Here is a 283,467-nt window from a genome sequence, read left to right as displayed (position 1 = left end):
TGGTCCCCTTCTTCCAAGGCTTCCCACCAGGCTCTCAAACAAGTGTGCCAGCCTCTGGCCTACACAGAGGCCTGCCGCTCTGACTTTGGGGCCTCTCTCTGCTAGCTAGCCTGGCACTCACAGTTATGCTCCACAAATTGGGTTGGTGTGGGGTTGCTTAGCTGTGTCTGGTCCCCTTCTTCCAAGGCTTCCCACCAGGCTCTCAAACAAGTGTGCCAGCCTCTGGCCTACACACAGGCCTGATGCTCTGGCTTTGGGGCCTCTCTCTGCTAGCCGGCCTGGCACTCACAGTTATGCTCCACAAATTGGGTTGGTGTGGGGTTGCTTAGCTGTGTCTGGTCCCCTTCTTCCAAGGCTTCCCACCAGGCTCTCAAACAAGTGTGCCAGCCTCTGGCCTACACACAGGCCTGATGTTCTGGCTTTGGGGCCTCTCTCTGCTAGCCGGCCTGGCTCTCACAGGTATGCTTCACAAATTGGGTTGGTGTGGGGTTGCTTAGCTGTGTCTGGTCCCCTGCTTCTAAGGCTTCCCACCAGGCTCTCAAACAAGTGTGCCAGTCTCTGGCCTACACACAGGCCTGATGCTCTGGCTTTGGGGCCTCTCTCTGCTAGCCGGCCTGGCACTCACAGTTATGCTCCACAAATTGGGTTGGTGTGGGGTTGCTTAGCTGTGTCTGGTCCCCTGCTTCTAAGGCTTCCCACCAGGCTCTCAAACAAGTGTGCCAGTCTCTGGCCTACACACAGGCCTGATGCTCTGGCTTTGGGGCCTCTCTCTGCTAGCCGGCCTGGCACGCACAGTTATGCTCCACAAATTGGGTTGGGGTGGGGTTGCTTAGCTGTGTCTGGTCCCCTTCTTCCAAGGCTTCCCACCAGGCTCTCAAACAAGTGTGCCAGCCTCTGGCCTACACACAGGCCTGATGCTCTGGCTTTGGGGCCTCTCTCTGCTAGCCGGCCTGGCACTCACAGTTATGCTCCACAAATATGGGTTGGTGTGGGGTTGCTTAGCTGTGTCTGGTCCCCTGCTTCTAAGGCTTCCCACCAGGCTCTCAAACAAGTGTGCCAGCCTCTGGCCTACACACAGGCCTGATGCTCTGGCTTTGGGGCCTCTCTCTGCTAGCCGGCCTGGCACTCACAGTTATGCTCCACAAATTGGGTTGGTGTGGGGTTGCTTAGCTGTGTCTGGTCCCCTTCTTCCAAGGCTTCCCACCAGGCTCTCAAACAAGTGTGCCAGCCTCTGGCCTACACACAGGCCTGATGTTCTGGCTTTGGGGCCTCTCTCTGCTAGCTGGCCTGGCTCTCACAGGTATGCTTCACAAATTGGGTTGGTGTGGGGTTGCTTAGCTGTGTCTGGTCCCCTTCTTCCAAGGCTTCCCACCAGGCTCTCAAACAAGTGTGCCAGCCTCTGGCCTACACACAGGCCTGATGTTCTGGCTTTGGGGCCTCTCTCTGCTAGCTGGCCTGGCTCTCACAGGTATGCTTCACAAATTGGGTTGGTGTGGGGTTGCTTAGCTGTGTCTGGTCCCCTGCTTCTAAGGCTTCCCACCAGGCTCTCAAACAAGTGTGCCAGTCTCTGGCCTACACACAGGCCTGATGCTCTGGCTTTGGGGCCTCTCTCTGCTAGCCGGCCTGGCACTCACAGTTATGCTCCACAAATTGGGTTGGTGTGGGGTTGCTTAGCTGTGTCTGGTCCCCTTCTTCCAAGGCTTCCCACCAGGCTCTCAAACAAGTGTGCCAGCCTCTGGCCTACACACAGGCCTGATGTTCTGGCTTTGGGGCCTCTCTCTGCTAGCTGGCCTGGCTCTCACAGGTATGCTTCACAAATTGGGTTGGTGTGGGGTTGCTTAGCTGTGTCTGGTCCCCTGCTTCTAAGGCTTCCCACCAGGCTCTCAAATAAGTGTGCCAGCCTCTGGCCTACACACAGGCCTGATGCTCTGGCTTTGGGGCCTCTCTCTGCTAGCCGGCCTGGCACTCACAGTTATGCTCCACAAATTGGGTTGGTGTGGGGTTGCTTAGCTGTGTCTGGTCCCCTTCTTCCAAGGCTTCCCACCAGGCTCTCAAACAAGTGTGCCAGCCTCTGGCCTACACACAGGCCTGCCGCTCTGACTTTGGGGCCTCTCTCTGCTAGCCGGCCTGGCACTCACAGTTATGCTCCACAAATTGGGTTGGTGTGGGGTTGCTTAGCTGTGTCTGGTCCCCTTCTTCCAAGGCTTCCCACCAGGCTCTCAAACAAGTGTGCCAGCCTCTGGCCTACACACAGGCCTGATGTTCTGGCTTTGGGGCCTCTCTCTGCTAGCTGGCCTGGCTCTCACAGGTATGCTTCACAAATTGGGTTGGTGTGGGGTTGCTTAGCTGTGTCTGGTCCCCTGCTTCTAAGGCTTCCCACCAGGCTCTCAAACAAGTGTGCCAGTCTCTGGCCTACACACAGGCCTGATGCTCTGGCTTTGGGGCCTCTCTCTGCTAGCCGGCCTGGCACTCACAGGTATGCTCCACAAATTGGGTTGGTGTGGGGTTGCTTAGCTGTGTCTGGTCCCCTTCTTCCAAGGCTTCCCACCAGGCTCTCAAACAAGTGTGCCAGCCTCTGGCCTACACACAGGCCTGATGTTCTGGCTTTGGGGCCTCTCTCTGCTAGCTGGCCTGGCTCTCACAGGTATGCTCCACAAATTGGGTTGGTGTGGGGTTGCTTAGCTGTGTCTGGTCCCCTGCTTCTAAGGCTTCCCACCAGGCTCTCAAACAAGTGTGCCAGTCTCTGGCCTACACACAGGCCTGATGCTCTGGCTTTGGGACCTCTCTCTGCTAGCCGGCCTGGCACTCACAGTTATGCTCCACAAATTGGGTTGGTGTGGGGTTGCTTAGCTGTGTCTGGTCCCCTGCTTCTAAGGCTTCCCACCAGGCTCTCAAACAAGTGTGCCAGTCTCTGGCCTACACACAGGCCTGATGCTCTGGCTTTGGGGCCTCTCTCTGCTAGCCGGCCTGGCACGCACAGTTATGCTCCACAAATTGGGTTGGTGTGGGGTTGCTTAGCTGTGTCTGGTCCCCTTCTTCCAAGGCTTCCCACCAGGCTCTCAAACAAGTGTGCCAGTCTCTGGCCTACACACAGGCCTGATGCTCTGGCTTTGGGGCCTCTCTCTGCTAGCCGGCCTGGCACTCACAGTTATGCTCCACAAATTGGGTTGGTGTGGGGTTGCTTAGCTGTGTCTGGTCCCCTGCTTCTAAGGCTTCCCACCAGGCTCTCAAACAAGTGTGCCAGCCTCTGGCCTACACACAGGCCTGATGCTCTGGCTTTGGGGCCTCTCTCTGCTAGCCGGCCTGGCACTCACAGTTATGCTCCACAAATTGTGTTGGTGTGGGGTTGCTTAGCTGTGTCTGGTCCCCTTCTTCCAAGGCTTCCCACCAGGCTCTCAAACAAGTGTGCCAGTCTCTGGCCTACACACAGGCCTGATGCTCTGGCTTTGGGGCCTCTCTCTGCTAGCCGGCCTGGCACTCACAGTTATGCTCCACAAATTGGGTTGGTGTGGGGTTGCTTAGCTGTGTCTGGTCCCCTTCTTCCAAGGCTTCCCACCAGGCTCTCAAACAAGTGTGCCAGCCTCTGGCCTACACACAGGCCTGATGCTCTGGCTTTGGGGCCTCTCTCTGCTAGCCGGCCTGGCACTCACAGTTATGCTCCACAAATTGGGTTGGTGTGGGGTTGCTTAGCTGTGTCTGGTCCCCTTCTTCCAAGGCTTCCCACCAGGCTCTCAAACAAGTGTGCCAGTCTCTGGCCTACACACAGGCCTGATGCTCTGGCTTTGGGGCCTCTCTCTGCTAGCCGGCCTGGCACTCACAGTTATGCTCCACAAATTGGGTTGGTGTGGGTTTGCTTAGCTGTGTCTGGTCCCCTTCTTCCAAGGCTTCCCACCAGGCTCTCAAACAAGTGTGCCAGCCTCTGGCCTACACACAGGCCTGATGTTCTGGCTTTGGGGCCTCTCTCTGCTAGCTGGCCTGGCTCTCACAGGTATGCTTCACAAATTGGGTTGGTGTGGGGTTGCTTAGCTGTGTCTGGTCCCCTGCTTCTAAGGCTTCCCACCAGGCTCTCAAACAAGTGTGCCAGTCTCTGGCCTACACACAGGCCTGATGCTCTGGCTTTGGGGCCTCTCTCTGCTAGCCGGCCTGGCACTCACAGTTATGCTCCACAAATTGGGTTGGTGTGGGGTTGCTTAGCTGTGTCTTGTCCCCTTCTTCCAAGGCTTCCCACCAGGCTCTCAAACAAGTGTGCCAGCCTCTGGCCTACACACAGGCCTGATGTTCTGGCTTTGGGGCCTCTCTCTGCTAGCTGGCCTGGCTCTCACAGGTATGCTTCACAAATTGGGTTGGTGTGGGGTTGCTTAGCTGTGTCTGGTCCCCTTCTTCCAAGGCTTCCCACCAGGCTCTCAAACAAGTGTGCCAGTCTCTGGCCTACACACAGGCCTGATGCTCTGGCTTTGGGGCCTCTCTCTGCTAGCCGGCCTGGCACTCACAGTTATGCTCCACAAATTGGGTTGGTGTGGGGTTGCTTAGCTGTGTCTGGTCCCCTTCTTCCAAGGCTTCCCACCAGGCTCTCAAACAAGTGTGCCAGCCTCTGGCCTACACATAGGCCTGCCGCTCTGACTTTGGGGCCTCTCTCTGCTAGCCGGCCTGGCACTCACAGTTATGCTCCACAAATTGGGTTGGTGTGGGGTTGCTTAGCTGTGTCTGGTCCCCTTCTTCCAAGGCTTCCCACCAGGCTCTCAAACAAGTGTGCCAGCCTCTGGCCTACACACAGGCCTGATGTTCTGGCTTTGGGGCCTCTCTCTGCTAGCTGGCCTGGCTCTCACAGGTATGCTCCACAAATTGGGTTGGTGTGGGGTTGCTTAGCTGTGTCTGGTCCCCTGCTTCTAAGGCTTCCCACCAGGCTCTCAAACAAGTGTGCCAGTCTCTGGCCTACACACAGGCCTGATGCTCTGGCTTTGGGACCTCTCTCTGCTAGCCGGCCTGGCACTCACAGTTATGCTCCACAAATTGGGTTGGTGTGGGGTTGCTTAGCTGTGTCTGGTCCCCTGCTTCTAAGGCTTCCCACCAGGCTCTCAAACAAGTGTGCCAGTCTCTGGCCTACACACAGGCCTGATGCTCTGGCTTTGGGGCCTCTCTCTGCTAGCCGGCCTGGCACGCACAGTTATGCTCCACAAATTGGGTTGGTGTGGGGTTGCTTAGCTGTGTCTGGTCCCCTTCTTCCAAGGCTTCCCACCAGGCTCTCAAACAAGTGTGCCAGTCTCTGGCCTACACACAGGCCTGATGCTCTGGCTTTGGGGCCTCTCTCTGCTAGCCGGCCTGGCACTCACAGTTATGCTCCACAAATTGGGTTGGTGTGGGGTTGCTTAGCTGTGTCTGGTCCCCTGCTTCTAAGGCTTCCCACCAAACTCTCAAACAAGTGTGCCAGCCTCTGGCCTACACACAGGCCTGATGCTCTGGCTTTGGGGCCTCTCTCTGCTAGCCGGCCTGGCACTCACAGTTATGCTCCACAAATTGTGTTGGTGTGGGGTTGCTTAGCTGTGTCTGGTCCCCTTCTTCCAAGGCTTCCAACCAGGCTCTCAAACAAGTGTGCCAGTCTCTGGCCTACACACAGGCCTGATGCTCTGGCTTTGGGGCCTCTCTCTGCTAGCCGGCCTGGCACTCACAGTTATGCTCCACAAATTGGGTTGGTGTGGGGTTGCTTAGCTGTGTCTGGTCCCCTTCTTCCAAGGCTTCCCACCAGGCTCTCAAACAAGTGTGCCAGTCTCTGGCCTACACACAGGCCTGATGCTCTGGCTTTGGGGCCTCTCTCTGCTAGCCGGCCTGGCACTCACAGTTATGCTCAACAAATTGGGTTGGTGTGGGGTTGCTTAGCTGTGTCTGGTCCCCTTCTTCCAAGGCTTCCCACCAGGCTCTCAAACAAGTGTGCCAGTCTCTGGCCTACACACAGGCCTGATGCTCTGGCTTTGGGGCCTCTCTCTGCTAGCCGGCCTGGCACTCACAGTTATGCTCCACAAATTGGGTTGGTGTGGGGCTGCTTAGCTGTGTCTGGTCCCCTTCTTCCAAGGCTTCCCACCAGGCTCTCAAACAAGTGTGCCAGCCTCTGGCCTACACACAGGCCTGATGTTCTGGCTTTGGGGCCTCTCTCTGCTAGCTGGCCTGGCTCTCACAGGTATGCTTCACAAATTGGGTTGGTGTGGGGTTGCTTAGCTGTGTCTGGTCCCCTGCTTCTAAGGCTTCCCACCAGGCTCTCAAACAAGTGTGCCAGTCTCTGGCCTACACACAGGCCTGATGCTCTGGCTTTGGGGCCTCTCTCTGCTAGCCAGCCTGGCACTCACAGTTATGCTCCACAAATTGGGTTGGTGTGGGGTTGCTTAGCTGTGTCTTGTCCCCTTCTTCCAAGGCTTCCCACCAGGCTCTCAAACAAGTGTGCCAGCCTCTGGCCTACACACAGGCCTGATGTTCTGGCTTTGGGGCCTCTCTCTGCTAGCTGGCCTGGCTCTCACAGGTATGCTTCACAAATTGGGTTGGTGTGGGGTTGCTTAGCTGTGTCTGGTCCCCTTCTTCCAAGGCTTCCCACCAGGCTCTCAAACAAGTGTGCCAGTCTCTGGCCTACACACAGGCCTGATGCTCTGGCTTTGGGGCCTCTCTCTGCTAGCCGGCCTGGCACTCACAGTTATGCTCCACAAATTGGGTTGGTGTGGGGTTGCTTAGCTGTGTCTGGTCCCCTTCTTCCAAGGCTTCCCACCAGGCTCTCAAACAAGTGTGCCAGCCTCTGGCCTACACATAGGCCTGCCGCTCTGACTTTGGGGCCTCTCTCTGCTAGCTGGCCTGGCACTCACAGTTATGCTCCACAAATTGGGTTGGTGTGGGGTTGCTTCGCTGTGTCTGGTCCCCTTCTTCCAAGGCTTCCCACCAGGCTCTCAAACAAGTGTGCCAGCCTCTGGCCTACACACAGGCCTGATGTTCTGGCTTTGGGGCCTCTCTCTGCTAGCTGGCCTGGCTCTCACAGGTATGCTTCACAAATTGGGTTGGTGTGGGGTTGCTTAGCTGTGTCTGGTCCCCTTCTTCCAAGGCTTCCCACCAGGCTCTCAAACAAGTGTGCCAGTCTCTGGCCTACACACAGGCCTGATGCTCTGGCTTTGGGGCCTCTCTCTGCTAGCCGGCCTGGCACTCACAGTTATGCTCCACAAATTGGGTTGGTGTGGGGTTGCTTAGCTGTGTCTGGTCCCCTTCTTCCAAGGCTTCCCACCAGGCTCTCAAACAAGTGTGCCAGCCTCTGGCCTACACACAGGCCTGATGTTCTGGCTTTGGGGCCTCTCTCTGCTAGCTGGCCTGGCTCTCACAGGTATGCTTCACAAATTGGGTTGGTGTGGGGTTGCTTAGCTGTGTCTGGTCCCGTGCTTCTAAGGCTTCCCACCAGGCTCTCAAACAAGTGTGCCAGTCTCTGGCCTACACACAGGCCTGATGCTCTGGCTTTGGGACCTCTCTCTGCTTGCCGGCCTGGCACTCACAGTTATGCTCCACAAATTGGGTTGGTGTGGGCTTGCTTAGCTGTGTCTGGTCCCCTTCTTCCAAGGCTTCCCACCAGGCTCTCAAACAAGTGTGCCAGCCTCTGGCCTACACACAGGCCTGATGTTCTGGCTTTGGGGCCTCTCTCTGCTAGCTGGCCTGGCTCTCACAGGTATGCTTCACAAATTGGGTTGGTGTGGGGTTGCTTAGCTGTGTCTGGTCCCCTGCTTCCAAGGCTTCCCACCAGGCTCTCAAACAAGTGTGCCAGCCTCTGGCCTACACATAGGCCTGCCGCTCTGACTTTGGGGCCTCTCTCTGCTAGCCGGCCTGGCACTCACAGTTATGCTCCACAAATTGGGTTGGTGTGGGGTTGCTTAGCTGTGTCTGGTCCACTGCTTCTAAGGCTTCTCACCAGGCTCTCAAACAAGTGTGCCAGTCTCTGGCCTACACACAGGCCTGATGCTCTGGCTTTGGGGCCTCTCTCTGCTAGCCGGCCTGGCACTCACAGTTATGCTCCACAAATTGGGTTGGAGTGGGGTTGCTTAGCTGTGTCTGGTCCCCTTCTTCCAAGGCTTCCCACCAGGCTCTCAAACAAGTGTGCCAGTCTCTGGCCTACACACAGGCCTGATGCTCTGGCTTTGGGGCCTCTCTCTGCTAGCCGGCCTGGCACTCACAGTTATGCTCCACAAATTGGGTTGGTGTGGGGTTGCTTAGCTGTGTCTGGTCCCCTTCTTCTAAGGCTTCCCACCAGGCTCTCAAACAAGTGTGCCAGCCTCTGGCCTACACATAGGCCTGCCGCTCTGACTTTGGGGCCTCTCTCTGCTAGCTGGCCTGGCACTCACAGTTATGCTCCACAAATTGGGTTGGTGTGGGGTTGCTTCGCTGTGTCTGGTCCCCTGCTTCTAAGGCTTCCCACCAGGCTCTCAAACAAGTGTGCCAGCCTCTGGCCTACACACAGGCCTGATGTTCTGGCTTTGGGGCCTCTCTCTGCTAGCCGGCCTGGCACTCACAGTTATGCTTCACAAATTGGGTTGGTGTGGGGTTGCTTAGCTGTGTCTGGTCCCCTTCTTCCAAGGCTTCCCACCAGGCTCTCAAACAAGTGTGCCAGGCTCTGGCCTACACACAGGCCTGATGCTCTGGCTTTGGGGCCTCTTTCTGCTAGCCGGCCTGGCACTCACAGTTATGCTCCACAAATTGGGTTGGTGTGGGGTTGCTTAGCTGTGTCTGGTCCCCTGCTTCTAAGGCTTCCCACCAAGCTCTCAAACAAGTGTGCCAGTCTCTGGCCTACACACAGGCCTGATGCTCTGGCTTTGGGGCCTCTCTCTGCTAGCCGGCCTGGCACTCACAGTTATGCTCCACAAATTGGGTTGGTGTGGGGTTGCTTAGCTGTGTCTGGTCCCCTTCTTCCAAGGCTTCCCACCAGGCTCTCAAACAAGTGTGCCAGCCTCTGGCCTACACACAGGCCTGATGTTCTGGCTTTGGGGCCTCTCTCTGCTAGCTGGCCTGGCTCTCACAGGTATGCTTCACAAATTGGGTTGGTGTGGGGTTGCTTAGCTGTGTCTGGTCCCCTGCTTCTAAGGCTTCCCACCAGGCTCTCAAACAAGTGTGCCAGTCTCTGGCCTACACACAGGCCTGATGCTCTGGCTTTGGGGCCTCTCTCTGCTTGCCGGCCTGGCTCTCACAGGTATGCTTCACAAATTGGGTTGGTGTGGGGTTGCTTAGCTGTGTCTGGTCCCCTGCTTCTAAGGCTTCCCACCAGGCTCTCAAACAAGTGTGCCAGTCTCTGGCCTACACACAGGCCTGATGCTCTGGCTTTGGGGCCTCTCTCTGCTAGCCGGCCTGGCACTCACAGTTATGCTCCACAAATTGGGTTGGTGTGGGGTTGCTTAGCTGTGTCTGGTCCCCTTCTTCCAAGGCTTCCCACCAGGCTCTCAAACAAGTGTGCCAGCCTCTGGCCTACACACAGGCCTGATGTTCTGGCTTTGGGGCCTCTCTCTGCTAGCTGGCCTGGCTCTCACAGGTATGCTTCACAAATTGGGTTGGTGTGGGGTTGCTTAGCTGTGTCTGGTCCCCTGCTTCTAAGGCTTCCCACCAGGCTCTCAAACAAGTGTGCCAGTCTCTGGCCTACACACAGGCCTGATGCTCTGGCTTTGGGGCCTCTCTCTGCTAGCCGGCCTGGCACTCACAGTTATGCTCCACAAATTGGGTTGGTGTGGGGTTGCTTAGCTGTGTCTGGTCCCCTTCTTCCAAGGCTTCCCACCAGGCTCTCAAACAAGTGTGCCAGCCTCTGGCCTACACACAGGCCTGATGTTCTGGCTTTGGGGCCTCTCTCTGCTAGGTGGCCTGGCTCTCACAGGTATGCTTCACAAATTGGGTTGGTGTGGGGTTGCTTAGCTGTGTCTGGTCCCCTGCTTCTAAGGCTTCCCACCAGGCTCTCAAACAAGTGTGCCAGTCTCTGGCCTACACACAGGCCTGATGCTCTGGCTTTGGGGCCTCTCTCTGCTAGCCGGCCTGGCACTCACAGTTATGCTCCACAAATTGGGTTGGTGTGGGGTTGCTTAGCTGTGTCTGGTCCCCTTCTTCCAAGGCTTCCCACCAGGCTCTCAAACAAGTGTGCCAGCCTCTGGCCTACACACAGGCCTGATGTTCTGGCTTTGGGGCCTCTCTCTGCTAGCTGGCCTGGCTCTCACAGGTATGCTTCACAAATTGGGTTGGTGTGGGGTTGCTTAGCTGTGTCTGGTCCCCTGCTTCTAAGGCTTCCCACCAGGCTCTCAAACAAGTGTGCCAGTCTCTGGCCTACACACAGGCCTGATGCTCTGGCTTTGGGGCCTCTCTCTGCTAGCCGGCCTGGCACTCACAGTTATGCTCCACAAATTGGGTTGGTGTGGGGCTGCTTAGCTGTGTCTGGTCCCCTTCTTCCAAGGCTTCCCACCAGGCTCTCAAACAAGTGTGCCAGCCTCTGGCCTACACACAGGCCTGATGTTCTGGCTTTGGGGCCTCTCTCTGCTAGCTGGCCTGGCTCTCACAGGTATGCTTCACAAATTGGGTTGGTGTGGGGTTGCTTAGCTGTGTCTGGTCCCCTGCTTCTAAGGCTTCCCACCAGGCTCTCAAACAAGTGTGCCAGTCTCTGGCCTACACACAGGCCTGATGCTCTGGCTTTGGGGCCTCTCTCTGCTAGCCGGCCTGGCACTCACAGTTATGCTCCACAAATTGGGTTGGTGTGGGGTTGCTTAGCTGTGTCTTGTCCCCTTCTTCCAAGGCTTCCCACCAGGCTCTCAAACAAGTGTGCCAGCCTCTGGCCTACACACAGGCCTGATGTTCTGGCTTTGGGGCCTCTCTCTGCTAGCTGGCCTGGCTCTCACAGGTATGCTTCACAAATTGGGTTGGTGTGGGGTTGCTTAGCTGTGTCTGGTCCCCTTCTTCCAAGGCTTCCCACCAGGCTCTCAAACAAGTGTGCCAGTCTCTGGCCTACACACAGGCCTGATGCTCTGGCTTTGGGGCCTCTCTCTGCTAGCCGGCCTGGCACTCACAGTTATGCTCCACAAATTGGGTTGGTGTGGGGTTGCTTAGCTGTGTCTGGTCCCCTTCTTCCAAGGCTTCCCACCAGGCTCTCAAACAAGTGTGCCAGCCTCTGGCCTACACATAGGCCTGCCGCTCTGACTTTGGGGCCTCTCTCTGCTAGCTGGCCTGGCACTCACAGTTATGCTCCACAAATTGGGTTGGTGTGGGGTTGCTTCGCTGTGTCTGGTCCCCTTCTTCCAAGGCTTCCCACCAGGCTCTCAAACAAGTGTGCCAGCCTCTGGCCTACACACAGGCCTGATGTTCTGGCTTTGGGGCCTCTCTCTGCTAGCTGGCCTGGCTCTCACAGGTATGCTTCACAAATTGGGTTGGTGTGGGGTTGCTTAGCTGTGTCTGGTCCCCTTCTTCCAAGGCTTCCCACCAGGCTCTCAAACAAGTGTGCCAGTCTCTGGCCTACACACAGGCCTGATGCTCTGGCTTTGGGGCCTCTCTCTGCTAGCCGGCCTGGCACTCACAGTTATGCTCCACAAATTGGGTTGGTGTGGGGTTGCTTAGCTGTGTCTGGTCCCCTTCTTCCAAGGTTTCCCACCAGGCTCTCAAACAAGTGTGCCAGCCTCTGGCCTACACACAGGCCTGATGTTCTGGCTTTGGGGCCTCTCTCTGCTAGCTGGCCTGGCTCTCACAGGTATGCTTCACAAATTGGGTTGGTGTGGGGTTGCTTAGCTGTGTCTGGTCCCGTGCTTCTAAGGCTTCCCACCAGGCTCTCAAACAAGTGTGCCAGTCTCTGGCCTACACACAGGCCTGATGCTCTGGCTTTGGGACCTCTCTCTGCTAGCCGGCCTGGCACTCACAGTTATGCTCCACAAATTGGGTTGGTGTGGGCTTGCTTAGCTGTGTCTGGTCCCCTTCTTCCAAGGCTTCCCACCAGGCTCTCAAACAAGTGTGCCAGCCTCTGGCCTACACACAGGCCTGATGTTCTGGCTTTGGGGCCTCTCTCTGCTAGCTGGCCTGGCTCTCACAGGTATGCTTCACAAATTGGGTTGGTGTGGGGTTGCTTAGCTGTGTCTGGTCCCCTGCTTCTAAGGCTTCCCACCAGGCTCTCAAACAAGTGTGCCAGTCTCTGGCCTACACACAGGCCTGATGCTCTGGCTTTGGGGCCTCTCTCTGCTAGCCGGCCTGGCACTCACAGTTATGCTCCACAAATTGGGTTGGTGTGGGGTTGCTTAGCTGTGTCTGGTCCCCTTCTTCCAAGGCTTCCCACCAGGCTCTCAAACAAGTGTGCCAGCCTCTGGCCTACACATAGGCCTGCCGCTCTGACTTTGGGGCCTCTCTCTGCTAGCCGGCCTGGCACTCACAGTTATGCTCCACAAATTGGGTTGGTGTGGGGTTGCTTAGCTGTGTCTGGTCCACTGCTTCTAAGGCTTCTCGCCAGGCTCTCAAACAAGTGTGCCAGTCTCTGGCCTACACACAGGCCTGATGCTCTGGCTTTGGGGCCTCTCTCTGCTAGCCGGCCTGGCACTCACAGTTATGCTCCACAGATTGGGTTGGAGTGGGGTTGCTTAGCTGTGTCTGGTCCCCTTCTTCCAAGGCTTCCCACCAGGCTCTCAAACAAGTGTGCCAGTCTCTGGCCTACACACAGGCCTGATGCTCTGGCTTTGGGGCCTCTCTCTGCTAGCCGGCCTGGCACTCACAGTTATGCTCCACAAATTGGGTTGGTGTGGGGTTGCTTAGCTGTGTCTGGTCCCCTTCTTCTAAGGCTTCCCACCAGGCTCTCAAACAAGTGTGCCAGCCTCTGGCCTACACATAGGCCTGCCGCTCTTACTTTGGGGCCTCTCTCTGCTAGCTGGCCTGGCACTCACAGTTATGCTCCACAAATTGGGTTGGTGTGGGGTTGCTTCGCTGTGTCTGGTCCCCTGCTTCTAAGGCTTCCCACCAGGCTCTCAAACAAGTGTGCCAGCCTCTGGCCTACACACAGGCCTGATGTTCTGGCTTTGGGGCCTCTCTCTGCTAGCCGGCCTGGCACTCACAGTTATGCTTCACAAATTGGGTTGGTGTGGGGTTGCTTAGCTGTGTCTGGTCCCCTTCTTCCAAGGCTTCCCACCAGGCTCTCAAACAAGTGTGCCAGTCTCTGGCCTACACACAGGCCTGATGCTCTGGCTTTGGGGCCTCTTTCTGCTAGCCGGCCTGGCACTCACAGTTATGCTCCACAAATTGGGTTGGTGTGGGGTTGCTTAGCTGTGTCTGGTCCCCTGCTTCTAAGGCTTCCCACCAAGCTCTCAAACAAGTGTGCCAGTCTCTGGCCTACACACAGGCCTGATGCTCTGGCTTTGGGGCCTCTCTCTGCTAGCCGGCCTGGCACTCACAGTTATGCTCCACAAATTGGGTTGGTGTGGGGTTGCTTAGCTGTGTCTGGTCCCCTTCTTCCAAGGCTTCCCACCAGGCTCTCAAACAAGTGTGCCAGCCTCTGGCCTACACACAGGCCTGATGTTCTGGCTTTGGGGCCTCTCTCTGCTAGCTGGCCTGGCTCTCACAGGTATGCTTCACAAATTGGGTTGGTGTGGGGTTGCTTAGCTGTGTCTGGTCCCCTGCTTCTAAGGCTTCCCACCAGGCTCTCAAACAAGTGTGCCAGTCTCTGGCCTACACACAGGCCTGATGCTCTGGCTTTGGGGCCTCTCTCTGCTTGCCGGCCTGGCTCTCACAGGTATGCTTCACAAATTGGGTTGGTGTGGGGTTGCTTAGCTGTGTCTGGTCCCCTGCTTCTAAGGCTTCCCACCAGGCTCTCAAACAAGTGTGCCAGTCTCTGGCCTACAAACAGGCCTGATGCTCTGGCTTTGGGGCCTCTCTCTGCTAGCCGGCCTGGCACTCACAGTTATGCTCCACAAATTGGGTTGGTGTGGGGTTGCTTAGCTGTGTCTGGTCCCCTTCTTCCAAGGCTTCCCACCAGGCTCTCAAACAAGTGTGCCAGCCTCTGGCCTACACACAGGCCTGATGTTCTGGCTTTGGGGCCTCTCTCTGCTAGCTGGCCTGGCTCTCACAGGTATGCTTCACAAATTGGGTTGGTGTGGGGTTGCTTAGCTGTGTCTGGTCCCCTGCTTCTAAGGCTTCCCACCAGGCTCTCAAACAAGTGTGCCAGTCTCTGGCCTACACACAGGCCTGATGCTCTGGCTTTGGGGCCTCTCTCTGCTAGCCGGCCTGGCACTCACAGTTATGCTCCACAAATTGGGTTGGTGTGGGGTTGCTTAGCTGTGTCTGGTCCCCTTCTTCCAAGGCTTCCCACCAGGCTCTCAAACAAGTGTGCCAGCCTCTGGCCTACACACAGGCCTGATGTTCTGGCTTTGGGGCCTCTCTCTGCTAGCTGGCCTGGCTCTCACAGGTATGCTTCACAAATTGGGTTGGTGTGGGGTTGCTTAGCTGTGTCTGGTCCCCTGCTTCTAAGGCTTCCCACCAGGCTCTCAAACAAGTGTGCCAGTCTCTGGCCTACACACAGGCCTGATGCTCTGGCTTTGGGGCCTCTCTCTGCTAGCCGGCCTGGCACTCACAGTTATGCTCCACAAATTGGGTTGGTGTGGGGTTGCTTAGCTGTGTCTGGTCCCCTTCTTCCAGGGCTTCCCACCAGGCTCTCAAACAAGTGTGCCAGCCTCTGGCCTACACATAGGCCTGCCGCTCTGACTTTGGGGCCTCTCTCTGCTAGCCGGCCTGGCACTCACAGTTATGCTCCACAAATTGGGTTGGTGTGGGGTTGCTTAGCTGTGTCTGGTCCCCTGCTTCTAAGGCTTCTCACCAGGCTCTCAAACAAGTGTGCCAGTCTCTGGCCTACACACAGGCCTGATGCTCTGGCTTTGGGGCCTCTCTCTGCTAGCCGGCCTGGCACTCACAGTTATGCTCCACAAATTGGGTTGGAGTGGGGTTGCTTAGCTGTGTCTGGTCCCCTTCTTCCAAGGCTTCCCACCAGGCTCTCAAACAAGTGTGCCAGTCTCTGGCCTACACACAGGCCTGATGCTCTGGCTTTGGGGCCTCTCTCTGCTAGCCGGCCTGGCACTCACAGTTATGCTCCACAAATTGGGTTGGTGTGGGGTTGCTTAGCTGTGTCTGGTCCCCTTCTTCCAAGGCTTCCCACCAGGCTCTCAAACAAGTGTGCCAGCCTCTGGCCTACACATAGGCCTGCCGCTCTGACTTTGGGTCCTCTCTCTGCTAGCTGGCCTGGCACTCACAGTTATGCTCCACAAATTGGGTTGGTGTGGGCTTGCTTCGCTGTGTCTGGTCCCCTTCTTCCAAGGCTTCCCACCAGGCTCTCAAACAAGTGTGCCAGCCTCTGGCTTACACACAGGCCTGATGTTCTGGCTTTGGGGCCTCTCTCTGCTAGCTGGCCTGGCTCTCACAGGTATGCTTCACAAATTGGGTTGGTGTGGGGTTGCTTAGCTGTGTCTGGTCCCCTTCTTCCAAGGCTTCCCACCGGGCTCTCAAACAAGTGTGCCAGTCTCTGGCCTACACACAGGCCTGATGCTCTGGCTTTGGGGCCTCTCTCTGCTAGACGGCCTGGCACTCACAGGTATGCTCCACAAATTGGGTTGGTGTGGGGTTGCTTAGCTGTGTCTGGTCCCCTTCTTCCAAGGCTTCCCACCAGGCTCTCAAACAAGTGTGCCAGCCTCTGGCCTACACACAGGCCTGATGTTCTGGCTTTGGGGCCTCTCTCTGCTAGCTGGCCTGGCTCTCACAGGTATGCTTCACAAATTGGGTTGGTGTGGGGTTGCTTAGCTGTGTCTGGTCCCCTGCTTCTAAAGCTTCCCACCAGGCTCTCAAACAAGTGTGCCAGTCTCTGGCCTACACATAGGCCTGCCGCTCTGGCTTTGGGGCCTCTCTCTGCTAGCTGGCCTGGCTCTCACAGGTATGCTTCACAAATTGGGTTGGTGTGGGGTTGCTTAGCTGTGTCTGGTCCCCTGCTTCTAAGGCTTCCCACCAGGCTCTCAAACAAGTGTGCCAGTCTCTGGCCTACACACAGGCCTGATGCTCTGGCTTTGGGGCCTCTCTCTGCTAGCCGGCCTGGCACTCACAGTTATGCTCCACAAATTGGGTTGCTGTGGGGTTGCTTAGCTGTGTCTGGTCCCCTTCTTCCAGGGCTTCCCACCAGGCTCTCAAACAAGTGTGCCAGCCTCTGGCCTACACATAGGCCTGCCGCTCTGACTTTGGGGCCTCTCTCTGCTAGCCGGCCTGGCACTCACAGTTATGCTCCACAAATTGGGTTGGTGTGGGGTTGCTTAGCTGTGTCTGGTCCCCTGCTTCTAAGGCTTCTCACCAGGCTCTCAAAGAAGTGTGCCAGTCTCTGGCCTACACACAGGCCTGATGCTCTGGCTTTGGGGCCTCTCTCTGCTTGCCGGCCTGGCTCACACAGGTATGCTTCACAAATTGGGTTGGTGTGGGGTTGCTTAGCTGTGTCTGGTCCCCTGCTTCTAAGGCTTCCCACCAGGCTCTCAAACAAGTGTGCCAGTCTCTGGCCTACAAACAGGCCTGATGCTCTGGCTTTGGGGCCTCTCTCTGCTAGCCGGCCTGGCACTCACAGTTATGCTCCACAAATTGGGTTGGTGTGGGGTTGCTTAGCTGTGTCTGGTCCCCTTCTTCCAAGGCTTCCCACCAGGCTCTCAAACAAGTGTGCCAGCCTCTGGCCTACACACAGGCCTGATGTTCTGGCTTTGGGGCCTCTCTCTGCTAGCTGGCCTGGCTCTCACAGGTATGCTTCACAAATTGGGTTGGTGTGGGGTTGCTTAGCTGTGTCTGGTCCCCTGCTTCTAAGGCTTCCCACCAGGCTCTCAAACAAGTGTGCCAGTCTCTGGCCTACACACAGGCCTGATGCTCTGGCTTTGGGGCCTCTCTCTGCTAGCCGGCCTGGCACTCACAGTTATGCTCCACAAATTGGGTTGGTGTGGGGTTGCTTAGCTGTGTCTGGTCCCCTTCTTCCAAGGCTTCCCACCAGGCTCTCAAACAAGTGTGCCAGCCTCTGGCCTACACACAGGCCTGATGTTCTGGCTTTGGGGCCTCTCTCTGCTAGCTGGCCTGGCTCTCACAGGTATGCTTCACAAATTGGGTTGGTGTGGGGTTGCTTAGCTGTGTCTGGTCCCCTGCTTCTAAGGCTTCCCACCAGGCTCTCAAACAAGTGTGCCAGTCTCTGGCCTACACACAGGCCTGATGCTCTGGCTTTGGGGCCTCTCTCTGCTAGCCGGCCTGGCACTCACAGTTATGCTCCACAAATTGGGTTGGTGTGGGGTTGCTTAGCTGTGTCTGGTCCCCTTCTTCCAGGGCTTCCCACCAGGCTCTCAAACAAGTGTGCCAGCCTCTGGCCTACACATAGGCCTGCCGCTCTGACTTTGGGGCCTCTCTCTGCTAGCCGGCCTGGCACTCACAGTTATGCTCCACAAATTGGGTTGGTGTGGGGTTGCTTAGCTGTGTCTGGTCCCCTGCTTCTAAGGCTTCTCACCAGGCTCTCAAACAAGTGTGCCAGTCTCTGGCCTACACACAGGCCTGATGCTCTGGCTTTGGGGCCTCTCTCTGCTAGCCGGCCTGGCACTCACAGTTATGCTCCACAAATTGGGTTGGAGTGGGGTTGCTTAGCTGTGTCTGGTCCCCTTCTTCCAAGGCTTCCCACCAGGCTCTCAAACAAGTGTGCCAGTCTCTGGCCTACACACAGGCCTGATGCTCTGGCTTTGGGGCCTCTCTCTGCTAGCCGGCCTGGCACTCACAGTTATGCTCCACAAATTGGGTTGGTGTGGGGTTGCTTAGCTGTGTCTGGTCCCCTTCTTCCAAGGCTTCCCACCAGGCTCTCAAACAAGTGTGCCAGCCTCTGGCCTACACATAGGCCTGCCGCTCTGACTTTGGGTCCTCTCTCTGCTAGCTGGCCTGGCACTCACAGTTATGCTCCACAAATTGGGTTGGTGTGGGCTTGCTTCGCTGTGTCTGGTCCCCTTCTTCCAAGGCTTCCCACCAGGCTCTCAAACAAGTGTGCCAGCCTCTGGCTTACACACAGGCCTGATGTTCTGGCTTTGGGGCCTCTCTCTGCTAGCTGGCCTGGCTCTCACAGGTATGCTTCACAAATTGGGTTGGTGTGGGGTTGCTTAGCTGTGTCTGGTCCCCTTCTTCCAAGGCTTCCCACCGGGCTCTCAAACAAGTGTGCCAGTCTCTGGCCTACACACAGGCCTGATGCTCTGGCTTTGGGGCCTCTCTCTGCTAGACGGCCTGGCACTCACAGGTATGCTCCACAAATTGGGTTGGTGTGGGGTTGCTTAGCTGTGTCTGGTCCCCTTCTTCCAAGGCTTCCCACCAGGCTCTCAAACAAGTGTGCCAGCCTCTGGCCTACACACAGGCCTGATGTTCTGGCTTTGGGGCCTCTCTCTGCTAGCTGGCCTGGCTCTCACAGGTATGCTTCACAAATTGGGTTGGTGTGGGGTTGCTTAGCTGTGTCTGGTCCCCTGCTTCTAAAGCTTCCCACCAGGCTCTCAAACAAGTGTGCCAGTCTCTGGCCTACACATAGGCCTGCCGCTCTGGCTTTGGGGCCTCTCTCTGCTAGCTGGCCTGGCTCTCACAGGTATGCTTCACAAATTGGGTTGGTGTGGGGTTGCTTAGCTGTGTCTGGTCCCCTGCTTCTAAGGCTTCCCACCAGGCTCTCAAACAAGTGTGCCAGTCTCTGGCCTACACACAGGCCTGATGCTCTGGCTTTGGGGCCTCTCTCTGCTAGCCGGCCTGGCACTCACAGTTATGCTCCACAAATTGGGTTGCTGTGGGGTTGCTTAGCTGTGTCTGGTCCCCTTCTTCCAGGGCTTCCCACCAGGCTCTCAAACAAGTGTGCCAGCCTCTGGCCTACACATAGGCCTGCCGCTCTGACTTTGGGGCCTCTCTCTGCTAGCCGGCCTGGCACTCACAGTTATGCTCCACAAATTGGGTTGGTGTGGGGTTGCTTAGCTGTGTCTGGTCCCCTGCTTCTAAGGCTTCTCACCAGGCTCTCAAAGAAGTGTGCCAGTCTCTGGCCTACACACAGGCCTGATGCTCTGGCTTTGGGGCCTCTCTCTGCTAGCCGGCCTGGCACTCACAGTTATGCTCCACAAATTGGGTTGGAGTGGGGTTGCTTAGCTGTGTCTGGTCCCCTTCTTCCAAGGCTTCCCACCAGGCTCTCAAACAAGTGTGCCAGCCTCTGGCCTACACACAGGCCTGATGTTCTGGCTTTGGGGCCTCTCTCTGCTAGCTGGCCTGGCTCTCACAGGTATGCTTCACAAATTGGGTTGGTGTGGGGTTGCTTAGCTGTGTCTGGTCCCCTGCTTCTAAGGCTTCCCACCAGGCTCTCAAACAAGTGTGCCAGTCTCTGGCCTACACACAGGCCTGATGCTCTGGCTTTGGGGCCTCTCTCTGCTAGCCGGCCTGGCACTCACAGTTATGCTCCACAAATTGGGTTGGTGTGGGGTTGCTTAGCTGTGTCTGGTCCCCTTCTTCCAAGGCTTCCCACCAGGCTCTCAAACAAGTGTGCCAGCCTCTGGCCTACACACAGGCCTGATGTTCTGGCTTTGGGGCCTCTCTCTGCTAGCTGGCCTGGCTCTCACAGGTATGCTTCACAAATTGGTTTGGTGTGGGGTTGCTTAGCTGTGTCTGGTCCCCTGCTTCTAAGGCTTCCCACCAGGCTCTCAAACAAGTGTGCCAGTCTCTGGCCTACACACAGGCCTGATGCTCTGGCTTTGGGGCCTCTCTCTGCTAGCCGGCCTGGCACTCACAGTTATGCTCCACAAATTGGGTTGGTGTGGGGTTGCTTAGCTGTGTCTGGTCCCCTTCTTCCAAGGCTTCCCACCAGGCTCTCAAACAAGTGTGCCAGCCTCTGGCCTACACACGGGCCTGATGTTCTGGCTTTGGGGCCTCTCTCTGCTAGCTGGCCTGGCTCTCACAGGTATGCTTCACAAATTGGGTTGGTGTGGGGTTGCTTAGCTGTGTCTGGTCCCCTGCTTCTAAGGCTTCCCACCAGGCTCTCAAACAAGTGTGCCAGTCTCTGGCCTACACACAGGCCTGATGCTCTGGCTTTGGGGCCTCTCTCTGCTAGCCGGCCTGGCACTCACAGTTATGCTCCACAAATTGGGTTGGTGTGGGGTTGCTTAGCTGTGTCTGGTCCCCTTCTTCCAGGGCTTCCCACCAGGCTCTCAAACAAGTGTGCCAGCCTCTGGCCTACACATAGGCCTGCCGCTCTGACTTTGGGGCCTCTCTCTGCTAGCCGGCCTGGCACTCACAGTTATGCTCCACAAATTGGGTTGGTGTGGGGTTGCTTAGCTGTGTCTGGTCCCCTGCTTCTAAGGCTTCTCACCAGGCTCTCAAACAAGTGTGCCAGTCTCTGGCCTACACACAGGCCTGATGCTCTGGCTTTGGGGCCTCTCTCTGCTAGCCGGCCTGGCACTCACAGTTATGCTCCACAAATTGGGTTGGAGTGGGGTTGCTTAGCTGTGTCTGGTCCCCTTCTTCCAAGGCTTCCCACCAGGCTCTCAAACAAGTGTGCCAGTCTCTGGCCTACACACAGGCCTGATGCTCTGGCTTTGGGGCCTCTCTCTGCTAGCCGGCCTGGCACTCACAGTTATGCTCCACAAATTGGGTTGGTGTGGGGTTGCTTAGCTGTGTCTGGTCCCCTTCTTCCAAGGCTTCCCACCAGGCTCTCAAACAAGTGTGCCAGCCTCTGGCCTACACATAGGCCTGCCGCTCTGACTTTGGGTCCTCTTTCTGCTAGCTGGCCTGGCACTCACAGTTATGCTCCACAAATTGGGTTGGTGTGGGGTTGCTTCGCTGTGTCTGGTCCCCTTCTTCCAAGGCTTCCCACCAGGCTCTCAAACAAGTGTGCCAGCCTCTGGCCTACACACAGGCCTGATGTTCTGGCTTTGGGGCCTCTCTCTGCTAGCTGGCCTGGCTCTCACAGGTATGCTTCACAAATTGGGTTGGTGTGGGGTTGCTTAGCTGTGTCTGGTCCCCTTCTTCCAAGGCTTCCCACCGGGCTCTCAAACAAGTGTGCCAGTCTCTGGCCTACACACAGGCCTGATGCTCTGGCTTTGGGGCCTCTCTCTGCTAGCCGGCCTGGCACTCACAGGTATGCTCCACAAATTGGGTTGGTGTGGGGTTGCTTAGCTGTGTCTGGTCCCCTTCTTCCAAGGCTTCCCACCAGGCTCTCAAACAAGTGTGCCAGCCTCTGGCCTACACACAGGCCTGATGTTCTGGCTTTGGGGCCTCTCTCTGCTAGCTGGCCTGGCTCTCACAGGTATGCTTCACAAATTGGGTTGGTGTGGGGTTGCTTAGCTGTGTCTGGTCCCCTGCTTCTAAAGCTTCCCACCAGGCTCTCAAACAAGTGTGCCAGTCTCTGGCCTACACATAGGCCTGCCGCTCTGGCTTTGGGGCCTCTCTCTGCTAGCTGGCCTGGCTCTCACAGGTATGCTTCACAAATTGGGTTGGTGTGGGGTTGCTTAGCTGTGTCTGGTCCCCTGCTTCTAAGGCTTCCCACCAGGCTCTCAAACAAGTGTGCCAGTCTCTGGCCTACACACAGGCCTGATGCTCTGGCTTTGGGGCCTCTCTCTGCTAGCCGGCCTGGCACTCACAGTTATGCTCCACAAATTGGGTTGGTGTGGGGTTGCTTAGCTGTGTCTGGTCCCCTTCTTCCAAGGCTTCCCACCAGGCTCTCAAACAAGTGTGCCAGCCTCTGGCCTACACACAGGCCTGATGTTCTGGCTTTGGGGCCTCTCTCTGCTAGCTGGCCTGGCTCTCACAGGTATGCTTCACAAATTGGGTTGGTGTGGGGTTGCTTAGCTGTGTCTGGTCCCCTGCTTCTAAGGCTTCCCACCAGGCTCTCAAACAAGTGTGCCAGTCTCTGGCCTACACACAGGCCTGATGCTCTGGCTTTGGGGCCTCTCTCTGCTAGCCGGCCTGGCACTCACAGTTATGCTCCACAAATTGGGTTGGTGTGGGGTTGCTTAGCTGTGTCTGGTCCCCTTCTTCCAAGGCTTCCCACCAGGCTCTCAAACAAGTGTGCCAGCCTCTGGCCTACACACAGGCCTGATGTTCTGGCTTTGGGGCCTCTCTCTGCTAGCTGGCCTGGCTCTCACAGGTATGCTTCACAAATTGGGTTGGTGTGGGGTTGCTTAGCTGTGTCTGGTCCCCTGCTTCTAAGGCTTCCCACCAGGCTCTCAAACAAGTGTGCCAGTCTCTGGCCTACACACAGGCCTGATGCTCTGGCTTTGGGGCCTCTCTCTGCTAGCCGGCCTGGCACTCACAGTTATGCTCCACAAATTGGGTTGGTGTGGGGTTGCTTAGCTGTGTCTGGTCCCCTTCTTCCAGGGCTTCCCACCAGGCTCTCAAACAAGTGTGCCAGCCTCTGGCCTACACATAGGCCTGCCGCTCTGACTTTGGGGCCTCTCTCTGCTAGCCGGCCTGGCACTCACAGTTATGCTCCACAAATTGGGTTGGTGTGGGGTTGCTTAGCTGTGTCTGGTCCCCTGCTTCTAAGGCTTCTCACCAGGCTCTCAAACAAGTGTGCCAGTCTCTGGCCTACACACAGGCCTGATGCTCTGGCTTTGGGGCCTCTCTCTGCTAGCCGGCCTGGCACTCACAGTTATGCTCCACAAATTGGGTTGGAGTGGGGTTGCTTAGCTGTGTCTGGTCCCCTTCTTCCAAGGCTTCCCACCAGGCTCTCAAACAAGTGTGCCAGTCTCTGGCCTACACACAGGCCTGATGCTCTGGCTTTGGGGCCTCTCTCTGCTAGCCGGCCTGGCACTCACAGTTATGCTCCACAAATTGGGTTGGTGTGGGGTTGCTTAGCTGTGTCTGGTCCCCTTCTTCCAAGGCTTCCCACCAGGCTCTCAAACAAGTGTGCCAGCCTCTGGCCTACATATAGGCCTGCCGCTCTGACTTTGGGTCCTCTCTCTGCTAGCTGGCCTGGCACTCACAGTTATGCTCCACAAATTGGGTTGGTGTGGGGTTGCTTCGCTGTGTCTGGTCCCCTTCTTCCAAGGCTTCCCACCAGGCTCTCAAACAAGTGTGCCAGCCTCTGGCCTACACACAGGCCTGATGTTCTGGCTTTGGGGCCTCTCTCTGCTAGCTGGCCTGGCTCTCACAGGTATGCTTCACAAATTGGGTTGGTGTGGGGTTGCTTAGCTGTGTCTGGTCCCCTTCTTCCAAGGCTTCCCACCGGGCTCTCAAACAAGTGTGCCAGTCTCTGGCCTACACACAGGCCTGATGCTCTGGCTTTGGGGCCTCTCTCTGCTAGCCGGCCTGGCACTCACAGGTATGCTCCACAAATTGGGTTGGTGTGGGGTTGCTTAGCTGTGTCTGGTCCCCTTCTTCCAAGGCTTCCCACCAGGCTCTCAAACAAGTGTGCCAGCCTCTGGCCTACACACAGGCCTGATGTTCTGGCTTTGGGGCCTCTCTCTGCTAGCTGGCCTGGCTCTCACAGGTATGCTTCACAAATTGGGTTGGTGTGGGGTTGCTTAGCTGTGTCTGGTCCCCTGCTTCTAAAGCTTCCCACCAGGCTCTCAAACAAGTGTGCCAGTCTCTGGCCTACACATAGGCCTGCCGCTCTGGCTTTGGGGCCTCTCTCTGCTAGCTGGCCTGGCTCTCACAGGTATGCTTCACAAATTGGGTTGGTGTGGGGTTGCTTAGCTGTGTCTGGTCCCCTGCTTCTAAGGCTTCCCACCAGGCTCTCAAACAAGTGTGCCAGTCTCTGGCCTACACACAGGCCTGATGCTCTGGCTTTGGGGCCTCTCTCTGCTAGCCGGCCTGGCACTCACAGTTATGCTCCACAAATTGGGTTGGTGTGGGGTTGCTTAGCTGTGTCTGGTCCCCTTCTTCCCGGGCTTCCCACCAGGCTCTCAAACAAGTGTGCCAGCCTCTGGCCTACACATAGGCCTGCCGCTCTGACTTTGGGGCCTCTCTCTGCTAGCCGGCCTGGCACTCACAGTTATGCTCCACAAATTGGGTTGGTGTGGGGTTGCTTAGCTGTGTCTGGTCCCCTGCTTCTAAGGCTTCTCACCAGGCTCTCAAACAAGTGTGCCAGTCTCTGGCCTACACACAGGCCTGATGCTCTGGCTTTGGGGCCTCTCTCTGCTAGCCGGCCTGGCACTCACAGTTATGCTCCACAAATTGGGTTGGAGTGGGGTTGCTTAGCTGTGTCTGGTCCCCTTCTTCCAAGGCTTCCCACCAGGCTCTCAAACAAGTGTGCCAGTCTCTGGCCTACACACAGGCCTGATGCTCTGGCTTTGGGGCCTCTCTCTGCTAGCCGGCCTGGCACTCACAGTTATGCTCCACAAATTGGGTTGGTGTGGGGTTGCTTAGCTGTGTCTGGTCCCCTTCTTCCAAGGCTTCCCACCAGGCTCTCAAACAAGTGTGCCAGCCTCTGGCCTACACATAGGCCTGCCGCTCTGACTTTGGGGCCTCTCTCTGCTAGCTGGCCTGGCACTCACAGTTATGCTCCACAAATTGGGTTGGTGTGGGGTTGCTTCGCTGTGTCTGGTCCCCTTCTTCCAAGGCTTCCCACCAGGCTCTCAAACAAGTGTGCCAGCCTCTGGCCTACACACAGGCCTGATGTTCTGGCTTTGGGGCCTCTCTCTGCTAGCTGTCCTGGCTCTCACAGGTATGCTTCACAAATTGGGTTGGTGTGGGGTTGCTTAGCTGTGTCTGGTCCCCTTCTTCCAAGGCTTCCCACCAGGCTCTCAAACAAGTGTGCCAGTCTCTGGCCTACACACAGGCCTGATGCTCTGGCTTTGGGGCCTCTCTCTGCTAGCCGGCCTGGCACTCACAGTTATGCTCCACAAATTGGGTTGGTGTGGGGTTGCTTAGCTGTGTCTGGTCCCCTTCTTCCAAGGCTTCCCACCAGGCTCTCAAACAAGTGTGCCAGCCTCTGGCCTACACACAGGCCTGATGTTCTGGCTTTGGGGCCTCTCTCTGCTAGCTGGCCTGGCTCTCACAGGTATGCTTCACAAATTGGGTTGGTGTGGGGTTGCTTAGCTGTATCTGGTCCCGTGCTTCTAAGGCTTCCCACCAGGCTCTCAAACAAGTGTGCCAGTCTCTGGCCTACACACAGGCCTGATGCTCTGGCTTTGGGGCCTCTCTCTGCTAGCCGGCCTGGCTCTCACAGGTATGCTTCACAAATTGGGTTGGTGTGGGGTTGCTTAGCTGTGTCTGGTCCCCTGCTTCTAAGGCTTCCCACCAGGCTCTCAAACAAGTGTGCCAGTCTCTGGCCTACACACAGGCCTGATGCTCTGGCCTTGGGACCTCTCTCTGCTAGCCGGCCTGGCACTCACAGTTATGCTCCACAAATTGGGTTGGTGTGGGGTTGCTTAGCTGTGTCTGGTCCCCTTCTTCCAAGGCTTCCCACCAGGCTCTCAAACAAGTGTGCCAGTCTCTGGCCTACACACAGGCCTGATGTTCTGGCTTTGGGGCCTCTCTCTGCTAGCTGGCCTGGCTCTCACAGGTATGCTTCACAAATTGGGTTGGTGTGGGGTTGCTTAGCTGTGTCTGGTCCCCTGCTTCTAAGGCTTCCCACCAGGCTCTCAAACAAGTGTGCCAGTCTCTGGCCTACACACAGGCCTGATGCTCTGGCTTTGGGGCCTCTCTCTGCTAGCCGGCCTGGCACTCACAGTTATGCTCCACAAATTGGGTTGGTGTGGGGTTGCTTAGCTGTGTCTGGTCCCCTTCTTCCAAGGCTTCCCACCAGGCTCTCAAACAAGTGTGCCAGCCTCTGGCGTACACATAGGCCTGCCGCTCTGACTTTGGGGCCTCTCTCTGCTAGCCGGCCTGGCACTCACAGTTATGCTCCACAAATTGGGTTGGTGTGGGGTTGCTTAGCTGTGTCTGGTCCCCTGCTTCTAAGGCTTCTCACCAGGCTATCAAACAAGTGTGCCAGTCTCTGGCCTACACACAGGCCTGATGCTCTGGCTTTGGGGCCTCTCTCTGCTAGCCGGCCTGGCACTCACAGTTATGCTCCACAAATTGGGTTGGTGTGGGGTTGCTTAGCTGTGTCTGGTCCCCTTCTTCCCGGGCTTCCCACCAGGCTCTCAAACAAGTGTGCCAGCCTCTGGCCTACACATAGGCCTGCCGCTCTGACTTTGGGGCCTCTCTCTGCTAGCCGGCCTGGCACTCACAGTTATGCTCCACAAATTGGGTTGGTGTGGGGTTGCTTAGCTGTGTCTGGTCCCCTGCTTCTAAGGCTTCTCACCAGGCTCTCAAACAAGTGTGCCAGTCTCTGGCCTACACACAGGCCTGATGCTCTGGCTTTGGGGCCTCTCTCTGCTAGCCGGCCTGGCACTCACAGTTATGCTCCACAAATTGGGTTGGAGTGGGGTTGCTTAGCTGTGTCTGGTCCCCTTCTTCCAAGGCTTCCCACCAGGCTCTCAAACAAGTGTGCCAGTCTCTGGCCTACACACAGGCCTGATGCTCTGGCTTTGGGGCCTCTCTCTGCTAGCCGGCCTGGCACTCACAGTTATGCTCCACAAATTGGGTTGGTGTGGGGTTGCTTAGCTGTGTCTGGTCCCCTTCTTCCAAGGCTTCCCACCAGGCTCTCAAACAAGTGTGCCAGCCTCTGGCCTACACATAGGCCTGCCGCTCTGACTTTGGGGCCTCTCTCTGCTAGCTGGCCTGGCACTCACAGTTATGCTCCACAAATTGGGTTGGTGTGGGGTTGCTTCGCTGTGTCTGGTCCCCTTCTTCCAAGGCTTCCCACCAGGCTCTCAAACAAGTGTGCCAGCCTCTGGCCTACACACAGGCCTGATGTTCTGGCTTTGGGGCCTCTCTCTGCTAGCTGTCCTGGCTCTCACAGGTATGCTTCACAAATTGGGTTGGTGTGGGGTTGCTTAGCTGTGTCTGGTCCCCTTCTTCCAAGGCTTCCCACCAGGCTCTCAAACAAGTGTGCCAGTCTCTGGCCTACACACAGGCCTGATGCTCTGGCTTTGGGGCCTCTCTCTGCTAGCCGGCCTGGCACTCACAGTTATGCTCCACAAATTGGGTTGGTGTGGGGTTGCTTAGCTGTGTCTGGTCCCCTTCTTCCAAGGCTTCCCACCAGGCTCTCAAACAAGTGTGCCAGCCTCTGGCCTACACACAGGCCTGATGTTCTGGCTTTGGGGCCTCTCTCTGCTAGCTGGCCTGGCTCTCACAGGTATGCTTCACAAATTGGGTTGGTGTGGGGTTGCTTAGCTGTATCTGGTCCCGTGCTTCTAAGGCTTCCCACCAGGCTCTCAAACAAGTGTGCCAGTCTCTGGCCTACACACAGGCCTGATGCTCTGGCTTTGGGGCCTCTCTCTGCTAGCCGGCCTGGCTCTCACAGGTATGCTTCACAAATTGGGTTGGTGTGGGGTTGCTTAGCTGTGTCTGGTCCCCTGCTTCTAAGGCTTCCCACCAGGCTCTCAAACAAGTGTGCCAGTCTCTGGCCTACACACAGGCCTGATGCTCTGGCCTTGGGACCTCTCTCTGCTAGCCGGCCTGGCACTCACAGTTATGCTCCACAAATTGGGTTGGTGTGGGGTTGCTTAGCTGTGTCTGGTCCCCTTCTTCCAAGGCTTCCCACCAGGCTCTCAAACAAGTGTGCCAGTCTCTGGCCTACACACAGGCCTGATGTTCTGGCTTTGGGGCCTCTCTCTGCTAGCTGGCCTGGCTCTCACAGGTATGCTTCACAAATTGGGTTGGTGTGGGGTTGCTTAGCTGTGTCTGGTCCCCTGCTTCTAAGGCTTCCCACCAGGCTCTCAAACAAGTGTGCCAGTCTCTGGCCTACACACAGGCCTGATGCTCTGGCTTTGGGGCCTCTCTCTGCTAGCCGGCCTGGCACTCACAGTTATGCTCCACAAATTGGGTTGGTGTGGGGTTGCTTAGCTGTGTCTGGTCCCCTTCTTCCAAGGCTTCCCACCAGGCTCTCAAACAAGTGTGCCAGCCTCTGGCGTACACATAGGCCTGCCGCTCTGACTTTGGGGCCTCTCTCTGCTAGCCGGCCTGGCACTCACAGTTATGCTCCACAAATTGGGTTGGTGTGGGGTTGCTTAGCTGTGTCTGGTCCCCTGCTTCTAAGGCTTCTCACCAGGCTATCAAACAAGTGTGCCAGTCTCTGGCCTACACACAGGCCTGATGCTCTGGCTTTGGGGCCTCTCTCTGCTAGCCGGCCTGGCACTCACAGTTATGCTCCACAAATTGGGTTGGTGTGGGGTTGCTTAGCTGTGTCTGGTCCCCTTCTTCCAAGGCTTCCCACCAGGCTCTCAAACAAGTGTGCCAGTCTCTGGCCTACACACAGGCCTGATGCTCTGGCTTTGGGGCCTCTCTCTGCTAGCCGGCCTGGCACTCACAGTTATGCTCCACAAATTGGGTTGGTGTGGGGTTGCTTCGCTGTGTCTGGTCCCCTTCTTCCAAGGCTTCCCACCAGGCTCTCAAACAAGTGTGCCAGCCTCTGGCCTACACACAGGCCTGATGTTCTGGCTTTGGGGCCTCTCTCTGCTAGCTGGCCTGGCTCTCACAGGTATGCTTCACAAATTGGGTTGGTGTGGGGTTGCTTAGCTGTGTCTGGTCCCCTTCTTCCAAGGCTTCCCACCAGGCTCTCAAACAAGTGTGCCAGTCTCTGGCCTACACACAGGCCTGATGCTCTGGCTTTGGGGCCTCTCTCTGCTAGCAGGCCTGGCACTCACAGTTATGCTCCACAAATTGGGTTGGTGTGGGGTTGCTTAGCTGTGTCTGGTCCCCTTCTTCCAAGGCTTCCCACCAGGCTCTCAAACAAGTGTGCCAGCCTCTGGCCTACACACAGGCCTGATGTTCTGGCTTTGGGGCCTCTCTCTGCTAGCTGGCCTGGCTCTCACAGGTATGCTTCACAAATTGGGTTGGTGTGGGGTTGCTTAGCTGTGTCTGGTCCCGTGCTTCTAAGGCTTCCCACCAGGCTCTCAAACAAGTGTGCCAGTCTCTGGCCTACACACAGGCCTGATGCTCTGGCTTTGGGGCCTCTCTCTGCTAGCCGGCCTGGCTCTCACAGGTATGCTTCACAAATTGGGTTGGTGTGGGGTTGCTTAGCTGTGTCTGGTCCCCTGCTTCTAAGGCTTCCCACCAGGCTCTCAAACAAGTGTGCCAGTCTCTGGCCTACACACAGGCCTGATGCTCTGGCTTTGGGGCCTCTCTCTGCTAGCCGGCCTGGCACTCACAGTTATGCTCCACAAATTGGGTTGGTGTGGGGTTGCTTAGCTGTGTCTGGTCCCCTTCTTCCAAGGCTTCCCACCAGGCTCTCAAACAAGTGTGCCAGCCTCTGGCCTACACACAGGCCTGATGTTCTGGCTTTGGGGCCTCTCTCTGCTAGCTGGCCTGGCTCTCACAGGTATGCTTCACAAATTGGGTTGGTGTGGGGTTGCTTAGCTGTGTCTGGTCCCCTGCTTCTAAGGCTTCCCACCAGGCTCTCAAACAAGTGTGCCAGTCTCTGGCCTACACACAGGCCTGATGCTCTGGCTTTGGGGCCTCTCTCTGCTAGCCGGCCTGGCACTCACAGTTATGCTCCACAAATTGGGTTGGTGTGGGGTTGCTTAGCTGTGTCTGGTCCCCTTCTTCCAAGGCTTCCCACCAGGCTCTCAAACAAGTGTGCCAGCCTCTGGCCTACACACAGGCCTGATGTTCTGGCTTTGGGGCCTCTCTCTGCTAGCTGGCCTGGCTCTCACAGGTATGCTTCACAAATTGGGTTGGTGTGGGGTTGCTTAGCTGTGTCTGGTCCCCTGCTTCTAAGGCTTCCCACCAGGCTCTCAAACAAGTGTGCCAGTCTCTGGCCTACACACAGGCCTGATGCTCTGGCTTTGGGGCCTCTCTCTGCTAGCCGGCCTGGCACTCACAGTTATGCTCCACAAATTGGGTTGGTGTGGGGCTGCTTAGCTGTGTCTGGTCCCCTTCTTCCAAGGCTTCCCACCAGGCTCTCAAACAAGTGTGCCAGCCTCTGGCCTACACACAGGCCTGATGTTCTGGCTTTGGGGCCTCTCTCTGCTAGCTGGCCTGGCTCTCACAGGTATGCTTCACAAATTGGGTTGGTGTGGGGTTGCTTAGCTGTGTCTGGTCCCCTGCTTCTAAGGCTTCCCACCAGGCTCTCAAACAAGTGTGCCAGTCTCTGGCCTACACACAGGCCTGATGCTCTGGCTTTGGGGCCTCTCTCTGCTAGCCGGCCTGGCACTCACAGTTATGCTCCACAAATTGGGTTGGTGTGGGGTTGCTTAGCTGTGTCTTGTCCCCTTCTTCCAAGGCTTCCCACCAGGCTCTCAAACAAGTGTGCCAGCCTCTGGCCTACACACAGGCCTGATGTTCTGGCTTTGGGGCCTCTCTCTGCTAGCTGGCCTGGCTCTCACAGGTATGCTTCACAAATTGGGTTGGTGTGGGGTTGCTTAGCTGTGTCTGGTCCCCTTCTTCCAAGGCTTCCCACCAGGCTCTCAAACAAGTGTGCCAGTCTCTGGCCTACACACAGGCCTGATGCTCTGGCTTTGGGGCCTCTCTCTGCTAGCCGGCCTGGCACTCACAGTTATGCTCCACAAATTGGGTTGGTGTGGGGTTGCTTAGCTGTGTCTGGTCCCCTTCTTCCAAGGCTTCCCACCAGGCTCTCAAACAAGTGTGCCAGCCTCTGGCCTACACATAGGCCTGCCGCTCTGACTTTGGGGCCTCTCTCTGCTAGCTGGCCTGGCACTCACAGTTATGCTCCACAAATTGGGTTGGTGTGGGGTTGCTTCGCTGTGTCTGGTCCCCTTCTTCCAAGGCTTCCCACCAGGCTCTCAAACAAGTGTGCCAGCCTCTGGCCTACACACAGGCCTGATGTTCTGGCTTTGGGGCCTCTCTCTGCTAGCTGGCCTGGCTCTCACAGGTATGCTTCACAAATTGGGTTGGTGTGGGGTTGCTTAGCTGTGTCTGGTCCCCTTCTTCCAAGGCTTCCCACCAGGCTCTCAAACAAGTGTGCCAGTCTCTGGCCTACACACAGGCCTGATGCTCTGGCTTTGGGGCCTCTCTCTGCTAGCCGGCCTGGCACTCACAGTTATGCTCCACAAATTGGGTTGGTGTGGGGTTGCTTAGCTGTGTCTGGTCCCCTTCTTCCAAGGTTTCCCACCAGGCTCTCAAACAAGTGTGCCAGCCTCTGGCCTACACACAGGCCTGATGTTCTGGCTTTGGGGCCTCTCTCTGCTAGCTGGCCTGGCTCTCACAGGTATGCTTCACAAATTGGGTTGGTGTGGGGTTGCTTAGCTGTGTCTGGTCCCGTGCTTCTAAGGCTTCCCACCAGGCTCTCAAACAAGTGTGCCAGTCTCTGGCCTACACACAGGCCTGATGCTCTGGCTTTGGGACCTCTCTCTGCTAGCCGGCCTGGCACTCACAGTTATGCTCCACAAATTGGGTTGGTGTGGGCTTGCTTAGCTGTGTCTGGTCCCCTTCTTCCAAGGCTTCCCACCAGGCTCTCAAACAAGTGTGCCAGCCTCTGGCCTACACACAGGCCTGATGTTCTGGCTTTGGGGCCTCTCTCTGCTAGCTGGCCTGGCTCTCACAGGTATGCTTCACAAATTGGGTTGGTGTGGGGTTGCTTAGCTGTGTCTGGTCCCCTGCTTCTAAGGCTTCCCACCAGGCTCTCAAACAAGTGTGCCAGTCTCTGGCCTACACACAGGCCTGATGCTCTGGCTTTGGGGCCTCTCTCTGCTAGCCGGCCTGGCACTCACAGTTATGCTCCACAAATTGGGTTGGTGTGGGGTTGCTTAGCTGTGTCTGGTCCCCTTCTTCCAAGGCTTCCCACCAGGCTCTCAAACAAGTGTGCCAGCCTCTGGCCTACACATAGGCCTGCCGCTCTGACTTTGGGGCCTCTCTCTGCTAGCCGGCCTGGCACTCACAGTTATGCTCCACAGATTGGGTTGGAGTGGGGTTGCTTAGCTGTGTCTGGTCCCCTTCTTCCAAGGCTTCCCACCAGGCTCTCAAACAAGTGTGCCAGTCTCTGGCCTACACACAGGCCTGATGCTCTGGCTTTGGGGCCTCTCTCTGCTAGCCGGCCTGGCACTCACAGTTATGCTCCACAAATTGGGTTGGTGTGGGGTTGCTTAGCTGTGTCTGGTCCCCTTCTTCCAAGGCTTCCCACCAGGCTCTCAAACAAGTGTGCCAGTCTCTGGCCTACACACAGGCCTGATGCTCTGGCTTTGGGGCCTCTCTCTGCTAGCAGGCCTGGCACTCACAGTTATGCTCCACAAATTGGGTTGGTGTGGGGTTGCTTAGCTGTGTCTGGTCCCCTTCTTCCAAGGCTTCCCACCAGGCTCTCAAACAAGTGTGCCAGCCTCTGGCCTACACACAGGCCTGATGTTCTGGCTTTGGGGCCTCTCTCTGCTAGCTGGCCTGGCTCTCACAGGTATGCTTCACAAATTGGGTTGGTGTGGGGTTGCTTAGCTGTGTCTGGTCCCGTGCTTCTAAGGCTTCCCACCAGGCTCTCAAACAAGTGTGCCAGTCTCTGGCCTACACACAGGCCTGATGCTCTGGCTTTGGGGCCTCTCTCTGCTAGCCGGCCTGGCTCTCACAGGTATGCTTCACAAATTGGGTTGGTGTGGGGTTGCTTAGCTGTGTCTGGTCCCCTGCTTCTAAGGCTTCCCACCAGGCTCTCAAACAAGTGTGCCAGTCTCTGGCCTACACACAGGCCTGATGCTCTGGCTTTGGGGCCTCTCTCTGCTAGCCGGCCTGGCACTCACAGTTATGCTCCACAAATTGGGTTGGTGTGGGGTTGCTTAGCTGTGTCTGGTCCCCTTCTTCCAAGGCTTCCCACCAGGCTCTCAAACAAGTGTGCCAGCCTCTGGCCTACACACAGGCCTGATGTTCTGGCTTTGGGGCCTCTCTCTGCTAGCTGGCCTGGCTCTCACAGGTATGCTTCACAAATTGGGTTGGTGTGGGGTTGCTTAGCTGTGTCTGGTCCCCTGCTTCTAAGGCTTCCCACCAGGCTCTCAAACAAGTGTGCCAGTCTCTGGCCTACACACAGGCCTGATGCTCTGGCTTTGGGGCCTCTCTCTGCTAGCCGGCCTGGCACTCACAGTTATGCTCCACAAATTGGGTTGGTGTGGGGTTGCTTAGCTGTGTCTGGTCCCCTTCTTCCAAGGCTTCCCACCAGGCTCTCAAACAAGTGTGCCAGCCTCTGGCCTACACACAGGCCTGATGTTCTGGCTTTGGGGCCTCTCTCTGCTAGCTGGCCTGGCTCTCACAGGTATGCTTCACAAATTGGGTTGGTGTGGGGTTGCTTAGCTGTGTCTGGTCCCCTGCTTCTAAGGCTTCCCACCAGGCTCTCAAACAAGTGTGCCAGTCTCTGGCCTACACACAGGCCTGATGCTCTGGCTTTGGGGCCTCTCTCTGCTAGCCGGCCTGGCACTCACAGTTATGCTCCACAAATTGGGTTGGTGTGGGGCTGCTTAGCTGTGTCTGGTCCCCTTCTTCCAAGGCTTCCCACCAGGCTCTCAAACAAGTGTGCCAGCCTCTGGCCTACACACAGGCCTGATGTTCTGGCTTTGGGGCCTCTCTCTGCTAGCTGGCCTGGCTCTCACAGGTATGCTTCACAAATTGGGTTGGTGTGGGGTTGCTTAGCTGTGTCTGGTCCCCTGCTTCTAAGGCTTCCCACCAGGCTCTCAAACAAGTGTGCCAGTCTCTGGCCTACACACAGGCCTGATGCTCTGGCTTTGGGGCCTCTCTCTGCTAGCCGGCCTGGCACTCACAGTTATGCTCCACAAATTGGGTTGGTGTGGGGTTGCTTAGCTGTGTCTTGTCCCCTTCTTCCAAGGCTTCCCACCAGGCTCTCAAACAAGTGTGCCAGCCTCTGGCCTACACACAGGCCTGATGTTCTGGCTTTGGGGCCTCTCTCTGCTAGCTGGCCTGGCTCTCACAGGTATGCTTCACAAATTGGGTTGGTGTGGGGTTGCTTAGCTGTGTCTGGTCCCCTTCTTCCAAGGCTTCCCACCAGGCTCTCAAACAAGTGTGCCAGTCTCTGGCCTACACACAGGCCTGATGCTCTGGCTTTGGGGCCTCTCTCTGCTAGCCGGCCTGGCACTCACAGTTATGCTCCACAAATTGGGTTGGTGTGGGGTTGCTTAGCTGTGTCTGGTCCCCTTCTTCCAAGGCTTCCCACCAGGCTCTCAAACAAGTGTGCCAGCCTCTGGCCTACACATAGGCCTGCCGCTCTGACTTTGGGGCCTCTCTCTGCTAGCTGGCCTGGCACTCACAGTTATGCTCCACAAATTGGGTTGGTGTGGGGTTGCTTCGCTGTGTCTGGTCCCCTTCTTCCAAGGCTTCCCACCAGGCTCTCAAACAAGTGTGCCAGCCTCTGGCCTACACACAGGCCTGATGTTCTGGCTTTGGGGCCTCTCTCTGCTAGCTGGCCTGGCTCTCACAGGTATGCTTCACAAATTGGGTTGGTGTGGGGTTGCTTAGCTGTGTCTGGTCCCCTTCTTCCAAGGCTTCCCACCAGGCTCTCAAACAAGTGTGCCAGTCTCTGGCCTACACACAGGCCTGATGCTCTGGCTTTGGGGCCTCTCTCTGCTAGCCGGCCTGGCACTCACAGTTATGCTCCACAAATTGGGTTGGTGTGGGGTTGCTTAGCTGTGTCTGGTCCCCTTCTTCCAAGGTTTCCCACCAGGCTCTCAAACAAGTGTGCCAGCCTCTGGCCTACACACAGGCCTGATGTTCTGGCTTTGGGGCCTCTCTCTGCTAGCTGGCCTGGCTCTCACAGGTATGCTTCACAAATTGGGTTGGTGTGGGGTTGCTTAGCTGTGTCTGGTCCCGTGCTTCTAAGGCTTCCCACCAGGCTCTCAAACAAGTGTGCCAGTCTCTGGCCTACACACAGGCCTGATGCTCTGGCTTTGGGACCTCTCTCTGCTAGCCGGCCTGGCACTCACAGTTATGCTCCACAAATTGGGTTGGTGTGGGCTTGCTTAGCTGTGTCTGGTCCCCTTCTTCCAAGGCTTCCCACCAGGCTCTCAAACAAGTGTGCCAGCCTCTGGCCTACACACAGGCCTGATGTTCTGGCTTTGGGGCCTCTCTCTGCTAGCTGGCCTGGCTCTCACAGGTATGCTTCACAAATTGGGTTGGTGTGGGGTTGCTTAGCTGTGTCTGGTCCCCTGCTTCTAAGGCTTCCCACCAGGCTCTCAAACAAGTGTGCCAGCCTCTGGCCTACACACAGGCCTGATGTTCTGGCTTTGGGGCCTCTCTCTGCTAGCTGGCCTGGCTCTCACAGGTATGCTTCACAAATTGGGTTGGTGTGGGGTTGCTTAGCTGTGTCTGGTCCCCTGCTTCTAAGGCTTCCCACCAGGCTCTCAAACAAGTGTGCCAGTCTCTGGCCTACACACAGGCCTGATGCTCTGGCTTTGGGGCCTCTCTCTGCTAGCCGGCCTGGCACTCACAGTTATGCTCCACAAATTGGGTTGGTGTGGGGCTGCTTAGCTGTGTCTGGTCCCCTTCTTCCAAGGCTTCCCACCAGGCTCTCAAACAAGTGTGCCAGCCTCTGGCCTACACACAGGCCTGATGTTCTGGCTTTGGGGCCTCTCTCTGCTAGCTGGCCTGGCTCTCACAGGTATGCTTCACAAATTGGGTTGGTGTGGGGTTGCTTAGCTGTGTCTGGTCCCCTGCTTCTAAGGCTTCCCACCAGGCTCTCAAACAAGTGTGCCAGTCTCTGGCCTACACACAGGCCTGATGCTCTGGCTTTGGGGCCTCTCTCTGCTAGCCGGCCTGGCACTCACAGTTATGCTCCACAAATTGGGTTGGTGTGGGGTTGCTTAGCTGTGTCTTGTCCCCTTCTTCCAAGGCTTCCCACCAGGCTCTCAAACAAGTGTGCCAGCCTCTGGCCTACACACAGGCCTGATGTTCTGGCTTTGGGGCCTCTCTCTGCTAGCTGGCCTGGCTCTCACAGGTATGCTTCACAAATTGGGTTGGTGTGGGGTTGCTTAGCTGTGTCTGGTCCCCTTCTTCCAAGGCTTCCCACCAGGCTCTCAAACAAGTGTGCCAGTCTCTGGCCTACACACAGGCCTGATGCTCTGGCTTTGGGGCCTCTCTCTGCTAGCCGGCCTGGCACTCACAGTTATGCTCCACAAATTGGGTTGGTGTGGGGTTGCTTAGCTGTGTCTGGTCCCCTTCTTCCAAGGCTTCCCACCAGGCTCTCAAACAAGTGTGCCAGCCTCTGGCCTACACATAGGCCTGCCGCTCTGACTTTGGGGCCTCTCTCTGCTAGCTGGCCTGGCACTCACAGTTATGCTCCACAAATTGGGTTGGTGTGGGGTTGCTTCGCTGTGTCTGGTCCCCTTCTTCCAAGGCTTCCCACCAGGCTCTCAAACAAGTGTGCCAGCCTCTGGCCTACACACAGGCCTGATGTTCTGGCTTTGGGGCCTCTCTCTGCTAGCTGGCCTGGCTCTCACAGGTATGCTTCACAAATTGGGTTGGTGTGGGGTTGCTTAGCTGTGTCTGGTCCCCTTCTTCCAAGGCTTCCCACCAGGCTCTCAAACAAGTGTGCCAGTCTCTGGCCTACACACAGGCCTGATGCTCTGGCTTTGGGGCCTCTCTCTGCTAGCCGGCCTGGCACTCACAGTTATGCTCCACAAATTGGGTTGGTGTGGGGTTGCTTAGCTGTGTCTGGTCCCCTTCTTCCAAGGTTTCCCACCAGGCTCTCAAACAAGTGTGCCAGCCTCTGGCCTACACACAGGCCTGATGTTCTGGCTTTGGGGCCTCTCTCTGCTAGCTGGCCTGGCTCTCACAGGTATGCTTCACAAATTGGGTTGGTGTGGGGTTGCTTAGCTGTGTCTGGTCCCGTGCTTCTAAGGCTTCCCACCAGGCTCTCAAACAAGTGTGCCAGTCTCTGGCCTACACACAGGCCTGATGCTCTGGCTTTGGGACCTCTCTCTGCTAGCCGGCCTGGCACTCACAGTTATGCTCCACAAATTGGGTTGGTGTGGGCTTGCTTAGCTGTGTCTGGTCCCCTTCTTCCAAGGCTTCCCACCAGGCTCTCAAACAAGTGTGCCAGCCTCTGGCCTACACACAGGCCTGATGTTCTGGCTTTGGGGCCTCTCTCTGCTAGCTGGCCTGGCTCTCACAGGTATGCTTCACAAATTGGGTTGGTGTGGGGTTGCTTAGCTGTGTCTGGTCCCCTGCTTCTAAGGCTTCCCACCAGGCTCTCAAACAAGTGTGCCAGTCTCTGGCCTACACACAGGCCTGATGCTCTGGCTTTGGGGCCTCTCTCTGCTAGCCGGCCTGGCACTCACAGTTATGCTCCACAAATTGGGTTGGTGTGGGGTTGCTTAGCTGTGTCTGGTCCCCTTCTTCCAAGGCTTCCCACCAGGCTCTCAAACAAGTGTGCCAGCCTCTGGCCTACACATAGGCCTGCCGCTCTGACTTTGGGGCCTCTCTCTGCTAGCCGGCCTGGCACTCACAGTTATGCTCCACAAATTGGGTTGGTGTGGGGTTGCTTAGCTGTGTCTGGTCCACTGCTTCTAAGGCTTCTCGCCAGGCTCTCAAACAAGTGTGCCAGTCTCTGGCCTACACACAGGCCTGATGCTCTGGCTTTGGGGCCTCTCTCTGCTAGCCGGCCTGGCACTCACAGTTATGCTCCACAGATTGGGTTGGAGTGGGGTTGCTTAGCTGTGTCTGGTCCCCTTCTTCCAAGGCTTCCCACCAGGCTCTCAAACAAGTGTGCCAGTCTCTGGCCTACACACAGGCCTGATGCTCTGGCTTTGGGGCCTCTCTCTGCTAGCCGGCCTGGCACTCACAGTTATGCTCCACAAATTGGGTTGGTGTGGGGTTGCTTAGCTGTGTCTGGTCCCCTTCTTCTAAGGCTTCCCACCAGGCTCTCAAACAAGTGTGCCAGCCTCTGGCCTACACATAGGCCTGCCGCTCTTACTTTGGGGCCTCTCTCTGCTAGCTGGCCTGGCACTCACAGTTATGCTCCACAAATTGGGTTGGTGTGGGGTTGCTTCGCTGTGTCTGGTCCCCTGCTTCTAAGGCTTCCCACCAGGCTCTCAAACAAGTGTGCCAGCCTCTGGCCTACACACAGGCCTGATGTTCTGGCTTTGGGGCCTCTCTCTGCTAGCCGGCCTGGCACTCACAGTTATGCTTCACAAATTGGGTTGGTGTGGGGTTGCTTAGCTGTGTCTGGTCCCCTTCTTCCAAGGCTTCCCACCAGGCTCTCAAACAAGTGTGCCAGTCTCTGGCCTACACACAGGCCTGATGCTCTGGCTTTGGGGCCTCTTTCTGCTAGCCGGCCTGGCACTCACAGTTATGCTCCACAAATTGGGTTGGTGTGGGGTTGCTTAGCTGTGTCTGGTCCCCTGCTTCTAAGGCTTCCCACCAGGCTCTCAAACAAGTGTGCCAGTCTCTGGCCTACACACAGGCCTGATGCTCTGGCTTTGGGGCCTCTCTCTGCTAGCCGGCCTGGCACTCACAGTTATGCTCCACAAATTGGGTTGGTGTGGGGTTGCTTAGCTGTGTCTGGTCCCCTTCTTCCAAGGCTTCCCACCAGGCTCTCAAACAAGTGTGCCAGCCTCTGGCCTACACACAGGCCTGATGTTCTGGCTTTGGGGCCTCTCTCTGCTAGCTGGCCTGGCTCTCACAGGTATGCTTCACAAATTGGGTTGGTGTGGGGTTGCTTAGCTGTGTCTGGTCCCCTGCTTCTAAGGCTTCCCACCAGGCTCTCAAACAAGTGTGCCAGTCTCTGGCCTACACACAGGCCTGATGCTCTGGCTTTGGGGCCTCTCTCTGCTTGCCGGCCTGGCTCTCACAGGTATGCTTCACAAATTGGGTTGGTGTGGGGTTGCTTAGCTGTGTCTGGTCCCCTGCTTCTAAGGCTTCCCACCAGGCTCTCAAACAAGTGTGCCAGTCTCTGGCCTACAAACAGGCCTGATGCTCTGGCTTTGGGGCCTCTCTCTGCTAGCCGGCCTGGCACTCACAGTTATGCTCCACAAATTGGGTTGGTGTGGGGTTGCTTAGCTGTGTCTGGTCCCCTTCTTCCAAGGCTTCCCACCAGGCTCTCAAACAAGTGTGCCAGCCTCTGGCCTACACACAGGCCTGATGTTCTGGCTTTGGGGCCTCTCTCTGCTAGCTGGCCTGGCTCTCACAGGTATGCTTCACAAATTGGGTTGGTGTGGGGTTGCTTAGCTGTGTCTGGTCCCCTGCTTCTAAGGCTTCCCACCAGGCTCTCAAACAAGTGTGCCAGTCTCTGGCCTACACACAGGCCTGATGCTCTGGCTTTGGGGCCTCTCTCTGCTAGCCGGCCTGGCACTCACAGTTATGCTCCACAAATTGGGTTGGTGTGGGGTTGCTTAGCTGTGTCTGGTCCCCTTCTTCCAAGGCTTCCCACCAGGCTCTCAAACAAGTGTGCCAGCCTCTGGCCTACACACAGGCCTGATGTTCTGGCTTTGGGGCCTCTCTCTGCTAGCTGGCCTGGCTCTCACAGGTATGCTTCACAAATTGGGTTGGTGTGGGGTTGCTTAGCTGTGTCTGGTCCCCTGCTTCTAAGGCTTCCCACCAGGCTCTCAAACAAGTGTGCCAGTCTCTGGCCTACACACAGGCCTGATGCTCTGGCTTTGGGGCCTCTCTCTGCTAGCCGGCCTGGCACTCACAGTTATGCTCCACAAATTGGGTTGGTGTGGGGTTGCTTAGCTGTGTCTGGTCCCCTTCTTCCAGGGCTTCCCACCAGGCTCTCAAACAAGTGTGCCAGCCTCTGGCCTACACATAGGCCTGCCGCTCTGACTTTGGGGCCTCTCTCTGCTAGCCGGCCTGGCACTCACAGTTATGCTCCACAAATTGGGTTGGTGTGGGGTTGCTTAGCTGTGTCTGGTCCCCTGCTTCTAAGGCTTCTCACCAGGCTCTCAAACAAGTGTGCCAGTCTCTGGCCTACACACAGGCCTGATGCTCTGGCTTTGGGGCCTCTCTCTGCTAGCCGGCCTGGCACTCACAGTTATGCTCCACAAATTGGGTTGGAGTGGGGTTGCTTAGCTGTGTCTGGTCCCCTTCTTCCAAGGCTTCCCACCAGGCTCTCAAACAAGTGTGCCAGTCTCTGGCCTACACACAGGCCTGATGCTCTGGCTTTGGGGCCTCTCTCTGCTAGCCGGCCTGGCACTCACAGTTATGCTCCACAAATTGGGTTGGTGTGGGGTTGCTTAGCTGTGTCTGGTCCCCTTCTTCCAAGGCTTCCCACCAGGCTCTCAAACAAGTGTGCCAGCCTCTGGCCTACACATAGGCCTGCCGCTCTGACTTTGGGTCCTCTCTCTGCTAGCTGGCCTGGCACTCACAGTTATGCTCCACAAATTGGGTTGGTGTGGGGTTGCTTCGCTGTGTCTGGTCCCCTTCTTCCAAGGCTTCCCACCAGGCTCTCAAACAAGTGTGCCAGCCTCTGGCTTACACACAGGCCTGATGTTCTGGCTTTGGGGCCTCTCTCTGCTAGCTGGCCTGGCTCTCACAGGTATGCTTCACAAATTGGGTTGGTGTGGGGTTGCTTAGCTGTGTCTGGTCCCCTTCTTCCAAGGCTTCCCACCGGGCTCTCAAACAAGTGTGCCAGTCTCTGGCCTACACACAGGCCTGATGCTCTGGCTTTGGGGCCTCTCTCTGCTAGACGGCCTGGCACTCACAGGTATGCTCCACAAATTGGGTTGGTGTGGGGTTGCTTAGCTGTGTCTGGTCCCCTTCTTCCAAGGCTTCCCACCAGGCTCTCAAACAAGTGTGCCAGCCTCTGGCCTACACACAGGCCTGATGTTCTGGCTTTGGGGCCTCTCTCTGCTAGCTGGCCTGGCTCTCACAGGTATGCTTCACAAATTGGGTTGGTGTGGGGTTGCTTAGCTGTGTCTGGTCCCCTGCTTCTAAAGCTTCCCACCAGGCTCTCAAACAAGTGTGCCAGTCTCTGGCCTACACATAGGCCTGCCGCTCTGGCTTTGGGGCCTCTCTCTGCTAGCTGGCCTGGCTCTCACAGGTATGCTTCACAAATTGGGTTGGTGTGGGGTTGCTTAGCTGTGTCTGGTCCCCTGCTTCTAAGGCTTCCCACCAGGCTCTCAAACAAGTGTGCCAGTCTCTGGCCTACACACAGGCCTGATGCTCTGGCTTTGGGGCCTCTCTCTGCTAGCCGGCCTGGCACTCACAGTTATGCTCCACAAATTGGGTTGCTGTGGGGTTGCTTAGCTGTGTCTGGTCCCCTTCTTCCAGGGCTTCCCACCAGGCTCTCAAACAAGTGTGCCAGCCTCTGGCCTACACATAGGCCTGCCGCTCTGACTTTGGGGCCTCTCTCTGCTAGCCGGCCTGGCACTCACAGTTATGCTCCACAAATTGGGTTGGTGTGGGGTTGCTTAGCTGTGTCTGGTCCCCTGCTTCTAAGGCTTCTCACCAGGCTCTCAAAGAAGTGTGCCAGTCTCTGGCCTACACACAGGCCTGATGCTCTGGCTTTGGGGCCTCTCTCTGCTAGCCGGCCTGGCACTCACAGTTATGCTCCACAAATTGGGTTGGAGTGGGGTTGCTTAGCTGTGTCTGGTCCCCTTCTTCCAAGGCTTCCCACCAGGCTCTCAAACAAGTGTGCCAGCCTCTGGCCTACACACAGGCCTGATGTTCTGGCTTTGGGGCCTCTCTCTGCTAGCTGGCCTGGCTCTCACAGGTATGCTTCACAAATTGGGTTGGTGTGGGGTTGCTTAGCTGTGTCTGGTCCCCTGCTTCTAAGGCTTCCCACCAGGCTCTCAAACAAGTGTGCCAGTCTCTGGCCTACACACAGGCCTGATGCTGTGGCTTTGGGGCCTCTCTCTGCTAGCCGGCCTGGCACTCACAGTTATGCTCCACAAATTGGGTTGGTGTGGGGTTGCTTAGCTGTGTCTGGTCCCCTTCTTCCAAGGCTTCCCACCAGGCTCTCAAACAAGTGTGCCAGCCTCTGGCCTACACACAGGCCTGATGTTCTGGCTTTGGGGCCTCTCTCTGCTAGCTGGCCTGGCTCTCACAGGTATGCTTCACAAATTGGGTTGGTGTGGGGTTGCTTAGCTGTGTCTGGTCCCCTGCTTCTAAGGCTTCCCACCAGGCTCTCAAACAAGTGTGCCAGTCTCTGGCCTACACACAGGCCTGATGCTCTGGCTTTGGGGCCTCTCTCTGCTAGCCGGCCTGGCACTCACAGTTATGCTCCACAAATTGGGTTGGTGTGGGGTTGCTTAGCTGTGTCTGGTCCCCTTCTTCCAAGGCTTCCCACCAGGCTCTCAAACAAGTGTGCCAGCCTCTGGCCTACACACAGGCCTGATGTTCTGGCTTTGGGGCCTCTCTCTGCTAGCTGGCCTGGCTCTCACAGGTATGCTTCACAAATTGGGTTGGTGTGGGGTTGCTTAGCTGTGTCTGGTCCCCTGCTTCTAAGGCTTCCCACCAGGCTCTCAAACAAGTGTGCCAGTCTCTGGCCTACACACAGGCCTGATGCTCTGGCTTTGGGGCCTCTCTCTGCTAGCCGGCCTGGCACTCACAGTTATGCTCCACAAATTGGGTTGGTGTGGGGTTGCTTAGCTGTGTCTGGTCCCCTTCTTCCAGGGCTTCCCACCAGGCTCTCAAACAAGTGTGCCAGCCTCTGGCCTACACATAGGCCTGCCGCTCTGACTTTGGGGCCTCTCTCTGCTAGCCGGCCTGGCACTCACAGTTATGCTCCACAAATTGGGTTGGTGTGGGGTTGCTTAGCTGTGTCTGGTCCCCTGCTTCTAAGGCTTCTCACCAGGCTCTCAAACAAGTGTGCCAGTCTCTGGCCTACACACAGGCCTGATGCTCTGGCTTTGGGGCCTCTCTCTGCTAGCCGGCCTGGCACTCACAGTTATGCTCCACAAATTGGGTTGGAGTGGGGTTGCTTAGCTGTGTCTGGTCCCCTTCTTCCAAGGCTTCCCACCAGGCTCTCAAACAAGTGTGCCAGTCTCTGGCCTACACACAGGCCTGATGCTCTGGCTTTGGGGCCTCTCTCTGCTAGCCGGCCTGGCACTCACAGTTATGCTCCACAAATTGGGTTGGTGTGGGGTTGCTTAGCTGTGTCTGGTCCCCTTCTTCCAAGGCTTCCCACCAGGCTCTCAAACAAGTGTGCCAGCCTCTGGCCTACACATAGGCCTGCCGCTCTGACTTTGGGTCCTCTCTCTGCTAGCTGGCCTGGCACTCACAGTTATGCTCCACAAATTGGGTTGGTGTGGGGTTGCTTCGCTGTGTCTGGTCCCCTTCTTCCAAGGCTTCCCACCAGGCTCTCAAACAAGTGTGCCAGCCTCTGGCCTACACACAGGCCTGATGTTCTGGCTTTGGGGCCTCTCTCTGCTAGCTGGCCTGGCTCTCACAGGTATGCTTCACAAATTGGGTTGGTGTGGGGTTGCTTAGCTGTGTCTGGTCCCCTTCTTCCAAGGCTTCCCACCGGGCTCTCAAACAAGTGTGCCAGTCTCTGGCCTACACACAGGCCTGATGCTCTGGCTTTGGGGCCTCTCTCTGCTAGCCGGCCTGGCACTCACAGGTATGCTCCACAAATTGGGTTGGTGTGGGGTTGCTTAGCTGTGTCTGGTCCCCTTCTTCCAAGGCTTCCCACCAGGCTCTCAAACAAGTGTGCCAGCCTCTGGCCTACACACAGGCCTGATGTTCTGGCTTTGGGGCCTCTCTCTGCTAGCTGGCCTGGCTCTCACAGGTATGCTTCACAAATTGGGTTGGTGTGGGGTTGCTTAGCTGTGTCTGGTCCCCTGCTTCTAAAGCTTCCCACCAGGCTCTCAAACAAGTGTGCCAGTCTCTGGCCTACACATAGGCCTGCCGCTCTGGCTTTGGGGCCTCTCTCTGCTAGCTGGCCTGGCTCTCACAGGTATGCTTCACAAATTGGGTTGGTGTGGGGTTGCTTAGCTGTGTCTGGTCCCCTGCTTCTAAGGCTTCCCACCAGGCTCTCAAACAAGTGTGCCAGTCTCTGGCCTACACACAGGCCTGATGCTCTGGCTTTGGGGCCTCTCTCTGCTAGCCGGCCTGGCACTCACAGTTATGCTCCACAAATTGGGTTGGTGTGGGGTTGCTTAGCTGTGTCTGGTCCCCTTCTTCCAAGGCTTCCCACCAGGCTCTCAAACAAGTGTGCCAGCCTCTGGCCTACACACAGGCCTGATGTTCTGGCTTTGGGGCCTCTCTCTGCTAGCTGGCCTGGCTCTCACAGGTATGCTTCACAAATTGGGTTGGTGTGGGGTTGCTTAGCTGTGTCTGGTCCCCTGCTTCTAAGGCTTCCCACCAGGCTCTCAAACAAGTGTGCCAGTCTCTGGCCTACACACAGGCCTGATGCTCTGGCTTTGGGGCCTCTCTCTGCTAGCCGGCCTGGCACTCACAGTTATGCTCCACAAATTGGGTTGGTGTGGGGTTGCTTAGCTGTGTCTGGTCCCCTTCTTCCAAGGCTTCCCACCAGGCTCTCAAACAAGTGTGCCAGCCTCTGGCCTACACACAGGCCTGATGTTCTGGCTTTGGGGCCTCTCTCTGCTAGCTGGCCTGGCTCTCACAGGTATGCTTCACAAATTGGGTTGGTGTGGGGTTGCTTAGCTGTGTCTGGTCCCCTGCTTCTAAGGCTTCCCACCAGGCTCTCAAACAAGTGTGCCAGTCTCTGGCCTACACACAGGCCTGATGCTCTGGCTTTGGGGCCTCTCTCTGCTAGCCGGCCTGGCACTCACAGTTATGCTCCACAAATTGGGTTGGTGTGGGGTTGCTTAGCTGTGTCTGGTCCCCTTCTTCCAGGGCTTCCCACCAGGCTCTCAAACAAGTGTGCCAGCCTCTGGCCTACACATAGGCCTGCCGCTCTGACTTTGGGGCCTCTCTCTGCTAGCCGGCCTGGCACTCACAGTTATGCTCCACAAATTGGGTTGGTGTGGGGTTGCTTAGCTGTGTCTGGTCCCCTGCTTCTAAGGCTTCTCACCAGGCTCTCAAACAAGTGTGCCAGTCTCTGGCCTACACACAGGCCTGATGCTCTGGCTTTGGGGCCTCTCTCTGCTAGCCGGCCTGGCACTCACAGTTATGCTCCACAAATTGGGTTGGAGTGGGGTTGCTTAGCTGTGTCTGGTCCCCTTCTTCCAAGGCTTCCCACCAGGCTCTCAAACAAGTGTGCCAGTCTCTGGCCTACACACAGGCCTGATGCTCTGGCTTTGGGGCCTCTCTCTGCTAGCCGGCCTGGCACTCACAGTTATGCTCCACAAATTGGGTTGGTGTGGGGTTGCTTAGCTGTGTCTGGTCCCCTTCTTCCAAGGCTTCCCACCAGGCTCTCAAACAAGTGTGCCAGCCTCTGGCCTACATATAGGCCTGCCGCTCTGACTTTGGGTCCTCTCTCTGCTAGCTGGCCTGGCACTCACAGTTATGCTCCACAAATTGGGTTGGTGTGGGGTTGCTTCGCTGTGTCTGGTCCCCTTCTTCCAAGGCTTCCCACCAGGCTCTCAAACAAGTGTGCCAGCCTCTGGCCTACACACAGGCCTGATGTTCTGGCTTTGGGGCCTCTCTCTGCTAGCTGGCCTGGCTCTCACAGGTATGCTTCACAAATTGGGTTGGTGTGGGGTTGCTTAGCTGTGTCTGGTCCCCTTCTTCCAAGGCTTCCCACCGGGCTCTCAAACAAGTGTGCCAGTCTCTGGCCTACACACAGGCCTGATGCTCTGGCTTTGGGGCCTCTCTCTGCTAGCCGGCCTGGCACTCACAGGTATGCTCCACAAATTGGGTTGGTGTGGGGTTGCTTAGCTGTGTCTGGTCCCCTTCTTCCAAGGCTTCCCACCAGGCTCTCAAACAAGTGTGCCAGCCTCTGGCCTACACACAGGCCTGATGTTCTGGCTTTGGGGCCTCTCTCTGCTAGCTGGCCTGGCTCTCACAGGTATGCTTCACAAATTGGGTTGGTGTGGGGTTGCTTAGCTGTGTCTGGTCCCCTGCTTCTAAAGCTTCCCACCAGGCTCTCAAACAAGTGTGCCAGTCTCTGGCCTACACATAGGCCTGCCGCTCTGGCTTTGGGGCCTCTCTCTGCTAGCTGGCCTGGCTCTCACAGGTATGCTTCACAAATTGGGTTGGTGTGGGGTTGCTTAGCTGTGTCTGGTCCCCTGCTTCTAAGGCTTCCCACCAGGCTCTCAAACAAGTGTGCCAGTCTCTGGCCTACACACAGGCCTGATGCTCTGGCTTTGGGGCCTCTCTCTGCTAGCCGGCCTGGCACTCACAGTTATGCTCCACAAATTGGGTTGGTGTGGGGTTGCTTAGCTGTGTCTGGTCCCCTTCTTCCAGGGCTTCCCACCAGGCTCTCAAACAAGTGTGCCAGCCTCTGGCCTACACATAGGCCTGCCGCTCTGACTTTGGGGCCTCTCTCTGCTAGCCGGCCTGGCACTCACAGTTATGCTCCACAAATTGGGTTGGTGTGGGGTTGCTTAGCTGTGTCTGGTCCCCTGCTTCTAAGGCTTCTCACCAGGCTCTCAAACAAGTGTGCCAGTCTCTGGCCTACACACAGGCCTGATGCTCTGGCTTTGGGGCCTCTCTCTGCTAGCCGGCCTGGCACTCACAGTTATGCTCCACAAATTGGGTTGGAGTGGGGTTGCTTAGCTGTGTCTGGTCCCCTTCTTCCAAGGCTTCCCACCAGGCTCTCAAACAAGTGTGCCAGTCTCTGGCCTACACACATGCCTGATGCTCTGGCTTTGGGGCCTCTCTCTGCTAGCCGGCCTGGCACTCACAGTTATGCTCCACAAATTGGGTTGGTGTGGGGTTGCTTAGCTGTGTCTGGTCCCCTTCTTCCAAGGCTTCCCACCAGGCTCTCAAACAAGTGTGCCAGCCTCTGGCCTACACATAGGCCTGCCGCTCTGACTTTGGGGCCTCTCTCTGCTAGCTGGCCTGGCACTCACAGTTATGCTCCACAAATTGGGTTGGTGTGGGGTTGCTTCGCTGTGTCTGGTCCCCTTCTTCCAAGGCTTCCCACCAGGCTCTCAAACAAGTGTGCCAGCCTCTGGCCTACACACAGGCCTGATGTTCTGGCTTTGGGGCCTCTCTCTGCTAGCTGTCCTGGCTCTCACAGGTATGCTTCACAAATTGGGTTGGTGTGGGGTTGCTTAGCTGTGTCTGGTCCCCTTCTTCCAAGGCTTCCCACCAGGCTCTCAAACAAGTGTGCCAGTCTCTGGCCTACACACAGGCCTGATGCTCTGGCTTTGGGGCCTCTCTCTGCTAGCCGGCCTGGCACTCACAGTTATGCTCCACAAATTGGGTTGGTGTGGGGTTGCTTAGCTGTGTCTGGTCCCCTTCTTCCAAGGCTTCCCACCAGGCTCTCAAACAAGTGTGCCAGCCTCTGGCCTACACACAGGCCTGATGTTCTGGCTTTGGGGCCTCTCTCTGCTAGCTGGCCTGGCTCTCACAGGTATGCTTCACAAATTGGGTTGGTGTGGGGTTGCTTAGCTGTATCTGGTCCCGTGCTTCTAAGGCTTCCCACCAGGCTCTCAAACAAGTGTGCCAGTCTCTGGCCTACACACAGGCCTGATGCTCTGGCTTTGGGGCCTCTCTCTGCTAGCCGGCCTGGCTCTCACAGGTATGCTTCACAAATTGGGTTGGTGTGGGGTTGCTTAGCTGTGTCTGGTCCCCTGCTTCTAAGGCTTCCCACCAGGCTCTCAAACAAGTGTGCCAGTCTCTGGCCTACACACAGGCCTGATGCTCTGGCCTTGGGACCTCTCTCTGCTAGCCGGCCTGGCACTCACAGTTATGCTCCACAAATTGGGTTGGTGTGGGGTTGCTTAGCTGTGTCTGGTCCCCTTCTTCCAAGGCTTCCCACCAGGCTCTCAAACAAGTGTGCCAGTCTCTGGCCTACACACAGGCCTGATGTTCTGGCTTTGGGGCCTCTCTCTGCTAGCTGGCCTGGCTCTCACAGGTATGCTTCACAAATTGGGTTGGTGTGGGGTTGCTTAGCTGTGTCTGGTCCCCTGCTTCTAAGGCTTCCCACCAGGCTCTCAAACAAGTGTGCCAGTCTCTGGCCTACACACAGGCCTGATGCTCTGGCTTTGGGGCCTCTCTCTGCTAGCCGGCCTGGCACTCACAGTTATGCTCCACAAATTGGGTTGGTGTGGGGTTGCTTAGCTGTGTCTGGTCCCCTTCTTCCAAGGCTTCCCACCAGGCTCTCAAACAAGTGTGCCAGCCTCTGGCGTACACATAGGCCTGCCGCTCTGACTTTGGGGCCTCTCTCTGCTAGCCGGCCTGGCACTCACAGTTATGCTCCACAAATTGGGTTGGTGTGGGGTTGCTTAGCTGTGTCTGGTCCCCTGCTTCTAAGGCTTCTCACCAGGCTATCAAACAAGTGTGCCAGTCTCTGGCCTACACACAGGCCTGATGCTCTGGCTTTGGGGCCTCTCTCTGCTAGCCGGCCTGGCACTCACAGTTATGCTCCACAAATTGGGTTGGTGTGGGGTTGCTTCGCTGTGTCTGGTCCCCTTCTTCCAAGGCTTCCCACCAGGCTCTCAAACAAGTGTGCCAGCCTCTGGCCTACACACAGGCCTGATGTTCTGGCTTTGGGGCCTCTCTCTGCTAGCTGGCCTGGCTCTCACAGGTATGCTTCACAAATTGGGTTGGTGTGGGGTTGCTTAGCTGTGTCTGGTCCCCTTCTTCCAAGGCTTCCCACCAGGCTCTCAAACAAGTGTGCCAGTCTCTGGCCTACACACAGGCCTGATGCTCTGGCTTTGGGGCCTCTCTCTGCTAGCAGGCCTGGCACTCACAGTTATGCTCCACAAATTGGGTTGGTGTGGGGTTGCTTAGCTGTGTCTGGTCCCCTTCTTCCAAGGCTTCCCACCAGGCTCTCAAACAAGTGTGCCAGCCTCTGGCCTACACACAGGCCTGATGTTCTGGCTTTGGGGCCTCTCTCTGCTAGCTGGCCTGGCTCTCACAGGTATGCTTCACAAATTGGGTTGGTGTGGGGTTGCTTAGCTGTGTCTGGTCCCGTGCTTCTAAGGCTTCCCACCAGGCTCTCAAACAAGTGTGCCAGTCTCTGGCCTACACACAGGCCTGATGCTCTGGCTTTGGGGCCTCTCTCTGCTAGCCGGCCTGGCTCTCACAGGTATGCTTCACAAATTGGGTTGGTGTGGGGTTGCTTAGCTGTGTCTGGTCCCCTGCTTCTAAGGCTTCCCACCAGGCTCTCAAACAAGTGTGCCAGTCTCTGGCCTACACACAGGCCTGATGCTCTGGCTTTGGGGCCTCTCTCTGCTAGCCGGCCTGGCACTCACAGTTATGCTCCACAAATTGGGTTGGTGTGGGGTTGCTTAGCTGTGTCTGGTCCCCTTCTTCCAAGGCTTCCCACCAGGCTCTCAAACAAGTGTGCCAGCCTCTGGCCTACACACAGGCCTGATGTTCTGGCTTTGGGGCCTCTCTCTGCTAGCTGGCCTGGCTCTCACAGGTATGCTTCACAAATTGGGTTGGTGTGGGGTTGCTTAGCTGTGTCTGGTCCCCTGCTTCTAAGGCTTCCCACCAGGCTCTCAAACAAGTGTGCCAGTCTCTGGCCTACACACAGGCCTGATGCTCTGGCTTTGGGGCCTCTCTCTGCTAGCCGGCCTGGCACTCACAGTTATGCTCCACAAATTGGGTTGGTGTGGGGTTGCTTAGCTGTGTCTGGTCCCCTTCTTCCAAGGCTTCCCACCAGGCTCTCAAACAAGTGTGCCAGCCTCTGGCCTACACACAGGCCTGATGTTCTGGCTTTGGGGCCTCTCTCTGCTAGCTGGCCTGGCTCTCACAGGTATGCTTCACAAATTGGGTTGGTGTGGGGTTGCTTAGCTGTGTCTGGTCCCCTGCTTCTAAGGCTTCCCACCAGGCTCTCAAACAAGTGTGCCAGTCTCTGGCCTACACACAGGCCTGATGCTCTGGTTTGGGGCCTCTCTCTGCTAGCCGGCCTGGCACTCACAGTTATGCTCCACAAATTGGGTTGGTGTGGGGTTGCTTAGCTGTGTCTGGTCCCCTTCTTCCAAGGCTTCCCACCAGGCTCTCAAACAAGTGTGCCAGCCTCTGGCCTACACACAGGCCTGATGTTCTGGCTTTGGGGTCTCTCTCTGCTAGCTGGCCTGGCTCTCACAGGTATGCTCCACAAATTGGGTTGGTGTGGGGTTGCTTAGCTGTGTCTGGTCCCCTGCTTCTAAGGCTTCCCACCAGGCTCTCAAACAAGTGTGCCAGTCTCTGGCCTACACACAGGCCTGATGCTCTGGCTTTGGGGCCTCTCTCTGCTAGCCGGCCTGGCACTCACAGTTATGCTCCACAAATTGGGTTGGTGTGGGGTTGCTTAGCTGTGTCTGGTCCCCTTCTTCCAAGGCTTACCACCAGGCTCTCAAACAAGTGTGCCAGCCTCTGGCCTACACATAGGCCTGCCGCTCTGACTTTGGGGCCTCTCTCTGCTAGCCGGCCTGGCACTCACAGTTATGCTCCACAAATTGGGTTGGTGTGGGGTTGCTTAGCTGTGTCTGGTCCCCTGCTTCTAAAGCTTCCCACCAGGCCCTCAAACAAGTGTGCCAGTCTCTGGCCTACACACAGGCCTGATGCTCTGGCTTTGGGGCCTCTCTCTGCTAGCCGGCCTGGCACTCACATTTATGCTCCAGAAATTGGGTTGGTGTGGGGTTGCTTAGCTGTGTCTGGTCCCCTTCTTCCAAGGCTTCCCACCAGGCTCTCAAACAAGTGTGCCAGCCTCTGGCCTACACACAGGCCTGATGTTCTGGCTTTGGGGCCTCTCTCTGCTAGCTGGCCTGGCTCTCACAGGTATGCTTCACAAATTGGGTTGGTGTGGGGTTGCTTAGCTGTGTCTGGTCCCCTGCTTCTAAGGCTTCCCACCAGGCTCTCAAACAAGTGTGCCAGTCTCTGGCCTACACACAGGCCTGATGCTCTGGCTTTGGGGCCTCTCTCTGCTAGCCGGCCTGGCACTCACAGGTATGCTCCACAAATTGGGTTGGTGTGGGGTTGCTTAGCTGTGTCTGGTCCCCTTCTTCCAAGGCTTCCCACCAGGCTCTCAAACAAGTGTGCCAGCCTCTGGCCTACACGTAGGCCTGCCGCTCTGACTTTGGGGCCTCTCTCTGCTAGCCGGCCTGGCACTCACAGTTATGCTCCACAAATTGGGTTGGTGTGGGGTTGCTTAGCTGTGTCTGGTCCCCTTCTTCCAAGGCTTCCCACCAGGCTCTCAAACAAGTGTGCCAGCGTCTGGCCTACACACAGGCCTGATGTTCTGGCTTTGGGGCCTCTCTCTGCTAGCTGGCCTGGCTCTCACAGTTATGCTCCACAAATTGGGTTGGTTTGGGGTTGCTTAGCTGTGTCTGGTCCCCTTCTTCCAAGGCTTCCCACCAGGCTCTCAAACAAGTGTGCCAGCCTCTGGCCTACACACAGGCCTGATGTTCTGGCTTTGGGGCCTCTCTCTGCTAGCTGGCCTGGCTCTCACAGGTATGCTTCACAAATTGGGTTGGTGTGGGGTTGCTTAGCTGTGTCTGGTCCCCTGCTTCTAAGGCTTCCCACCAGGCTCTCAAACAAGTGTGCCAGTCTCTGGCCTACACACAGGCCTGATGCTCTGGCTTTGGGGCCTCTCTCTGCTAGCCGGCCTGGCACTCACAGTTATGCTCCACAAATTGGGTTGGTGTGGGGTTGCTTAGCTGTGTCTGGTCCCCTTCTTCCAAGGCTTCCCACCAGGCTCTCAAACAAGTGTGCCAGCCTCTGGCCTACACACAGGCCTGATGTTCTGGCTTTGGGGCCTCTCTCTGCTAGCTGGCCTGGCTCTCACAGGTATGCTTCACAAATTGGGTTGGTGTGGGGTTGCTTAGCTGTGTCTGGTCCCCTGCTTCTAAGGCTTCCCACCAGGCTCTCAAACAAGTGTGCCAGTCTCTGGCCTACACACAGGCCTGATGCTCTGGCTTTGGGGCCTCTCTCTGCTAGCCGGCCTGGCACTCACAGTTATGCTCCACAAATTGGGTTGGTGTGGGGTTGCTTAGCTGTGTCTGGTCCCCTTCTTCCAAGGCTTCCCACCAGGCTCTCAAACAAGTGTGCCAGCCTCTGGCCTACACACAGGCCTGATGTTCTGGCTTTGGGGCCTCTCTCTGCTAGCTGGCCTGGCTCTCACAGGTATGCTCCACAAATTGGGTTGGTGTGGGGTTGCTTAGCTGTGTCTGGTCCCCTGCTTCTAAGGCTTCCCACCAGGCTCTCAAACAAGTGTGCCAGTCTCTGGCCTACACACAGGCCTGATGCTCTGGCTTTGGGGCCTCTCTCTGCTAGCCGGCCTGGCACTCACAGTTATGCTCCACAAATTGGGTTGGTGTGGGGTTGCTTAGCTGTGTCTGGTCCCCTTCTTCCAAGGCTTCCCACCAGGCTCTCAAACAAGTGTGCCAGCCTCTGGCCTACACACAGGCCTGATGTTCTGGCTTTGGGGCCTCTCTCTGCTAGCTGGCCTGGCTCTCACAGGTATGCTTCACAAATTGGGTTGGTGTGGGGTTGCTTAGCTGTGTCTGGCCCCGTGCTTCTAAGGCTTCCCACCAGGCTCTCAAACAAGTGTGCCAGTCTCTGGCCTACACACAGGCCTGATGCTCTGGCTTTGGGGCCTCTCTCTGCTAGCCGGCCTGGCACTCACAGTTATGCTCCACAAATTGGGTTGGTGTGGGGTTGCTTAGCTGTGTCTGGTCCCCTTCTTCCAAGGCTTCCCACCAGGCTCTCAAACAAGTGTGCCAGCCTCTGGCCTACACACAGGCCTGATGCTCTGGCTTTGGGGCCTCTCTCTGCTAGCTGGCCTGGCTCTCGCAGTTATGCTCCACAAATTGGGTTGGTGTGGGGTTGCTTAGCTGTGTCTGGTCCCCTTCTTCCAAGGCTTCCCACCAGGCTCTCAAACAAGTGTGCCAGCCTCTGGCCTACACACAGGCCTGATGTTCTGGCTTTGGGGCCTCTCTCTGCTAGCCGGCCTGGCACTCACAGTTATGCTCCACAAATTGGGTTGGTGTGGGGTTGCTTAGCTGTGTCTGGTCCCCTTCTTCCAAGGCTTCCCACCAGGCTCTCAAACAAGTGTGCCAGCCTCTGGCCTACACATAGGCCTGCCACTCTGACTTTGGGGCCTCTCTCTGCTAGCTGGCCTGGCACTCACAGTTATGCTCCACAAATTGGGTTGGTGTGGGGTTTCTTAGCTGTGTCTGGTCCCCTTCTTCCAAGGCTTCCCACCAGGCTCTCAAACAAGTGTGCCAGCCTCTGGCCTACACACAGGCCTGATGTTCTGGCTATGGGGCCTCTCTCTGCTAGCTGGCCTGGCTCTCACAGGTATGCTTCACAAATTGGGTTGGTGTGGGGTTGCTTAGCTGTGTCTGGTCCCCTGCTTCTAAGGCTTCCCACCAGGCTCTCAAACAAGTGTGCCAGTCTCTGGCCTACACACAGGCCTGATGCTCTGGCTTTGGGGCCTCTCTCTGCTAGCCGGCCTGGCACTCACAGTTATGCTCCACAAATTGGGTTGGTGTGGGGTTGCTTAGCTGTGTCTGGTCCCCTTCTTCCAAGGCTTCCCACCAGGCTCTCAAACAAGTGTGCCAGCCTCTGGCCTACACACAGGCCTGATGTTCTGGCTTTGGGGCCTCTCTCTGCTAGCTGGCCTGGCTCTCACAGGTATGCTTCACAAATTGGGTTGGTGTGGGGTTGCTTAGCTGTGTCTGGTCCCCTGCTTCTAAGGCTTCCCACCAGGCTCTCAAACAAGTGTGCCAGTCTCTGGCCTACACACAGGCCTGATGCTCTGGCTTTGGGGCCTCTCTCTGCTAGCCGGCCTGGCACTCACAGTTATGCTCCACAAATTGGGTTGGTGTGGGGTTGCTTAGCTGTGTCTGGTCCCCTTCTTCCAAGGCTTCCCACCAGGCTCTCAAACAAGTGTGCCAGCCTCTGGCCTACACATAGGCCTGCCGCTCTGACTTTGGGGCCTCTCTCTGCTAGCTGGCCTGGCACTCACAGTTATGCTCCACAAATTGGGTTGGTGTGGGGTTGCTTAGCTGTGTCTGGTCCCCTTCTTCCAAGGCTTCCCACCAGGCTCTCAAACAAGTGTGCCAGCCTCTGGCCTACACACAGGCCTGATGTTCTGGCTTTGGGGCCTCTCTCTGCTAGCTGGCCTGGCTCTCACAGGTATGCTTCACAAATTGGGTTGGTGTGGGGTTGCTTAGCTGTGTCTGGTCCCCTGCTTCTAAGGCTTCCCACCAGGCTCTCAAACAAGTGTGCCAGTCTCTGGCCTACACACAGGCCTGATGCTCTGGCTTTGGGGCCTCTCTCTGCTAGCCGGCCTGGCTCTCACAGTTATGCTCCGCAAACAGGTTGCTGACCATTCGTGGACCTCTTCTGGACTGGACTGCACTTGGAGGGCATCTGCCTGGAGACCTCTGCGTGTGGAGGATCAACTGTGCTGTTGGGCATCTGGAGAGGAGGACTGGTAGGGTTGTTAAAAAAATTGTTTTTTGAACTTATTGCTGCTGCTGTGGCAATCTGCTAGCATATGCTTTAGTTTGGTCTTTATGGCTTGGGCTAGGGGGGACATTTTACAGTTGGGCAAGAGGACATTGTTTGGGGGTTGGGGGAGTTCAGTATTGATTGCTGTGCTTGCTTTCTTTGATGTTTCCTTTGTTATGCTTGAGTGTGGGGTGAGCTTGATCTACTGTTTCACAGGAATTTAAAAGGAGTGTGCCAGCTTTGGGCCTGCACACAGGCCCGCTCTGCAGGGTGGATGTGTTGTGTTTTACCACTGGTTGGCCCTAGCCTTTGGGGGGGGGGTGCCTTGACTTGACTTGTAGATCGGGGCCTTGACTTTTGGGGGTTGCGTGTGCGGCGTGTGTTATTGACTCTGTTAACATTCCAACTTTCTTGACAGCATCATGGAGGAGAGGAGGACCAGCTGCAAGACCGCCTGAACATCGCTGGACTGCAGGACTGGTGGTGGTGTGTGAGTCCAGGTTTATATTTGGGTGGGTTCTTGCTAGCTTGGGAAGGGGAGGCTCATCTTCAGACCACTACATCCACACCCCACACCGACACACACCACAGATACATTGTTCCCGCTAAATAGTGTCTTAGGTAGGTAGGCCAGTTGGTAGGTATTCAGTGGCTAATTGCCCTCAACTTAATTGTTAGGGAAACCAAGCCTAGTTTTTTTAAAAAAAACTAAATAGGGACTCAGCAGGAAAAGAAGTAGTGAGTGAGTGTTAGGTTTGAATTCTATATATATATATATATATATATATATATATATATATATATATATATATATATATATATATATATATATATATATATAATTTGGAATAGCTGTCAATAGGCTTCCCATTAGTGCTCCCATAACTAGGGTTCCACTGCCCATCTCTGGCACCCGTGGTGGTGCCAGGCCGGCCCGGGCATACTAGTGTGTGAGTGTCTAAGGCTGTCTGTCACCTACTGGGGTTTAGGGCCAGCTCAATTCCAGAGGAATTCAGCTGTTTGGCAGGTTCAGGTTCCCCGACATAAATAGGGTAGCTTAAAAGGGCACTTGATTGTTCATCTCCAAGTCACAGAGCCACTAGAAGCACAGATTTAGAGCAGGTAAGTTAGGTCTCGAAAACAAAGTTGACCTTTGTTTTCCCAAGGTTTTCTGATTAGTTAGGGTAGATTTCGGGAGGGGAAAGCATGGCAGAGAGGAAAGCAGAGAGGGGCCCCGGGGGAATGGTTAGGGAGAAATCTAGATGGGAGGAGGGGAGGTAGAGGGGGACTGCTGCAGCAGCCCCCCCATCTGAGCAGAGGAGGCCCTCCCCTGCGCTGCTGCCGTTCACCTATCATGGAACACTCAAAAACAAGCACTACCTGGATAAAAGAGTTCAAATCTCTCCTTGTTTTCTCAAGTGATTGGAATACATTATGGATCCTCAAGAATGTTGTTTTGTGTTCTTAGTAACTTCTCTGAGCCCCCCCAATTTAAAGTCCAATATATTTATTCTGTGTTCACTCTTCAATTCAGTAATGGCATTCTACCACCTTCACCTTTGGATTTCTTTAATTTGGATGAACCCAATTGCTGGTAATTTCTATGTATAGTGAAATAGCACCTTTTCAGAGCACAGCAGCACTATTTCTTTTAATTTAATTAATTTAATTTAATACAATTTAATTTATTATATTTATATTCTGCCCTCCCTGCTTTTGCAGGCTCAGGCTCAGGGCTGCCCTATAGGAATGTCACATCTAATCATATTTAAATTACAAAGGTTTGGCACCACATAACAAGATTTTGTGCAGCTCTTATAAGTCCTGTGAGTCAGGACTGTCCTCATGCATAAGCATAGAAAAGTGGACATCTTTCAGGTTCTTTGAAGACCCAGTCTAACACACAGGACTGGCTCCAGTTCCTCCTCTCTTGTGAAACAACCAGAGCAGGCAGAATGCTGGGCCAATGACTGTGGGAGTCTGTTGCAGAGTGAGAAAGAGAGGCCTTTGACGCTCCTGTGAGAAAGAAGCAGAGATAGCTGGCAGTTAATATGTTCTGTTACATTGAAACAGTCCATGTTTAACCCCCATATGTTAATGAATATTTAAAAAATCACTTCTATGTGTCATCTTGTAAATAAAGTTTGTTTTGTTTAACACTGGCTGGCTTGTAGTTGTTGGCTGAGTTGAATTAAAGAGCACACACAAACCTCAGACCCTTAAACCATGACAGGTAGGAGTCATTATCTAAATGGTGGCCGTGTAAACAAGAGCAACTATTTTTAAGTTCCCTTTCCCTGAGAGCTCTGGGCAGTATGTGAGTGAGGGGAAGTAAACACAGGGAGTGGACTGCTTATCTGGTGGAGCCTCCAGGATAAGAGAGAGGGGGCCCTGGGAAGTTTTGGGGGAGGGCTCTCTGACTTAAAATCAGAAGGTTGGCAGTGTGTGGTGAATGTCTTTTTCTGCCAAGGAAGCCCCTGGACCAGTGAAACAAGGTTTAGGGAGGAGGGCAGGGGGTGGGAAGGCTGATCCGCCATACCCACCCCCATAGGGGCCAGGGTCTTCCACTTTCTCTGGCTTGAATGATTTTTGAGTTTTTCATATTTCACAGCAGACTCTCATAAACATTTGTGTGAGAAATGTCCCCCTTTAACTAGCCTGGGAAAAATTGTCCATCTAGCCAAATATTTCAGGGACAAACACTCAATGTGAACTCAATGTGGTGTAACCTTTTATTGAAGGTACTTAGTGTGGTTGAAATTTTTTATAAAAAATACTTTTGATTTATTTATTCATTTATTTAATAACAACATCTTAATGCTATTTCAACAGAGGATCCCTCCTGAGGCAGCTCACAACACAAAATAGTAGTTTCACTAAACTCAATGGTAAAAAAACTTCAGTCAGGGAATAAAAAACAGCTTCAAATTATTTTGACACCTTCAGGGTTGTAAGCACAGTTTTAAAAGGTGTTAAAACATCAACCACTTAATTAAAAGCCTGGGTAAACAGAAACATTTTGACTCGGGTTTAGAAGAAAGTATATACAAATATTACTGATAGTCGTTATTTTTTACTCAAAGTTTAAACACTTTTTACTGCTTACATCATTGGTCTCTGTCACTATGCATCATTGTGTGTTTTGAGTTATTTCGAGAAATTACCAAACACATTGTATCTAATTACAAAAAGAATTACATAACCTTTTCCCTTTTATACATAATTCACATTTCAATGATTACAGAATTCAACATTCGTATACTTTACAGATATATTAAAGTATTTGTATTTATCCCCTACTCTTCTTGTTCCACATAATCTCCACTGTAAGAAAAATTTCTTTGCAAGAGAAGATGTTCTGTAAATAAAAAATAAAAATAAAGAAATAAAATTTGTAGATTTTCAAGATGCTGGTAGAATTTTGGTTTACAATTCCCAATGGTGTGGGACTGCATAAACTAGTGCGCCCCCAAAATAATTTTGAGTAGCAGCTGCTCTCCCCCATTGAAGATAAGGAAGGATTGGCATAGGTTTCCCTTTGGGAAGAGTCCCAGGAGTTTGGGGGTGCATAATTTGGGTTGCAGCTGCTCCGTTGGAGCCCCATCGTCTTAGTGCCGAAGCCGGATGGATCCACATGCTTCTGTATGGATTACAGGGAGCTGAACAAGGTGACCAAATTTGATGCCTACTCCATGCCCCGTGCTGACCTCCTGGTGGACCACCTAGGGGCCGCCCAGTACCTGTCTGCCTTAGACCTCACCAAGGGGTACTGGCAAGTGCCTGTGCAGCTGGAGGACCAGGAAAAGACAGCCTTTGTGACTCCAAGGGGCCTTTATCAGTTCCACTACATGCCCTTTGGCTTCCATGGGGCAGCAGCCACCTTTCAGCACCTGGTGGACCAAGTCCCAGATTGAAGGGAGTTTGCAAGGACCTACATAGATGACATCATCATCTTTAGCCCAGAATGGGAAACCCACTTGCAGCACTTGGAAGCGGTTCTATCAGCTCTCCAACAGGCAGGCCTCAGGGCCAACCCCCAAAAGAGTCCCTTTGGTTTCTGGGAGGTACAATACCTGCACTTCATCGTAGAAGAGGGGCAAGTCAAGCCACCCCCAGACAAGGTGGCCTCAATCATGGATGTTCTCCAACCCCACTCCAAGAAGCAAGTGTGGCAGTTCTTGGGCCTGCTGGGGTAGTATGGGCGATTCATCCCAGTTTGCCACCAGTGACCTCCCCTTAACAGACTCCCTCAGAAAGGGAGCCACTAACACAGTATGTTGGACCCCAGAGCAAGAGGTGGCATTTAACGATTTGCACACCACCCTTGCTAACACCACAGCCCTGAGGAACCCTGACTTTGACTGCCCGTTTACTTTGGCCACAGATGCATCGCAGGGCTTGGAGCTGTCCTGACTTAAGAACAAAGAGGAGTGGAAGTCCCAATACTCTTCCCAAGTCACAACTTACAGCCGGCTGAACTGCGGTATGCAACAGTCAAGAGGGAAGCCCTAGCAGTCAATTAGGCTGTTGGAGCACTCCAATATTACCTGGCCAACAATCCTTTTGTGACCGACCATGCACCCCTCCAGTGCATTGCATGAAGGAACATAACCCAAGGATCCTTCACTGGTACCTGTCCCTCCTCCTGTACCAGTTCTCAATCAAGCACCATCAGGGAATGTGACACACCAATGCAGACTTCATGTCTCAGGTGTTTGAAGCCAACCCTGACCTCCACACGACAGAGCCAAGTGGGGGGGGCATCTGGGGTTTGAGGCATAGCCCCTGGACTTGCCAAGAGGAGGAGACAGGAGACAGCCGGCCAGTTGCCCCAGCAGGCTCCCAGGGCCAGAACCTACCTACACAGGAGGGAGGAAAAGAAGCACCCAAGCCTCAGAGGGTTAGAAGGGGCAGGTGGAGGCCATCTAGCCCCACCCTCCAGTGGGAATCTGTATCTCAGCTGATTATTTTGGATACACTGGAAAAATATCTTGCTGGACAATCAAAGGACACAATGTGGCTTGACAAGATGATGCTGGTCAGACAGTTGTTGGATTCATAACTGGGTTCATATTGCTCTAAAAGGAACTTCTTAAAGGCTGGCACAGGAATTCCTTTCCCTTTTGACAAGAATGAGACTTTAATCTGTTTTAAGTGGCTTTTTAAAACTCAGATTAAGGGCTCTTAACACAATAACCAATGCACATTCAATTTGTATGAAACGTTGCCCTGTACATGTCATTTTCTTGCTTTGTGTATCCTCTGTGCACAGCATTACGTACAGAGCCACTTGTGCACAGTATGGGGGGCGGGATGTGGTGAGTCCATCTCTGGTGCTGGAAAGTAGTGGCCTAGGGCAATTAGCTAGCATTAAAGGGGGGAAGCTACCAAGAGAAGAGCTTTACACTGGGTCTGTTCACTTCTTATTTGTAGTCTTGCAGGGAAGAGAAAGGGCCTGGAAGGGGAAGCACACAGACCCTGAAAGTCCCTTCCAACTCAGATTCTTTGATCAATTATTTCACCTTGATGAAAGTCTCAATACAGCTATAGAAAGCCTAAGTATTCTTCTACAGTACAATGGATGCTGTCAGGTACAACTTTTTAATACATTTAATCTATAAAAGTAAACTTGCTTAGAAACTGCAGTATTCTAAGCAGCAGTGAATTTGTGGATTGCACATACTAATTGCACTAACCAAAATCTATGTCTAATCTGGAAGATATATAGACGTGTGAGAAAAGGTCATTGTATTGAGCAACTTTTTGGAATCCCACCATTGAAAGGATAACTGCATCTTTTGCTGTGATCTAAAATGCAAATGTACTGTCGGAATGTTCAGCAAAGAGATACTATTAACAATACAAAGTATGAACCAGCTGTTGGTAAACCTAAAAACCATTTGCACAATGAGCGTGCATAATGATTTGAAGTTTTCGCTAATATTTGCCTCACGGGAGAGACCCTCTTAAACAGTGCCAAATTCTTGGTGTGATTCGCTACCAGAGATCGCTATCTTTTTCTTCTGTTTCTGGTTATGCAAGCGATTGCTCTAGAGGAAGTGGGAATTTTACACTGAATCTAACCCACTGAGCACGTACAACTTTCATTAGAAACAAAGTAGTGTGTACCCCTTCCCAAAAATTGGAACAAGAAGGTGTTGGTGGGGCTCCATCTCCTGTCCCTTTCCATAGCCAAAGCACAAGGCCAACAAAGCATCTGTAGCCTGGGAGGAGGGGGGAGTCATAAATAAAATTGATCAGCTAGGTGACAATGCGGGCAGCTGACGAGATACCTAGGTCTGTTCCAATTTCCATCAGTCTTCCACAGAGACTCTCACCATCAGTATTGCTTAATGGAACAATCTCCTCAGAACTGGATCAGTTATTAAGTGTTTTGTAAAAAAGATTTTAACTAAAAAAACCCACTAAAATATCTCCTATAAAGACTTACCCAAAAGTGAATTGCTTGTATCTCAACCATTCCAGTAGCTTACAAGAACTAAAAGCTGTCGCTACACTTCCTATGGTTGGCAAAACGTTTTCAGTTACTGGAGAACTAATTTCCTGTTTATAAAACCGAACCCCCTTAATTGTATTCTGCTGGGATTCATCAAAATTCAGATGAAAGAGCTAATTCCTCCACTAGAAACGTGCTTCACATCCTTATGAAGAGGAAAGTAGACCCAGAAAACAGCCAGAAAATCACACGCTGGAGTAAGATCTCTCTCTCCTGATGCACTCTCCCATACCATTGCAATCCCTCTCACTCATCTCATCTGGGACACAGAACGGAAACCTGTGGGACACTCCTGCTTATCCTGGACCCCTCTGTGTTCAGTATGCCAGACAGAATAGTCACGTTAGCAGCGTTGCTGCTGCCCCAGAATCCTGCCATCAGCCCAGGGTTCTCTAGAGTCAACAAAGCAGAAGGGATCACTATCTCCCATTGAGAATGCCCCTGTCTGATCCCCTGTCAGGGAATTGTCAGTGGAACCTTCCCCAAGTATTGGCTATTCTGAGAAGCAATAAATGGCCAGGAATTGGAGACAGAAGCTACTTACAACTCATATGTAATATTCTATTCTAGAATTAGAAGCTTTAATAATCTTTTCTCTGGTCAAAAAAGATGTATTTGCTCCCCTCCCCCTTTAATTCCAGTCATTCTGTCTTGTCTTTGAAAACGGATTCCATCCTCTGTTTTTAATATTGAGGACACAGGAAAAAATTGATCTAGCCAGGCTGCCAAAGGTGACTTCCCTTCCGCTAAATTAAAGAGTTTTCTGAATGTATGATTTTCAGTTAATCTGAACAACGTCCAATATTCTATAAACCATGTATGTTACAACTACTGTTACTGGACTGAAGAAAAACTATTTCACAACCTCTGAGCAATATCTTAGTACTCAAAAGGTAACAAAACTAACACATTTCAATGACAAATAAACAACAGAACTGATTATATTAACATTTTTAAAAGTGATAAAGGTTTTAGTGATAAAAAAATGACAGCATCTTGACATTAGCTTGGGGGTTAATGAAGTGCTGCTCACCAAGGAAGGCTCAGCTCAGATGCAAAAAGCGTGGAAACCTTTGTAATAAAGCTGTGTTGATCATCAAGCCTGAACACATAGGAATGGCCAGTGTCTGTAAGCAGAAGTGTTTTTAACTTTGATTGCCTACCAAAGAGTATGTCAAAGAACACATAAAGGCAGAGATGATTCATACTCAAACTTACAATGAATTTTTTTAAAAAATGCAACCAAGGTACTTGGCTGTCAATCTTTTGAGGTTTTTATATGAAAGCTGGGGGTAGGGAGGGAAGAGATATAAAGAAAACAGGTTACAGCTCTCTTTACACACAACAGCTCTGAAAGGCTGCAGCAGCCAAGTCTTACTGACTCCTGCATGTCTGGTTGCACCGGGATTGACTAATGCAAGTTCCTACAAAACAGAAGTGAGATGCACTTCCTACTCGGTGCTAAGAGATCACTGGAAAGGGAAATGCTTAAGCAAAGGATTCAAACTTGGCGGAAGGGAAGTCACCTTTGGTAGCCTGGCTAGATCAATTTTTTCCTGTGTCCTAAAATATTAAAAACAGAGAGGATAGAATCCATTTTCAAAGAAAAGACAGAATGACTGGAATTAAAGAGGAGGGGGGCAAATACCTCTTCTTTGACCAGAGAAAAGATTATTAAACCATATGAGAATAGAATATTACATATGAGTTATTCTAAGAACGAAAGTAGCTTCTATTTCCAATTCCTGGCCATTTATTGTTTCTTGGGAATTTTGCAATGCAGGCAGTGACAGACTCAGACTAGCCAATACTTGAGGAAGGTTCCACTGACAATTCCATAGCAGAGACTTAATATGATTCAAAAATGTGCTCATTCCCCCCCCCCCACTCTAAATATTTTTAATCAATTAAGTAACAAACCAATTAATACAAAAGAAAAAACGTACACACTGATAAAATACGGGATATGAATAAGATGGGATAAAAGGTTTTGGAACAGTGACATTGTCCCACTTAAAGTATTAAGATTTCAAAAGGCACTTCCTCTGAAGGCCCACCTCATAAAGGGGATCAGACAGGGGCATTCTCAATGGGAGATAGTGATCCCTTCTGCTTTGTTGACTCTAGAGAACCCTGGGCTGATGGCAGGATTCCAGGGCAGCAGCAACGCTGGTTTACTTCAGCAGCAATCTGGATTACTCCAGCATGCGATTTTCTGGCTGTTTTCTGGGTCTACTTTCCTCTTCATAAGGATGTGAAGCACGTTTCTAGTGGAGGAATTAGCTCTTTCATCTGAATTTTGATGAATCCCAGCAGAATACAATTAAGGGGGTTCAGTTTTATAAACAGGAAATTAGTTCTCCAGTAACTGAAAACCTTTTGCCAACCATAGGAAGTGTAGCGACAGCTTTTAGTTCTTGTAAGCTACTGGAATGGTTGAGATACAAGCAATTCACTTTTGGGTAAGTCTTTATAGGAGATATTTTAGTGGGTTTTTTTAGTTAAAATCTTTTTTACAAAACACTTAATAACTGATCCAGTTCTGAGGAGATTGTTCCATTAAGCAATACTGATGGTGAGAGTCTCTGTGGAAGATTGATGGAAATTGGAACAGACCTAGGTATCTCATCAGCTGCCCGCATTGTCACCTAGCTGATCAACTTTATTTATGACTCCCCCCTCCTCCCAGGCTAAAGCTGCTTAGTTGGCCTTGTGCTTCGGCTGTGGAGAGGGACAGGAGAGGGAGCCCCACCAACCCCTTCTTGTTCCAGTTTTTGGGAAGGGGAACACACTACTTTGTTTCTAATGAAAGTTGTACGTGCTCAGTGGGTTAGATTCAGTGTAAAATTCCCACTTCCTCTAGAGCAATCGCTTGCACAACCAGAAACAGAAGAAAAAGATTGTGATCTCTGGTAGCGAATCACACCAAAAATTTGGCACTGTTTAAGTTAAAGAGGGTCTCTCCCGTGAGGCAAATATTAGTGAAAACTTCAAATCATTATGCATGCTCATTGTGCAAATGGTTTTTAGGTTTACCAACAGCTGGTTCATACTTTGTATTGTTAATAGTATCCCACATCATGAGCCCACCACTTTGCCCCCCCCCCTGAATCCTGTTGGTTGAAGGATTCCAGAGAGGCCAAGAGCAGCACAGCCTGTCTTGAGGGTGGGTGGAAAACAGAGCCCCCATCCAAGAGATCTGGTGGGTGGCCTCAGGTTGAGGGCCCCCTTCAGGGACCTCCAAGTGCCACTCAGATCCTGATTGGTCTTGTCTCAGTATGTCCTCTCTCCAAAGGACATCTCTTCCCACAACACAGTGCCATAACTCCAGACTTCACTTGCAGAAGTGAATTTGTGGGAGGCAGTGGCTTTGGGAGCTGTCCATCAAAACATCAAAAGAATTTCACACCTCCCCCATGCAAATTTCAGCCCAGCCACCATCTTGGCAGGCCGTCTTAGCAATTCCACTAGTGGAGCCAGTGAATGACACAGAAAAATATGCATAATAGCTAGGCTTAAATACTTTTTGTGTTAACTTCAGAGCTAGAATATTTTTGCCAGCTTGTGTGCAGTAATATAACTGTCACCTTTACCCCCCCCCCCCCCGTTTTCTTGTATTGTTACAAAGTGTTTCTAACAAAATACGTGTGCAGGAAGTCTCGAAGTACGTGAAATCTGCACATTACTCGAGTCCTGACCCTGCAAACACTTAGCTATTAATGAAAACAAATCAAAAGTTACTTCAATGTGTGAAAGATTAGCCATCCAATCTGGATTATATATTTCCCACACAACACACTCTGAAGTTTGGATGCTAGGAAATTAATTTGGTTCTAAATAATTTTAGTCTTTAAGTTGTTTTTTTACTCGTTCCCATGTACCTTTCAAGGCTGGGTTGTGCTGAAGGGCCTCATTGAGTTCTTCATTTGTTGTTGCTTATCGTATATCTAAATATGCTACTGCCAACTCTTATTCTACTCAGCAAAATCCATTTTGTCATTCAACTGAGTATTCTTTTCGCATCCCATAATCGAAAGGATGGCTGCGTCTCTTGTTGAGATGTAAAAGAGAAATGTACCATGGGATTTATAACTGGTTTCGTATTGGTCTAAAAGGAACTTCTTAAAGGCTGGCACAGGAATTCCTTTCCCTTTTGACAAGAATGAGACTTTAGTCAGTTTTAAGTGGCTTTTTAAAACTCAGATTAAGGGCTGTTAACACAGTAACCAGTAGAATCAAATAGCATTTATACATTTTCTTGGCATTGCTATATGCAAAACTATACAAACAAGGAGTAAAGAGAGCCAGTGGAAAGCTCTCCTCTTGGTAGCTTTCCCCCCTTTAATGCTAACTAATTGCCCTAAACTAATTGCCCTAGGCCACTACTTTCCAGGATTTCGAACCTGGGCACAAGGAGTGGGTAGAGCCTAAAAATGTCAAAGCCCCTTGACTCCTGAAAAATTTTCATGAGACCTATCCCCAAAAACCCCGGGGAAGATGATTTTAGAGGGAGCAGAATGTCAGGCTCTTACATGTTTTGTGAAAACTGAACAGACGCCATATTAACTACTTTTAGTGTTCTAGTGTTTTTCCTTCACAGGTGCAAGAACTCAGCTCTCCGAGAAGCTATGCTGTTATCAACTAATGACCTTGACTGTCTGCTTCCAGCGTTCTGATGGGAACAGCCTGGCCGGCGGGAAACTCTGAACTCTAGTGGGGAGGATGGGGACCTGGGAGAATGCCTATCATGTAACTCTCTTTTCCATTGCCTCATTGGTAACAATGCTTTGCTCAGGCAGGACCCTTTGGGGCCCTGTTAATGTGGATCTATGCTGAACTGAATCTTCTAGAATAAATCCTTTGATACCAAGAAACCTCTCGTTCTTGCAAAGGTCTTTGGGGATTTACAGCCAGCTGGCTCACCATAGTCCGACAGTGTATTCTCTGTGCACAGCATTACACACAGAGCCACTTGTGCACAGTATGGGGGGTGGGATGTAGTGAGTCCATCTCTGGTGCTGGAAAGTAGTGGCCTAGGGCAATTAGTTTAGGGCAATTAGTTAGCATTAAAGGGGGGAAAGCTACCAAGAGGAGAGCTTTCCACTGGCTCTCTTTACTCCTTGTTTGTATAGTTTTGCATATAGCAATGCCAAGAAAATGTATAAATGCTATTTGATTCTACTCTCTTGGTCCAAGAAAACTTGTTTGGAGGGAGCATTGTGCTATTACATTGGCATCGGTGGGACTTTGCCTCCATTGTGACCAGATGTAGCACACTGCTCCCTCCAAACAAGTTATTTTAAGCAATAAAATTAATTGGACCTATATATCATAATACTGATCTACGTTTTGGCATTGTGAAGAGACCCAGTGGAAAGCTGTCCTCTTGGTAGCTTCCCCCCTTTAATGCTAACTAATTGCCCTAGGCCACTATTTTCCAGCACCAGAGATGGACTCACTACATCCCGCCCCCCATATTGTGCACAAATGGCTCTGTGTGTAATGCTGTGCACAGAGAATACACAAAGCAAGAAAATGACATGTACAGGGCAACGTTTCATACAAATTGAATGTGCACTGGTTACTGTGTTAACAGCCCTTAATCTGAGTTTTAAAAAGCCACTTAAAACTGACTAAAGTCTCATTCTTGTCAAAAGGGAAAGGAATTCCTGTGCCAGCCTTTAAGAAGTTCCTTTTAGACCAATACGAAACCAGTTATAAATCCCACGGTACATTTCTCTTTTACATCTCAACAAGAAACGCAGCCATCCTTTCGATTATGGGATGCGAAAAGAATACTCAGTTGAATGACAAAATGGATTTTGCTGAGTAGAATAAGAGTTGGCAGTAGCATATTTGGATATACGATAAGCAACAACAAATGAAGAACTCAATGAGGCCCTTCAGCACAACCCAGCCTTGAAAGGTACATGGGAACGAGTAAAAAAACAACTTAAAGACTAAAATTATTTAGAACCAAATTAATTTCCTAGCATCCAAACTTCAGAGTGTGTTGTGTGGGAAATATATAATCCAGATTGGATGGCTAATCTTTCACACATTGAAGTAACTTTTGATTTGTTTTCATTAATAGCTAAGTGTTTGCAGGGTCAGGACTCGAGTAATGTGCAGATTTCACGTACTTCGAGACTTCCTGCACACGTATTTTGTTAGAAACACTTTGTAACAATACAAGAAAACGGGGGGGGGGGGGGGTGAAGGTGACAGTTATATTACTGCACACAAGCTGGCAAAAATATTCTAGCTCTGAAGTTAACACAAAAAGTATTTAAGCCTAGCTATTATGCATATTTTTCTGTGTCATTCACTGGCTCCACTAGTGGAATTGCTAAGACGGCCTGCCAAGATGGTGGCTGGGCTGAAATTTGCATGGGGGAGGTGTGAAATTCTTTTGATGTTTTGATGGACAGCTCCCAAAGCCACTGCCTCCCACAAATTCACTTCTGCAAGTGAAGTCTGGAGTTATGGCACTGTGTTGTGGGAAGAGATGTCCTTTGGAGAGAGGACATACTGAGACAAGACCAATCAGGATCTGAGTGGCACTTGGAGGTCCCTGAAGGGGGCCCTCAACCTGAGGCCACCCACCAGATCTCTTGGATGGGGCCTCTGTTTTCCACCCATCCTCAAGACAGGCTGTGCTGCTCTTGGCCTCTCTGGGATCCTTCAACCAACAGGATTCAGGGGGGGGGACAAAGTGGTGGGCTCATGATGTGGGAGGCCAGCTGCCTCAGGACCACCACCCCTTCCTTTTTTCTCATACCCTTTGGAGTAGGATAGTTATGGGGGAATTGGCAGCTGCCTCCCCAAGAAATTCTCTCCGCTTTGCTTTTTTTTAAAACTTGATGTTGGTAGACCCTTTTTTGCCCTCCCCCCCAGTCAAGTTATGAAGTGCCCACTTCTAAATTGGGTGGAGGATCCACATGTGCTGCTCACTGTGCTTCATCTCGGCATGCCCATGACCTGCTTACTTCCCTAAATGGGGAGTTCTACTGGAAACCAGATCTGCTCCCTTGTCTATCTGGGTGGGGTGCCCAGTCCACTTGGAATGCAGCCCTCCATGGCCTGACTGCTAAAGAGGGGTCAAAATTGGCAGTATTTGGCACCAGAACTCTTTGATAATAAGCCCTACATTACCTCTGTAGACTGGAGCTTTGGAACTGTCATTAGTCAATTAGCAGCCTGTTACCTGGCATGACAAAATTAAGAAGAAGGCTCCAAATTCACCTTTGCATGGGAAGAGATGAATGGGGAAGTGAGATTCAGGGCTCATTTGCCACACCCCAACAGCCTTTGCTGTGTCATTGTGCCTGAGATGGAAAGTTGGCTGCAGCTGATGCTGACCTGGGATCCACAGCAGAGGGGGGGGGGCTGCTGATCCAATAACTGGTCAAATCAGATGTTTCCAATTAACGGACCATCTGTTAGGCCTGAAAATAGTCCACATCTTGAATACAACTTCGACCAAGATTCTGTCTTTTCCGCTGCATTATGAGGAAAGTTCCCATGCGCTTCAGGGTCGGATTGAGTCTGAGACTGGCATAGGCACAGTCAACCAGGAACTTCTCGAAATGTGGATATGCCTGGACCCCCAGGAGCCAGCCTCTGAGTGTATTATTGATGGCATAAGAGGCTGGGGATAGCTACATGGTTTATTTGTTCGTTAAAAGCAAACGTTTTCAACCAAGGTACTTGGCTGTCAATCTTTTGAGGTTTTTATATGAAAGCTGGGGGTAGGGAGGGAAGGAGATATAAAGGAAACAGGTTACAGCTCTCTTTACACACAACAGCTCCGAAAGGCTGCAGCAGCCAAGTCTGATCGACTCCTGCATGTCTGGTTGCACCGGGATTGACTAATGCAAGTTCCTTCAAAACAGAAGTGAGATGCACTTCCTAATCTGTGCTGGCTAAATTGGTAGAGTGTGGCAAGAGTTGGCTAAATGAGTAGAGTGTGGCAAGAACAATGCCGAGACAAGAGCCAAAGGAACATCCCTACCTCACTGAGGAGATTATGGGCAACGGTGACTCGTGTGCCTCTTTTCCATCTCAAATTGACCGTCACAACTTAAAAATCACTGCTGCTGCCCCAGTGGCTTATGGCTGCAGAAGAGCTGTTATCAGAGGTCAAGATGACGCATTTGTCAGGTTACATGGCAAGTTGCAGCACATCTTGGGACATGGCTGGTCCTGCTCCGTAGCACTAAGAGATCACCCAGACTAGAGGGAGCATCTCCTGCCTTAGGGCACAGAATGGAGAATGGAAGGGAATATTGGCAGGATGCAGCACTGGGCAATGTTGCTTGACTGAAAGTGGGACTTTCAGGTGATGATGTCATATCTGTGCCAAGCTGTGTGCTGACGTCACAACCTCTGCACAATGATATGGAAACGAAAGGCCACTGTGAAATGGAATAAATCATTGTGGTGATGTAACCCTATGACAATCAGAAAACTCTGGACTGTCTACTGATGCCATTGCGACGACATCACAGGAGAATAAAAGATAAGCTTTGATTTTGGGGGGGGGTCTTGCATTGGTCATGCAAGACATAGAAGCGCTCAAAGAATTCTACAAGCACGGGTACTAGACTGTGAAATCTGCATGGAGCAGCTGCAGACATGGATCATCCTTCTGTATGGTGTGATACCAGGATGATACCAATAGCACTCTTAATGACATCAGTATGATGTGCCTCTGGACAAAGCTTGGGGGCTGGTGATTGATGTCACAAGAGCTGGCCTGTGGATTCGGTTTCGTTTTCTCAGCCATGCCGGACGCTCCTCTCGGCTGGTCCGGGAGGAAACGACCGGGCACCCTGACCGGGCGGCTGATCCGCAAGGATTAGCCCCCAGGACTCCCAGGGAGGGAGCCAGGGTCCGGGACGCTGCGGGAAGAACTCCCCGAAATCAATGCGGGGGGGGGGGGAATTGCCCGTTTGTCCCTATGGAGGCCGGCAGATGTGCGCGGCGCCTCGAGTGCCGCCGGGCAACGAGAAACGGCAAATAAAAGAAACAGGCGGAAGCCCGTAAACAAGCGAATCCCTTTTGTTCTACAAGCGTTTGTGAAGGAGAGGTTGATCTGAAGAAGACTCGTTCTTCCCCTTCGGTGAGTTCCAGAATTTTGTTGGCGCCCCCCCCCCCCCAAATGGCAGCAAAGAAGCAAAGTCCCGCTCTCGGTAAGTCAATCTCGGCTACCTTGCAGAAGGGGGAGTCGCTCGAAGAGTTGGTGCGCAGGGCGGTGGTGGAAGCCATAAAACCCTTTGTTGACAAGCTGAACAAAACTGATCAAAGGGTGGGCTTAATTGAAAGCGAAGTGAAAACCATTAAGGCAGCAGCGGGGGGGGGGGGCAGAGACGTCTGCTCTGGAAAGTGCGTCACTTGTGAAGGCTACAAAAAAGGAGCTGAAGTTGGTTGAGAACCAGCTGATCGGGCTACAGATGGAACGAACGCAGACAATTTTGCATCTCCAAAACGTGAAAGAGGAGGAAAATGAGGATCTGTGGGAGGTGGTCTCGGAACTATTGGCGACACCCGCGAGGACGACTAAAGAAGAGGTTAAAAGCGCCATTTTGGAGGTCCGTCGGGCTTCTTCAAAATATGCAATAAAGCGACAGTTGCCTCGTGAGATCATTACTGACTTTTCATTTAAAAAGATTCGGGACACCATCCTATATAACTCATACAATGCGGATTTGGACTTTATGGGTTTGAAAGTCAAGATTTTGAAGGACGTTCCATTTCTAGTCCAGAAAAGGCGTTTTAAGTATAAAAAGTTTGCAGCTCTTCTGCGGGACCATGGAATAAAGTACAAATGGTTATTCCCGGAAGGAATATGGTTTAGATATAAAGATCAGGCCTATAAGATATTATCAGAAGATCAACTAAAGGATTTTGAGGAGAAAAACCCGGAATTCTGCTGCACCGAGAACGAAGAAAAGGAGAAGCCGGAGGGGGGGGGGGGAGGAGGAGAGCATCGCAACAGCAGTTGCACAGAGAGAATTGCGTCTGGGACCTAGAAGGGGGAGGAAAGTTTAATCAGAATTTGAAATGCCTATTCTCTGTATGATTAACCACTCCATCATTATCCTATGGAGCTATTTTTGTATTATGACAGTATGAAGGGAAAACATTGAAGTGTAGTGTTTAGTGTTTGTAGGTCATCCCCCCCTCTCTTCTTTTTCCATCCCCCTTTGTCCCTTCCCTTTCCCCTTTCCTTGTGATAGTCTTGTGTAGTGCTGTGTAGTGTTTTGTAGTTTGAAAAATAAAAAATTTATATAAAAAAAAAAAAAACAAGAGCTGGCCTGTGATGTTGTGACCTAGAAGAAGTACTTTTGTATCCATCCTTTAGCCTTCATATTGAAGGTGGTGATATAGATTTTTATTATAAAATTGTATCTTGTAAACCAAAATTAATGGAAGTGCTATGGGGTGGGGGGGAGCAGGAAGCAGGGGGAGTATTTCCTGGGGGGGGGGAGTTTTGGTGCTACACTTGTCGCAACCATCCTTGTTTGAGCAGAGGCAGGAAGCATCAGGGTTCCTTTACCAGGTCCAAGTTAAAGGAGGACATTGGCTGCTGGATCTCAGCCAGAAAGCAGAGGGGGCTAATGCTGCTAGCAATTAGCAATGCTGCTTATGTGACATTTCTGTCTGGCATACTGAACACTGAGGGGGGCAGGATAAGCAGGTGTATCCCACAGGTTGCCCTTCTGTGTCCAAAATGAGCTGAGAGGGATTGCAATGGTATGGGAGAGTGCATCAGGAGAGAGAGATCTTACTCCAGCGTGTGATTTTCTAGTTGCTTTCTTGGTCTGTCTACTTTCTTCTTAATATAGATTTGAATGGTATTTTTAGTGGTAGAATTGGCTCTTACATCCAAGACAATGTAAGAATTCGTGGTATTAAAGCTGTAATGATAGAAAGAAGGGAAAGATGAGTGTTCATGAAGATTAGGACTCGAGTAACGTGCGGATTTCACATACTTTGAGATTTCCTGCACACATATTTTGGTCAAAAGACTTTGTGACAATACAAAGTTCTGAAGTTAACACACAAAGTAATTAAGCCTAGCTATTATGCATATTTTTCTGCGTCATTCAAAGAACCACACTGGGAAAAGAATCAAGCCTCCAATCCAAATAAGGATAATTTAATTAGAGCTGAGTTGCAGATATTTTGGTTTCACCAGATCACAGTTAACAACACCTTTGTGTGTCTTTCACTGACATTAAAAAGCTAGCCAAGCTTTCTAAACATTTTCTTTTGACATTCATTAACAGTGCCTATCAGATCTTTCTTACATAGCCTTCTGAAAAGGTGAGTGTGAACCTCAACCTTATCAACAGACTGAAATATCAAGATAGCATATTCTGCAAGATCACAGCACTGGAAGGGGGGGGGGGAACCCTGTACCCATCGGTAATATAAACATTTGAGTAAACCCTGTTTATGCTATGAGACAAGCCATTCTACAGAACACGCGCACTTCCAATTCTCAGTACAAGAATAAGTTTTAAAATTTCTAAGTGGAAAAAATAGTGAGTTCTCAGATCCTTTTGTATTTCCTTTGTCACTTCGTACTCACTTCGTACTTCGTACTCACTCACTCACAATTACTTCGAATTTGGTGACAACTTATATCTACAGGTGAATGGCACAGCCATGGGCACACGCATGGCACCACAATATGCTAACATATTCATGGCGGACTTGGAGCAACGCTTCCTCAGCTCCCATCCACTGGAACCACTACTATACTTAAGATTCCTGGATGACATCTTCATCATTTGGACCCATGGGAAGGAAGCCCTTGAGAGATTTCATCAGGACTTCAATAACTTTCACCCTACTATCAACCTAAGCCTGGACCACTCTACACAACAGGTACACTTCCTGGACACCACTGTACAACTACATAATGGACGAATAAATACCACCTTATACTGGAAACCAACAGACCGATACTCGTATCTACATGCCTCCAGCTTCCACCCTAAACATACCACTCGGTCTATTGTCTACAGCCAAGCCTTACGTTACAACCGTATCTGCTCCGATGCTCTCGACCGAGACTCACACTTAAGAGATTTACAACAAGCATTTTTGAGACTACAGTACCCACCAAATGAAGTGAAGAAACAAATCAACAGGGCCAGACTAGTACCCAGAAACAGTCTGCTCCAGGACAAACCTAAAGGAACTAACAACAGAACACCACTGGTTGTCACCTATAGCTCCCAGCTCAAACCCATCCAACGTATCATCAGGGAGCTACAACCCATCCTGGAAAATGATACCTCTCTCTCAGAAGTCCTGGGTGGAAGACCTTTCCTTGCCTACAGACAGCCCCCCAATCTTAAACGACTTCTCACTTACAATCATGAATCGGCCAGCAGGGCCACCAGCACAGGTACCAGGCCCTGCAACAGACCCAGATGCCAGCTCTGCCCCTATATCTACCCAGGGAATACAATTACAGGACCCAATGGCATCAACTACACTGTCTCTGGCTCTTACAGCTGCTCATCCTCCAATCTGATATATGCCCTCATGTGCCAACAATGTCCTTCTGCTCTGTACATTGGACAAACCAGCCAACCTCTACGCAAAAGAATAAATGGACACAAATCTGACATTAGAAATGGAAACGTCCAAAAACCAGTGGGAGAACACTTCAATCTACCAGGACATTCCACCAAAGACTTAAAAGTCGCTGTGGTTCAACAGAAACCCTTCAAAAACAAAATCCAACGGGAGGCTGCTGAATTGGAATTCATATGCAAATTTGACTCTGTCAAGCTGGGACTGAATAGAGACTATGAATGGTTATCACATTATCACAGGTAACAGATTTCCTTTACAGAGGCGTGGTCTGGGGGAGCCCAGAGACGCCTGGTGTGGGCTTTGTTTGTCAATTATCTCAGCCTGAGTGCCTGTGGGCTTTCGGGGACCACAGTTCTCTTTGTCAGATGCAGCTGGCAGGGAGAGCTGTGGTTATCGAGGGCTTATACTACATAGGAATTGTATACCTTCACTGCGGCAAACTGACTCCACACCAAAAGGAGATGTTTACATTTACAAGCAAAGGAATGTTTTGATTGCCTTCACACTAATTGCATTCTGTCTTCTTGTGATATATGTCCTGTTCTTTCCCCTCCCCTCCTCTTCTGTATTTGACCAGTTCGGATCAGGCATCTGATGAAGAGAACTTGATTCTCGAAAGCTTATGCTACAATAAAATAAAATTGGTTAGTCTTAAAGGTGCTACTGGACTCTTTTTGATTTTGCTACTAGACTAACACGGCTAACTCCTCTGGATCTATTTCCTTTGTTGTGAAGGAACAGATGTCATTATGGCAGATGTAGTTTCATAGTGAAGAGACTCTGAATCCAATTTTTAATTGTTACATTAACTTAGAAGTAAAATGGGATCTTCTGGCTCATAGAAAGGGATTGAGCTGGCCTGGCTCTCCCCAGAATCTGAATCATTAGGAGCATCTGGGAGTTCCGTGAAGCTGAATGCTAGTGGTTCATCTGCAGCCTCTGACCGGATATAGCAAGAAGAGTTAGAAAACTCTTCATCTACACTGTTGAAATGCTGGGGGATATATAACATCTCCGGGTAGTTCCTGCTCTCCTAGTCAATAGTACTTCATGTCGATTTTGGTGGGAAGAGTTGAGAGTAATAATAAGCACTGGCACCTGCGCAAGAAATACCGCAAAGTGGGAGACTGACAAAATCTGGCATGAACATTGTGAGAATGAGGAAACTCTTTGTGAATATGCTGAGACAATTAAAACTCCATAAATCCCACTTCTTTAAGGGATGAATTGCTACATCCTTCAGGGAAGATCAGATTACTTGATGTTGGCAGTTGTTTTAATCCCTTTCTGAAGTCTGAAGAATTTTTGACTGTTGGTATTGTGCCATGGGAGCCATGGAGTCATGCAAGGGAGGGGCTTCTGAAAGCCCCACCCCGCCTACAAAATGCTAATTTAGAACGCAATTATCTTTTTGTTGGTTTAATAAAAGGTTGTCTTTTTAAAAAATGGAGATGAGAGATTTGCAGTGGACACGGAGAGGCTGGCAATGGGGGTTTAAAGAGAAGGGGGTGGCCGGAAGCCCCAGGAACTCTTGGGTTATGGAGTGGAAGGAGGAGGAAGAGGTCTGGTGGGAAGAACCAGTCTGGGAGGGCTCGTGGGCTGTCACCGCCAGCGCCTTCGATGCTACCTTCGATGCTCCCTCCCACCAGTCCCATTGCCCATGCAAGTCTTATTTAGAGCAAAAAAGTCTCCAAAGCAAAAAGTGTCAGAGGATTTTGCTGTGGTTTTGTACCTGCAAGCCAGCCCTATGTGATCATGACTTTTGCAATAAATGGGGAAACTGGCTACCTAATCAAGCTTGCTAGGCCTAAAAGTGGCCAGGCCAGGGTTTGAGTCTGCCTCAGTGGCTTTCAGTCAGCAAATTTTGGACCAGGAGTCCATCCACCCCGTTGAATGTTTGGTTCAGGCACAGCAGGAGTGAACAGAATAGTGTCACACAGCAGGTTCCAAACAGAATTTGGCAGCCAAAGAATCTGTCCTTAAGACAAGTTGCTAGTCCTCCTGACCACAGAACTATTCTACTTCCTGCCTTTCCCCCTTCCAAGGGACCACAGGCCAGTACAAGAAATACATTTTAACCACAAGAACAGAAAATGTTGTTGGTGGCAGAAGCTCTAACTGTAGGGGGGTGGGGGAAATCTAGGCAGGATTTTCAGTCATTGTGGGTCTGGGTGGGCATGCTGGGCTTGAGCAGAATGTACACTTGGATGGGAACGTACATTTAGGACCTTGGGGTAGAATTCCAGATCACTGCATCACAACAGGGCATTCACAGGGAGAAGGCACAGCCAGCCAGTTGCAACAAAAGTCTACTCGGCTTTATACAATTTAGCACTGACATCCATTGATGATATACCCACATTCACCAAAAAAATTCCCAGGGCACCTCATACACTTAGAAAAGCTTTTCTGTTTTGAAATGGGCAGTCTTGCTAACAAATACCACTTGGGGTTATCAGAAGTCATATATCTGGGACACAGAATAGGAAGTGGAAACATACCACTATTAAAGGACACAGAGGAGGCAATTAAAAAATTAGCCATATCCGAGACCAAAAAACAAGTGAGTGTACTCCACAGAACGGAAGGTATCTATAGATGATTCAGCCCAAATTTTGGGGAGATTGCAGTTCCCCTACATGACCTCATGAGGAAGGGCAACCCACCCACAGTGGAGTGAACAGAGAAGTGTCAAAAGGCTTTTCTGTCTTTAAAATATCGAAGCCTGTGCTGTGAGCCCCAGAGTATTTTATGCAATTCATCATAGCAACTGATGCCAGTCAGGGAGCAGTTCTGATGCAAAACCAAGATTGTCTAAGACATGATGTGGCTTATCTGAGCTGTAAGCTAAATGACAGATCGCAAAACTATTCATCTGTTCAGAAATTGTGCCTAGCCATCATATGGGTTAACTCCAAGCATTATATTTGGCACTAAACACACACAATTAGCAGACCACCATTCTTTGAAACAGCTGCAAACAATTAGAAAGAACAACATATTATTACAGAGAATGCCCTGGTGTAACCATGAATGCAATTTTAGTAGCCACTCTTAAAAATCAAAGAGAACACTGTTGCAGATTTCTCAGTGCAAGATGTAGGTCAGTGACCAGAGGAAAGTACCAAGACCAGAGCAACCCATGCTGACTAATGTCCAGTGAGAAATAACCAGACTAGAGTAACAGGTGGTAAAATTGAACAGGTTCAAGTACACAGCCCCGAGAAAGCAGAGACGACCAGCGCCCAGAAGCAAGTACCAAGACGAGATCAACCAGCGGTGGAGAGTGATCTGAGGTGGATGTCCAGCTGAGACTGAGTAGGGGTGATCAGAGACCAGGGAGTCAAGACCAAGTCCGTGAGGGTTGATGTCAGACCGGAGAACAACTGTGTGCCTGCCAAAAGGGAAGAAGAGGATCCGACTTTAGCAGAGGCAATGGCAGAGACTCCCAAGGGGTACTGCATTGCGAAAGGGATGCTACATGCTGCCCTTCTGCTCTGAAAAGGGGGGGGGGATATGTAATGTTTTGTATTTAAATACTTTAGGCTTCTTTTCTGCTTGCTCATGTGGGTTTTTTAATTTGTTGATGTTAGTTTAAATGGAGGACAGAAGGAGGGCGCAGGATGGATGAGTGGAGTATCATCAGATTGGACAGTAGCTGCACCACAGAGGGTGGAGTGAACTGCAGTACTGAGTGCTGTGAGAGAGCCCAGCACAGGCTCATCCCTTCACGCCCTCCCTCTGCCAATCTGCGTATATTCACATTGGTGGCAGGTGACTATCTAGCCTCTTCTTAAACGCTTCCAAGGAAGGAGAGCTCGCCACCTTCTGGGGAAGCCTGTTCCCCCAAGAAACCACTCTGTCAGGGAGTCCTTCCTAGTGTTTAGCCAAAAAACCTTTTGCTTTAATTTTGTCCCAGTGTTTCTGGTCCAACCCTCTGGACACTCCCCATCTTTGAATCGCTCCTTTGAGCATGTGACAGCTCGTCAACATCCTTCTTAACCTGTCATGCCCCAAACTGAGCACAGTACCCAAAGTGAGGTCTAACCAGAGCAAAGCGATAACATCACTTTGTCAGATCCGGATACCATAACGATACAGCCTAGAATCGCATTTGCCTTTTTATCTACTGCATCACACTGCTGACTTATGTCCAGTGCGTGACCTATTAGCCCCCCCCCCCCCTAGATGCTCTTCATATGCACTACTGCCAAGACAAGTCCCCCTCATCCTATAATTATGCCTTTGGTTTTTCCTGCCCAATACAGAAGTTTACGTGTATCTCTGTTGAAATGCATTTTCTTAGTTTTAGCCCAGTTTTCCAGCCTGCCAAGATCATCCTGAATCTTGGGTACCAGAATGCCTACAAGTAAGTTGTGCTAGACACAGATTTTAAGCTAGAGTCTCGCCTGAGCTGTCTTCTGTTTCAGTGGTCATTCTGACAGCCTCAGTGCTTGTGGGATCGGGCACAGCTTAACACAAACACCTTCTTGCCCTAGAAAAGAACAAGGGAGGTTAGTGAGAGGGGCTGCTTGAGGGGACAGGCTTTGGCTTTGTGATAGTGCCCCCCTACTCAAAGTACACAGGAAAACCCTTTCACACAACCCTGTAAGGAGGGCAGTACAATCAGCCCCACGTTACAGATGGAGGACATTGATTGGGTGGATTATCTCAGGCCCCCTTGTGAGTTTGTGGCTGAGCTGAGAACTAGCCTTCTCCAGCTCCTACAGTCAGCCTCTCTGTCACACCACCTGCTGATAAGAGCATCCCAACTCCCACCATTTCACTCGTTGAATGATCAGACTATTTTGAAAAATGCCATCGTGGGGGTTGTGATATACAAATACAGTGGCTCCAGAGTTCACTTGATGGCAGTTTGTTCTAGATCATTGCCAGCTTGCAGTGAATCAGACTGCTGTTCCATTGGGCCTGCTACCGCTTGCTCTGATTAGGTTTCCTAGCCTGTCTTGGGTCAGTGTTCTCTCTGTCTCTTTCTGGATTCTCTGTTCTATGCTACAGGACTGAAGTGGATGGAATTTATTTTTATTTTACATGTTTAATTTTATTAATCTATCAATAAGTAAAGCCCTGCAGACTCGGCCTTTCTAGAGAAAAGTGTGGGACTGCAAAAGTCAACCAGACTTCAGCATTCAGAGACAGAACGGTGGGATGCGAGTGTCCAATCCCATCATCACGGTCTCTGCCCCCCCAGCCAAAGCTCAGCCAGCAACAACAAAGAAAGCCCCCTAAAAGACAAATACTTTGCCAAAAGTGAAAAGAGTCCAGTACCACCTTTAAGACTAACCCTCTTTACTGTAGCATAGGCTTTCGAGAACCACAGTTCTCTTCATCGGATGCATGGAGGGTATGAATCTGACAAAGAACTGTGGTTCTCGAAAGCATATGCTACAGTCCAGTGGGTTAGTCTTAAAGATGCTACTGGACACTTTCTGATTTTGCTACTACAGGCTAACATGGCTAACTCCTCTGGATCTATTGCCAGAAGTGGAAACCCACAATTCAAGGGAAGTCTCTGCATAAGACCACATACAAAAAAGAGATTATAAAGTCCAAAGTGAATAGGTGCTACCATACATTATAAAGACGTTAAAGACAGTCTCTTCTCAATAAATATGATCTATTCACTTCAGAGAATATCCATATCTCACAATAAACATTCTTGCACAGAAATAGGTGTGTTTTTACAAAATTGGATGAATGGCCAAAAAGACCATTCAGAAAGTTGAAAGTTCTTTCTCTTCTTTACTAGGTGAGTTGAGAAAAAGCATTCCCGAAAGAGACAAACAAATTCAACAGGTAAGTTCAACAGGTAAATATCAAAGATGGACCGACATGGACCCAACAAGTGGCCAGCGGCTTTATTTTGTTTCATTAAGAAAACTTCATCGGGGTCATCCATCCAATCCACCATACATCCACAGACACACACAATCGTGTGTGAGTGTGTGTGTGTGTCCCTGTGCACCACATACCTTGGCCATGAGAGATCATATTTATTAAGAACAGACTGTCTTTATAATGCATTGTAGCACCTAGTCACATTGTATTTTATAATCTATTTATGAATATTAATTAAATCTCTTTTTTGTATGTGGTCTTATACACAGACTTCCCCTGAATTGTAGGAAGTTCTGCCAGTGGCTGCACAGGTCCACACACTGAGGTCCAGCAAGCCACCAACTCTCAACACCAGAAATCAGTTCAACAGTAGCAGCCTCTCCTCCCCATAAAAGAGAATCGACTCCATACCTGACACTATATTACTCGGAAAACAGCATGTTAATTCTCAGCTAATACTGTTAAGGGAAACAGATTTTTCAAACTTTTAAATCCTACTCCAAAGCAAGATGGAGCACATACATTAATGCCACATCTTCTCCTTGTCTCTCCAGAGAGACAAGCTGCCACCACTGCTCGTGTGACTCGGTGATGTCAGATCCAAAGCAGAGCAGTTCTGAAAGAAAATGAGGCCAGACATAGCCCACCCTGGAGCATGGCTTGGGCTGAACCCCACAGCGGACATGCCAGAGCAGCGTCTCCGGGCACAAAGTTATGATGCTGAAGGTGAGAGATGCCCTCTCTCCTCCCCACAACGATGGGGGAGTGAACAATGCCAAAGACCCCGCAGCCTGCATTGTTTACTCTGCCACTGCTGGGTGGTCCTACCTGCGAAAAAAGAAGAGAACATCGCTAGCCGAAGGATTCATAATAGAGACTTACCTTGATCACAGGTGCTCTTCTGAAGCATCCATCCTCAGCGCACCTACAAAAGAAGAAGCGATTAGACTTTGCTGGTTGTGTTCCTGTGTGGCTGTTAATGACAAGATTCTCTGTATGACTGACACATTTTGGAATGTTTATTGAAACATTCCCAAAATGTGTCACTCATACAAAGGATGATTTATAGTGTATGGGTTTATATATTTATGAATATTCATGAGTTGTCGAAGGCTTTCACGGCCGGAGAACGATGGTTGTTGTGGGTTTTCCGGGCTGTATCGCCGTGGTCTTGGCATTGTAGTTCCTGACGTTTCGCCAGCAGCTGTGGCTGGCATCTTCAGAGGTGTAGCACTGAAAGACAGAGATTTCTCAGTGTCACAGACTGTCTTTTGGTGCTACACCTCTGAAGATGCCAGTCACAAGCTGCTGGCGAAACGTCAGGAACTACAATGCCAAGACCACGGCGATACAGCCCGGAAAACCCACAACAACCAATATTCACGAGTATTTATAATAGCACATAGTCACTTTACAGCCATTGTATAAACTCTTATTTATTATTCCCTGTGATATTTACTGATATTTGTACATCCCTCTGGGTGTGGATCATCTGCTTTTTGGTTCTGTGTTGATTACCGGGAGAGCCTCTTTATTTAATATTTTGGATTTGTACTGAGGCAATGTCAGTTCATCCAGGGGACCATTTCTATTACAGTAAGAACAGCAAAACTCTTCTGTTCTGGTCCCACTGGAGTAGGTACTAAAGGGACAGCTCCCCAGGGGCTTCAGTCCTTTTTGTCCAGAGGGACAAAGAATTGCTGCCAGAGCAGCTGAGTCAAAAACAAACCCAAAAGAGAGGCACCCCGGGGACATCATGATGCTGGGGCAAGGTGGAGTCTATCCCAAGGAATCCCATCACACCTGCCATTCCCTTGATAGGCCCAAGACCGCTTAGAACAAAAAGACCCATGGCAGCAAAACCACATTAAGAAACACCAGCTTTCGTTATTCATAACCTCAAATGGAATTACTCGCAAGACATTCGCTAAAGAAAAGGCTTCAAGCCTCGAAAGCCCATAACAGGTCAGCAAGAAAGCAGCCTTCCATTTACTCCAAAACAGGAGCACGAGTGGTGCCGCCAGCATTGCTTCCCTCTTGTCTGGACTGAGCCTCAGGCTGTTCTGCTCCAGCCGCCTGGCCACTAATTTCAGACCCTGTTGGGGTCACCGTCAGTCAGTTACGAGATGACAGTATACCACACACACACACACACACACACACACACACACACATCAGCAGCATGCGGAGGACTTCCAGTCCCCTCACTCCAGGGGTCTCCACCTAGTACTAAAAACATCCAAATCCAGTTGAGGAGCTGGCTTCTCACTACGAGGGTGCAACCACCAAAGTGGGCCCTGCTTCCCACCGTGGTCTGCTTCAGCTCACAAAAAGGAAGGGGGCAGAGGAGAAACAGGCTCCTGTAAAGGTGCTTGCCTAGATAGCGCTTCGGCAAAGAATAGCACAAAAACACCACAGTCACTTGTGTTCTTCTGCTGGGGGGTTGTGTCAGGACAGCTCAAAACAATATCTAAAGGCATAAGCTGTCGTGAGCCCATGGTTGTGTCCTTGTGCCTTGCTGTGAGATAACTAATAATCTCATTGCAGGCTTCCTTTTTCTCTTTCCCAAGAGAATTGAAATGGGATAAAGTTTGAGATTTGAGGTCAAGAACAGCGAGCGTCCAATGATGGGACTGATAGAGGAACAAGAATCGATGGGGAATCCCAATGCCATCCGGAGCTCCGGGGCCAGAAGGCGCCAGAGAACCCCTGTTTTTATCAGCAAGTTTTAGGAGGAGGTCAGGATTTCTCCTACACAGCCCCACAGTCTCCCCACCCCACCCCAGGCTCAGAGCAGCACCAGAGGCAAAACAGGACTCAGCTGCCCACCCACCCCCCCGGGCCCAGAGATGCTGGCGGTGCCTGCTGCAGAAGGCAAGCCCGTGAGCCACACCAAAGCACTCCCAGAAGAGCAGACAGGCGTCTGTCCCAACCCCTCAGCCAGCCCTCAAGTACAACAGGGAGCATGAGGCTGGGCAGACCATGGTCAGCCCAGCAGAGCTTTGCTTGGCCTCCTATTCTGCCAGTCTCACCTTTCCCCAGATACACCATTCCATACTCCTTTCTGGCCTTGGAGAGTCTTGTGCTCCACTCTGAAGCAAGCAAGTCTTGGTTGTGTCCTTGTGCCTTGTTGTGAGATAACTAATAATCTCATTGCAGGCTTCCTTTTTCCCTTTCCCAAGAGAATTGAAATGGGATAAAGTTTGAGATTTGAGGTCAAGAACAGCGAGCGTCCAATGATGGGACTGATAGTATGGGAAAAATATAATCTCACACTGCCACGCCTTGTGGTTTTGGAACCAAGTCTTTACTGCATCATAGCCATGACGTGTGTAGGTTTGCATGAAATGGACACCCATGTTGAACACCAGGGGTAAATTTGGCTGGTTCTTCTCTGACCGTTCACACAACAGTTCCAGGTAACGATCTATCACTAGATCATTTAGCCAGCCACCAATCTCTAAGCAGTCCAAGTCGTATTTTCCCAGCCTTGTGACAGAAGCCTTTCTTTTTGTTTTCAGTCCAAACTTCTCACTACTTAGTCTTTCATTCACTGGTTCGAGCACCTTAGTTGTTACTCCTGTGCCAGCCATGTCACATCTCACTCTTTCCAGTTTCTTTTTGAATGCGTTGAATGTCCGTGAGGGAAGACCGTTGTCTCTCCATATACGCAGCATGTCCTGGTATTTCTCTCTCTCCGTGGAATGCCTCCAGAGCAGAGTGAACAGGAATTCCATCTCCAGGGGCAGCCACCGACTTTTCACATTGGCGGGTCTGTGCATTGTTGGGGCATGGACCACCATAGTGAGCTCCTCTTCCTCCTCTACTGTCCCTGGGTCATCGTTTTCTGGTTCCCAGTCACTCTCTCCATCCCCTGGGGGAACATTTGGCTTATATACCTCTGGTCCCGTTGGCAAGTCTAGTTTCGTAGGGATAGAATTGTGCAAGCTGTGCATTTTGAAAGGGCGAAACTGCAAGAGTAAACCTTTAGATAATATTTCCAGTGCGATGAGCTTCTGAATGAGAGTCGATAACTGGGTTGCAATGCTCCTAAGGCTCTGGAAGGCCACGTACCAATTGTTTTCCTCTACTGTGCCTGAGTCATTGATTTCTGGTTTTTTTCAAAGATTTAAACAATGTAACAGAAGTGCATGCTATATTGCCTTAAACTTTACAAGTATTACTCCAATAACAATAATTTCCAGATAAAGTTTGAATGTAAACATAAAAAAGAAAACACACTGTTTTCCCCCAATCAAATATTTCAGTTCAAGAATTTGTTGCTAGGGGGCATAAAATTAACATGGGGTATATTTGAAGGTTTACGAAATAAAGGGTTGGAAAACTGTTGGAAGTCAACAAAAAGGGGGGGAAAGGGAGGGGGTTAGAAATTGGGAAATGGGAAAATTGACTGTAATGTGTAAATATATGATCCTAACCCAATAAAAAAATTTTTCAAAAAAAAAAAAATAAAGTTTTGCCTGCAATAAGTTCTGAGTGCGTCCAAAGGCATACTCATGAGTGGAGGGAGCACTGATTAATGCTGCCTCTCTTACAGATTGCTGGAGCAGCAGTGAGATAAGTTTCAGTGTGACCCTGCACACTAAAACTGTCTCTCACTGCTCTACTAGCATTCAGCATGAAAAAGAAGCATTGCAAAAAGGCTTCTCCCGCTCATGGCATAAGAGAGAGGCAGTGAGGTACAGTGGTTAGTGTCCATCCCTCACTGTCCCTCCCACAATCCTGCCTGCAGTAAGTTTTCAGTATGTCCAAAGCCCCTTTGTGGGGGCCGCAGAGATTTGCACCCTTGCAGAACTGAGGGAAGGACACTAACCAATGAACCACACTGCCCCTGTTATACTATGAGCAGGAGAAGCCTTTTTGCGATGCTCTTTTTCATGCAGAATGCTAGTAGAGGAGTGAGAACATTTTCACTCTGTCCTTGGACACTAACCATTATACCACCCTGCCTCTTCACCAAGCCATCAGTAGAGTGACCATTTATTAATACTACTTCGCTTGCAGAATGCTAGAGCTGCAGTGAGTATCTCCAAAGCTCCTTTGTGGGGGGGGGGGGGAATTGCACCTTGGCAGAACTGAGGGAAGGACACTAACCACTGCACTACACTGCCTCTCTGTTATGCCATGAGTCTTTTTGCAATGCTCTTTTTCGCGCAGAATGCTAATAGAGCAGTGAGAGAGTGCGTCCAAAGGCATACTCATGAGTGGAGGGAGCACTGATTAATGCTGCCTCTCTTACAGATTGCTAGAGCAGCAGTGAGATAAGTTTCAGGGTGTCCCTGCACACTAAAACTGTCTCTCACTGCTCTACTAGCATTCAGCATGAAAAAGAAGCATTGCAAAAAGGCTTCTCCGGCTCATGGCATAAGAGAGAGGCAGTGTGGTACAGTGGTTAGTGTCCTTCCCTCACTGTCCCTCCCACAATCCTGCCTGCAGTAAGTTTTCAGTACGTCCAAACCCAATATGGGAGGCGAGAGAATTGCACCGTGGCAGAACTGAGGGAAGGACACTAACCACTGTACTACACTACCTCTCTGTCATGCCATGAGTCTTTTTGCAATGCTCTTTTTCGCGCAGAATGCTAATAGAGCAGTGAGAGAGTGTTCAGTGTCTCCCTGGACACTAACCTGCCTCTTCACAAAGTTTTGCCTGCAATATGTTCTCAGTGTGTCCAAAGGCATATTCATGAGAGGAGGGAGCACTGATTAATGCTGCCTCTCTTACAGATTGCTAGTGCAGCAGTGAGATAAGTTTCAGTGTGCCCCTGCACACTAAAACTGTCTCTCACTGCTCTACTAGCATTCAGCATGAAAAAGAAGCATTGCAAAAAGGCTTCTCCCGCTCATGGCATAAGAGAGAGGCAGTGTGGTACAGTGGTTAGTGCCCTTCCCTCACTGTCCCTCCCACAATCCTGCCTGCAGTAAGTTTTCAGTACGTCCAAACCCACAATGGGAGGGGAGAGAATTGCACCGTGGCAGAACTGAGGGAAGGACACTAACCACTGTACTACACTGCCTCTCTGTTATGCCATGAGTCTTTTTGCAATGCTCTTTTTTGCGCAGAATGCTAATAGAGCAGTGAGAGAGTGTTCAGTGTCTCCCTGGACACTAACCTGCCTCTTCACAAAGTTTTGCCTGCAATAAGTTCTGAGTGCGTCCAAAGGCATACTCATGAGTGGAGGGAGCACTGATTAATGCTGCCTCTCTTACAGATTGCTAGAGCAGCAGTGAGATAAGTTTCAGGGTGCCCCTGCACACTAAAACTGTCTCTCACTGCTCTACTAGCATTCAGCATGAAAAAGAAGCATTGCAAAAAGGCTTCTCCCGCTCATGGCATAAGAGAGAGGCAGTGTGGTACAGTGGTTAGTGTCCTTCCCTCACTGTCCCTCCCACAATCCTGCCTGCAGTAAGTTTTCAGTATGTCCAAACCCACTATGGGAGGGGAGAGAATTGCACCGTGGCAGAACTGAGGGAAGGACACTAACCACTGTACTACACTGCCTCTCTGTTATGGAATGAGTCTTTTTGGAATGCTCCTTTTCGTACAGAATGCTAATAGAGCAGTGAGAGAGTGTTCAGTGTCTCCCTGGACACTAACCTGCCTCTTCACAAAATTCTTGCCTGCAATATGTTCTGAGTGCGTCCAAAGGCATACTCATGAGTGGAGGGAGCACTGATTAATACTGCCTCTCTTACAGATTGCTAGAGCAGCAGTGAGATAAGTTTCAGTGTGCCCCTGCACACTAAAACTGTCTCTCACTGCTCTACTAGCATTCAGCATGAAAAAGAAGCATTGCAAAAAGGCTTCTCCCACTCATGGCATAAGAGAGAGGCAGTGTGGTACAGTGGTTAGTGTCTTTCCCTCACTGTCCCTCCCACAATCCTGCCTGCAGTAAGTTTTCAGTAGGTCCAAACCCACTATGGGAGGGGAGAGAATTGCACCGTGGCAGAACTGAGGGAAGGACACTAACCACTGTACTACACTGCCTCTCTGTTATGCCATGAGTCTTTTTGCAATGCTCTTATTCGCGCAGAATGCTAATAGAGCAGTGAGAGAGTGTTCAGTGTCTCCCTGGACACTAACCTGCCTCTTCACAAAGTTTTGCCTGCAATATGTTCTGAGTGCGTCCAAAGGCATACTCATGAGTGGAGGGAGCACTGATTAATGCCGCCTCACTTACAGATTGCTAGAGCAGCAGTGAGATAAGTTTCAGGGTGCCCCTGCACACTAAAACTGTCTCTCACTGCTCTACTAGCATTCAGCATGAAAAAGAAGCATTGCAAAAAGGCTTCTCCCGCTCATGGCATAAGAGAGAGGCAGTGTGGTACAGTGGTTAGTGTCCTTCCCTCACTGTCCCTCCCACAATCCTGCCTGCAGTAAGTTTTCAGTATGTCCAAACCCACAATGGGAGGGGAGAGAATTGCACCGTGGCGGAACTGAGGGAAGGACACTAACCACTGTACTACACTGCCTCTCTGTTATGCCATGAGTCTTTTTGCAATGCTCTTTTTCGCGCAGAATGTTAATAGAGCAGTGAGAGAGTGTTCAGTGTCTCCCTGGACACTAACCTGCCTCTTCACAAAGTTTTGCCTGCAATATGTTCTGAGCGCGTCCAAAGGCATACTCATGAGTGGAGGGAGCACTGATTAATGCTGCCTCTCTTACAGATTGCTAGAGAAGCAGTGAGATAAGTTTCAGTGTGCCCCTGCACACTAAAACTGTCTCTCACTGCTCTACTAGCATTCAGCATGAAAAAGAAGCATTGCAAAAAGGCTTCTCCCGCTCATGGCATAAGAGACAGGCAGTGTGGTACAGTGGTTAGTGCCCCTTCCCTCACTGTCCCTCCCACAATCCTGCCTGCAGTAAGTTTTCAGTATGTCCAAACCCACTATGGGAGGGGAGAGAATTGCACCGTGGCGGAACTGAGGGAAGGACACTAACCACTGTACTACACTGCCTCTCTGTTATGCCATGAGTCTTTTTGCAATGCTCTTTTTCGCGCAGAATGCTAATAGAGCAGTGAGAGAGTGTTCAGTGTCTCCCTGGACACTAACCTGCCTCTTCACAAAGTTTTGCCTACAATAAGTTCTGAGTGTGTCCAAATTCATACTCATGAGTGGAGGGAGCACTGATTAATGCTGCCTCTCTTACAGACTGCTAGAGCAGCAGTGAGATAAGTTTCAGTGTGTCCCTGCACACTAAAACTGTCTCTCACTGCTCTACTAGCATTCAGCATGAAAAAGAAGCATTGCAAAAAGGCGTCTCCCGCTCATGGCATAAGAGAGAGGTAGTGTGTTACAGTGGTTAGTGTCCTTCCCTCACTGTCCCTCCCACAATCCTGCCTGCAGTAAGTTTTCAGTATGTCCAAAGCCCCTTTGTGGGGGCCGCAGAGATTTGCACCCTTGCAGAACTGAGGGAAGGACACTAACCAATGAACCACACTGCCCCTGTTATGCCCTGAGTGCGAAAAGCCTTTTTGCGATGCTCTTTTTCATGCAGAATGCTAGTAGAGGAGTGAGAAAATTTTCACTCTGTCCTTGGACACTAACCACTGTACCACCCGGTCTCTTCACCAAGCCATCAGTAGAATGAGCATTTATTAATACTACTTCGCTTGCAGAATGCTAGAGCTGCAATGAGTATTTCCAAAGCCCCAATGGGAGGGGAGAGAATTGCACAGAACCACAAGTGACAAAAGGCACAGATTGGACACTTGTCTGCTTCCCTCAAGTTTTGATGGGAAATGTAGGCAGCTTGGTGGAATGTTGGACAAGTGACAGTTGAAAAGTCCATTGGACAGCAGTCGGAGAGTCAAGCTGCAAGACCAGGATGCCTACATTTCCCATCAAAACTTGAGGGAAGCTGACAAGTGTCCAATCTGTGCCTTTTGTCACTTGTGGTTCTGCTCTAAGTTTCCATGAAGTTATCATAATGTCTCCAGAGCACATGAATATAGAATCTCTTCCTATAAACATTTCTATCCTTTCTATCATTGAGACCTGATGAACTATTCCATCAATGGTTGTTGTGGATTTTCCGGGCTGTATAGCTGTGGTCTTGGCATTGTAGTTCCTCAGAGATCCTGAGAGATCTCTGTCTTTTGGTGCTACACCTCTGAAGATGCCAGCCACAGCTGCTGGCGACACGTCAGGAACTACAATGCCAAGACCATGGCTATACAGCCCTGAAAATCCACAACAACCATGGTTTTCCAGCCGTGAAAGCCTTCAACAATATATTCCATCAATTCCTAGAAAGTCCTATATCTGGAATTGCTCTACTAGAACACAAATGACTTCCAGAAACAGAATCCTAGCCAGTGCTATTACGCATCAGTGTTTCAGAACACACAGAAACATAACTCACTGCTCCATTCTGGAAGAAAAACAGCATTAATAAATGCTCCCACTACACATGGCTTAATGAAGAGGCAGGGTGGCATAATGGTTAGCGTCCAAGGACACAGTCAAAATTTTCTCACTGTTCTATTAGCATTCTACATGAAATAGAGCAACCCAAAAGGACTTCTCCCGCTCATGGCATAACAGAGAGGCAGTGTGGTACAGTGGTTAGTGTCCTTCCCTCAGTTCAGTGTTCCCTCAGTTCTGCAATGGTGCAAATCTCCACTCCCCACACACAGGGGCTTTGGACATACTGAAAACTTATTGCAGAAAGGATTGTAGGAGGGACAGTTTTAGTGTGCAAGAACACACTGAAACTTAACTCACTGCTGCTCTAGCAATCTGCAAGAGAAGCAGCATTAATAAATGCTCCCTCCATTTATGGCTTAACGTGGTATTAATAAACACTCACTGTACTGATGGCTTAGTGAAGAGGCAGGGTGGTATAATGGTTAGTGTCTAAGGACACTCTCAAAATTTTCTCACTGTTCTACTAGCATTCTGCATGAAAAAGAGCAACGCAAAAAGACTTCTCCTGCTCATGGCATAACAGAGAGGCACTGTAGTAAGTTTCCAGAGAGGTACTACCTCGCAGGGTTGTTGTGAGGATAAAGCAGAGTCAAGGAGAACACACTGAAACTTAACTCACTGCTGTTCTAGCATTCTGAAAGAGAGGTAGTATTAATAAACGCTCACTCTAATGATGGCTTAGTGGAAAGGCAGGGTGGTATAATGGTTAGAGTCCAAGTACATACTGAACATTTTCTCACTGCTCTACTAGCATTGTCCATGAAAAAGAGCATCGCAAAGACTGCTCCCACTCATAGCATAAGAGAGAGGCAGAGTTGTATAGTGGTTAGCGTCCTTCCCTCAGTTCTGCAAGGGTGCAAATCTCAGCCCCCCCACACTGGACATACTAAAAATTTATTGCAGGCAGGATTGTAGGGGGGACAGTTTTAGTGTGCAAGAACACACGGAACCTTAACTCACTGCTGCTCTAGCATTCTGCATGGAATAGAGCAATGCAAAAAGACTTCTCCTGCTCATGGCATAAGAGAGAAGCAGTGTGGTACAGTGGTTAGTGTCCTTCCCTCAGTTCTGCCTGGCTGCAATTACCTCCCCCCCCAAATAGGGGATTTGCACACACTAAAAATTTATTGCAGGCAGGATTGTAGGAGGGACAGTTTTAGTGTGCAAGAACACACTGAATCTTAACTCACTGCTGCTCTAGCATTCTGCATGGAATAGAGCAATGCAAAAAGACGTCTCCTGCTCATGGTATTACAGAGAGCTAGTGTGGTTCATTGGTTAGTGACCTTCCCTCAGTTCTGCAAGGTTGCAAGTCTCTGCCCCCCACACACAGGGGCTTTGGACATTTTAAAACCTTATTGCAGGCAGGGTTGTAGGAGGGACAGTTTTAGTGTGCAAGAACACACTGAATCTTACTCACTGCTGCTCTAGCATTCTGCATGAAATAGAGGAATGCAAAAAGACTTCTCCCACTCATGGCATAAGAGAGAGGCAGTGTGGTACAGTGGTTAGTGTCCTTCCCACAGTTCTGCCTGGCTGCAATTACCTCCCCCCCCCCCATAGGGGATTTGCACACACTAAAAAATTATTGCAGGAAGGATTGTAGGAGGGACAGTTTTAGTGTGCAAGAACACACTGAATCTTAACTCACTGCTGCTCTAGCATTCTGCATGGAATAGAGCAATGCAAAAAGACTTCTCCTGCTCATGGTATTACAGAGAGCTAGTGTGGTTCATTGGTTAGCGACCTTCCCTCAGTTCTGCAAGGTTGCAAGTCTCTGCCCCCCACACACAGGGGCTTTGGACATTTTAAAACCTTATTGCAGGCAGGGTTGTAGGAGGGACAGTTTTAGTGTGCAAGAACACACTGAATCTTACTCACTGCTGCTCTAGCATTCTGCATGGAATAGAGCAATGCAAAAAGACTTCCCCTGCTCGTGGCATAAGAGAGAGGCAGTGTGGTACAGTGGTTAGTGTCCTTCCCTCAGTTCTGCCTGGCTGCAATTACCTCCCCCCCCCAATAGGGGATTTCCACACACTAAAAATTTATTGCAGGAAGGATTGTAGGAGGGACAGTTTTAGTGTGCAAGAACACACTGAATCTTAACTCACTGCTGCTCTAGCATTCTGCATGGAATAGAGCAATGCAAAAAGACTTCTCCTGCTCATGGTATTACAGAGAGCTAGTGTGGTTCATTGGTTAGCGACCTTCCCTCAGTTCTGCAAGGTTGCAAGTCTCTGCCCCCCACACACAGGGGCTTTGGACATTTTAAAACCTTATTGCAGGCAGGGTTGTAGGAGGGACAGTTTTAGTGTGCAAGAACACACTGAATCTTAACTCACTGCTGCTCTAGCATTCTGCATGAAATAGAGGAATGCAAAAAGACTTCTCCTGCTCATGGCATAAGAGAGAGGCAGTGTTCTACAGTGGTTAGTGTCCTTCCCTCAGTTCTGCCTGGCTGCAATTACCTCCCCCCCCCCAATAGGGGATTTCCACACACTAAAAATTTATTGCAGGAAGGATTGTAGGAGGGACAGTTTTAGTGTGCAAGAACACACTGAATCTTAACTCACTGCTGCTCTAGCATTCTGCATGAAATAGAGGAATGCAAAAAGACTTCTTCCACTCATGGCATAAGAGAGAGGCAGTGTGGTACAGTGGTTAGTGTCCTTCCCTCAGTTCTGCCTGGCTGCAATTACCTCCCCCCCCCAATAGGGGATTTGCACACACTAAAAATTTATTGCAGGCAGGATTGTAGGAGGGACAGTTTTAGTGTGCAAGAACACACTGAATCTTAACTCACTGCTGCTCTAGCATTCTGCATGGAATAGAGCAATGCAAAAAGACTTCTCCCACTCATGGCATAAGAGAGAGGCAGTGTGGTACAGTGGTTAGTGTCCTTCCCACAGTTCTGCCTGGCTGCAATTACCTCCCCCCCCATAGGGAATTTGCACACACTAAAAATTTATTGCAGGCAGGGTTGTAGGAGGGACAGTTTTAGTGTGCAAGAACACACTGAATCTTAACTCACTGCTGCTCTAGCATTCTGCATGGAATAGAGCAATGCAAAAAGACTTCTCCCACTCATGGCATAAGAGAGAGGCAGTGTGGTACAGTGGTTAGTGTCCTTCCCACAGTTCTGCCTGGCTGCAATTACCTCCCCCCCCCATAGGGTATTTGCACACACTAAAAATTTATTGCAGGCAGGATTGTAGGAGGGACAGTTTTAGTGTGCAAGAACACACTGAATCTTAACTCACTGCTGCTCTAGCATTCTGCAAGAGTAGTATTAACAAACGCTCACTCTGCTGATGGCTTAATGAAGTGGCCAGGTTGTATAATCGTTAGTGTCCAAGGACACAGTCAAGCTTTTCTCACTGTTCTACTAGCATTCTGCATGAAATAAAGGAATGCAAAAGGACTTATCCCACTCATGGTATTGATGGCACGTACCTGACACGTTGGGCCTAGTCTGGCCTAGTGTTCCTAAAGGAGTAAACTGTTTGATCGTAGGCAGAGCCAGAGGAGATGTGATCAACCTAACTTGTTTAACTCTTTAGACACACTTGTGCCTTGATCCTCATACTGCAGCACTGAAATAGGCCAATTAGCTTGTATTACCATATATGGAATAGGCAGTCTTCAGTATAAAAGGGGCAGCAGCTCTGTTTTCTGCAAGGAAGCTGAGGTAACTTTCTTTGTGTTAACAACCTCTTCCTCCCTTTATTGCAATACAGACTTCCTGCACTTCTACTCCACCTGCCTTCTCCTTAATTGGGCCAGGAGAGGGTGGGGCCCTTTTGGTCTAACAGTATTACAGATAGGCAGTGTGGTCCAGGGGTTAGTGTCCTTCCCTCAGTTCTGCCAGGCTGCAATTACCTCCCCCCCCCAATAGGGGATTTGCACACACTAAAAATTTATTGCAGGCAGGATTGTAGGAGGGACAGTTTTAGTGTGCAAGAACACACTGAATCTTAACTCACTGCTGCTCTAGCATTCTGCATGGAATAGAGCAATGCAAAAAGACTTCTCCTGCTCATGGTATTACAGAGAGCTAGTGTGGTTCATTGGTTAGCGACCTTCCCTCAGTTCTGCAAGGTTGCAAGTCTCTGCCGCCCACACACACGGGCTTTGGACATTTTAAAACCTTATTGCAGGCAGGGTTGTAGGAGGGACAGTTTTAGTGTGCAAGAACACACTGAATCTTAACTCACTGCTGCTCTAGCATTCTGCATGAAATAGAGGAATGCAAAAAGACTTCTCCCACTCATGGCATAAGAGAGAGGCAGTGTGGTACAGGGGTTAGTGTCCTTCCCTCAGTTCTGGGCCCGGAGTGGGTGGGGCCCTTTTGGGCTAACCGTTTCTGGCGACCACGAAGGGTCTTCCGCTGAGCTGATGGGTGTGGCAGAATGGCAAGGCACGGCCAGGCAGGTAGTGCACACCAGGGATCCCTTGATGTCCAAGGCTTGGAACTCCCTTGACTAGGCCGTGGCTCCTGTGGTGCAGCACACAGGAGGCCTTAGGTCCAGAACCAGAGACTGGATCAGCGCCAGCACATGTCCTCTCGTAGGGGACAGACTCTGGAGTGCAGCGATGTGTGATTTGGGGTGATCCAAAGATTATTTGGGGGTGCAGAGGCCTCTTACATTTCCCGGTTCCTTAGTCAAAGCACAGTCTGATAAACGTTTTTTCCAGGCAGGCCACATAGTAGGCCTTAGGTCCAGAACCAGAGACTGGATCAGCGCCAGCACATGTCCTCTCGTAGGGGACAGACTCTGGAGTGCAGCGTTGTGTGATTTGCGTGATCCAAGGATTATTTGGGGGTGCAGAGGCCTCTTACATTTCCCGGTTCCTTAGTCAAAGCAGAGTCTGATAAACGTTTTTTCCAGGCAGGCCACATAGTAGGCCTTAGGTCCAGAACCAGACACTGGATCAGCGCCAGCACACGTCCTCTCGTAGGGGACAGACTCTGGAGTGCAGCGTTGTGTGATTTGGGGTGATCCAAAGATTATTTGGGGGTGCAGAGGCCTCTTACATTTCCCGGTTCCTTAGTCAAAGCAGAGTCCGATAAACGTTTTTACATGCAGGCCACATAGTAGGCCTTAGGTCCAGAACCAGAGACTGGATCAGCGCCAGCACATGTCCTCTCGTAGGGGACAGACTCTGGAGTGCAGCGTTGTGTGATTTGCGTGATCCAAGGATTATTTGGGGGTGCAGAGGCCTCTTACATTTCCCAGTTCCTTAGTCAAAGCAGAGTCTGATAAACGTTTTTTCCAGGCAGGCCACATAGTAGGCCTTAGGTCCAGAACCAGAGACTGGATCAGCGCCAGCACACGTCCTCTCGTAGGGGACAGACTCTGGAGTGCAGCGTTGTGTGATTTGGGGTGATCCAAAGATTATTTGGGGGTGCAGAGGCCTCTTACATTTCCCGGTTCCTTAGTCAAAGCACAGTCTGATAAACGTTTTTTCCAGGCAGGCCACATAGTAGGCCTTAGGTCCAGAACCAGAGACTGGATCAGCGCCAGCACATGTCCTCTCGTAGGGGACAGACTCTGGAGTGCAGCGTTGTGTGATTTGGGGTGATCCAAAGATTATTTGGGGGTGCAGAGGCCTCTTACATTTCCCGGTTCCTTAGTCAAAGCAGAGTCTGATAAACGTTTTTACATGCAGGCCACATAGTAGGCCTTAGGTCCAGAACCAGAGACTGGATCAGCGCCAGCACATGTCCTCTCGTAGGGGACAGACTCTGGAGTGCAGCGTTGTGTGATTTGCGTGATCCAAGGATTATTTGGGGGTGCAGAGGCCTCTTACATTTCCCGGTTCCTTAGTCAAAGCACAGTCTGATAAACGTTTTTTCCAGGCAGGCCACATAGTAGGCCTTAGGTCCAGAACCAAGGACTGGATCAGCGCCAGCACATGTCCTCTCGTAGGGGACAGACTCTGGAGTGCAGCGTTGTGTGATTTGGGGTGATCCAAAGATTATTTGGGGGTGCAGAGGCCTCTTACATTTCCCGGTTCCTTAGTCAAAGCAGAGTCTGATAAACGTTTTTCTACAGCAGTTTTTCTTCAGCAGTGAGATAAGTTTCAGCAGTGAGATAAGTTTCAGGGTGTCCCTGCACACTAAAACTGTCTCTCACTGTTCTACTAGCATTCAGCATGAAAAAGAAGCATTGCAAAAAGGCTTCTCCCGCTCATGGCATAAGAGAGAGGCAGGGTGGTACAGTGGTTAGTGCCCTTCCCTCACTGTCCCTCCCACAATCCTGCCTGCAGTAAGTTTTCAGTAGGTCCAAACCCACTATGGGAGGGGAGAGAATTGCACCGTGGCAGAACTGAGGGAAGGACACTAACCACTGTACTACACTGCCTCTCTGTTATACCACGAGTCTTTTTGCAATGCTCTTTTTCGCGCAGAATGCTAATCGAGCAGTGAGAGAGTGTTCAGTGTCTCCATGGACACTAACCTGCCTCTTCACAAAGTTTTGCCTGCAATAAGTTCTGAGTGCGTCCAAAGGCATACTCATGAGTGGAGGGAGCACTGATTAATGCTGCCTCTCTTACAGATTGCTGGAGCAGCAGTGAGATAAGTTTCAGGGTGTCCCTGCACACTAAAACTGTCTCTCACTGCTCTACTAGCATTCAGCATGAAAAAGAAGCATTGCAAAAAGGCTTCTCCCGATCATGGCATAAGAGACAGGCAGTGTGGTACAGTGGTTAGTGTCCTTCCCTCACTGTCCCTCCCACAATCCTGCCTGCAGTAAGTTTTCAGTATGTCCAAACCCACAATGGGAGGGGAGAGAATTGCACCATGGCGGAACTGAGGGAAGGACACTAACCACTGTACTACACTGCCTCTCTGTTATGCCATGAGTCTTTTTGCAATGCTCTTTTTCGCGCAGAATGCTAATAGAGCAGTGAGAGAGTGTTCAGTGTCTCCCTGGACACTAACCTGCCTCTTCACAAAGTTTTGCCTGCAATATGTTCTGAGTGCGTCCAAAGGCATACTCATGAGTGGAGGGAGCACTGATTAATGCTGCCTCACTTACAGATTGCTAGAGCAGCAGTGAGATAAGTTTCAGGGTGCCCCTGCACACTAAAACTGTCTCTCACTGCTCTACTAGCATTCAGCATGAAAAAGAAGCATTGCAAAAAGGCTTCTCCCGCTCATGGCATAAGAGAGAGGCAGTGTGGTACAGTGGTTAGTGTCCTTCCCTCACTGTCCCTCCCACAATCCTGCCTGCAGTAAGTTTTCAGTATGTCCAAACCCACAATGGGAGGCGAGAGAATTGCACCGTGGCGGAACTGAGGGAAGGACACTAACCACTGTACTACACAGCCTCTCTGTTATGCCATGAGTCTTTTTGCAATGCTCTTTTTCGCGCAGAATGTTAATAGAGCAGTGAGAGAGTGTTCAGTGTCTCCCTGGACACTAACCTGCCTCTTCACAAAGTTTTGCCTGCAATATGTTCTGAGCGCGTCCAAAGGCATACGCATGAGTGGAGGGAGCACTGATTAATGCTGCCTCTCTTACAGATTGCTAGAGCAGCAGTGAGATAAGTTTCAGTGTGCCCCTGCACACTAAAACTGTCTCTCACTGCTCTACTAGCATTCAGCATGAAAAAGAAGCATTGCAAAAAGGCTTCTCCCGCTCATGGCATAAGAGACAGGCAGTGTGGTACAGTGGTTAGTGCCCCTTCCCTCACTGTCCCTCCCACAATCCTGCCTGCAGTAAGTTTTCAGTATGTCCAAACCCACTATGGGAGGGGAGAGAATTGCACCGTGGCGGAACTGAGGGAAGGACACTAACCACTGTACTACACTGCCTCTCTGTTATGCCATGAGTCTTTTTGCAATGCTCTTTTTCGCGCAGAATGCTAATAGAGCAGTGAGAGAGTGTTCAGTGTCTCCCTGGACACTAACCTGCCTCTTCACAAAGTTTTGCCTGCAATATGTTCTGAGTGCGTCCAAAGGCATACTCATGAATGGAGGGAGCACTGATTAATGCTGCCTCACTTACGGATTGCTAGAGCAGCAGTGACATAAGTTTCAGGGTGCCCCTGCACACTAAAACGGTCTCTCACTGCTATACTAGCATTCAGCATGAAAAAGAAGCATTGCAAAAAGGCTTCTCCCGCTCATGGCATAAGAGAGAGGCAGTGTGGTACAGTGGTTAGTGTCCTTCCCTCACTGTCCCTCCCACAATCCTGCCTGCAGTAAGTTTTCAGTATGTCCAAACCCACTATGGGAGGGGATAGAATTGCACCGTGGCAGAACTGAGGGAAGGACACTAACCACTGTACTACACTGCCTCTCTGTTATGCCATGAGTCTTTTTGCAATGCTCTTTTTCGCGCAGAATGCTAATAGAGCAGTGAGAGAGTGTTCAGTGTCTCCCTGGACACTAACCTGCCTCTTCGCAAAGTTTTGCCTGCAATAATTTCTGAGTGCGTCCAAAGGCATACCCATGAGTGGAGGGAGCACTGATTAATGCTGCCTCTCTTACAGATTGCTAGAGCAGCAGTGAGATAAGTTTCAGTGTGCCCCTGCACACTAAAACTGTCTCTCACTGCTCTACTTGCATTCAGCATGAAAAAGAAGCATTGCAAAAAGGCTGCTCCGGCTCATGGCATAAGAGAGAGGCAGTGTGGTACAGTGGTTAGTGCCCTTCCCTCACTGTCCCTCCCACAATCCTGCCTGCAGTAAGTTTTCAGTATGTCCAAACCCACTATGGGAGGGGAGAGAATTGCACCGTGGCGGAACTGAGGGAAGGACACTAACCACTGTACTACACTGCCTCTCTGTTATGCCATGAGTCTTTTTGCAATGCTCTTTTTCGCGCAGAATGCTAATAGAGCAGTGAGAGAGTGTTCAGTGTCTCCCTGGACACTAACCTGCCTCTTCACAAAGTTTTGCCTGCAATAATTTCTGAGTGCGTCCAAAGCCATACCCATGAGTGGAGGGAGCACTGATTGATGCTGCCTCTCTTACAGATTGCTAGAGCAGCAGTGAGATAAGTTTCAGTGTGCCCCTGCACACTAAAACTGTCTCTCACTGCTCTACTTGCATTCAGCATGAAAAAGAAGCATTGCAAAAAGGCTTCTCCCGCTCATGGCATAAGAGAGAGGCAGTGTTGTACAGTGGTTAGTGCCCTTCCCTCACTGTCCCTCCCACAATCCTGCCTGCAGTAAGTTTTCAGTATGTCCAAACCCAATATGGGAGGCGAGAGAATTGCACCGTGGCAGAACTGAGGGAAGGACACTAACCACTGTACTACACTGCCTCTCTGTTATGCCATGAGTCTTTTTGCAATGCTCTTTTTCGCGCAGAATGCTAATAGAGCAGTGAGAGAGTGTTCAGTGTCTCCCTGGACACTAACCTGCCTCTTCACAAAGTTTTGCCTGCAATATGTTCTGAGTGCGTCCAAAGGCATACCCATGAGTGGAGGGAGCACTGATTAATGCTGCCTCTCTTACAGATTGCTAGAGCAGCAGTGAGATAAGTTTCAGTGTGCCCCTGCACACTAAAACTGTCTCTCACTGCTCTACTAGCATTCAGCATGAAAAAGAAGCATTGCAAAAAGGCTTCTCCGGCTCATGCCATAAGAGAGAGGCAGTGTGGTACAGTGGTTAGTGCCCTTCCCTCACTATCCCTCCCACAATCCTGCCTGCAGTAAGTTTTCAGTATGTCCAAACCCACTATGGGAGGGGAGAGAATTGCACCGTGGCAGAACTGAGGGAAGGACACTAACCACTGTACTACACTGCCTCTCTGTTATGCCATGAGTCTTTTTGCAATGCTCTTTTTCGCGCAGAATGCTAATAGAGCAGTGAGAGAGTGTTCAGTGTCTCCCTGGACACTAACCTGCCTCTTCACAAAGTTTTGCCTGCAATAATTTCTGAGTGCGTCCAAAGGCATACCCATGAGTGGAGGGAGCACTGATTAATGCTGCCTCTCTTACAGATTGCTAGAGCAGCAGTGAGATAAGTTTCAGTGTGCCCCTGCACACTAAAACTGTCTCTCAATACTCTACTAGCATTCAGCATGAAAAAGAAGCATTGCAAAAAGGCTTCTCCCGCTCATGGCATAAGAGACAGGCAGTGTGGTACAGTGGTTAGTGTCCTTCCCTCACTGTCCCTCCCACAATCCTGCCTGCAGTAAGTTTTCAGTATGTCCAAACCCACTATGGGAGGGGAGAGAATTGCACCGTGGCAGAACTGAGGGAAGGACACTAACCACTGTACTACACTGCCTCTCAGTTATGCCATGAGTCTTTTTGCAATGCTCTTTTTCGCGCAGAATGCTAATAGAGCAGTGAGAGAGTGTTCAGTGTCTCCCTGGACACTAACCTGCCTCTTCACAAAGTTTTGCCTGCAATAATTTCTGAGTGCGTCCAAAGGCATACCCATGAGTGGAGGGAGCACTGATTAATGCTGCCTCTCTTACAGATTGCTAGAGCAAAAGTGAGATAAGTTTCAGGGTGCCCCTGCACACTAAAACTGTCTCTCACTGCTCTACTTGCATTCAGCATGAAAAAGAAGCATTGCAAAAAGGCTTCTCCCGCTCATGGCATAAGAGAGAGGCAGTGTGGTACAGTGGTTAGTGCACTTCCCTCACTGTCCCTCCCACAATCCTGCCTGCAGTAAGTTTTCAGTATGTCCAAACCCACTATGGGAGGGGAGAGAATTGCACCATGGTAGAACTGAGGGATGGACACTAACCACTGTACTACACTGCCTCTCTGTTATGCCATGAGTCTTTTTGCAATGCTCTTTTTCGCGCAGAATGCTAATAGAGCAGTGAGAGAGTGTACAGTGTCTCCCTGGACACTAACCTGCCTCTTCACAAAGTTTTGCCTGCAATATGGTCTCAGTGCGTCCAAAGGCATACTCATGAGTGGAGGGAGCACTGATTAATGCTGCCTCTCTTACAGATTGCTAGAGAAGCAGTGAGATAAGTTTCAGTGTGCCCCTGCACACTAAAACTGTCTCTCACTGCTCTACTAGCATTCAGCATGAAAAAGAAGCATTGCAAAAAGGCTTCTCCGGCTCATGGCATAAGAGAGAGGCAGTGTGGTACAGTGGTTAGTGCCCTTCCCTCACTGTCCCTCCCACAATCCTGCCTGCAGTAAGTTTTCAGTATGTCCAAACCCACTATGGGAGGGGAGAGAATTGCACCGTGGCAGAACTGAGGGAAGGACACTAACCACTGTACTACACTGCCTCTCTGTTATGCCATGACTCTTTTTGCAATGCTCTTTTTCGCGCAGAATGCTAATAGAGCAGTGAGAGAGTGTTCAGTGTCTCCCTGGACACTAACCTGCCTCTTCACAAAGTTTTGCCTGCAATAATTTCTGAGTGCGTCCAAAGGCATACCCATGAGTGGAGGGAGCACTGATTAATGCTGCCTCTCTTACAGATTGCTAGAGCAGCAGTGAGATAAGTTTCAGTGTGCCCCTGCACACTAAAACTGTCTCTCACTGCTCTACTAGCATTCAGCATGAAAAAGAAGCATTGCAAAAAGGCTTCTCCCGCTCATGGCATAAGAGACAGGCAGTGTGGTACAGTGGTTAGTGCCCTTCCCTCACTGTCCCTCCCACAATCCTGCCTGCAGTAAGTTTTCAGTATGTCCAAACCCACTATGGGAGGGGAGAGAATTGCACCGTGGCAGAACTGAGGGAAGGACACTAACCACTGTACTACACTGCCTCTCTGTTATGCCATGAGTCTTTTTGCAATGCTCTTTTTCGCGCAGAATGCTAATAGAGCAGTGAGAGAGTGTTCAGTGTCTCCCTGGACACTAACCTGCCTCTTCACAAAGTTTTGCCTGCAATAAGTTCTGAGTGCGTCCAAAGGCATACCCATGAGTGGAGGGAGCACTGATTAATGCTGCCTCTCTTACAGATTGCTAGAGCAGCAGTGAGATAAGTTTCAGTGTGCCCCTGCACACTAAAACTGTCTCTCACTGCTCTACTTGCATTCAGCATGAAAAAGAAGCATTGCAAAAAGGCTGCTCCGGCTCATGGCATAAGAGAGAGGCAGTGTGGTACAGTGGTTAGTGCCCTTCCCTCACTGTCCCTCCCACAATCCTGCCTGCAGTAAGTTTTCAGTATGTCCAAACCCACTATGGGAGGGGAGAGAATTGCACCGTGGCAGAACTGAGGGATGGACACTAACCACTGTACTACACTGCCTCTCTGTTATGCCATGAGTCTTTTTGCAATGTTCTTTTTCGCGCAGAATGCTAATAGAGCAGTGAGAGAGTGTTCAGTGTCTCCCTGGACACTAACCTGTCCCTTCACAAAGTTTTGCCTGCAATAAGTTCTGAGTGCGTCCAAAGGCATACTCATGAGTGGAGGGAGCACTTATTAATGCCGCCTCTCTTACAGCTTGCTAGAGCAGCAGTGAGATAAGTTTCAGGGTGTCCCTGCACACGAAAACTGTCTCTCACTGCTCTACTAGCATTCAGCATGAAAAAGAAGCATTGCAAAAAGTCTTGTCCGGCTCATGGCATAAGAGGGAGGCAGTGTGGTACAGTGGTTAGTGCCCTTCCCTCACTGTCCCTCCCACAAACCTGCCTGCAGTAAGTTTTCAGTATGTCCAAACCCACTATGGGAGGCGAGAGAATTGCACCGTGCCAGAACTGAGGGAAGGACACTAACCACTGTACTACACTGCCTCTCTGTTATGCCATGAGTCTTTTTGCAATGCTCTTTTTGGCCAGAATGCTAATAGAGCAGTGAGAGAGTGTTCAGTGTCTCCCTGGACACTAACCTGCCTCTTCCAAAGTTTTGCCTGCAATATGTTCTCAGTGCGTCCAAAGGCATACTCATGAGTGGAGGGAGCACTGATTAATGCTGCCTCTCTTACAGATTGCTAGAGAAGCAGTGAGATAAGTTTCAGTGTGCCCCTGCACACTAAAACTGTCTCTCACTGCTCTACTAGCATTCAGCATGAAAAAGAAGCATTGCAAAAAGGCTTCTCCAGCTCATGGCATAAGAGAGAGGCAGTGTTGTACAGTGGTTAGTGCCCTTCCCTCACTGTCCCTCCCACAATCCTGCCTGCAGTAAGTTTTCAGTATGTCCAAACCCACTATGGGAGGGGAGAGAATTGCACCGTGGCAGAACTGAGGGAAGGACACTAACCACTATACTACACTGCCTCTCTGTTATGCCATGAGTCTTTTTGCAATGCTCTTTTTCACGCAGAATGCTAATAGAGCAGTGAGAGAGTGTTCAGTGTCTCCCTGGACACTAACCTGCCTCTTCACAAAGTTTTGCCTGCAATAATTTCTGAGTGCGTCCAAAGGCATACCCATGAGTGGAGGGAGCACTGATTAATGATGCCTCTCTTACAGATTGCTAGAGCAGCAGTGAGATAAGCTTCAGTGTGCCCCTGCACACTAAAACTGTCTCTCACTGCTCTACTAGCATTCAGCATGAAAAAGAAGCATTGCAAAAAGGCTTCTCCCGCTCATGGCATAAGAGAGAGGCAGTGTGGTACAGTGGTTAGTGCCCTTCCCTCACTGTCCCTCCCACAATCCTGCCTGCAGTAAGTTTTCAGTATGTCCAAACCCACTATGGGAGGGGAGAGAATTGCACCGTGGCAGAACTGAGGGAAGGACACTAACCACTGTACTACACTGCCTCTCTGTTATGCCATGAGTCTTTTTGCAATGCTCTTTTTCGCGCAGAATGCTAATAGAGCAGTGAGAGAGTGTTCAGTGTCTCCCTGAACACTAACCTGTCCCTTCACAAAGTTTTGCCTGCAATAAGTTCTGAGTGCGTCCAAAGGCATACTCATGAGTGGAGGGAGCACTTATTAATGCCGCCTCTCTTACAGCTTGCTAGAGCAGCAGTGAGATAAGTTTCAGGGTGTCCCTGCACACGAAAACTGTCTCTCACTGCTCTACTAGCATTCAGCATGAAAAAGAAGCATTGCAAAAAGTCTTGTCCGGCTCATGGCATAAGAGGGAGGCAGTGTGGTACAGTGGTTAGTGCCCTTCCCTCACTGTCCCTCCCACAAACCTGCCTGCAGTAAGTTTTCAGTATGTCCAAACCCACTATGGGAGGCGAGAGAATTGCACCGTGCCAGAACTGAGGGAAGGACACTAACCACTGTACTACACTGCCTCTCTGTTATGCCATGAGTCTTTTTGCAATGCTCTTTTTGGCCAGAATGCTAATAGAGCAGTGAGAGAGTGTTCAGTGTCTCCCTGGACACTAACCTGCCTCTTCCAAAGTTTTGCCTGCAATATGTTCTCAGTGCGTCCAAAGCCATACTCATGAGTGGAGGGAGCACTGATTAATGCTGCCTCTCTTACAGATTGCTAGAGAAGCAGTGAGATAAGTTTCAGTGTGCCCCTGCACACTAAAAATGTCTCTCACTGCTCTACTAGCATTCAGCATGAAAAAGAAGCATTGCAAAAAGGCTTCTCCAGCTCATGGCATAAGAGAGAGGCAGTGTGGTACAGTGGTTAGTGCCCTTCCCTCACTGTCCCTCCCACAATCCTGCCTGCAGTAAGTTTTCAGTATGTCCAAACCCACTATGGGAGGGGAGAGAATTGCACCGTGGCAGAACTGAGGGAAGGACACTAACCACTATACTACACTGCCTCTCTGTTATGCCATGAGTCTTTTTGCAATGCTCTATTTCGCGCAGAATGCTAATAGAGCAGTGAGAGAGTGTTCAGTGTCTCCCTGGACACTAACCTGCCTCTTCACAAAGTTTTGCCTGCAATAATTTCTGAGTGCGTCCAAAGGCATACCCATGAGTGGAGGGAGCACTGATTAATGCTGCCTCTCTTACAGATTGCTAGAGCAGCAGTGAGATAAGCTTCAGTGTGCCCCTGCACACTAAAACTGTCTCTCACTGCTCTACTAGCATTCAGCATGAAAAAGAAGCATTGCAAAAAGGCTTCTCCCGCTCATGGCATAAGAGACAGGCAGTGTGGTACAGTGGTTAGTGCCCTTCCCTCACTGTCCCTCCCACAATCCTGCCTGCAGTAAGTTTTCAGTATGTCCAAACCCACTATGGGAGGGGAGAGAATTGCACCGTGGCAGAACTGAGGGATGGACACTAACCACTGTACTACACTGCCTCTCTGTTATGCCATGAGTCTTTTTGCAATGCTCTTTTTCGCGCAGAATTCTAATAGAGCAGTGAGAGAGTGTTCAGTGTCTCCCTGAACACTAATCTGTCTCTTCACAAAGTTTTGCCTGCAATAAGTTCTGAGTGCGTCCAAAGGCATACTCATGAGTGGAGGGAGCACTTATTAATGCTGCCTCTCTTACAGCTTGCTAGAGCAGCAGTGAGATAAGTTTCAGGGTGTCCCTGCACACGAAAACTGTCTCTCACTGCTCTACTAGCATTCAGCATGAAAAAGAAGCATTGCAAAAAGGCTTGTCCGACTCATGGCATAAGAGGGAGGCAGTGTGGTACAGTGGTTAGTGCCCTTCCCTCACTGTCCCTCCCACAAACCTGCCTGCAGTAAGTTTTCAGTATGTCCAAACCCACTATGGGAGGGGAGAGAATTGCACCGTCAGAACTGAGGGAAGGACACTAACCACTGTACTACACTGCCTCTCTGTTATGCCATGAGTCTTTTTGCAATGCTCTTTTTCGCGCAGAATGCTAATAGAGCAGTGAGAGAGTGTTCAGTGTCTCCCTGGACACTAACCTGCCTCTTCCAAAGTTTTGCCTGCAATAAGTTCTGAGTGCGTCCAAAGGCATACTCATGAGTGGAGGGAGCACTGATTAATGCTGCCTCTCTTACAGATTGCTAGAGCAGCAGTGAGATAAGTTTCAGGGTGTCCGTGCACACTAAAATTGTCTCTCACTGCTCTACTGGCATTCAGCATGAAAAAAAAGCATTGCAAAAAGGCTTCTCCCGCTCATGGCATAAGAGACAGGCAGTGTGGTACAGTGGTTAGTGCCCTTCCCTCACTGTCCCTCCCACAATCCTGCCTGCAGTAAGTTTTCAGTATGTCCAAACCCAATATGGGAGGCGAGAGAATTGCACCGTGGCAAAACTGAGGGAAGGACACTAACCACTGTACTACACTGCCTCTCTGTTATGCAATGAGTCTTTTTGCAATGCTCTTTTTCGCGCAGAATGCTAATAGAGCAGTGAGAGAGTGTTCAGTGTCTCCCTGGACACTAACCTGCCTCTTCACAAAGTTTTGCCTGCAATATGTTCTCAGTGCGTCCAAAGGCATACTCATGAGTGGAGGGAGCACTGATTAATGCTGCCTCTCTTACAGATTGCTAGAGCAGCAGTGAGATAAGTTTCAGTGTGCCCCTGCACACGAAAACTCTCTCTCACTGCTCTACTAGCATTCAGCATGAAAAAGAAGCATTGCAAAAAGGCTTCTCCCGCTCATGGCATAAGAGACAGGCAGTGTGGTACAGTGGTTAGTGCCCTTCCCTCACTGTCCCTACCACAATCCTGCCTGCAGTAAGTTTTCAGTATGTCCAAACCCACTATGGGAGGGGAGAGAATTGCACCGTGGCAGAACTGAGGGAAGGACACTAACCACTGTACTACACTGCCTCTCTGTTATGCCATGAGTCTTTTTGCAATGCTCTTTTTCGCGCAGAATGCTAATAGAGCACTGAGAGAGTGTTCAGTGTCTCCCTGGACACTAACCTGCCTCTTCCAAAGTTTTTCCTGCAATAAGTTCTGAGTGCGTCCAAAGGCATACTCATGAGTGGAGGGAGCACTGATTAATGCTGCCTCTCTTACAGATTGCTAGAGCAGCAGTGAGATAAGTTTCAGGGTGTCCCTGCACACTAAAACTGTCTCTCACTGCTCTACTTGCATTCAGCATGAAAAAGAAGCATTGCAAAAAGGCTGCTCCGGCTCATGGCATAAGAGAGAGGCAGTGTGGTACAGTGGTTAGTGCCCTTCCCTCACTGTCCCTCCCACAATCCTGCCTGCAGTAAGTTTTCAGTATGTCCAAACCCACTATGGGAGGGGAGAGAATTGCACCGTGGCAGAACTGAGGGATGGACACTAACCACTGTACTACACTGCCTCTCTGTTATGCCATGAGTCTTTTTGCAATGCTCTTTTTCGCGCAGAATGCTAATAGAGCAGTGAGAGAGTGTTCAGTGTCTCCCTGGACACTAACCTGTCCCTTGACAAAGTTTTGCCTGCAATAAGTTCTGAGTGCGTCCAAAGGCATACTCATGAGTGGAGGGAGCACTGATTAATGCTGCCTCTCTTACAGCTTTCTAGCGCAGCAGTGAGATAAGTTTCAGGGTGTCCCTGCACACGAAAACTGTCTCTCACTGCTCTACTAGCATTCAGCATGAAAAAGAAGCATTGCAAAAAGGCTTCTCCCGCTCATGGCATAAGAGACAGGCAGCGTGGTACAGTGGTTAGTGCCCTTCCCTCACTGTCCCTCCCACAATCCTGCCTGCAGTAAGTTTTCAGTATGTCCAAACCCACTATGGGAGGGGAGAGAATTGCACCGTGGCAGAACTGAGGGAAGGACACTAACCACTGTACTACACTGCCTCTCTGTTATGCCATGAGTCTTTTTGCAATGCTCTTTTTCGCGCAGAATGCTAATAGAGCAGTAAGAGAGTGTTCAGTGTCTCCCTGGACACTAACCTGCCTATTCACAAAGTTTTGCCTGCAATAAGTTCTGCGTGCGTCCAAAGGCATACTCATGAGTGGAGGGAGCACTGATTAATGCTGCCTCTCTTACAGATTGCTAGAGCAGCAGTGAGATAAGTTTCAGGGTGTCCCTGCACACTAAAACTGTCTCTCACTGCTCTACTAGCATTCAGCATGAAAAAGAAGCATTGCAAAAAGGTTTCTCCCGCTCATGGCATAAGAGAGAGGCAGTGTGGTACAGTGGTTAGTGTCCATCCCTCACTGTCCCTCCCACAATCCTGCCTGCAGTAAGTTTTCAGTATGTCCAAACCCACTATGGGAGGGGAGAGAATTGCACCATGGCAGAACTGAGGGAAGGACACTAACCACTGTACTACACTGCCTCTCTGTTATGCCATGAGATTTTTTGCAATGCTCTTTTTCGCGCGGAATGCTAATAGAGCAGTGAGAGAGTTTTCAGTGTCTCCGTGGACACTAACCTGCCTCTTCACAAAGTTTTGCCTGCAATATGTTCTCAGTGTGTCCAAAGGCATACTCATGAGTGGAGGGAGCACTGACTAATGCTGTCTCTCTTACAGATTGCTAGAGCAGCAGTGAGATAAGTTTCAGGGTGCCCCTGCACACGAAAACTGTCTCTCACTGCTCTACTAGCATTCAGCATGAAAAAGAAGCATTGCAAAAAGGCTTCTCCAGCTCATGGCATAAGAGAGAGGCAGTGTGGTACAGTGGTTAGTGTCCATCCCTCACTGTCCCTCCCACAATCCTGCCTGCAGTAAGTTTTCAGTATTTCCAAACCCACTATGGGATGGGAGAGAATTGCACCTTGGCAGAACTGAGGGAAGAACACTAACCACTGTACTACACTGCCTCTCTGTTATGCCACGAGTCTTTTTGCAATGCTCTTTTTCGCGCAGAATGCTAATAGAGCAGTGAGAGAGTGTTCAGTGTCTCCCTGGACACTAACCTGCCTCTTCACAAAGTTTTGCCTGCAATAAGTTCTGATTACGTCCAAAGGCATACTCATGAGTGGAGGGAGCACTGATTAATGCTGCCTCTCTTACAGATTGCTAGAGCAGCAGTGAGATAAGCTTCAGGGTGTCCCTGCAAACTAAAACTGTCTCTCACAGCTCTACTAGCATTCAGCATGAAAAAGAAGCATTGCAAAAAGGCTTCTCCGGCTCATGGCATAAGAGAGAGGCAGTGTGGTACAGTGGTTAGTGTCCTTCCCTCACTGCCCCTCCCACAATCCTGCCTGCAGTAAGTTTTCAGTATGTCCAAACCCACTATGGGAGGGGAGAGAATTGCACCGTGGCAGAACTGAGGGAAGGACACTAACCACTGTACTACACTGCCTCTCTGTTATGCCACGAGTCTTTTTGCAATGCTCTTTTTCGTACATAATGCTAATAGAGCAGTGAGAGAGTGTTCAGTGTCTCCCTGGACACTAACCTGCCTCTTCACAAAGTTTTGCCTGCAATAAGTTCTGAGTGCGTCCAAAGGCATACTCATGAGTGGAGGGAGCACTGATTAATGCTGCCTCTCTTACAGATTGCTAGAGCAGCAGTGAGATAAGCTTCAGTGTGCCCCTGCACACTAAAACTGTCTCTCACAGCTCTACTAGCATTCAGCATGAAAAAGAAGCATTGCAAAAAGGCTTCTCCGGCTCATGGCATAAGAGAGAGGCAGTGTGGTACAGTGGTTAGTGTCCTTCCCTCACTGCCCCTCCCACAATCCTGCCTGCAGTAAGTTTTCAGTATGTCCAAACCCACTATGGGAGGGGAGAGAATTGCACCGTGGCAGAACTGAGGGAAGGACACTAACTACTGTACTACACTGCCTCTCTGTTATGCCATGAGTCTTTTTGGAAAGCTCTTTTTCGTACATAATGCTAATAGAGCAGTGAGAGAGTGTTCAGTGTCTCCCTGGACACTAATCTGCCTCTTCACAAAGTTTTGCCTGCAATAAGTTCTGAGTGCGTCCAAAGGCATACTCATGAGTGGAGGGAGCACTGATTAATCCTGCCTCTCTTACAGATTGCTAGAGCAGCAGTGAGATAAGCTTCAGTGTGCCCCTGCACACTAAAACTGTCTCTCACAGCTCTACTAGCATTCAGCATGAAAAAGAAGCATTGCAAAAAGGCTTCTCCGGCTCATGGCATAAGAGAGAGGCAGTGTGGTACAGTGGTTAGTGTCCTTCCCTCACTGCCCCTCCCACAATCCTGCCTGCAGTAAGTTTTCAGTATGTCCAAACCCGCTATGGGAGGGGAGAGAATTGCACCGTGGCAGAACTGAGGGAAGGACACTAACCACTGTACTACACTGCCTCTCTGTTATGCCATGTGTCTTTTTGCAATGCTCTTTTTCGCGCAGAATGCTAATAGAGCAGTGAGAGAGTGTTCAGTGTCTCCCTGGACACTAACCTGCCTCTTCACAAAGTTTTGCCTGCAATATGTTCTCAGTGTGTCCAAAGGCATACTCATGAGTGGAGGGAGCACTGACTAATGCTGCCTCTCTTACAGATTGCTTGAGCAGCAGTGAGATAAGTTTCAGGGTGCCCCTGCACACGAAAACTGTCTCTCACTGCTCTACTAGCATTCAGCATGAAAAAGAAGCATTGCAAAAAGGCTTCTCCAGCTCATGGCATAAGAGAGAGTCAGTGTGGTACAGTGGTTAGTGTCCATCCCTCACTGTCCCTCCCACAATCCTGCCTGCAGTAAGTTTTCAGTATGTCCAAACCCACTATGGGAGGGGAGAGAATTGCACCGTGGCAGAACTGAGGGAAGGACACTAACCACTGTACTACACTGCCTCTCTGTTATGCCACGAGTCTTTTTGCAATGCTCTTTTTCGTACATAATGCTAATAGAGCAGTGAGAGAGTGTTCAGTGTCTCCCTGGACACTAACCTGCCTCTTCACAAAGTTTTGCCTGCAATAAGTTCTGAGTGCGTCCAAAGGCATACTCATGAGTGGAGGGAGCACTGATTAATGCTGCCTCTCTTACAGATTGCTAGAGCAGCAGTGAGATAAGCTTCAGTGTGCCCCTGCACACTAAAACTGTCTCTCACAGCTCTACTAGCATTCAGCATGAAAAAGAAGCATTGCAAAAAGGCTTCTCCGGCTCATGGCATAAGAGAGAGGCAGTGTGGTACAGTGGTTAGTGTCCTTCCCTCACTGCCCCTCCCACAATCCTGCCTGCAGTAAGTTTTCAGTATGTCCAAACCCACTATGGGAGGGGAGAGAATTGCACCGTGGCAGAACTGAGGGAAGGACACTAACCACTGTACTACACTGCCTCTCTGTTATGCCATGAGTCTTTTTGGAAAGCTCTTTTTCGTACATAATGCTAATAGAGCAGTGAGAGAGTGTTCAGTGTCTCCCTGGACACTAATCTGCCTCTTCACAAAGTTTTGCCTGCAATAAGTTCTGAGTGCGTCCAAAGGCATACTCATGAGTGGAGGGAGCACTGATTAATCCTGCCTCTCTTACAGATTGCTAGAGCAGCAGTGAGATAAGCTTCAGTGTGCCCCTGCACACTAAAACTGTCTCTCACAGCTCTACTAGCATTCAGCATGAAAAAGAAGCATTGCAAAAAGGCTTCTCCGGCTCATGGCATAAGAGAGAGGCAGTGTGGTACAGTGGTTAGTGTCCTTCCCTCACTGCCCCTCCCACAATCCTGCCTGCAGTAAGTTTTCAGTATGTCCAAACCCGCTATGGGAGGGGAGAGAATTGCACCGTGGCAGAACTGAGGGAAGGACACTAACCACTGTACTACACTGCCTCTCTGTTATGCCATGTGTCTTTTTGCAATGCTCTTTTTCGCGCAGAATGCTAATAGAGCAGTGAGAGAGTGTTCAGTGTCTCCCTGGACACTAACCTGCCTCTTCACAAAGTTTTGCCTGCAATATGTTCTCAGTGTGTCCAAAGGCATACTCATGAGTGGAGGGAGCACTGACTAATGCTGCCTCTCTTACAGATTGCTTGAGCAGCAGTGAGATAAGTTTCAGGGTGCCCCTGCACACGAAAACTGTCTCTCACTGCTCTACTAGCATTCAGCATGAAAAAGAAGCATTGCAAAAAGGCTTCTCCAGCTCATGGCATAAGAGAGAGTCAGTGTGGTACAGTGGTTAGTGTCCATCCCTCACTGTCCCTCCCACAATCCTGCCTGCAGTAAGTTTTCAGTATGTCCAAACCCACTATGGGAGGGGAGAGAATTGCACCGTGGCAGAACTGAGGGAAGGACACTAACCACTGTACTACACTGCCTCTCTGTTATGCCATGAGTCTTTTTGCAATGCTCTTTTTCGCGCAGAATGCTAATAGAGCAGTGAGAGAGTGTTCAGTGTCTCCCTGGACACTAACCTGCCTCTTCACAAAGTTTTGCCTGCAATAAGTTCTGAGGGCGTCCAAAGGCATACTCATGAGTGGAGGGAGCACTGATTAATGCTGCCTCTCTTACAGACTGCTAGAGCAGCAGTGAGATAAGTTTCAGGGTGTCCCTGCACACTAAAACTGTCTCTCACTGCTCTACTCGCATTCAGCATGAAAAAGAAGCAAACTGTAAAGCTTACATAAAATCCAAACTGAAACATAGCAATAAACTCATTAAAAATAAACAGCTGCAGGCAATCAATCAAAAGCTGGAGACTCAAAAAAATCACTATACAGGACACGGCCTAATACCACTGGGAATGTTGTTTGGACCATCTTCCTCCTCTATTTTTTCTTTGGACAGCCTCACAACCATCAGTTGAAATCACAATGTCTCTGCTTAAGACTGTTGTCCAAGCAGAGGGTCTTTTGGACAGTCTGAGCAGCAGACACACCTTGCTCAGCACACCTTGCTTTGAACCTTATTTCAAAGAATAGAAGTGAAACAGGGTGCTCTAAAAAGTGGCACTTACTGAAGTGGAATCAATGCACTTGAGCTTCTTGATCAAAATCGTTACTGGGAAGATTTTTATAGCGTTTTCATATAACTCTTAAAGCAGACTACAAAATCCATTAAAATGCAAATTAGCAAAACATGCCTTCCTCCACAATATCTACATGAAATCAGGTTCAAATCATGTAAGCAGAGGCTAAATGGCCCTCTGACAGCAATGCTGATTCTATGAACCAAAGCAGAGCATGAGGGGGAGGGCAGGAACGGTTGCATCAGTGCATAGTTCTCGTGGCCCTTTCTTACATGCCCAGGGAGATGTCAATCACCATTTGGGAGTCAAGAAGCAATTTTCTCCAAGCCAGTTTGGCCAGGAATCCAGGATGTTTTTTGCCATCTTCTGGGCATGGAGCAGGGTTCACTTGGGGTGTAGGAGGGTTAGTTGTGAACTTCCTGCATTACGCAAGGGGTTGGACTAGATGACCCTGGAGATCCCTTCCAACTTCCTCCAAGCAGCAAGAAATATTTGTATTCGTATGTGGTAGGGTGCTTTCATTGTCAAAACCAGAATTGTCTAGAATAAAAATAACATTGTGGGTAAAACTTTCATTTTAATCATGGCTCCTTTTCCCAAATGTGACAAGTTGATTTTCTCCCATCTCACTAGATCGCTTATAATTTCATTCCAGCTCGTAATATAATTATTTTGATACAACATATAATTCATATTTGGCAAAACAATACCCAAATATTTTACTTTTTTCTCAATTCCAACTCAGCCATTCTCTCAAGTTCTATTCAAATATTTGTATTGAAGAATGGAGAGCGCATCACTATCATATCTGTATCTTCATTTCATATACACTTTTATATAAATTATTCCACTGATCAAGGAGAAAGTGCTTAAGTAAAAAGACAGCAAAGTATTTACCGACTCCATGGCTGAAAGTAGCAGTTAGCAGGCCGTGGATAAAATCCAAAAGGACGTCCCCTCCTCCAACCAAGTTCTGTATCCTGAAAGGCAAAAGTTAGCTGGTATAAATATTAAGACTTGTAGGCCAACCCTCGGGGGCGGGGGGGGGGGGCGGGAAGCATGTTAAAATTACTCTGCCTGATAAATCCATAAAAATCTCTTCTGAATTCTATTCTTGCGGTGCTTTGCTATTTCAACAGCCCATTATTAGGACGGGTAGAAAAATACTTCCAAGAGGGAGTGTAATTAATGTGTTATATGTACAACCTTCACACACACACACACACACACACACACACACACACACACACACACACGTATGTATGTATGTATGTATGTATGTATGTATGTATGTATGTATGTATGTCTGTCAAGGTTGTGCTCCCACCTCCAAGATGCGATTTCTTCTCAGAAAAGGGTTCAGATTCACCAACAGAGAAGAGTGCAAATAATAGTTGACAAAATCCTGTCAAAAACCCAGGATAAAATGAAATTTGCCTTCCTTGTTTGGGGCAGAGAGCATTTAAAAACAAAAAACATTGCTATTTAATTGGTATGAACCCTTGCAACAATGCTGATTGCAATAACCCGGTAGGCTGCAATAAATTTTACAAGACCAGAAAACTGGACATAGTGCACACAAGAATCAAGAGAAAGGGATACAATTTCTCCCCCAAACAAAAAAAATTACCACTGCAAATAAACTTTCAATTTATTTGCTGCCCAAGTTTAAAAACACAAGCGGTAACAGATGCTACCAACACAAGTCAGTGCTTACAAATGTGCGTTATGTGCCATCAAGTCACCTCTGGCCGATGGCAACCCTATGAAGGAAAGACCTCCAAAACGTCCTATTGTTAATTGAGTTGCTCAGATCTTGCAAACTAGTGGAAGAGGCTTCCTTTATTGAGCCAAGCCATTTCCTTTTAGATCTTCCTCTTCTCCCACTGCCTTCCACTTTTCCTAGCATTATTGCGTTTTCCAGTGAGTCTTTCTTCTTAATTGTACCTACTTTACAACTATCCCATACTAGCCATTCACTACAAACAGTAAGAGGAGAAATAAAATACCCCCTCCTTTTAAAATATTACCCTTATAGATTTAAAAAAAACCTAACCACTACCAAAAAGAATATCTGCTGTCTGCTTTTACTGTTCTAGAAGAAGCAGAGAAGCCAGATGTTAAGTAAAAAAAGGCAACACTAACCTACTATAAAAGGAAAAGATTTGTGCATTTGAAAGCTACATGTACAATCTTTACTAGAGAAAGAATGCAGGAAAAATTACATTTGAGCAATGCAATAATTAGGGCTACGGAATGGTCTGAAGGTACCTGATGCACTTCTGTTGGAGGATTAGTTTGGCAAGAACCCTTGGAAGGGAGAACACGTGTGACCCCTACGTAATCCTTCGAGGAAAGCATGGGCCTTTAAATTTAACAAAAACAATACAAGTGAGAGTCCCCGTCTTCAGAGGCAAGCATTCACGTGCTCACTAAGCTACAAAGCTCTGAGAAATTAGTTTCAATTGAGCATCTTGATAGTGAATCCACCATCAATGCTGTACCTGTTCAAAAGCAACTGCCATAAAGCCACAGCTATGCTATTCTATGACACGGCTTTGTTTTCTTACAGGAACTCAGCAGGTGGCCTTGAGTCAGCTGCTCCACTGGGGGCCCACCTCCCCAGCTGTATTGTGGGGATAATAATATACCGACTTTGTTCACTGCTCTAAGCAGGCACCAATCTGTCCAGAAGGACACTACATGAGCTCACTGCTGTTGTTGTTGTAGTTACCTCTACTTTGTGCATAATTTTTAAAATCTCTATCATGTCCGCCTTGACTTGTATCTTTTAAAAATCATTCATAATCATGGGAAATAGTTGTCTGTGCTTCTCTTAGATGAACTGAAGTTCATCTGGGTGGGCCAGTAAACATCTGAGTAAAAATGTCACATTCCCTCATTAGCACACTGCAAAAGGCAGAAAACCCCTGAAAGCCAACGAGAGGACACAATATTGCCCACAAGCGAGGGGTGCTGAGCAGTAACCAGCATTGATCTGGTAGCCCTTTAGGAATTTGGAAGGGAACTTGATACAAATGAAAGCTTGAGCAGCAATCCTTGGTGCCCAGCAGCTTGTTAGGGTCAGGTTTAATAATCACGAAAAGGGTTCATAAACAGACAGCAGTTTCAGCAGTAAAAACTGGTGTAACCTCGTGGTTAAGGGGACCTGGAAGTAGCGAGCTAGAGAAAGCATGAAAGAGCAAATGGAGCAGTCAACCGCCTCCATTCATTCCCAGGAGCCTGAAGAGAATCTGCTCTCATCTCCACTGACCCTTGTCACTGACTCAGTCCCTTGCCTTTCTCCCCCACCCTCCCTTTGCAGACTTACAGTGAAATCTTAAACAGAGTGAATCCAGTCTAAGCCTGCCTCTGCAGCCCTGGGCTTCGCAGGACGTCTCCCATCCAATGACTAACCAGGGCCGACCCTGCTTGGCTTCTGAGACCTGATCAGATCAGATCAGGCTCACCTGGGCTAGCCAGGTCAGGGCACAACCCTTAAAAACAGCCCTGGACATGCAAACCGAATCAACAAGGGGCTGCAGAAGGAACCAGATCAACGAGGCCAAATGTCGCACCGGCTGGAACCCATTGCAAGCCCCTGCTCCCTGCAACGTTCAGGGAAAATGGCTAGAGCTTCCCCTCTAGAGCAGCTGCTTATTCTGGCACCAACCAGCGGGGGGGGGGGGGAGGGGGGCAACCAAGGAAAGTTGTCACAACCCCCCCCCCCCGCAAGCTGACAGGCTGCCCCCACGGCGGAGGGCCAGGCGGCTCCTTCGCTACGAGGCCCGAGCGAGTCTTCCCGCCTTCCCCTCTTGGCCAGTGCTGGCGACGGGCCTTGCCCCCCAGGACTCCCCTCGTCTCTCGCGGGGCCAGCCAAGGGGGCCGAAGGGGCTGGGGGGCTGCCCGCCCGCCCGCCCGCCGTTTCCGCCGCTCTTTCGGCAGCGGCGGCTTCCCCCCACGCTCCCAGAAGGCGCCGGCCTGGGCAGGGGGCGCCCCTCGGCTGACGGAGCTGGCTTACCTGAGCTCGCGTGCCGGCTGGACGGGGCGCTCAGCGACGCCGGCGAGCCCGGGGATGTCCTCCGCGGGGGCCCGAGCGAGAGAGAGCGATCCCCCCCCGCGCGGGGCCAAGATTCCTCCGCTGGCGGCGGCAGAGGGCCGGGCCGCCGCCGGCCCCACGTCTCCCAGCCGGCGCTGCGCCCTCAGCAAGGCTGCCACGCAGAGGCCTGTGAGCGGGAAAGAGGCTGCAGCGCAGGCGTGAAGGCGACGGCGGCTGGGAACTCCCCCCCGCCCCCCCCCCCCGCGGCGACTGTGGCGGGACCCTGGCTGGCTGGCTGCGGGCCCCTTTCCTCGTTGCCCAAACCGGGCAATTCATTCCCCGCCCAATGCCCTCGAAGCGCAAGAAGGAGGGGCGCCCAAAAGGCCTGGAAGAAGCAGGCTAGCACTGCAGCACCTCGAAGCACCAGCCCCTCGGGGGGGCGGGGGGCGAGAAAGGGCTTCCTTTCAAAGATCCGGGCCCACAGCCCACCCCCGGAGGGTTGCCAGCTCCAGGGCGGGAAATTCCTGGAGATTTGGGAGGCGGAGCCTGGAGGGGGAAGGGGCCTCAGCAGGACAGAGTGCCATAGAGGCCTCCCTCTAGAGCAGCCAGTTTCGCCAGGGGACCTGCACTCTGTCACCTGCAGGTCCGTGGAAATGCCAGGAGATCTCCAGGCACCACCTGGAGGCTGGCAACCCTATGCGACAACTGAATAAAAGAGCACAGTAGCATTGGCTGCCGATTTCAAATGAACCTCCTGGCACCTCCTCACCCTCTCTGCTGAGAAGCACGATTGTAAGGCATAATTCCAGAGGGGCAGCAGTGCCGGCTGTTTTAGCACACCGCTGTGAAATAACACACAGGTCTTTTTCTTCCAGACCACAGAGATTTCAGGTTCTGCTGAACCTGCAGCGTCTACAATGTATTTTGTTTTCTCGGTGCAGAATTGGCACTTCCTGGAGACAGGATTTCAAAACTTTTTAGAAATGTGAATGGGCAGTTAGTCCCAGTTCTAAGAAGATCATTTCCTCAGCATGTGTAGTTCTATCTCAGGGCTGTGGAGTATGCAGCAAATCGGCCTTTTGCTGGGAGACTCTGGTGGGAAAGGGCAGTCATTTAAATGTCTTAGATAGATTAAAACACTTCTTCCAGTTGCCCAATAGAACAGCTCCAGAGGCTGCTCTTTCCCTGTCTTTTTCTGCTGCTGCTGCTTCCAAACACGTCCACCTGCTGATTGATTCTTCTGACAGCAGCCCACTGGGGTCCCCCATTCCACACCACCCTCTCTAAGCCTCCCTCCTCAGGTTGCAATAAAAACAACAATGTGCTTAGACACTACACTTCTGGACAGATGACGAGTGGCCCGCTCAGAGCTGTGGACAAAACCAGTGTCACATTGTCCCCACAATACAGCAGGGGAGCTGAGGCTGAGAGGAGAGGCTCACCCAAGGCCACCTGCTGAGCTCATGGCAGGAGTGGGAGTTGAACCAGCAGTGCTGATTTGAAACCCAGCCACTTGACCCCTACGGTGCAGCAGCTCTGTGGGCCACACACGTTCCGGGCTACAAAGGGAGTTACGATTCACCACCTGTCTAGTCCTTAGGTGTCAGGCAGAGCGCCCTGGCCCAAATCCACACGGGGTCACCTCTTCCCAGGGACTTCACCAGACAGACAGACAGACTTAGAAGCCACCTCCACATCGGCACCTTGCAGGCAGCCCTCGACAAGGCACAGCAAGTGCCAGTGAGCCCAGCTGGACCTCTGCCTGGGCCCCTGGCTGGGGTGGCCAACCTCCAGGAGAATCCCAGCTGGTCTCCAGGCCATGCTCCTCTGCTCTGCCAGGCTTGGTTGATGCAGGCAGGAGGGATGTGTCAGGAGTGCTGCTTGCGGCGCGTCAGTAAAAAGGAAGGGAAAAGAGGGGTGATCTTTTCTTCATGGCGGAGGGTTCACTTCAAAGGCTTGCAAAGCCTTTCATGGGTAGGACCGCCTCTCCTCCTCTTCTTTGCCATGGCACGTTTGCTCATCTGAGTAGGACCTCCACGGGTGCCACCCTGCAAAAGGTCTAGATTGACCGTTGTCCATCAATCTGCACTCTCTGTTGTGGCCCCCCACCCTGTCCAATGGCCGGCCTGGGGAGGTCAAGAAGGCTCTTACTCTCCTGGCTTTTTGCAAACCCCATTGTACAGGAGGGCATTTTTATAGAGGAATCAGGGCAATATCATTGCAGATTGACCCAGGAAAATGCACTGTGTTTCTGCTGGAGTAATACAGCAACATGTCATGTTTAATACTTATGCTTCGTTCAGACAACATCTCAGTTTCAGACGTTTTGTAATTCTGGGTCCTATAACATTGCTTATTAGATGATCATGCTGCTCTGATTGCACTGACTTACTTTGCGTGATCCACCCGGAGCATCTATCGGACTCTCAATGCTGTAAAAACATACAGACATACTACCAAAGGGAGACTGGATAGAGCACTAGATTGCAAGGGTTTGATTTTTCTAATATTGTTACAGTCAGGGTTCATTTTGAGGGGGAACGTGCAGGAATGCAGTTCTGGTAGTTCTCCAAAGAGGTCACATGTCAGGTGGCCCCGCCCACCTGATTTTGGCCATTTTGGGCTCGTTTTGGCCTGGATTGGGCCCCAAATGGCCAGAAATGGGCCTAAAACAGCCAGGATTGGTCCTAAAATGGCCAAGATCTGGCCTCTGACGGGTGGTGGATCACTCTCCCGCTCAGCAGTGGCCCAATTCTGACCATTTGGGGGCCCTTTTCAGCCCATTTTTGCCATTTGGGGCCCAATTTCAGCCCTGAATGGCCAGGATTGGGTCCAAAACAGCCAGGATAGGTGAGGTCAAGGGGTGTGACACATGCAAATCAGTTATGCTAATAGCACACTTCTGGCACTGGCAAGGGGCGTGGCATATGCTAATGAGTTCTGCTAATGAGTTCCTGCCGCTCTTTTTCTATGAAATGACCCCTGGTTACAGTGATAATGTTTTCTTTTAAAAACGGTGTGTGGCTATGATCCAGTGAAGAGATAGTGAGCCCCTCCCCCTCTCTTTGCATTTGATTTCAGAGACACTTTCTCTCAAATTAAGCGGCGGCGGCAAGAGAGTGCGAGGAGGCAAGTTGAGGAAGTGTTTTGAAGTGCTAGAGATGGTGACAGAGATGAGGGTGGAAGGAGAACTGCAAAGATCTGGAAGAGGGTGTGCAGAAGACATGGGGCCATATGGAAGTGGAAAAAAACGGAAGGTGGTAGTCGTCGGGGACTCTTTGCTCAGGGGTATGGAACGCCGTGTCTCTGGGCCAGATCCCCTATTCCGAGAGATGTGTTGCTTGCCAGGGGCCAGAATTCAGGATATAACCGACCGGCTGCCGAAACTCATCAAGCCCGCTGATAAGTACCCGTTTGTGCTGATTCATGTGGGAACAAACGACACAGCTTCGAATACTGTTTCTAGAATCAAAGAGGATTATGAAGCCCTTGGAAGGCAGTTGAAGACATTGGGGGCTCAGGTGGTATTCTCTTCTATCCTTCCAGTCACAGGAAGAGGAGCACGCAGGGAGCGGACCATACTTGAGGTTAATCGCTGGCTAAGATGGTGGTGCCGACAGGACCGCTTTGGTTTCTGGGACCATGGGATAGGTTTTCTTAGAGAAGGCCTTCTAGCACATGATGGGCTTCACCTCTCAAGGGCAGGGAAGAAAACTTTGGAACAAACCTGGAGAACTTCATCAAGAGAGCTTTAAACTGATGCTGCAAGGGGAAGGGGACGATCAACATGGCGACTTCAATGATGAAGGGAACACAGTGGGGACCCACCTGGGCAGGAAAGGTCAAACAAAGGTACAAGGCTACAAGTGTCTATATACCAATGCCCAAAGTATGGGCGATAAGAAAGAAGAGCTTGAGCTTCTATTGCAAACAGAGGGTTACGATATAGTAGGAATTACTGAGACTTGGTGGGATGATTCCCATGACTGGAATGTGCTAGTGGATGGGTATGAATTGTTCAAGAAAAACCGGAAGTGCAGAAGAGGAGGTGGAGTGGCGTTGTATGTGAGGAGAGGGCTTGATTGTCAAGAAGTTATGGAGAATGGGGCGGACAGCCCGGTGGAAAGTATATGGGTAGAAATAAGGGGAGGAAGGTCAAAGGGTATTATTGTTGGAGTCTGCTACAGGCCACCTGACCAGCAAGAAGAAATAGATGCTGCCCTCCTTGAACAGATTGGCAGAGTATCCAGACATCAGAACCTTGTAATTATGGGTGACTTCAACTTCCCCGATGTGTGCTGGGAGACAGGCTCAGCAAAGCGCCATGAATCACGCAATTTCCTGAACTGCCTGGCCGATAACTTCCTTTTTCAAAAGGTGGAGGAAGCTACAAGGGGCTCGGCCATACTGGACCTGATATTAACCAACAGGGAAGAATTGGTAGATGAGATGAAGGTGGTGGGGACCTTCAGGGGGAAGTGACCATGTCCTCCTTGAATTCCAGTCGCTGTGGGGAGCCAAGGAAGTTCATAGCCAGACTCGTAGGTTAGATTTTCGTAGGGCCAACTTCGATGAACTCAGGGGCTTGATGGGAGTTGTTCTGTGGGGGCGTGTGCTGGAAGGAAAAGGAGCGAGTGAAGGGCGGGCCCTTCTCAAACACGAGCTTCTGCAAGCTCAAGCCCTCACTATCCCAGCAAGACGGAAACATGGTCAGGCCTCCAAGAAACCGATGTGGATGCACAGAGAGCTCCACAATAAGCTAAGGGAGAAAAAGGAAATGTTCAGGAAATGCAGACAGGGACAGACATCTAAAGAGGAGTATATGAGAGTTACTAGGTACTGCAGATCAGCCATCAGAGAGGCCAAAGCTCAGTACGAGCTGGGTCTGGCCAGGAGGGCTCGCTACAATAAGAAAAACTTCTACGGATATGTGAGAAGCAAACGCAAGGTAAAGGAGGCAATTGGACCGCTGTTGGGAGTAGATGGAGAAGCTCTGATGCAGGACAGAGAAAAAGCAGACAGGCTTCATGACTTTTTTGCCTCTGTTTTCTCCCCGAAGAACTCAGGCACATCTAGAGATAGTAGAAAATGTGGCAGGACACCTGAGTGGCTAATTGAGATTGACAGAGAGGTTGTGGAGAGGCATCTGGCTGCACTGGATGAATACAAATCCCCTGGGCCAGATGAGGTGCACCCAAGAGTGCTGAAAGAACCTTCTAGAGAACTTGCAGAACCCCTGTCCATCATCTTCAAGGCCTCCTGGAGGACTGGGGATGTGCCACAAGATTAGAGAAGAGCGAATGTTATCCCAATCTTTAAGAAAGGGAAGAAGGATGACCCGGGAAACTACAGGCCGGTCAGTCTGACTTCTGTTGCTGGGAAGATATTAGAACAGATTTTAAAGGGATCAATCTGTAAGCATCTGAAGGACCGCTCAGAGATCCGGGGAAGTCAGCATGGTTTTGTTCCTAACAGATCTTGCCAGACCAACCTGGTTTCCTTCTTTGATCGAGTGACCAGCTTACTGGATCGGGGGAACGCTGTTGACATGATTTATCTGGATTTCAGTAAAGCTTTTGATAAGGTCCCCCATGGCATTCTGATGGACAAACTGGAAGACTGTGGAGTAGACTATAGGACAGGTCGGTGGATAGGGAACTGGTTGGAGGACCGCACTCAAAGAGTGGTGGTCAACAGCGTTTTATCAGATTGGAGGGAGGTGTCCAGTGGGGTGCCGCAGGGCTCGGTTTTGGGCCCGGTACTTTTCAATATTTTTATCAATGATCTGGATGAAGGAGTGGAAGGGCTGCTCATTAAATTTGCTGATGATACCAAATTGGGAGGGGTAGCAAACACCGAAGAATATAGAATTAAAATTCAACAAGACCTGAATACTCTGGAGAAGTGGGCAGCTGTGAATAGGAGGCAATTCAACAAAGATGAGTGCACAGTATTACATCTGGGCCACAAAAATGAGAAGCACAAATACTGGATGGGGGATACACTTCTGGGCAGTAGTATATGTGAAAGGGATCTTGGGGTAAGAATGGACTGTAAGCTAAATATGAGCAGTCAGTGTGATGCAGTGGCAAAAAAGGCTAATTCAATCCTGGGTTGTATCAAAGGCGCCATAGCATCAAAATCGCAGGAGGTCATAGCCCCTCTCTATACTGCCTTGGTCAGGCCACACCTGGAGTATTGTGTGCAGTTCTGGAGGCCTCACTTCAAAAAGGATGTGGACCAAATCGAGAGGGTGCAGAAGAGAGCAATGAGGATGATCAGGGGGCTGGAGACTGAGCCCTACGAGGAAAGGCTGAGGGCCTTGGGAATGTTTAGTTTGGAGGAGAGGAGGTTGAGGGGGGACATGATTGCTCTCTTTAAATATTTGAAAGGCTGTCATTTGGAGGAGGGCAAGGAGCTGTTCCAGTTGGCAGCAGAGGGTAGGACGCGAAGCAATGGGCTAAAACTACATGCACAAAGGTACCGGCTGGATATTAGGAAGAACTTTTTCCCAGTCAGAGTAGTTCAAAAGTGGAATCAGCTGCCTAGGGAGGTGGTGAGCTCCCCTTCACTGGCAGTTTTCAAGAAGAGGCTGGATGAATACTTGTCAGAGATGCTTTAAGCTGATCCTGCACTGGGCAGGGGGTTGGACTAGATGGTCTGTATGGCCCCTTCCAACTCTCTGATTCTATGATTCTGGTTGAAGCCCTATTTCTGCCTTGAAAGTTGTGAAACCTGACCTAACTGGAGGACAGTTGTGATAAAAACACACTAGATGGCTTCGGTCTATCATATCTCTGGGACCACTTCTCTCCATATGTTCCACTAGGGCGTCTGAACAGGGCATGTTGTAGGTTCCACCTTGCACATAGGCAAGATCAACACCTGTGCCTTCTCTGTGGTGGCTCCTTCTTCATGCACTGGTCTTCCTGAGGAGGTTAGGAAAGCTCCAAGCTCTGTATTGGATTTCTGCTGTTTTTTAAAAATCTTTGCAAATTTCCATCTATATACCCACCACATGTTTTGTTGCAATGTCTTTGTTATTGACTGCACTGACTCATACCGTGTAATCTACCTCGAGACCCAGTGAGAAAGGCAGCCTCTAAATAACCTATACAACAAATAAATAAAATATCAGAAAGTTAAAATAGTTTTCTGTATTAGAACTTAGAACAAAACAAACGGACTATTTATTGAGTAAAATTTCAAACAGCAGCAAGCTGTAGCATAGAAGAAGTTGTTTGGAGGCCTCTTCACACAGTCAACTTCAATCATAGATGGCTGGTGAATGGCACTTGGTTTGGTAGAGCGCACATCCTTCAAGCCTTTTTTGAAAATGGAGAAAAGACTATTTAGGGACAACATGTAATTAGCTTGTGAAAAGAGCCATTTTTGTGCGATGTGTATTTAAGTGCTGGAACTCATTGCCACAAGAGGTGGTAATGAGCATTAGTTTAGCTGGGTGCTCCTTTTTAAAAACCCAAGGTATGATTGCTAAAAGGCCAGTCGATAACAAATGAAAGGAAAGAGGCGGTAAATAAGAGGGGAGGGCTAATGCTTTTATGGTCTGCATATGGGCTTCTGGGAGGCATCTGTCTAGTTGCCGCCTCCCCCCCCCACACACACACACTTTCCTTACATCTGGAGATCTAGATCATTATGAGAACACCGAGGCAGGCTATCTCAACTGTTTTTCACCAGATACTAGTTTGGGGCAGTTTAGATCGGCAGAGCGGGCAGGGCCTCCCAGGTATTCTCTCTCTAATGCCCATTCTCCAACTGCATGCCCTTTGCCCCGTCAGTTTTGTGGACTAACTAGCAGGAAGTGCTATGGAGATGTCCCAAGGAGGGATATGATTTAGCTGTCCTGTACAAAAGTGGGTACCTGGGTTCCCGAAGATGCTTCTTGGTCTCGTTCTGCATGTTTTGCCTGGGTGAAAAAGCCTTCCGGGAAGCTTGGCAGGGATTGACCTTCCCCACTCTGGACTTCTGTCTCTTTTATCGTCGTTTTGTGGAGGTCGCTCTCTGTTTCCTTCAGCATGACACTGTGGACTTGGAACTCCTGCTGAAATCCTCTCCACGCCTTTCTCTCCATAATCACTGATTTACATCGTGTGTCTTGGTGCACCAACGTCTCTTGTATTGATTTTTCTGAGTACACCAGCGACTTCAAGTAAAAAAGCAACACTAGTTCAAATGGTGATAATCTTGGCAGTGGCTCCTCCTCGGTGGTCTAGAAAGTTAAGAAATAAGGGAAGAATGAATGAGTCACTTTGGCTATGAAAGAGAAGCGGCCTGAACTGAGCATACTTGGGTTTCAATCTTCCCAGGGACATGATGGCCCAATTCCAAGTTAGGAAAAAGATAAAGACCACCCTTTGTATTTCGGAAAGTGAAGTTCTTCTTTCCTCCTTGTAGATGTAATAAGGAAAACAGAGCATCCAGTATCTCCGTCTGTGAATTCAAAGGGGAATCTGTTCTGGAGTTCCAGTCCTAAGTGGGTTATACCTCTATAAGCCCAGTTTATTCTCTGTAATCCTCAGTTCTACCAGGCTGCAAATTTCCCCCCGCAAACACACACACTGGGGCTTTGGACGTACTAAAAACTTATTGCAGACACGATTGTAGGGAGGACAGTTTTAGTGTGCAAGGACACACGGAAACTTAACTCACTGCTGTTCTAGCTTTCTGCAAGAAAAGCAGCATTAATAAACACTCCCTCTACTCGTGGCTTAATGAAGAGGCAGGGTGGTAGAGTGGTTAGTGTGCAAGGACACACTGAAACATACCTCACTACTGCTCTAGCATTTTCCAAGAGAAGCCACATTATTAAACGCTCCCTCCAGTCATAGCTTAATGAAGGGGCAGGATGGTACAGTGGTTAGTGTCCAAGGACACTGAAAATTTTCTCACACCTCTTGTACCATTCTTTATGAAAAAGATCATTGCAAAAACCTTTTCCCACTGATGGCATAACACAGAGGCAGTGTGATACAATGTCTCTTCAATGTTTCCCTCCAGAGCTTCCAATGTTGTCTCTGTCTTCTTTTGATCTTTCTCAATTCTCTTTAATGTAATTTCAATAACTTGGACCTTTGAGTCCTGCCCCATCTCATCCACTTTCTTTGACAAGTCGCTCAAGGCAGTCTCCGGGCGCCCAATTTTTTCTTCATTTACCTTGTCTTTAGACACCTGATCCCGAAGGGTGAAAAACAGGAATTGCTCAAATTGGGAGCATGAGGCTAAAAGCTCCTGGAGCTCCTCTTCCTTGGATCTCTGCAAAGGAAAGCAAGAAGGGGTTAGGAGCCGCCCAAGGAAAATGAACTGGGCTAGGGAGGCGGGATGCAGGGGCAGGATGCCTCCCATACCAGGAAACCCGTAGGACCCCACGCTGCATGTCTAGGATGGGGGGAGCTTAGAGCCAAGCTACAAGTGATGCCTGATAGGTTGGACAGCTCGTCAGATTTTTACTCAACAAAAGTTTACTCAACAAAGAGAACTGTGGCTCTCAAAAGCTTATACTACAATCAAGTTGGTTCGTCTTAAAGGTGCTACTGGACTCTTTGCTATTTTGCTACTACGTGCTAACACGGCTAACTCCTCTGGACCTGCCTCACCGTATAGTTGTGAGTACTGTATGGTGAGAAAAATGCACTTGTTGTAGAGGTGCAATAAAACTTATTTAAAGTGAGGGGCAGCCTCTATAAGATATTTTGAAGTGTAAGGCATGAAAATGGTCTTTAGGAATATATCTGTAAAGACCTCGTGCACACAGCAGAGTGTCAAGGATAAGATTCAGGTCTGGTTACATCTTAAAGGCCAACAAGGTTTCCCGTGTATAAGCTTCCCAGCTTTGACTCTGGAAATCTTGTTGATCTTCAAGGTGCTAATGGGCACAAACCTTGCTATTCTAATGCAGACCAAAAGGGCTGCCCACCAGAAACTTGGTTGTGAGGCAAATTACTTCAGGCCTCAACAGGACACGTAAAGTCTCCTTCCTGCAGATGGGCTTGTGACACGGCAACTCACCAATTTGAGAGAGAAGTAAAGCACTGCGGCTCGAATTGAATGGAAACTTTTACTCAGATCAGCACTGGAACTTCCATTTTGTGTCTAACAATGGTTTAAAAAATGTTATAGGAAAGACACACTCAGTGGTTCCTGTAGCCTTAACAATTTTGATCCATGTAAAAATGAGGATAAAAATATCTTGCATAAACAATAAATAATGGAATAAGGTGGCTCCCTCAACGGAGACAATTAAACCAAAAAACTCTTTTTCCCAAATGGACTGCATTAACGGTACATTGCTGGAGTTCTTTTCCTGTGCACAGCCACACAGCTACAAAAAATCCTTCCACATATATTTGCTGGAGGTACCACAAGGCTTCTTGAGATCCACAGGAGGCATTTTTACTGGGTGCCATTCAAGGGTCTGTGGCCAGTCAGCATCTCCCTAGTACCATAAGCCCTCAAGGGGAACCTCATTGGCTGCTAAGTGTTGTTTAATTTTTTGTCGTAGCTGAAGAGGTGAAACAGGCTCCTGTAAAGGTGCTTGCCTAGATAGCGCTTCGGCAAAGAATAGCACAAAAACACCACAGTCACTTGTGTTCTTCTGCTGGGGGGTTGTGTCAGGACAGCTCAAAACAATATCTAAAGGCATAAGCTGTCGTGAGCCCATGGTTGTGTCCTTGTGCCTTGCTGTGAGATAACTAATAATCTCATTGCAGGCTTCCTTTTTCCCTTTCCCAAGAGAATTGAAATGGGATAAAGTTTGAGATTTGAGGTCAAGAACAGCGAGCGTCCAATGATGGGACTGATAGTATGGGAAAAATATAATCTCACACTGCCACGCCTTGTGGTTTTGGAACCAAGTCTTTACTGCATCATAGCCATGACGTGTGTAGGTTTGCATGAAATGGACACCCATGTTGAACACCAGGGGTAAATTTGGCTGGTTCTTCTCTGACCGTTCACACAACAGTTCCAGGTAACGATCTATCACTAGATCATTTAGCCAGCCACCAATCTCTAAGCAGTCCAAGTCGTATTTTCCCAGCCTTGTGACAGAAGCCTTTCTTTTTGTTTTCAGTCCAAACTTCTCACTACTTAGTCTTTCATTCACTGGTTCGAGCACCTTAGTTGTTACTCCTGTGCCAGCCATGTCACATCTCACTCTTTCCAGTTTCTTTTTGAATGCGTTGAATGTCCGTGAGGGAAGACCGTTGTCTCTCCATATACGCAGCATGTCCTGGTATTTCTCTCTCTCCGTGGAATGCCTCCAGAGCAGAGTGAACAGGAATTCCATCTCCAGGGGCAGCCACCGACTTTTCACATTGGCGGGTCTGTGCATTGTTGGGGCATGGACCACCATAGTGAGCTCCTCTTCCTCCTCTACTGTCCCTGGGTCATCGTTTTCTGGTTCCCAGTCACTCTCTCCATCCCCTGGGGGAACATTTGGCTTATATACCTCTGGTCCCGTTGGCAAGTCTAGTTTCGTAGGGATAGAATTGTGCAAGCTGTGCATTTTGAAAGGGCGAAACTGCAAGAGTAAACCTTTAGATAATATTTCCAGTGCGATGAGCTTCTGAATGAGAGTCGATAACTGGGTTGCAATGCTCCTAAGGCTCTGGAAGGCCACGTACCAATTGTTTTTCATGAGTGCCACACCAGAGACATAAATGAACACCCAAGAGCGCCTTCTGGCATCAAGTGGCTGGCCCTCCAGTTTCCTGAGTACCGGTATGACCCAGGGTAGAACTTCAAAGTGACGGGAGATCTTTGTGATTTTTGACTCAAAGACCATCTCCCTGTCTTTAAGATCCTGATAGATTTTGGCAGTTATCAGACATGCATGAGCTGTTTCACACAACTGGTCTTCAGAGGAATCATACACTTGGACAATTCTTTTACTTATCCAAGTAGCCTTTCTTTTATTCTCAAGGAATTCTACCGAAGGGAAAAAATGCAGTTTTAACTCTCTGAAGCCTGCAAGGAGAACCTGTTCCAAGTCATATTGTTTATCATGGATAAGTTGTAGAGCTCTCCCAAACACATATGGGTATCTAAATGAAGATCGTTTGGTCAGCTTTGTCAATAATTCTTTGATTGCGATGGCACCGACAAGGGGAAAGAATGAGGGTGCTGAGGCCTTTTGAAGTTCAAGAAGAAGAGCACTCCCATCCCACCGTTTCAGCCTGGGGTTTTCATTTACCAAATCTTGCAATAATAGGAAGATTGCCTTCCTGCCAATCTCAGGTAAGGATGCCTCCAGGCAGTTTGAAAAGCCAAAAAAAGCCAAAATGCGCCCCTTCTGCTTCTCGGAAGAAGTCCAGTATTGAAGGGAAGGAGGTTTATTGTACTCCTCATTGGTCACAGCAGCAAGATTGGGGCTGAAGCATAAAAATCCTCTCTGGTGAGTGAGACAGTCTGAGGGCAAGCCAACTCCAGGTCCCAAAACAATGCTGTCATCTCTGTTGGCTGAACCATGCAGCTTTCCAAAAATGAGCACTTCATACCCACATTCAAGTTGGAAGGCTTTCCAAGTTGCTTGATGGCTCCCATGCTCTCTGTACTGGATTGTCACTTGCTGGAGCTTGGTGTGAAGGTGCAAGACAGTAAGTCTAATGGATTCTGTGAACGTATGAGAAGTGGTGGAAATCCTTTCCTTAATTGGTAATAACATAGGCTTGACGGCCAAAAGCTCTTGAAGTGCATCCAGGTTGAGCAACTCATCTGGATGGCTGTTTGCAAAAAATCTCAGAATACTGCCTGGGCTCAGAGCAAGAACCACTTCTGTCCTTGCTCCAATGTATGGGGCCATTTTTATTGCATTTTCTTCCATCCTGTGCTGATACTCCTTGGCATTTTTGGAGAGGCGTCTCAGTGATTGTGGGTGTAGCAAACCACATGTCCCAATTAATCCACTACATGGGTGAGACTGCATGGACACCCCGATATGTGGGTGGTCTGCGTAAAATTGGATGAACCTCATCTTGTTACTTGGGTCTGCAATGAGTTTTTTGAGATGGATGGTCTCACCCACAGGTTGACTGTCAAGATTGCTTTGATATGTTACAGCTTCTCTGATGGAGAGAGATGACCGTAGAATGCCCCTGTTGCTGATAATCTTCTCTATCCCTTGGCGGCACCAAAGCAGATTGGTGTCAGCCTTTTCCCCAGAAACAGTGGCTGCAACATGGACAGTCATTTTTTTAACAAACATTCCATCGAAGTATCGCCCTAGAGGCTCTGGGTTTGGCTCCCTCTGCCCAAACTGAAAAGTAAACAACATTTTCTCCAAAGAATCTTCCAGTGGTGTCTGATCCAAGGCAAAGTCCAGAAGATGTAGAATGAATTCACGATCTCGAGGCAGCAAACGCCAGTGTGTCATGTCTCTAATAAAATTCTTTTGTAAAGTCGGTCTGCGTAGTTCATGACTGGGCTGTGAAGATAGGAGCTTTTCAAATCTACTTTTAAAAGCATCCAAGAATCCAATTTGCCTCTCTCTGAAATCATTGACTGAGAACTTCTGTGGTTGTAACTTTGGAAGAGTGGTCAGAATCACTTGCCAGCCATTGGAATTGATCATAGGAAGTCCAACTGATACCTTTAGGAATTTCTTCATACCCAGAGTGGGTGGACTAAAAGGAAGATGCTTTCGCAAAATGTGTTCTATAGGAGTTAAGCTTGAAATGTGATCGGTACCCATGCGTAGGTATTGGAAGTCCAGTTTTACAGCTTGGAATGATTCCAACTCTAAGACAATTCCATCTATATCACACAGGATCTCAGTGAACTCTTTTTGCTCAGCAGATGAGATTGCATTACCTCGCAGTGAAATAATGTCTTTGGAATAAATAAATTCTTCAACTGTACTTTTCGAAAAGGCTGTCATGAATTCTGTTGCATTCTCAAGACTGGTGTCAAAAAATGAATCCTCCTCTTCTTTCTGTATGATAGAAAAGGAACATGTGTGAGTGTGATAGCTGCTACCCAGTATTTTAACATATATTATATAATGCTTTTGTATGATGTTGTGACTGTATATAAGACAGAATGCTTTTCAGAGGAGCAGCTGACACTGAAACCCTCAGCAGATTGACTTGCTTTTTGAAAGTTATTTTCCAACAGGACAAAGTGTTTAGCAAAATAACAAATTGACAAAAGTACTTCTTGAACATTATGAAAGAACCAGTTTTTAGAGAATTGTTCCCGTTTCATCTCAGTTTTATGTTTATTTTGATTTTTTCTTTACCATTCCTTATTGCATCTGGTTCCCCGAGTGTCATGACTGTTGTTCATTATTGCATTTTGCTCAGTGAATGTTTTAGTGGTTGAACATATTGCATTTTCACTCATATTGTTGTACTCAACCTTGGAGCTCAGTAAGAAAGGTGTATATTGAATAAATAAATAAAATTTGGATGACATGATTGAGAATATACAAATAGTGTAATTACTAATTAAACTAAATATGTGACCGAGCTTGGTCAAACTTGACTGACCTTAAATCCTGGTTTCTGGACTGGAACTGAAGAAAATGGCTCGACAACGTCCTTTCCGCTTGTACATAACTCAGCAACCAAACTGACTTGTTTTAGAGTAGATCCTGAGATTGATTCCTCTGGAGCTTGCAAACATAGAGATGGCAATTCCATTGTGTCCTCTTTTGAAGATGAAGGTACTGGGACTCCTTTATTGATAGTTTGCTCTGATGCAGATAAAACTGGTGAAGTCACTGTTGTTACAGTTCCTTTTGCACGTTGCTCTTGAGGAGTGACTAATGGCTGTAGAGGATATTGCACAAGTCTATATGGCATACAGTCAATATTCTGTTGGTTTGCTTTTGTTGCGGGCACTTCTTCCTCAGTCTTGGCAAAAATGAGCGGCTCATATTGGGGATGCTCTGCAGATTGCTCGTGGATCTTCTCTTCAGAATTCTGCAGAAAAACACATGAAAGCGGAATAAGTGAGTTGCACTTTTAACCATTCCGGCTATCGAGAGAAAAAAGTAAGCCAGAATCAAAGAGAACCTGGTTTACATTCCTGCTTAGTGATGAAAGATGCTGGGGGTCTTTAGACAGTGGACTCCAATCTTTCTCTCTGCCCCCCATTATTCCTGTTTGGGCTGTCCAGGGTCTCAGGCTGAGGTCTTTCACATCACCTACTAGCAAATAATTTAATTGGAGATGCCTGAACCCAAGTCCTTCTGCATGTAAAGAAGATGATTTACCATTATGGCCCTCTCTCCTTCCTCCTCATAACATCCCTATGAGACAGGCGGCATATTTAGGGCCTCTGAATCTGAAAGTTTCCTTAGATCCCCATATTTGCTAGGTCCAGCTGTCTTCCATGGACCTGTCTAATCCCCCTTTAAGCTCATCTATGGTTGTGTCCAGAACAGCATCCAATGATATGTCCATCCTTGTATCAAATGGTCGATTGGATTCTATGGTTTAAATAGTAGTTGAATAAAAAAGTCCATCCTGGAGCTATTTGCCACCAGTTCATTGGGTGCCCACTGATGTTTAGTATTATGGGAGAGGAAGAAAAGGTTCTCACTCAGGGGCTGGCTCAATTTATTAGGTGGCCTAGAATGCAAAACAGCTGCAGACATATAATCCAGTGCTGGATGAAAGGAAATAGTTGGGGACTATTTTATATGTGTGGAGTGAGATAGATGACATAGTATCTATAGTATTAGGAATCTGATGAATTTGATAAGGAATTCTGATTCCACATGTTTGCATGGGATTCTACCTGAGAAGGAGTGCTATAACCTTTAAATCAGCAACTGCTTTCTGAACACTGTAATTTTTACTGTCAGATCTTGATTAATACCACTTTTCTGTGAAAAGACTATTGATATGTATCCACATTTTACATAATTATACTAATAATGCTGCTATGAATAAAATGTTCCCACAAGCTGTTATGCCACATAGGTAGTGTCAGGCCCCGTCTCTCCTTCCATTGAAAAAAAATGGCAATTATAACAATGGTTAGAAGAACTGTAATTAGTGCGGCTTTTATTTTGGAGCAATTCAATACCAGACAGTAAGATAGCAAAAGTGTTTCAGGTTAAGCCAGCAAATCACACCCTGTAATTTTCATTATCCTCATTAAGATTTGTCTGCAGAACAGTTGAATGTTTGGGTATTCCACCAGCAATGTAGAAAATCACCCACCCAACCACAGTCTTTCCAACATTTAGGACTAACTGTTGAGTGGATTCTATGAAGCCTGCTTGGAGGTAAACACTATCTGTGTAAAACCTGAAACAAATTAAAGCTTATACTAAGTATTTTGAATTTATGACTTGGAGCATTCATAATTTGGGGCCATTCAGTTTTCAGGATTCTGTGTTGGTGGTCCATTTGTCAGAGCACTTGTCAATTAATCCTCTTTTCTGTTTTCTGCTTCACCAAGATTTTATAAATATGGGATATAAGACTTTTTCTGTTTCCATTGGGATTCCTAATAAGAGACTTGAACTCTGTAAGAGGCTTCCTACATATGTGAAACAATTGAGCAGACCCTATCAAGTGCTGTATTAGAAAAAGTGAAGGCAGGATATTCATCCCTCTGCTTTCTCTTCAAGGGCCTCCTTATCAAGGGGACTTCCTTTTTTCATTAAGTCGGTAAAGCAGGTGATGCCTGCTTGCCTCAAGTTAGTGGATGCAGCCCTTTCTTGCCCTGGAGGAAACCAGGGTTGATTCAAAAAGGAGGAAAGCTGAGACACACCCAGCACAGGAGACTTTTCCCATTTCTCCCAACCCTTTAAAAAAGCTTGCAGGATAAATCCCACAAGTGAGGTCTTTGATCTATAGTGGGGTGGAGACCAAAATATGTCAGCTGAAGTTGTTGGGAAAGCACAGTGATCTTCTATGGTCTGCCAGCCAGCACAAGCGCTAGATAATGTCCTAACTATTCCATGCCAATATACAGGCTTCATAATAGAACCCCAGGTCAGGCAAATCTAGCCCTCCATGAGATGCAGTTCCTCACCCCTGGGAAAATTTTATCCTAGGGTTTTTAAAGGCCCAGATAAATTGATTTCATTTCCTCTGCCATCTTGTTATCCCAGTTTGGGGGATGTGGTAGTTAAAAAGGCAACTGTGATCTGGGGCTGTATCAATAGAAGTAAAGTGTCCAGGTCACACAAAAATAATGGTATAACTCTGGTTGGTCCTCACCTCGAGTATTGTGTACAGTTTGGGGCACTACAATTTAAGAAGGGTGTAGACAAGTGGAACGTGTCCAGAGGAGGGCCAGGAAGATGGTGAAGGGTCTGGAGACAAACTCCTATGAGGAAAGGTTGAAGGAGCTCGGTATGTTTAGCCTGGAGAGGAGATGACTGAGGGGTGATATGATAACCCTTTTTCAAGTAGTTGAAGGGCTGCCATATAGAGGATAGTGTAGACAGAGTTGTTTTCTGATGCCCTGGAAGGTCAGACCAAGGGGTTGAAATTAAATCAAAAGAATTTTTAACTAAACATTAGGAAGAGGTTCCTGACAGTGGTCCCTCAGTGGAACAGGCTTCCTCGGGAGGTGGTGGGCTCTCCTTCTTTGGAGGTTTTGAAGCAGAGGATAGATGGCCACCTGAGAGCCATGCTGATTCTGTGAACCAGGGCGGATCGTGAGGGGGAGGGCAGGAAGGGTTACATTGGTTCTTGTGGCCCCTTCTTACATGCCCAGGGCAAGGCCAATCACTACTTTGGGGTCAGGAAGCAATTTTCTCCAGGCCAATTTGGCCAGGGATCCTGGAGGTGTTTCGCCATCTTCTGGGCATGGGGAAGGGGTCACTTGCGGGGTTGGGGGGGAGTAGTTGTGAATTTCCTGCATTGTACAGGGGCTTGGACTAGATGAGTATGGAGACCTCTTCCGAATCTATGATTCTATGGCTGACCCTGCTTAGCTTGTGAGATCTGGCGAGTTTGTGCTTGCGTGGGGTATTCAAGTCAGGGTGAAAGGAACTTTATTCCATAACAAAATAGGGTACAACCGCTGCAGAGAGACTCCTATTTTTTTTTTAGCACTGTGATTCCACCCACAAAAGGGTAGGCATATTGATAGAAACTACAGGTTGCTGAGCAGGGACCATTGGGGGAGGCTGACTAAAAGCAACAGATGCTGAACATTGGTATGGCACCATCATAACTAGAGTTACTTAGGTGAGGAGCCGTGGTTATGGGAAGAGTTATGGCTCAGCACTAAAAGATCCCACATTGAATCCAGACACCTCCAGCTACGGGTCAGAGGGATGTGAAAGACCTTCTCCCGAGACTGGAGAGCTAACTTTGGGTTTCTAAGTGAGGAGCCAACATTGGATTGTCAGAGAGGGAGCCACATTCATCTGTTGCCGCAGAAAAAGGATACACGGACTCCCTCCCTCCTGTGAGGCATGAGTTTCTGTTCTCCAGAGTTTTTCTACATCGAATCAGAAATGAGGGACTGTAGTCATTTTAATGGTTTGAAGACGGAAAAGAGGACAGCTCAATATGCAATTATTCTTCTCTGTTTGTATTCTTAAAACCAACATTCGTAATGGTGTCAGAGGGTGAGCTGCCATTCCAATCTGTCCATGTGGCAGTTCTGGATCATCTTTTAATTTTCCTATTATTTCAAGCATTTTATAATGACCACAGTCTAGTCCGAACGAATAAAGATGAGACATTTGTCTGGGCTACACAATTCAGATACACTTTTGGGTTTCTCTTTCTACTTTTGAATTGCCTCATCTCACACAGCACTATATGAAGAATAGCCTTTTCCTTTCTTGCTTGCCCTGACCTGGATAGCTCAGGTGAGCCTAATCTCATCACCTCTCAGAAGCTAAGCAGGGTCTTCGATGGGAGACTGCCAACAACAACCAGGGTTGCAGAGGCGGGCGATGATAAACCACCCCAGTCTCTTGCCATGAAAACTCCACCAGCAGGCGCCATCAGTCAGCTGTGACTTGAGGGCACTCCTCACTACTCCTACTAAGAATAACAACATTCAATTTATATACTGCCTTTCAGGATGAGTTAATGCCCACTCAAAGCGGTATACAAAGTACATTATTATTATCCCCACAACAACAAACACCCTGTGAGGTGGGTGGGGTTGAGAGAGCTGCTAGAAGCTGTGACTCACCCAAGGTCACCCAGTTGGCTACAAGTGGAGAAGTGGGGAATCCAACCTAGCTCTCACTACCGCCTTACTTGCTTGCCATTGTTTCCACAATTGATTGTGAAGGATCTGAGAGACTCTTGGGTGACAACAGCCTGGGGGCCCCACACTGCCAAGAAGAGGAAAGTCAAGGAGGAGAGGAAAGAGTCAATCTTCCTTCTGAGCCTCCTCTCAGATCTACAGTACAGACCCGAAGGCATCAACGAAGAATAAGCTCTGGTCCATTTGAGCTCAAGAATTGTTTTGAAGTGCTAGAGATGGTGACAGAGATGAGAGTGGAAGGAGAACTGCAAAGATCTGGAAGAGGGTGTGCAGAAGACATGGGGCCATATGGAAGTGGAAAAAAACGGAAGGTGGTAGTCGTCGGGGACTCTTTGTTCAGGGGTATGGAACGCCGTGTCTCTGGGCCAGATCCCCTATTCCGAGAGATGTGTTGCTTGCCAGGGGCCAGAATTCAGGATATAACCGACCGGCTGCCGAAACTCATCAAGCCCGCTGATAAGTACCCGTTTGTGCTGATTCATGTGGGAACAAACGACACAGCTTCGAATACTGTTTCTAGAATCAAAGAGGATTATGAAGCCCTTGGAAGGCAGTTGAAGACATTGGGGGCTCAGGTGGTATTCTCTTCTATCCTTCCAGTCACAGGAAGAGGAGCACGCAGGGAGCGGACCATACTTGAGGTTAATCGCTGGCTAAGATGGTGGTGCCGACAGGAGCACTTTGGTTTCTGGGACCATGGGATAGGTTTTCTTAGAGAAGGCCTTCTAGCACATGATGGGCTTCAACTCTCAAGGGCAGGGAAGAAAACTTTGGAACAAACCTGGAGAACTTCATCAAGAGAGCTTTAAACTGATGCTGCAAGGGGAAGGGGACGATCAACATGGCGACTTCAATGATGAAGGGAACACAGTGGGGACCCACCTGGGCAGGAAAGGTCAAACAAAGGTACAAGGCTACAAGTGTCTATATACCAATGCCCAAAGTATGGGCAATAAGAAAGAAGAGCTTGAGCTTCTATTGCAAACAGAGGGCTACGATATAGTAGGAATTACTGAGACTTGGTGGGATGATTCCCATGACTGGAATGTGCTAGTGGATGGGTATGAGTTGTTCAAGAAAAACCGGAAGTGCAGAAGAGGAGGTGGAGTGGCGTTGTATGTGAGGAGAGGGCTTGATTGTCAAGAAGTTATGGAGAATGGGGCGGACAGCCCGGTGGAAAATATATGGGTAGAAATAAGGGGAGGAAGGTCAAAGGGTATTATTGTTGGAGTCTGCTACAGGCCACCTGACCAGCAAGAAGAAATAGATGCTGCCCTCCTTGAACAGATTGGCAGAGTATCCAGACATCAGGACCTTGTAATTATGGGTGACTTCAACTTCCCCGATGTGTGCTGGGAGACAGGCTCAGCAAAGCGTCATGAATCACGCAATTTCCTGACCTGCCTGGCTGATAACTTCCTTTTTCAAAAGGTGGAGGAAGCTACAAGGGGCTCGGCCATACTGGACCTGATATTAACCAACAGGGAAGACTTGGTAGAGGAGATGAAGGTGGTGGGGACCTTCAGGGGGAAGTGACCATGTCCTCCTTGAATTCCAGTCGCTGTGGGGAGCCAAGGAAGTTCATAGCCAGACTCGTAGGTTAGATTTTCGTAGGGCCAACTTCGATGAACTCAGGGGCTTGATGGGAGTCGTTCTGTGGGGGCGTGTGCTGGAAGGAAAAGGAGCGAGTGAAGGGCGGGCCCTTCTCAAACACGAGCTTCTGCAAGCTCAAGCCCTCACTATCCCAGCAAGACGGAAACATGGTCAGGCCTCCAAGAAACCGATGTGGATGCACAGAGAGCTCCACAATAAGCTAAGGGAGAAAAAGGAAATGTTCAGGAAATGCAGACAGGGACAGACATCTAAAGAGGAGTATATGAGGGTTACTAGGTACTGCAGATCAGCCATCAGAGAGGCCAAAGCTCAGTACGAGCTGGGTCTGGCCAGGAGGGCTCGCTACAATAAGAAAAACTTCTACGGATATGTGAGAAGCAAACGCAAGGTAAAGGAGGCAATTGGACCGCTGTTGGGAGTAGATGGAGAAGCTCTGATGCAGGACAGAGAAAAAGCAGACAGGCTTCATGACTTTTTTGCCTCTGTTTTCTCCCCGAAGAACTCAGGCACATCTAGAGATAGTAGAAAATGTGGCAGGACACCTGAGTGGCTAATTGAGATTGACAGAGAGGTTGTGGAGAGGCATCTGGCTGCACTGGATGAATACAAATCCCCTGGGCCAGATGAGGTGCACCGAAGAGTGCTGAAAGAACTTTCCAGAGAACTTCCAGAACCCCTGTCCATCATCTTCAAGGCCTCCTGGAGGACTGGGGATGTGCCACAAGATTAGAGAAGAGCAAATGTTATCCCAATCTTTAAGAAAGGGAAGAAGGATGACCCGGGAAACTACAGGCCGGTCAGTCTGACTTCTGTTGCTGGGAAGATATTAAAACAGATTTTAAAGGGATCAATCTGTAAGCATCTGAAGGACCGCTCAGAGATCCGGGGAAGTCAGCATGGTTTTGTTCCTAACAGATCTTGCCAGACCAACCTGGTTTCCTTCTTTGATCGAGTGACCAGCTTACTGGATCGGGGGAACGCTGTTGACATGATTTATCTGGATTTCAGTAAAGCTTTTGATAAGGTCCCCCATGACATTCTGATGGACAAACTGGAAGACTGTGGAGTAGACTATAGGACAGGTCGGTGGATAGGGAACTGGTTGGAGGACCGCACTCAAAGAGTGGTGGTCAACAGCGTTTTATCAGATTGGAGGGAGGTGTCCAGTGGGGTGCCGCAGGGCTCGGTTTTGGGCCCGGTACTTTTCAATATTTTTATCAATGATCTGGATGAAGGAGTGGAAGGGCTGCTCATTAAATTTGCTGATGATACCAAATTGGGAGGGGTAGCAAACACCGAAGAATATAGAATTAAAATTCAACAAGACCTGAATACTCTGGAGAAGTGGGCAGCTGTGAATAGGAGGCAATTCAACAAAGATGAGTGCACAGTATTACATCTGGGCCACAAAAATGAGAAGCACAAATACTGGATGGGGGATACACTTCTGGGCAGTAGTATATGTGAAAGGGATCTTGGGGTAAGAATGGACTGTAAGCTAAATATGAGCAGTCAGTGTGATGCAGTGGCAAAAAAGGCTAATTCAATCCTGGGTTGTATCAAAGGCGCCATAGCATCAAAATCGCAGGAGGTCATAGCCCCTCTCTATACTGCCTTGGTCAGGCCACACCTGGAGTATTGTGTGCAGTTCTGGAGGCCTCACTTCAAAAAGGATGTGGACCAAATCGAGAGGGCGCAGAAGAGAACAATGAGGATGATCAGGGGGCTGGAGACTGAGCCCTACGAGGAAAGGCTGAGGGCCTTGGGAATGTTTAGTTTGGAGGAGAGGAGGTTGAGGGGGGACATGATTGCTCTCTTTAAATATTTGAAAGGCTGTCATTTGGAGGAGGGCAAGGAGCTGTTCCAGTTGGCAGCAGAGGGTAGGACGCGAAGCAATGGGCTAAAACTACATGCACAAAGGTACCGGCTGGATATTAGGAAGAACTTTTTCCCAGTCAGAGTAGTTCAAAAGTGGAATCAGCTGCCTAGGGAGGTGGTGAGCTCCCCTTCACTGGCAGTTTTCAAGAAGAGGCTGGATGAATACTTGTCAGAGATGCTTTAAGCTGATCCTGCACTGGGCAGGGGGTTGGACTAGATGGTCTGTATGGCCCCTTCCAACTCTATGATTCTATGATTCTATGATTCTGGTTGAAGCCCTATTTCTGCCATGAAAGTTGTGAAACCTGACCTAACTGGAGGACAGTTGTGATAAAAACACACTAGATGGCTTCGGTCTATCATATCTCTGGGACCACTTCTCTCCATATGTTCCACTAGGGCGTCTGAACAGGGCATGTTGTAGGTTCCACCTTGCACATAGGCAAGATCAACACCTGTGCCTTCTCTGTGGTGGCTCTTTCTTCATGCACTGGTCTTCCTGAGGAGGTTAGGAAAGCTCCAAGCTCTGTATTGGATTTCTGCTGTTTTTTAAAAATCTTTGCAAATTTCCATCTATATACCCACCACATGTTTTGTTGCAATGTCTTTGTTATTGACTGCACTGACTCATACCGTGTAATCTACCTCAAGACCCAGTGAGAAAGGCAGCCTCTAAATAACCTATACAACAAATAAATAAAATATCAGAAAGTTAAAATAGTTTTCTGTATTAGAACTTAGAACAAAACAAACGGACTATTTATTGAGTAAAATTTCAAACAGCAGCAAGCTGTAGCATAGAAGAAGTTGTTTGGAGGCCTCTTCACACAGTCAACTTCAATCATAGATGGCTGGTGAATGGCACTTGGTTTGGTAGAGCGCACATCCTTCAAGCCTTTTTTGAAAATGGAGAAAAGACTATTTAGGGACAACATGTAATTAGCTTGTGAAAAGAGCCATTTTTGTGCGATGTGTATTTAAGTGCTGGAACTCATTGCCACAAGAGGTGGTAATGAGCATTAGTTTAGCTGGGTGCTCCTTTTTAAAAACCCAAGGTATGATTGCTAAAAGGCCAGTCGATAACAAATGAAAGGAAAGAGGCGGTAAATAAGAGGGGAGGGCTAATGCTTTTATGGTCTGCATATGGGCTTCTGGGAGGCATCTGTCTAGTTGCCGCCTCCCCCCCACACACACACACACTTTCCTTACATCTGGAGATCTAGATCATTATGAGAACACCGAGGCAGGCTATCTCAACTGTTTTTCACCAGATACTAGTTTGGGGCAGTTTAGATCGGCAGAGCGGGCAGGGCCTCCCAGGTATTCTCTAATGCCCATTCTCCAACTGCATGCCCTTTGCCCCGTCAGTTTTGTGGACTAACTAGCAGGAAGTGCTATGGAGATGTCCCGAGGAGGGATATGATTTAGCTGTCCTGTACAAAAGTGGGTACCTGGGTTCCCGAAGATGCTTCTTGGTCTCGTTCTGCATGTTTTGCCTGGGTGAAAAAGCCTTCCGGGAAGCTTGGCAGGGATTGACCTTCCCCACTCTGGACTTCTGTCTCTTTTATCGTCGTTTTGTGGAGGTCACTCTCTGTTTCCTTCAGCATGACACTGTGGACTTGGAACTCCTGCTGAAATCCTCTCCACGCCTTTCTCTCCATAATCACTGATTTACATCGTGTGTCTTGGTGCACCAACGTCTCTTGTATTGATTTTTCTGAGTACACCAGCGACTTCAAGTAAAAAAGCAACACTAGTTCAAATGGTGATAATCTTGGCAGTGGCTCCTCCTCGGTGGTCTAGAAAGTTAAGAAATAAGGGAAGAATGAATGAGTCACCTTGGCTATGAAAGAGAAGCGGCCTGAACTGAGCATACTTGGGTTTCAATCTTCCCAGGGACATGATGGCCCAATTCCAAGTTAGGAAAAAGATAAAGACCACCCTTTGTATTTCGGAAAGTGAAGTTCTTCTTTCCTCCTTGTAGATGTAATAAGGAAAACAGAGCATCCAGTATCTCCGTCTGTGAATTCAAAGGGGAATCTGTTCTGGAGTTCCAGTCCTAAGTGGGTTATACCTCTATAAGCCCAGTTTATTCTCTGTAATCCTCAGTTCTACCAGGCTGCAAATTTCCCCCCGCAAACACACACACTGGGGCTTTGGACGTACTAAAAACTTATTGCAGACACGATTGTAGGGAGGACAGTTTTAGTGTGCAAGGACACACGGAAACTTAACTCACTGCTGTTCTAGCTTTCTGCAAGAAAAGCAGCATTAATAAACACTCCCTCTACTCGTGGCTTAATGAAGAGGCAGGGTGGTAGAGTGGTTAGTGTGCAAGGACACACTGAAACATACCTCACTACTGCTCTAGCATTTTCCAAGAGAAGCCACATTATTAAACGCTCCCTCCAGTCATAGCTTAATGAAGGGGCAGGATGGTACAGTGGTTAGTGTCCAAGGACACTGAAAATTTTCTCACACCTCTTGTACCATTCTTTATGAAAAAGATCATTGCAAAAACCTTTTCCCACTGATGGCATAACACAGAGGCAGTGTGATACAATGTCTCTTCAATGTTTCCCTCCAGAGCTTCCAATGTTGTCTCTGTCTTCTTTTGATCTTTCTCAATTCTCTTTAATGTAATTTCAATAACTTGGACCTTTGAGTCCTGTCCCATCTCATCCACTTTCTTTGACAAGTCGCTCAAGGCAGTCTCCTGGCGCCCAATTTTTTCTTCATTTACCTTGTCTTTAGACACCTGATCCCGAAGGGTGAAAAACAGGAATTGCTCAAATTGGGAGCATGAGGCTAAAAGCTCCTGGAGCTCCTCTTCCTTGGATCTCTGCAAAGGAAAGCAAGAAGGGGTTAGGAGCATTGGCCGCCCAAGGAAAATGACCTGGGCTAGGGAGGCGGGATGCAGGGGCAGGATGCCTCCCATACCAGGAAACCCGTAGGACCCCACGCTGCATGTCTAGGATGGGGGGAGCTTAGAGCCAAGCTACAAGTGATGCCTGACACAGGTTGGACACTCGTCAGCTTCCCTCAAGTTTTGATGGGAAATCTAGGTGTCCTGGTTTTACAGCTTGGCTCTCCATTACAGCTACAAGACCAGAATGCCTACGTTTCCCATCAAAACTTGAGGGAAGCTGACAAGTGTCCAACCTGTGTCAGGTGTCACTTGTAGCTTGGCTCTTAGTTTCTGATGCCAAGCTTTAGGCTCTAAAGAGCAGAATTGTGGGGAGTTCTCTGGCAGGTGAAGAAGATGGAAACTTTCATTGTTGCTTTTGACCCTTAGCATTGGCTCTGTTGACACAGGCGGGGTTCTGATTTCTCAGAGTGACATTTGCATCAGAGTGACACATATCTTTGACCAAGAAGCTTACAAAACCAGGCACGGAAACATTGGGCGCCTCATCAACTGGTTCCTTGGAACTCCCAGCTGTCACTGACAGAAGTTTTGCCCTGTTTGTTGTGCGGGTGCACTTTATAGCACCACCATGAAAAGGGCTGCAGGTTGCCTATACACACAAAAGTGCACCAATGTGGCTGTGATGATTTTTTGTATTCTTTTTTTGCACTACACCTATTGGCATTGTAATATAAGTGGCTAGAGTATCAGAACCTGGGAGATCCAGGTTCAAATTCTCACTCCTCCACTGAAGCTTGCTGAGTGACCTTTGGCTAGTCATACTCTTGCCTAACCTACCTCGCCGAGTGGGAGGAGGGCAGGATGGTCATCCTTGAGCTCTTCCAGGAAACAATACCCACCGGGGCTTTAGTAGCTAGTTACACTTTTGTAACACATGGTGTCGCCATATCAGAATGGTTCCTTGGATGCTCAGTTTTCATTTAAAAGAAAACCCTTTCCCTGTTTGTTGTGACAGTACACTTTCCCCCTTATATCACCTTAATGAAAAGGTCTACGGAATCCCTAGAGAGAAGCAAAATGCCACCCGTGTGGCTGTTAACTTTTTACTATTAATTATTATCAAATACACATATTAGTATGCTGGTTAGCTTAGCAGGGGGGAGACCCAAGGTCACATCTTCACTTTGCAATGGAAGCTCACTGGGTGACATTGGGCCTGTCACACTCTCTCAGCCTAACCTCTCCCGCAGGGTCCTTGGGAGGATATGATGCAGGAGATGAGAATGTCCTCCTCTCAGCTCTTCCAGGCCGCAATCTCTCCCCTCAGGTGCTTTCATCACAATGAAAAGGGCTTCAGGCTTACCAGAGGGACAGAAAATGGCACCAAGGTGGGTACCGCCTTTTTATTTTGTGAATGTGTGAAATGCACATATTTCATAATGTAGGTGTGGTCTGCACATGCCAAGCCAGGACCAGTCATTGAGGAAAGTTACCACTACTTTAAAAGAGACAGTTGCCCTGGAGTATAGTGAGGGTGCAGAGTGGGGTGGGGGTGGTTCTGGAATCCCTCCCTTTGGTCTTGATAGATGTGATTGGTTTCTGGCAAGGTAGCACAGAGTGCACCAGTCAGAATATGTTGGGGTTTGGGGTGGGAGAGAAATAATATATTTTCTAAAAGACCACGTTTTCTGAAAGGTACTACATGATTTCTGTGCTGTGTTGATGCCCTCGTTTGGGAAAAAAACCTTCTTGCAAGCAGAAAGCTAGTGTCTAATTTCATCCCAACTCAGTAGGAAATGAATGAAAGTATGTCTCCCTGATTGTACTTGAAAAAAGGGGCATCAAAACAGATGAGAATCTACATATGACCGTGAAAGGGGAATATTGGTAGGCAAGCGACCTCTCTTCCCCCCTCCACTCCATCACTCTGAAGGATTTGGTAGCAGCGCTGTAGTGTAGCAACCAGAGAACAGGTCTCCCTGCTGGTTTGCCTCCCTGCAGACCTGGAAAAGATCAGGCAAACATATAAGCAGGAATCTCCCTTTCAAACTGTAAAACTGGCTGCAAGATGTGTTGCTGAAAGGAAATCCAGGGTGGCTGGTCTGCCTGCTGGCGAGGGGGAAATGCCTTTGAATCTGTGCTCAAGGAACTTTTCTTTGTCACTTTTTTTTAAAAAAAATCTTTACTTTCTTTTCCCCTTGACCATTGATCCAGAGAGGTTTCAAGGCAGAGTGGGCATTTCAGAGTGGGCCCCAATCCTCAGAAAATTCACCTCAGAATTCTGAGAAAGATTGCAGAACAGCCATATGGGTGGGAAAGTTTGAAGGTCCCTCCCCAATGCACATTTTCCCCACCGTGGATGGCCCCTCCCTCCACCCACAACTCAAACGTCTGCATAGTGCAAGTACTGGACACTCCCTTCCCCTCCCAGACAGCTCTTCCTCCTCTGGTCACAACTGGGCTGGGGCGAGGCAAGCCAAGTGAACTTTCCTACCTCCATGCCTAATGAATGTCTACGCACACCAGCAACGATCTTTTGGAAGCCTTCACAGCGACGATCTTTTGGAAGCCTTTCCCCACCCTCCCTCTTTGCAACGTGATCTGCTCTCCCCACAAGCACGTGCCTCGGTTTACAGAAGAGAGGGGTGCTCTGATTGGTTGAATTTCCGAGGAGCCACAGCCCTCTGGTTTCGTTTCCTAGCAGAGGGGAAAGCCCCGAGGGACTTCTTTTTGAAAATATTAGTGAAGGAGATTAGGCAGAGGGCACGTGGCTGCTCCTGGTCACCAAGCGATTTCCCCACCCTCTGCTTGCTGGCTGCAAAGCCTGACCCGAGGGAAGCCGCCAGCCGCCCTGTGTCTTTGGAAAGAGAGCGAAAGTCCCAGAGTCTGGATCCTGGTGGCTGCATTGATCAGAGAGGCATTGATTTGTTCTCGCTGACCATATGGCTGACAAGGGTATGGAGGTGAGAAAGCATTCTGCTGCTGTCTGTTCACATTGCTCCCCCCCCCAGCTCCCAGTTCAAGAGAGGAGGAATAAATGTCTGGAAGGGGAGGGGAGAAGACAGGTTAGGGTGGGGGGCTTTTTGGTCCTCACAAGCCAGCCTGGTACGAGCGAGGTGCCAGCGTTTCAGGCTGGACTGAGGGAAGGGCCCTTGAAATGCCCCCCCTCCGCGGGCTTCAGCCCTCCCACTTTCCCAGGGGCTCTGACAGCCCTTGAAGAGCTGGCTGGTCAAGGGAGAGTGATCCCCACACCCCAAGATGCCCGCGTGGGGTTGAGGTACAATGGGTACTCTTTAAAGAGCTTTGGAGGGAAATGGATGGGAACAGAGAGGGAGTGGGAGCGTCTGGGATCCTAGGTGGGCAGGCTGTTCTGCGAGGAAGAGCTGGGTCTCAGCGGCATGCTGCTACCAAAGCACAGAAAGCTACTTCGGGGGTGTCTTTATGGAGAAAAGTGGGATATCAAGGGGCAACAATTAACTTGAACATTCATCGCTCCTCCACTAGTAGGTTTGTTTGCGTGTGTGTCAGAGAGAGAGAGAGAGAGAGAGAGAGAGAGAGAGAGAGAGAGCTGTTATGTGCTGCTGTCAAAGGTACACTGCCGCGGCATATGTTGGTTCCATTCACACATCCCTGCTCAGGAAGGGGAAGGAGCCTCTGATGGTGCTTTCCTCTTTCATGAGAAAGTCCATGGACCTGCCCTGCTTGGTCAATATGTCTGATCCCCTCCCTGCCAGCAGTCATTACTCTCCCCAGAGACAGAGGAAGCAGCCTGGTCCTCGGGTTCAGGAGGCACCTGCCCACTCCCACTCCCTCGCCCTTTTCTATGCAGAGCCATACATTCTGGCTCGAGTGATGAAAGCTGTCCCTCTCCTCGAGCCCTTCCTGAAAAGTTCTGCCCAGCCAAGCAGTTGCAGAGGCTGAAGGACGTCCAGGGACACAAGAGTGAGATAAAAATCCCAAATCCTACCTCAGCCTCTGTGGGTAGGAAGCTCTATGATCTTTCCTAGGAGTCGCAATGCTTTGTGTGTGTGTGTTTGTGTTTTAAATGGGAATATCCCTTGAAGACGTTTTCTGAAGTATGGGGCATTTTGTACCAGGAATTCTGTGAATTCTGAAGGCAAAGTAACCCCCTCTTCTTCACAGGTACCTTAGATTCGCAATTCCCAATAGTCAAATGAGTTTTCCTCTCTTCATTTTTCTTGACAGGCCTCCGAGGAAGAGAGATTGGACGAGATGTTAGCTGGGTGCTCCCAGTTTGAGCAGTTTGTTTTTTTTACACTGCAGCGAATGTTGCACGGAGCAAAAGAAAAGGAAGAAAAGCTTTTGAGGCATGAAGAATCACTGAGAAATTCTGAAAAGGAAGCTGAGGATTGGAGGAGTGAAATAAAAGTATTCAAAGAGCAGGTCCATGATGTAAAATCTAGGATAGATGAAATTCAGAGAAGGATAAAGGACGAACTACAGAATGAACAGCAAGCTGTCAAGGAGGCTAACGAAACAATTGCGCACCTGCAAAAAGCAAATGAGGAGCTTCAACGAGAGGTCAAAGAGGCAAAAGGACATGCAGAATTTTGGGAAAGGAAATGTTCTGAACAGCGACCATCTATCATTTCAGAAAAAGGCCACCCACAAGAAGGCGAAGAAGGTGAGGGAGAGGCAATGCCATCAGCAACCGAGGCTGCAGATGTCGAAGAAGACCTTCTCAAGAGGCCAAGCTTCACATGCCCTTCCTCAGTAACAGCTACCCCTGGAGCTCCACCAGTCGAAAAGTCTTTTCTGGAAGAGAGCAGGATTCTGCCACAGAAGAGGAGCTCTTCCCAGAAGTCTTTAGGAGAAAGTTGACATCCACGCCTCTCATGACAACAGAAGAGCCCAGTTCCCAATCGGAGCCAAGCACCAGCAGAGAAGGCACTGAACCATCTCCCACCATACCATCCAAGCGGCAAAGGAGGGTGAGGCCAGAGTATAAAACAAAACTCCCCAATCTTCGAGAAACATCTCAGGAATCAATCAAGTACTATGAAGAAAACATTCAACCCTTTGAGCCGAAGGAACATCACATTAAGTATCTCTCTGTGAATCAAGCTGCCTTTTCAAGGTTTTGGGTTTCAAGGGTGTTGAAGGGAACATATCCCTCTATAAAGTGTGTCCCAGATTTTCTTCAAGATGGGTATAACCTGGGAATTTTTCACATCAAAACATTTCACCCAAAGGAGGCAACTGATGCGGAAAAATTTTGGATTCAAAAACTAAAAAATGATTATAAAATACTTGTGAAAACTAATTTTGAGCCCAGAGAATAAAGAGGCCTCTTTGGGGCTTTTCCCAGTGTCTGTTAAGATGCTCAGTTACAAACCTTTGGGATGTTGTTTAAGTTTTGTTCTGCTTCTCGGTTAAATCTGTGGTCAAGTATGTTTTGCTTGATGCTTCCTGTTTTACTGTTTACAGTTAGTTTCACTGTTATTAAGTTGTTAAAAAAATAAAACCAAGTTGGCATGTTTGAAAGAGAGCAACCTGGAATTATTCACAATGACATATCTGGACCTTTCATCATTCAATGCGGCTATGAAATTTCTTTTATCACACTGGAGTTAGGTAATATTCATTGCAACATTCACATAACAATTAATATGAAGCCTGGCAGCTGAATGGTGTTTTACAACATGAAGAGAAACCAAATATAGGCAGGAATCATTTTCCCATCTGAGCATACCTGTTGTCCAAGAAGTGGTTCCTTGCTAACAAAACACCTGGCAATAACATCCTATCAAATTTTAAAGTCTAAACACTAGATTATTCCAGGCCAAACATAGCCTATTGACTTGATGCAAGGTATGAAAACCAGCATTACCAGACATAGATCCAGAGGAGTTAGCCGTGTTAGTCTGTAGTAGCAAAATCAAAAAGAGTCCAGTAGCACCTTTAAGACTAACCCATTTTAATTATTATAGCATAAGCTTTCGAGAATCAAGTTCTCTTCATCAGATGCCTGATCAAAACTGGGCAGATACAGAAGAGGAGGGGGAAAGAGAGGGAAGGGGGCATAAATCACAAGAAGACAGAATGCAATTAGCATAGAGGCAATCAAAACATTCCTTTGCTTGGAAATGTAAACATCTCCTTTTTGGTGTGCAGTCAGTTTGTAGCAGTGAAGGTATCCAATTCCTATGTAGTATAAGCCTTCGGTAACCACAGGTTATACTACATAGGAATTGGATACCTTCACTGCTACAAACTGACTGCACACCAAAAAGGAGATGTTTACATTTCCAAGCAAAGGAATGTTTTGATTGCCTCTATGCTAATTGCATTCTGTCTTCTTGTGATTTATGCCCCCTTCCCTCTCTTTCCCCCTCCTCTTCTGTATCTGCCCAGTTTTGATCAGGCATCTGATGAAGAGAACTTGATTCTCGAAAGCTTATGCTATAATAATTAAAATGGGTTAGTCTTAAAGGTGCTACTGGACTCTTTTTGATTTCATTACCAGACATTAACAGAAGTTTTATTATTGACAGGAGTTTTCTTTTGTTTCTTTTGAAGGCAAACCTACCCGGAAAGACTTCTCAATGGACTGACAGTCAAAAACGGAAGGAGTATCTGGCTGTCGCAATGTGCAGTGCTAGAGAACGGGAGCTTTTTGCAGTCTCTTGTTCTGAAGAGAAAGGCAGAGGAGTGCTAGCCAGGAAACTTTTTAAGAAGGGGGATTTTTTACTGGAGTACTGTGGGGAGGTGATAGACCTCAAGGAAGCAAAGTTGAGAGAACGAGTGTACAGTGGCAGTGAAAGTAAGCATTGTTATATGTATTATTTTAAATTTAATGATCAAACACACTGTATCGATGCCACAAAGGAAGATGGCAAACTCGGAAGGCTAGTCAACCACAGCAAAAAACAGGAAAATGCCGTAACTAAATTAGTCGTGTTAGATGACAAACCTCATCTCGTTCTTGTTGCCAAAAGAGACATACAGCCAGGGGAAGAAATATTGTATGATTATGGGGAAAGGTCAAGAAGCGCCATAGAAGCAAACCCCTGGCTGAATAAATAAAAGGTCATTAACACTTGATAAATATTTCTGGAACATGTTCATTTTACTTTATTTAAGGCCCAGTATACTTCTGTATCAAAACATACTTCAGTTCAATTTATTCTAGAGCTCTCTTCCTCAGACTTCTCTAAAGAGGATGCAATTTCCATTTACTGAAAGAGGATTTGGCTTCCTTGGCCTTGGTGTATGTCGACGCACATACTGATGAACGTGAACTAATTGTTAGGACTGCTCTCCCGGGTGGATTACCCACCTTGGCTTTTCAGTCACTTACACGCCACTTTTCTCTACAGTGGGGGCCAAAATTATAGTGTATTCTCCACGCTTCCATTGCACAACATTTTCTCTCCCCTGAGAGCCAGTGTGGCCTAGTGGTTAGAGTGCTTGAGTAGGGTCTGGGACGCTCAGATTCAGTTCCCCACCCCGACATGGAAGCTCGCTGGGTATCTTTGGGCCACTCACGTGCTCTGAGCCTAACTGGCTTCGCAGAGTGGTGAGGATGGAGGAGAAGAAAACAATGTGAGCCACTTTGTGTCTCCGACATGGGGTATGAATAACATAAATTAGAACCTCATAGCAACCCTGTCATGTAGGTTCAGCTTAGCGTGTGGCTGGCCCTACATCGTTCAGTAAGCTTTTATGGCAGAATGGGGAAGCAAACTTCAGTGTCCCAAATCCTAGTCTGGTACCGCTAAACAAACATGGACGCCAGCATCCTGAGCTTGCAGCTGGCAGAGAGCAGAGATTCCCCAGGGAAGGAGGAAGGGGTGAGGAGGAAGGGACCGAGCCCAGGAGTGGGGGAAGCTCTAGTTGCATGTGGGGAACCTGACTGCCAGGGGGAAAGGGAAGATGCCACGTTGCCTCTCGGTCTGTGCCTCAGCTGCCTAAGCCATACCCATCTGCAAGCAGATGTCCTCAAGAAAGGCCCACTAGGGGAACGTCCCCAAAGAAAGCCTGGTGGCTTCCAAGGCCGTTGCAGTGTTACGGATGAGCAGCCATGGCTGGGGGGGGGGGTGGGGGGGGGTGGGGGGTGAGAAATGAGCAGAGAGAATTTGACATTTTATGGTGACCGAATAACTGACCGTTCTGTTCCATGACCTGATGGAAAAACAGTACCATAGCTGGCTCTTTCCCTTCAAGAACCCCGATACTCGATTGGTCCATGTTCCTTTGGCACACATGGGGGAAACCCTGAAAAGGAGCTTTCTCAAGGTGGGTGAGTGGGGGGGGGATGGATATTCCTGCATTGGTGATCCTGAGTCGTCAAACCAGGAGATGGGCCTTGTGAACACCTTCCTGTCATTGCCAGCACGTGGGTGGGTGGGTGGGTGGGGAAGCAGGTGGGCAAAACGTGCACATTTGAAAGAGGCTGAGTGAGACTGGGGGAGCGCTGCTTGTGGAATGGATGTGCTGTTTTTGATGGGGGCTGTGTTTAGGATGTCTGGACCGACACGCAAGGGGCTTTGTTGCTCCCTTATTTTCTCTGGCTTGGAGGCAGGGAGCAGGGGGGGCCTCCACATTGCTCTGAGGAAGGAGGCTGGTGGAGGTGGGCTATGACTCAGGAGTTGAAACAGGAGGCCTATTTGGATTAGCCAATGCAAACCTTGCTGTGCCGTAACTGATGCTGAGGTGTGACCCCCAAATTCCTTTGAGAGCTTAGGGGTGGGAGAGCAGCCTCTTTCCCTTATGGAAATATGAATTAGAATAACACTTCTCCCTTGGAAGTGCTTGTGGCTGGTTCGGCTGAGTTTGATCTCAGTCTGGCCCTTCTGAAGTAGCCATTAAGTCTTGGCTTCTCAGGGCAACGGACCAGGGCGCCAAAGGGACGTCTACGTTATATTCTGCAGGGGAGATAAGCCGGTGCCTGGAGGTGGCTCTGCCTTCCATGCTGCATTTTCAGGGGGTTAGATACACTCATCTCAGAAAGAAAAAGCAGTACACTTAGCAAACAGTTTGTTCCTTGTGCCGAATAGTTAAACCAGTGGAGTGTGAGTCATTCAAATGCCACATGTAAGTAATCATTGCATTGTACTTTAATTTTTTTTTGTAGCTGTAGAAAATGTTAGGAAATAAGAACATATATAAGAACATAAGAGAAGCCATGTTGGATCAGGCCAATGGCCCAGCCAGTCCAACACTGTCATAGAATCATAGAATCATAGAGTTGGAAGGGGCCATACAGACCATCTAGTCCAACCCCCTGCCCAATGCAGGATCAGCCTAAAGCATCTCTGACAAGTATTCATCCAGCCTCTTCTTGAATACTGCCAGTGAGGGGGAGCTCACCACCTGGCAGGGGAGGTGGGGTGTTGCAGTTCCAGTTGGCAGCAGAGGGTAGGACGCGAAGCAATGGGCTTAAACTACATGCAGAAAGGTACCGGCTGGATATTAGGAAAATCTTTTTCCCGGTCAGAGTAGTTCAAAAGTGGAATCAGCTGCCTAGGGAGGTGGTGAGCTCCCCCTCACTGGCAGTATTCAAGAAGAGGCTGGATGAATACTTGTCAGAGATGCTTTAGGCTGATCCTGCATTGGGCAGGGGGTTGGACTAGATGGTCTGTATGGCCCCTTCCAACTCTATGATTCTATGATTCTATGACAGTGTTGGACTGGCTGGGCCATTGGCCTGATCCAACATGGCTTCTCTTATGTTCTTATATATGTTCTTATTTCCTAACATTTTCTACAGCTACAAAAAAAATTTAAAGTACAATGCAATGATTACTTACATGTGGCATTTGAATGACTCACACACCACTGGTTTAACTATTCGGCACAAGGAACAAACTGTTTGCTAAGTGTACTGCTTTTTCTTTCTGAGATGAGTGTATCTAACCCCCTGAAAATGCAGCATGGAAGGCAGAGCCACCTCCAGGCACCGGCTTATCTCCCCTGCAGAATATAACGTAGACGTCCCTTTGGCGCCCTGGTCCGTTGCCCTGAGAAGCCAAGACTTAATGGCTACTTCAGAAGGGCCAGACTGAGATCAAACTCAGCCGAACCAGCCACAAGCACTTCCAAGGGAGAAGTGTTATTCTAATTCATATTTCCATAAGGGAAAGAGGCTGCTCTCCCACCCCTAAGCTCTCAAAGGAATTTGGGGGTCACACCTCAGCATCAGTTACGGCACAGCAAGGTTTGCATTGGCTAATCCAAATAGGCCTCCTGTTTCAACTCCTGAGTCATAGCCCACCTCCACCAGCCTCCTTCCTCAGAGCAATGTGGAGGCCCCCCCTGCTCCCTGCCTCCAAGCCAGAGAAAATAAGGGAGCAACAAAGCCCCTTGCGTGTCGGTCCAGACATCCTAAACACAGCCCCCATCAAAAACAGCACATCCATTCCACAAGCAGCGCTCCCCCAGTCTCACGCAGCCTCTTTCAAATGTGCACGTTTTGCCCACCTGCTTCCCCACCCACCCACCCACCCACGTGCTGGCAATGACAGGAAGGTGTTCACAAGGCCCATCTCCTGGTTTGACGACTCAGGATCACCAATGCAGGAATATCCATCCCCCCCCCACTCACCCACCTTGAGAAAGCTCCTTTTCAGGGTTTCCCCCATGTGTGCCAAAGGAACATGGACCAATCGAGTATCGGGGTTCTTGAAGGGAAAGAGCCAGCTATGGTACTGTTTTTCCATCAGGTCATGGAACAGAACGGTCAGTTATTCGGTCACCATAAAATGTCAAATTCTCTCTGCTCATTTCTCACCCCCCACCCCCCCCCACCCCCCCCCCCAGCCATGGCTGCTCATCCGTAACACTGCAACGGCCTTGGAAGCCACCAGGCTTTCTTTGGGGACGTTCCCCTAGTGGGCCTTTCTTGAGGACATCTGCTTGCAGATGGGTATGGCTTAGGCAGCTGAGGCACAGACCGAGAGGCAACGTGGCATCTTCCCTTTCCCCCTGGCAGTCAGGTTCCCCACATGCAACTAGAGCTTCCCCCACTCCTGGGCTCGGTCCCTTCCTCCTCACCCCTTCCTCCTTCCCTGGGGAATCTCTGCTCTCTGCCAGCTGCAAGCTCAGGATGCTGGCGTCCATGTTTGTTTAGCGGTACCAGACTAGGATTTGGGACACTGAAGTTTGCTTCCCCATTCTGCCATAAAAGCTTACTGAACGATGTAGGGCCAGCCACACGCTAAGCTGAACCTACATGACAGGGTTGCTATGAGGTTCTAATTTATGTTATTCATACCCCATGTCGGAGACACAAAGTGGCTCACATTGTTTTCTTCTCCTCCATCCTCACCACTCTGCGAAGCCAGTTAGGCTCAGAGCACGTGAGTGGCCCAAAGATACCCAGCGAGCTTCCATGTCGGGGTGGGGAACTGAATCTGAGCGTCCCAGACCCTACTCAAGCACTCTAACCACTAGGCCACACTGGCTCTCAGGGGAGAGAAAATGTTGTGCAATGGAAGCGTGGAGAATACACTATAATTTTGGCCCCCACTGTAGAGAAAAGTGGCGTGTAAGTGACTGAAAAGCCAAGGTGGGTAATCCACCCGGGAGAGCAGTCCTAACAATTAGTTCACGTTCATCAGTATGTGCGTCGACATACACCAAGGCCAAGGAAGCCAAATCCTCTTTCAGTAAATGGAAATTGCATCCTCTTTAGAGAAGTCTGAGGAAGAGAGCTCTAGAATAAATTGAACTGAAGTATGTTTTGATACAGAAGTATACTGGGCCTTAAATAAAGTAAAATGAATATGTTCCAGAAATATTTATCAAGTGTTAATGACCTTTTATTTATTCAGCCAGGGGTTTGCTTCTATGGCGCTTCTTGACCTTTCCCCATAATCATACAATATTTCTTCCCCTGGCTGTATGTCTCTTTTGGCAACAAGAACGAGATGAGGTTTGTCATCTAACACGACTAATTTAGTTACGGCATGTATTGTCGAAGGCTTTCACGGCCGGAGAACGATGGTTGTTGTGGGTTTTCCGGGCTGTATTGCCGTGGTCTTGGCATTGTAGTTCCTGACGTTTCGCCAGCAGCTGTGGCTGGCATCTTCAGAGGTGTAGCACCCAAAGACAGAGATCTCTCAGTGTCACAGTGTGGAAAAGATGTAGGTCATTTGTATCTACTCAGGAGGGGTGGGGTTGAGCTGAGTCATCCTGTAAGGGTTTCCCAGGGTGTGGAATGCTAATTCCACACCCTGGGAAACCCTTACAGAATGACTCAGCTCAACCCCACCCCTCCTGAGTAGATACAAATGACCTACATCTTTTCCACACTGTGACACTGAGAGATCTCTGTCTTTGGGTGCTACACCTCTGAAGATGCCAGCCACAGCTGCTGGCGAAACGTCAGGAACTACAATGCCAAGACCACGGCAATACAGCCCGGAAAACCCACAACAACCTTAGTTACGGCATTTTCCTGTTTTTTGCTGTGGTTGACTAGCCTTCCGAGTTTGCCATCTTCCTTTGTGGCATCGATACAGTGTGTTTGATCATTAAATTTAAAATAATACATATAACAATGCTTACTTTCACTGCCACTGTACACTCGTTCTCTCAACTTTGCTTCCTTGAGGTCTATCACCTCCCCACAGTACTCCAGTAAAAAATCCCCCTTCTTAAAAAGTTTCCTGGCTAGCACTCCTCTGCCTTTCTCTTCAGAACAAGAGACTGCAAAAAGCTCCCGTTCTCTAGCACTGCACATTGCGACAGCCAGATACTCCTTCCGTTTTTGACTGTCAGTCCATTGAGAAGTCTTTCCGGGTAGGTTTGCCTTCAAAAGAAACAAAAGAAAACTCCTGTGAATAATAAAACTTCTGTTAATGTCTGGTAATGCTGGTTTTCATACCTTGCATCAAGTCAATAGGCTATGTTTGGCCTGGAATAATCTAGTGTTTAGACTTTAAAATTTGATAGGATGTTATTGCCAGGTGTTTTGTTAGCAAGGAACCACTTCTTGGACAACAGGTATGCTCAGATGGGAAAATGATTCCTGCCTATATTTGGTTTCTCTTCATGTTGTAAAACACCATTCAGCTGCCAGGCTTCATATTAATTGTTATGTGAATGTTGCAATGAATATTACCTAACTCCAGTGTGATAAAAGAAATTTCATAGCCGCATTGAATGATGAAAGGTCCAGATATGTCATTGTGAATAATTCCAGGTTGCTCTCTTTCAAACATGCCAACTTGGTTTTATTTTTTTAACAACTTAATAACAGTGAAACTAACTGTAAACAGTAAAACAGGAAGCATCAAGCAAAACATACTTGACCACAGATTTAACCGAGAAGCAGAACAAAACTTAAACAACATCCCAAAGGTTTGTAACTGAGCATCTTAACAGACACTGGGAAAAGCCCCAAAGAGGCCTCTTTATTCTCTGGGCTCAAAATTAGTTTTCACAAGTATTTTATAATCATTTTTTAGTTTTTGAATCCAAAATTTTTCCGCATCAGTTGCCTCCTTTGGGTGAAATGTTTTGATGTGAAAAATTCCCAGGTTATACCCATCTTGAAGAAAATCTGGGACACACTTTATAGAGGGATATGTTCCCTTCAACACCCTTGAAACCCAAAACCTTGAAAAGGCAGCTTGTTTCACAGAGAGATACTTAATGTGATGTTCCTTCGGCTCAAAGGGTTGAATGTTTTCTTCATAGTACTTGATTGATTCCTGAGATGTTTCTCGAAGATTGGGGAGTTTTGTTTTATACTCTGGCCTCACCCTCCTTTGCCGCTTGGATGGTAGGGTGGGAGATGGTTCAGTGCCTTCTCTGCTGGTGCTTGGCTCCGATTGGGAACTGGGCTCTTCTGTTGTCATGAGAGGCGTGGATGTCAACTTTCTCCTAAAGACTTCTGGGAAGAGCTCCTCTTCTGTGGCAGAATCCTGCACAGACATGCTCTCTTCCAGAAAAGACTTTTCGACTGGTGGAGCTCCAGGGGTAGCTGTTACTGAGGAAGGGCATGTGAAGCTTGGCCTCTTGAGAAGGTCTTCTTCGACATCTGCAGCCTCGGTCGCTGATGGCATTGCCTCTCCCTCACCTTCTTCGCCTTCTTGTGGGTGGCCTTTTTCTGAAATGATAGATGGTCGCTGTTCAGAACATTTCCTTTCCCAAAATTCTGCATGTCCTTTTGCCTCTTTGACCTCTCGTTGAAGCTCCTCATTTGCTTTTTGCAGGTGCGCAATTGTTTCATTAGCCTCCTTGACAGCTTGCTGTTCATTCTGTAGTTCGTCCTTTATCCTCTGAATTTCATCTATCCTAGATTTTACATCATGGACCTGCTCTTTGAATACTTTTATTTCACTCCTCCAATCCTCAGCTTCCTTTTCAGAATTTCTCAGTGATTCTTCATGCCTCAAAAGCTTTTCTTCCTTTTCTTTTGCTCCGTGCAACATTCGCTGCAGTGTAAAAAAAATGAACTGCTCAAACTGGGAGCACCCAGCTAACATCTCGTCCAATCTCTCTTCCTCGGAGGCCTGTCAAGAAAAATGAAGAGAGGAAAACTCATTTGACTATTGGCAATTGCGAATCTAAGGTACCTGTGAAGAAGAGGGGGTTACTTTGCCTTCAGAATTCACAGAATTCCTGGTACAAAATGCCCCATACTTCAGAAAACATCTTCAAGGGATATTCCCATTTAAAACACAAACACACACACACAAAGCATTGCGACTCCTAGGAAAGATCATAGAGCTTCCTACCCACAGAGGCTGAGGTAGGATTTGGGATTTTTATCTCACTCTTGTGTCCCTGGACGTCCTTCAGCCTCTGCAACTGCTTGGCTGGGCAGAACTTTTCAGGAAGGGCTCGAGGAGAGGGACAGCTTTCATCACTCGAGCCAGAATGTATGGCTCTGCATAGAAAAGGGCGAGGGAGTGGGAGTGGGCAGGTGCCTCCTGAACCCGAGGACCAGGCTGCTTCCTCTGTCTCTGGGGAGAGTAATGACTGCTGGCAGGGAGGGGATCAGACATATTGACCAAGCAGGGCAGGTCCATGGACTTTCTCATGAAAGAGGAAAGCACCATCAGAGGCTCCTTCCCCTTCCTGAGCAGGGATGTGTGAATGGAACCAACATATGCCGCGGCAGTGTACCTTTGACAGCAGCACATAACAGCTCTCTCTCTCTCTCTCTCTCTCTCTCTCTCTCTCTCTGACACACACGCAAACAAACCTACTAGTGGAGGAGCGATGAATGTTCAAGTTAATTGTTGCCCCTTGATATCCCACTTTTCTCCATAAAGACACCCCCGAAGTAGCTTTCTGTGCTTTGGTAGCAGCATGCCGCTGAGACCCAGCTCTTCCTCGCAGAACAGCCTGCCCACCTAGGATCCCAGACGCTCCCACTCCCTCTCTGTTCCCATCCATTTCCCTCCAAAGCTCTTTAAAGAGTACCCATTGTACCTCAACCCCACGCGGGCATCTTGGGGTGTGGGGATCACTCTCCCTTGACCAGCCAGCTCTTCAAGGGCTGTCAGAGCCCCTGGGAAAGTGGGAGGGCTGAAGCCCGCGGAGGGGGGGGGCATTTCAAGGGCCCTTCCCTCAGTCCAGCCTGAAACGCTGGCACCTCGCTCGTACCAGGCTGGCTTGTGAGGACCAAAAAGCCCCCCACCCTAACCTGTCTTCTCCCCTCCCCTTCCAGACATTTATTCCTCCTCTCTTGAACTGGGAGCTGGGGGGGGGAGCAATGTGAACAGACAGCAGCAGAATGCTTTCTCACCTCCATACCCTTGTCAGCCATATGGTCAGCGAGAACAAATCAATGCCTCTCTGATCAATGCAGCCACCAGGATCCAGACTCTGGGACTTTCGCTCTCTTTCCAAAGACACAGGGCGGCTGGCGGCTTCCCTCGGGTCAGGCTTTGCAGCCAGCAAGCAGAGGGTGGGGAAATCGCTTGGTGACCAGGAGCAGCCACGTGCCCTCTGCCTAATCTCCTTCACTAATATTTTCAAAAAGAAGTCCCTCGGGGCTTTCCCCTCTGCTAGGAAACGAAACCAGAGGGCTGTGGCTCCTCGGAAATTCAACCAATCAGAGCACCCCTCTCTTCTGTAAACCGAGGCACGTGCTTGTGGGGAGAGCAGATCACGTTGCAAAGAGGGAGGGTGGGGAAAGGCTTCCAAAAGATCGTCGCTGTGAAGGCTTCCAAAAGATCGTTGCTGGTGTGCGTAGACATTCATTAGGCATGGAGGTAGGAAAGTTCACTTGGCTTGCCTCGCCCCAGCCCAGTTGTGACCAGAGGAGGAAGAGCTGTCTGGGAGGGGAAGGGAGTGTCCAGTACTTGCACTATGCAGACGTTTGAGTTGTGGGTGGAGGGAGGGGCCATCCACGGTGGGGAAAATGTGCATTGGGGAGGGACCTTCAAACTTTCCCACCCATATGGCTGTTCTGCAATCTTTCTCAGAATTCTGAGGTGAATTTTCTGAGGATTGGGGCCCACTCTGAAATGCCCACTCTGCCTTGAAACCTCTCTGGATCAATGGTCAAGGGGAAAAGAAAGTAAAGATTTTTTTTAAAAAAAAGTGACAAAGAAAAGTTCCTTGAGCACAGATTCAAAGGCATTTCCCCCTCGCCAGCAGGCAGACCAGCCACCCTGGATTTCCTTTCAGCAACACATCTTGCAGCCAGTTTTACAGTTTGAAAGGGAGATTCCTGCTTATATGTTTGCCTGATCTTTTCCAGGTCTGCAGGGAGGCAAACCAGCAGGGAGACCTGTTCTCTGGTTGCTACACTACAGCGCTGCTACCAAATCCTTCAGAGTGATGGAGTGGAGGGGGGAAGAGAGGTCGCTTGCCTACCAATATTCCCCTTTCACGGTCATATGTAGATTCTCATCTGTTTTGATGCCCCTTTTTTCAAGTACAATCAGGGAGACATACTTTCATTCATTTCCTACTGAGTTGGGATGAAATTAGACACTAGCTTTCTGCTTGCAAGAAGGTTTTTTTCCCAAACGAGGGCATCAACACAGCACAGAAATCATGTAGTACCTTTCAGAAAACGTGGTCTTTTAGAAAATATATTATTTCTCTCCCACCCCAAACCCCAACATATTCTGACTGGTGCACTCTGTACTACCTTGCCAGAAACCAATCACATCTATCAAGACCAAAGGGAGGGATTCCAGAACCACCCCCACCCCACTCTGCACCCTCACTATACTCCAGGGCAACTGTCTCTTTTAAAGTAGTGGTAACTTTCCTCAATGACTGGTCCTGGCTTGGCATGTGCAGACCACACCTACATTATGAAATATGTGCATTTCACACATTCACAAAATAAAAAGGCGGTACCCACCTTGGTGCCATTTTCTGTCCCTCTGGTAAGCCTGAAGCCCTTTTCATTGTGATGAAAGCACCTGGGGGGAGAGATTGCGGCCTGGAAGAGCTGAGAGGAGGACATTCTCATCTCCTGCATCATATCCTCCCAAGGACCCTGCGGGAGAGGTTAGGCTGAGAGAGTGTGACAGGCCCAATGTCACCCAGTGAGCTTCCATTGCAAAGTGAAGATGTGACCTTGGGTCTCCCCCCTGCTAAGCTAACCAGCATACTAATATGTGTATTTGATAATAATTAATAGTAAAAAGTTAACAGCCACACGGGTGGCATTTTGCTTCTCTCTAGGGATTCCGTAGACCTTTTCATTAAGGTGATATAAGGGGGAAAGTGTACTGTCACAACAAACAGGGAAAGGGTTTTCTTTTAAATGAAAACTGAGCATCCAAGGAACCATTCTGATATGGCGACACCATGTGTTACAAAAGTGTAACTAGCTACTAAAGCCCCGGTGGGTATTGTTTCCTGGAAGAGCTCAAGGATGACCATCCTGCCCTCCTCCCACTCTGCGAGGTAGGTTAGGCAAGAGTATGACTAGCCAAAGGTCACTCAGCAAGCTTCAGTGGAGGAGTGAGAATTTGAACCTGGATCTCCCAGGTTCTGATACTCTAGCCACTTATATTACAATGCCAATAGGTGTAGTGCAAAAAAAGAATACAAAAAATCATCACAGCCACATTGGTGCACTTTTGTGTGTATAGGCAACCTGCAGCCCTTTTCATGGTGGTGCTATAAAGTGCACCCGCACAACAAACAGGGCAAAACTTCTGTCAGTGACAGCTGGGAGTTCCAAGGAACCAGTTGATGAGGCGCCCAATGTTTCCGTGCCTGGTTTTGTAAGCTTCTTGGTCAAAGATATGTGTCACTCTGATGCAAATGTCACTCTGAGAAATCAGAACCCCGCCTGTGTCAACAGAGCCAATGCTAAGGGTCAAAAGCAACAATGAAAGTTTCCATCTTCTTCACCTGCCAGAGAACTCCCCACAATTCTGCTCTTTAGAGCCTAAAGCTTGGCATCAGAAACTAAGAGCCAAGCTACAAGTGACACCTGACACAGGTTGGACACTTGTCAGCTTCCCTCAAGTTTTGATGGGAAACGTAGGCATTCTGGTCTTGTAGCTGTAATGGAGAGCCAAGCTGTAAAACCAGGACACCTAGATTTCCCATCAAAACTTGAGGGAAGCTGACGAGTGTCCAACCTGTGTCAGGCATCACTTGTAGCTTGGCTCTAAGCTCCCCCCATCCTAGACATGCAGCGTGGGGTCCTACGGGTTTCCTGGTATGGGAGACATCCTGCCCCTGCATCCCGCCTCCCTAGCCCAGGTCATTTTCCTTGGGCGGCCAATGCTCCTAACCCCTTCTTGCTTTCCTTTGCAGAGATCCAAGGAAGAGGAGCTCCAGGAGCTTTTAGCCTCATGCTCCCAATTTGAGCAATTCCTGTTTTTCACCCTTCGGGATCAGGTGTCTAAAGACAAGGTAAATGAAGAAAAAATTGGGCGCCAGGAGACTGCCTTGAGCGACTTGTCAAAGAAAGTGGATGAGATGGGGCAGGACTCAAAGGTCCAAGTTATTGAAATTACATTAAAGAGAATTGAGAAAGATCAAAAGAAGACAGAGACAACATTGGAAGCTCTGGAGGGAAACATTGAAGAGAAAATGGAGAAAGTGCTCAAAGGACATGAAGAGAATATAGAAAAGAAATTCGCATTGCTGGAGGGAAGATATCAGGAAGAATTTCAAATGTACCAAAAAGAAACCAAGAAAAAGCTGGAAAGAGCCCTCCAGGATGTAAAAATGACATGTGGTGATGTGGAAGGTTTTCCCTCTCCAGAGGAAAAAGGAAGGCATAGCACTAAAAGAAAGCTTCAAGTGCCAGGAAACCAAGAACACCCCGAGGAGCTAAACGTGCTGTCTTCTGCATCGGCTTCCCCTGGAGTTGGAGCAAGCAAGAAAGCACCAAAAGCACCCTCCACTGCCCTGTCAAGAAAAGTCCCCAATCTGTTGCATGGGCGACCAGAGCTCATTGAAGAATATTATCAGAAAAATATCAAACCATATGAAAAGGCTACCTTTCCAAGCTCAGAGCTCACACAGAGGCAGTATGCTTTTGTCAGCTACTGGGTGTCTGAAATATCAGATCAGAGTTACCCTACCGTGAAGCATGTGCCAGGTTTCCTGGAAGATGGATACCTCATGGGCATATTTGAATGCAAGAAGTTTTGCCCACAGGAAGTTAACGATATGGAGTTCTGGGCAAAGGTCCTAAAAGAAGAATATAAAGCTCGCCTTTACAGTAAAATGCATCACTTTTTGAAATAATGTGTTTGTTTTTACAGTAAAAGCTACCACCCTTTTTCTTTCTTGTAAAGTAATGATTCCAGGTTACCGTTGCTTTTTCAAAATTTAAATTGCGTTAAGAAGCATGTTCCCTCCCCCCCCCCCCAGCTTCTTAGTCAAAGATGTGTGTTCCTGTGCTCTTGAAAAAAGTTCTTCTATTTGGTTGTGGGCATGTTTTCTCTGAGAAATATATTTGGGTAAGAGGGAGTGTTGGTTTACGAATGTTAAATAATCAATAAACCTTGCTTTTATTTATTTATAAAAACCGTGCAATTAAACTGAACAAGGTTTCCAACACCCGATGGCAAAATTAGAAGTCAAAAATACAAAATTAAAGACCGTGTAACAAAAACAGTTGGTAAGACACGCAATATCATTAACAGTGACCTATAAAGACTCTCACTTACCTGACTCCAACAGATCAAAGCCAAGCAGTGAAAAGTGTAAGGAGAAAGGTCTTTAGGGCACTTGTCACTCAAGGTAGGTGGCTCCAAGAAGTGCAACTCCAACAATCAATATTAAACTATTAATATAGAACCATACTGAATATTTAATAAATAAATAAATACACTTAAATGTAATTAGAGCATAGTTAAAAGCTGCTGAGGGGTATATTGGTGACAGTTCATTAAAACAGTTAAGTCAGAGCCCATTCCATTCCCGCTGCTAACTCAGTATACGGGGGGGGGGGGGGTTCTTCTGCTTTACGCCCTCAACAGAAGCCCCCAAGGGTAAGGGCCCCTAGCACTGCTTCTTGTCATCCTCACATGAGGCTCTTTCCAACTGATGTGTACATGGATTGGAATCAGCGTGGCCATGTTTTAGAATACACGCTTCTCTTTTTCAGGGTGGTTTCCATTTTCTTACCAGTTTGCCAATTAGTTGAGGGAAGTAGTTTTCTCTCCTGGTATCGTGTCAAGGATTGAGAATGGACTGGCGATTGCTGGGACCAACCCCTCCCCTCCAGGATCAAAATCAGCTGACTGAGCCTGTCTGAGCAGAGGAGGAGCTATAGCCTTAGTAGCAGTCTCCTCAAGAAGGAGGGATATACAATTAGTAAAGAATATTTCACTTGATACCTCATATTTCAAACTGGTATCTTAAAAAGACCAACCAGATTTCCAGGGTATATGCTTTCCACAGTCAGGTATCTGTCAAAGGATGCTTTGACTCTCAAACGTTTATGCCCAGAAAAGCTTAACAGTCTTCAAGATGCTGCTGGATAAAAAGAAGTAGGTTTTCCATACTCGGTTTTTGTGATATATGCAGCTCCTTTAAATTCAGGATACTTGGAAACTTGGATGTCTCAAGAAACTCCACTGCAGGAGTGTAAGTGCTAGAATCCCAGGTGGCTTCCCTTTCCCGTGTTATACCCAGCCAAGTGGAACGGAGCTATCTTTGTCTGAGGGGTGGTGGCCTTGGGGGAATGGGCCCCATTAGCTCTGTGGGCATGGGTGAGGCCTGGAGCAGGTTTCAGGGGGTGGGTCCATGACAGGCAGGTGCTGGTGGGTCAGTCACAGACACACATGAAGCTGCCTTCCACTATGGGTCAGACCATCAGTCCACCAAGGTCAGTAGTTTTTCTTCTGAGGGCCTTAATCTGCAGGGTCTCAGGGCGAGATCTTGCCCATCTCTTGCTTTAACGGGAGGTGCTAGGAATTGAATCCTTGTCCTTCTGCATGCAAAGCAGGTGCTCTACCACAAAGCTCTTCTATCGGGGTGAACAATGCCACTTTTTACCACTTCTCTCTCACTTCATCGCACCTTTCCAAGTGGTTGTGCAGGGCACCCTCCCCTTATCTCATCCAGCAGTGGGGGAAAGATCGCATTGTCATCCCTTATCCATAGCTGGGCAAGCACATTCACCCGCTTAAGCACTGCCCTCTAGTTTCAGGTGGGCAGCTGTGTTGGTCGGCAGTCAAAGAGCAAAATCCATGAGGATAGCAGCTTAAAAGCAGCTTGGATGTCCAGGGCATGAGCTATCAAGAGTCAAAACTCCCTTCGTCAGATACAAACTATACTCGTTTGCCCAGGACTCATACCTCAAGAAGTCCTTTGGAATCTCTTTTGCCAACGTTGCAATATTTCGAGGGTTGCTGTTTGCATTTTCAAAAGAAATTTTAAGCCCAATGAGGTTCCCACCTTCCTTTATAAGCAGCACAGGTCACTTGTCAGCCTCCCACTGAAAAGCTTCAAAATGTTTGACCCATTTGGGCTACCCTTCAAAGGTCATCGAGCAACTACCCTGCTCAAGTTCCAAAGTCTCCATGTGGTTGCCCGGTTGCTGTGACATCAGAGCAGTTATTTTATGGCAACCAAAACAGCTGTAACACCCCCCTGCCCAGGAGTATTGGAGCAGATCAGCCAATAGCATCGGGTGAAGCAGGAAGGCAAATAGAAAAGTCAAGAGACCCCGAGGGCAGCAGAGCTCACAGCTCGCCATTCACCTGGGCCCTTTACTGGTTTGCTGCCACTACTGCTAGAACTCAGGAAGAGTCAAACAGTTTGCACATCGTCCAATAATCAGCTGAAACAATCACATTATTTTGCTAATGCATGCCCCAACTATGAGAGAGAATGCAATTCTCAAGGGTTTCTTATATAGCCACCCCACAACACACACATTTTAAACTAAACGTTAACAAATCCATTTCCTTCTGTACCATAATCTAGTAGCAGTTCAAAAATAGGAGTAACCTTCTTCTTTGCCAGCACAAAGTGTTTCATGGGGGAGGGATTAACGTCTGTCATTATGAACTGAACAGAATAAGCAGGCAAATTAGTAGAAATAGTAACTGAAAATCAGCTCCCCACCTGCGCAAGTCAAAATAGAAACCAAGGCAGGACCCACACAAGAATGATTGCTGGACATAACCAGTGTGGTGCAGTGGGTACAGTGTTGGATTAGGCTCTGGGAGACCCAGGTTCGAATCTCCTCTCTATCATAGAAGATCACTGGGTAACCTTGGGCCAGTCACACACACACAGCCTAAGCTGCCTCAGCGACTCATTGTGAGAAGAACATGAAGGAGGGCAGAATGATGTAAGCTGCTTTGGGTCCTCACTGGGGGAAAAGGCAGGGGGCTTTCGGCCCAGATTACAGGACTATGTCGTAAGAAATAGCCCAAAGAGATGCCTTCGCTGCGATGAGGATTAAACGGCACACTATTGAGCACTGTCTGCTGTTGCCCCTACTGGCAAGTTTCCATGCTGCTAAACATGCCACAGAAATGAGTCACGCTTTGTTTCAGATGGATTTCATCTACTGCGCCTGGTTTTATGCTTGTTTAAAATCTCTCTGCTACCATTCCCTACTGTATCTGTTTCCCTGAATGTCCTAACTGTTGTTCATTATTGGACTTTGCTCAGTGAATGTCCTAGTTGTCGAATGTATTGTATTTTAACTTGCACGGTTGTAATCCACATTGGATCTCAGTGAGAAAGTGACCTTTTCACAAATGTACAGTGACCTCCCCGCCCTTTTATGAAATACCTGGAAAAAAATCTTAGCCTTGCATTCACGTAAATGGATGGAGGGTTTCTTTTCAGGGGGAACACGGTGGAACAGAGTTCCGGCACCTCTTGAAAATACTCAGCAATAGTGCTTGAAAACAGTATGATTTCAAATAATCCCATGTGTTTCTTTCTCATTTCCCTCTTGAGAGTTCCGCCACCTCTTTTCCCAGAAAAAAACCCTGCATGACACGGATGTCTGGCAAAAGGCCAGATTACTGGAAGAGGCATCAGGGAATTTTGTTCTGGCAAGTTGCCAGAATATTGGATCCCTAGCTGGCAACAAATGAGGACAAAATTGGAGCCTAGGAAGGAGGGATGAGTGGGGGGGGGCCAAACATGGGATAGGGAAAACATTGATCACCAGCACCCAGCTCAAGCTTGCCTCCCCCCACACCAAATGTATAGTCTCCTAATTGGCACCTCGATTTTTTTCATTCTTAGCTTTTAGATTTGAAGGCTTTAAAGAGAGAGGAAAGTCTCGAATGTGGCGTACTGTATTTTTTATTTTGGCATTAGAGTGAAGAATACACATTGTAAAAATGGGCAGGATTTGATAGAGCTGAGGCAGTGCAATGCTCCCGAGTTATGCAAGCCAGGAGTAAACAGTAAAATCTGTGTAAGAGAACCCTAAACCCCAACCCTGCACACACTGCAGTTTTCACACTGACTCTGTGCTTGTCCTTGGACAGACCCTAGCATCTTGGAAGTCCGGCATATTGCTGGCCATAGTCATCTGGACGTTCCTGAACAGTGAAGAAACGGTAAGGGGCCTCTTTCCTGTTCCAAGCTCATGGTCTCTTTCCTCAGTGCAGTTTTCCCTTCTGTCAGTAGTTGCATGTACTAGCAAGCACAGTGGCGCCTGGGTCCCCGAGCTTTTATTAACATGGTTAAAAATGATGTCTGTGGTGCCTTCTGGTGAGAACCAAATATTTGGCTCCTTCTGCCTCCTTTACCTTCATGGCAGCCTTGGAGGAAAGCCAGCTTGACTGCTTGGCAAGTTCACAGCCCCCACCCCAAAGGCCCCACTGGTGAGAAGAGATGTGAAGAGTGAGCCCCACTGAAGGGGCTCAGCTTTTCCCTGTGCGCCACAGTCCAGCTGACATTGGGCACCCCCATAAAGGAATGGAGGAGGACCCACACTTCATGCCTGATCATGACCTGGGTGGGGGACCCAGATCCAGCCTACGTTTTCCATAATTTGTGACTCAGGCCTTGTGCTTTCTCTCACACAGATACACACTTTTACACCCCACACGAGTACTCATGAAAAGGACTTTTCATCATCACCATTCACAGTTGTTTGGTTCCACAGAGCAAAATGCATATCCTGTATTTATTTAAAAATGGGCAGTTGACTGCCAGGACATTACATTGAAGGTCAGCTGAAGTGATTTTAATGAAGACAGAATCAGTCTCTGCATGCCACTTGCTCCCCCAGTAGAGAGCAGGGCTGCACCGAATGTACTCACATGCACCTTTTGGTCAGGAAAGGGATTTGCCTGTATGGATTTACTTGTCTCTCTCGCAAGCAGCTTTTTCACGACAACTTCCTCCAAGGAACTCAGAGCAGCATGCATGTGTAAGGATGCCAAGCAGCTCTCAAGAAACTCCACTGCAGGAGTGTAAGTGCTAGAATCCCAGGTGGCTTCCCTTTCCCGTGTTATACCCAGCCAAGTGGAACGGAGCTATCTTTGTCTGAGGGGTGGTGGCCTTGGGGGAATGGGCCCCATTAGCTCTGTGGGCATGGGTGAGGCCTGGAGCAGGTTTCAGGGGGTGGGTCCATGACAGGCAGGTGCTGGTGGGTCAGTCACAGATACACATGAAGCTGCCTTCCACTATGGGTCAGACCATCAGTCCACCAAGGTCAGTAGTTTTTCTTGAGGGCCTTAATCTGCAGGGTCTCAGGGCGAGATCTTGCCCATCTCTTGCTTTAATGGGAGGTGCTAGGAATTGAATCCTTGTCCTCCTGCATGCAAAGCAGGTGCTCTACCACAAAGCCACAACCCCCCACCCCACCCCACCCCGCAAGGAAGGAGGGGCAATTTATTCCTGCTCCAGCAGCAGGCTGGCTTCTTTGGACATGGTGTGCATGTATGATTCCCCCCTCCCCAGTTTTCTGGTAACAAGCTCAGTACATATGTTGTAAACTGACACATATGTTACATGTGAATTGATCATTTATAGATGCAAGACCATAAAGAACCCATTGAAAAGGACAGGAGAGCGCAATCAGGGTGCTGAACCCAAGACAGTCTCACCTGAGATTTCAGCTTCAGCTCAAAGCAGCTGAGACAGCAGAGTTGCTGAGTTGGAGCTGACTGGTGCCTTGGACTGCACAGTGCAAGCTCCGCGTTCCTCTGCACTGTGTTCTTTGGGCTGCCCTCCTGCTAGTCTCTTTAATTGGGCTGCCTCTTCTGGAAGTTTGGCCCTAAGTTTAGTTTCAGTATACCCAGTAGTAGTCTTCTCCTTCTGCCTCACCCTCCGTTCTGGGCTTTATTGCTAGAGAAACAAGCTCCTGCAACTGTAAAAAAAGGGGGAAAAGTCCAGCAGCATCTGACGAAGAGAACCGTGGCTCTCGAAAGCTTCTGCTACAGTAAAGTCGGTTAGCCTTAAAGGTGCTACTGGACTCTTTTCTATTTTGCTACTACAGACTAACACGGCTTACTGCTCTGGATAAAAAAAAGACATTCTTTCACCTTCATTTATCTTGGAAAATGGTTGCCATCTTGATTTGATTTTATATCCAAGTATTTACTGACCAAGTCCAGATAGACTAGTTTAATTTTGGTTACATAGTTATCCACTGTGGATTTAAAGGAGCTGTGTATATAACAATAAACTAGTATCGAAAACCACACTAGGTTTTCCATACCCACCTGTCATGGACCCACTCCTGTCATGGACCTGTCATGGACTCCCTGTCGTGCACCTACCTGTCATGGACCCACCCCCTGAAACCTGCTCCAGGCCTCACCCATGCCCACAGAGCTAATGGGGCCCATTCCCCCAAGGCCACCACCCCTCAGACAAAGATAGCTCCGTTCCACTTGGCTGGGTATAACACGGGAAAGGGAAGCCACCTGGGATTCTAGCACTTACACTCCTGCAGTGGAGTTTCTTGAGACATCCAAGTTTCCAAGTATCCTGAATTTAAAGGAGCTGCATATATCACAAAAACCGAGTATGGAAAACCTACTTCTTTTTATCCAGCAGCATCTTGAAGACTGTTAAGCTTTTCTGGGCATAAACGTTTGAGAGTCAAAGCATCCTTTGATAGATACCTGACTGTGGAAAGCATATACCCTGGAAATCTGGTTGGTCTTTTTAAGATACCAGTTTGAAATATGAGGTATCAAGTGAAATATTCTTTACTAATTGTATATCCCTCCTTCTTGAGGAGACTGCTACTAAGGCTATAGCTCCTCCTCTGCTCAGACAGGCTCAGTCAGCTGATTTTGATCCTGGAGGGGAGGGGTTGGTCCCAGCAATCGCCAGTCCATTCTCAATCCTTGACACGATACCAGGAGAGAAAACTACTTCCCTCAACTAATTGGCAAACTGGTAAGAAAATGGAAACCACCCTGAAAAAGAGAAGCGTGTATTCTAAAACATGGCCACGCTGATTCCAATCCATGTACACATCAGTTGGAAAGAGCCTCATGTGAGGATGACAAGAAGCAGTGCTAGGGGCCCTTACCCTTGGGGGCTTCTGTTGAGGGCGTAAAGCAGAAGAACCCCCCCCCCCCGTATACTGAGTTAGCAGCGGGAATGGAATGGGCTCTGACTTAACTGTTTTAATGAACTGTCACCAATATACCCCTCAGCAGCTTTTAACTATGCTCTAATTACATTTAAGTGTATTTATTTATTTATTAAATATTCAGTATGGTTCTATATTAATAGTTTAATATTGATTGTTGGAGTTGCACTTCTTGGAGCCACCTACCTTGAGTGACAAGTGCCCTAAAGACCTTTCTCCTTACACTTTTCACTGCTTGGCTTTGATCTGTTGGAGTCAGGTAAGTGAGAGTCTTTATAGGTCACTGTTAATGATATTGCGTGTCTTACCAACTGTTTTTGTTACACGGTCTTTAATTTTGTATTTTTGACTTCTAATTTTGCCATCGGGTGTTGGAAACCTTGTTCAGTTTAATTGCACGGTTTTTATAAATAAATAAAAGCAAGGTTTATTGATTATTTAACATTCGTAAACCAACACTCCCTCTTACCCAAATATATTTCTCAGAGAAAACATGCCCACAACCAAATAGAAGAACTTTTTTCAAGAGCACAGGAACACACATCTTTGACTAAGAAGCTGGGGGGGGGGGAGGGAACATGCTTCTTAACGCAATTTAAATTTTGAAAAAGCAACGGTAACCTGGAATCATTACTTTACAAGAAAGAAAAAGGGTGGTAGCTTTTACTGTAAAAACAAACACATTATTTCAAAAAGTGATGCATTTTACTGTAAAGGCGAGCTTTATATTCTTCTTTTAGGACCTTTGCCCAGAACTCCATATCGTTAACTTCCTGTGGGCAAAACTTCTTGCATTCAAATATGCCCATGAGGTATCCATCTTCCAGGAAACCTGGCACATGCTTCACGGTAGGGTAACTCTGATCTGATATTTCAGACACCCAGTAGCTGACAAAAGCATACTGCCTCTGTGTGAGCTCTGAGCTTGGAAAGGTAGCCTTTTCATATGGTTTGATATTTTTCTGATAATATTCTTCAATGAGCTCTGGTCGCCCATGCAACAGATTGGGGACTTTTCTTGACAGGGCAGTGGAGGGTGCTTTTGGTGCTTTCTTGCTTGCTCCAACTCCAGGGGAAGCCGATGCAGAAGACAGCACGTTTAGCTCCTCGGGGTGTTCTTGGTTTCCTGGCACTTGAAGCTTTCTTTTAGTGCTATGCCTTCCTTTTTCCTCTGGAGAGGGAAAACCTTCCACATCACCACATGTCATTTTTACATCCTGGAGGGCTCTTTCCAGCTTTTTCTTGGTTTCTTTTTGGTACATTTGAAATTCTTCCTGATATCTTCCCTCCAGCAATGCGAATTTCTTTTCTATATTCTCTTCATGTCCTTTGAGCACTTTCTCCATTTTCTCTTCAATGTTTCCCTCCAGAGCTTCCAATGTTGTCTCTGTCTTCTTTTGATCTTTCTCAATTCTCTTTAATGTAATTTCAATAACTTGGACCTTTGAGTCCTGCCCCATCTCATCCACTTTCTTTGACAAGTCGCTCAAGGCAGTCTCCTGGCGCCCAATTTTTTCTTCATTTACCTTGTCTTTAGACACCTGATCCCGAAGGGTGAAAAACAGGAATTGCTCAAATTGGGAGCATGAGGCTAAAAGCTCCTGGAGCTCCTCTTCCTTGGATCTCTGCAAAGGAAAGCAAGAAGGGGTTAGGAGCATTGGCCGCCCAAGGAAAATGACCTGGGCTAGGGAGGCGGGATGCAGGGGCAGGATGTCTCCCATACCAGGAAACCCGTAGGACCCCACGCTGCATGTCTAGGATGGGGGGAGCTTAGAGCCAAGCTACAAGTGATGCCTGACACAGGTTGGACACTCGTCAGCTTCCCTCAAGTTTTGATGGGAAATCTAGGTGTCCTGGTTTTACAGCTTGGCTCTCCATTACAGCTACAAGACCAGAATGCCTACGTTTCCCATCAAAACTTGAGGGAAGCTGACAAGTGTCCAACCTGTGTCAGGTGTCACTTGTAGCTTGGCTCTTAGTTTCTGATGCCAAGCTTTAGGCTCTAAAGAGCAGAATTGTGGGGAGTTCTCTGGCAGGTGAAGAAGATGGAAACTTTCATTGTTGCTTTTGACCCTTAGCATTGGCTCTGTTGACACAGGCGGGGTTCTGATTTCTCAGAGTGACATTTGCATCAGAGTGACACATATCTTTGACCAAGAAGCTTACAAAACCAGGCACGGAAACATTGGGCGCCTCATCAACTGGTTCCTTGGAACTCCCAGCTGTCACTGACAGAAGTTTTGCCCTGTTTGTTGTGCGGGTGCACTTTATAGCACCACCATGAAAAGGGCTGCAGGTTGCCTATACACACAAAAGTGCACCAATGTGGCTGTGATGATTTTTTGTATTCTTTTTTTGCACTACACCTATTGGCATTGTAATATAAGTGGCTAGAGTATCAGAACCTGGGAGATCCAGGTTCAAATTCTCACTCCTCCACTGAAGCTTGCTGAGTGACCTTTGGCTAGTCATACTCTTGCCTAACCTACCTCGCAGAGTGGGAGGAGGGCAGGATGGTCATCCTTGAGCTCTTCCAGGAAACAATACCCACCGGGGCTTTAGTAGCTAGTTACACTTTTGTAACACATGGTGTCGCCATATCAGAATGGTTCCTTGGATGCTCAGTTTTCATTTAAAAGAAAACCCTTTCCCTGTTTGTTGTGACAGTACACTTTCCCCCTTATATCACCTTAATGAAAAGGTCTACGGAATCCCTAGAGAGAAGCAAAATGCCACCCGTGTGGCTGTTAACTTTTTACTATTAATTATTATCAAATACACATATTAGTATGCTGGTTAGCTTAGCAGGGGGGAGACCCAAGGTCACATCTTCACTTTGCAATGGAAGCTCACTGGGTGACATTGGGCCTGTCACACTCTCTCAGCCTAACCTCTCCCGCAGGGTCCTTGGGAGGATATGATGCAGGAGATGAGAATGTCCTCCTCTCAGCTCTTCCAGGCCGCAATCTCTCCCCCCAGGTGCTTTCATCACAATGAAAAGGGCTTCAGGCTTACCAGAGGGACAGAAAATGGCACCAAGGTGGGTACCGCCTTTTTATTTTGTGAATGTGTGAAATGCACATATTTCATAATGTAGGTGTGGTCTGCACATGCCAAGCCAGGACCAGTCATTGAGGAAAGTTACCACTACTTTAAAAGAGACAGTTGCCCTGGAGTATAGTGAGGGTGCAGAGTGGGGTGGGGGTGGTTCTGGAATCCCTCCCTTTGGTCTTGATAGATGTGATTGGTTTCTGGCAAGGTAGTACAGAGTGCACCAGTCAGAATATGTTGGGGTTTGGGGTGGGAGAGAAATAATATATTTTCTAAAAGACCACGTTTTCTGAAAGGTACTACATGATTTCTGTGCTGTGTTGATGCCCTCGTTTGGGAAAAAAACCTTCTTGCAAGCAGAAAGCTAGTGTCTAATTTCATCCCAACTCAGTAGGAAATGAATGAAAGTATGTCTCCCTGATTGTACTTGAAAAAAGGGGCATCAAAACAGATGAGAATCTACATATGACCGTGAAAGGGGAATATTGGTAGGCAAGCGACCTCTCTTCCCCCCTCCACTCCATCACTCTGAAGGATTTGGTAGCAGCGCTGTAGTGTAGCAACCAGAGAACAGGTCTCCCTGCTGGTTTGCCTCCCTGCAGACCTGGAAAAGATCAGGCAAACATATAAGCAGGAATCTCCCTTTCAAACTGTAAAACTGGCTGCAAGATGTGTTGCTGAAAGGAAATCCAGGGTGGCTGGTCTGCCTGCTGGCGAGGGGGAAATGCCTTTGAATCTGTGCTCAAGGAACTTTTCTTTGTCACTTTTTTTTAAAAAAAATCTTTACTTTCTTTTCCCCTTGACCATTGATCCAGAGAGGTTTCAAGGCAGAGTGGGCATTTCAGAGTGGGCCCCAATCCTCAGAAAATTCACCTCAGAATTCTGAGAAAGATTGCAGAACAGCCATATGGGTGGGAAAGTTTGAAGGTCCCTCCCCAATGCACATTTTCCCCACCGTGGATGGCCCCTCCCTCCACCCACAACTCAAACGTATGCATAGTGCAAGTACTGGACACTCCCTTCCCCTCCCAGACAGCTCTTCCTCCTCTGGTCACAACTGGGCTGGGGCGAGGCAAGCCAAGTGAACTTTCCTACCTCCATGCCTAATGAATGTCTACGCACACCAGCAACGATCTTTTGGAAGCCTTCACAGCGACGATCTTTTGGAAGCCTTTCCCCACCCTCCCTCTTTGCAACGTGATCTGCTCTCCCCACAAGCACGTGCCTCGGTTTACAGAAGAGAGGGGTGCTCTGATTGGTTGAATTTCCGAGGAGCCACAGCCCTCTGGTTTCGTTTCCTAGCAGAGGGGAAAGCCCCGAGGGACTTCTTTTTGAAAATATTAGTGAAGGAGATTAGGCAGAGGGCACGTGGCTGCTCCTGGTCACCAAGCGATTTCCCCACCCTCTGCTTGCTGGCTGCAAAGCCTGACCCGAGGGAAGCCGCCAGCCGCCCTGTGTCTTTGGAAAGAGAGCGAAAGTCCCAGAGTCTGGATCCTGGTGGCTGCATTGATCAGAGAGGCATTGATTTGTTCTCGCTGACCATATGGCTGACAAGGGTATGGAGGTGAGAAAGCATTCTGCTGCTGTCTGTTCACATTGCTCCCCCCCCCAGCTCCCAGTTCAAGAGAGGAGGAATAAATGTCTGGAAGGGGAGGGGAGAAGACAGGTTAGGGTGGGGGGCTTTTTGGTCCTCACAAGCCAGCCTGGTACGAGCGAGGTGCCAGCGTTTCAGGCTGGACTGAGGGAAGGGCCCTTGAAATGCCCCCCCCTCCGCGGGCTTCAGCCCTCCCACTTTCCCAGGGGCTCTGACAGCCCTTGAAGAGCTGGCTGGTCAAGGGAGAGTGATCCCCACACCCCAAGATGCCCGCGTGGGGTTGAGGTACAATGGGTACTCTTTAAAGAGCTTTGGAGGGAAATGGATGGGAACAGAGAGGGAGTGGGAGCGTCTGGGATCCTAGGTGGGCAGGCTGTTCTGCGAGGAAGAGCTGGGTCTCAGCGGCATGCTGCTACCAAAGCACAGAAAGCTACTTCGGGGGTGTCTTTATGGAGAAAAGTGGGATATCAAGGGGCAACAATTAACTTGAACATTCATCGCTCCTCCACTAGTAGGTTTGTTTGCGTGTGTGTCAGAGAGAGAGAGAGAGAGAGAGAGAGAGAGAGAGAGAGCTGTTATGTGCTGCTGTCAAAGGTACACTGCCGCGGCATATGTTGGTTCCATTCACACATCCCTGCTCAGGAAGGGGAAGGAGCCTCTGATGGTGCTTTCCTCTTTCATGAGAAAGTCCATGGACCTGCCCTGCTTGGTCAATATGTCTGATCCCCTCCCTGCCAGCAGTCATTACTCTCCCCAGAGACAGAGGAAGCAGCCTGGTCCTCGGGTTCAGGAGGCACCTGCCCACTCCCACTCCCTCGCCCTTTTCTATGCAGAGCCATACATTCTGGCTCGAGTGATGAAAGCTGTCCCTCTCCTCGAGCCCTTCCTGAAAAGTTCTGCCCAGCCAAGCAGTTGCAGAGGCTGAAGGACGTCCAGGGACACAAGAGTGAGATAAAAATCCCAAATCCTACCTCAGCCTCTGTGGGTAGGAAGCTCTATGATCTTTCCTAGGAGTCGCAATGCTTTGTGTGTGTGTGTTTGTGTTTTAAATGGGAATATCCCTTGAAGACGTTTTCTGAAGTATGGGGCATTTTGTACCAGGAATTCTGTGAATTCTGAAGGCAAAGTAACCCCCTCTTCTTCACAGGTACCTTAGATTCGCAATTGCCAATAGTCAAATGAGTTTTCCTCTCTTCATTTTTCTTGACAGGCCTCCGAGGAAGAGAGATTGGACGAGATGTTAGCTGGGTGCTCCCAGTTTGAGCAGTTCATTTTTTTTACACTGCAGCGAATGTTGCACGGAGCAAAAGAAAAGGAAGAAAAGCTTTTGAGGCATGAAGAATCACTGAGAAATTCTGAAAAGGAAGCTGAGGATTGGAGGAGTGAAATAAAAGTATTCAAAGAGCAGGTCCATGATGTAAAATCTAGGATAGATGAAATTCAGAGGATAAAGGACGAACTACAGAATGAACAGCAAGCTGTCAAGGAGGCTAATGAAACAATTGCGCACCTGCAAAAAGCAAATGAGGAGCTTCAACGAGAGGTCAAAGAGGCAAAAGGACATGCAGAATTTTGGGAAAGGAAATGTTCTGAACAGCGACCATCTATCATTTCAGAAAAAGGCCACCCACAAGAAGGCGAAGAAGGTGAGGGAGAGGCAATGCCATCAGCGACCGAGGCTGCAGATGTCGAAGAAGACCTTCTCAAGAGGCCAAGCTTCACATGCCCTTCCTCAGTAACAGCTACCCCTGGAGCTCCACCAGTCGAAAAGTCTTTTCTGGAAGAGAGCATGTCTGTGCAGGATTCTGCCACAGAAGAGGAGCTCTTCCCAGAAGTCTTTAGGAGAAAGTTGACATCCACGCCTCTCATGACAACAGAAGAGCCCAGTTCCCAATCGGAGCCAAGCACCAGCAGAGAAGGCACTGAACCATCTCCCACCCTACCATCCAAGCGGCAAAGGAGGGTGAGGCCAGAGTATAAAACAAAACTCCCCAATCTTCGAGAAACATCTCAGGAATCAATCAAGTACTATGAAGAAAACATTCAACCCTTTGAGCCGAAGGAACATCACATTAAGTATCTCTCTGTGAAACAAGCTGCCTTTTCAAGGTTTTGGGTTTCAAGGGTGTTGAAGGGAACATATCCCTCTATAAAGTGTGTCCCAGATTTTCTTCAAGATGGGTATAACCTGGGAATTTTTCACATCAAAACATTTCACCCAAAGGAGGCAACTGATGCGGAAAAATTTTGGATTCAAAAACTAAAAAATGATTATAAAATACTTGTGAAAACTAATTTTGAGCCCAGAGAATAAAGAGGCCTCTTTGGGGCTTTTCCCAGTGTCTGTTAAGATGCTCAGTTACAAACCTTTGGGATGTTGTTTAAGTTTTGTTCTGCTTCTCGGTTAAATCTGTGGTCAAGTATGTTTTGCTTGATGCTTCCTGTTTTACTGTTTACAGTTAGTTTCACTGTTATTAAGTTGTTAAAAAAATAAAACCAAGTTGGCATGTTTGAAAGAGAGCAACCTGGAATTATTCACAATGACATATCTGGACCTTTCATCATTCAATGCGGCTATGAAATTTCTTTTATCACACTGGAGTTAGGTAATATTCATTGCAACATTCACATAACAATTAATATGAAGCCTGGCAGCTGAATGGTGTTTTACAACATGAAGAGAAACCAAATATAGGCAGGAATCATTTTCCCATCTGAGCATACCTGTTGTCCAAGAAGTGGTTCCTTGCTAACAAAACACCTGGCAATAACATCCTATCAAATTTTAAAGTCTAAACACTAGATTATTCCAGGCCAAACATAGCCTATTGACTTGATGCAAGGTATGAAAACCAGCATTACCAGACATTAACAGAAGTTTTATTATTCACAGGAGTTTTCTTTTGTTTCTTTTGAAGGCAAACCTACCCGGAAAGACTTCTCAATGGACTGACAGTCAAAAACGGAAGGAGTATCTGGCTGTCGCAATGTGCAGTGCTAGAGAACGGGAGCTTTTTGCAGTCTCTTGTTCTGAAGAGAAAGGCAGAGGAGTGCTAGCCAGGAAACTTTTTAAGAAGGGGGATTTTTTACTGGAGTACTGTGGGGAGGTGATAGACCTCAAGGAAGCAAAGTTGAGAGAACGAGTGTACAGTGGCAGTGAAAGTAAGCATTGTTATATGTATTATTTTAAATTTAATGATCAAACACACTGTATCGATGCCACAAAGGAAGATGGCAAACTCGGAAGGCTAGTCAACCACAGCAAAAAACAGGAAAATGCCGTAACTAAGGTTGTTGTGGGTTTTCCGGGCTGTATTGCCGTGGTCTTGGCATTGTAGTTCCTGACGTTTCGCCAGCAGCTGTGGCTGGCATCTTCAGAGGTGTAGCACCCAAAGACAGAGATCTCTCAGTGTCACAGTGTGGAAAAGATGTAGGTCATTTGTATCTACTCAGGAGGGGTGGGGTTGAGCTGAGTCATCCTGTAAGGGTTTCCCAGGGTGTGGAAGCATTCCACACCCTGGGAAACCCTTACAGGATGACTCAGCTCAACCCCACCCCTCCTGAGTAGATACAAATGACCTACATCTTTTCCACACTGTGACACTGAGAGATCTCTGTCTTTGGGTGCTACACCTCTGAAGATGCCAGCCACAGCTGCTGGCGAAACGTCAGGAACTACAATGCCAAGACCACGGCAATACAGCCCGGAAAACCCACAACAACCATCGTTCTCCGGCCGTGAAAGCCTTCGACAATACATGCCGTAACTAAATTAGTCGTGTTAGATGACAAACCTCATCTCGTTCTTGTTGCCAAAAGAGACATACAGCCAGGGGAAGAAATATTGTATGATTATGGGGAAAGGTCAAGAAGCGCCATAGAAGCAAACCCCTGGCTGAATAAATAAAAGGTCATTAACACTTGATAAATATTTCTGGAACATATTCATTTTACTTTATTTAAGGCCCAGTATACTTCTGTATCAAAACATACTTCAGTTCAATTTATTCTAGAGCTCTCTTCCTCAGACTTCTCTAAAGAGGATGCAATTTCCATTTACTGAAAGAGGATTTGGCTTCCTTGGCCTTGGTGTATGTCGACGCACATACTGATGAACGTGAACTAATTGTTAGGACTGCTCTCCCGGGTGGATTACCCACCTTGGCTTTTCAGTCACTTACACGCCACTTTTCTCTACAGTGGGGGCCAAAATTATAGTGTATTCTCCACGCTTCCATTGCACAACATTTTCTCTCCCCTGAGAGCCAGTGTGGCCTAGTGGTTAGAGTGCTTGAGTAGGGTCTGGGACGCTCAGATTCAGTTCCCCACCCCGACATGGAAGCTCGCTGGGTATCTTTGGGCCACTCACGTGCTCTGAGCCTAACTGGCTTCGCAGAGTGGTGAGGATGGAGGAGAAGAAAACAATGTGAGCCACTTTGTGTCTCCGACATGGGGTATGAATAACATAAATTAGAACCTCATAGCAACCCTGTCATGTAGGTTCAGCTTAGCGTGTGGCTGGCCCTACATCGTTCAGTAAGCTTTTATGGCAGAATGGGGAAGCAAACTTCAGTGTCCCAAATCCTAGTCTGGTACCGCTAAACAAACATGGACGCCAGCATCCTGAGCTTGCAGCTGGCAGAGAGCAGAGATTCCCCAGGGAAGGAGGAAGGGGTGAGGAGGAAGGGACCGAGCCCAGGAGTGGGGGAAGCTCTAGTTGCATGTGGGGAACCTGACTGCCAGGGGGAAAGGGAAGATGCCACGTTGCCTCTCGGTCTGTGCCTCAGCTGCCTAAGCCATACCCATCTGCAAGCAGATGTCCTCAAGAAAGGCCCACTAGGGGAACGTCCCCAAAGAAAGCCTGGTGGCTTCCAAGGCCGTTGCAGTGTTACGGATGAGCAGCCATGGCTGGGGGGGGGGGTGGGGGGGGGTGGGGGGTGAGAAATGAGCAGAGAGAATTTGACATTTTATGGTGACCGAATAACTGACCGTTCTGTTCCATGACCTGATGGAAAAACAGTACCATAGCTGGCTCTTTCCCTTCAAGAACCCCGATACTCGATTGGTCCATGTTCCTTTGGCACACATGGGGGAAACCCTGAAAAGGAGCTTTCTCAAGGTGGGTGAGTGGGGGGGGGATGGATATTCCTGCATTGGTGATCCTGAGTCGTCAAACCAGGAGATGGGCCTTGTGAACACCTTCCTGTCATTGCCAGCACGTGGGTGGGTGGGTGGGTGGGGAAGCAGGTGGGCAAAACGTGCACATTTGAAAGAGGCTGCGTGAGACTGGGGGAGCGCTGCTTGTGGAATGGATGTGCTGTTTTTGATGGGGGCTGTGTTTAGGATGTCTGGACCGACACGCAAGGGGCTTTGTTGCTCCCTTATTTTCTCTGGCTTGGAGGCAGGGAGCAGGGGGGGCCTCCACATTGCTCTGAGGAAGGAGGCTGGTGGAGGTGGGCTATGACTCAGGAGTTGAAACAGGAGGCCTATTTGGATTAGCCAATGCAAACCTTGCTGTGCCGTAACTGATGCTGAGGTGTGACCCCCAAATTCCTTTGAGAGCTTAGGGGTGGGAGAGCAGCCTCTTTCCCTTATGGAAATATGAATTAGAATAACACTTCTCCCTTGGAAGTGCTTGTGGCTGGTTCGGCTGAGTTTGATCTCAGTCTGGCCCTTCTGAAGTAGCCATTAAGTCTTGGCTTCTCAGGGCAACGGACCAGGGCGCCAAAGGGACGTCTACGTTATATTCTGCAGGGGAGATAAGCCGGTGCCTGGAGGTGGCTCTGCCTTCCATGCTGCATTTTCAGGGGGTTAGATACACTCATCTCAGAAAGAAAAAGCAGTACACTTAGCAAACAGTTTGTTCCTTGTGCCGAATAGTTAAACCAGTGGTGTGTGAGTCATTCAAATGCCACATGTAAGTAATCATTGCATTGTACTTTAAATTTTTTTTGTAGCTGTAGAAAATGTTAGGAAATAAGAACATATATAAGAACATAAGAGAAGCCATGTTGGATCAGGCCAATGGCCCAGCCAGTCCAACACTGTCATAGAATCATAGAATCATAGAGTTGGAAGGGGCCATACAGACCATCTAGTCCAACCCCCTGCCCAATGCAGGATCAGCCTAAAGCATCTCTGACAAGTATTCATCCAGCCTCTTCTTGAATACTGCCAGTGAGGGGGAGCTCACCACCTCCCTAGGCAGCTGATTCCACTTTTGAACTACTCTGACCGGGAAAAAGATTTTCCTAATATCCAGCCGGTACCTTTCTGCATGTAGTTTAAGCCCATTGCTTCGCGTCCTACCCTCTGCTGCCAACTGGAACTGCAACACCCCACCTCCCCTGCCAGGTGGTGAGCTCCCCCTCACTGGCAGTATTCAAGAAGAGGCTGGATGAATACTTGTCAGAGATGCTTTAGGCTGATCCTGCATTGGGCAGGGGGTTGGACTAGATGGTCTGTATGGCCCCTTCCAACTCTATGATTCTATGATTCTATGACAGTGTTGGACTGGCTGGGCCATTGGCCTGATCCAACATGGCTTCTCTTATGTTCTTATATATGTTCTTATTTCCTAACATTTTCTACAGCTACAAAAAAAAATTAAAGTACAATGCAATGATTACTTACATGTGGCATTTGAATGACTCACACTCCACTGGTTTAACTATTCGGCACAAGGAACAAACTGTTTGCTAAGTGTACTGCTTTTTCTTTCTGAGATGAGTGTATCTAACCCCCTGAAAATGCAGCATGGAAGGCAGAGCCACCTCCAGGCACCGGCTTATCTCCCCTGCAGAATATAACGTAGACGTCCCTTTGGCGCCCTGGTCCGTTGCCCTGAGAAGCCAAGACTTAATGGCTACTTCAGAAGGGCCAGACTGAGATCAAACTCAGCCGAACCAGCCACAAGCACTTCCAAGGGAGAAGTGTTATTCTAATTCATATTTCCATAAGGGAAAGAGGCTGCTCTCCCACCCCTAAGCTCTCAAAGGAATTTGGGGGTCACACCTCAGCATCAGTTACGGCACAGCAAGGTTTGCATTGGCTAATCCAAATAGGCCTCCTGTTTCAACTCCTGAGTCATAGCCCACCTCCACCAGCCTCCTTCCTCAGAGCAATGTGGAGGCCCCCCCTGCTCCCTGCCTCCAAGCCAGAGAAAATAAGGGAGCAACAAAGCCCCTTGCGTGTCGGTCCAGACATCCTAAACACAGCCCCCATCAAAAACAGCACATCCATTCCACAAGCAGCGCTCCCCCAGTCTCACGCAGCCTCTTTCAAATGTGCACGTTTTGCCCACCTGCTTCCCCACCCACCCACCCACCCACGTGCTGGCAATGACAGGAAGGTGTTCACAAGGCCCATCTCCTGGTTTGACGACTCAGGATCACCAATGCAGGAATATCCATCCCCCCCCCACTCACCCACCTTGAGAAAGCTCCTTTTCAGGGTTTCCCCCATGTGTGCCAAAGGAACATGGACCAATCGAGTATCGGGGTTCTTGAAGGGAAAGAGCCAGCTATGGTACTGTTTTTCCATCAGGTCATGGAACAGAACGGTCAGTTATTCGGTCACCATAAAATGTCAAATTCTCTCTGCTCATTTCTCACCCCCCACCCCCCCACCCCCCCCCCCCAGCCATGGCTGCTCATCCGTAACACTGCAACGGCCTTGGAAGCCACCAGGCTTTCTTTGGGGACGTTCCCCTAGTGGGCCTTTCTTGAGGACATCTGCTTGCAGATGGGTATGGCTTAGGCAGCTGAGGCACAGACCGAGAGGCAACGTGGCATCTTCCCTTTCCCCCTGGCAGTCAGGTTCCCCACATGCAACTAGAGCTTCCCCCACTCCTGGGCTCGGTCCCTTCCTCCTCACCCCTTCCTCCTTCCCTGGGGAATCTCTGCTCTCTGCCAGCTGCAAGCTCAGGATGCTGGCGTCCATGTTTGTTTAGCGGTACCAGACTAGGATTTGGGACACTGAAGTTTGCTTCCCCATTCTGCCATAAAAGCTTACTGAACGATGTAGGGCCAGCCACACGCTAAGCTGAACCTACATGACAGGGTTGCTATGAGGTTCTAATTTATGTTATTCATACCCCATGTCGGAGACACAAAGTGGCTCACATTGTTTTCTTCTCCTCCATCCTCACCACTCTGCGAAGCCAGTTAGGCTCAGAGCACGTGAGTGGCCCAAAGATACCCAGCGAGCTTCCATGTCGGGGTGGGGAACTGAATCTGAGCGTCCCAGACCCTACTCAAGCACTCTAACCACTAGGCCACACTGGCTCTCAGGGGAGAGAAAATGTTGTGCAATGGAAGCGTGGAGAATACACTATAATTTTGGCCCCCACTGTAGAGAAAAGTGGCGTGTAAGTGACTGAAAAGCCAAGGTGGGTAATCCACCCGGGAGAGCAGTCCTAACAATTAGTTCACGTTCATCAGTATGTGCGTCGACATACACCAAGGCCAAGGAAGCCAAATCCTCTTTCAGTAAATGGAAATTGCATCCTCTTTAGAGAAGTCTGAGGAAGAGAGCTCTAGAATAAATTGAACTGAAGTATGTTTTGATACAGAAGTATACTGGGCCTTAAATAAAGTAAAATGAACATGTTCCAGAAATATTTATCAAGTGTTAATGACCTTTTATTTATTCAGCCAGGGGTTTGCTTCTATGGCGCTTCTTGACCTTTCCCCATAATCATACAATATTTCTTCCCCTGGCTGTATGTCTCTTTTGGCAACAAGAACGAGATGAGGTTTGTCATCTAACACGACTAATTTAGTTACGGCATTTTCCTGTTTTTTGCTGTGGTTGACTAGCCTTCCGAGTTTGCCATCTTCCTTTGTGGCATCGATACAGTGTGTTTGATCATTAAATTTAAAATAATACATATAACAATGCTTACTTTCACTGCCACTGTACACTCGTTCTCTCAACTTTGCTTCCTTGAGGTCTATCACCTCCCCACAGTACTCCAGTAAAAAATCCCCCTTCTTAAAAAGTTTCCTGGCTAGCACTCCTCTGCCTTTCTCTTCAGAACAAGAGACTGCAAAAAGCTCCCGTTCTCTAGCACTGCACATTGCGACAGCCAGATACTCCTTCCGTTTTTGACTGTCAGTCCATTGAGAAGTCTTTCCGGGTAGGTTTGCCTTCAAAAGAAACAAAAGAAAACTCCTGTCAATAATAAAACTTCTGTTAATGTCTGGTAATGAAATCAAAAAGAGTCCAGTAGCACCTTTAAGACTAACCCATTTTAATTATTATAGCATAAGCTTTCGAGAATCAAGTTCTCTTCATCAGATGCCTGATCAAAACTGGGCAGATACAGAAGAGGAGGGGGAAAGAGAGGGAAGGGGGCATAAATCACAAGAAGACAGAATGCAATTAGCATAGAGGCAATCAAAACATTCCTTTGCTTGGAAATGTAAACATCTCCTTTTTGGTGTGCAGTCAGTTTGTAGCAGTGAAGGTATCCAATTCCTATGTAGTATAATTGGATACCTTCACTGCTACAAACTGACTGCACACCAAAAAGGAGATGTTTACATTTCCAAGCAAAGGAATGTTTTGATTGCCTCTATGCTAATTGCATTCTGTCTTCTTGTGATTTATGCCCCCTTCCCTCTCTTTCCCCCTCCTCTTCTGTATCTGCCCAGTTTTGATCAGGCATCTGATGAAGAGAACTTGATTCTCGAAAGCTTATGCTATAATAATTAAAATGGGTTAGTCTTAAAGGTGCTACTGGACTCTTTTTGATTTTGCTACTACAGACTAACACGGCTAACTCCTCTGGATCTATGTCTGGTAATGCTGGTTTTCATACCTTGCATCAAGTCAATAGGCTATGTTTGGCCTGGAATAATCTAGTGTTTAGACTTTAAAATTTGATAGGATGTTATTGCCAGGTGTTTTGTTAGCAAGGAACCACTTCTTGGACAACAGGTATGCTCAGATGGGAAAATGATTCCTGCCTATATTTGGTTTCTCTTCATGTTGTAAAACACCATTCAGCTGCCAGGCTTCATATTAATTGTTATGTGAATGTTGCAATGAATATTACCTAACTCCAGTGTGATAAAAGAAATTTCATAGCCGCATTGAATGATGAAAGGTCCAGATATGTCATTGTGAATAATTCCAGGTTGCTCTCTTTCAAACATGCCAACTTGGTTTTATTTTTTTAACAACTTAATAACAGTGAAACTAACTGTAAACAGTAAAACAGGAAGCATCAAGCAAAACATACTTGACCACAGATTTAACCGAGAAGCAGAACAAAACTTAAACAACATCCCAAAGGTTTGTAACTGAGCATCTTAACAGACACTGGGAAAAGCCCCAAAGAGGCCTCTTTATTCTCTGGGCTCAAAATTAGTTTTCACAAGTATTTTATAATCATTTTTTAGTTTTTGAATCCAAAATTTTTCCGCATCAGTTGCCTCCTTTGGGTGAAATGTTTTGATGTGAAAAATTCCCAGGTTATACCCATCTTGAAGAAAATCTGGGACACACTTTATAGAGGGATATGTTCCCTTCAACACCCTTGAAACCCAAAACCTTGAAAAGGCAGCTTGATTCACAGAGAGATACTTAATGTGATGTTCCTTCGGCTCAAAGGGTTGAATGTTTTCTTCATAGTACTTGATTGATTCCTGAGATGTTTCTCGAAGATTGGGGAGTTTTGTTTTATACTCTGGCCTCACCCTCCTTTGCCGCTTGGATGGTAGGGTGGGAGATGGTTCAGTGCCTTCTCTGCTGGTGCTTGGCTCCGATTGGGAACTGGGCTCTTCTGTTGTCATGAGAGGCGTGGATGTCAACTTTCTCCTAAAGACTTCTGGGAAGAGCTCCTCTTCTGTGGCAGAATCCTGCACAGACATGCTCTCTTCCAGAAAAGACTTTTCGACTGGTGGAGCTCCAGGGGTAGCTGTTACTGAGGAAGGGCATGTGAAGCTTGGCCTCTTGAGAAGGTCTTCTTCGACATCTGCAGCCTCGGTCGCTGATGGCATTGCCTCTCCCTCACCTTCTTCGCCTTCTTGTGGGTGGCCTTTTTCTGAAATGATAGATGGTCGCTGTTCAGAACATTTCCTTTCCCAAAATTCTGCATGTCCTTTTGCCTCTTTGACCTCTCGTTGAAGCTCCTCATTTGCTTTTTGCAGGTGCGCAATTGTTTCATTAGCCTCCTTGACAGCTTGCTGTTCATTCTGTAGTTCGTCCTTTATCCTTCTCTGAATTTCATCTATCCTAGATTTTACATCATGGACCTGCTCTTTGAATACTTTTATTTCACTCCTCCAATCCTCAGCTTCCTTTTCAGAATTTCTCAGTGATTCTTCATGCCTCAAAAGCTTTTCTTCCTTTTCTTTTGCTCCGTGCAACATTCGCTGCAGTGTAAAAAAAACAAACTGCTCAAACTGGGAGCACCCAGCTAACATCTCGTCCAATCTCTCTTCCTCGGAGGCCTGTCAAGAAAAATGAAGAGAGGAAAACTCATTTGACTATTGGGAATTGCGAATCTAAGGTACCTGTGAAGAAGAGGGGGTTACTTTGCCTTCAGAATTCACAGAATTCCTGGTACAAAATGCCCCATACTTCAGAAAACGTCTTCAAGGGATATTCCCATTTAAAACACAAACACACACACACAAAGCATTGCGACTCCTAGGAAAGATCATAGAGCTTCCTACCCACAGAGGCTGAGGTAGGATTTGGGATTTTTATCTCACTCTTGTGTCCCTGGACGTCCTTCAGCCTCTGCAACTGCTTGGCTGGGCAGAACTTTTCAGGAAGGGCTCGAGGAGAGGGACAGCTTTCATCACTCGAGCCAGAATGTATGGCTCTGCATAGAAAAGGGCGAGGGAGTGGGAGTGGGCAGGTGCCTCCTGAACCCGAGGACCAGGCTGCTTCCTCTGTCTCTGGGGAGAGTAATGACTGCTGGCAGGGAGGGGATCAGACATATTGACCAAGCAGGGCAGGTCCATGGACTTTCTCATGAAAGAGGAAAGCACCATCAGAGGCTCCTTCCCCTTCCTGAGCAGGGATGTGTGAATGGAACCAACATATGCCGCGGCAGTGTACCTTTGACAGCAGCACATAACAGCGCTCTCTCTCTCTCTCTCTCTCTCTCTCTCTCTCTCTCTGACACACACGCAAACAAACCTACTAGTGGAGGAGCGATGAATGTTCAAGTTAATTGTTGCCCCTTGATATCCCACTTTTCTCCATAAAGACACCCCCGAAGTAGCTTTCTGTGCTTTGGTAGCAGCATGCCGCTGAGACCCAGCTCTTCCTCGCAGAACAGCCTGCCCACCTAGGATCCCAGACGCTCCCACTCCCTCTCTGTTCCCATCCATTTCCCTCCAAAGCTCTTTAAAGAGTACCCATTGTACCTCAACCCCACGCGGGCATCTTGGGGTGTGGGGATCACTCTCCCTTGACCAGCCAGCTCTTCAAGGGCTGTCAGAGCCCCTGGGAAAGTGGGAGGGCTGAAGCCCGCGGAGGGGGGGGCATTTCAAGGGCCCTTCCCTCAGTCCAGCCTGAAACGCTGGCACCTCGCTCGTACCAGGCTGGCTTGTGAGGACCAAAAAGCCCCCCACCCTAACCTGTCTTCTCCCCTCCCCTTCCAGACATTTATTCCTCCTCTCTTGAACTGGGAGCTGGGGGGGGGGGGAGCAATGTGAACAGACAGCAGCAGAATGCTTTCTCACCTCCATACCCTTGTCAGCCATATGGTCAGCGAGAACAAATCAATGCCTCTCTGATCAATGCAGCCACCAGGATCCAGACTCTGGGACTTTCGCTCTCTTTCCAAAGACACAGGGCGGCTGGCGGCTTCCCTCGGGTCAGGCTTTGCAGCCAGCAAGCAGAGGGTGGGGAAATCGCTTGGTGACCAGGAGCAGCCACGTGCCCTCTGCCTAATCTCCTTCACTAATATTTTCAAAAAGAAGTCCCTCGGGGCTTTCCCCTCTGCTAGGAAACGAAACCAGAGGGCTGTGGCTCCTCGGAAATTCAACCAATCAGAGCACCCCTCTCTTCTGTAAACCGAGGCACGTGCTTGTGGGGAGAGCAGATCACGTTGCAAAGAGGGAGGGTGGGGAAAGGCTTCCAAAAGATCGTCGCTGTGAAGGCTTCCAAAAGATCGTTGCTGGTGTGCGTAGACATTCATTAGGCATGGAGGTAGGAAAGTTCACTTGGCTTGCCTCGCCCCAGCCCAGTTGTGACCAGAGGAGGAAGAGCTGTCTGGGAGGGGAAGGGAGTGTCCAGTACTTGCACTATGCAGACGTTTGAGTTGTGGGTGGAGGGAGGGGCCATCCACGGTGGGGAAAATGTGCATTGGGGAGGGACCTTCAAACTTTCCCACCCATATGGCTGTTCTGCAATCTTTCTCAGAATTCTGAGGTGAATTTTCTGAGGATTGGGGCCCACTCTGAAATGCCCACTCTGCCTTGAAACCTCTCTGGATCAATGGTCAAGGGGAAAAGAAAGTAAAGATTTTTTTTTAAAAAAAGTGACAAAGAAAAGTTCCTTGAGCACAGATTCAAAGGCATTTCCCCCTCGCCAGCAGGCAGACCAGCCACCCTGGATTTCCTTTCAGCAACACATCTTGCAGCCAGTTTTACAGTTTGAAAGGGAGATTCCTGCTTATATGTTTGCCTGATCTTTTCCAGGTCTGCAGGGAGGCAAACCAGCAGGGAGACCTGTTCTCTGGTTGCTACACTACAGCGCTGCTACCAAATCCTTCAGAGTGATGGAGTAGAGGGGGGAAGAGAGGTCGCTTGCCTACCAATATTCCCCTTTCACGGTCATATGTAGATTCTCATCTGTTTTGATGCCCCTTTTTTCAAGTACAATCAGGGAGACATACTTTCATTCATTTCCTACTGAGTTGGGATGAAATTAGACACTAGCTTTCTGCTTGCAAGAAGGTTTTTTTCCCAAACGAGGGCATCAACACAGCACAGAAATCATGTAGTACCTTTCAGAAAACGTGGTCTTTTAGAACATATATTATTTCTCTCCCACCCCAAACCCCAACATATTCTGACTGGTGCACTCTGTGCTACCTTGCCAGAAACCAATCACATCTATCAAGACCAAAGGGAGGGATTCCAGAACCACCCCCACCCCACTCTGCACCCTCACTATACTCCAGGGCAACTGTCTCTTTTAAAGTAGTGGTAACTTTCCTCAATGACTGGTCCTGGCTTGGCATGTGCAGACCACACCTACATTATGAAATATGTGCATTTCACACATTCACAAAATAAAAAGGCGGTACCCACCTTGGTGCCATTTTCTGTCCCTCTGGTAAGCCTGAAGCCCTTTTCATTGTGATGAAAGCACCTGAGGGGAGAGATTGCGGCCTGGAAGAGCTGAGAGGAGGACATTCTCATCTCCTGCATCATATCCTCCCAAGGACCCTGCGGGAGAGGTTAGGCTGAGAGAGTGTGACAGGCCCAATGTCACCCAGTGAGCTTCCATTGCAAAGTGAAGATGTGACCTTGGGTCTCCCCCCTGCTAAGCTAACCAGCATACTAATATGTGTATTTGATAATAATTAATAGTAAAAAGTTAACAGCCACACGGGTGGCATTTTGCTTCTCTCTAGGGATTCCGTAGACCTTTTCATTAAGGTGATATAAGGGGGAAAGTGTACTGTCACAACAAACAGGGAAAGGGTTTTCTTTTAAATGAAAACTGAGCATCCAAGGAACCATTCTGATATGGCGACACCATGTGTTACAAAAGTGTAACTAGCTACTAAAGCCCCGGTGGGTATTGTTTCCTGGAAGAGCTCAAGGATGACCATCCTGCCCTCCTCCCACTCTGCGAGGTAGGTTAGGCAAGAGTATGACTAGCCAAAGGTCACTCAGCAAGCTTCAGTGGAGGAGTGAGAATTTGAACCTGGATCTCCCAGGTTCTGATACTCTAGCCACTTATATTACAATGCCAATAGGTGTAGTGCAAAAAAAGAATACAAAAAATCATCACAGCCACATTGGTGCACTTTTGTGTGTATAGGCAACCTGCAGCCCTTTTCATGGTGGTGCTATAAAGTGCACCCGCACAACAAACAGGGCAAAACTTCTGTCAGTGACAGCTGGGAGTTCCAAGGAACCAGTTGATGAGGCGCCCAATGTTTCCGTGCCTGGTTTTGTAAGCTTCTTGGTCAAAGATATGTGTCACTCTGATGCAAATGTCACTCTGAGAAATCAGAACCCCGCCTGTGTCAACAGAGCCAATGCTAAGGGTCAAAAGCAACAATGAAAGTTTCCATCTTCTTCACCTGCCAGAGAACTCCCCACAATTCTGCTCTTTAGAGCCTAAAGCTTGGCATCAGAAACTAAGAGCCAAGCTACAAGTGACACCTGACACAGGTTGGACACTTGTCAGCTTCCCTCAAGTTTTGATGGGAAACGTAGGCATTCTGGTCTTGTAGCTGTAATGGAGAGCCAAGCTGTAAAACCAGGACACCTAGATTTCCCATCAAAACTTGAGGGAAGCTGACGAGTGTCCAACCTGTGTCAGGCATCACTTGTAGCTTGGCTCTAAGCTCCCCCCATCCTAGACATGCAGCGTGGGGTCCTACGGGTTTCCTGGTATGGGAGGCATCCTGCCCCTGCATCCCGCCTCCCTAGCCCAGGTCATTTTCCTTGGGCGGCCAATGCTCCTAACCCCTTCTTGCTTTCCTTTGCAGAGATCCAAGGAAGAGGAGCTCCAGGAGCTTTTAGCCTCATGCTCCCAATTTGAGCAATTCCTGTTTTTCACCCTTCGGGATCAGGTGTCTAAAGACAAGGTAAATGAAGAAAAAATTGGGTGCCAGGAGACTGCCTTGAGCGACTTGTCAAAGAAAGTGGATGAGATGGGGCAGGACTCAAAGGTCCAAGTTATTGAAATTACACTAAAGAGAATTGAGAAAGATCAAAGGAAGACAGAGACAACATTGGAAGCTCTGGAGGGAAACATTGAAGAGACATTATATCACACTGCCTCTGTGTTATACCATCAGTGGGAAAAGGTTTTTGCAATGATCTTTTTCATAAAGAATGGTACAAGAGGTGTGAGAAAATTTTCAGTGTCCTTGGACACTAACCACTGTACCATCCTGCCCCTTCATTAAGCTATGACTGGAGGGAGCGTTTAATAATGTGGCTTCTCTTGGAGAATGCTAGAACAGTAGTGAGGTATGATTCAGTGTGTCCTTGCACACTAACCACTCTACCACCCTGCCTCTTCATTAAGCCACGAGTAGAGGGAGTGTTTATTAATGCTGCTTTTCTTGCAGAAAGCTAGAACAGCAGTGAGTTAAGTTTCCGTGTGTCCTTGCACACTAAAACTGTCCTCCCTACAATCCTGTCTGCAATAAGTTTTTAGTACGTCCAAAGCCCCAGTGTGTGTGTTTGGGGGGGGGATATTTGCAGCCTGGTAGAATTGAGGATTACAGAGAATAAACTGGGCTTATAGAGGTATAACCCACTTAGGACTGGAACTCCAGAACAGATTCCCCTTTGAATTCACAAACGGAGATACTGGATGCTCTGTTTTCCTTATTACATCTACAAGGAGGAAAGAAGAACTTCACTTTCCGAAATACAAAGGGTGGTCTTTATCTTTTTCCTAACTTGGAATTGGGCCATCATGTCCCTGGGAAGATTGAAACCCAAGTATGCTCAGTTCAGGCCGCTTCTCTTTCATAGCCAAAGTGACTCATTCATTCTTCCCTTATTTCTTAACTTTCTAGACCACCGAGGAGGAGCCACTGCCAAGATTATCACCATTTGAACTAGTGTTGCTTTTTTACTTGAAGTCGCTGGTGTACTCAGAAAAATCAATACAAGAGACGTTGGTGCACCAAGACACACGATGTAAATCAGTGATTACGGAGAGAAAGGCGTGGAGAGGATTTCAGCAGGAGTTCCAAGTCCACAGTGTCATGCTGAAGGAAACAGAGAGCGACCTCCACAAAACGACGATAAAAGAGACAGAAGTCCAGAGTGGGGAAGGTCAATCCCTGCCAAGCTTCCCGGAAGGCTTTTTCACCCAGGCAAAACATGCAGAACGAGACCAAGCAGCATCTTCGGGAACCCAGGTACCCACTTTTGTACAGGACAGCTAAATCATATCCCTCCTTGGGACATCTCCATAGCACTTCCTGCTAGTTAGTCCACAAAACTGACGGGGCAAAGGGCATGCAGTTGGAGAATGGGCATTAGAAAGAGAATACCTGGGAGGCCCTGCCCGCTCTGCCGATCTAAACTGCCCCAAACTAGTATCTGGTGAAAAACAGTTGAGATAGCCTGCCTCGGTGTTCTCATAATGATCTAGATCTCCAGATGTAAGGAAAGTGTGTGTGTGTGTGGGGGGGGGGAGGCGGCAACTAGACAGATGCCTCCCAGAAGCCCATATGCAGACCATAAAAGCATTAGCCCTCCCCTCTTATTTACCGCCTCTTTCCTTTCATTTGTTATCGACTGGCCTTTTAGCAATCATACCTTGGGTTTTTAAAAAGGAGCACCCAGCTAAACTAATGCTCATTACCACCTCTTGTGGCAATGAGTTCCAGCACTTAAATACACATCGCACAAAAATGGCTCTTTTCACAAGCTAATTACATGTTGTCCCTAAATAGTCTTTTCTCCATTTTCAAAAAAGGCTTGAAGGATGTGCGCTCTACCAAACCAAGTGCCATTCACCAGCCATCTATGATTGAAGTTGACTGTGTGAAGAGGCCTCCAAACAACTTCTTCTATGCTACAGCTTGCTGCTGTTTGAAATTTTACTCAATAAATAGTCCGTTTGTTTTGTTCTAAGTTCTAATACAGAAAACTATTTTAACTTTCTGATATTTTATTTATTTGTTGTATAGGTTATTTAGAGGCTGCCTTTCTCACTGGGTCTCGAGGTAGATTACACGGTATGAGTCAGTGCAGTCAATAACAAAGACATTGCAACAAAACATGTGGTGGGTATATAGATGGAAATTTGCAAAGATTTTTAAAAAACAGCAGAAATCCAATACAGAGCTTGGAGCTTTCCTAACCTCCTCAGGAAGACCAGTGCATGAAGAAGGAGCCACCACAGAGAAGGCACAGGTGTTGATCTTGCCTATGTGCAAGGTGGAACCTACAACATGCCCTGTTCAGGCGCCCTAGTGGAACATATGGAGAGAAGTGGTCCCAGAGATATGATAGACCGAAGCCATCTAGTGTGTTTTTATCACAACTGTCCTCCAGTTAGGTCAGGTTTCACAACTTTCAAGGCAGAAATAGGGCTTCAACCAGAATCATAGAATCATAGAATCATAGAGTTGGAAGGGGCCATACAGACCATCTAGTCCAACCCCCTGCCCAGTGCAGGATCAGCTTAAAGCATCTCTGACAAGTATTCATCCAGCCTCTTCTTGAAAACTGCCAGTGAAGGGGAGCTCACCACCTCCCTAGGCAGCTGATTCCACTTTTGAACTACTCTGACTGGGAAAAAGTTCTTCCTAATATCCAGCCGGTACCTTTGTGCATGTAGTTTTAGCCCATTGCTTCGCGTCCTACCCTCTGCTGCCAACTGGAACAGCTCCTTGCCCTCCTCCAAATGACAGCCTTTCAAATATTTAAAGAGAGCAATCATGTCCCCCCTCAACCTCCTCTCCTCCAAACTAAACATTCCCAAGGCCCTCAGCCTTTCCTCGTAGGGCTCAGTCTCCAGCCCCCTGATCATCCTCATTGTTCTCTTCTGCACCCTCTCGATTTGGTCCACATCCTTTTTGAAGTGAGGCCTCCAGAACTGCACACAATACTCCAGGTGTGGCCTGACCAAGGCAGTATAGAGAGGGGCTATGACCTCCTGCGATTTTGATGCTATGGCGCCTTTGATACAACCCAGGATTGAATTAGCCTTTTTTGCCACTGCATCACACTGACTGCTCATATTTAGCTTACAGTCCATTCTTACCCCAAGATCCCTTTCACATATACTACTGCCCAGAAGTGTATCCCCCATCCAGTATTTGTGCTTCTCATTTTTGTGGCCCAGATGTAATACTGTGCACTCATCTTTGTTGAATTGCCTCCTATTCACAGCTGCCCACTTCTCCAGAGTATTCAGGTCTTGTTGAATTTTAATTCTATATTCTTCGGTGTTTGCTACCCCTCCCAATTTGGTATCATCAGCAAATTTAATGAGCAGCCCTTCCACTCCTTCATCCAGATCATTGATAAAAATATTGAAAAGTACCGGGCCCAAAACCGAGCCCTGCGGCACCCCACTGGACACCTCCCTCCAATCTGATAAAACACTGTTGACCACCACTCTTTGAGTGCGGTCCTCCAACCAGTTCCCTATCCACCGACCTGTCCTATAGTCTACTCCACAGTCTTCCAGTTTGTCCATCAGAATGTCATGGGGAACCTTATCAAAAGCTTTACTGAAATCCAGATAAATCATGTCAACAGCGTTCCCCCGATCCAGTAAGCTGGTCACTCGATCAAAGAAGGAAACCAGGTTGGTCTGGCAAGATCTGTTAGGAACAAAACCATGCTGACTTCCCCGGATCTCTGAGCGGTCCTTCAGATGCTTACAGATTGATCCCTTTAAAATCTGTTCTAATATCTTCCCAGCAACAGAAGTCAGACTGACCGGCCTGTAGTTTCCCGGGTCATCCTTCTTCCCTTTCTTAAAGATTGGGATAACATTTGCTCTTCTCTAATCTTGTGGCACATCCCCAGTCCTCCAGGAGGCCTTGAAGATGATGGACAGGGGTTCTGCAAGTTCTCTAGAAGGTTCTTTCAGCACTCTTGGGTGCACCTCATCTGGCCCAGGGGATTTGTATTCATCCAGTGCAGCCAGATGCCTCTCCACAACCTCTCTGTCAATCTCAATTAGCCACTCAGGTGTCCTGCCACGTTTTCTACTATCTCTAGATATGCCTGAGTTCTTCGGGGAGAAAACAGAGGCAAAAAAGTCATGAAGCCTGTCTGCTTTTTCTCTGTCCTGCATTAGAGCTTCTCCATCTACTCCCAACAGCGGTCCAATTGCCTCCTTTACCTTGCGTTTGCTTCTCACATATCCGTAGAAGTTTTTCTTATTGTAGCGAGCCCTCCTGGCCAGACCCAGCTCGTACTGAGCTTTGGCCTCTCTGATGGCTGATCTGCAGTACCTAGTAACTCTCATATACTCCTCTTTAGATGTCTGTCCCTGTCTGCATTTCCTGAACATTTCCTTTTTCTCCATTAGCTTATTGTGGAGCTCTCTGTGCATCCACATCGGTTTCTTGGAGGCCTGACCATGTTTCCGTCTTGCTGGGATAGTGAGGGCTTGAGCTTGCAGAAGCTCGTGTTTGAGAAGGGCCCGCCCTTCACTCGCTCCTTTTCCTTCCAGCACACGCCCCCACAGAACGACTCCCATCAAGCCCCTGAGTTCATCGAAGTTGGCCCTACGAAAATCTAACCTACGAGTCTGGCTATGAACTTCCTTGGCTCCCCACAGCGACTGGAATTCAAGGAGGACATGGTCACTTCCCCCTGAAGGTCCCCACCACCTTCATCTCCTCTACCAATTCTTCCCTGTTGGTTAATATCAGGTCCAGTATGGCCGAGCCCCTTGTAGCTTCCTCCACCTTTTGAAAAAGGAAGTTATCAGCCAGGCAGTTCAGGAAGTTGCGTGATTCATGACGCTTTGCTGAGCCTGTCTCCCAGCACACATCGGGGAAGTTGAAGTCACCCATAATTACAAGGTCCTGATGTCTGGATACTCTGCCAATCTGTTCAAGGAGGGCAGCATCTATTTCTTCTTGCTGGTCAGGTGGCCTGTAGCAGACTCCAACAATAATGCCCTTTGACCTTCCTCCCCTTATTTCTACCCATATACTTTCCACCGGGCTGTCCGCCCCATTCTCCATAACTTCTTGACAATCAAGCCCTCTCCTCACATACAACGCCACTCCACCTCCTCTTCTGCACTTCCGGTTTTTCTTGAACAACTCATACCCATCCACTAGCACATTCCAGTCATGGGAATCATCCCACCAAGTCTCAGTAATTCCTACTATATCGTAGCCCTCTGTTTGCAATAGAAGCTCAAGCTCTTCTTTCTTATTGCCCATACTTTGGGCATTGGTATATAGACACTTGTAGCCTTGTACCTTTGTTTGACCTTTCCTGCCCAGGTGGGTCCCCACTGTGTTCCCTTCATCATTGAAGTCGCCATGTTCAGGCCGCTTCTCTTTCATAGCCAAAGTGACTCATTCATTCTTCCCTTATTTCTTAACTTTCTAGACCACCGAGGAGGAGCCACTGCCAAGATTATCACCATTTGAACTAGTGTTGCTTTTTTACTTGAAGTCACTGGTGTACTCAGAAAAATCAATACAAGAGACGTTGGTGCACCAAGACACACGATGTAAATCAGTGATTACGGAGAGAAAGGCGTGGAGAGGATTTCAGCAGGAGTTCCAAGTCCACAGTGTCATGCTGAAGGAAACAGAGAGCGACCTCCACAAAACGACGATAAAAGAGACAGAAGTCCAGAGTGGGGAAGGTCAATCCCTGCCAAGCTTCCCGGAAGGCTTTTTCACCCAGGCAAAACATGCAGAACGAGACCAAGCAGCATCTTCGGGAACCCAGGTACCCACTTTTGTACAGGACAGCTAAATCATATCCCTCCTTGGGACATCTCCATAGCACTTCCTGCTAGTTAGTCCACAAAACTGACGGGGCAAAGGGCATGCAGTTGGAGAATGGGCATTAGAGAGAGAATACCTGGGAGGCCCTGCCCGCTCTGCTGATCTAAACTGCCCCAAACTAGTATCTGGTGAAAAACAGTTGAGATAGCCTGCCTCGGTGTTCTCATAATGATCTAGATCTCCAGATGTAAGGAAAGTGTGTGTGTGTGGGGGGGAGGCGGCAACTAGACAGATGCCTCCCAGAAGCCCATATGCAGACCATAAAAGCATTAGCCCTCCCCTCTTATTTACCGCCTCTTTCCTTTCATTTGTTATCGACTGGCCTTTTAGCAATCATACCTTGGGTTTTTGAAAAGGAGCACCCAGCTAAACTAATGCTCATTACCACCTCTTGTGGCAATGAGTTCCAGCACTTAAATACACATCGCACAAAAATGGCTCTTTTCACAAGCTAATTACATGTTGTCCCTAAATAGTCTTTTCTCCATTTTCAAAAAAGGCTTGAAGGATGTGCGCTCTACCAAACCAAGTGCCATTCACCAGCCATCTATGATTGAAGTTGACTGTGTGAAGAGGCCTCCAAACAACTTCTTCTATGCTACAGCTTGCTGCTGTTTGAAATTTTACTCAATAAATAGTCCATTTGTTTTGTTCTAAGTTCTAATACAGAAAACTATTTTAACTTTCTGATATTTTATTTATTTGTTGTATAGGTTATTTAGAGGCTGCCTTTCTCACTGGGTCTTGAGGTAGATTACACGGTATGAGTCAGTGCAGTCAATAACAAAGACATTGCAACAAAACATGTGGTGGGTATATAGATGGAAATTTGCAAAGATTTTTAAAAAACAGCAGAAATCCAATACAGAGCTTGGAGCTTTCCTAACCTCCTCAGGAAGACCAGTGCATGAAGAAGGAGCCACCACAGAGAAGGCACAGGTGTTGATCTTGCCTATGTGCAAGGTGGAACCTACAACATGCCCTGTTCAGACGCCCTAGTGGAACATATGGAGAGAAGTGGTCCCAGAGATATGATAGACCGAAGCCATCTAGTGTGTTTTTATCACAACTGTCCTCCAGTTAGGTCAGGTTTCACAACTTTCATGGCAGAAATAGGGCTTCAACCAGAATCATAGAATCATAGAATCATAGAGTTGGAAGGGGCCATACAGACCATCTAGTCCAACCCCCTGCCCAGTGCAGGATCAGCTTAAAGCATCTCTGACAAGTATTCATCCAGCCTCTTCTTGAAAACTGCCAGTGAAGGGGAGCTCACCACCTCCCTAGGCAGCTGATTCCACTTTTGAACTACTCTGACTGGGAAAAAGTTCTTCCTAATATCCAGCCGGTACCTTTGTGCATGTAGTTTTAGCCCATTGCTTCGCGTCCTACCCTCTGCTGCCAACTGGAACAGCTCCTTGCCCTCCTCCAAATGACAGCCTTTCAAATATTTAAAGAGAGCAATCATGTCCCCCCTCAACCTCCTCTCCTCCAAACTAAACATTCCCAAGGCCCTCAGCCTTTCCTCCTAGGGCTCAGTCTCCAGCCCCCTGATCATCCTCATTGCTCTCTTCTGCACCCTCTCGATTTGGTCCACATCCTTTTTGAAGTGAGGCCTCCAGAACTGCACACAATACTCCAGGTGTGGCCTGACCAAGGCAGTATAGAGAGGGGCTATGACCTCCTGCGATTTTGATGCTATGGCGCCTTTGATACAACCCAGGATTGAATTAGCCTTTTTTGCCACTGCATCACACTGACTGCTCATATTTAGCTTACAGTCCATTCTTACCCCAAGATCCCTTTCACATATACTACTGCCCAGAAGTGTATCCCCCATCCAGTATTTGTGCTTCTCATTTTTGTGGCCCAGATGTAATACTGTGCACTCATCTTTGTTGAATTGCCTCCTATTCACAGCTGCCCACTTCTCCAGAGTATTCAGGTCTTGTTGAATTTTAATTCTATATTCTTCGGTGTTTGCTACCCCTCCCAATTTGGTATCATCAGCAAATTTAATGAGCAGCCCTTCCACTCCTTCATCCAGATCATTGATAAAAATATTGAAAAGTACCGGGCCCAAAACCGAGCCCTGCGGCACCCCACTGGACACCTCCCTCCAATCTGATAAAACGCTGTTGACCACCACTCTTTGAGTGCGGTCCTCCAACCAGTTCCCTATCCACCGACCTGTCCTATAGTCTACTCCACAGTCTTCCAGTTTGTCCATCAGAATGCCATGGGGGACCTTATCAAAAGCTTTACTGAAATCCAGATAAATCATGTCAACAGCGTTCCCCCGATCCAGTAAGCTGGTCACTCGATCAAAGAAGGAAACCAGGTTGGTCTGGCAAGATCTGTTAGGAACAAAACCATGCTGACTTCCCCGGATCTCTGAGCGGTCCTTCAGATGCTTACAGATTGATCCCTTTAAAATCTGTTCTAATATCTTCCCAGCAACAGAAGTCAGACTGACCGGCCTGTAGTTTCCCGGGTCATCCTTCTTCCCTTTCTTAAAGATTGGGATAACATTCGCTCTTCTCTAATCTTGTGGCACATCCCCAGTCCTCCAGGAGGCCTTGAAGATGATGGACAGGGGTTCTGCAAGTTCTCTAGAAGGTTCTTTCAGCACTCTTGGGTGCACCTCATCTGGCCCAGGGGATTTGTATTCATCCAGTGCAGCCAGATGCCTCTCCACAACCTCTCTGTCAATCTCAATTAGCCACTCAGGTGTCCTGCCACATTTTCTACTATCTCTAGATGTGCCTGAGTTCTTCGGGGAGAAAACAGAGGCAAAAAAGTCATGAAGCCTGTCTGCTTTTTCTCTGTCCTGCATCAGAGCTTCTCCATCTACTCCCAACAGCGGTCCAATTGCCTCCTTTACCTTGCGTTTGCTTCTCACATATCCGTAGAAGTTTTTCTTATTGTAGCGAGCCCTCCTGGCCAGACCCAGCTCGTACTGAGCTTTGGCCTCTCTGATGGCTGATCTGCAGTACCTAGTAACTCTCATATACTCCTCTTTAGATGTCTGTCCCTGTCTGCATTTCCTGAACATTTCCTTTTTCTCCCTTAGCTTATTGTGGAGCTCTCTGTGCATCCACATCGGTTTCTTGGAGGCCTGACCATGTTTCCGTCTTGCTGGGATAGTGAGGGCTTGAGCTTGCAGAAGCTCGTGTTTGAGAAGGGCCCGCCCTTCACTCGCTCCTTTTCCTTCCAGCACACGCCCCCACAGAACAACTCCCATCAAGCCCCTGAGTTCATCGAAGTTGGCCCTACGAAAATCTAACCTACGAGTCTGGCTATGAACTTCCTTGGCTCCCCACAGCGACTGGAATTCAAGGAGGACATGGTCACTTCCCCCTGAAGGTCCCCACCACCTTCATCTCCTCTACCAATTCTTCCCTGTTGGTTAATATCAGGTCCAGTATGGCTGAGCCCCTTGTAGCTTCCTCCACCTTTTGAAAAAGGAAGTTATCGGCCAGGCAGTTCAGGAAATTGCGTGATTCATGACGCTTTGCTGAGCCTGTCTCCCAGCACACATCGGGGAAGTTGAAGTCACCCATAATTACAAGGTCCTGATGTCTGGATACTCTGCCAATCTGTTCAAGGAGGGCAGCATCTATTTCTTCTTGCTGGTCAGGTGGCCTGTAGCAGACTCCAACAATAATACCCTTTGACCTTCCTCCCCTTATTTCTACCCATATACTTTCCACCGGGCTGTCCGCCCCATTCTCCATAACTTCTTGACAATCAAGCCCTCTCCTCACATACAACGCCACTCCACCTCCTCTTCTGCACTTCCGGTTTTTCTTGAACAATTCATACCCATCCACTAGCACATTCCAGTCATGGGAATCATCCCACCAAGTCTCAGTAATTCCTACTATATCGTAACCCTCTGTTTGCAATAGAAGCTCAAGCTCTTCTTTCTTATCGCCCATACTTTGGGCATTGGTATATAGACACTTGTAGCCTTGTACCTTTGTTTGACCTTTCCTGCCCAGGTGGGTCCCCACTGTGTTCCCTTCATCATTGAAGTCGCCATGTTGATCGTCCCCTTCCCCTTGCAGCATCAGTTTAAAGCTCTCTTGATGAAGTTCTCCAGGTTTGTTCCAAAGTTTTCTTCCCTGCCCTTGAGAGGTGAAGCCCATCATGTGCTAGAAGGCCTTCTCTAAGAAAACCTATCCCATGGTCCCAGAAACCAAAGCGGTCCTGTCGGCACCACCATCTTAGCCAGCGATTAACCTCAAGTATGGTCCGCTCCCTGCGTGCTCCTCTTCCTGTGACTGGAAGGATAGAAGAGAATACCACCTGAGCCCCCAATGTCTTCAACTGCCTTCCAAGGGCTTCATAATCCTCTTTGATTCTAGAAACAGTATTCGAAGCTGTGTCGTTTGTTCCCACATGAATCAGCACAAACGGGTACTTATCAGCGGGCTTGATGAGTTTCGGCAGCCGGTCGGTTATATCCTGAATTCTGGCCCCTGGCAAGCAACACATCTCTCGGAATAGGGGATCTGGCCCAGAGACACGGCGTTCCATACCCCTGAGCAAAGAGTCCCCGACGACTACCACCTTCCGTTTTTTTCCACTTCCATATGGCCCCATGTCTTCTGCACACCCTCTTCCAGATCTTTGCAGTTCTCCTTCCACCCTCATCTCTGTCACCATCTCTAGCACTTCAAAACACTTCCTCAACTTGCCTCCTCGCACTCTCTTGCCGCCGCCGCTTAATTTGAGAGAAAGTGTCTCTGAAATCAAATGCAAAGAGAGGGGGAGGGGCTCACTATCTCTTCACTGGATCATAGCCACACACCGTTTTTAAAAGAAAACATTATCACTGTAACCAGGGGTCATTTCATAGAAAAAGAGCGGCAGGAACTCATTAGCAGAACTCATTAGCATATGCCACGCCCCTTGCCAGTGCCAGAAGTGTGCTATTAGCATAACTGATTTGCATGTGTCACACCCCTTGACCTCACCTATCCTGGCTGTTTTGGACCCAATCCTGGCCATTCAGGGCTGAAATTGGGCCCCAAATGGCAAAAATGGGCTGAAAAGGGCCCCCAAATGGTCAGAATTGGGCCACTGCTGAGCGGGAGAGTGATCCACCACCCGTCAGAGGCCAGATCTTGGCCATTTTAGGACCAATCCTGGCTGTTTTAGGCCCATTTCTGGCCATTTGGGGCCCAATCCAGGCCAAAACGAGCCCAAAATGGCCAAAATCAGGTGGGCGGGGCCACCTGACATGTGACCTCTTTGGAGAACTACCAGAACTGCATTCCTGCACGTTCCCCCTCAAAATGAACCCTGACTGTAACAATATTAGAAAAATCAAACCCTTGCAATCTAGTGCTCTATCCAGTCTCCCTTTGGTAGTATGTCTGTATGTTTTTACAGCATTGAGAGTCCGATAGATGCTCCGGGTGGATCACGCAAAGTAAGTCAGTGCAATCAGAGCAGCATGATCATCTAATAAGCAATGTTATAGGACCCAGAATTACAAAACGTCTGAAACTGAGATGTTGTCTGAACGAAGCATAAGTATTAAACATGACATGTTGCTGTATTACTCCAGCAGAAACACAGTGCATTTTCCTGGGTCAATCTGCAATGATATTGCCCTGATTCCTCTATAAAAATGCCCTCCTGTACAATGGGGTTTGCAAAAAGCCAGGAGAGTAAGAGCCTTCTTGACCTCCCCAGGCCGGCCATTGGACAGGGTGGGGGGCCACAACAGAGAGTGCAGATTGATGGACAACGGTCAATCTAGACCTTTTGCAGGGTGGCACCCGTGGAGGTCCTACTCAGATGAGCAAACGTGCCATGGCAAAGAAGAGGAGGAGAGGCGGTCCTACCCATGAAAGGCTTTGCAAGCCTTTGAAGTGAACCCTCCGCCATGAAGAAAAGATCACCCCTCTTTTCCCTTCCTTTTTACTGACGCGCCGCAAGCAGCACTCCTGACACATCCCTCCTGCCTGCATCAACCAAGCCTGGCAGAGCAGAGGAGCATGGCCTGGAGACCAGCTGGGATTCTCCTGGAGGTTGGCCACCCCAGCCAGGGGCCCAGGCAGAGGTCCAGCTGGGCTCACTGGCACTTGCTGTGCCTTGTCGAGGGCTGCCTGCAAGGTGCCGATGTGGAGGTGGCTTCTAAGTCTGTCTGTCTGTCTGGTGAAGTCCCTGGGAAGAGGTGACCCCGTGTGGATTTGGGCCAGGGCGCTCTGCCTGACACCTAAGGACTAGACAGGTGGTGAATCGTAACTCCCTTTGTAGCCCGGAACGTGTGTGGCCCACAGAGCTGCTGCACCGTAGGGGTCAAGTGGCTGGGTTTCAAATCAGCACTGCTGGTTCAACTCCCACTCCTGCCATGAGCTCAGCAGGTGGCCTTGGGTGAGCCTCTCCTCTCAGCCTCAGCTCCCCTGCTGTATTGTGGGGACAATGTGACACTGGTTTTGTCCACAGCTCTGAGCGGGCCACTCGTCATCTGTCCAGAAGTGTAGTGTCTAAGCACATTGTTGTTTTTATTGCAACCTGAGGAGGGAGGCTTAGAGAGGGTGGTGTGGAATGGGGGACCCCAGTGGGCTGCTGTCAGAAGAATCAATCAGCAGGTGGACGTGTTTGGAAGCAGCAGCAGCAGAAAAAGACAGGGAAAGAGCAGCCTCTGGAGCTGTTCTATTGGGCAACTGGAAGAAGTGTTTTAATCTATCTAAGACATTTAAATGACTGCCCTTTCCCACCAGAGTCTCCCAGCAAAAGGCCGATTTGCTGCATACTCCACAGCCCTGAGATAGAACTACACATGCTGAGGAAATGATCTTCTTAGAACTGGGACTAACTGCCCATTCACATTTCTAAAAAGTTTTGAAATCCTGTCTCCAGGAAGTGCCAATTCTGCACCGAGAAAACAAAATACATTGTAGACGCTGCAGGTTCAGCAGAACCTGAAATCTCTGTGGTCTGGAAGAAAAAGACCTGTGTGTTATTTCACAGCGGTGTGCTAAAACAGCCGGCACTGCTGCCCCTCTGGAATTATGCCTTACAATCGTGCTTCTCAGCAGAGAGGGTGAGGAGGTGCCAGGAGGTTCATTTGAAATCGGCAGCCAATGCTACTGTGCTCTTTTATTCAGTTGTCGCATAGGGTTGCCAGCCTCCAGGTGGTGCCTGGAGATCTCCTGGCATTTCCACGGACCTGCAGGTGACAGAGTGCAGGTCCCCTGGCGAAACTGGCTGCTCTAGAGGGAGGCCTCTATGGCACTCTGTCCTGCTGAGGCCCCTTCCCCCTCCAGGCTCCGCCTCCCAAATCTCCAGGAATTTCCCGCCCTGGAGCTGGCAACCCTCCGGGGGTGGGCTGTGGGCCCGGATCTTTGAAAGGAAGCCCTTTCTCGCCCCCCGCCCCCCCGAGGGGCTGGTGCTTCGAGGTGCTGCAGTGCTAGCCTGCTTCTTCCAGGCCTTTTGGGCGCCCCTCCTTCTTGCGCTTCGAGGGCATTGGGCGGGGAATGAATTGCCCGGTTTGGGCAACGAGGAAAGGGGCCCGCAGCCAGCCAGCCAGGGTCCCGCCACAGTCGCCGCGGGGGGGGGGGGGCGGGGGGGAGTTCCCAGCCGCCGTCGCCTTCACGCCTGCGCTGCAGCCTCTTTCCCGCTCACAGGCCTCTGCGTGGCAGCCTTGCTGAGGGCGCAGCGCCGGCTGGGAGACGTGGGGCCGGCGGCGGCCCGGCCCTCTGCCGCCGCCAGCGGAGGAATCTTGGCCCCGCGCGGGGGGGGATCGCTCTCTCTCGCTCGGGCCCCCGCGGAGGACATCCCCGGGCTCGCCGGCGTCGCTGAGCGCCCCGTCCAGCCGGCACGCGAGCTCAGGTAAGCCAGCTCCGTCAGCCGAGGGGCGCCCCCTGCCCAGGCCGGCGCCTTCTGGGAGCGTGGGGGGAAGCCGCCGCTGCCGAAAGAGCGGCGGAAACGGCGGGCGGGCGGGCGGGCAGCCCCCCAGCCCCTTCGGCCCCCTTGGCTGGCCCCGCGAGAGACGAGGGGAGTCCTGGGGGGCAAGGCCCGTCGCCAGCACTGGCCAAGAGGGGAAGGCGGGAAGACTCGCTCGGGCCTCGTAGCGAAGGAGCCGCCTGGCCCTCCGCCGTGGGGGCAGCCTGTCAGCTTGCGGGGGGGGGGGGTTGTGACAACTTTCCTTGGTTGCCCCCCTCCCCCCCCCCCCGCTGGTTGGTGCCAGAATAAGCAGCTGCTCTAGAGGGGAAGCTCTAGCCATTTTCCCTGAACGTTGCAGGGAGCAGGGGCTTGCAATGGGTTCCAGCCGGTGCGACATTTGGCCTCGTTGATCTGGTTCCTTCTGCAGCCCCTTGTTGATTCGGTTTGCATGTCCAGGGCTGTTTTTAAGGGTTGTGCCCTGACCTGGCTAGCCCAGGTGAGCCTGATCTGATCTGATCAGGTCTCAGAAGCCAAGCAGGGTCGGCCCTGGTTAGTCATTGGATGGGAGACGTCCTGCGAAGCCCAGGGCTGCAGAGGCAGGCTTAGACTGGATTCACTCTGTTTAAGATTTCACTGTAAGTCTGCAAAGGGAGGGTGGGGGAGAAAGGCAAGGGACTGAGTCAGTGACAAGGGTCAGTGGAGATGAGAGCAGATTCTCTTCAGGCTCCTGGGAATGAATGGAGGCGGTTGACTGCTCCATTTGCTCTTTCATGCTTTCTCTAGCTCGCTACTTCCAGGTCCCCTTAACCACGAGGTTACACCAGTTTTTACTGCTGAAACTGCTGTCTGTTTATGAACCCTTTTCGTGATTATTAAACCTGACCCTAACAAGCTGCTGGGCACCAAGGATTGCTGCTCAAGCTTTCATTTGTATCAAGTTCCCTTCCAAATTCCTAAAGGGCTACCAGATCAATGCTGGTTACTGCTCAGCACCCCTCGCTTGTGGGCAATATTGTGTCCTCTCGTTGGCTTTCAGGGGTTTTCTGCCTTTTGCAGTGTGCTAATGAGGGAATGTGACATTTTTACTCAGATGTTTACTGGCCCACCCAGATGAACTTCAGTTCATCTAAGAGAAGCACAGACAACTATTTCCCATGATTATGAATGATTTTTAAAAGATACAAGTCAAGGCGGACATGATAGAGATTTTAAAAATTATGCACAAAGTAGAGGTAACTACAACAACAACAGCAGTGAGCTCATGTAGTGTCCTTCTGGACAGATTGGTGCCTGCTTAGAGCAGTGAACAAAGTCGGTATATTATTATCCCCACAATACAGCTGGGGAGGTGGGCCCCCAGTGGAGCAGCTGACTCAAGGCCACCTGCTGAGTTCCTGTAAGAAAACAAAGCCGTGTCATAGAATAGCATAGCTGTGGCTTTATGGCAGTTGCTTTTGAACAGGTACAGCATTGATGGTGGATTCACTATCAAGATGCTCAATTGAAACTAATTTCTCAGAGCTTTGTAGCTTAGTGAGCACGTGAATGCTTGCCTCTGAAGACGGGGACTCTCACTTGTATTGTTTTTGTTAAATTTAAAGGCCCATGCTTTCCTCGAAGGATTACGTAGGGGTCACACGTGTTCTCCCTTCCAAGGGTTCTTGCCAAACTAATCCTCCAACAGAAGTGCATCAGGTACCTTCAGACCATTCCGTAGCCCTAATTATTGCATTGCTCAAATGTAATTTTTCCTGCATTCTTTCTCTAGTAAAGATTGTACATGTAGCTTTCAAATGCACAAATCTTTTCCTTTTATAGTAGGTTAGTGTTGCCTTTTTTTACTTAACATCTGGCTTCTCTGCTTCTTCTAGAACAGTAAAAGCAGACAGCAGATATTCTTTTTGGTAGTGGTTAGGTTTTTTTTAAATCTATAAGGGTAATATTTTAAAAGGAGGGGGTATTTTATTTCTCCTCTTACTGTTTGTAGTGAATGGCTAGTATGGGATAGTTGTAAAGTAGGTACAATTAAGAAGAAAGACTCACTGGAAAACGCAATAATGCTAGGAAAAGTGGAAGGCAGTGGGAGAAGAGGAAGATCTAAAAGGAAATGGCTTGGCTCAATAAAGGAAGCCTCTTCCACTAGTTTGCAAGATCTGAGCAACTCAATTAACAATAGGACGTTTTGGAGGTCTTTCCTTCATAGGGTTGCCATCGGCCAGAGGTGACTTGATGGCACATAACGCACATTTGTAAGCACTGACTTGTGTTGGTAGCATCTGTTACCGCTTGTGTTTTTAAACTTGGGCAGCAAATAAATTGAAAGTTTATTTGCAGTGGTAATTTTTTTTGTTTGGGGGAGAAATTGTATCCCTTTCTCTTGATTCTTGTGTGCACTATGTCCAGTTTTCTGGTCTTGTAAAATTTATTGCAGCCTACCGGGTTATTGCAATCAGCATTGTTGCAAGGGTTCATACCAATTAAATAGCAATGTTTTTTGTTTTTAAATGCTCTCTGCCCCAAACAAGGAAGGCAAATTTCATTTTATCCTGGGTTTTTGACAGGATTTTGTCAACTATTATTTGCACTCTTCTCTGTTGGTGAATCTGAACCCTTTTCTGAGAAGAAATCGCATCTTGGAGGTGGGAGCACAACCTTGACAGACATACATACATACATACATACATACATACATACATACATACATACATACATACGTGTGTGTGTGTGTGTGTGTGTGTGTGTGTGTGTGTGTGAAGGTTGTACATATAACACATTAATTACACTCCCTCTTGGAAGTATTTTTCTACCCGTCCTAATAATGGGCTGTTGAAATAGCAAAGCACCGCAAGAATAGAATTCAGAAGAGATTTTTATGGATTTATCAGGCAGAGTAATTTTAACATGCTTCCCGCCCCCCCCCCCCCGCCCCCGAGGGTTGGCCTACAAGTCTTAATATTTATACCAGCTAACTTTTGCCTTTCAGGATACAGAACTTGGTTGGAGGAGGGGACGTCCTTTTGGATTTTATCCACGGCCTGCTAACTGCTACTTTCAGCCATGGAGTCGGTAAATACTTTGCTGTCTTTTTACTTAAGCACTTTCTCCTTGATCAGTGGAATAATTTATATAAAAGTGTATATGAAATGAAGATACAGATATGATAGTGATGCGCTCTCCATTCTTCAATACAAATATTTGAATAGAACTTGAGAGAATGGCTGAGTTGGAATTGAGAAAAAAGTAAAATATTTGGGTATTGTTTTGACAAATATGAATTATATGTTGTATCAAAATAATTATATTACGAGCTGGAATGAAATTATAAGCGATCTAGTGAGATGGGAGAAAATCAACTTGTCACATTTGGGAAAAGGAGCCATGATTAAAATGAAAGTTTTACCCACAATGTTATTTTTATTCTAGACAATTCTGGTTTTGACAATGAAAGCACCCTACCACATACGAATACAAATATTTCTTGCTGCTTGGAGGAAGTTGGAAGGGATCTCCAGGGTCATCTAGTCCAACCCCTTGCGTAATGCAGGAAGTTCACAACTAACCCTCCTACACCCCAAGTGAACCCTGCTCCATGCCCAGAAGATGGCAAAAAACATCCTGGATTCCTGGCCAAACTGGCTTGGAGAAAATTGCTTCTTGACTCCCAAATGGTGATTGACATCTCCCTGGGCATGTAAGAAAGGGCCACGAGAACTATGCACTGATGCAACCGTTCCTGCCCTCCCCCTCATGCTCTGCTTTGGTTCATAGAATCAGCATTGCTGTCAGAGGGCCATTTAGCCTCTGCTTACATGATTTGAACCTGATTTCATGTAGATATTGTGGAGGAAGGCATGTTTTGCTAATTTGCATTTTAATGGATTTTGTAGTCTGCTTTAAGAGTTATATGAAAACGCTATAAAAATCTTCCCAGTAACGATTTTGATCAAGAAGCTCAAGTGCATTGATTCCACTTCAGTAAGTGCCACTTTTTAGAGCACCCTGTTTCACTTCTATTCTTTGAAATAAGGTTCAAAGCAAGGTGTGCTGAGCAAGGTGTGTCTGCTGCTCAGACTGTCCAAAAGACCCTCTGCTTGGACAACAGTCTTAAGCAGAGACATTGTGATTTCAACTGATGGTTGTGAGGCTGTCCAAAGAAAAAATAGAGGGGGAAGATGGTCCAAACAACATTCCCAGTGGTATTAGGCCGTGTCCTGTATAGTGATTTTTTTGAGTCTCCAGCTTTTGATTGATTGCCTGCAGCTGTTTATTTTTAATGAGTTTATTGCTATGTTTCAGTTTGGATTTTATGTAAGCTTTACAGTTTGCTTCTTTTTCATGCTGAATGCGAGTAGAGCAGTGAGAGACAGTTTTAGTGTGCAGGGACACCCTGAAACTTATCTCACTGCTGCTCTAGCAGTCTGTAAGAGAGGCAGCATTAATCAGTGCTCCCTCCACTCATGAGTATGCCTTTGGACGCCCTCAGAACTTATTGCAGGCAAAACTTTGTGAAGAGGCAGGTTAGTGTCCAGGGAGACACTGAACACTCTCTCACTGCTCTATTAGCATTCTGCGCGAAAAAGAGCATTGCAAAAAGACTCATGGCATAACAGAGAGGCAGTGTAGTACAGTGGTTAGTGTCCTTCCCTCAGTTCTGCCACGGTGCAATTCTCTCCCCTCCCATAGTGGGTTTGGACATACTGAAAACTTACTGCAGGCAGGATTGTGGGAGGGACAGTGAGGGATGGACACTAACCACTGTACCACACTGCCTGTCTCTTATGCCATGAGCGGGAGAAGCCTTTTTGCAATGCTTCTTTTTCATGCTGAATGCTAGTAGAGCAGTGAGAGACAGTTTTCGTGTGCAGGGGCACCCTGAAACTTATCTCACTGCTGCTCAAGCAATCTGTAAGAGAGGCAGCATTAGTCAGTGCTCCCTCCACTCATGAGTATGCCTTTGGACACACTGAGAACATATTGCAGGCAAAACTTTGTGAAGAGGCAGGTTAGTGTCCAGGGAGACACTGAACACTCTCTCACTGCTCTATTAGCATTCTGCGCGAAAAAGAGCATTGCAAAAAGACACATGGCATAACAGAGAGGCAGTGTAGTACAGTGGTTAGTGTCCTTCCCTCAGTTCTGCCACGGTGCAATTCTCTCCCCTCCCATAGCGGGTTTGGACATACTGAAAACTTACTGCAGGCAGGATTGTGGGAGGGGCAGTGAGGGAAGGACACTAACCACTGTACCACACTGCCTCTCTCTTATGCCATGAGCCGGAGAAGCCTTTTTGCAATGCTTCTTTTTCATGCTGAATGCTAGTAGAGCTGTGAGAGACAGTTTTAGTGTGCAGGGGCACACTGAAGCTTATCTCACTGCTGCTCTAGCAATCTGTAAGAGAGGCAGGATTAATCAGTGCTCCCTCCACTCATGAGTATGCCTTTGGACGCACTCAGAACTTATTGCAGGCAAAACTTTGTGAAGAGGCAGATTAGTGTCCAGGGAGACACTGAACACTCTCTCACTGCTCTATTAGCATTATGTACGAAAAAGAGCTTTCCAAAAAGACTCATGGCATAACAGAGAGGCAGTGTAGTACAGTGGTTAGTGTCCTTCCCTCAGTTCTGCCACGGTGCAATTCTCTCCCCTCCCATAGTGGGTTTGGACATACTGAAAACTTACTGCAGGCAGGATTGTGGGAGGGGCAGTGAGGGAAGGACACTAACCACTGTACCACACTGCCTCTCTCTTATGCCATGAGCCGGAGAAGCCTTTTTGCAATGCTTCTTTTTCATGCTGAATGCTAGTAGAGCTGTGAGAGACAGTTTTAGTGTGCAGGGGCACACTGAAGCTTATCTCACTGCTGCTCTAGCAATCTGTAAGAGAGGCAGCATTAATCAGTGCTCCCTCCACTCATGAGTATGCCTTTGGACGCACTCAGAACTTATTGCAGGCAAAACTTTGTGAAGAGGCAGGTTAGTGTCCAGGGAGACACTGAACACTCTCTCACTGCTCTATTAGCATTCTGCGCGAAAAAGAGCATTGCAAAAAGACTCGTGGCATAACAGAGAGGCAGTGTAGTACAGTGGTTAGTGTTCTTCCCTCAGTTCTGCCACGGTGCAATTCTCTCCCCTCCCATAGTGGGTTTGGACATTCTGAAAACTTACTGCAGGCAGGATTGTGGGAGGGACAGTGAGGGAAGGGCACTAACCACTGTACCACACTGCCTCTCTCTTATGCCATGAGCCGGAGAAGCCTTTTTGCAATGCTTCTTTTTCATGCTGAACGCTAGTAGAGCAGTGAGAGACAGTTTTAGTGTGCAGGGGCACACTGAAACTTATCTCACTGCTGCTCTAGCAATGTGTAAGAGAGGCAGCATTAATCAGTGCTCCCTCCACTCATGAATATGCCTTTTTACACACTGAGAACATATTGCAGGCAAAACTTTGTGAAGAGGCAGGTTAGTGTCCAGGGAGACACTGAACACTCTCTCACTGCTCTATTAGCATTCTGCGCGAAAAAGAGCATTGCAAAAAGACTCATGGCATAACAGAGAGGCAGTGTAGTACAGTGGTTAGTGTCCTTCCCTCAGTTCTGCCACGGTGCAATTCTCTCCCCTCCCATAGTGGGTTTGGACATACTGAAAACTTACTGCAGGCAGGATTGTGGGAGGGACACTGAGGGATGGACACTAACCACTGTACCACACTGCCTCTCTCTTATGCCATGAGCGGGAGAAGCCTTTTTGCAATGCTTCTTTTTCATGCTGAATGCTAGTAGAGCAGTGAGAGACAGTTTTAGTGTGCAGCTGCACCCTGAAACTTGTCTCACTGCTGCTCTAGCAATCTGTAAGAGAGGCAGCATTAATCAGTGCTCCCTCCACTCATGAGTATGCCTTTGGACGCACTCAGAACTTATTGCAGGCAAAACTTTGTGAAGAGGCAGGTTAGTGTCCAGGGAGACACTGAACACTCTCTCACTGCTCTATTAGCATTCCGCGCGAAAAAGAGCATTGCAAAAAAACTCATGGCATAACAGAGAGGCAGTGTAGTACAGTGGTTAGTGTCCTTCCCTCAGTTCTGCCACGGTGCAATTCTCTCCCCTCCCATAGTGGGTTTGGACATACTGAAAACTTACTGCAGGCAGGATTGTGGGAGGGACAGTGAGGGAAGGACACCAACCACTGTACCACACTGCCTCTCTCTTATGCCATGAGCGGGAGAAGCCTTTTTGCAATGCTTCTTTTTCATGCTGAATGCTCGTAGAGCAGTGAGAGACAGTTTTAGTGTGCAGGGACACCCTGAAACTTATCTCACTGCTGCTGTAGCAATCTCTAAGAGAGGCAGCATTAATCAGTGCTCCCTCCACACATGAGTATGCCTTTGGACGCACTCAGAACTTATTGCAGGCAAAACTTTGTGAAGAGGCAGGTTAGTGTCCAGGGAGACACTGAACACTCTCTTACTGCTCTATTAGCATTCCGCGTGAAAAAGAGCATTGCAAAAAGACTCATGGCATAACAGAGAGGCAGTGTAGTACAGTGGTTAGTGTCCTTCCCTCAGTTCTGCCACGGTGCAATTCTCTCCCCTCCCATAGTGGGTTTGGACATTCTGAAAACTTACTGCAGGCAGGATTGTGGGAGGGACAGTGAGGGAAGGGCACTAACCACTGTACCACACTGCCTCTCTCTTATGCCATGAGCCGGAGAAGCCTTTTTGCAATGCTTCTTTTTCATGCTGAACGCTAGTAGAGCAGTGAGAGACAGTTTTAGTGTGCAGCTGCACCCTGAAACTTGTCTCACTGCTGCTCTAGCAATCTGTAAGAGAGGCAGCATTAATCAGTGCTCCCTCCACTCATGAGTATGCCTTTGGACGCACTCAGAACTTATTGCAGGCAAAACTTTGTGAAGAGGCAGGTTAGTGTCCATGGAGACACTGAACACTCTCTCACTGCTCTATTAGCATTCCGCACGAAAAAGAGCATTGCAAAAAGACTCGTGGCATAACAGAGAGGCAGTGTAGTACAGTGGTTAGTGTCCTTCCCTCAGTTCTGCCACGGTGCAATTCTCTCCCCTCCCATAGTGGGTTTGGACATACTGAAAACTTACTGCAGGCAGGATTGTGGGAGGGACAGTGAGGGATGGACACTAACCACTGTACCACACTGCCTCTCTCTTATGCCATGAGCCGGAGAAGCCTTTTTGCAATGCTTCTTTTTCATGCTGAATGCTAGTAGAGCAGTGAGAGACAGTTTTAGTGTGCAGGGGCACACTGAAACTTATCTCACTGCTGCTCTAGCAATCTGTAAGAGAGGCAGCATTTATCAGTGCTCCCTCCACTCATGAATATGCCTTTTTACACACTGAGAACATATTGCAGGCAAAACTTTGTGAAGAGGCAGGTTAGTATCCAGGGAGACACTGAACACTCTCTCACTGCTCTATTAGCATTCTGCGCGAAAAAAAGCTTTGCAAAAAGACTCATGGCATAACAGAGAGGCAGTGTAGTACAGTGGTTAGTGGCCTTCCCTCAGTTCTGCCACGGTGCAATTCTCTCCCCTCCCATAGTGGGTTTGGACATACTGAAAACTTACTGCAGGCAAGATTGTGGGAGGGACAGTGAGGGAAGGGCACTAACCACTGTACCACACTGCCTCTCTCTTATGCCATGTGCCGGAGAAGCCTTTTTGCAATGCTTCTTTTTCATGCTGAACGCTAGTAGAGCAGTGAGAGACAGTTTTAGTGTGCAGGGGCACACTGAAACTTATCTCACTGCTGCTCTAGCAATGTGTAAGAGAGGCAGCATTAATCAGTGCTCCCTCCACTCATGAATATGCCTTTTTACACACTGAGAACATATTGCAGGCAAAACTTTGTGAAGAGGCAGGTTAGTGTCCAGGGAGACACTGAACACTCTCTCACTGCTCTATTAGCATTCTGCGCGAAAAAGAGCATTGCAAAAAGACTCATGGCATAACAGAGAGGCAGTGTAGTACAGTGGTTAGTGTCCTTCCCTCAGTTCTGCCACGGTGCAATTCTCTCCCCTCCCATAGTGGGTTTGGACATACTGAAAACTTACTGCAGGCAGGATTGTGGGAGGGACACTGAGGGATGGACACTAACCACTGTACCACACTGCCTCTCTCTTATGCCATGAGCGGGAGAAGCCTTTTTGCAATGCTTCTTTTTCATGCTGAATGCTAGTAGAGCAGTGAGAGACAGTTTTAGTGTGCAGCTGCACCCTGAAACTTGTCTCACTGCTGCTCTAGCAATCTGTAAGAGAGGCAGCATTAATCAGTGCTCCCTCCACTCATGAGTATGCCTTTGGACGCACTCAGAACTTATTGCAGGCAAAACTTTGTGAAGAGGCAGGTTAGTGTCCAGGGAGACACTGAACACTCTCTCACTGCTCTATTAGCATTCCGCGCGAAAAAGAGCATTGCAAAAAGACTCATGGCATAACAGAGAGGCAGTGTAGTACAGTGGTTAGTGTCCTTCCCTCAGTTCTGCCACGGTGCAATTCTCTCCCCTCCCATAGTGGGTTTGGACATACTGAAAACTTACTGCAGGCAGGATTGTGGGAGGGACAGTGAGGGAAGGACACCAACCACTGTACCACACTGCCTCTCTCTTATGCCATGAGCGGGAGAAGCCTTTTTGCAATGCTTCTTTTTCATGCTGAATGCTCGTAGAGCAGTGAGAGACAGTTTTAGTGTGCAGGGACACCCTGAAACTTATCTCACTGCTGCTGTAGCAATCTCTAAGAGAGGCAGCATTAATCAGTGCTCCCTCCACACATGAGTATGCCTTTGGACGCACTCAGAACTTATTGCAGGCAAAACTTTGTGAAGAGGCAGGTTAGTGTCCAGGGAGACACTGAACACTCTCTTACTGCTCTATTAGCATTCCGCGTGAAAAAGAGCATTGCAAAAAGACTCATGGCATAACAGAGAGGCAGTGTAGTACAGTGGTTAGTGTCCTTCCCTCAGTTCTGCCACGGTGCAATTCTCTCCCCTCCCATAGTGGGTTTGGACATTCTGAAAACTTACTGCAGGCAGGATTGTGGGAGGGACAGTGAGGGAAGGGCACTAACCACTGTACCACACTGCCTCTCTCTTATGCCATGAGCCGGAGAAGCCTTTTTGCAATGCTTCTTTTTCATGCTGAACGCTAGTAGAGCAGTGAGAGACAGTTTTAGTGTGCAGCTGCACCCTGAAACTTGTCTCACTGCTGCTCTAGCAATCTGTAAGAGAGGCAGCATTAATCAGTGCTCCCTCCACTCATGAGTATGCCTTTGGACGCACTCAGAACTTATTGCAGGCAAAACTTTGTGAAGAGGCAGGTTAGTGTCCATGGAGACACTGAACACTCTCTCACTGCTCTATTAGCATTCCGCACGAAAAAGAGCATTGCAAAAAGACTCGTGGCATAACAGAGAGGCAGTGTAGTACAGTGGTTAGTGTCCTTCCCTCAGTTCTGCCACGGTGCAATTCTCTCCCCTCCCATAGTGGGTTTGGACATACTGAAAACTTACTGCAGGCAGGATTGTGGGAGGGACAGTGAGGGATGGACACTAACCACTGTACCACACTGCCTCTCTCTTATGCCATGAGCCGGAGAAGCCTTTTTGCAATGCTTCTTTTTCATGCTGAATGCTAGTAGAGCAGTGAGAGACAGTTTTAGTGTGCAGGGGCACACTGAAACTTATCTCACTGCTGCTCTAGCAATCTGTAAGAGAGGCAGCATTTATCAGTGCTCCCTCCACTCATGAATATGCCTTTTTACACACTGAGAACATATTGCAGGCAAAACTTTGTGAAGAGGCAGGTTAGTATCCAGGGAGACACTGAACACTCTCTCACTGCTCTATTAGCATTCTGCGCGAAAAAGAGCTTTGCAAAAAGACTCATGGCATAACAGAGAGGCAGTGTAGTACAGTGGTTAGTGGCCTTCCCTCAGTTCTGCCACGGTGCAATTCTCTCCCCTCCCATAGTGGGTTTGGACATACTGAAAACTTACTGCAGGCAAGATTGTGGGAGGGACACTGAGGGAAGGACACCAACCACTGTACCACACTGCCTCTCATGCCATGAGCGGGAGAAGCCTTTTTGCAATGCTTCTTTTTCATGCTGAATGCTAGTAGAGCAGTGAGAGACAGTTTTAGTGTGCAGGGGCACACTGAAACTTATGTTACTGCTGCTCTAGCAATCTGTAAGAGAGGCAGCATTAATCAGTGCTCCCTCCACTCATGATTAAGCCTTTGGACACACTGAGAACATATTGCAGGCAAAACTTTGTGAAGAGGCAGGTTAGTGTCCAGGGAGGCACTGAACACTCTCTCATTGCTCTATTAGCATTCTGTACGAAAAAGAGCATTGCAAAAAGACTCATGGCATAAAAGAGAGGCAGTGTAGTGCAGTGCTTCGTGTCCTTCGCTCAGTTCTGCCACGGTGCAATTCTCTCCCCTCCCATAGTGGGTTTGGACATACTGAAAACTTACTGCAGGCAGGATTGTGGGAGGGACAGTGAGGGAAGGACACTAACCACTGTACAACACTTCCTCTGTCTTATGCCATGAGCGGGAGAAGCCTTTTTGCAATGCTTCTTTTTCATGCTGAATGCTAGTAGAGCAGTGAGAGACAGTTTTAGTGTGCAGGGGCACACTGAAACTTATGTCACTGCTGCTCTAGCAATCTGTAAGAGAGGCAGCATTAATCTGTGCTCCCTCCACTCATGAGTATGCCTTTGGACGCACTCAGAACTTATTGCAGGCAAAACTTTGTGAAGAGGCAGGTTAGTGTCCAGGGAGACACTGAACACTCTCTCACTGCTCTATTAGCATTCCGCGCGAAAAAGAGCATTGCAAGAAGACTCATGGCATAACAGAGAGGCAGTGTAGTAGAGTGGTTCGTGTCCTTCGCTCAGTTCTGCCACGGTGCAATTCTCTAACCTCCCATAGTGGGTTTGGACATACTGAAAACTTACTGCAGGCAGGATTGTGGGAGGGACAGTGAGGGATGAACACTAACCACTGTACCACACTGCCTCTCTCTTATGCCATGAGCGGGAGAAGCCTTTTTGCAATGCTTCTTTTTCATGCTGAATGCTAGTAGAGCAGTGAGAGACAGTTTTAGTGTGCAGGGACACCCTGAAACTTAAGTCACTGCTGCTCTAGCAATCTGTAAGAGAGGCAGCATTAATATGTGCTCCCTCCACTCATGAGTATGTCTTTGGACGCACTCAGAACTTATTGCAGGCAAAACTTTGTGAAGAGGCAGGTTAGTGTCCAGGGGGACACTGAACACTCTCTCACTGCTCTATTAGCATTCTGCGCGAAAAAGAACATTGCAAAAAGACTCATGGCATAACAGAGAGGCAGTGTAGTACAGTGGTTAGTGTCCTTCCCTCAGTTCTGCTACGGTGCAATTCTCTCCCCTCCCATAGTGGGTTTGGACATACTGAAAACTTACTGCAGGCAGGATTGTGGGAGGGACAGTGAGGGATGGACACTAACCACTGTACCACACTGCCTCTCTCTTATGCCATGAGCGGGAGAAGCCTTTTTGCAATGCTTCTTTTTCATGCTGAATGCTAGTAGAGCAGTGAGAGACTGTTTTCGAGTGCAGGGACACCCTGAAACTTATCTCACTGCTGCTCTAGCAATCTGTAAGAGAGGCAGCATTAATCAGTGCTCCCTCCACTCATGAGTATGCCTTTGGACGGACTCAGAACTTATTGCAGGCAAAACTTTGTGAAGAGGCAGGTTAGTGTCCAGGGAGACACTGAACACTCTCTCACTGCTCTATTAGCATTCCGCGCGAAAAAGAGCAGTGCAAAAAGACTCATGGCAAAACAGAGAGGCAGTGTAGTACAGTGGTTAGTGTCCTTCCCTCAGTTCTGCCACGGTGGAATTCTCTCCCCTCCCATAGTGGGTTTGGACATACTGAAAACTTACTGCAGGCAGGATTGTGGGAGGGACAGTGAGGGAAGGGCACTAACCACTGTACCACACTGCCTCTCTCTTATGCCATGCGCGGGAGAAGCCTTTTTGCAAAGCTTCTTTTTCATGCTGAATGCCAGTAGAGCAGTGAGAGACAGTTTTAGTGTGCAGGGACACCCTGAAACTTATCTCACTGCTGCTCTAGCAATCTGTAAGAGAGGCAGCATTAATCAGTGCTCCCTCCACTCATGAATAAGCCTTTGGACACACTGAGAACATATTGCAGGCAAAACTTTGTGAAGAGGCAGGTTAGTGTCCAGGGAGACACTGAACACTCTCTCACTGCTCTATTAGCATTCTGTACGAAAAAGAGCATTGCAAAAAGACTCATGGCATAACAGAGAGGCAGTGTAGTGCAGTGCTTCGTGTCCTTCGCTCAGTTCTGCCACGGTGCAATTCTGTCCCCTCCCATAGTGGGTTTGGACATACTGAAAACTTACTGCAGGCAGGATTGTGGGAGGGACAGTGAGGGAAGAGCACTAACCACTGTACCACACTGCCTCTCTCTTATGCCATGAGCCGGAGGAGCCTTTTTGCAATGCTTCTTTTTCATACTGAACGCTAATAGAGCAGTGAGAGACAGTTTTAGTGTGCAGGGGCACACTGAAACTTATCTCACTGCTGCTCTAGCAATCTGTAAGAGTGGCAGCATTAATCAGTGCTCCCTCCACTCATGAATATGCCTTTTTACACACTGAGAACATATTGCAGGCAAAACTTTGTGAAGAGGCAGGTTAGTGTCCAGGGAGACACTGAACACTCTCTCACTGCTCTATTAGCATTCTGCGCGAAAAAGAGCATTGCAAAAAGACTCATGGCATAACAGAGAGGCAGTGTAGTACAGTGGTTAGTGTCCTTCGCTCAGTTCTGCCACGGTGCAATTCTCTCCCCTCCCATAGTGGGTTTGGACATACTGAAAACTTACTGCAGGCAGGATTGTGGGAGGGACACTGAGGGATGGACACTAACCACTGTACCACACTGCCTCTCTCTCATGCCATGAGCGGGAGAAGCCTTTTTGCAATGCTTCTTTTTCATGCTGAATGCTAGTAGAGCAGTGAGAGACAGTTTTAGTGTGCAGCTGCACCCTGAAACTTATCTCACTGCTGCTCTAGCAATCTGTAAGAGAGGCAGCATTAATCAGTGCTCCCTCCACTCATGAGTATGCCTTTGGACGCACTCAGAACTTATTGCAGGCAAAACTTTGTGAAGAGGCAGGTTAGTGTCCAGGGAGACACTGAACACTCTCTCACTGCTCTATTAGCATTCCGCGCGAAAAAGAGCATTGCAAAAAGACTCATGGCATAACAGAGAGGCAGTGTAGTACAGTGGTTAGTGTCCTTCCCTCAGTTCTGCCACGGTGCAATTCTCTCCCCTCCCATAGTGAGTTTGGACATACTGAAAACTTACTGCAGGCAGGATTGTGGGAGGGACAGTGAGGGAAGGACACCAACCACTGTACCACACTGCCTCTCATGCCATGAGCGGGAGAAGCCTTTTTGCAATGCTTCTTTTTCATGCTGAATGCTAGTAGAGCAGTGAGAGACAGTTTTAGTGTGCAGGGGCACACTGAAACTTATGTCACTGCTGCTCTAGCAATCTGTAAGAGAGGCAGCATTAATCAGTGCTCCCTCCACTCATGAGTATGCCTTTGGACGCACTCAGAACTTATTGCAGGCAAAACTTTGTGAAGAGGCAGGTTAGTGTCCAGGGAGACACTGAACACTCTCTTACTGCTCTATTAGCATTCCGCGTGAAAAAGAGCATTGCAAAAAGACTCATGGCATAACAGAGAGGCAGTGTAGTACAGTGGTTAGTGTCCTTCCCTCAGTTCTGCTACGTTGCAATTCTCTCCCCTCCCATAGTGGGTTTGGACATACTGAAAACTTACTGCAGGCAGGATTGTGGGAGGGACAGTGAGGGAAGGACACTAACCACTGTACCACACTGCCTCTCTCTTATGCCATGAGCGGGAGAAGCCTTTTTGCAATGCTTCTTTTTCATGCTGAATGCTAGTAGAGCAGTGAGAGACAGTTTTAGTGTGCAGCTGCACCCTGAAACTTATCTCACTGCTGCTCTAGCAATCTGTAAGAGAGGCAGCATTAATCAGTGCTCCCTCCACTCATGAGTATGCCTTTGGACGCACTCAGAACTTATTGCAGGCAAAACTTTGTGAAGAGGCAGGTTAGTGTCCAGGGAGACACTGAACACTCTCTCACTGCTCTATTAGCATTCCGCGCGAAAAAGAGCAGTGCAAAAAGACTCATGGCAAAACAGAGAGGCAGTGTAGTACAGTGGTTAGTGTCCTTCCCTCAGTTCTGCCACGGTGCAATTCTCTCCCCTCCCATAGTGGGTTTGGACATACTGAAAACTTACTGCAGGCAGGATTGTGGGAGGGACAGTGAGGGATGGACACTAACCACTGTACCACACTGCCTCTCTCTTATGCCATGAGCGTGAGAAGCATTTTTGCAATGCTTCTTTTTCATGCTGAATGATAGTAGAGCATTGAGACATAGTTTTAGTGTGCAGGGGCACACTGAAGCTTATCTCACTGCTGCTCTAGCAATCTGTAAGAGAGGCAGCATTAATCAGTGCTCCCTCCACTCATGAGTATGCCTTTGGACGCACTCAGAACTTATTGCAGGCAAAACTTTGTGAAGAGGCAGGTTAGTGTCCAGGGAGACACTGAACATTCTCTCACTGCTCTATTAGCATTCTGCGCGAAAAAGAGCATTGCAAAAAGACTCACGGCATAACAGAGAGGCAGTGTAGTACAGTGGTTAGTGTCCTTCCCTCAGTTCTGCCACGGTGCAATTCTCTCCCCTCCCATAGTGGGTTTGGACATACTGAAAACTTACTGCAGGCAGGATTGTGGGAGGGACAGTGAGGGAAGGGCACTAACCACTATACCACACTGCCTCTCTCTTATGCCATGCGCGGGAGAAGCCTTTTTGCAATGCTTCTTTTTCATGCTGAATGCCAGTAGAGCAGTGAGAGACAGTTTTAGTGTGCAGGGACACCCTGAAACTTATCTCACTGCTGCTCTAGCAATCTGTAAGAGAGGCAGCATTAATCAGTGCTCCCTCCACTCATGATTAAGCCTTTGGACACACTGAGAACATATTGCAGGCAAAACTTTGTGAAGAGGCAGGTTAGTGTCCAGGGAGACACTGAACACTCTCTCACTGCTCTATTAGCATTCTGTACGAAAAAGAGCATTGCAAAAAGACTCATGGCATAAAAGAGAGGCAGTGTAGTGCAGTGGTTCGTGTCCTTCGCTCAGTTCTGCCACGGTGCAATTCTCTCCCCTCCCATAGTGGGTTTGGACATACTGAAAACTTACTGCAGGCAGGATTGTGGGAGGGACAGTGAGGGATGGACACTAACCACTATACCACACTGCCTCTCTCTTATGCCATGAGCGGGAGAAGCCTTTTTGCAATGCTTCTTTTTCATGCTGAATGCTAGTAGAGCAGTGAGAGACAGTTTTAGTGTGCAGGGACACCCTGAAACTTATCTCACTGCTGCTGTAGCAATCTGTAAGAGAGGCAGCATTAATCAGTGCTCCCTCCACTCATGAATATGCCTTTTTACACACTGAGAACATATTGCAGGCAAAACTTTGTGAAGAGGCAGGTTAGTGTCCAGGGAGACACTGAACACTCTCTCACTGCTCTATTAGCATTCTGCGCGAAAAAGAGCATTGCAAAAAGACTCATGGCATAACAGAGAGGCAGTGTAGTACAGTGGTTAGTGTCCTTCCCTCAGTTCTGCCACGGTGCAATTCTCTCCCCTCCCATAGTGGGTTTGGACATACTGAAAACTTACTGCAGGCAGGATTGTGGGAGGGACACTGAGGGATGGACACTAACCACTGTACCACACTGCCTCTCTCTTATGCCATGAGCGGGAGAAGCCTTTTTGCAATGCTTCTTTTTCATGCTGAATGCTAGTAGAGCAGTGAGAGACAGTTTTAGTGTGCAGCTGCACCCTGAAACTTGTCTCACTGCTGCTCTAGCAATCTGTAAGAGAGGCAGCATTAATCAGTGCTCCCTCCACTCATGAGTATGCCTTTGGACGCACTCAGAACTTATTGCAGGCAAAACTTTGTGAAGAGGCAGGTTAGTGTCCAGGGAGACACTGAACACTCTCTCACTGCTCTATTAGCATTCCGCGCGAAAAAGAGCATTGCAAAAAGACTCGTGGCATAACAGAGAGGCAGTGTAGTACAGTGGTTAGTGTCCTTCCCTCAGTTCTGCCACGGTGCAATTCTCTCCCCTCCCATAGTGGGTTTGGACATACTGAAAACTTACTGCAGGCAGGATTGTGGGAGGGACAGTGAGGGAAGGACACCAACCACTGTACCACACTGCCTCTCTCTTATGCCATGAGCGGGAGAAGCCTTTTTGCAATGCTTCTTTTTCATGCTGAATGCTCGTAGAGCAGTGAGAGACAGTTTTAGTGTGCAGGGACACCCTGAAACTTATCTCACTGCTGCTGTAGCAATCTCTAAGAGAGGCAGCATTAATCAGTGCTCCCTCCACTCATGAGTATGCCTTTGGACGCACTCAGAACTTATTGCAGGCAAAACTTTGTGAAGAGGCAGGTTAGTGTCCAGGGAGACACTGAACACTCTCTCACTGCTCTATTAGCATTCCGCGTGAAAAAGAGCATTGCAAAAAGACTCATGGCATAACAGAGAGGCAGTGTAGTACAGTGGTTAGTGTCCTTCCCTCAGTTCTGCCACGGTGCAATTCTCTCCCCTCCCATAGTGGGTTTGGACATTCTGAAAACTTACTGCAGGCAGGATTGTGGGAGGGACAGTGAGGGAAGGGCACTAACCACTGTACCACACTGCCTCTCTCTTATGCCATGAGCCGGAGAAGCCTTTTTGCAATGCTTCTTTTTCATGCTGAACGCTAGTAGAGCAGTGAGAGACAGTTTTAGTGTGCAGCTGCACTCTGAAACTTGTCTCACTGCTGCTCTAGCAATCTGTAAGAGAGGCAGCATTAATCAGTGCTCCCTCCACTCATGAGTATGCCTTTGGACGCACTCAGAACTTATTGCAGGCAAAACTTTGTGAAGAGGCAGGTTAGTGTCCATGGAGACACTGAACACTCTCTCACTGCTCTATTAGCATTCCGCACGAAAAAGAGCATTGCAAAAAGACTCGTGGCATAACAGAGAGGCAGTGTAGTACAGTGGTTAGTGTCCTTCCCTCAGTTCTGCCACGGTGCAATTCTCTCCCCTCCCATAGTGGGTTTGGACATACTGAAAACTTACTGCAGGCAGGATTGTGGGAGGGACAGTGAGGGATGGACACTAACCACTGTACCACACTGCCTCTCTCTTATGCCATGAGCCGGAGAAGCCTTTTTGCAATGCTTCTTTTTCATGCTGAATGCTAGTAGAGCAGTGAGAGACAGTTTTAGTGTGCAGGGGCACACTGAAACTTATCTCACTGCTGCTCTAGCAATCTGTAAGAGAGGCAGCATTTATCAGTGCTCCCTCCACTCATGAATATGCCTTTTTACACACTGAGAACATATTGCAGGCAAAACTTTGTGAAGAGGCAGGTTAGTATCCAGGGAGACACTGAACACTCTCTCACTGCTCTATTAGCATTCTGCGCGAAAAAGAGCTTTGCAAAAAGACTCATGGCATAACAGAGAGGCAGTGTAGTACAGTGGTTAGTGGCCTTCCCTCAGTTCTGCCACGGTGCAATTCTCTCCCCTCCCATAGTGGGTTTGGACATACTGAAAACTTACTGCAGGCAAGATTGTGGGAGGGACACTGAGGGAAGGACACCAACCACTGTACCACACTGCCTCTCATGCCATGAGCGGGAGAAGCCTTTTTGCAATGCTTCTTTTTCATGCTGAATGCTAGTAGAGCAGTGAGAGACAGTTTTAGTGTGCAGGGGCACACTGAAACTTATGTTACTGCTGCTCTAGCAATCTGTAAGAGAGGCAGCATTAATCAGTGCTCCCTCCACTCATGAGTATGCCTTTGGACGCACTCAGAACTTATTGCAGGCAAAACTTTGTGAAGAGGCAGGTTAGTGTCCAGGGAGACACTGAACATTCTCTCACTGCTCTATTGGCATTCTGCGCGAAAAAGAGCATTACAAAAAGACTCATGGCATAACAGAGAGGCAGGGTAGTACAGTGGTTAGTGTCCTTCCCTCAGTTCTGCCAAGGTGCAATTCTCTCCCCTCCCATAGTGGGTTTGGACATACTGAAAACTTAGTGCAGGCAGGATTGTGGGAGGGACAGTGAGGGAAGGACACTAACCACTGTACCACACTGCCTCTCTCTTATGCCATGAGCGGGAGAAGCCTTTTTGCAATGCTTCTTGCTGAATGCTAGTAGAGCACTGAGAGACAGTTTTCGAGTGCAGGGACACCCTGAAACTTATCTCACTGCTGCTCTAGCAATTTGTAAGAGAGGCAGCGTTAATCAGTGCTCCCTCCACTCATGAGTATGCCTTTGGACGCACTCAGAAGTTATTGCAGGCAAAACTTTGTGAAGAGGCAGGTTAGTGTCCAGGGAGACACTGAACACTCTCTCACTGCTCTATTAGCATTCCGCGCGAAAAAGAGCAGTGCAAAAAGACTCATGGCATAACAGAGAGGCAGTGTAGTACAGTGGTTCGTGTCCTTCGCTTAGTTCTGCCACGGTGCAATTCTCTCCCCTCCCATAGTGGGTTTGGACATACTGAAAACTTACTGCAGGCAGGATTGTGGGAGGGACAGTGAGGGATGAACACTAACCACTGTACCACACTGCCTCTCTCTTATGCCATGAGCGGGAGAAGCCTTTTTGCAATGCTTCTTTTTCATGCTGAATGCTAGTAGAGCAGTGAGAGACAGTTTTAGTGTGCAGGGACACCCTGAAACTTATCTCACTGCTGCTCTAGCAATCTGTAAGAGAGGCAGCATTAATCAGTGCTCCCTCCCCTCATGATTAAGCCTTTGGACACACTGAGAACATATTGCAGGCAAAACTTTGTGAAGAGGCAGGTTAGTGTCCAGGGAGGCACTGAACACTCTCTCATTGCTCTATTAGCATTCTGTACGAAAAAGAGCATTGCAAAAAGACTCATGGCATAAAAGAGAGGCAGTGTAGTGCAGTGGTTCGTGTCCTTCGCTCAGTTCTGCCACGGTGCAATTCTCTCCCCTCCCATAGTGGGTTTGGACATACTGAAAACTTACTGCAGGCAGGATTGTGGGAGGGACAGTGAGGGAAGGGCACTAACCACTGTACCACACTGCCTCTCTCTTATGCCATGAGCGGGAGAAGCCTTTTTGCAATGCTTCTTTTTCATGCTGAATGCTAGTAGAGCAGTGAGAGACAGTTTTAGTGTGCATGGACACCCTGAAACTTATCTCAATGCTGCTGTAGCAATCTGTAAGAGAGGCAGCATTAATCAGTGCTCCCTCCACTCATGAGTATGCCTTTGGACGCACTCAGAACTTATTGCAGGCAAAACTTTGTGAAGAGGCAGGTTAGTGTCCAGGGAGACACTGAACACTCTCTCACTGCTCTATTAGCATTCTGCGTGAAAAAGAGCATTGCAAAAAGACTCATGGCATAACAGAGGCAGTGTAGTACAGTGGTTAGTGTCCTTCCCTCAGTTCTGCCACGGTGCAATTCTCTCCCCTCCCATAGTGGGTTTGGACATTCTGAAAACTTACTGCAGGCAGGATTGTGGGAGGGACAGTGAGGGAAGGGCACTAACCACTGTACCACACTGCCTCTCTCTTATGCCATGAGCCGGAGAAGCCTTTTTGCAATGCTTCTTTTTCATGCTGAACGCTAGTAGAGCAGTGAGAGACAGTTTTAGTGTGCAGGGGCACACTGAAACTTATCTCACTGCTGCTCTAGCAATGTGTAAGAGAGGCAGCATTAATCAGTGCTCCCTCCACTCATGAATATGCCTTTTTACACACTGAGAACATATTGCAGGCAAAACTTTGTGAAGAGGCAGGTTAGTGTCCAGAGAGACAGTGAACACTCTCTCACTGCTCTATTAGCATTCTGCGCGAAAAAGAGCATTGCAAAAAGACTCATGGCATAACAGAGAGGCAGTGTAGTACAGTGGTTAGTGGCCTTCCCTCAGTTCTGCCACGGTGCAATTCTCTCCCCTCCCATAGTGGGTTTGGACATACTGAAAACTTACTGCAGGCAGGATTGTGGGAGGGACACTGAGGGATGGACACTAACCAATGTACCACACTGCCTCTCTCTTATGCCATGAGCGGGAGAAGCCTTTTTGCAATGCTTCTTTTTCATGCTGAATGCTAGTAGAGCAGTGAGAGACAGTTTTAGTGTGCAGGGGCACACTGAAACTTATCTCACTGCTGCTCTAGCAATGTGTAAGAGAGGCAGCATTAATCAGTGCTCCCTCCACTCATGAATATGCCTTTTTACACACTGAGAACATATTGCAGGCAAAACTTTGTGAAGAGGCAGGTTAGTGTCCAGAGAGACAGTGAACACTCTCTCACTGCTCTATTAGCATTCTGCGCGAAAAAGAGCATTGCAAAAAGACTCATGGCATAACAGAGAGGCAGTGTAGTACAGTGGTTAGTGGCCTTCCCTCAGTTCTGCCACGGTGCAATTCTCTCCCCTCCCATAGTGGGTTTGGACATACTGAAAACTTACTGCAGGCAGGATTGTGGGCGGGACACTGAGGGATGGACACTAACCAATGTACCACACTGCCTCTCTCTTATGCCATGAGCGGGAGAAGCCTTTTTGCAATGCTTCTTTTTCATGCTGAATGCTAGTAGAGCAGTGAGAGACAGTTTTAGTGTGCAGCTGCACCCTGAAACTTGTCTCACTGCTGCTCTAGCAATCTGTAAGAGAGGCAGCATTAATCAGTGCTCCCTCCACTCATGAGTATGCCTTTGGACGCACTCAGAACTTATTGCAGGCAAAACTTTGTGAAGAGGCAGGTTAGTGTCCAGGGAGACACTGAACACTCTCTCACTGCTCTATTAGCATTCCGCGCGAAAAAGAGCATTGTAAAAAGACTCATGGCATAACAGAGAGGCAGTGTAGTACAGTGGTTAGTGTCTTTCCCTCAGTTCTGCCACGGTGCAATTCTCTCCCCTCCCATCGTGGGTTTAGACATACTGAAAACTTACTGCAGGCAGGATTGTGGGAGGGACAGTGAGGGAAGGACACCAACCACTGTACCACACTGCCTCTCTCTTATGCCATCAGCGGGAGAAGCCTTTTTGCAATGCTTCTTTTTCATGCTGAATGCTAGTAGAGCAGTGAGAGACAGTTTTAGTGTGCAGGGACACCCTGAAACTTATCTCACTGCTGCTCTAGCAATCTGTAAGAGAGGCAGCATTAATCAGTGCTCCCTCCACTCATGAGTATGTCTTTGGACGCACTCTGAACTTATTGCAGGCAAAACTTTGTGAAGAGGCAGGTTAGTGTCCAGGGAGACACTGAACACTCTATCACTGCTCTATTAGCATTCCGCGCGAAAAAGAGCATTGCAAAAAGACTCATGGCATAACAGAGAGGCAGTGTAGTACAGTGGTTAGTGTCCTTCCCTCATTTCTGCCACGGTGCAATTCTCTCCCCTCCCATAGTGGGTTTGGACATACTGAAAACTTACTGCAGGCAGGATTGTGGGAGGGACAGTGAGGGAAGGGCACTAACCACTGTACCACACTGCCTCTCTCTTATGCCATGAGCCGGAGAAGCCTTTTTGCAATGCTTCTTTTTCATGCTGAATGCTAGTAGAGCAGTGAGAGACAGTTTTAGTGTGCAGGGGCACACTGAAACTTATCTCACTGCTGCTCTAACAATCTGTAAGAGAGGCAGCATTTATCAGTGCTCCCTCCACTCATGAATATGCCTTTTTACACACTGAGAACATATTGCAGGCAAAACTTTGTGAAGAGGCAGGTTAGTGTCCAGGGAGACACTGAACACTCTCTCACTGCTCTATTAGCATTCTGTGCGAAAAAGAGCATTGCAAAAAGACTCATGGCATAACAGAGAGGCAGTGTAGTACAGTGGTTAGTGTCCTTCCCTCATTTCTGCCACGGTGCAATTCTCTCCCCTCCCATAGTGGGTTTGGACATACTGAAAACTTACTGCAGGCAGGATTGTGGGAGGGACACTGAGGGATGGACAATAACCACTGTACCACACTGCCTCTCTCTTATGCCATGAGCGGGAGAAGCCTTTTTGCAATGCTTCTTTTTCATGCTGAATGCTAGTAGAGCAGTGAGAGACAGTTTTAGTGTGCAGCTGCACCCTGAAACTTATCTCACTGCTGCTCTAGCAATCTGTAAGAGAGGCAGCATTAATCAGTGCTCCCTCCACTCATGAGTATGCCTTTGGACGCACTCAGAACTTATTGCAGGCAAAACTTTGTGAAGAGGCAGGTTAGTGTCCAGGGAGACACTGAACACTCTCTCACTGCTCTATTAGCATTCTGTGCGAAAAAGAGCATTGCAAAAAGACTCATGGCATAACAGAGAGGCAGTGTAGTACAGTGGTTAGTGTCCTTCGCTCAGTTCTGCCACGGTGCAATTCTCTCCCCTCCCATAGTGGGTTTGGACATACTGAAAACTTACTGCAGGCAGGATTGTGGGAGGGACAGTGAGGGAAGGGCACTAACCACTGTACCACACTGCCTCTCTCTTATGCCATGAGCGGGAGAAGCCTTTTTGCAATGCTTCTTTTTCATGCTGAATGCTAGTAGAGCAGTGAGAGACAGTTTTAGTGTGCATGGACACCCTGAAACTTATCTCAATGCTGCTGTAGCAATCTGTAAGAGAGGCAGCATTAATCAGTGCTCCCTCCACTCATGAGTATGCCTTTGGACGCACTCAGAACTTATTGCAGGCAAAACTTTGTGAAGAGGCAGGTTAGTGTCCAGGGAGACAGTGAACACTCTCTCACTGCTCTATTAGCATTCTGCGCGAAAAAGAGCATTGCAAAAAGACTCATGGCATAACAGAGAGGCAGTGTAGTACAGTGGTTAGTGGCCTTCCCTCAGTTCTGCCACGGTGCAATTCTCTCCCCTCCCATAGTGGGTTTGGACATACTGAAAACTTACTGCAGGCAGGATTGTGGGAGGGACACTGAGGGATGGACACTAACCAATGTACCACACTGCCTCTCTCTTATGCCATGAGCGGGAGAAGCCTTTTTGCAATGCTTCTTTTTCATGCTGAATGCTAGTAGAGCAGTGAGAGACAGTTTTAGTGTGCAGCTGCACCCTGAAACTTGTCTCACTGCTGCTCTAGCAATCTGTAAGAGAGGCAGCATTAATCAGTGCTCCCTCCACTCATGAGTATGCCTTTGGACGCACTCAGAACTTATTGCAGGCAAAACTTTGTGAAGAGGCAGGTTAGTGTCCAGGGAGACACTGAACACTCTCTCACTGCTCTATTAGCATTCCGCGCGAAAAAGAGCATTGTAAAAAGACTCATGGCATAACAGAGAGGCAGTGTAGTACAGTGGTTAGTGTCCTTCCCTCAGTTCTGCCACGGTGCAATTCTCTCCCCTCCCATCGTGGGTTTAGACATACTGAAAACTTATTGCAGGCAGGATTGTGGGAGGGACAGTGAGGGAAGGACACCAACCACTGTACCACACTGCCTCTCTCTTATGCCATCAGCGGGAGAAGCCTTTTTGCAATGCTTCTTTTTCATGCTGAATGCTAGTAGAGCAGTGAGAGACAGTTTTAGTGTGCAGGGACACCCTGAAACTTATCTCACTGCTGCTCTAGCAATCTGTAAGAGAGGCAGCATTAATCAGTGCTCCCTCCACTCATGAGTATGTCTTTGGACGCACTCTGAACTTATTGCAGGCAAAACTTTGTGAAGAGGCAGGTTAGTGTCCAGGGAGACACTGAACACTCTATCACTGCTCTATTAGCATTCCGCGCGAAAAAGAGCATTGCAAAAAGACTCATGGCATAACAGAGAGGCAGTGTAGTACAGTGGTTAGTGTCCTTCCCTCATTTCTGCCACGGTGCAATTCTCTCCCCTCCCATAGTGGGTTTGGACATACTGAAAACTTACTGCAGGCAGGATTGTGGGAGGGACAGTGAGGGAAGGGCACTAACCACTGTACCACACTGCCTCTCTCTTATGCCATGAGCCGGAGAAGCCTTTTTGCAATGCTTCTTTTTCATGCTGAATGCTAGTAGAGCAGTGAGAGACAGTTTTAGTGTGCAGGGGCACACTGAAACTTATCTCACTGCTGCTCTAACAATCTGTAAGAGAGGCAGCATTTATCAGTGCTCCCTCCACTCATGAATATGCCTTTTTACACACTGAGAACATATTGCAGGCAAAACTTTGTGAAGAGGCAGGTTAGTGTCCAGGGAGACACTGAACACTCTCTCACTGCTCTATTAGCATTCTGTGCGAAAAAGAGCATTGCAAAAAGACTCATGGCATAACAGAGAGGCAGTGTAGTACAGTGGTTAGTGTCCTTCCCTCATTTCTGCCACGGTGCAATTCTCTCCCCTCCCATAGTGGGTTTGGACATACTGAAAACTTACTGCAGGCAGGATTGTGGGAGGGACACTGAGGGATGGACAATAACCACTGTACCACACTGCCTCTCTCTTATGCCATGAGCGGGAGAAGCCTTTTTGCAATGCTTCTTTTTCATGCTGAATGCTAGTAGAGCAGTGAGAGACAGTTTTAGTGTGCAGCTGCACCCTGAAACTTATCTCACTGCTGCTCTAGCAATCTGTAAGAGAGGCAGCATTAATCAGTGCTCCCTCCACTCATGAGTATGCCTTTGGACGCACTCAGAACTTATTGCAGGCAAAACTTTGTGAAGAGGCAGGTTAGTGTCCAGGGAGACACTGAACACTCTCTCACTGCTCTATTAGCATTCTGTGCGAAAAAGAGCATTGCAAAAAGACTCATGGCATAACAGAGAGGCAGTGTAGTACAGTGGTTAGTGTCCTTCGCTCAGTTCTGCCACGGTGCAATTCTCTCCCCTCCCATAGTGGGTTTGGACATACTGAAAACTTACTGCAGGCAGGATTGTGGGAGGGACAGTGAGGGAAGGGCACTAACCACTGTACCACACTGCCTCTCTCTTATGCCATGAGCGGGAGAAGCCTTTTTGCAATGCTTCTTTTTCATGCTGAATGCTAGTAGAGCAGTGAGAGACAGTTTTAGTGTGCATGGACACCCTGAAACTTATCTCAATGCTGCTGTAGCAATCTGTAAGAGAGGCAGCATTAATCAGTGCTCCCTCCACTCATGAGTATGCCTTTGGACGCACTCAGAACTTATTGCAGGCAAAACTTTGTGAAGAGGCAGGTTAGTGTCCAGGGAGACACTGAACACTCTCTCACTGCTCTATTAGCATTCTGCGTGAAAAAGAGCATTGCAAAAAGACTCATGGCATAACAGAGGCAGTGTAGTACAGTGGTTAGTGTCCTTCCCTCAGTTCTGCCACGGTGCAATTCTCTCCCCTCCCATAGTGGGTATGGACATTCTGAAAACTTACTGCAGGCAGGATTGTGGGAGGGACAGTGAGGGAAGGGCACTAACCACTGTACCACACTGCCTCTCTCTTATGCCATGAGCCGGAGAAGCCTTTTTGCAATGCTTCTTTTTCATGCTGAACGCTAGTAGAGCAGTGAGAGACAGTTTTAGTGTGCAGGGGCACACTGAAACTTATCTCACTGCTGCTCTAGCAATGTGTAAGAGAGGCAGCATTAATCAGTGCTCCCTCCACTCATGAATATGCCTTTTTACACACTGAGAACATATTGCAGGCAAAACTTTGTGAAGAGGCAGGTTAGTGTCCAGAGAGACAGTGAACACTCTCTCACTGCTCTATTAGCATTCTGCGCGAAAAAGAGCATTGCAAAAAGACTCATGGCATAACAGAGAGGCAGTGTAGTACAGTGGTTAGTGTCCTTCCCTCATTTCTGCCACGGTGCAATTCTCTCCCCTCCCATAGTGGGTTTGGACATACTGAAAACTTACTGCAGGCAGGATTGTGGGAGGGACACTGAGGGATGGACACTAACCAATGTACCACACTGCCTCTCTCTTATGCCATGAGCGGGAGAAGCCTTTTTGCAATGCTTCTTTTTCATGCTGAATGCTAGTAGAGCAGTGAGAGACAGTTTTAGTGTGCAGCTGCACCCTGAAACTTGTCTCACTGCTGCTCTAGCAATCTGTAAGAGAGGCAGCATTAATCAGTGCTCCCTCCACTCATGAGTATGCCTTTGGACGCACTCAGAACTTATTGCAGGCAAAACTTTGTGAAGAGGCAGGTTAGTGTCCAGGGAGACACTGAACACTCTCTCACTGCTCTATTAGCATTCCGCGCGAAAAAGAGCATTGTAAAAAGACTCATGGCATAACAGAGAGGCAGTGTAGTACAGTGGTTAGTGTCCTTCCCTCAGTTCTGCCACGGTGCAATTCTCTCCCCTCCCATCGTGGGTTTAGACATACTGAAAACTTACTGCAGGCAGGATTGTGGGAGGGACAGTGAGGGAAGGACACCAACCACTGTACCACACTGCCTCTCTCTTATGCCATCAGCGGGAGAAGCCTTTTTGCAATGCTTCTTTTTCATGCTGAATGCTAGTAGAGCAGTGAGAGACAGTTTTAGTGTGCAGGGACACCCTGAAACTTATCTCACTGCTGCTCTAGCAATCTGTAAGAGAGGCAGCATTAATCAGTGCTCCCTCCACTCATGAGTATGTCTTTGGACGCACTCTGAACTTATTGCAGGCAAAACTTTGTGAAGAGGCAGGTTAGTGTCCAGGGAGACACTGAACACTCTATCACTGCTCTATTAGCATTCCGCGCGAAAAAGAGCATTGCAAAAAGACTCATGGCATAACAGAGAGGCAGTGTAGTACAGTGGTTAGTGTCCTTCCCTCATTTCTGCCACGGTGCAATTCTCTCCCCTCCCATAGTGGGTTTGGACATACTGAAAACTTACTGCAGGCAGGATTGTGGGAGGGACAGTGAGGGAAGGGCACTAACCACTGTACCACACTGCCTCTCTCTTATGCCATGAGCGGGAGAAGCCTTTTTGCAATGCTTCTTTTTCATGCTGAATGCTAGTAGAGCAGTGAGAGACAGTTTTAGTGTGCATGGACACCCTGAAACTTATCTCAATGCTGCTGTAGCAATCTGTAAGAGAGGCAGCATTAATCAGTGCTCCCTCCACTCATGAGTATGCCTTTGGACGCACTCAGAACTTATTGCAGGCAAAACTTTGTGAAGAGGCAGGTTAGTGTCCAGGGAGACACTGAACACTCTCTCACTGCTCTATTAGCATTCTGCGTGAAAAAGAGCATTGCAAAAAGACTCATGGCATAACAGAGGCAGTGTAGTACAGTGGTTAGTGTCCTTCCCTCAGTTCTGCCACGGTGCAATTCTCTCCCCTCCCATAGTGGGTATGGACATTCTGAAAACTTACTGCAGGCAGGATTGTGGGAGGGACAGTGAGGGAAGGGCACTAACCACTGTACCACACTGCCTCTCTCTTATGCCATGAGCCGGAGAAGCCTTTTTGCAATGCTTCTTTTTCATGCTGAACGCTAGTAGAGCAGTGAGAGACAGTTTTAGTGTGCAGGGGCACACTGAAACTTATCTCACTGCTGCTCTAGCAATGTGTAAGAGAGGCAGCATTAATCAGTGCTCCCTCCACTCATGAATATGCCTTTTTACACACTGAGAACATATTGCAGGCAAAACTTTGTGAAGAGGCAGGTTAGTGTCCAGAGAGACAGTGAACACTCTCTCACTGCTCTATTAGCATTCTGCGCGAAAAAGAGCATTGCAAAAAGACTCATGGCATAACAGAGAGGCAGTGTAGTACAGTGGTTAGTGGCCTTCCCTCAGTTCTGCCACGGTGCAATTCTCTCCCCTCCCATAGTGGGTTTGGACATACTGAAAACTTACTGCAGGCAGGATTGTGGGAGGGACACTGAGGGATGGACACTAACCAATGTACCACACTGCCTCTCTCTTATGCCATGAGCGGGAGAAGCCTTTTTGCAATGCTTCTTTTTCATGCTGAATGCTAGTAGAGCAGTGAGAGACAGTTTTAGTGTGCAGCTGCACCCTGAAACTTGTCTCACTGCTGCTCTAGCAATCTGTAAGAGAGGCAGCATTAATCAGTGCTCCCTCCACTCATGAGTATGCCTTTGGACGCACTCAGAACTTATTGCAGGCAAAACTTTGTGAAGAGGCAGGTTAGTGTCCAGGGAGACACTGAACACTCTCTCACTGCTCTATTAGCATTCCGCGCGAAAAAGAGCATTGTAAAAAGACTCATGGCATAACAGAGAGGCAGTGTAGTACAGTGGTTAGTGTCCTTCCCTCAGTTCTGCCACGGTGCAATTCTCTCCCCTCCCATCGTGGGTTTAGACATACTGAAAACTTACTGCAGGCAGGATTGTGGGAGGGACAGTGAGGGAAGGACACCAACCACTGTACCACACTGCCTCTCTCTTATGCCATCAGCGGGAGAAGCCTTTTTGCAATGCTTCTTTTTCATGCTGAATGCTAGTAGAGCAGTGAGAGACAGTTTTAGTGTGCAGGGACACCCTGAAACTTATCTCACTGCTGCTCTAGCAATCTGTAAGAGAGGCAGCATTAATCAGTGCTCCCTCCACTCATGAGTATGTCTTTGGACGCACTCTGAACTTATTGCAGGCAAAACTTTGTGAAGAGGCAGGTTAGTGTCCAGGGAGACACTGAACACTCTATCACTGCTCTATTAGCATTCCGCGCGAAAAAGAGCATTGCAAAAAGACTCATGGCATAACAGAGAGGCAGTGTAGTACAGTGGTTAGTGTCCTTCCCTCATTTCTGCCACGGTGCAATTCTCTCCCCTCCCATAGTGGGTTTGGACATACTGAAAACTTACTGCAGGCAGGATTGTGGGAGGGACAGTGAGGGAAGGGCACTAACCACTGTACCACACTGCCTCTCTCTTATGCCATGAGCCGGAGAAGCCTTTTTGCAATGCTTCTTTTTCATGCTGAATGCAAGTAGAGCAGTGAGAGACAGTTTTAGTGTGCAGGGGCACACTGAAACTTATCTCACTGCTGCTCTAACAATCTGTAAGAGAGGCAGCATTTATCAGTGCTCCCTCCACTCATGAATATGCCTTTTTACACACTGAGAACATATTGCAGGCAAAACTTTGTGAAGAGGCAGGTTAGTGTCCAGGGAGACACTGAACACTCTCTCACTGCTCTATTAGCATTCTGTGCGAAAAAGAGCATTGCAAAAAGACTCATGGCATAACAGAGAGGCAGTGTAGTACAGTGGTTAGTGTCCTTCCCTCATTTCTGCCACGGTGCAATTCTCTCCCCTCCCATAGTGGGTTTGGACATACTGAAAACTTACTGCAGGCAGGATTGTGGGAGGGACACTGAGGGATGGACAATAACCACTGTACCACACTGCCTCTCTCTTATGCCATGAGCGGGAGAAGCCTTTTTGCAATGCTTCTTTTTCATGCTGAATGCTAGTAGAGCAGTGAGAGACAGTTTTAGTGTGCAGCTGCACCCTGAAACTTATCTCACTGCTGCTCTAGCAATCTGTAAGAGAGGCAGCATTAATCAGTGCTCCCTCCACTCATGAGTATGCCTTTGGACGCACTCAGAACTTATTGCAGGCAAAACTTTGTGAAGAGGCAGGTTAGTGTCCAGGGAGACACTGAACACTCTCTCACTGCTCTATTAGCATTCTGCGCGAAAAAGAGCATTGCAAAAAGACTCATGGCATAACAGAGAGGCAGTGTAGTACAGTGGTTAGTGTCCTTCCCTCAGTTCTGCCACGGTGCAATTCTCTCCCCTCCCATAGTGGGTTTGGACATACTGAAAACTTACTGCAGGCAGGATTGTGGGAGGGACAGTGAGGGAAGGACACCAACCCCTGTACCACACTGCCTCTCATGCCATGAGCGGGAGAAGCCTTTTTGCAATGCTTCTTTTTCATGCTGAATGCTAGTAGAGCAGTGACAGACAGTTTTAGTGTGCAGGGGCACCCTGAAACTTATGTCACTGCTGCTCTAGCAATCTGTAAGAGAGGCAGCATTAAGCAGTGCTCCCTCCACTCATGAGTATGCCTTTGGACGCACTCAGAACTTATTGCAGGCAAAACTTTGTGAAGAGGCAGGTTAGTGTCCAGGGAGACACTGAACACTCTCTCACTGCTCTATTAGCATTCCGCGCGAAAAAGAGCATTGCAAAAAGACTCATGGCATAACAGAGAGGCAGTGTAGTACAGTGGTTAGTGTCCTTCCCTCAGTTCTGCTACGGTGCAATTCTCTCCCCTCCCATAGTGGGTTTGGACATACTGAAAACTTACTGCAGGCAGGATTGTGGGAGGGACAGTGAGGGATGGACACTAACCACTGTACCACACTGCCTCTCTCTTATGCCATGAGCGGGAGAAGCCTTTTTGCAATGCTTCTTTTTCATGCTGAATGCTAGTAGAGCAGTGAGAGACTGTTTTCGAGTGCAGGGACACCCTGAAACTTATCTCACTGCTGCTCTAGCAATCTGTAAGAGAGGCAGCATTAATCAGTGCTCCCTCCACTCATGAGTATGCCTTTGGACGGACTCAGAACTTATTGCAGGCAAAACTTTGTGAAGAGGCAGGTTAGTATCCAGGGAGACACTGAACACTCTCTCACTGCTCTATTAGCATTCCGCGCGAAAAAGAGCAGTGCAAAAAGACTCATGGCAAAACAGAGAGGCAGTGTAGTACAGTGGTTAGTGTCCTTCCCTCAGTTCTGCCACGGTGGAATTCTCTCCCCTCCCATAGTGGGTTTGGACATACTGAAAACTTACTGCAGGCAGGATTGTGGGAGGGACAGTGAGGGAAGGGCACTAACCACTGTACCACACTGCCTCTCTCTTATGCCATGCGCGGGAGAAGCCTTTTTGCAAAGCTTCTTTTTCATGCTGAATGCCAGTAGAGCAGTGAGAGACAGTTTTAGTGTGCAGGGACACCCTGAAACTTATCTCACTGCTGCTCTAGCAATCTGTAAGAGAGGCAGCATTAATCAGTGCTCCCTCCACTCATGAATAAGCCTTTGGACACACTGAGAACATATTGCAGGCAAAACTTTGTGAAGAGGCAGGTTAGTGTCCAGGGAGACACTGAACACTCTCTCACTGCTCTATTAGCATTCTGTACGAAAAAGAGCATTGCAAAAAGACTCATGGCATAACAGAGAGGCAGTGTAGTGCAGTGCTTCGTGTCCTTCGCTCAGTTCTGCCACGGTGCAATTCTCTCCCCTCCCATAGTGGGTTTGGACATACTGAAAACTTACTGCAGGCAGGATTGTGGGAGGGACAGTGAGGGAAGGACACTAACCACTGTACAACACTTCCTCTGTCTTATGCCATGAGCGGGAGAAGCCTTTTTGCAATGCTTCTTTTTCATGCTGAATGCTAGTAGAGCAGTGAGAGACAGTTTTAGTGTGCAGGGGCACACTGAAACTTATGTCACTGCTGCTCTAGCAATCTGTAAGAGAGGCAGCATTAATCTGTGCTCCCTCCACTCATGAGTATGCCTTTGGACGCACTCAGAACTTATTGCAGGCAAAACTTTGTGAAGAGGCAGGTTAGTGTCCAGGGAGACACTGAACACTCTCTCACTGCTCTATTAGCATTCCGCGCGAAAAAGAGCATTGCAAGAAGACTCATGGCATAACAGAGAGGCAGTGTAGTAGAGTGGTTCGTGTCCTTCGCTCAGTTCTGCCACGGTGCAATTCTCTACCCTCCCATAGTGGGTTTGGACATACTGAAAACTTACTGCAGGCAGGATTGTGGGAGGGACAGTGAGGGATGAACACTAACCACTGTACCACACTGCCTCTCTCTTATGCCATGAGCGGGAGAAGCCTTTTTGCAATGCTTCTTTTTCATGCTGAATGCTAGTAGAGCAGTGAGAGACAGTTTTAGTGTGCAGGGACACCCTGAAACTTAAGTCACTGCTGCTCTAGCAATCTGTAAGAGAGGCAGCATTAATATGTGCTCCCTCCACTCATGAGTATGTCTTTGGACGCACTCAGAACTTATTGCAGGCAAAACTTTGTGAAGAGGAAGGTTAGTGTCCAGGGGGACACTGAACACTCTCTCACTGCTCTATTAGCACTCTGCGCGAAAAAGAACATTGCAAAAAGACTCATGGCATAACAGAGAGGCAGTGTAGTACAGTGGTTAGTGTCCTTCCCTCAGTTCTGCCACGGTGCAATTCTGTCCCCTCCCATAGTGGGTTTGGACATACTGAAAACTTACTGCAGGCAGGATTGTGGGAGGGACAGTGAGGGAAGAGCACTAACCACTGTACCACACTGCCTCTCTCTTATGCCATGAGCCGGAGGAGCCTTTTTGCAATGCTTCTTTTTCATACTGAACGCTAGTAGAGCAGTGAGAGACAGTTTTAGTGTGCAGGGGCACACTGAAACTTATCTCACTGCTGCTCTAGCAATCTGTAAGAGTGGCAGCATTAATCAGTGCTCCCTCCACTCATGAATATGCCTTTTTACACACTGAGAACATATTGCAGGCAAAACTTTGTGAAGAGGCAGGTTAGTGTCCAGGGAGACACTGAACACTCTCTCACTGCTCTATTAGCATTCTGCGCGAAAAAGAGCATTGCAAAAAGACTCATGGCATAACAGAGAGGCAGTGTAGTACAGTGGTTAGTGTCCTTCCCTCAGTTCTGCCACGGTGCAATTCTCTCCCCTCCCATAGTGGGTTTGGACATACTGAAAACTTACTGCAGGCAGGATTGTGGGAGGGACACTGAGGGATGGACACTAACCACTGTACCACACTGCCTCTCTCTCATGCCATGAGCGGGAGAAGCCTTTTTGCAATGCTTCTTTTTCATGCTGAATGCTAGTAGAGCAGTGAGAGACAGTTTTAGTGTGCAGCTGCACCCTGAAACTTATCTCACTGCTGCTCTAGCAATCTGTAAGAGAGGCAGCATTAATCAGTGCTCCCTCCACTCATGAGTATGCCTTTGGACGCACTCAGAACTTATTGCAGGCAAAACTTTGTGAAGAGGCAGGTTAGTGTCCAGGGAGACACTGAACACTCTCTCACGGCTCTATTAGCATTCCGCGCGAAAAAGAGCATTGCAAAAAGACTCATGGCATAACAGAGAGGCAGTGTAGTACAGTGGTTAGTGTCCTTCGCTCAGTTCTGCCACGGTGCAATTCTCTCCCCTCCCATAGTGGGTTTGGACATACTGAAAACTTACTGCAGGCAGGATTGTGGGAGGGACAGTGAGGGAAGGACACCAACCACTGTACCACACTGCCTCTCATGCCATGAGCGGGAGAAGCCTTTTTGCAATGCTTCTTTTTCATGCTGAATGCTAGTAGAGCAGTGAGAGACAGTTTTAGTGTGCAGGGGCACACTGAAACTTATGTCACTGCTGCTCTAGCAATCTGTAAGAGAGGCAGCATTAATCAGTGCTCCCTCCACTCATGAGTATGCCTTTGGACGCACTCAGAACTTATTGCAGGCAAAACTTTGTGAAGAGGCAGGTTAGTTTCTAGGGAGACACTGAACACTCTCTCACTGCTCTATTAGCATTCCGCGCGAAAAAGAGCATTGCAAAAAGACTCATGGCATAACAGAGAGGCAGTGTAGTACAGTGGTTAGTGTCCTTCCCTCAGTTCTGCTACGTTGCAATTCTCTCCCCTCCCATAGTGGGTTTGGACATACTGAAAACTTACTGCAGGCAGGATTGTGGGAGGGACAGTGAGGGAAGGACACTAACCACTGTACCACACTGCCTCTCTCTTATGCCATGAGCGGGAGAAGCCTTTTTGCAATGCTTCTTTTTCATGCTGAATGCTAGTAGAGCAGTGAGAGACAGTTTTAGTGTGCAGCTGCACCCTGAAACTTATCTCACTGCTGCTCTAGCAATCTGTAAGAGAGGCAGCATTAATCAGTGCTCCCTCCACTCATGAGTATGCCTTTGGACGCACTCAGAACTTATTGCAGGCAAAACTTTGTGAAGAGGCAGGTTAGTGTCCAGGGGGACACTGAACACTCTCTCACTGCTCTATTAGCATTCTGCGCGAAAAAGAACATTGCAAAAAGACTCATGGCATAACAGAGAGGCAGTGTAGTACAGTGGTTAGTGTCCTTCCCTCAGTTCTGCTACGGTGCAATTCTCTCCCCTCCCATAGTGGGTTTGGACATACTGAAAACTTACTGCAGGCAGGATTGTGGGAGGGACAGTGAGGGAAGGGCACTAACCACTGTACCACACTGCCTCTCTCTTATGCCATGCGCGGGAGAAGCCTTTTTGCAAAGCTTCTTTTTCATGCTGAATGCCAGTAGAGCAGTGAGAGACAGTTTTAGTGTGCAGGGACACCCTGAAACTTATCTCACTGCTGCTCTAGCAATCTGTAAGAGAGGCAGCATTAATCAGTGCTCCCTCCACTCATGAATAAGCCTTTGGACACACTGAGAACATATTGCAGGCAAAACTTTGTGAAGAGGCAGGTTAGTGTCCAGGGAGACACTGAACACTCTCTCACTGCTCTATTAGCATTCTGTACGAAAAAGAGCATTGCAAAAAGACTCATGGCATAACAGAGAGGCAGTGTAGTGCAGTGCTTCGTGTCCTTCGCTCAGTTCTGCCACGGTGCAATTCTCTCCCCTCCCATAGTGGGTTTGGACATACTGAAAACTTACTGCAGGCAGGATTGTGGGAGGGACAGTGAGGGAAGGACACTAACCACTGTACAACACTTCCTCTGTCTTATGCCATGAGCGGGAGAAGCCTTTTTGCAATGCTTCTTTTTCATGCTGAATGCTAGTAGAGCAGTGAGAGACAGTTTTAGTGTGCAGGGGCACACTGAAACTTATGTCACTGCTGCTCTAGCAATCTGTAAGAGAGGCAGCATTAATCTGTGCTCCCTCCACTCATGAGTATGCCTTTGGACGCACTCAGAACTTATTGCAGGCAAAACTTTGTGAAGAGGCAGGTTAGTGTCCAGGGAGACACTGAACACTCTCTCACTGCTCTATTAGCATTCCGCGCGAAAAAGAGCATTGCAAGAAGACTCATGGCATAACAGAGAGGCAGTGTAGTAGAGTGGTTCGTGTCCTTCGCTCAGTTCTGCCACGGTGCAATTCTCTACCCTCCCATAGTGGGTTTGGACATACTGAAAACTTACTGCAGGCAGGATTGTGGGAGGGACAGTGAGGGATGAACACTAACCACTGTACCACACTGCCTCTCTCTTATGCCATGAGCGGGAGAAGCCTTTTTGCAATGCTTCTTTTTCATGCTGAATGCTAGTAGAGCAGTGAGAGACAGTTTTAGTGTGCAGGGACACCCTGAAACTTAAGTCACTGCTGCTCTAGCAATCTGTAAGAGAGGCAGCATTAATATGTGCTCCCTCCACTCATGAGTATGTCTTTGGACGCACTCAGAACTTATTGCAGGCAAAACTTTGTGAAGAGGAAGGTTAGTGTCCAGGGGGACACTGAACACTCTCTCACTGCTCTATTAGCACTCTGCGCGAAAAAGAACATTGCAAAAAGACTCATGGCATAACAGAGAGGCAGTGTAGTACAGTGGTTAGTGTCCTTCCCTCAGTTCTGCCACGGTGCAATTCTGTCCCCTCCCATAGTGGGTTTGGACATACTGAAAACTTACTGCAGGCAGGATTGTGGGAGGGACAGTGAGGGAAGAGCACTAACCACTGTACCACACTGCCTCTCTCTTATGCCATGAGCCGGAGGAGCCTTTTTGCAATGCTTCTTTTTCATACTGAACGCTAGTAGAGCAGTGAGAGACAGTTTTAGTGTGCAGGGGCACACTGAAACTTATCTCACTGCTGCTCTAGCAATCTGTAAGAGTGGCAGCATTAATCAGTGCTCCCTCCACTCATGAATATGCCTTTTTACACACTGAGAACATATTGCAGGCAAAACTTTGTGAAGAGGCAGGTTAGTGTCCAGGGAGACACTGAACACTCTCTCACTGCTCTATTAGCATTCTGCGCGAAAAAGAGCATTGCAAAAAGACTCATGGCATAACAGAGAGGCAGTGTAGTACAGTGGTTAGTGTCCTTCCCTCAGTTCTGCCACGGTGCAATTCTCTCCCCTCCCATAGTGGGTTTGGACATACTGAAAACTTACTGCAGGCAGGATTGTGGGAGGGACACTGAGGGATGGACACTAACCACTGTACCACACTGCCTCTCTCTCATGCCATGAGCGGGAGAAGCCTTTTTGCAATGCTTCTTTTTCATGCTGAATGCTAGTAGAGCAGTGAGAGACAGTTTTAGTGTGCAGCTGCACCCTGAAACTTATCTCACTGCTGCTCTAGCAATCTGTAAGAGAGGCAGCATTAATCAGTGCTCCCTCCACTCATGAGTATGCCTTTGGACGCACTCAGAACTTATTGCAGGCAAAACTTTGTGAAGAGGCAGGTTAGTGTCCAGGGAGACACTGAACACTCTCTCACGGCTCTATTAGCATTCCGCGCGAAAAAGAGCATTGCAAAAAGACTCATGGCATAACAGAGAGGCAGTGTAGTACAGTGGTTAGTGTCCTTCGCTCAGTTCTGCCACGGTGCAATTCTCTCCCCTCCCATAGTGGGTTTGGACATACTGAAAACTTACTGCAGGCAGGATTGTGGGAGGGACAGTGAGGGAAGGACACCAACCACTGTACCACACTGCCTCTCATGCCATGAGCGGGAGAAGCCTTTTTGCAATGCTTCTTTTTCATGCTGAATGCTAGTAGAGCAGTGAGAGACAGTTTTAGTGTGCAGGGGCACACTGAAACTTATGTCACTGCTGCTCTAGCAATCTGTAAGAGAGGCAGCATTAATCAGTGCTCCCTCCACTCATGAGTATGCCTTTGGACGCACTCAGAACTTATTGCAGGCAAAACTTTGTGAAGAGGCAGGTTAGTTTCTAGGGAGACACTGAACACTCTCTCACTGCTCTATTAGCATTCCGCGCGAAAAAGAGCATTGCAAAAAGACTCATGGCATAACAGAGAGGCAGTGTAGTACAGTGGTTAGTGTCCTTCCCTCAGTTCTGCTACGTTGCAATTCTCTCCCCTCCCATAGTGGGTTTGGACATACTGAAAACTTACTGCAGGCAGGATTGTGGGAGGGACAGTGAGGGAAGGACACTAACCACTGTACCACACTGCCTCTCTCTTATGCCATGAGCGGGAGAAGCCTTTTTGCAATGCTTCTTTTTCATGCTGAATGCTAGTAGAGCAGTGAGAGACAGTTTTAGTGTGCAGCTGCACCCTGAAACTTATCTCACTGCTGCTCTAGCAATCTGTAAGAGAGGCAGCATTAATCAGTGCTCCCTCCACTCATGAGTATGCCTTTGGACGCACTCAGAACTTATTGCAGGCAAAACTTTGTGAAGAGGCAGGTTAGTGTCCAGGGGGACACTGAACACTCTCTCACTGCTCTATTAGCATTCTGCGCGAAAAAGAACATTGCAAAAAGACTCATGGCATAACAGAGAGGCAGTGTAGTACAGTGGTTAGTGTCCTTCCCTCAGTTCTGCCACGGTGGAATTCTCTCCCCTCCCATAGTGGGTTTGGACATACTGAAAACTTACTGCAGGCAGGATTGTGGGAGGGACAGTGAGGGATGGACACTAACCACTGTACCACACTGCCTCTCTCTTATGCCATGAGCGGGAGAAGCCTTTTTGCAATGCTTCTTTTTCATGCTGAATGCTAGTAGAGCAGTGAGAGACTGTTTTCGAGTGCAGGGACACCCTGAAACTTATCTCACTGCTGCTCTAGCAATCTGTAAGAGAGGCAGCATTAATCAGTGCTCCCTCCACTCATGAGTATGCCTTTGGACGGACTCAGAACTTATTGCAGGCAAAACTTTGTGAAGAGGCAGGTTAGTGTCCAGGGAGACACTGAACACTCTCTCACTGCTCTATTAGCATTCCGCGCGAAAAAGAGCAGTGCAAAAAGACTCATGGCAAAACAGAGAGGCAGTGTAGTACAGTGGTTAGTGTCCTTCCCTCAGTTCTGCCACGGTGGAATTCTCTCCCCTCCCATAGTGGGTTTGGACATACTGAAAACTTACTGCAGGCAGGATTGTGGGAGGGACAGTGAGGGAAGGGCACTAACCACTGTACCACACTGCCTCTCTCTTATGCCATGCGCGGGAGAAGCCTTTTTGCAAAGCTTCTTTTTCATGCTGAATGCCAGTAGAGCAGTGAGAGACAGTTTTAGTGTGCAGGGACACCCTGAAACTTATCTCACTGCTGCTCTAGCAATCTGTAAGAGAGGCAGCATTAATCAGTGCTCCCTCCACTCATGAATAAGCCTTTGGACACACTGAGAACATATTGCAGGCAAAACTTTGTGAAGAGGCAGGTTAGTGTCCAGGGAGACACTGAACACTCTCTCACTGCTCTATTAGCATTCTGTACGAAAAAGAGCATTGCAAAAAGACTCATGGCATAACAGAGAGGCAGTGTAGTGCAGTGCTTCGTGTCCTTCGCTCAGTTCTGCCACGGTGCAATTCTCTCCCCTCCCATAGTGGGTTTGGACATACTGAAAACTTACTGCAGGCAGGATTGTGGGAGGGACAGTGAGGGAAGGACACTAACCACTGTACAACACTTCCTCTGTCTTATGCCATGAGCGGGAGAAGCCTTTTTGCAATGCTTCTTTTTCATGCTGAATGCTAGTAGAGCAGTGAGAGACAGTTTTAGTGTGCAGGGGCACACTGAAACTTATGTCACTGCTGCTCTAGCAATCTGTAAGAGAGGCAGCATTAATCTGTGCTCCCTCCACTCATGAGTATGCCTTTGGACGCACTCAGAACTTATTGCAGGCAAAACTTTGTGAAGAGGCAGGTTAGTGTCCAGGGAGACACTGAACACTCTCTCACTGCTCTATTAGCATTCCGCGCGAAAAAGAGCATTGCAAGAAGACTCATGGCATAACAGAGAGGCAGTGTAGTAGAGTGGTTCGTGTCCTTCGCTCAGTTCTGCCACGGTGCAATTCTCTACCCTCCCATAGTGGGTTTGGACATACTGAAAACTTACTGCAGGCAGGATTGTGGGAGGGACAGTGAGGGATGAACACTAACCACTGTACCACACTGCCTCTCTCTTATGCCATGAGCGGGAGAAGCCTTTTTGCAATGCTTCTTTTTCATGCTGAATGCTAGTAGAGCAGTGAGAGACAGTTTTAGTGTGCAGGGACACCCTGAAACTTAAGTCACTGCTGCTCTAGCAATCTGTAAGAGAGGCAGCATTAATCAGTGCTCCCTCCACTCATGAATATGCCTTTTTACACACTGAGAACATATTGCAGGCAAAACTTTGTGAAGAGGCAGGTTAGTGTCCAGGGAGACACTGAACACTCTCTCACTGCTCTATTAGCATTCTGCGCGAAAAAGAGCATTGCAAAAAGACTCATGGCATAACAGAGAGGCAGTGTAGTACAGTGGTTAGTGTCCTTCCCTCAGTTCTGCCACGGTGCAATTCTCTCCCCTCCCATAGTGGGTTTGGACATACTGAAAACTTACTGCAGGCAGGATTGTGGGAGGGACACTGAGGGATGGACACTAACCACTGTACCACACTGCCTCTCTCTCATGCCATGAGCGGGAGAAGCCTTTTTGCAATGCTTCTTTTTCATGCTGAATGCTAGTAGAGCAGTGAGAGACAGTTTTAGTGTGCAGCTGCACCCTGAAACTTATCTCACTGCTGCTCTAGCAATCTGTAAGAGAGGCAGCATTAATATGTGCTCCCTCCACTCATGAGTATGTCTTTGGACGCACTCAGAACTTATTGCAGGCAAAACTTTGTGAAGAGGCAGGTTAGTGTCCAGGGGGACACTGAACACTCTCTCACTGCTCTATTAGCATTCTGCGCGAAAAAGAACATTGCAAAAAGACTCATGGCATAACAGAGAGGCAGTGTAGTACAGTGGTTAGTGTCCTTCCCTCAGTTCTGCCACGGTGCAATTCTGTCCCCTCCCATAGTGGGTTTGGACATACTGAAAACTTACTGCAGGCAGGATTGTGGGAGGGACAGTGAGGGAAGAGCACTAACCACTGTACCACACTGCCTCTCTCTTATGCCATGAGTCGGAGGAGCCTTTTTGCAATGCTTCTTTTTCATACTGAACGCTAGTAGAGCAGTGAGAGACAGTTTTAGTGTGCAGGGGCACACTGAAACTTATCTCACTGCTGCTCTAGCAATCTGTAAGAGTGGCAGCATTAATCAGTGCTCCCTCCACTCATGAATATGCCTTTTTACACACTGAGAACATATTGCAGGCAAAACTTTGTGAAGAGGCAGGTTAGTGTCCAGGGAGACACTGAACACTCTCTCACTGCTCTATTAGCATTCTGCGCGAAAAAGAGCATTGCAAAAAGACTCATGGCATAACAGAGAGGCAGTGTAGTACAGTGGTTAGTGTCCTTCGCTCAGTTCTGCCACGGTGCAATTCTCTCCCCTCCCATAGTGGGTTTGGACATACTGAAAACTTACTGCAGGCAGGATTGTGGGAGGGACACTGAGGGATGGACACTAACCACTGTACCACACTGCCTCTCTCTCATGCCATGAGCGGGAGAAGCCTTTTTGCAATGCTTCTTTTTCATGCTGAATGCTAGTAGAGCAGTGAGAGACAGTTTTAGTGTGCAGCTGCACCCTGAAACTTATCTCACTGCTGCTCTAGCAATCTGTAAGAGAGGCAGCATTAATCAGTGCTCCCTCCACTCATGAGTATGCCTTTGGACGCACTCAGAACTTATTGCAGGCAAAACTTTGTGAAGAGGCAGGTTAGTGTCCAGGGAGACACTGAACACTCTCTCACGGCTCTATTAGCATTCCGCGCGAAAAAGAGCATTGCAAAAAGACTCATGGCATAACAGAGAGGCAGTGTAGTACAGTGGTTAGTGTCCTTCCCTCAGTTCTGCCACGGTGCAATTCTCTCCCCTCCCATAGTGGGTTTGGACATACTGAAAACTTACTGCAGGCAGGATTGTGGGAGGGACAGTGAGGGAAGGACACCAACCACTGTACCACACTGCCTCTCATGCCATGAGCGGGAGAAGCCTTTTTGCAATGCTTCTTTTTCATGCTGAATGCTAGTAGAGCAGTGAGAGACAGTTTTAGTGTGCAGGGGCACACTGAAACTTATGTCACTGCTGCTCTAGCAATCTGTAAGAGAGGCAGCATTAATCAGTGCTCCCTCCACTCATGAGTATGCCTTTGGACGCACTCAGAACTTATTGCAGGCAAAACTTTGTGAAGAGGCAGGTTAGTTTCTAGGGAGACACTGAACACTCTCTCACTGCTCTATTAGCATTCCGCGCGAAAAAGAGCATTGCAAAAAGACTCATGGCATAACAGAGAGGCAGTGTAGTACAGTGGTTAGTGTCCTTCCCTCAGTTCTGCTACGTTGCAATTCTCTCCCCTCCCATAGTGGGTTTGGACATACTGAAAACTTACTGCAGGCAGGATTGTGGGAGGGACAGTGAGGGAAGGACACTAACCACTGTACCACACTGCCTCTCTCTTATGCCATGAGCGGGAGAAGCCTTTTTGCAATGCTTCTTTTTCATGCTGAATGCTAGTAGAGCAGTGAGAGACAGTTTTAGTGTGCAGCTGCACCCTGAAACTTATCTCACTGCTGCTCTAGCAATCTGTAAGAGAGGCAGCATTAATCAGTGCTCCCTCCACTCATGAGTATGCCTTTGGACGCACTCAGAACTTATTGCAGGCAAAACTTTGTGAAGAGGCAGGTTAGTGTCCAGGGAGACACTGAACACTCTCTCACTGCTCTTGTTGCCAAGTAGGCCCCCTCCCCTGCTTTAAAGCCTGCTATGAACTGTGTTAGAGTTTCCTGCGTTACTGTTTCACTGCTGCAACAAAGACTGCTTTGCAGGTGTGTGCTCTGATACACGTGTCAGTTTCCTGCCTGCTGTTTAATTACCTTGCTGCTGCTATGGACTGTGTAGTTTGCTGACTCCATGTTTGGATAACTGCACCAAGGACTCTCTTTCTGGGCAGCCCTGCCCTGACCTGTATCTGGAATTCCCAGTGTGTGTTTGGACTCTGTTACAAGTGTGCCCCGTGCCTGCATTGCCATCTGCCACGGACCGTGCCTGTTCCCTGCTCTGGACTGTGTTTTAAAGTGTTGCTCCCTCTGCCTCCATGGAAGCCAGCCTCATATGGGCCCAAGCCGCTGCTAGCAGCCGGGCGCCTGCCGGGGAAACCTCCAGCGAGCCTGGCTAGGCGCTCCCTGGTCAGTTCCCGCCTGGAGCCTCCCGCGGGCCGGTCCCCCGAGCTTGCCCTCGCTACCGGGCAGCCTGCAAACCAGCCTCAGCTATGCCCAGCCGGCATCCATGTTCTCAGGCAGCCAGAAGACCCTGGGAAGAAGACTGCTTTGGGAAGCCATTTCGGTGAAGCGGGCACACCACGTCCGCAGCGAGAGTACCTCGCCCCGCTCTGCATATCTTAGGAGCCGCCCCGGAGAAGGAACTAAGTGCCGACCATCCCAAGCACTTAGAGAATGCATCTCAAAGAAACCTCCGCATTCCAGAAGCTGATGACATCAGGACAAGCCCTGTCCGCTGGAACATCCTTTCAGCCCACTTGGATTTCCCCCTCCCTCTTTTGTCCCCTCTTCCTGAGGTGTCACTTATCACAATCTGATTACCAAAGTGGCCCATCTAAGCCATTCAGTAGCCCATTAGACCCTTTGTTTTAATCTGTGAGAACCACCAAGTACAGCACCAGCCCCAGGGTACGTTTTGGGGTATTTAAGCCGGCCTCTCAGACCGCATGGTGCTCGTGCCATTCCCGTCCTGTCCCAGCCAGGCGCGTGCCATTCCCTATCCAGACCTCCTTGCTGTCCGTCTGTGGTCCCAGTGCTGGCATTGGGCCACCCTCGCTGTCGTGTCTCTGCTTCGCTCCAGGATTGTGAGTATTTCCCTTACCATCGTTGGGAACCCGCTAATGCGAATGTCTCTGTATTTCCTACTCTATATTTCTTAGACCCTGTATGTTCCTTGTATGATTGTGCAAGCTAGGCTTACGCCACACCTAATACACGTGTTTGGACCTGACTCGTTGTCTGCCTCTTTTTCACTAGAGTGTCTGGGATCGGGACCTCCGTATACATAGGTTATGATCCTCGCTTAATATTAATAGTTACAGACTGCTACAGCTAATTCCCCATTATAATAAAGAACAGTTCTGGTAACACTCTATTAGCATTCTGTACGAAAAATTGCATTCCAAAAAGACTCATGGCATAAGAGAGAGGCAGTGTAGTACAGTGGTTAGTGTCCTTCCCTCAGTTCTGCCACGGTGCAATTCTCTCCCCTCCCATAGTGGGTTTGGACATACTGAAAACTTACTGCAGGCAGGATTGTGGGAGGGACAGTGAGGGAAGGACACTAACCACTGTACCACACTGCCTCTCTCTTATACCATGAGTGGGAGAAGCCTTTTTGCAATGCTTCTTTTTCATGCTGAATGCTAGTAGAGCACTGAGAGACAGTTTTCGAGTGCAGGGACACCCTGAAACTTATCTCACTGCTGCTCTAGCAATCTGTAAGAGAGGCAGCATTAATCAGTGCTCCCTCCACTCATGAGTATGCCTTTGGACGCACTCAGAAGTTATTGCAGGCAAAACTTTGTGAAGAGGCAGGTTAGTGTCCAGGGAGGCACTGAACACTCTCTCACTGCTCTATTAGCATTCCGCGCGAAAAAGAGCAGTGCAAAAAGACTCATGGCATAACAGAGAGGCAGTGTAGTACAGTGGTTAGTGTCCTTCCCTCAGTTCTGCCACGGTGCAATTCTCTCCCCTCCCATAGTGGGTTTGGACATACTGAAAACTTACTGCAGGCAGGATTGTGGGAGGGACAGTGAGGGAAGGACACTAACCACTGTACCACACTGCCTCTCTCTTATGCCATGAGCGGGAGAAGCCTTTTTGCAATGCTTCTTTTTCATGCTGAATGCTAGTAGAGCAGTGAGAGACAGTTTTAGTGTGCAGGGACACCCTGAAACTTAAGTCATTGCTGCTCTAGCAATCTGTAAGAGAGGCAGCATTAATCAGTGCTCCCTCCACTCATGAGTATGCCTTTGGACGCACTCAGAACTTATTGCAGGCAAAACTTTGTGAAGAGGCAGGTTAGTGTCCAGGGAGACACTGAACACTCTCTCACTGCTCTATTAGCATTCTGCGCGAAAAAGAGCATTGCAAAAAGACTCATGGCATAACAGAGAGGCAGTGTAGTACAGTGGTTCGTGTCCTTCGCTCAGTTCTGCCACGGTGCAATTCTCTCCCCTCCCATAGTGGGTTTGGACATACTGAAAACTTACTGCAGGCAGGATTGTGGGAGAGACAGTGAGGGAAGGACACCAACCACTGTACCACACTGCCTCTCATGCCATGAGTGGGAGAAGCCTTTTTGCAAGGCTTCTTTTTCATGCTGAATGCTAGTAGAGCAGTGAGAGACAGTTTTAGTGTGCAGGGGCACACTGAAACTTATCTCACTGCTGCTCTAGCAATCTGTAAGAGAGGCAGCATTAATCAGTGCTCCCTCCACTCATGAGTATGCCTTTGGACGCACTCAGAACTTATTGCAGGCAAAACTTTGTGAAGAGGCAGGTTAGTGTCCAGGGAGACACTGAACACTCTCTCACTGCTCTATTAGCATTCCGCGCGAAAAAGAGCATTGCAAAAAGACTCATGGCATAACAGAGAGGCAGTGTAGTACAGTGGTTAGTGTCCTTCCCTCAGTTCTGCTAAGGTGCAATTCTCTCCCCTCCCATAGTGGGTTTGGACATACTGAAAACTTACTGCAGGCAGGATTGAGGGAGGGACAGTGAGGGAAGGACACTAACCACTGTACCACACTGCCTCTCTCTTATGCCATGAGCGGGAGAAGCCTTTTTGCAATGCTTCTTTTTCATGCTGAATGCTAGTAGAGCAGTGAGAGACAGTTTTAGTGTGCAGCTGCACCCTGAAACTTATCTCACTGCTGCTCTAGCAATCTGTAAGAGAGGCAGCATTAATCAGTGCTCCCTCCACTCATGAGTATGCCTTTGGACGCACTCAGAACTTATTGCAGGCAAAACTTTGTGAAGAGGCAGGTTAGTGTCCAGGGAGACACTGAACACTCTCTCACTGCTCTATTAGCATTCTGCGCGAAAAAGAGCATTGTAAAAAGACTCATGGCATAACAGAGAGGCAGTGTAGTACAGTGGTTAGTGTCCTTCCCTCAGTTCTGCCACGGTGCAATTCTCTCCCCTCCCATAGTGGGTTTGGACATACTGAAAACTTACTGCAGGCAGGATTGTGGGAGGGACAGTGAGGGAAGGACACCAACCACTGTACAACACTGCCTCTCATGCCATGAGCGGGAGAAGCCTTTTTGCAATGCTTCTTTTTCATGCTGAATGCTAGTAGAGCAGTGAGAGACAGTTTTAGTGTGCAGGGGCACCCTGAAACTTATGTCACTGCTGCTCTAGCAATCTGTAAGAGAGGCAGCATTAATCAGTGCTCCCTCCACTCATGAGTATGCCTTTGGACGCACTCAGAAGTTATTGCAGGCAAAACTTTGTGAAGAGGCAGGTTAGTGTCCAGGGAGACACTGAACACTCTCTCAGTGCTCTATTAGCATTCCGCGTGAAAAAGAGCAGTGCAAAAAGACTCATGGCATAACAGAGAGGCAGTGTAGTACAGTGGTTAGTGTCCTTCCCTCAGTTCTGCCACGGTGCAATTCTCACCCCTCCCATAGTGGGTTTGGACATACTGAAAACTTACTGCAGGCAGGATTGTGGGAGAGACTGTGAGGGAAGGACACTAACCACTGTACCACACTGCCTCTCTCTTATGCCATGAGCGGGAGAAGCCTTTTTGCAATGCTTCTTTTTCATGCTGAATGCTAGTAGAGCAGTGAGAGACAGTTTTAGTGTGCAGGGGCACCCTGAAACTTATGTCACTGCTGCTCTAGCAATCTGTAAGAGAGGCAGCATTAATCAGTGCTCCCTCCACTCATGAGTATGCCTTTGGACGCACTCAGAACTTATTGCAGGCAAAACTTTGTGAAGAGGCATGTTAGTGTCCAGGGAGACACTGAACACTCTCTCACTGCTCTATTAGCATTTTGTACGAAAAATAGCATTCCAAAAAGACTCATGGCATAACAGAGAGGCAGTGTAGTACAGTGGTTAGTGTCCTTCCCTCAGTTCTGCCACGGTGCAATTCTCTCCCCTCCCATAGTGGGTTTGGACATACTGAAAACTTACTGCAGGCAGGATTGTGGGAGGGACAGTGAGGGAAGGACACTAACCACTGTACCACACTGCCTCTCTCTTATGCCATGAGCGGGAGAAGCCTTTTTGCAATGCTTCTTTTTCATGCTGAATGCTAGTAGAGCACTGAGAGACAGTTTTCGAGTGGAGGGACACCCTGAAAGTTATCTCACTGCTGCTCTAGCAATTTGTAAGAGAGGCAGCATTAATCAGTGCTCCCTCCACTCATGAGTATGCCTTTGGACGCACTCAGAAGTTATTGCAGGCAAAACTTTGTGAAGAGGCAGGTTAGTGTCCAGGGAGACACTGAACACTCTCTAACTGCTCTATTAGCATTCCGCGCGAAAAAGAGCATTGTAAAAAGACTCATGGCATAACAGAGAGGCAGTGTAGTACAGTGGTTCGTGTCCTTCGCTCAGTTCTGCCACGGTGCAATTCTCTCCCCTCCCATAGTGGGTTTGGACATACTGAAAACTTACTGCAGGCAGGATTGTGGGAGGGACAGTGAGGAATGAACACTAACCACTGTACCACACTGCCTCTCTCTTATGCCATGAGCGGGAGAAGCCTTTTTGCAATGCTTCTTTTTCATGCTGAATGCTGGTAGAGCAGTGAGAGACAGTTTTAGTGGGCAAGGACACCCTGAAACTTATCTCAGTGCTGCTCTAGCAATCTGTAAGAGAGGCAGCATTAATCAGTGCTCCCTCCACTCATGAGTATGCCTTTGGACGCACTCAGAACTTATTGCAGGCAAAACTTTGTGAAGAGGCAGGTTAGTGTCCAGGGAGACACTGAACACTCTCTCACTGCTCTATTAGCATTCTGCGTGAAAAAGAGCATTGCAAAAAGACTCATGGCATAACAGAGAGGCAGTGTAGTACAGTGGTTCGTGTCCTTCGCTCAGTTCTGCCACGGTGCAATTCTCTCCCCTCCCATAGTGGTTTTGGACATACTGAAAACTTACTGCAGGCAGGATTGTGGGAGGGACAGTGAGGGAAGGACACTCTCCACTGTACAACACTGCCTCTCTCTTATGCCATGAGCGGGAGAAGCCTTTTTGCAATGCTTCTTTTTCATGCTGAATGCTAGTAGAGCAGTGAGAGAGAGTTTTAGTGTGCAGGGGCACACTGAAACTTATGTCACTGCTGCTCTAGCAATCTGTAAGAGAGGCAGCATTAATCAGTGCTCCCTCCACTCATGAGTATGCCTTTGGACGCACTGAGAACATATTGCAGGCAAAACTTTGTGAAGAGGCAGGTTCGTGTCCAGGGAGACACTGAACACTCTCTCACTGCTCTATTAGCATTTTTCATTAGTGTCTGTCCTGGGACGCTAATATACCACACTTCTTCTTCACGCAGGCATGAGTGGAGGGAGCATTTACTAATGCAGCTTTTCTTGCAGAATGTTAGAGCAGCAGTGAGTTAAGGTTCTGTGTGTTCTTGCACACTAAAACTCCCTCCTACAATCCTGCCTGCAATAAGTTTTTGCAATGCTTCTTTTTTATGCAGAATTCTCGTATAACAGTGAGAATTTTCAGCGTGTCCTTGGGCACTAACCACTAGACCACCCTGCCTCTTCTTAAAGCCATGAATGGAGGGAGCATTTATTAATGCTGCTTTTCTTTCAGAATGCTAGAACAGCAGTGAGTTAAGGTTCTTGTATCCTTGCAAACTAAAACTTTCCCCCCTAAAATCCTGCCTTCAATATGTTTTTAGTGTGTGCACATCCCCTGTGTGTGTGTGCGGGGGGGGGGGGGATAAATGCAGCCTGGCAGGACTGAGGGAACGACACTAACCACAGCATGACACTGCCTGTCTCTTATGCCATGAGCAGGAAAATTCTTTTTGTAATGCTCTTTTTCATGCAGAACACTGAGAAAATTTTCAATGTGTCCTTGGACGCTAACCATTATATCAAGCTGCCTCCTCATTCAGCCATTAATGGAGGAAGAATTTCTTAGTGCTGCTTTTCTTCCAGAATGCTAGAACAGCCGGGACAGTTAAAATAGAAAAACGTTAAATTTTACGCCACGGAGTTAAGGAAGAGAGCGGATTCGTGGGAGCGAGCTAAAGCAAGCCCCACGATGTCAAAAAAAGAGTGGCAATCGGCAATAGAAAACCTGGATAAAAACCTGGACAAAAAACTTTTAGATATGATTAAAGAACTTAAGGACACGAAATTGGAGCTGATAAAAGAGGTTAAAGCGGTTACACAGACAGTAAAATCGGAGCTGTCAGAAGTGAAAAAAGGTATGGAAACAATACGAAGTGAATTACAAGGAACGCAGCAGAGAGTTAAAACAGTAGAAGACGCGATGGAGAATTTAGCAGACACGCAACAAACAGAGATGAGATTGGTGAAGGGGAGAATGTCAGTTGCAGAAACTAAACATATGGAGAAGCAGCTACGTTTTCGTGGCTTGCCAGAAGTGGAAGGAAAGTCAGCGCAAGAACAGATGACTGAGGTGTTGGCTGAGTACCTGGGGAAGGAGGAGGAGGAAGTTGTGGCTATCCTAGATGTGGCATACCGTGTGAATTCGAGAATAGCAACCCAGAGGAAACTACCAAGAGATGTGATTGTGCAGTTTACAACACGAAATATGAAAGAGAGGATTGTGACAAAACAGTTTCAAGATCCATTGGAGATTGATGGCAAGACGATTATTATAATGAAGGAACTGCCCAGATCAGTGTTACTGGACCGGAAAAAATATAAAGTGCTAATTCAGATTTTGAAGGACATGAAAATCAGGTACAGATGGGAGTTACTGGAAGGAGTGTCCTTTGAGTTTGGAGGGGCCAAAAAACGCATCAGATCTGAGGGAGAGATGGAGCGATTTATTAAGGACAATGAAAAAGACTTACCAACAAGATCATGAGTATGGAGTGTAAAGTATTATCTTGGAATGTAAATGGACTAAACTCACCGAATAAGAGGAAAAATACTTTTCACTGGCTACTAAAACAAAAATGTGACATTGTTTGTTTGCAAGAGACCCATATCAGAAAGCAGGATGTAAAATATTTAAAATCTGGAAAACTGGGCAAAGAATATGTAGCGGCCTCCAACAAGAAAAAAAGAGGAGTGGTGGTGTACATAAAAGAGGAGCTACAGCCAAAATTTGTTATGAGAGATGTGGAAGCTAGATTTGTAGCAATGGAATGTATTTGGAATTTAAAGAGAGTGTTGGTAGTCGGACTTTATGCACCTAACGGTGCAAAAGAAAGCTTCTTTGAGGATTTAAGGAAGCATTTAGACGATCTTGCATATGACCAGATAATTCTTGCTGGAGACTTCAATGGAGTGACAGACTTGGAACTAGACAAAAAGACTACAACGGCACAAAAGAAAAGAGGACTATTACCAAAGCTTTTTTTTGAGTTGATTCAACAAGAGACTCTTGAAGATGTATGGAGGAGAGAATATCCTAAAAGCAGACAGTTTACTTTTTACTCTGCAAGGCATTCTACATTATCAAGAATTGATATGATCTGGGCCTCAAAAGACTTAGCATTATGGACTAAGGAGGTAGAAATAATGCCTATTGTAGGCTCAGATCACAACCCAATTATGTGGAAATTTGGAAAAAAGAGAAAAAGGAAAGCATGGAGAATAAATGAGGACTTGTTACAGGAAAGAGAGAATATGGAAATACTGAGAAGAGAGACAAAGTTTTTTATACAATACAACGTGAATAAAGAAGTACCAACCAATAAAGTTTGGGATGCTTACAAGGCGGTTGTAAGGGGCATACTAATGGACTTAAATGGTAGAGCAAGAAAGAAGAAAGAGGAGAAAAGACAAGAGATTGAGGAGAAAATAAAAGCCAAAGAAATACAGCTAAAAAAGAGACCAGGGAAAAAGAAGGTATACCAGGAAATTAAAATACTTCAAGAACAGCTAACAGCAATGAGCAATAAAGAATTGGAGTGGAATCTCAAAAGACTGAATCAAAAAGCGTTTGAGGGTGCTAATAAACCTGGGAAGTACCTGGCATGGCAATTGAAGAAGAAAAGGGAAAAGAAGATAATAAATAAAATTTGCGAAGATAACAAAACGTATTTGGAGCAGGCTACCATTAGTAGAGCCTTTTATAAATTTTACGCTAAGCTGTATAATAAAAAAGAAGTAAACAAAGAATCAATAGCGTCATATTTGGAGAAAACCAAACTTCCAGAAATCTCGGAAGCTTGGAGAAATAAGTTGAATAGTGAAGTAACTGACGAGGAAATAAGTAAGGCAATACAATCTGCAAATCTAGGAAAGGCGCCAGGGCCAGATGGACTTACGGCTAAATTCTATAAGACAATGGCTAATGAACTGGCACCATTCCTAAAAGAAGTGATGAATGGGGTTTTAAGGGATCAAAGGATTCCAGAAACTTGGAGTGAAGCGAATATATCATTGATCCCAAAAGAGGGCCAAGACCTGACTAATGTGAAAAATTATAGACCTATATCGCTACTCAACAATGACTATAAAAATTTTGCGAAGATATTGGCGGAGAGATTGAAGGGGTGGCTCTCGGAAGTCATAGAGGAGGAACAAGCAGGCTTTTTGCCAGACAGACAAATAAGAGACAACTTAAGGACAGTGATCAATGCTATTGAATATTATGATAAGCGTTGTGACAAAGAGGTTGGTTTCTTCTTTGTAGACGCTGAAAAAGCGTTTGACAATTTAAACTGGGACTTTATGTTTGCCACTATGGAAAAGCTACAATTGGGAGAAAGATTCATCAGAGCAATTAAGGAAATTTATAGAGACCAGACTGCAGCAATCGTGGTGAATGATGAATTGACCAAGAAATTGACGATAAGTAAAGGAACAAGACAAGGTTGCCCGTTATCTCCATTGTTGTTCATTTTAGTATTGGAGATTCTGATGATACAAATACGTCAAGATGATGAAATTCGTGGAATAAAAATAAAGGACTATTCATACAAGGTCAGAGCATTTGCGGATGACATAATGTTAATTGTAGAGGACCCATTGGAGAACATGCCAAGAGTGATAGATAAGATCAAGGAGTTTGGAGACTTGGCAGGTTTCTTCATTAACAAAAAGAAGTCAAAGATATTATGCAAAAATATGACTAAGCAGAAACAACAATTGTTAATGGAAACAACGGATTGTGAAGTAACAAGTAAAGTGAAATATTTGGGAGTTGAATTAACTGCAAAGAACATAGATCTATTCAAAAACAATTATGAAAAACTATGGACTCAGATAGAGAGAGACTTGATTAAATGGAATAGATTGAATTTGTCATGGTTGGGCAGGATTGCAGCAGTTAAGATGAATGTGTTACCAAGAGTAATGTTTTTGCTACAGACAATACCAATCATCAGAGATTCCAAACAATTTGAAAAATGGCAGAGGAAAATATCAGATTTTGTTTGGGCAGGCAAGAAGCCTCGAGTGAAAGTGAAAGTTTTACAAGATGCAAAGGAAAGAGGCGGAATGCAACTGCCCAATCTGAGACTTTATCATGATGCAATCTGCCTAGTTTGGTTGAAAGAATGGATGACATTAAAGAACAAGAAACTATTAGCCCTAGAGGGATATAAAAAAATATTTGGATGGCACGCATATTTATGGCATGACAAAGTAAAGGTCAACTCGATGTTCCTGCATCACTTTGTTCGGAGAAGTCTATACATAATCTGGAAGAAGTACAGAATTTATCTACAAGAAGGAACCCCTTTGTGGGTGGTTCCATATGAGGTGATAGACCCGAGAGCTGTTGATAATGAACAACAATGTTTAACGTATAAAGAAATAACTAAAACTGAGGCATCCAAACTTAGAATAAAGACACAAGAGGAACTATCACCTAACTACGATTGGTTCCAGTACAGACAGATCAGAGACTTATATAACTCGGACTCTGCAAAGGGAGGTATACGAATAGAGAATTCGGAACTAGAGCAGACTCTTCTTAAAGAAGATAAGAAAAGAATATCCAAGGTATACCAAGTACTGTTGAAATGGTATACCGAGGATGAGACAGTTAAAACACAAATGGTGAAATGGGCTATTAATTTTAATAAAGAAATAACAATGGAGGCATGGGAATACTTGTGGAAAACTACAATGAAGATAACGACATGTACTAATATTAAAGAGAACATTTACAAAATGATTTATCGTTGGTACATGACACCAAAGAAGATTGCGCTAGGGAATCTGAATACTTCTAATAAATGTTGGAAATGTAAGAAGCATGAGGGCTCCCTCTATCACATGTGGTGGTCGTGTGAGGTAGCTAGGCAGTACTGGGGGGAAGTAATAAGAGAAATGAGTGAAATTTTACAATTTCAAATAAATAAGAACCCAGAACTCCTGCTACTAAACTTGGGAATGGAGGGAATTCCAGCCCATCATAGGACGTTGATATTCTATATGACAGCAGCAGCCAGACTTTTGTATGCGCAAAAATGGAAAGTACAAGAAGTGCCAACTATTGAAGATTGGATCTACAAATTGCTGTACATGGCAGAAATGGATAAGATGACAAGAAAACTGAGAAATCTGGACTCAGGGCAGTTTAACACAGACTGGGAGAAGCTGAAACAATATCTGGAGAAGAAATGGGAGGTGGGAGGAAAACTGTGGCAGTTTGAGAACTACTGAAGTATAATAAAAGTATAATAGAGGGGGGTGACTTTACCGAGGGAGGAAGAGATAAATGTGAATTAATAAGCAGTTAACAGATTGATATATAAATAGATATATATAGGTTAATAGATAGAATATTGATAGAAAATAATTAATGATAAGGTTTAAATATAAGGATTGAATAACTAACAATATTTTCTTTCTTTGATAAGATTTATATGCACCAAACTGAATGTATAGAAGAGTTAAATTGATTGATTATGTGATGTGCTATATAGAATTACCATAAAAAGATAGAATGAGGAATATATAGAGAATAAGTCAAATTGTTTGATTTAAATGTAAGATTTTTATGGTATATAGAAATATTTAAAACTGGAAAATGGGATAAATTGTTTATCTAAGATGGAAATAAAGACTTACAGTTTGGGTATATAACAAGAAAAGTAGTTAAGGATGTACTGCTTAATATAATAGAGAATGTATATCTGTTTTAGATAGAGGAATTTAACAGAAGTAAGGGAAAAGGGACAAAGGGTGGGAAAGCTGTTGGAAGTCAATAAAAGGGGGGGAAAGGGAGGGGGTTAGGAATGAAAAATTTGGGGAAAATTGAATGTAATGTAAAAATAATGGATTCTAACCCAATAAAAAAATTTTTCAAAAAAAAAACAGAATGCTAGAACAGCAGAGAGTTTAAGTTTCAGTGTGTCCTTGCACACTAAAACTGTCCCTCCTACAATCCTGCCTGCAACAAGTTTGTAGTATGTCCAAAGCTCCTGTGTGTGTGGGGGGGAGATTTGCAGCCTGGCAGAACTGAGGGAAGGACACTAACCACTGTACAACACTACCTTTCTGTTATGCCATGGGTGGAAAAGTTTTTTTGCATGCAGAATGCTAGTAGAACTGTGAGAGAATTTTCAACGTTTCCTTGGACAATAACCACTATACAACCCTGCCTCTTCATTAAGCCATGAGTGGAGGGAGAATTTATTAATGCAATAAGTTTTTATTATGTCCAAAGCCCCTGTGGGGGGGGGCGATTTGCAGCCTGGCAGAACTGAGGAATGGACACTAACTACTGTACCACACTGCCTCTCTGTCATGCCTTGAGTGGGAGAAGTCTTTTTGCAATGCTCTTTTTCATGCAGAATGCTAGTAGAGCAGTGAGAAAATGTTCAGTGTGTCCTATGACACTAACCACTATACCACCCTGCCTGTCCTCCATTGTCCCCGCCCCAACCTTGTCAGGTAGGTTAGGCTGAGATGGTGTGGCTGGCCCAGGAATTCCGCTTGGGAGTCCCAGATCCTAGCCTGACATGCTATTTAATGCCTCTTTGGAGTGTAAAGAAACATGATCAAAATGATGGACGTGACAGGGCTCCTTCAAAACATAGCAAATCTATTCCAGCATTCCCCCTTCCAGGGGAGGAAGGCACAGCACATACTCACACCCTCCACAGGCTTCTGAAAGTTTTTTCTAGGGTAAAATTGGGCTTGTCTAAAAATGCCAGCGATGATCTCTGGAAGTTGAGGGCAGCAGTTCCTTCAGTCTTTTGAAACAGGGCTGTGGCAAGAAGCTAAAGAGCTTTCCCAGCCCCGCACCGCACTAAACTGTCCCTTTAATTCCTGAAGCAGCAGCTGCACGTGGTTTGAGCTTTTCTCTCTCCCTGCTAGTTGGTGGGCTTAGCAGGCCCCGCCCACATCTGGAGGCAGTTTGGTTCCTCTCAGGCTCCGTAGGAGAGGAGAGGCGGGGCCTGGGCTTTCTCTGGGACGTTTGTCTCCCTGCCTTAGAGCCGTTTGCCTTTTGAATGCGGTTTGAATTGCTGGGCTACATGTGAGCCTGTCTGGAGGTAGGAGCTCAAGCACAGGGTGTGCAGGGGCAGGGCTGGAGAGGGCAGGGGTCACTTGGGACCAGGAAGAGGGGCAATGGCAGACGGATCAGTGCTGGCTCTGCAGGCTTGGGGCATCTGAAAACTCACCCCCTGGCATGGGAAGCTTTTCTCCTGCCTTTGCCTCTCTCTCATCTGGAGTGGCTACAACAGGATGGGCACTGCTCTCTCGGCAGGCTTTGGGCATCTGAAAGCTCAGCCTCCCCCTGGCATGAGAAGCTGCTCCTTACATTTCTCATAGTAAGAGGGAGAAAGGCATGTTAAGATCCTCATGCCTGCTTTCTCCTGCTCAGTTTCTCTTTTTGTGGGGCTTTACATTGTAATGTTTTCATAATCTAATACTAACTGTGTCCAATGGAGGGGGGGTGTCTCCTATTGCAGGCTGGTTTTTGCTGAAAATTGAAAAGGGGCTGATTTAAGTACATGTTCAGAGGTTGCCATGTGCACAGATTGTAATGGCTTTGTTTATTATATCTCCTAGCCACCCCCACCCCAGGTCCTTTTCCTTTGAAAAAACCTTTTGTTGTGCAGCCAAGATCTTTATTTCTGAACCAGAGGAAAATAGTGTTGGAAACTTATCATGCGGCATGGCATGGTGGCAACTCACCTCCTTGCATTTTTCTCAGGAATGAATCTCTCCCTCCCTCCCTCCCTCCCTCCCTCTCTCTCGGCACCTCCCCATACCTCATACCGGCAGTTTCAAAGGTATTAATTTTGAAGCCAGAGACAGGCCCCCTGCAAAGAGTCTTTCGTTTTCTACACAACTCTATTCCTTTGCCTTCTTTTGTCTCCCCACTCTCACAGTCTCAGATGCCATTTCTACATGTACCTTTTTAAGCAGATTGTCCCATTTCGCTTACATTGGCAGAGAATCTATAGGAGGATATGACTCTGTCTTTAAAGGTCCTGCTTATTTTAAAATAAGCTTTACACTTGAGATCATTCCGAAGGCATTGGGGGAACATGTGAATATCACATGGGGTCACAATATTTAATAGTAAAGTGGCCGAGCCATGCGGGTAGCTTTGAGATCAGCCTGTGACTGTCCTCATGCACAGTCAACTCCTCATGCACAGTCAACTAGCCTGCAGTCCTTGTACAGCAATCCTTATAGCTTTATTTCATTTATACCCTGCCTTCCTCCCCAAGGTGTTCTCGTTGACTCTTGTTTTATCCTCACAGCAACCCTGTGAGGCAGGTTAAGCTGAGAGTGTGCCAGGCCCAAAGTCATTCAGAAAGCTTCCATGGTAGAGAGAAGATTCAAACTTGGGTCTCTCAGATCCTGTAAACGCTCTACCCCACTGGGTCTCCCGTTCTCCTGGCTTTCCACAAACTGTACGAAAGTGAATTATCTAGGAGGAGGGTTTTTCTGTGGCTATGAAGGCTGTAATGTACCCAAACGGTTCTGAGAGATACTTTGGAAAAAGGATAGGGACCGTAGACTAAAGTGCTATCCCTTGCTCTCTCTCAGAGTTGAATGGGTGTTATAAGGGATGACAGGGAAAGCAAGGAAGCCGGGAGGCATAGAAAAGAATGTCTGTTCCTTCCCTTTTTAGTTTTAAGGTCATTTCTAGAGCCTTGGTGCTACTAAGGTCCAGTCTTTACTCTCAATCCCTCCACCCTCGAGTGAGGTCAAGATCTGGGCGGGACAGGCCATTTGTCTCCTATTTCCACCTCCTCCCCAGTTTCTCTTGCTAGATAATTGAAAGGATGCTGGAGTTACTCAGTCTCTCAAGAACAGGCCTTTCTCCGTGAAATACAGATGATGTTCTTCTTTCTGTTTCCACTTTTTTGCTTGGAAGTGAACTTTGAAACTGTCTACTGCCACATAAATATTTTCATTTTAAAACTTCCAGATGGATCAGAAGAAAGAAGCTCTTGCTGTACAAGAAAAGCCTGACCTTGAAAAGAAGAGAAGAGAAGGGAAGCGGAAGCCTTGCTTCAAAGCATGGCTTTAACTCCTGCTGCTCCTACGGGTAAGAATTACAATGAACACATATCCCATAAACGTCCCTCACCCATGCACAAGTGAACCTTGAAAGTTGGGTTGTTAATTCATGCTTATTTGATATTTGTTCATAATTGATTCAACTTATCCAGCATAACTTTTCAGAATGTACTTCTAAGTTGTGCTTTAAATTTGCAGTAGATGAAATGCAGATTGTACCGTTGATCTGTAATGTTTGTTTTATTTGAGTTATCGTGTGCTCGTTTTCATGCAGAATGCTCGTAGAACAGGGAGAAAATTTTCAGTGTATCCTTGGACACTAAGCACTATAACCACTAGCCAGTTTACGACACTGCCTCTCTGTTATGCCATGAGCAGGAGAAGCCTTTTTGCAATGCTCTTTTTCATGCAGAATGCTAGTAGAGCAGTGAGAGCATGTTCAGTGTGTCCTTGGACACTATCCGTTATACCACCCAGCCTCTTCATTAAGCCATGAGTGGAGGGACCGTTTGTTAATGCTGCTTTTTTTGAATGGTCATAGATGCAGTTAGCCGTGTTAGTCTGTGGTGGCAAAATCAAAAAGAGTCCAGTAGCACCTTTAAGACTAATCAATTTTATTGTGGCATAAGCTACAATATACCTGACACCTGACGAAGAAAACTTGATATTCGAAAGCTTATGCTACAATAAAATTGGTTAGTCTTAAAGGTGCTACTGGACTCTTTTTGATTTTGCTTTTCTTGAAGAATGCCTGAACAGCATTGAGAAGTTCCCATGTGTCTTTACACACCAAAACTGTCCCTCCTACAATCCTGCCTGTAATTTTGTGTGTGTGTGGGGGGGGAGACTGGCAGCCTTGCAGAAATGAGGGAAGGACAGTAACCACTTGCAACACTGCCTCTCTGTTATGCCGTGAGTGGGGAAAGACTTTTTGCAGCACTCTTTTTCATGCAGAATCCTAGGACAACAGTGAGATAGTTTTCAGTGTGTACTTGGACACTAACCACTGTACCATCCTGCCCCTTCATTAATCTATGACTGGAGGGAGCATTTAATTATGCTTCTCTTGGAGAATTCTAGAGCAACAGTGAGTTAAGTTTCAGTTTGTCTTTGGACACTAACCATTATACCACCTGGACTTTTCATTAAGCCATGAGTGGAGGGAGCGTTTATTGATGCTGCTTTTCTTACTGAATGCTAGAACATCAGTGAGTTAAGTTTCCGTGTGTCCTTGCACGCTAAAACTGTCCCTCCTACAATCCTGCCTGCAATAAGTTTTTAGTGCATCCACTTCCCCTATTGGTGGTGGTGGGGGGAGATTTGTAGCCTGGCAGTACTGAGGGAAGGGCACTAACCACTGTACCACACTGCCTCTCTGTTATGCCATGAGTGGGAGAAGCCTTTTTGCAATGCTTCTTTTTCAAGCAGAATGCTGGTAGAGCAGTGAGAATATGTTCAGTGTGTCCTTGGGCACTAACCACTATACCGCCCTGCCTCTTCTTTAAGCCATGAGTGGAGGGAGGATTTATTAATGCTGCTTTTCTTGCAGATTGCTAGAGCAGCAGCGAGTTAACTTTAAGTTCACCGACGTTCAAGATCTTTTTCCACCTGCAGCACCTCTAGTGTCATCTATCTCCTGATATGTGACTGCGACCAATTTTATGTTGGCTGCACCACATGCCCCCTGCGATTACGCATCCAGGAACATACCTCTAGATGTAGAGCTCAGAATATGGCATAACAGGGGCAGTGTGGCTCATTGGTTAGTGTCCTTTCCTCAGTTCTGCAAGGGTGTGAATCTCTGCGGCCCCACACAGGGGCTTTGGACATGCTGAAAACTTACTGCAGGCAGGATTGTGGGAGGGACAGTGAGGGAAGGACACTAACCACTGTACCACACTGCCTGTCTCTTATGCCATGAGCGGGAGAAGCCTTTTTGCAATGCTTCTTTTTCATGCTGAATGCTAGTAGAGCAGTGAGAGACAGTTTTAGTGTGCAGGGGCACACTGAAACTTATCTCACTGCTGCTCTAGCAATCTGTAAGAGAGGCAGCATTAATCAGTGCTCCCTCCACTCATGAGTATGCCTTTGGACACCCTCCGAACTTATTGCAGGCCCAACTTTGTGAAGAGGCAGGGTGGTATATTGGTTAGTGTCCAAGGAGACACTGAACACTCTCTCACTGCTCTACTAGCATTCTGCATTAGTGTCTGTCCTGGGACACTAATATACCACACTTCTTCTTCATGCAGCCATGAGTGGAGGGAGCATTTACTAATGCTGCTTTTCTTCATCCCCTACTGGATGGGTAATTGCAGCCTGGCAGGACTGAGGAAGGACACCAACCACTGTACTACACTGCCTCTCTGTCATGCTATGAGCAGGAGAAGTCTATTTGGAAAGCTTTTTCATTAAGAATGCTAGTAGAAAAGTGAGAAATTTTGAAAGTGTCCTTGAACACCAACCATTATACCACCCTGCCTCTTCATTAAGCCATAAATGGAGGAAGCATTTATTAGTGTTGCTTTTCTTGCAGAATGTTAGAGCAGCAGTGAGTTAAGGTTCTGTGTGTTCTTGCGCACTAAAACTGTCCCTCCTACAATCCTGCCTGCAACAAGTTCTGAGTATATTCAAAGCCACTGTGTGTGGGGGGGCGGGCAGAGATTTACACCCTTGCAGAACTGAGGGAAGGACACTAACCAATGTAGCGCACTGGCTCTCTGTTATGCTATGCGTGGAAGAAGCCCTTTTGCAATGCTTCCTTTTCATGCAGAATGCTAGTAGAACAGTGAGAATTTTCAGCGTGTCCTTGGGCACTAACCACTAGACCACCCTGCCTCGTCTTTAAGCCATGAGTGGAGGGAGCATTTATAAATGCTGCTTTTCTTTCAGAATGCTAGAGCAGCAGTGAGTTAAGGTTCCTTGTGTCCTTGCAAACTAAAACTTTCCCCCCTAAAATCCTGCCTTCAGTATGTTTTTAGTGTGTGCAAATCCCCTATGTGTGTGGGGGGGGGGGATAATTGCAGCCTGGCAGGACTGAGGGAAGGACACTAACCACTGTAGCACAGTGCCTCTCTGTTACACCACGCGTGGGGGAAGCCCTTTTGCAGTGATCTTTTTCATGCTGAATGCTAGTAGAGCAGTGAGAAAATTTTGAATGCGTCTTTGGACGCTAACCATTATACAAACCTGCCTCCTCATTAAGCCATGAGTGGAGGGAGCGTTTATTGATGCTGCTTTTCTTCCAGAATGCTAGAACAGCAGAGAGTTAAGTTCCCGTGTGTCCTTGCACACTAAAACTGTCCCTCCTACAATCCTGCCTGCAACAAGTTTGTAGTATGTCCACTTCCCCTATTGGTGGTGGTGGGGGGCGATTTGTAGCCTGGCAGTACTGAGGGAAGGACACTAACCACTGTACCACACTGCCTCTCTGTTATGCCATGAGTGGGAGAAGCCTTTGTGCAATGTTCTTTTTCAAGCAGAATGCTGGTAGAACAGTGAGAATTTTCAGTGTGTCCTTGGACACTAACCACTATACCGCCCTGCCTCTTCTTTAAGCCATGAGTGGAGGGAGCATTTATAAATGCTGCTTTTTTGGCAGATTGTTAGAGCAGCAGTGAGTAAAGTTTAAGTTCACCAATGTTCTAGAATTCTGCAAGAAAAGCAGCATTAATAAATGCTCCCTCCACTCAGGGCTCCATGAAGAGGCAGTGTGGTATAGTGGTTAGTGTCCAAGGTGACACTGAACATTTTCTCACTGCTCTACTAGCATTCTGCATGAAAAAGAGCATCGCAAAAAGGCTTTTCGCGCTCAGGGCATAACAGAGAGGCAGTGTAGTACAGTGGTTAGTGTCCTTCCCTCAGTTCTGCCACGGTGCAATTCTCTCCCCCTCCATAGGGGCTTTGGAGATACTCACTGCAGCTCTAGCATTCTGCAAGCAAAGTAGTATTAATAAATGCTCACTCTACTGATGGCTTGGTGAAGAGGCAGGGTGGTATAATGGTTAGTGTCCAAGGACAGAGTGAAAATTTTCTCACTCCTCTACTAGCTTTCTGCATGAAAAAGAACATTGCAAAAAGGCTTCTCCTGCTCATAGTATAACAGGGGCAGTGTGGTTCATTGGTTAGTGTCCTTTCCTCAGTTCTGCAAGGGTGTGAATCTCTACGGCCCCACACAGGGGCTTTGGATATACTGAAAACTTACTGCAGGCAGGATTGTAGGAGGGACAGTGAGGGAAGGACACTAACCACTGTACCACACTGCCTCTCTCTCATGCCATGAGCGGGAGAAGCCTTTTTGCAATGCTTCTTTTTCATGCTGAATGCTAGTAGAGCCGTGAGAGACAGTTTTAGTGTGCAGGGGCACACTGAAACTTATCTCACTGCTGCTCTAGCAATCTGTAAGAGAGGCAGCATTAATTAATGCTCCCTCCACTCATGAGTATGCCTTTGGACACCCTCCGAACTTATTGCAGGCAAAACTTTGTGAAAAGGCAGGGTGGTATATTGGTTAGTGTCCAAGGAGACACTGAACACTCTCTCACTGCTCTACTAGCATTCTGCATTAGTGTCTGTCCTGGGACACTAATATACCACACTTCTTCTTCACGCAGGCATGAGTGGAGGGAGCATTTACTAATGCTGCTTTTCTTCATCCCCTACTGGATGGGTAATTGCAGCCTGGCAGGACTGAGGAAGGACACTAACCACTGTACTACACTGCCTCTCTGTCATGCTATGAGCAGGAGAAGTCTATTTGGAAAGCTTTTTCATTAAGAATGCTAGTAGAGGGGGGCGTGGCGTCGCTGACTCCGGGATGGACGCGTGCTGAAAGATCTCCGCTCCTCCCAGCCCCCAATTCTCCATATAAAGCTACACAACATTACTTTTGATTGCTATATTATGAAAAATAACAACGCTAAGAAGAGAAAGAACATAGTGAAAGCAGCTAAAAACTTACAGCCGCTTTTTTCGGCGCCTAAGGAGAGAATGCAGAGCGAGGAAGTAAAAATGGAGAGATCCAAAATGGCGGACGGACTACCTTCTCATGCGAGCGAAAAGGTACACAATGCTAATATAACCCTAGATCCTCAGCTCAATAAACTAAAGAATGAAATCCTAGAACAAATCGCTAAACTGATTGCCCCACTAACGGCACAACTGGCTGAAATAAAAGTGGACTTGCAAGCAACAAGTCTAAAAGCAGATAAAGCTTTAGATGCAAGTTCCTCGACACAGAGAGAAGTGAGCTTACTGCGTGAGGCTTTTGAAAACCAGCAAGAAAGACTGATTAACCTAGAAGTTAATATGAGACAGAATCACTTGAAGCTGAGGGGAATTGATGAACTTTTGTTACCAAAGGAAGATTTAATACCTGTAATCTCAAGATGGCTTGTAAAGCATCTGGAACTAGAAGAAGGGGTAAACACCCTAATTACAAAAGCCTACCGAATCGGAACTCCTAAGCAATATAAGAACAGACCTGTGCCAAGAGACATAATCATAGAGATACCTGATCAAAAAATAAAGATGAAAACAGCTAAAATATCAGGCTCAATATTGTTCAATGGAACCCCAGTGCAAATATATACTGATTTACCGAGAGAAGCATTATTAATAAGGAAAGAACTGAAACCTATCACAGACGCGCTGAGGAAAGCTAACATCAGATATAAGTGGATAAATCATGTCAAGATATTAGTGATTTTGAACGGGAAACATCATGTTGCTACGAACTTAAGGAATGGAACAGAACTCTTGAATAACATCGGCGTGGAGATACCCATGGAGACAAGCAAGCAAAATCAGAAGAGAAAATCGACGGACATGTTTTCTCCACAGAAGGGAAGTAAGATCCCGATAAGAAATGCCTAGCAGTCCTTGGAGGACAAGAACTTTTAATTGAATTAATCAGCTATTGTTGTGTCTTATATATTATAATTAAGACAAATGGAGATTGGGGGTGGGGGGGGAGAGGGAGGGCTTCAACACAGCTCCGTGGTATTAGAACTTTTCATTTGGAAAATTACTTTCCAAAACTGTGGCGTGCAGTCAACGACCCAGTTTGAAAGTTCTACGAAATAGCTGGTAGCATGTAACTTGATTGTTAAAAGATTATTGAGTTAAGAGAGTTTATAAAGATATTTGATATCCTAGGGGTAAAGGGAGGGGAGGGTGGGGGAGATTTAGGGATTTAAGCTTATTAATAACACAAATCTCAAGAACTAGGGGAAGGAAGGGAAAGGTTGTATAGTTTAGTATAGTACAGGAGGTAACAAGTTTATAAGGAAGCTCACAAAATTCATATATTTACTTAATTATATCTTTAAAAAAAATAAAATTAATAAAAAAAAATTAAAAAAAATATTAAAATAGGGAAAACCATAAGGAAAAACTTCAGAAAAACAAAACAAAACAAATAAACAAAAAAAAATACCCATAGTTAGGATATAGGGATTAGTTATGTGTTTGTGAAAGAAGAGAGTGGAATTAAAATAGAGTGCTAAATTGTATGTCTTTTACTGTTTGATATTATTGTAGTAGATTGGTACTTGTGTTATATAAGAGAAGCAGTATTATATATACCAAATCATGGCTTCTAAATTTAAAATGACCACTCTAAATGTAAGAGGTTTGGGAAATCCTATAAAGCGGAGAAGAGTTATTTCATTGTTGGCCAAAACTAAATCTCAGGTAATTTTTCTACAGGAAACTCATGCTAAAAATAATGATACAGATATTTTAAAGGCAAGCTGGATTCATTCACAATACTATGCAGCAGGTAACTCCAAATCGAGGGGGGTGGCAATACTATTTACAAAGGATCTTCTATTTCAACATAAAAAAACCCTCAAAGATCCTAAAGGAAGATTCATCTTTGTTAAAGGTTTAATTCAAGAACAAATCTACACCTTCGCATCCATTTATGCCCCTAATAATCAACAATTAAATTTCATTGAAGAAACACTAGGAAAACTGGAGAAATTTCAGGAAGGTCATCTCATAGTAGGGGGGGACCTAAACTACATAATGGATTACAAATGGGACAGATCACACTTTGAGAAAAGAACCACTCAAAAAGATAGAAAGACAAAGTTGCCACCCATCTTACAAAGACACAACCTTATTGACATATGGAGACATCTACATGTAGGGGGAAAGGATTATACTTATTACTCTCAAAGGCACAACTCATATACTAGGATTGACTTTATTTTAGTCTCTGATTCAATGCTTGAGCAAGCGATTGATTCCCAAATAGGATCGTGTCTAATCTCTGATCACTCTTGGGTCAATGTTTTAATAGCTTCAGAAATACCAAAACAGTGCTCCAAACAATGGTGTTTACCGAAACATTTACTTTATAATCACCAAGCAGCTAAAGAAATAGAAAGAATCCTAGAAAGAGCCATAGCTGATAATAACTCTGAAGAAATAAAGGCTAATATACTCTGGGATACGATTAAGACAGTATCAAGAGGACATATTATAGCGCTTTCAGCGAATATAAACAAAGAAAAATTAAAATATAGACAGGATTTAGCAGAATCCATTAAAAGTTTGGAGGAAGAACATAAAATGACAGGGAGCAAAAAAACGTACCAAACATTAACTGCCCAACGTAAAATTTTAGAAACGCTTGACAGTAACAGTGTACATAGAAGTTTAATTAAGTCTAAGCAAAGATATTGGTTTAATACCCCAAAAGCCCTAAGAACTCTATCGAATAAAATAAAACAAAAAAATTTGAAAAATAACATTCACCTACTCCAAGACGAAAACAAAGTAAATCGCCATGATTCCAAATCAATTTTGCAAGTATTTAGAGAATTTTACACGAATTTGTATTCATCAATAAACCCCAAACAAACTAAGATTATGGATTTTCTACACTCACTTAAAAATGTAAAGAAATTGGAAGAGAACCATAGATTAATTTTAGAAAAACCTATCTCCTTACAGGAAACCCTAGAAGCAATTAAGTTAGCCAGAAATAACAAAGCCACGGGACCTGATGGATACCCATCAGAGTTCTATAAAAAATATGCTACATTGCTAGCTCAATATCTAACTAATACTTGCAATTTAGTTTTGGATGAATGTAAATTACCCCCTACCTGGAATATGGCCGATATAGTAGTTATACATAAACAAGGAAAAGACCCAACAAAAGCTGATTCATATAGACCAATATCACTTCTCAATCATGATTATAAATTATTTACATCTATATTGGTCCGACGTTTAAACTCATTCATAAGCAATTATATCCATAATAATCAGGCAGGTTTTATACCCAAAAGAGAAATTACAGACAATATTTATAAAACTTTAAATTTGATTGAGTATTGCAAAAATAACAGGACTGAAGCATTGTTTCTTTCTTTAGATATCCAAAAAGCATTTGATTCGGTTGAGAAAAAATACTTATGTAGCACCCTTCAATTTCTAGGCTTTGGTGAGAAATTCCTAAACACTATTGGAGCAATATATTCGCAACCTACAGCTAATATTAGACTTAATGGTCTACATTCAGAAAAAATTGTAATTAATAGAGGCACTAGACAGGGCTGTCCGCTATCTCCCATGCTCTTTGCTATAGCTTTGGAACTCTTCGCAGTAGCTTTAAGGGAAAATGAAAATATACTTGGAATCCCTATTAAAGATAGTTCCTTTAAAATCTCACTTTTCGCTGATGACATGCTAATTTATTTAACTAACCCAACAACCTCAATGACATATCTCCACCCCTTGTTAACTGAATTTGGTGCTATATCTGGCCTGATTGTTAATCAATCAAAATCACAAATCCTTCCTATCAATCTCTCTAAAAGTACTGAAAACATAATTTGTAAACAGTATAAATATCAATGGGCCTCAAATCATTTAACTTACCTCGGCATTAATATTACTTCCAAATTAAACGACCTTATCAAATTGAATCACCAAAGAATAGCTAACCAAATTAAAGCAGAAATCGTCAATTGGAATAAACTAAAACTTAGCTGGTTCGATAGATTTCATCTAATAAAATCATTTATATTACCTAAGTTTCTTTTCGTTTTCAGAGCAATCCCAATAACAATTCCCATAACGCTAATTACTCAATGGCAAACAATGATCAATAGTTTCTTATGGCAAAACAAACACCCAAGAATTTCTTATTCCACATTGAGACGAAAATCTAGAGACGGAGGTTTTAATTACCCAGATCTCAATTTATACCAAGCAGCAATTAGACTTCTAAACTTACTCCAACTCATCTCTGTGGAAACTACAGCAGAATGGATTACCCTTTTCAATACTCAATTGGACAAATCCTCCTTCAATGATTTAATATGGAACAAACAAATAAATAGACCCAAAAGCATTAACAAAAATACGTTTTTATTAGCAATTTTGCAGACATGGGACAAATTTAAAGCTAAACTTATTCCAGAAAAATCCAGATTCTCCTCATTTGTTAGTCTTGGTTCCCTCCAGGTCAAGAATCAGATTTCATAAATATATTTCAACAGGCTAAGATGACAAGATTAATTGATATAGCTACAAATTCAGGCCTGATGGAGAAATCAGAAATAGAAGACAAATTAATGCAAAAACTGTTATGGTTTAGATACTTACAGATTAAAAATATGATGGAACAAATAGGCATAAAATCAATAATGAAAACTCCCCTGACGGAATTTGAAATGATAATACGATCTTATACAGTTCAAAAAAAAGGAATGATCTCCATACTTTACACTACATTACTGAACACACTGAACAAAAAGCAAATTCTTTGCCAATCCAGCTGGGCCAAAGATTGTAATATAGATCAATCTCTTGAGACATGGAATAAGATTTGGACTTCAACTATATTTAGATCAAACGTTACCCTAACTAAGCTGCAAACATTTAAGATTATTCACAGGTGGTATTTTACGCCTAAGAGACTATCCTATATATATCCATCAGCTTCCCCAAAATGCTGGAAAAACTGTGGAGAGACGGGCACGTTTGCCCATTGTTGGTGGGGCTGCCCTTTTATTAAAAGCTATTGGGAGAAAGTGACTGAATCAATCAGAACAATTACAGGATATGAAGTCCCTTTGGATCCCAAAATCATTTTTTTAGATCAATGGGATGACTTAGCTATACCTATGATTAGAAAAGAATTGTTTGCAACCCTTTTCGTAGTAGCAAAGAATGAGATAGCGTTGGTCTGGAAGAAAGATCATGCACCCTCTGTAGATTCATGGCTTGAAAAAGTGTGGAATCACTTCATAATGGAAAAAACCCATAATGACCTTTACATAGCTGAACAGTTTCCTGTGAATTCCAAGTTCATGGAAAAATGGCTTCCATTCTTTGAATATGTTGATAAAAATAATATCCAGCCTAGATCAAAAATACTTCAATTACTCTCTCTAGAACCTTTACATTATAGCTTATATGTTTTGTTGAACTATATAGCTCTTAACTGTATGTACTTAACTCCCTCCTGTATCACAATAGTTCTGTACTGGTTAATGTTTTGATTTATATGTGTACGTTTGTATGTTGTAATGGTTTATCTGCAATAAAAGTTTAAAAAATCAAAAAAAAAAAAGAATGCTAGTAGAAAAGTGAGAAATTTTGAAAGTGTCCTTGAACACCAACCATTATACCACCCTGCCTCTTCATTAAGCCATAAATGGAGGAAGCATTTATTAGTGTTGCTTTTCTTGCAGAATGTTAGAGCAGCAGTGAGTTAAGGTTCTGTGTGTTCTTGCGCACTAAAACTGTCCCTCCTACAATCCTGCCTGCAACAAGTTCTGAGTATATTCAAAGCCACTGTGTGTGGGGGGGCGGGCAGAGATTTACACCCTTGCAGAACTGAGGGAAGGACACTAACCAATGTAGCGCACTGGCTCTCTGTTATGCTATGCGTGGAAGAAGCCCTTTTGCAATGCTTCCTTTTCATGCAGAATGCTAGTAGAACAGTGAGAATTTTCAGCGTGTCCTTGGGCACTAACCACTAGACCACCCTGCCTCGTCTTTAAGCCATGAGTGGAGGGAGCATTTATAAATGCTGCTTTTCTTTCAGAATGCTAGAGCAGCAGTGAGTTAAGGTTCCTTGTGTCCTTGCAAACTAAAACTTTCCCCCCTAAAATCCTGCCTTCAGTATGTTTTTAGTGTGTGCAAATCCCCTATGTGTGTGTGGGGGGGGGGATAATTGCAGCCTGGCAGGACTGAGGGAAGGACACTAACCACTGTACTACACTGCCTCTCTGTTATGCCATGAGCAGGAAAATTCTTTTTGTAATGCTCTTTTTCATGCAGAACACTGAGAATATTTTCAATGTGTCCTTGGACGCTAACCATTATATCAAGCTGCCTCCTCATTCAGCCATTAATGGAGGAAGAATTTCTTAGTGCTGCTTTTCTTCCAGAATGCTAGAACAGCAGAGAGTTTAAGTTTCAGTGTGTCCTTGCACACTAAAACTGTCCCTCCTACAATCCTGCCTGCAACAAGTTTTTAGTATGTCCAAAGCTCCTGTGTGTGTGTGGGGGGGGAAGATTTGCAGCCTGGCAGAACTGAGGGAAAGACACTAACAACTGTACAACACTACCTTGCTGTTATGCCATGGGTGGAAATTGTCCCCACACCAACCTTGTCAGGTAGGTTAGGTTTTCGCGAATCACAGTTCTCGTCAGATGCATCTAACATGGCTGGATCTATTTTTACTCAGGAGAGAGATTGAAACTATCTGCTGCCACATAAATATTTTCATTTTAAAACTTGCAGATGGATCAGAGGAAAGAAGCTCTTGCTGTACAAGAAAAGCCTGACCTTGAAAAGAAGAGAAGGGAAGCAGAAGCCTTGCTTCAAAGCATGGCTTTAACTCCTGCTGCTCCTATGGGTAAGAATAACAATACACACACATCCCGTAGATGTCCCTCCCCCGTGCACAAGTGTACCTTGAAAGTTCATGCTTGTATTTGTTATTTGTTCATAATTGCTGCAACTTATCCCACATAACTTTTCAGAATGTACTGCTATGTTGGAGTTTAAATTTGCAATAGATTAATAACAGATTGTGCAGTTGATGCATAATGTTTGTTTTATTTGAGTTATCATCTGGTCAGTGTTTAAAGGTTTATCTATGGAAAACTTCATGCACTTCAGTATTACATGTGTTAAGCAAATAAAAGCAGGAATCTTTAAGGTAAAATTGCAAGAGAATCTCATGGTTAGCAGCTAACTGTTGCCATTCTTTTTCTTTACTAAGCGTCTTCTAGACAAGTAATTGAATACCTTAAAAGGGTAATCGAGCAGATGTAACCTAGACGTAGGAACGCTTCAGTTCTTCCTGAACTGAAAATATATTTTAGCTGAAATTTAGACATTAATGTTCTGTATGCTATAAGGCATCGAAGGTAATATTTCCAAAACACCTGGAGTAACTTTTGCATTGACATACAGTTAAGCTCCTGAAAATTCAGACTGTTTCTTGCCAAGGCCTATAGCCAGCCTTATTTTTAAAGGGGGAGTCGCCCAAGAGGGGCATCACAGAATTGTGAGTGACTCCCTAAAGGCTTGTTTCAGGTGGATGGATACCTGCGTTGGTCTGTAGCAGAAGAGCAAGATGTGGGAACTTGTGAGTCTTTTTCTGATTTTTCAGGCTTGGCCAACTTTTTAACTACCCAAAATAAAGGTGTGCCTTAAAGTGGACAACGAAAAAGACAACTTACTTTACTGCTTTAAGAAAATAATAATACCAGACAGAGGGTACCATAATTAGAAGACTGGTGAAGAGTAAACAGCATAAAGAGAATTCAACAGTTACATCTTTTACTAAAAATAAAGCTGAATTGTTCTTGATCATGAGATCCTTTATTGGCATGTAAAAAAATTTAAATACAGAGACTCCATACAAAATGAAATTAAAATACAGATAAGAGCAGGGCAACAGTGCAGCAAAAGCAGTGCAGAATATCACTTGTCTGGGCGTATAGCCATGGCACTGTAGAGGAACTTAGGTACCATTTCCGTTATTTTCCCATCTGGATTATCAAGCAGGAACCGAATATTAAAATCATCAGAAAACTCTGAAAGTTGCGCTAATAAAGGATGTAGAAGATCCCGGTGTAGGATCTTCTGATTGAACATGAGAAAGGCTTCTGTTTTTCTCAGAAGCTTGCACACAATGTGGTATCTTTTTTAGTTATAAAAAGATAAATACGAAACACTCTTTGGTGTTTGATCGCGATCCTGGTCTAGTATAGGTATAAGCAAGTTTTGTTTTCTTTCCTTGAAACTTCTCTGTCAGGATCCTGCAGGTGAGAAGAGGACTGTGTACGGCAGTGCATCTTCTTTGTGTCACCAGCTTGTTTGACACCAGAGCGTGTGGCATTTGAAGTCTGAACTCAGCTACCCCCTGGAAACCGTGCCGTGAGATGTTTTCCACTCACCCCAATCCATTTTTTCAGCTACAGGAGGGTTGAAAGGACGCACGTTATGTAGTCCTTTTCATTGTTTCCAAGCCTACCAATTCTCGATACACTTCACTAAATTTTGCATTGGGCACCATTTCCAAGGAGCAAGGCAGCATGTAGACACTGTAAAGAAATAAAATGTTTCGTAGAGTGCCAGTGTAGTGTGGTGCTCAGAATATTGAGGAAGGCCCTGTGAAAGCAGGCTTAAATTTCTGCCCTGGCTGGCCTTGGACTCTCTCAGCCTAACCTTCCTCACAGGGATGTTTAGGTGACTAAAATATATTGTGCTTCCCTGCATTCCTTGGCCTTATGCTCACATATCAGTACATTTATGTAGTACTCTATGTTTAATTACAATTCTCAGAAACCCAAAATTTCTGTGACGCCCTGACATCTACAACCTGACAAAGACTTCTGTTTTGTTTTTAAGAAATATAATAAATCATAGAGTGCCAGTGTAGTGCAGTGGTCAGAATACTGAGGAAGAATCTGGGAAAACAGGCTTAAATTCCTGCTCTGCCCTGGCTGATCTTGGACAGATCCCACTCTCTCGGCCTAACTTACCTCACAGGAATGATGTGATGATAAAAATATACTGTACTTCCCTGCATTTCCTGGCCTTACGCTAACATGTTTGTACATACGTGGTGCTCTTGTCATGTTGCTGTTCTCTGTTTTTTGTAAAATCTGTTCAATTGAATTCTAAGAATCAGCTTTCCTCTTTAAAGAGTGAGCTGGCCTTGACACGAAATGTGAACGAGTATGGAACGAGTATGTGAACAAGTCTCGCTACTGGCCTCAAACCCAGACTTTGCACGCTGGGTTTATAGTGGTCTTTCAGAGCACTAATTGAGTGATGTTGGCCTTTAAAACCAGGTTTCTCCTTGAGAAACAAGCATGTCTTGATAACGGTCAGCGGGATTGATTTGATGAAGAAAGCGCTTATTAAACGCTAAACATTTTGGCTTTAACTTAATCTCTTTCTCCACATAGAAACCACATCTGAGGGTGTGATATGCTCCAGAGCGACAGCAGCCTCGTCGTGTGATGCAGATTAGTCCAAGGCTTCACTTTATGCTTTCCACCGGCACAACATCTCCCGAGTGAAACAGGCGCAAGTAGCGTATAATGTGGATGGTGATCCTTCAGGCATTTCATCCTTGTCATTAGGACATCGAGCTCTAGTTACAGGGAGAAATTTAATGATGTTACTGTGCCACCGCAAATAAAACATACTCTCTATTGACACTCATGCTTCCTGTGTCCTTGACAGCAATGTCATGTGCAGAGATTGAGGAACACGCCACTTCTTTACCTCCTGGAAGGAAACTCTTCAGATCTTTTCTCTTCCTGTGGTAAAGAAGCACCAGCGCAAGAGAACGTATCCTATGGTGAAAGAAAGCCAGTTTGGTGTAGCGGTTAAGAGGGCACGACTCTAATCTGGAGAACTGGGTTGGATTTTCCCACTTCTCCACTTGAAGCCAGTCGGGTGACTTTGGGTCAGTCAGTTAACAGGCACTCTCTCAGCCCAATCCACCTCATAGGGTGATCATTGTGGGGATAAAGATAGCGTACTTTGTAAACCATTCCGAGTGGGCGATAAGGCATCCTAAAGGCAGTATATAAATCAAATGTTATTATTAAAGGGGACTGTACTTATGCAGGCAATGCTGAAGCACAATGCCAAGAAGATTCCAAACATAGAAGGCTGAGCTCGGTAAACTTTTCCGCTCTGAGAGCAAGGCTGAGCTGATCAGCAAACTACAAATCTTGGGCCTGCATTCAGTTCCTGCCACTGTTCAAGATCCCTCGATCAAAGTGGAAAGAGGAAGGGTGTTAAAGACCACAATGACTAGGCAGTATCCATTTAAATCTTATCTGCAATTGTGAGCATCGTAACATAATTACTGAATAGTTTAAAAAACCAAATCCTGCTTTAGAATCCTACTTGACTTAGGGCGACCCCTTGTAGGGTTTTTGTGGCAAGAGGCTAACGGAGGCGGCTTGCCATCTCCTCCCTCTGTAACTCTGGTCTCCCATCCGATGACTTAACAAGATCAGCCCTGCTGAAGAGTTGATATCTGACAAGATCAGATCTCAGAAGATAAACAGGGCTGACCTTATTTAGTCATGGGATAGGAAACCTCTTGTACTACATAAGTTTCAGAATTGACAGCAGTCCACTTTGGGTTCAGTAGATTGAAAGGATAGTGAGCGAACTAAAGATGACCGAGTGAAAAGCCTGCACTTCTCAAGCACCGCCACATCGGATTCGGTATTTATGCCAAACATTTCTCCTCAGATAGCATCCAAAGGAATGTATTCTCCACTTCTAGCCTCCTTTTTATTCTCAAACATACCCTGTTGATGAGGTGGCCTGCTAGAGGGTGGCCAGAGGTCAACTAGCGAGCTTCTGGACAAAGCATGGATGCAAATCCTGGTTTTTCAGATTCTACTTCAACCACTGGCTTTTCTGAAAGGGATCGTTAAACCACCACGGTCAAGTGTTTTTGCCGCTGCTCCCTTAAAAAGCAGACTGTGCTGTGTATAATTGTCAAAGTAACCTGTGGGAAAGTGACTCTGAAAGAGGATCTGCAAGACATAAAATTATCTCCTAAGCAAACAGGCCTCTAGTCTTAAAAAATGAGAAATCTCTACAAGGAAGCTTCACAGAGAGAAAACAAATCGGAAACCAAAGGTAGATCCCTATTGATACCACTATTGAGAGAGAACAGTATCAATACAATTAAATATTGAAGGAAAAAATTTTAGAGCCAATATTGTAAAACATACTTCACCTACGGATGAAAAGTTCTGTCAGTTCAAAAGGATTTTCTGCTTTGCAGCCAGGACCTACAAAATAACCCCCATGTGTGTGATCTGCATGGCAATTCAGAAAAAACAGAAGCATAAAGACAAAAGCGGAAAAAGTCGACACTGGTAAGGAGCTCCGGCTCGTTTTCGATTCTATGCACCACACCGTTCTGTAACGATTCAAACTCCGGCAGCTGTCCAATCTGTACCGCAAAGGTCGACTGTGAGAGGAGCTGCAGGGCCAGTCTCTTACGGAGGATAGACAGTTGTGCCTGTTCGACTGGGGAGAGAGTCTGGGAGTGGCTCCGCTGTGTTCCGCAAAGGACCTAGCCCACTGATGTCCTGGTCGCAGTAGGGAGTTGAAAGCTAGCTCTTCATCTCTAAGGGTGCCCAAGATGATCGTAACCGGAAGCAGGAGCAAGATGAGTTCAGAACGGCTAATCAACAAGTCACTCTTGTTGATTAGAGGGGGGACACAGGAAAGTAGCTGCAGCCCACCCACAGGAAACCTGAGCATAACCAAAAATCCAGGAAAGGGACATCCCGTAAATCATCCCCAGACCATTACGAAAAGACAAACACTGAAGACGAGACCCTGTCTGCATCTCACCCTAGGTATGGAACTCTTTTAAATTCTAAACTACAGCCCCACGCCTCCTCCAAAGACTGGATAGAACCCTATATCAAACCCTCAATGCCGGGCAGGGAGGGGAGGGGAGGAACTCTCACTCCCTCGCTCGCCCGCCCTAAGGGCGGCTCATTCGCTGTTTGGAGACATCCAGCCAAGGGACATCACGTAAATCATCCCCAGACCATTACGAAAAAGACAAAAACTGAATACGGAACACTGTCTGCATCTCACCCTAGGTATAGAAGTCTTTTAAACTCTAAACCACAGCCCCACCCCTCCTCCAAAGACTGGATAGAACCCTATATCAAACCCTCAATGCCGGGCAGGGAGGGGAGGGGATATGCTCTCACTCCCTCGCTTGCCCACCCTCAATCGACTCGTTCTCTGTTTGGAGACATCCAGCCGAGGGACATCACGTAAATCATCCCCAGACCATTACGAAAAAGACAAACACTGAATACAGAACCCTGTCTGCATCTCACCCTTGGTATAGAACACTTCCAAACTCTAAACTCCAGCCACACCCCTCCTCCAAAGACTGGATAGAACCCTATATCAAACGCTCAATGCCGGGCAGGGAGGTAATGGGAGGAACTCTAACTCCCTCGCTCGCCCGCCCTCAGGGCGACTCGTTCTCTGTTTGGAGACATCCAGCAAAGGGACATCCCGTAAATCATCCCCAGACCATTACGAAAAAGACAAACACTGAATACGGAACCCTGTCTGCATCTCACACTAGGTATAGAACTCTTTTAAACTCTAAACTACAGCCTTACCCCTCCTCCTAAGACTGGATAGAACCCTATATCAAACGCTCAATGTTGGGCAGGGAGGTAATGGGAGGAACTCTAACTCCCTCGCTCACCCGCCCTAAGGGCGACTCGTTCGCTGTTTGGAGACATCCAGCCAAGGGACATCACGTAAATCATCCCCAGACCATTACGAAAAAGACAAAAACTGAATAGGGAACCCTGTCTGCATCTCACCCTAGGTATGGAACTCTTTTAAATTCTAAACTACAGCCCCACGCCTCCTCCAAAGACTGGATAGAACCCTATATCAAACCCTCAATGCCGGGCAGGGAGGGGAGGGGAGGAACTCTCACTCCCTCGCTCGCCCACCCTAAGGGCGATTCGTTCACTGTTTGGAGACATCCAGCCAAGTGACATCCCGTAAATCATCCCCAGACCATTACGAAAAAGACAAACACTGAATACAGAACCCTGTCTGCATCTCACCCTAGGTATAGAACTATTTTAAACTCTAATCTACATCCTTACCCCTCCTCCGAAGACTGGATAGAACCCTATATCAAACCCTCAATGCCGGGCAGGGAGGGGAGGGGATATGCTCTCACTCCCTCGCTTGCCCGCCCTCAGGCGACTCTTTCTCTGTTTGGAGACATCCAGCCAAGGGACATCCCGTAAATCATCCCCAGAACATTACGAAAAAGACAAAAACTGAATACAGAACCCTGTCTGCATCTCACCCTTGGTATAGAACACTTCCAAACTCTAAACTCCAGCCACACCCCTCCTCCAAAGACTGGATAGAACCCTATATCAAACGCTCAATGCCGGGCAGGGAGGTAATGGGAGGAACTCTAACTCCCTCGCTCGCCCGCCCTCAGGGCGACTCGTTCTCTGTTTGGAGACATCCAGCAAAGGGACATCCCGTAAATCATCCCCAGACCATTACGAAAAAGACAAACACTGAATACGGAACCCTGTCTGCATCTCACCCTAGGTATAGAACTCTTTTAAACTCCAAACTACAGCCCCACGCCTCCTCCAAAGACTGGATAGAACCCTATATCAAACCCTCAATGCCGGGCAGGGAGGGGAGGGGATGAACTCTCACTCCCTCGCTCGCCCACCCTAAGGGCGACTCGTTCGCTGTTTGGAGACATCCAGCCAAGGGACATCCCGTAAATCATCCCCAGAACATTACGAAAAAGACAAACACTGAATACGGAACCCTGTCTGCATCTCACCTTAGGTATAGAATTCTTCCAAACTCGAAACTACAGCCCCACCTTTTCTCCAAAGACAGGATAGAACCCTATATCAAACTCTCAATGCCGGGCAGGGAGGTAATTGGAGAAACTCTAATTCCCTCGCTCGCTCGCCCTCTGGGTGATTCGTTCTCCATTTGGAGACATCCAGCAAAGGGACATCCCGTAAATCATCCCCAGACCATTACGAAAAAGACAAACACTGAATACAGAACCCTGTCTGCATCTCACCCTAGGTATAGAACTCTTTTAAACTCTAATCTACATCCTTACCCCTCCTCCGAAGACTGGATAGAACCCTTTATCAAACCCTAAATGCTGGGCAGAGAGGTAATGGGAGGAACTCTAACTCCCTCGCTCGCCCACCCTAAGGGCGGCTCATTCGCTGTTTGGAGACATCCAGCCAAGGGACATCACATAAATCATCCCCAGACCATTACGAAAAAGACAAAAACTGAATACGGAACACTGTCTGCATCTCACACTAGGTATAGAACTCTTTTAAACTCTAAACTACAGCCTTACCCCTCCTCCGAAGACTGGATAGAACCCTATATCAAACCCTCAATGCCGGGCAGGGAGCGGAGGGGATATGCTCTCACTCCCTCGCTTGCCCGCCCTCAGCCGACTCGTTCTCTGTTTGGAGACATCCAGCCGAGGGACATCACGTAAATCATCCCCAGACCCTAACCCTAACCCTAACCCTAACCCTAACCCTAACCCTAACCCTTTTAAACTCTAAACCACAGCCCCACCCCTCCTCCAAAGACTGGATAGAACCCTATATCAAACCCTCAATGCCGGGCAGGGAGGGGAGGGGATATGCTCTCACTCCCTCGCTTGCCCGCCCTCAGTCGACTCGTTCTCTGTTTGGAGACATCCAGCCGAGGGACATCACGTAAATCATCCCCAGACCATTACGAAAAAGACAAACACTGAATACAGAACCCTGTCTGCATCTCTCCCTAGGTATAGAACTCTTTAAAACTCTAAACTACAGCCTTACCCCTCCTCCGAAGACTGGATAGAACCCTATATCAAACCCTCAATGCCGGGCAGGGAGGTAATGGGAGAAACTCTAATTCCCTCGCTCGCTCGACCTCTGGGTGATTCGTTCTCCATTTGGAGACATCCAGGAAAGGGACATCCCGTAAATCATCCCCAGACCATTACGAAAAAGACAAACACTGAATACAGAACCCTGTCTGCATCTCACCCTAGGTATAGAACTCTTTTAAACTCTAATCTACATCCTTACCCCTCCTCCGAAGACTGGATAGAACCCTTTATCAAACCCTAAATGCTGGGCAGGGAGGTAATGGGAGGAACTCTAACTCCCTTGCTCGCCCACCCTAAGGGCGGCTCATTCGCTGTTTAGAGACATCCAGCCAAGGGACATCACGTAAATCATCCCCAGACCATTACGAAAAAGACAAAAACTGAATACGGAACACTGTCTGCATCTCACCCTAGGTATAGAACTCTTTTAAACTCTAAACCACAGCCCCACCCCTCCTCCAAAGACTGGATAGAAGCCTATATCAAACCCTCAATGCCGGGCAGGGAGGGGAGAGGATATGCTCTCACTCCCTCGCTTGCCCACCCTCAGTCGACTCGTTCTCTGTTTGGAGACATCCAGCTGAGGGACATCACGTAAATCATCCCCAGACCATTACGAAAAAGACAAACACTGAATACAGAACCCTGTCTGCATCTCACCCTTGGTATAGAACACTTCCAAACTCTAAACTCCAGCCACACCCCTCCTCCAAAGACTGGATAGAACCCTATATCAAACGCTCAATGCCGGGCAGGGAGGTAATGGGAGGAACTCTAACTCCCTCGCTCGCCCGCCCTCAGGGCGACTCGTTCTCTGTTTGGAGACATCCAGCAAAGGGACATCCTGTAAATCATCCCCAGACCCTAACCCTAACCCTAACCCTAACCCTAACCCTAACCCTAACCCTAACCCTAACCCTAACCCTAACCCTAACCCTAACCCTAACCCTAACCCTAACCCTAACCCTAACCCTAACCCTAACCCTAACCCTAACCCTAACCCTAACCCTAACCCTAACCCTAACCCTAACCCTAACCCTAACCCTAACCCTAACCCTAACCCTAACCCTAACCCTAACCCTAACCCTAACCCTAACCCTAACCCTAACCCTAACCCTAACCCTAACCCTAACCCTAACCCTAACCCTAACCCTAACCCTAACCCTAACCCTAACCCTAACCCTAACCCTAACCCTAACCCTAACCCTAACCCTAACCCTAACCCTAACCCTAACCCTAACCCTAACCCTAACCCTAACCCTAACCCTAACCCTAACCCTAACCCTAACCCTAACCCTAACCCTAACCCTAACCCTAACCCTAACCCTAACCCTAACCCTAACCCTAACCCTAACCCTAACCCTAACCCTAACCCTAACCCTAACCCTAACCCTAACCCTAACCCTAACCCTAACCCTAACCCTAACCCTAACCCTAACCCTAACCCTAACCCTAACCCTAACCCTAACCCTAACCCTAACCCTAACCCTAACCCTAACCCTAACCCTAACCCTAACCCTAACCCTAACCCTAACCCTAACCCTAACCCTAACCCTAACCCTAACCCTAACCCTAACCCTAACCCTAACCCTAACCCATTACGAAAAAGACAAAAACTGAATACGGAACCCTGTCTGCATCTCACCCTAGGTATAGAACTCTTTTAAACTCTAAACTACAGCCCCACGCCACCTCCAAAGTCTGGATAGAACCCTATATCAAACCCTCAATGCCGGGCAGTGATGGGAGGGGAGGAACTCTCACTCCCTCGCTCGCCCACCCTAAGGGCGACTCGTTCGCTGTTTGGAGACATCCAGCCAAGGGACATCCCGTAAATCATCCCCAGAACATTACGAAAAAGACAAACACTGAATACGGAACCCTGTCTGCATCTCACCTTAGGTATAGAATTCTTCCAAACTCGAAACTACAGCCCCACCCCTTCTCCAAAGACAGGATAGAACCCTATATCAAACTCTCAATGCCGGGCAGGGAGATAATTGGAGAAACTCTAATTCCCTCGCTCGCTCGCCCTCTGGGTGATTCGTTCTCCATTTGGAGACATCCAGCAAAGGGACATCCCGTAAATCATCCCCAGACCATTACGAAAAAGACAAACACTGAATACAGAACCCTGTCTGCATCTCACCCTAGGTATAGAACTCTTTTAAACCCTAATCTACATCCTTACCCCTCCTCCGAAGACTGGATAGAACCCTTTATCAAACCCTAAATGCTGGGCAGAGAGGTAATGGGAGGAACTCTAACTCCCTCGCTTGCCCACCCTAAGGGCGGCTCATTCGCTGTTTGGAGACATCCAGCCAAGGGACATCACGTAAATCATCCCTAGACCATTACGAAAAAGACAAAAACTGAATACGGAACACTGTCTGCATCTCACCCTAGGTATAGAACTCTTTTAAACTCTAAACTACAGCCTTACCCCTCCTCCGAAGACTGGATAGAACCCTATATCAAACGCTCAATGCTGGGCAGGGAGGTAGTGGGAGGAACTCTAACTCCCTCGCTCACCCCGCCCTAAGGGCGACTCGTACGCTGTTTGGAGACATCCAGCCAAGGGACATCACGTAAATCATCCCCAGACCATTACGAAAAAGACAAAAACTGAATACGGAACACTGTCTGCATCTCACCCTAGGTATAGAACTCTTTTAAACTCTAAACTACAGCCGCACGCCTCCTCCAAAGACTGGATAGAACCCTATATCAAACCCTAAATGCTGGGCAGGGAGGTAATGGGAGGAACTCTAACTCCCTCGCTCGCCCACCCTAAGGGCGGCTCATTCGCTGTTTGGAGACATCCAGCCAAGGGACATCACGTAAATCATCCCCAGACCATTACGAAAAAGACAAAAACTGAATACGGAACACTGTCTGCATCTCACCCTAGGTATAGAACTCTTTTAAACTCTAAACCACAGCCCCACCCCTCCTCCAAAGACTGGATAGAAGCCTATATCAAACCCTCAATGCCGGGCAGGGAGGGGAGGGGATATGCTCTCACTCCCTCGCTTGCCCGCCCTCAGTCGACTCGTTCTCTGTTTGGAGACATCCAGCCGAGGGACATCACGTAAATCATCCCCAGACCATTACGAAAAAGACAAACACTGAATACGGAACCCTGTCTGCATCTCTCCCTAGGTATAGAACTCTTTAAAACTCTAAACTACAGCCTTACCCCTCCTCCGAAGACTGGATAGAACCCTATATCAAACCCTCAATGCCGGGCAGGGAGGTAATGGGAGAAACTCTAATTCCCTCGCTCGCTCGCCCTCTGGGTGATTCGTTCTCCATTTGGAGACATCCAGCAAAGGGACATCCCGTAAATCATCCCCAGACCATTACGAAAAAGACAAACACTGAATACAGAACCCTGTCTGCATCTCACCCTAGGTATAGAACTCTTTTAAACTCTAATCTACATCCTTACCCCTCCTCCGAAGACTGGATAGAACCCTTTATCAAACCCTAAATGCTGGGCAGGGAGGTAATGGGAGGAACTCTAACGCCCTCGCTCGCCCACCCTAAGGGCGGCTCATTCGCTGTTTGGAG

At 48.3% G+C, this 283,467-nt stretch overlaps 9 protein-coding genes across 13 annotated transcripts; 4 read left to right on the top strand and 5 right to left on the bottom strand.

Annotated features, from left to right (window-relative positions):
• Window positions 1-82,377: 82,377 nt before the first annotated feature.
• LOC129343021 (uncharacterized) lies at window positions 82,378-115,548 on the bottom strand. The gene is made up of 3 exons (XM_054998979.1): window positions 115,365-115,548; window positions 112,241-112,323; window positions 82,378-83,474 (listed from the first exon to the last, which is right to left on the bottom strand). The coding sequence occupies exon 3, from the start codon at window positions 83,317-83,319 to the stop codon at window positions 82,378-82,380; it is 942 nt and encodes a 313-aa protein (XP_054854954.1). The 5' UTR covers window positions 83,320-83,474; window positions 112,241-112,323; window positions 115,365-115,548.
• Window positions 115,549-122,570: 7,022 nt separating this feature from the next.
• LOC129343069 (uncharacterized) lies at window positions 122,571-143,572 on the bottom strand. 3 transcript variants are annotated; one of them, XM_054999058.1, is made up of 8 exons: window positions 143,456-143,572; window positions 140,836-140,934; window positions 139,544-139,891; window positions 129,890-130,324; window positions 129,213-129,333; window positions 124,560-124,658; window positions 123,268-123,615; window positions 122,571-122,707 (listed from the first exon to the last, which is right to left on the bottom strand). In XM_054999058.1, exons 1-6 carry the CDS (start codon window positions 143,459-143,461, stop codon window positions 124,606-124,608), a joined length of 1,062 nt encoding a protein of 353 aa, XP_054855033.1. In that variant the 5' UTR covers window positions 143,462-143,572; the 3' UTR covers window positions 122,571-122,707; window positions 123,268-123,615; window positions 124,560-124,605. The 3 variants fall into 3 exon arrangements, with proteins under 3 accessions (XP_054855033.1, XP_054855031.1, XP_054855032.1); XM_054999057.1 differs by lacking the exons at window positions 122,571-122,707; window positions 123,268-123,615 and having other exon boundaries at window positions 124,580-124,658; window positions 125,412-129,333; window positions 143,456-143,537; XM_054999056.1 differs by lacking the exons at window positions 122,571-122,707; window positions 123,268-123,615 and having other exon boundaries at window positions 124,566-129,333; window positions 143,456-143,537.
• A 109-nt stretch (window positions 143,573-143,681) lies between these two features.
• Window positions 143,682-146,470, top strand: LOC129343089 (uncharacterized). Its single transcript, XM_054999093.1, has 2 exons — window positions 143,682-143,924; window positions 145,168-146,470. Exons 1-2 carry the CDS (start codon window positions 143,904-143,906, stop codon window positions 145,801-145,803), a joined length of 657 nt encoding a protein of 218 aa, XP_054855068.1. The 5' UTR covers window positions 143,682-143,903; the 3' UTR covers window positions 145,804-146,470.
• A 7,664-nt stretch (window positions 146,471-154,134) lies between these two features.
• On the bottom strand, window positions 154,135-156,910 carry LOC129343078 (uncharacterized). Its single transcript, XM_054999081.1, has 2 exons — window positions 156,686-156,910; window positions 154,135-155,444 (listed from the first exon to the last, which is right to left on the bottom strand). Exons 1-2 carry the CDS (start codon window positions 156,704-156,706, stop codon window positions 154,341-154,343), a joined length of 1,125 nt encoding a protein of 374 aa, XP_054855056.1. The 5' UTR covers window positions 156,707-156,910; the 3' UTR covers window positions 154,135-154,340.
• Window positions 156,911-157,047: 137 nt separating this feature from the next.
• LOC129343084 (uncharacterized) lies at window positions 157,048-160,843 on the top strand. Its single transcript, XM_054999087.1, has 2 exons — window positions 157,048-157,154; window positions 159,676-160,843. Exons 1-2 carry the CDS (start codon window positions 157,149-157,151, stop codon window positions 160,615-160,617), a joined length of 948 nt encoding a protein of 315 aa, XP_054855062.1. The 5' UTR covers window positions 157,048-157,148; the 3' UTR covers window positions 160,618-160,843.
• Window positions 160,844-168,364: 7,521 nt separating this feature from the next.
• LOC129343085 (uncharacterized) lies at window positions 168,365-172,164 on the bottom strand. The gene is made up of 2 exons (XM_054999089.1): window positions 172,058-172,164; window positions 168,365-169,536 (listed from the first exon to the last, which is right to left on the bottom strand). The coding sequence occupies exons 1-2, from the start codon at window positions 172,061-172,063 to the stop codon at window positions 168,595-168,597; spliced, it is 948 nt and encodes a 315-aa protein (XP_054855064.1). The 5' UTR covers window positions 172,064-172,164; the 3' UTR covers window positions 168,365-168,594.
• Window positions 172,165-172,301: 137 nt separating this feature from the next.
• LOC129343077 (uncharacterized) lies at window positions 172,302-175,076 on the top strand. The gene is made up of 2 exons (XM_054999080.1): window positions 172,302-172,526; window positions 173,767-175,076. The coding sequence occupies exons 1-2, from the start codon at window positions 172,506-172,508 to the stop codon at window positions 174,868-174,870; spliced, it is 1,125 nt and encodes a 374-aa protein (XP_054855055.1). The 5' UTR covers window positions 172,302-172,505; the 3' UTR covers window positions 174,871-175,076.
• Window positions 175,077-182,702: 7,626 nt separating this feature from the next.
• LOC129343076 (uncharacterized) lies at window positions 182,703-185,486 on the bottom strand. Its single transcript, XM_054999079.1, has 2 exons — window positions 185,261-185,486; window positions 182,703-184,015 (listed from the first exon to the last, which is right to left on the bottom strand). Exons 1-2 carry the CDS (start codon window positions 185,279-185,281, stop codon window positions 182,909-182,911), a joined length of 1,128 nt encoding a protein of 375 aa, XP_054855054.1. The 5' UTR covers window positions 185,282-185,486; the 3' UTR covers window positions 182,703-182,908.
• Window positions 185,487-185,598: 112 nt separating this feature from the next.
• On the top strand, window positions 185,599-274,550 carry LOC129343079 (uncharacterized). 3 transcript variants are annotated; one of them, XR_008598272.1, is made up of 9 exons: window positions 185,599-185,729; window positions 188,251-188,349; window positions 189,295-189,642; window positions 193,820-194,167; window positions 205,115-205,197; window positions 259,821-259,940; window positions 271,686-271,800; window positions 273,211-273,332; window positions 274,370-274,550. XR_008598272.1 is itself a non-coding variant. In XM_054999082.1 (8 exons), exons 1-7 carry the CDS (start codon window positions 185,724-185,726, stop codon window positions 271,780-271,782), a joined length of 1,101 nt encoding a protein of 366 aa, XP_054855057.1. In that variant the 5' UTR covers window positions 185,599-185,723; the 3' UTR covers window positions 271,783-271,800; window positions 273,211-274,550. The 3 variants fall into 3 exon arrangements, 2 of the variants coding, with proteins under 2 accessions (XP_054855057.1, XP_054855058.1); XM_054999082.1 differs by having other exon boundaries at window positions 273,211-274,550; XM_054999083.1 differs by lacking the exons at window positions 205,115-205,197; window positions 259,821-259,940; window positions 271,686-271,800; window positions 273,211-273,332; window positions 274,370-274,550 and adding an exon at window positions 194,726-194,861 and having other exon boundaries at window positions 185,609-185,729.
• The last annotated feature ends 8,917 nt before the right edge of the window (window positions 274,551-283,467 follow it).

Source organism: Eublepharis macularius, chromosome 15, assembly GCF_028583425.1.
Source record: "Eublepharis macularius isolate TG4126 chromosome 15, MPM_Emac_v1.0, whole genome shotgun sequence".
Classification (NCBI taxonomy): domain Eukaryota; kingdom Metazoa; phylum Chordata; class Lepidosauria; order Squamata; family Eublepharidae; genus Eublepharis; species Eublepharis macularius.
The sequence above is the reverse complement of the archived record's forward strand: the minus strand, read 5'-3'. Positions and strand labels throughout refer to the sequence as shown.

What these genes read in the sequence shown, in the direction of transcription:
- LOC129343079 (XM_054999082.1), top strand. An exon ending in ATCAGGTGTCTAAAGACAAG is followed by an intron (nt 188,350 to 189,294) that starts GTAAATGAAGAA and finishes TTAACTTTCTAG; the next exon opens with ACCACCGAGGAGGAGCCACT. An exon ending in CAGCATCTTCGGGAACCCAG is followed by an intron (nt 189,643 to 193,819) that starts GTACCCACTTTT and finishes TTAACTTTCTAG; the next exon opens with ACCACCGAGGAGGAGCCACT.
- LOC129343089 (XM_054999093.1), top strand. Translation starts at nt 143,904, where the DNA reads ATGGCTGACAAGGGTATGGAG. An exon ending in TGGCTGACAAGGGTATGGAG is followed by an intron (nt 143,925 to 145,167) that starts GTGAGAAAGCAT and finishes TTTTCTTGACAG; the next exon opens with GCCTCCGAGGAAGAGAGATT.
- LOC129343076 (XM_054999079.1), bottom strand. Translation starts at nt 185,281, where the DNA reads ATGGCTGACAAGGGTATGGAG. An exon ending in TGGCTGACAAGGGTATGGAG is followed by an intron (nt 184,016 to 185,260) that starts GTGAGAAAGCAT and finishes TTTTCTTGACAG; the next exon opens with GCCTCCGAGGAAGAGAGATT.
- LOC129343021 (XM_054998979.1), bottom strand. Translation starts at nt 83,319, where the DNA reads ATGCACAGCTTGCACAATTCTATCCCTACGAAACTAGACTTGCCAACG.
- LOC129343077 (XM_054999080.1), top strand. Translation starts at nt 172,506, where the DNA reads ATGGCTGACAAGGGTATGGAG. An exon ending in TGGCTGACAAGGGTATGGAG is followed by an intron (nt 172,527 to 173,766) that starts GTGAGAAAGCAT and finishes TTTTCTTGACAG; the next exon opens with GCCTCCGAGGAAGAGAGATT.
- LOC129343069 (XM_054999056.1), bottom strand. An exon ending in ATCAGGTGTCTAAAGACAAG is followed by an intron (nt 139,892 to 140,835) that starts GTAAATGAAGAA and finishes TTAACTTTCTAG; the next exon opens with ACCACCGAGGAGGAGCCACT. An exon ending in AAGCATCTTCGGGAACCCAG is followed by an intron (nt 130,325 to 139,543) that starts GTACCCACTTTT and finishes GTTTTTCTGCAG; the next exon opens with AATTCTGAAGAGAAGATCCA.
- LOC129343078 (XM_054999081.1), bottom strand. Translation starts at nt 156,706, where the DNA reads ATGGCTGACAAGGGTATGGAG. An exon ending in TGGCTGACAAGGGTATGGAG is followed by an intron (nt 155,445 to 156,685) that starts GTGAGAAAGCAT and finishes TTTTCTTGACAG; the next exon opens with GCCTCCGAGGAAGAGAGATT.